This window comes from Ictidomys tridecemlineatus, chromosome 3 (assembly GCF_052094955.1).
Source record: "Ictidomys tridecemlineatus isolate mIctTri1 chromosome 3, mIctTri1.hap1, whole genome shotgun sequence".
Classification (NCBI taxonomy): Eukaryota; Metazoa; Chordata; class Mammalia; order Rodentia; family Sciuridae; genus Ictidomys; species Ictidomys tridecemlineatus.
The window spans coordinates 134,897,214-135,185,571 of NC_135479.1; the positions used below are offsets into that span (position 1 = coordinate 134,897,214).

At 35.6% G+C, this 288,358-nt stretch overlaps 3 protein-coding genes and 1 pseudogene across 11 annotated transcripts; 1 reads left to right on the forward strand and 3 right to left on the reverse strand.

Moving 5' to 3' along the window:
* Window positions 1-40,428: 40,428 nt before the first annotated feature.
* Window positions 40,429-207,305, forward strand: Cldn16 (claudin 16). Of its 9 annotated transcripts, XM_078043864.1 has the most exons (9): window positions 40,429-40,570; window positions 54,026-54,137; window positions 74,012-74,047; window positions 76,554-76,608; window positions 186,648-186,858; window positions 199,602-199,704; window positions 202,975-203,139; window positions 205,438-205,629; window positions 206,192-207,305. In XM_078043864.1, the coding sequence occupies exons 5-9, from the start codon at window positions 186,745-186,747 to the stop codon at window positions 206,323-206,325; spliced, it is 708 nt and encodes a 235-aa protein (XP_077899990.1). In that variant the 5' UTR covers window positions 40,429-40,570; window positions 54,026-54,137; window positions 74,012-74,047; window positions 76,554-76,608; window positions 186,648-186,744; the 3' UTR covers window positions 206,326-207,305. The 9 variants fall into 9 exon arrangements, with proteins under 9 accessions (XP_077899990.1, XP_077899988.1, XP_077899993.1 ...); XM_078043862.1 differs by lacking the exon at window positions 54,026-54,137; XM_078043863.1 differs by lacking the exons at window positions 40,429-40,570; window positions 54,026-54,137 and adding an exon at window positions 54,819-55,028.
* On the reverse strand, window positions 99,905-114,556 carry Cldn1 (claudin 1). Its single transcript, XM_005330970.5, has 4 exons — window positions 114,078-114,556; window positions 105,865-106,029; window positions 104,107-104,191; window positions 99,905-102,453 (listed from the first exon to the last, which is right to left on the reverse strand). Exons 1-4 carry the CDS (start codon window positions 114,298-114,300, stop codon window positions 102,291-102,293), a joined length of 636 nt encoding a protein of 211 aa, XP_005331027.1. The 5' UTR covers window positions 114,301-114,556; the 3' UTR covers window positions 99,905-102,290.
* Window positions 207,306-238,431: 31,126 nt separating the features above from the next.
* Window positions 238,432-258,818, reverse strand: Tmem207 (transmembrane protein 207). The gene is made up of 6 exons (XM_078043870.1): window positions 258,548-258,818; window positions 256,555-256,592; window positions 249,917-249,961; window positions 248,905-249,047; window positions 243,152-243,229; window positions 238,432-240,852 (listed from the first exon to the last, which is right to left on the reverse strand). The coding sequence occupies exons 1-6, from the start codon at window positions 258,617-258,619 to the stop codon at window positions 240,686-240,688; spliced, it is 543 nt and encodes a 180-aa protein (XP_077899996.1). The 5' UTR covers window positions 258,620-258,818; the 3' UTR covers window positions 238,432-240,685.
* On the reverse strand, window positions 245,731-245,830 carry LOC120884582 (U6 spliceosomal RNA; annotated as a pseudogene).
* Window positions 258,819-288,358: the final 29,540 nt, after the last annotated feature.

Genomic DNA, 288,358 nt, shown 5'->3' on the forward strand with positions numbered 1-288,358 from the left:
TAAAAAAGCTAACTAAAACAGAAAGTGGTACAAGGAGTGGGGTCATTGCTTTATCTAGCTTAACCAGAAGCCTTTGGAGCTAGTTTGCAAGAGAAATTTTGAAGAGTTTAGAGATGCAAGCTGTAAAAGCTTTAGGATGTTGTAAGCAGAACATAATGGATGACTCTGGTGAAAGCTCAGAAAACCAGAATGCCAATAGGAATATGGACTGTGCTCATGAGGTTTCAGAGGGAAATGAAGACTGGTTGTGAATTGGAGTAGAGGTCATTCATGTTTTATTCTGGAAAAGAAATTGTCTATATTTTACCCATATCCTGAGATTGAATCTAAAGGTGATGGACAAATTAATCTGTGGAGGAAATTTTAAGACAATGCAGTATTCAGTCAGTGGCACAGATGTTGCTGGCACCTTTTAACCAGATTTGTCATAAGAATCAGGAGGAAAAAAAAAGCAGAGCTAAAGGATTTTAAAAACTTGAAGACTGGCCAGAAAAGTACATGTAAAGCTAGGGCAAAGGAAATTGTGCTTGTCAAAGAGATTACAGCCCCTACAGATATGATGAAACCTTTACACAAATCTGGAAGACAAGATGGCTTTTGGGGGCATCTCAAGAATTGCAAGAACATACCTCCTAAAGTATTCAGGGTAAAGAGGAGAAAGTTCTTTTGAGAAGAGATATGGGGATACCCTGCTAGCACTGGGGAACCTAGGAAGATTTTTCATTATGCTAAGCCACTTAGGCACTCAGAAGATACTTGTAGCTGTGTTATCAGGGATCCAACTATTGTGTAATCTGGCAGAAGATCTTAGCATCATTCTTGATTTTTCAGGAATACATGATGCTCAAGTTAGGAGGTTAACTTGAGAGTTCCAGGGAAGAGTTCAAAGGGAGGGCTGGGAGTCCAGATAAAGTGTAGCAGGGTCAGAGACTCTGCAGGCTACCCTGTAGGCGGTGATGCATGAAGCAGTGAAGGTGAAGACAAGGCTAGAACAGAGACCCAAGGAATTCAGACACACCAATAACATAGACCAGATGCCAAGAAAAGCTGCTGAATGTGGTGAGACCTAGCCTATAAGGCCATGTGGGCTAGACCCAGAAAAGTCAAAGGGGCAGGGCTACTGTAGCCCTTGGGAAATAACATCTTGTCATCATGTATTCTGACTGCTGTATGCAGAGTTACAGTCCAAGTTCAGGAACCAGTTTGCCTAGCTGGGTTTTGGTCTTGCTTTGTTCCTTATATTTTTTTTTCTATGCCCCTATTCCTCCCTTTGTGCCACTGTGTATTGGGCATATGTAACTTGCTTTTGATTTTCATAGGGACTCACAGTCAAGAGTTTACTTTGGGTCTCAGTAGAGATTTGGGACTTGGGCAATGATAAGACTGTTAAGACTATGGGACTCTTGGTGACTCAATAAATTGGTTATCTACTTTGAAAAATTTAAACACCTCTATTTATCTGACTTTAAATAAAATGTAGGGTTTAGATTTACATTTATGCAGTATAAGAAAGATAGATAGACTATATTAGATTTTCTGCAAAACTACTTTTTAGTTTTTGCCTTTTAGAAATTTGTTTTATTCATGCATAATGTTGCACTGACATCCATATATTTAAAGTATCTTGCATATGATAAGCACCTCAATAGATGTTATAATATTCAAAGGAAATATAAGCACATGAGCTGGTATGCTTAAGTAGCCTTGGACATGTTACTAACAAAATTCTTCTTCCTTCTTCCTCTTCAATATAGTTATAAAACTACACACAGAAATGATCCTGGTGTCAATGATGTCTTTAGTAAATGGTTAGACATATGGTTATGTCAGAATTTTCAAGTGCTATCATATATGTTTTCCCTATAAATTCTCAAAGTTTCAGTATATGGAAGTTTCCTTTTACAGATGGAGACATTAACTCAGAGTTGAAGTGGCTTTTAGGGCACATATCCTGTGCATAGTGACTAACATGTAGAACTTTGGAATTAAAATCCAGTGTTCTTTCTTTATATTACAAAGATGTAAAATATTGCATAGGTGGAAAGGTGAAAATAGTAGAAACATGGCCATTTTTTTTGAAGTTAGAGTACTATGATCCTTCCTCTTTATTTTCTCCATATATTCCAAGGCTAAGACAATATGTTTATTGAAGGACATTATTGTGGGGTACAGCTAAGAAAACTCACAAAAGAGACATATTTTACTGAGTTTGGCAAAGAGACCTTGCTGCATTTTTCATGTGATACATTTTTTCAATGGAAGATACAGTTAGATGATCTAATGTCTCTCAGCAGTTACTGCTTTTCTCCATTTTAAAGGTTTGTGGAATAAGGTTATGATCCACTTGTAGTGGAATACGAAATAGAGAAAAACAAACTACTTGAAATGGGATGCACACTAGACAAGAACACTTTATTATTGTAGTCAAAGATGCCATTGGCTGGAAGAAGATGACTTAAATGCTTTGAGTTGCTGTCTGCCAGACCACAGCATGTGGCAGACAAACAGAAAACAATGAGGTCATGCACAAGTAGCTCATTACCCAGAACACAAAAATAGAAGCCTGACAAGAGGGCTTGGTGAGATGTGAAAAAACCCTGGATTGGAAGTCAAGACATGTGGGTTCTAGTTCTAGTTTTACTGGTAACCAGATGTAGAATTTAAGTTAATTTTTCTTTTGGCCTCAGTTTCTGTGTTTATGAACAAATAATGAACGGCTAAGTTTATATGATATCTATAGCCTTTTCCAGCTTGGCAATCAATCAGTATATATTTATTTGGCATCTACTAAGTGCCAAGAACTTTAATATGTGCTGGGAAGATGTTAGCAAATAAACAGACCTGATTTGTCCCTTTATTTCAACATGATGTAAGCGCCAACACATTGGTTTATGAGACCTTCACAGGACCTCACACCTTACCCTGCGGAGTAAGAATGCCTCTAGAGTTCTACTGCTGTGCCTGAAGGGGGCTATATATTTATATTAAAATCATATCTTTACTGCCCCTCCCTAGCTTATGCTCTCATTATTTTATTTTTTCCCTCATGCATGCTAGGTAAGCACTCTACCGCTGAATCACATCCTAGCCCCTCTCATTAATTTTTGTTGGGATGGTAGTAGACATTTTCTCACCAGGCTCCTTGTCTCTGTTCTTAGTCCAGTCATACTACCATGCAAGCTGCTATCATAAATTGTTATCAGTGTTCAGAGAAACCACCAATACTACTCCCCTTTTCAAAATATTGTTCTCCCTATGAAATACAGAAGTAAATTCAAATTCCTTAAGATGAGATTCTAAGTCTTTCGTTTCATTGTCTGGTCTAGAATTCTCTTTTCTATTTTTTATCTAGTACATGCATTAGTCTATGCTTTAATAGTGATAAGCTACTGATCTTAACAACTATGATCTGTACCAGAACCTGAATGATCAAATACTGATAATTACATATAAATTTGTATAACTAAACATGGACCCTAATGCGCAAAGATGGCTTCTTATTTATCTTTGAATACTACTTTGTGAGCCAGCATTTGATGGCATGTTAGGGCTCACTAAGTAGAACTGATGCGATATCTTTTTGGCAGGATCTTTCCTATGTGTGGGTCTTTCACACAGCAAACTCTCAATAAATAACAGCTGGTTGTTGGCAAAAGAAGAGCGATAGAAAGTCTGGCTCCTGGACTGCCAGCATCAGCTTCACCTAGGTAAATGGTTAGATGTGCAAATTCTTGAGACTTGTCTGAGTACTTTTGAGTGTGAGGACCAGGGAATCTCCAGGCTTCTCCAGAATTCTTATGCATATTGAAGTTTGAAAAGCAGGCCTAAACCATGACCAGGCGCTAATTTATAGGCTCTGGGGAGATGCTGACTCACTTCTCATTTCATAAAAATGTGGTTATTTAACCAATGCCAAAACATTTAGGCCAGGGGTTCTACTGTTGGTAAAATCTTAAAACAAAGCCAGGACAAAGTCTGAGCCTTGGTAAATAACAAGAATTTTTAAAACCTGCTTTGCCTCTCACAGTTCCAACTGTGGTCATTTGCTCTACTCCAGCTGAAAAACAACAAAAATAAACACTGGCTAAAGTTGCACAATGTGATCAAATTGCCCTATATTGTAACACTAATGTGCATTAGGCAAAGGAGGGAGGTGTCAGTGTGTGAATCTTCCTGGATTATACAGCTTTCACTTACAGGGCTCTTCAGTCTATCAATCCTTTATTCACTTATTAAATCATTTCTTTTCTCAACTAATATTTACAAGGGTCCTCCTTTGTGCAAGCTTATGTTAACTACTGTGGGATTACACAAATAATTAAAAGATACAGAAGACGTGGCATGGAAACAGGGTCAACAAATGTAAAAAGGATAAGGAATTATGATTCTATGAACTAGAGAATAGGCTGAGGACAGCAGCAAAGTGTCTTTATGGTACTGCATGTTTTTAGACTGGATGGAACACAGACCATGAAATGGGTTGAGGAGAGATGAGGGTGCAGAGACACAGTACCAGATTATGAAAGTCTCCTCAGCCACCCAAAGGTGTTTGGACTCTGTCCTAGAGAAGGAATGAAAGAGATTAAAGAGTTGGGGTGGAAGGAGTCAGTCAAAAGAGAACCGAAGGGTTTTAAAGCAGCCAAGGAAGTCACAGTTTAATTTGTTTTAAAAGATTAGGCTGGCTCCACTATGCATAATGATTAGAACCGGGCAAGACTGAAGATAAGAAGGCCAAATAGAAGCATAAAGGCCTTAGCTAAGCTGGAGTGGGGAAGAAAACCAGGGTGGATTTAAGAGGGTAAGAACTAGGAGGCCATAAGCTTGATGTCATGGCACCTGTGGAATGGGGAGAACTGGTCAAAGGTCATACTTAGGCGGGACTGTGGGATAAAAGGTGGATGTGGGGTTATGAGACAGGGAATTCAAGTCCTGTAATGGAACGGGGAGCCAGGGGCAACAGCAGTTGTTCAAAGAGCAAAGATGAAGTGACCTTTTATAACCCCAAGGTGAGGATATTTTCTAAAAGACAGAAGCTTGTCTTCAAACATACACTGTGAAACCACTGACTCTGTTCTGAATGTTCCCCAGTATTTCTGAATGTTCCCCAGTATTTCTGAATGAGCATGCTCCATCACACAGAACAAAGGTCTGTCAGATTCTCCAGGTTCAAAGGGGGGCTTTGTGATAAGATTGCATTTTGTCTCACTATCTGGTTTGGTAAGTCAGGGAAAGGACTGAAGATCCAGGACTCCACCTTTGCGTAGCTTTTTAACTTTTGCATTTTTCTTTTTCAGTTTGTAAAGTTGGGAAAATGTTAGCTAATTTTGCAGTTTCCCTAAGAACTTTGTACCTAAAATTTATATAACTCATTGTAAAAATTGAAAAACAACCATCAATACAATAACAACAGATTTGAAAAAGAAAAATCCTAATCTGTGAAACTTTTCACCAGTCTAGAACTTCATTGAAGCCACAGACCTTAACTCTTTTAAACCAAGTGAGTGTTCACCACACCAACCCAAGCTCAGATAGACAATAGAATGTGCTACAATGTAATTAAACATGAGTAAGATATTAACCTCAGACAACTTTGCTCCGGGGCTGGACACCCAGATCACTGCTCATGTATCCCTAAGCTTTTGGTCATAAGTTATCTACTGCTATTGTGTTTGGATGTTCTATTTTCCTGTTTTGATTTAAAGATGATATTTTGAATGAAAAGAATTCCACGATTAGTTTCAGAGAATTTGGACTTGAGTTCCAGCTTTGTTAGCACCTAGCCTCATGACCCTTGGGCAGCCTCTTTGTCTCTTAGACCTCCATGGAATCAATTGGACAACAGAACAGGAATGGTATTTGTTGTTCTGCTTTCCTCACTGGTTTCATTAAACATTCACGTGGGAATGAGTTTCTCAGTGCTTCCTGTAGGCAGACAGTTTGCTAGGTTTGGGGAAGCAGAATGAGTGTGTAGCATGGATGTAGAGATGCATATTTAATTGGAAACATTACAAAACATTATGGCAGTTGCATTTCACTTCTTTAAACAACTATAGAAAGGCAAAGGATAGAATTACAAACTGCCTGGCCCAGTGAAGAAATGCTTCATAAAAGAGATGACATTTGAGCTATATCTTGAAGGATTTTGTTGAAAAAATGGGAAACAGAAAGTCTTTGTGTAAATTTAGAATAGCATGTAATAACTACGTGGAGGTATACTTGGGGATTATGAGAGGCAATTATTAATATTTAAAAAGTGCTATTTTTTGAGTACTACTAAAAAGAAAATTTTAAGGTTCAGATAATCTTTTCCATCAGCAAGGCATATACCACTATTTTATCACCATCCCTTTTTCCCAAACTATCCAAATACTTCATACAGTACCCTAGAGTGAGTACATTCACCACTTAGTCCTCTGAAATAAGGGCAAGGTTAGGATCCAAAGATATTTGTTGCCCAAGAGATCTAAAAGCAATGCATTGGAATGATGAGTGTGAGCAAAAATCTTCAGTGGTCAACAAAGTTCAAAGTCAAGGAGACCAAACACATGTGCCCAATACAGCGGGAAGAAGGAAGGCCACAAAATTGTTTGTGGAAACAAGATCTAGGGTTAAGTGCTAGATGGAAAGTGGCTTTGCACCTGATCATGAAACACAAATATAGTACTGGAACACTCTTTCTGCATTCCTTGTCAACATTCTGTACTGTTTTACTTTACTTTTTTAAATTAACATATAGTAATTGTATGTATTTATGGGTACAGTATGACCTCACAGTGGACATATACAATATGTAATGATCAGGTCAGCATGGTTGGCATGTCCATCACTTCCGACATGCATTATTTCTTTGTGTTGGGAATATTCAAAATCTTCTACTTGCTGTTTGAAATATTCAGTTAATTGTTCTCAACACAGTTGTCTTACCTTGCTATGGTACAATAGAAATGATTTCTCCTATTCAACTGTACTCTGGTTCCCGATATCAACTGCTCTTCATTCCTCACTCACTCACACCCTTCCCAATCTCTGGTAGCCCTTTTCTATTCTCTACTTCTTTGAGATTAACCTTTTGGCTTCCATATATAAATGAGAACATGAGATATTTGTTTTTCTGTGCTTGGTAATTCATTAAAGATAAAGTTCTTCAATTCTGCACATTTTGTAGTAAATGACAGAATCTCATTCTTATTGTGGCTGAATAATATTCTATTGTGTGTATGTACTACATTTTCTTTATCTGTTCAGCCATTGAAAGATACCCAGGTTTATTCAATGTTTTAGCTGTTGTGAACAGTATTGCAAGAAGCAAGTTAATGCAAAAGTCTTTTCAACATGATTTCAATTTCTTCGAATTTCTGAATAATAAGGTAATAGGATAGAAGCCCCAGTGGCACAATCAGTTAGCATAGGGCACTTATAAGTAAATGGATCATAAAGTAGTTATATTTCTTGATAGCTGCTCTTCTGACTGGTGTGAGATGAAATCTTAGAGTGGTTTTGATTTGAATTTCTCTAATTACTAGAGACAGTGAACATTTTTTTTCATATGTTCAACATCTCTTTTATGGTTTTATACACATTTTAGGAGTGTAGCTTTTTTCTATTTCTGTGAAAAATGTGATTATCATTAGTATCTTGGTAGGAATTGCATAGAGTATATACTTTAGGTAGTGTTGATATTTTAACAATATTAAAACTCTTTTAATCCATAAACATAGTATGTCTTTTCATTTTGGGGTGTGTGTTCTCTTCGATTTACTTCATCAATATCCTGTAATTTTCATTGTATAAATTAGTTGTTCCTTGGTTAAATTTATTCCTAGGTATTTTTTGTAGCTATTGTGAATATAATAGTTTTCTTAATTTTATTCTCAGAAATTTTTAACTTATTTACATATAAAAATAGTTACAAATTTATGTATGATTTTTTATTCCTCAATCTTACTGAATTCATTTCTTATTTATAATATTTTTTCTTTTGGTAGTGGTTTTAGGTTTATCTGTATATAAAATCGTATTTTCTGCAAACCAGAATAATTTGTTCTTTTCCTATGCTACTCATATGTCATTTCTTTCTTTGCTCAAGCTGTACCTTGGCTGAACCTTTTTTAATTGGTCATTTGGCCCAATAAATTAGTTGTGCATATCAGTTTTATTTTTTCTACTTATTCTGCCTTTTGTATTTTCTGAAGTTTTCTTCATTATTACAACCTTTCCAATATCTTGGCTTAAAAAGACTTCTGACCATTAAATCCAGATTGAGTTTTTCTATCTTAACACTACCCAGACTACCCATAAATTCATTGTGCAAGTAGGCTAATTATGTCCTTTTTAATTTCTTCCAAATTAATTTTTAGGTTTTTATATATTTTACTTAAATGCCTGATGAGAAAAATTGAATCATTTTCTTGGTAAGGTTTGAGGTACAGGTTAAAAATATAATGATCAGGATGCATGAAACTAGGAAATTTTACACCATGTGTGAGGGAGTGGAGAAAGAATGTAAATATCTTATAAATGAAAGATGTGAATAATTATTCATCATATAATTTTATTCACAACATTGAGAAAATTTTTAGGGCCAAAAATCCTTTTTTAAAAATTTCAAAACAATACAAAGTTTAATAGTCAGATATTACTTATATCCTAGTAGATTTATTTTTTAATTCAAAGAAAGTTTTAATGCCCGTATCAGCAAGGCAAAGAGGAAATGAACAATCTTAGGGTGGCTAACAAGAATTTAAAATAGTCATACATTCTAGTGAGCAGTTTGAACATGCCTATAAAACTTTAAACAATATCTCATCCATTCTCAGAATATCTATTCTAAGATATTTAACCTGTTTATGGGAAACATTATCACCATATATTCTGACTGTTCCAGAAACTCATTTTATAGGGAAGGATGTGCTATGATGAACATACATCTCTGAAAAGGAAAAGTCTTTTGCAAGTTAATTTTAAATGTTTCTGAACTCTAGTCTCCTTCCTTCTCTCATAGAAAGAGAATTCTGAACTTTCAACCATGCTGTTTGCAAGAAATACCTATCTGATGATTACAACCTTATGTTTGAGTCTGTCTGAACATTTATGTAATGCCATCAATTCATCAATTCACAATTCAATAATTCGTAATGCCTTTTCTTTAAAATTTACTTTAGATTTAATCTTATTTTTCACATGAAAAATGTGCTTTAAGTTTATTAGAAAGAAAGCATTGTTGTATAAAGACAAAAATCTCAGCAGCAAGGAGCCTAAAAAAAAAATATGCTCCAAGTACTGGAAATAACTATCTATTATAAGAAAGGTAAAACAAAAACATGAATAAATTCCTACTTTTAATAACATTTTAATTAAATTCTCTGGTTTACAATTTATATTTTATATATGATATTTTTGTTAATATCTTAACATTTATTAAAGTCTTTTATGTAGTAATATTATTTCTTTCTTACAACAATCTTATGAATAAAACTAGAACTTTACCCCCATTTTGCAGAAGAAACTGATTATTTTTGGTGGTGGCAGTTACCGAGGATTGAACTCAGGGGCACTCGATCACGGATCCACATCTCATCCCCAGCCCTATTTTGAATTTTATTTAGAGACAGGTTCTCATTGAGTTGCTTAGTGCCTTACCATTGCTGAGGCTGGCTTTGAAGCTGTCATCCTCCTACCTCAGCCCCTCTGAGCTGCTGGGATTACAGGCATGTGCCACCATGCCAGGCAAGAAACTGATTTTTGGAGTGCTGAAATACTTGTAGAAGATTTCAGCTGTAGTTTGCTGTGTCTCAGAACCATGTCTTTTGATCCAGGTCTTTATGTCACATAAGATTCCTGTTGATCTCCTTGAGAAGCCCTCTTGGAACTAATTCACAATCTTGGGATGTTTCCCTCCTGGATTGTGTTTTCTGGGGAGGTCTTTTCAATGTGATCCTCTAGCTGTGTTGGATACCAGAATACTCAGGGGATATAGGAGTTCTCTCTCTGGAGACTCTACTTTCACAATTACCTTCTGAAAATCATCTCTGACATTTGCTTCAGTCCTGGGCTACCTGAGTGCTACTTTACCAATGCATCATTCTTTGGTCCTAAATGCATCTCTCTAGTTTTGTGACCACTCTTCCTGTTCCCCATGAACACACAAGCTGTTAGAGAATCACGTTTCATACTCTGAAAAATCCTAAGGTAGTTCTAAATTGAGCCTAACTTTCATTTTTCTCTTTTCAAACCTTATAAATATCATTGCATCTGCTCAACAGCTTCCTGAGCCCAGGTTCAAATCAGCCATTCTTGGAAATGCCATAAATATTTAAACTGCCTATGAATCAGTTGTGAAAATGACAGCATATATTTTATTTATAAAGGCTTCCTTGATGCTACCAGATGCTATGGAGTTCCCAAGAAAATATTGGCTCTTGATATGGTATTAAAAAAAGAAAAAGGATAATCTACAATAAGATGTATTGCCTATTAAGTTTATAAGTTCGGTACAAATTTCTCTTTTTGGTATTTAGGACCCACTGCCATGTGGCTCAAATCCTGTCGTCAGTTCCATCTTCTATGCAATCCTCAAACCCTGGCTTATATGGATTATCTGTTTTTTATTTTTTCACATGTCTTTTATGTTCACATTTTATGCTTTCATTCTTAGTGATCCTTTGACCAGGCAGAATAGTAGTATGATTATTAATAAGAGGCTATATTTGTAAAAGCATTCCCATGGGTTTTACAACAGTCCATTCCCATTTTACAAATGAAAACTCAAGGAAGGAATGTTGTGTTGCTAGAAGGTTATGGATCTGGTACTTAAATCCAAGCTTCAAACTTCTCCATGTCATGTTGCCTCTCCTGGTACAACTTAATTGAAATTAAGAGAAAGTTGCTTTTCATAAATACAACCACAAGATAGGTGACTTAAAGACAGTATATATGGACAAAAGGATATAGATATAATTGAAAGAGAAGATTAAAGAACATAAAGTAATTTAGATTCATTTAAGAACAATAGGAAATGGAGGCATTTTTCACACCCAATAGTCCCTTGGACAAGAACATTCCTTTCCCTCCTCTTTTTCTAACTCTGACTCATCATTAGGATGTTAATGTACATGTCACTTCTTGTAGGGAGCTACTTCTGATCTTGGAAATGAGACTGGAATAAATAGTCTTGCTATGGGATCCTGAGGCAATGTGATTTCTCTGCCATAGCAAGTGACACACTATTATTTCTTGTTTAATTTCTTTGTCTTTGCTGTTACACTGACAACTCCATGGGGGCGTACCCATCTGTCCTCTTGCCAAATGTATACCAGTGCCATACACATCTATCCCCTGGCACATGGTAGCCAGTTGAATGTGATGAATGAATTGAAAGGAGAGAAATAGAGGGGAAGGAGGAAAGGGAGAAAGACAGGGGAGGGGGGTGGCAGCTCAGGATTAAGAAAGTTCTTAGACTTTAGAGTCAGGGTAACTTGGTACTTAGAGTTTTTAAAAATAATATGAAGATATCATTTGGATAATTACTCAACTTCTCTGGATATAATTTCTCATTAGTAAAAGTGTCATGATAGATAGAGTAAAAGCTACTTATAAGTAAGTTCTATGAAGTGCCTAAAACAGAAAACAAATGGAAAGACTTTCTTTTTGACATCCAATTTTATGTCATTCTTTCAGAGTTGCAGTGTGACACTAGAGAATCTCTACTTCTAGCCCTTTTTTAAGCAACTTCTCTGATGACTCAATTCATGTTCCAACAATTCAGAGATAGTCTTTGTAAATTTCAAAATCAATACTACCCAAACTTGAATTAAATTTCTTTTTTTCATGACTTTCTTTCCTGTGCTAATTGAAGTCATCACCATTCATATAAAAAACCAAGTCAGCCAGAAATCCATGTCTGCTATCTTTGTCACTTGTGTTTTCCTCTTAGCCTAGAGCTGTGCTTCTCAGCTAGAGGTAATTTTGCCCTGCAGGGGACATTCAGTGATGGCTAGAGCCATTTTGGTTGTCCCCAAAAAGAGTGGGGTTTAATATATGGTGGAAAGAAGTCAAGGATGTTGCTTAACACTCTACAATGTATATGTCATCTCCCTACAATAGCAATAAAAAATACGTAACTCACAATGTCAGTAGTGCTAAGAATGAGAAATCTTGTTGTTAGTGAGGGATTAGCAAACTTTAAAACTGGCATTCTAAGTACTAGTCTTTAAGACTTCTGTCAGAATTATGGGAGAAAACAGAGATTACCCCTTCCAGGAAGTGCTTTAATTGCCTCAAATTTAATAGAGTCATGGCAAGTTTGCTGGTGCGATGCAAGATTGAACTTTTCCCTCAGGAGTTAGATAAATTCCCTACTTTGGTCTAATATAATGGTCCCAAGTGTGGTTCAAGGAACTCTTGAGATATTTTCAGAAGTTCAAACATTTTTATAATTGTATTAAGATATATTTTTTTAAACTTTCACTATGGTATAAGAAGCGATTGGAGTTTTCCAAAATCTTTATGATGAGCAATATTGCAGCAGATTAAATTTAGAAGCCAGCAAGAATATCCAGCTGCTTTCTATTAAGCCAGATATAACAGAGAATTGCAAAAATGTGCACTAAGCCCACTCTTCTTACTACGTTTTGTTTTATACACATATAGCTTTTTCATTAATGTGTCACATTAATATATTATTACCTTATCATTATTATATTAAATAAATACATGCATAAATAAATTTATAAGTCCCCGAATTTTCATTTCTAATACAGGAAATAGCAATAGCTATAACCTACATAAACAAAAGCACTTGGGGATCCTTAGTAATTTTAAAGTGGGTAAACAAACAAATGTTTCAGAATTATCAGTATAGTAGAGTGCTTCTAAAATTTTAACATATGTATTAAACTACGTATTTATATAATATAATACAATATGTATTTAGATTAGATTCTGTAGATGTAACGGTTCAATTTATGTCAACTTGACTGGACCATGGAGTGTCCAAGTATTCAGTCGAACATTATTCTGGATATGTCTGTGAGGATGTTTCTGGATGAGATTAATGTTTAAATTTGTAGACTCTTTGATAAATTAGATTCCTGTCCCTAATGTAGGTAAGTCCCAGCCAATTAGTTGAAAATCTCAGTAGAACAAAAAGAAAATTACTGACCTTCTCTTAAATAATAGGGAATCTCCTTCTGCAGATCTCCATCTGTTATAATATTTTATCCTCTATAATAATATGATAAAATTATTTTTAACAAATTTCTTTATCTATGTATATCCTATCTCTGTATCTGTCTCCCATATTATATTTTTCTCTGAAGGCCCCTGACTAATCTTACAGTTCTGAGGTAGTACCTGAGATTATGCATTCTAACAAGTATTCCATGAACCACACACTTTCAGTTGCAAAAGTCAGAGCATCAACCTCGGTCAGGAGTTTAGAAATATAAAATATCAGACTCTGCCTAAGACTTAGAAAATCAGAATTTTTATTTTAATAACATCTCTAAGTGTCCTATTTTCAGATTAAAATTAAAGCAACACCATCCCCCAAAAAAGTACTTCTCAATTTTGAGTATTACCTACATACCTGTAAAAATAAAATGTCTAAGCTCCACTCCAAAAAAAGACAGAATCGTAGAGAATGGAGTCTGGATATTCTCGAACAGATGACATTAGTATGCAGTCATGAAGGACAACTATTGGTCTAAAAGAAAAGATGTAAAATCAACAATGACAGACTTGGCAAAGAAAATTAATTACCCAGAGATGAGATGAAAAGAAAAGTTTTCAAATAAACATTTATTGTTCCTGAAAATGAAAATAGTAGTTAACCAAGTAGACATTCTTGTATTCAATACTGCAGGAAATATGAGTCTACTATCAATAAGAAGAAACTATACAACTTCTATTTTGCTTGATGACTTTACTGAAAGTTCTATATCTAATTAAATCAAATTTAAAAATTAAAAAAAGTTCTACATCTAGCTTCTGAAATTGTTAATGTACTGCATTACAGTAGTATACGTTTTTAGGGCTTATTTGGTCCAACTCCTTCATTTATAGATGGGGAAACTGAAACTCAGAAAGGGCAATTCAGTTACCCTAGGAGGTAATATCTTTTACTGGCAGCAATAGGCCTGAATTCAATTTATAGCTCTTACACTTCCCTGGAGTCATAGTTTTGTTCCAGATACTTGTTGTACATCTCTGCCAGCACCACTAGCAATCTAGAAACGTGAGGATCATAAAGCTTCCATTGAAACTTTGCAAACTGTTCACTGAGCATTTTTATATCCCCCCCATGTGTATGTGTGTGTGTGTGTGTGTGTGTGTGTGTGTGTGTTTCCATTCATTCAACAACTTTTTACTGTGTCCCTATCAAGTATTTCCAGGAACTTAGTAGACCTTCTTTTTCAAAGCAATTATTTTGTCATGTTGCAATTATTTGTAGAATTATTTCACAGACCCCAGGTCTCCTGATTTCTGCTTCAGTTTTCTCTAACTGCATGACACACTGCCCTTTTTGGCAGATGAAGAGGGCTGGAAATTGACTATTGACAGAACTTAGAAAGTGGGACTGGGACCTAGCTTCTGTCACTGATCACACTGTTCTCTGTGTAGAGACTGTGACCTGAGAGAAGAAATGGACATTGGAAATCATTAGTAACTGAAAGTTCCTCCCAGCTTTTCCTTCTTTCTCTGAAAATAGAACTATTTAAAAAAAGATAGAGAGGGAGCAAAAGAGGGAGAGAGAGAAAGAGAAAGGAAAGAAAAGACACACTGTTTGGTGTACTGTATGTTGGAGGGTTTTGGAAAAATTTATAATGTGTTCTGTGCTCGGAGACCAAATTTTCCAAGAAGACATTTATACTATTTTCTTCCAAGAGTCTGCATCCTGTTATACTCTGGAAGAAGTGACCTCATGGTGTTTGTATTTGTCTCTCTCACAAAACCTCTTTTATAGTATTAATGCGTGTGCAGATCTCAGGGTGTGTAATCATGAGGCTCTGACTTAGGCAGGTCATTCGAAGAACACATTGCTACTTTCTTAATGGCGTCATCTGGTTTTATAGTGGCTGAGGGGTTGGGAGGGGGACAGGGTTAGCTAGGAGAGAGTGCTATGCCAACTCTCTTGGAAAATGTATGCCACAGCAATTGAAAGAACATAATAAAAGTTAAAGAATATTAAATAGTGATACATGTTACTAGTCTCAGAGGGACTGACAGGAATCACAATAATCCCTTAAAGTACTTTAGAATTATAAGGCAGCTGCCTACCCGTTACCTCATTTGTATGCACGTTACAGTTTATGAAGTGTTTCCCCATAGATCATGTTGATTATCTTTTCTGACATCCCTGTGAATTCTTCAAGACAAGTACTATCCCAAATTGAATAGGTGAGAAAAACTGAGGCTTTGGAAGAAATAAAAACAACATTACAAATTATAGACAAATTAATTTGATTTCTACAACAGATCTCTGTAGTAAATACATTTATTATTTGTTCCATTTTAGACATATGGAAGCCAACAGACAGATTAAATGACAACACAGATCTCATAGCAAATAAATGGCAGAGTGGGAAGCTGGATCCAGACTCTGTATAAAGTGCTCTTTCCACCACATAAAACCCAGGCAGTCAGACCTGGGTGTAAAACTTGGCTTCGGTACAGTTTGACTCTGTACCGAAGAGAGAAACCACTTAGCTTTGCCACCATGTCTTTCTAAGTTATAAAATAGGAAAAGCAATTCCCACCTCAAGAGATTACTTTGAGGAAAATATGAGCTAATGTTTATAAAATGTTTAGCATAGTGCTTGACAAAGAGAAAAGGTCCAATGACTGTTACTGTAATAAATCTTATCTCTGCTCTCTATGAGCACATGAGTCCATTGGAAAATGTCATTTGTTTTTTCCAACTGAAACTGTGGATTCCTCTTGGAGCACCACAGAAGATCCACACTAATTTCTGAAACAGAAGTAGTAAATGAAGAGCCAAGACTTTCATCTCCCTCCTTTTATGTTGCCAAGAACCCATATGAGCCCTCTTGTCTTTAGGATCTGTATCCAGCTGCAGGTCTGAGTGACCAACAGGGTAGGTCTTCCTTCCAGGATACAGAGAGAACCATACTCATAAGGAAAATGAATGGGCTGTGTCAGAACATATGGTGAAAATTCCAGAGCCTGAGACCCCACACTCAGAGGCTCTTGCTGCCTCCAGATCTAGGGCATCTCAGTCAATCTCAGCTGTCCCTGCTGTACCCTCTAATAAATCAACCACCCAATACCTAAAACAATTTAGAGACCAACATCAGCCCTTGTAGTTAGGGAATCATGAATATATGAGATTATATATAATGTATATAGACTATATATAATATATAAGATATACATATGTTTTTTATGCTATATATCAACATGCTGCTGATTGTCACAGGAGGGAGAGACTTCAAGCCTTTTCCCCTCGTCCATAAAATGCATTATCTAGAGGCAGAAATTTTCATAAGGGGCCCCTGTGTAGTTTGAGTCCTATCCTCTAATGTTCACACACACACTCAAGGGCCACTTGTCCTGAGCTACTATTTTGAGTTTTCCAAATGTGTTTCTCCTCCTCTGGGGTTGCAAGTTTGTTTTTTTTTTTTTTTTTTTTTTTGGTGGTGGTGGTGGTGCTGGGGATTGAACCCAAGGCCTTTTGCATGGGAGGTAAGCAAGCACTCTACCAACTGAGCTATATTCCCAGCCCTGGGCAAGTTTTTTTAATCAAGATTCCTACCAAACAGTTCAAGGTGAGTCCCTCTTCTTGAAGATGGAGTTCAAGTGGCTTTTCTCTTCAGAAAGATCTCTTGATTCCTGGGGAATTCCCTGGGGGTAATGTTGGTGTCACAGGAAAGCAGGGAGCTGAAATCCAAACCTTGGTTCTTGTGTTCCGATGAAAGAAAATTTAAAGTCAGACAACGAAAGTCATGCAAAAGAACTGTATTATAAGTGAAAGTGAGGTGAAAGTAAAGTAAAAGTAAAGTGAGGCTCAAGCAAAGAGATTCTCAAGAGAGAGAGAGTGGGCCATCTCCGGGCAGAGAATGACAAAGGAGACCATGTAGTCCCTAAATTTATTACTGTTGGATATTTACTAGGAGAACTGGGGACCACCTTCTGTACTCTTTGCCAACCAGGTGTTCCACTCCTCCTTCACATCGAATGTTGGAGTTTTTGACCTTATTTGGTCCTTCATGATGGCCATATATTTAGGGGGGGGGCTTCATCTACAAGTCAATCCCATGTAAATGTGGGCACTGGGGTCAGTAACTGCTCAAAAGTTACTTTAGTGTGCCTACGCTGCTAAAGGAATCTTCCTTCCCAGACAACTGGAGACACTTAGAGCCATAATTCCTAAATTCACAAAGACCTCAGTGGACCCTGTGGAGAGTTAGTCCCATTAATCATTTTTTTCCTGACACTCAAATAGCTCGCTTGCTTTTGTTGTTTGTTTTTTGCAGATTAACTGCCACCATTTGATTTCTTAAGATAGTTTAAAGAAGAAACCTAAAATAATTTAAAGAACACTCGTGACCTTGCCTGCATTTCACTGCTAATTGCTAGCTACTACCAAACACTGGTCCTTTCTTTTATCTCATCACCAGTTATGGCCTTTAAATGCTAGATTTACATTTGTTCATAGTTAGCTTTCTTCGTGAGTCTCTGAGTTCAAGAAGAGTAAATTTTCTTCTGTCAATTTCGAAACTCCATTCCAGGCACTTGTTAGCGATTTAGTAGATTTTTAAGGCAGTTATGGAGAGGTTCTGGAGGTTTTGAATATTAATCTTTTTTACAATGCTGATACTGGCATTGAGAATCAGGTCTCTTTCCTAGGTGTTGAGATTGAACACCCAAGAAATGCTAAGGCAAGAGCAAATATCTTATTTAAAGGATGGAACAGAGGTGGGGCAGAGGTGGGGGGACAGAGGCTACTCTGCAGAGGAGGGGGCTCAAGTTGGTGTCTGAGGAAGTGGGGGTGTCCTGCCCCATTTATAGATTTTAGATTTCCTTTCTTCTCATATCTTCTTCCTCCCCTTATCTCACCTGTGTGGCCAAAAGGTGGGAAAGGAGACTTCCAACAATTCCCTGGAAGCAGATAACCTTAGCAATAGATTGGAGGAGGGGGAAGTGCTCTGAAGGCATTAGCATTTTACTTCCTCTTGAATCAGCCCCAGTCTTCCTGACCTAAACATTCATTACCTACACTTACTGTCCTTTTGCCCCCCACTCCCCAACTCCCTCCCACCTGCAGCCTCAAAGGTAGACACATTTTTCTACCATAGACTTCCAGTACAACTGTGAGTTTTGTGTACTCATTCATAATTAAAGAAAAATGTCAAATTTTAGTTAAAGATTAGTATAAAAATGACATTTTTAAAATCTAGATTACTGAATCCTGTGAATTCTATTGTCACAGTCTTGATTAAAAATCTTGGAAAGTATGGAATTTAGAATCGAACAGAGATTCAAATAGCAACATCCTGTTATGCTCAAGTTCAGGACCCCCAAAAGACCACCAGAGACCAAGATTGATGTAAGCAGCAAAGAGGCGTTTATTGCGAGCTAGCTGGGTCCTCTGTGCACACAGCAACTAGTGACGCTGAGAGGCCCTGAGCCCAGGGTTTGCAGCAGTTTTATACACTCTTTGGGGAAGGCAGGGACTTCACATACATCATAACATCTCTTAGCAAATCATCACACACTGCGGGAAAATGATAAAACAACTCTAAAACATGATTAGCACATTCACTGGCAGGAACAAGTTGGGTAGGGGTGATTGGTTAGTATAAGAGGAGGATTCGTTTGAACTGATTGGTTTAAGCCACCAGGGGAGGTACACGCTGAACTACATGGTTTCCCAACATGTTATCAACCACCATAAACTACTGGATCATCTGTCATCCCAGGTATTTTCTCTGTCTCATGCTGATTGGTGGTTGCTAGGGGGTCCTCACCTAGCCTGACTGAGTCAGGGACACCTGGCGCTGCAGATCTCTCCTGTTATTTGCAGGGTGGGTATGTGCCTAGGAGTGCTCTGTGGGTTTTTCCAAGGACAAGGGCCACGCCCCCTTCCTTGGACAGGCTTTGCTCTGAGATAGAGGCTGGTTTCTCAAAAATGGAGTCACATCAGTTTCTCAATAACACCATGCTAAAGTTAATTATGAGTTTCTTGAAATCCTGCTTCTGATTAGTATACCTTTGTGTGGGATGATAAAAATAGACAATATCTGTAATGATTTTTGGTCTGTGGTTACTGCAAAATAAATGTGAAATATTCTAAGATTATTCAGACTTCATGGACAATGAACAATGCCCCAAATTCTCTGGATTTGATAGACAGTCTTGCTTCTTATTAGTTATGCAACCTGAGCCTCTTTAAATCTTGATTTATTAATCTCAAAATTAAGGGTAACAGTGCCCACTAAGAAACATTGTTGTAACTAGTAAACAGAATGAAATGTGCTACCACAGGACTGGAAAATAAGAAATGCTGAATAAACAACCAGGTGACTGAAATTTCTAGTAATTAATTCTACTTCCTCGGGTCAGGCAAATTTCAGTTCCTGATGAAATAAAAAATCCTCAGACAGATAATAATGAGTTTATCCACTTATTCAAAAGAAGTTACAGATAAATTATTTATTTATTTATTTATTTATTTTAAAAGTTAATATTTAAAGAGGATGTCAATTCTTGAGAGTAAATTCCTTCTATTTCTTTATTTTAATAAACATCTTTTACGGGGTGCCAAAATTTTCCTGAAATAATTGGGAAAAAAAGCATTTGGTTAAATAAACAAAACATTTCAATGAAGAGATTAAAGCAATTAAGAAAACAAACTTTTGAATGAATAGAAACACTCATTTCTTAGAAAGCTCTCTTTTTATATACAAAACCACATTTTTAAACATACTACGTAAGGATACATAGTTCAAAAATGAACATAAACACAAGTAAAGAAGAAATACTTTAGAAAAAATAAACAACCAATGAAATATCTAAACACTCAATACATGTGAAGTCTAAATATTTATTATAAATAGGCACCTGTGACATCAGGACAGGTAGGGCCAGGTAAACTCCACAATGTGAATGTTCAGAAGAGAGGTCCAATTTCTAACCATACTGCAAACCTGTCCCTTGATTAACTGCTGACTACTGCATTTCCACGTGTGATTCATCAGTGCCCACCCTGCAACCAGGATGAATAGCATGCATTGCATGTGTGCGGCACAACTGTGGCCACCCTAGAGAGTTCTTCCTAATTCTCTAGCTGATGTTTAACATGAGACTAAAACACTAACAGATGTGATGTCTTAACTTCGCCTGCTGTCTTACTGTCTTCTTTGGTGTATCCCTCTTGGCCAATGATCATCTGACTATAACTTTGGAAAGCTGCTTAGTGGAATAAAAAGAGACAGTGGAGGGAAGACAGGATGAAGAAAGAGAGGAAGTGGGGTTGGGGGGAGTGAGGGAGAAGAAAGAGAAGGGGAAAGAGGGAGAGAGGAAAAGAGAAAAATATTTTATGTTATGCTCTGAATTAAAGTATTTGGAATGAAGTTCCACTGCATTTATTAACTTGCTGTGGGAACTTGGGCAAGTTACTTCTCTTCTCTGACCCTCAATTTGCTCATCTATAAAATGAAGCAGTAGGAGAATTATAGCTTAAAATCCCTTCTAAGGCTTAGTTGCATATGATACTTAAAAATTGCAGTATTCAATGTAAATCTACCCTGCATAGTTATTACCTTATCAAAACAATAACATCTCTATTTGGCAAGCATTTGTACAGATATTTTATTATATCATCAATAATTTGGAGGAAACTAATTACATGTTCACCTCCTGTTTTTAGATTTTTTTATAGTCCATATTTTACAACATGATGGATCCCTAATGTGGTCTACCCCATTTCAAAGAAAAGTGAAATTAAGTTCCAGAAATAAATAACTTGACTAAGGTCAGGATATCAATTACCAAAGTCAGGATTTGATTCCTTGGATTTCTTTATTTCTTCATATAAAAATATTGTTGAGCCCATGCCAAGTACCAAGTAGATGAAGGGACAGAGTAGGTGGTAAAATGTCTCCAAGGATCACATCTCTTCTTCAACACTGAAGTATCTTCTTGCCAGAATATCTTGAGAATATCAAGAACACAGATAATCTAAGCTTCCCCAAATGAATCAGATATTTGAAAAGAGACCTCAACTTACTTTTAGAGTGCTTTCCCAACATTTAGACTTTGATTCTGTTCATTTTACATGGAAAACATAAACTTCATAAGGGGGGAAAATGAACTTTAGTAATTTCTATAAAAACAAAGCAAATATGCACTTCTCATTTTGTTAAAGGAATAATGCTGATCCCTCATAACTTTACCATTGAATGGTAGACTACAAACAAAATTTTAAGAAAAAATAAATCATTTCATGTGAAAGGCAAAGTCCTCAAGTATAACTCTGTAAAATTTGTAACACAAGTAAAATGAATACCTAAACAACATTAAAATCAGAAATTTATCACTGTTACACCAAAAGCAAATTAATGCTAAATAATAATGAATGTTTACTATGTTCTATTTGCCTGACAACAGTGTTAAATGCTTGAAAGTATTATAGTATTAATCCAATGACTCTGTAAGTATTGTCATAATTTTCATTTTATAAATGAGGAACTTTGAGAATTAGAGATGTTAATTAAGTAACTTATACAAAGATCCACAGAGGAAAAGTAGTAAAGCTGATATTCAAAACCAGATTGTTCTAAATCCAAAGCTAATGCTCTCAACATCTAATCTGATACTCACTTTGGGATTTCAATCTTAATTAATTAATAGAAAGATGATAATACTACCATAATAAAAATCAAGATGTTAAATAATTTGGGATGAAGAAGATGAGTTAAGGCACAAAATATTCACACTTAAGTAACACTAGGTGTTTAAGTAGACATCAGTGGGATTCCTTTGAGTATAGACCTTCTCCTGCAAAAAAGACACATATGTAGCTACAGCAGAGCTTAGAGGACAATATGTAGGAACTCTAAAACTAGTTATAGTAAGAGCTATGGAGGAACCTAAGACACTAAGCACCTCTGGAGAAGCCAGGACTTGTAAGACTTCAGGAACTTGGAGGTAGATTTCATCAGTTCCATGCACCTAGAAGTATAGAGAAGGAGTTCAACATTTCTTCAAAAATGTTAAGGGCATATTGGGTTACGTAGAGTATTTCAGAAAGCAACAGCAAGATGGAGTCTGAGAGATTCTAGCAAGTTTGTTTTTTTCTTTCTTCAAACTTTCTTTTTAACATGACCCACAGTAAGAAACACATTTTTTTAAAAATCACAACCACAACCCAGTATATATATTGTTATAGACACATGTATTTAGCTGACACAAGTATCTTACACAAGGAATTTTTGCCTAGACTATAGCATGACACTCTGACATTTTTCTACCACATTCTATTTCTATTTTTTTAAAAATATTGCAACTAACAGAATTGATTTAACATCCAGTAAAGGAACACAACTTATTGTTTAGAAAGCATTGCCTAAGAAGATATTGAAGGAAGTGAATGATGACAACCTATGTGCTCTAGAAAAGGGAAGGACTCAGGTAACCTGTTGGCCATTTTGATCCATTATTAAAAACTTAAGGATAAAATGTGTTTAAGGTCATGAATGCAGTTTTGACATCCTGGAGTAGGTAAGCTGTTTGGAAGGAAAAAAGCAAAATTATCATAAAGCATAAGATAAAAAATTATGCTCTACAGAAATATCAATAGTTCTGCAGTGAAGTAAGGAAGAGAAATTAGAAAAAGAACAAGTAATATATTTATATGAGAAATCTAATAGCATACAATCATTTGAGACTATTGTTTTCAAGTCAGGGATCATTGATATATTTTGTACTGATTTCTAAGATTAATATTATTAATATTATTGTCAGTGTCGGCTGGTAGGTTGGGAACTATAAAATAATTTCTTCTTGGTGAAGTTGCAAATCAGTTGTCTAAAAATGTTGATAGTTTATTCTGCCATCTAGTGGTCTGTTTTATTATGTTATCAGCAACACATTAACAAGTACTGACTGGATTGGGGAAAAAAATTTACTCAAACATACATTTTTAATTAGAATACATGTCATGGGTATATTGGAGAGCCAGCCAACTGAATTAACAAGGTTGACTTTCCTCATAAAGTTGAAATCTGACACCTTTTCAAAAAATTCCTACTCATAAAATTCTAAGTAAAAACCATAAAGTAAGTAGGAATAAACCTAAAATGAAATAAACAATATGTTTACGAAGAAAACTCTAAAGCTTTCCTAGGGAACACAGAAGAATAAAAATATGTACTGTGCTCCTTAAGGATTCATTATTAGAAATACACACACTTTTCCCAAAGTAGGTTATAAAAAAATAAATCCAGGCAAATTTCCAGAATATTTTGGTTTATATATTTTAACAATAAAAATTGGCTCAAGAGTCCAAATAAAAGCAAAAATGTGAGACAATAACAACACACATACATACACACAAAGGAAAAAAGATTAAAATATTATTAAGTCATAGTCATTAAAAGTAAAATGTGCAAGAATATTCAAGTAAGTCAGTTAAATAGCACAGAGTCCAGAAACAGATTTATGAAAAATATTGAAACCCAGCAAATTATTTAAAGCCACATTTCAAGTTGGTCTAAAAGGACAGTGAGTATTCGATGAATGGTTTTGTGAAGATTCCTTATATATTGAAAAAAGCAATTATTTCACTTCAAGTTATAAACCAATAGGAATTCCTTATATTCATAGAGATAAATGTTAAAACAGTAAACTGTGAGAGTCTTAAGGAGAAAATGAAGGATAATTATGATCATGTGACTGGAAAATTCCGACTAAGTAAAACAACCCTGGAGCCATGAGGAAAAGGCCTAGCATGTGTGATTATGTAAAAATTTTCAGTTTCCCTGTGATGAAGGACATCATAACCAAATTTCAATGACCAGTGTGATTCACTGGAAATTGCCATCAGACTATAAAAATGCCTCTACACATCAAGACAAGTAAACAGAGAATGGACAAACAATTTGGACTGAGATTCCCTGAGATGTACAAAGTGTTGATAAATTGATAAAAAGATGTCCAATCTTAACACTGACCAAAAAGTGAAAATTAAAAGCAACACAAGATGCTCTTATTATTTCTAAAGTTTAGTGATAGCAGGAAGGTATGATAATGTAGAAAACGGGTACTCACAAACACTCTTGCAAAGTAACAAAACCAGGAGGCATTACTGGGAGGCAGCACGGTAGAAGCTATGCCACTTGTAAACACATTTAGTTTTCTTTTCTCTTTTTTTAAAAATATTTATTTATTTATTTTTGGTGGTGCTGGGGACTGAACCCAGGGCCTTGTGAGTGCAAGGCAAGCACTCTACCAACTGAGCTATATCCGCAGCCCAACACGCTTAGTTTTCGACACAGAAATTCTACTTCTGGAATCAATTTTCCATAGGTGCATTAAGATATACATCCATTGTTTCCACTTTTAGCGGGGATTTGGGGGTGCCAGGGATTGAACTCAGGAACACTTGTCCACTGAGCCACATGCCCAGCCCTGTTTTATATTTTCTTTAGAGACAGGATCTCACTGAGTTGCTTAGCCCCTCGCTTTTGCTGAGGTCGGCTTTGAACTTGCAATCTTGAGATCTTCCTTTGTCAGCCTCCTGAGCCTCTCGGATCACAGGCCTGGGCCACTGAGCCTGGGTCATTGTTTCCATTTTTAAAAACAATAATACAAAAAAGGGCAAATGAAGTGAAATAACTTTCTTCTGCTTTCCAAAGGATACTCTCTGCTTCTTCAGTGGCCACTAAGATTCAGTCTCCTTTCTTGGAGACTCCTCTTCCCCACCTCCCTAGCACTCCAATCTGAGAGGTCTGTTTGTACTTACTTCCATGGTAACCTCCCATCTCTTGGTTCCCTCATTCCACTCGACTCACTCCCTGATGAGTTTATATTTCTTGCCCAGATTTTCCCTCTACCTCCCATCCAGACTCATTCACCTACCGGCCTGCTTGACATCTGCTTGTCTATATCTGATGTACATCTCAAACTTAACTTGAAAAACTACCTCTTGCCCTTCGCTTCCAAACCTGTTGTCCATTAAATCTTCTAGATCTCAGTAAACAGAGATGGCATCATCCCCGTTGCTTAGGCCAAAACTCTATAATTCATATTTGAAAGCATTTTCTCTCATGTTTTCTAACTAATTTATGCAGCCTTATTACTGGCTGTACTTCCAAGAGGTAGAGGAGGCCAACAATCTCTCTCCTTCATCTTTCTTCTCTACTCTGACCCAGCATCATTTCTTCCTTGAATGACTTAAACAGCCTCCTAACTGGTACCCCCAGCTTCTATCTTTACCCCTATGGGGTCTGTTTTAGTAGAGTGTGTAGAATCTCTTGTGCTCTTTTGAATCCTCAAAATCCACAGACAGGGCATGGCCCTGGGGCCCAACCATGTACTATTTTCTCTGCTTCTGTTTTATCACTTATTTTTTCACCTATTTCAAGCTTTCATTCAAATATTGCATTCATATTGAGACTTTCCTGTCTACTGTATTTTAAACTGCAAGATTCATCACTATCAGATATAGTATGCATTTTGTTCTTTATGAATTTATGTATATTTTGTCTCCTCTAATTAGATTGTTTCTGGGGTAGGATTTTGTTTGCTCATTTACCTGATTTTTGTTTAGTATCATTTACATATGTAGCTCTATTCTTAACACAGAGTTTGACACACAGTGGGTATTCAGTATCTGCTGAATGAAGGAAAGATAGAAATTTATCAAAAGAGTATCATAAAACAGCGGTCTTCAACCTTTTGTTCGTGTATTCCTCAAAAGTATTTTAAGAAACGATGATATTGACTTTATTTTAATTATAATGTTATGTGGCAAAATGTGTGATTTCTTGTCTTTTAATATTTGTACCTATGCTTTAAAATATACTTTCATCAAAACCTAGATATTGTAAATTTACTTATTTAATTTATAGAAAACATTTGTCATGTAATCCAAATAACAAAGAAAATTCTTTGTGTCAGAAAAATCTGACTATATTTTCAAATAAAATAAATATATAATCACCAGTTTCAGGGGCAACTGTCACATTTTAAATTCCAAATCTATGCTTTTCCAATTTCTCAATATGTTAAAACCCTCTATGCCTTGTTCTCCCTGGCTCCCGCCCCTTGACTTATGCATTTTTCAACTGTCTCTTGATTCATACCTTAAAATACATTTATGCTTATGCAGTGGCATCGTAGGAAATACCAGGGATTGGTAAGAGGTAAGCTTTCCTGCTGTCATGGTGATTGAATGATTATTAAAGTGGATGAGGAAAGGAGAACAGGCAGAGCACAGGGCATTCTCAATATAGCTGCTGTTGAAAGTGAATTTGAGAGTTGGAGATCTGGAAATCAACCCCTTGAAATGTTCCTGTCTGTAATCCCAGCAACTCAGAGCCTGAGGTAGGAGCATCACAAATTTGAGACATCTTGGGCTATCTAGAGAAAGACGGTTGGGTCATGTGGAGGAAGAGATTCTTACATTGCTCAGTTAAATTTTTATAGTCTGAATTATTTTTAAGTCAATTAAGAATAAATGATTTAAGTTTAAGAAAATTATTAAGAAAAATTTTAAAGGTAAAATGGACTCTGTTACTGTTGAAGTAACAGTAACTTGTAATTGGCTGAGATTTTTTGAAGTAGTGAGTGAATCACTTATTGGTAGTAAGTATTTTGTTGCCCTGTTCTCTTCTGTTTCATTATTTTTTTAAACAAAGTCTGTTTTACCATTCATGCTTAATAGTTTCTTCTATACTTGTTAAATAGGAAGTTCTAGATACTTAACATATTTACAGACATTATCTCATTTTTCTTCCCTATTTTGTGGTGAAGAGTCAGGGGCAGAGAATTGGCTCAGCTTGAACACAGAGAAGTAGAAGTCCGCAAACAGAAAATATCTTTTTTTTTCTTAATACTTTAAAAAGTGAACATAACACTTGAACAGATTTGTGAGATACACTATAATAATTTGTTACAAAGTGTCATGACCAAACAAGGGTAATTCACATTTCCATCTCCTCCAACATTGTCATTTCTATGTGTTGGGAAAATTTAGGCTTCTTTTTTCCAGTTATTTAAAAATACATAATACAATATTGTAGACTGTAATTACCCTACTGTGCTATGGAGCACTAGAACTAATTCTTTCTGTCTAACTGTAATTCTCAGTATCTGTTATCCAAACTTCTTTTACTCCCGTCTTCTCTTCTCCTTCCTAGACTCCAGTTATCATTATTCTACTCTCTTTTTCTATAAGGTTATTTAGTCATTTTTTTTTGTCACTGTTACTAAAGATCTGACAAGAACAACATAGAGGAGGGAAAGTTTATTTGGGGCTCATGGTTTCAGAGGTCTCAGTCCACAGATGCCTGACTCCATAGTGCTGGGCCCCAGGTGAGACAGCACATCATGGCAGAGTGACATGGAAGAGGAAGGCAGCTCAGGACATGACAATCAAGAAGCAGAGAGAGAGAACTCTGTTCATCAAAGACAAAATATAAACCCCAAAGGCACACCCCCAGTGACCTTCCTCAAGGTACATCTGACCTGTCTCAGTTACTGCCCACTTAATCCATATGAATGGATTAACCCATCCATTAGGCTATATCTCTCATAATCTCATCAATTCACCTCTGAAAATTCTTCTACTGTCTCACACATGAGCTCCTGGGGGACACCTCATATCTAAACCATAACAGAGATCAACTTTTGCAGCTTCCACATATGAATGAGAACATGCTCTATTTGTTTCTGTACCTGATTGATTTCACTTAACCTAATATCCTCCAGTTGAATACATGTTGTTACAAATGACTGAATTTTCTTCTTTTTTTATGGCTGAATAGTATTCTATTGTGTGTATGTACCACATTTTCCTTACCCATTGATCTGTTGATAGACACATTGGTTGATTCCATATCTTGGATAGTGTCAGAAAACATCTGTCTAAAATGCACAGACACACTGTGACTATTAGATTATAATTGTTGACATAGAAGCATGAAGATCCATGGACAATAAAAACCAAGAGCTCTTCTAATATCTCTTCTATTGTACTATTTGATATTTTAAAGGTATTAAAAGAATTTAATAACAAATATAATTTACTAAAATATTTTACACAATTTCTTAAATATCATTGAAATAAACCTTTTTTTTTTTTTTTTTTGGTGCTTGGGATCGAACCCAGGGCCTTGTGCATGCAAGCCAAGGGCTCTACCAACTGTTATCTAGTATTTAAAATCTTCTAAAAACATATGAGGGAAAGATAACAGAAATATTTGTCAAAGGGAAAAATGTGAATGGTTATTTTTATGATTTAAGCATGTGTTTATTTGTATGTATTCATCAAAATGAAAATATAGTGGAAATTTACAAAAACAGGAAAATTTATATTTGAGTTTGAGGTCTGTGATACTTTTAGTATTGGATATAATTATATCTGATATTATAATATCAATGAAGGAAAATATCAGGAAGGTGGTTGAAGATTTCAACACCATTCCTCTGCCTCTTTCAGAGATATGGAACATATAATGAAGAGGAGTAATAAAGCCATTTCTAGATTATGAGTGAATTATTACAAAGCTTTATGTGGTAGCCAGGGTCAGAGTAATCTCCCAGGACTCTAATTAATGCTGTATTTCCCATATTTATTTTGATCCTATGCAATATTTTCAGGAATAGAAGTGAATAGGAGATGGACTATTATACCCCCACTAGAGTATAGAAACCCACTCCCTAGACCAACAGGTATGGTCCACTCCAAGAATAGTTTCACAGCTTTTTTCCTGTTCTTTTTATTAAGATTGCATTAATTAATTGAAATAATATTTAACTAATTTTTTTAATCTTAAACTTGCCAATTAATTAACAAATTCAACATCAAATCTTAAAAATTACATTTTTGTCATTCATGTGACAGTGAGAAATATTTCAAGTATAGGTTAGCACTTTAGTGATTAGCTTTGTAAAACCGGTGTTAATGCATACTCAAATATATATTCAGCATTTTGCAGTAATAAGTTATTCTTTTTCAGGTCACAGTTATTCATTGTAGAAATATGAGACAACTCAGAATCTAAAAATATCATCCTCATAACCCATAGATGTACATACTTTTAAGGAATGCATTCTCTTATACAGAGACTCAGCAAGAGAAGTCAGAAAATCTTAGGATAAAAGTTTGTATTTAATTTTTACACAATCACACAATGCCCCATAAGTATATATGATTAGTTTGTATCAATTAAAAATAAAATAAAACTTTAAGCTTCATAAACGACAGTTTAACTGTCAGTTTAACAAAGTGCTGTACACATTGATCGATCTTCAGTTTAACTTAAGAGAAAAAAAATCTTCTAGTAATCAATTGGAGAGAAAAATAAACTGATAGAAATTTACACATACAAATTGCAATACCAAATCTAAGGGAACTCACTTCAAAGAGTGAGGAATCAAAAAACAAAATAAAGAAACATTATATATGTGTGCATGTATACAAACAATAGACATGCCCCACAGGAATGAGGAAAAGATTCTTCAACATGAAGTAGGTACATAGTTACTGAGGTGTGGATCCCATCAATGCAAACCTCTCAGTAATCACATCCATAATTACCACAATTGTTGTTGAAAAGAGATGCATAAAGTTTAACTCTTGTATATGATAAAATCTTTCATATGCATTGCAATTATCAATTTATAGGGCCTGTTCTTTTTAGTATTGTCTATGAACTCTTGATATCAGCTTTTAATAGTTCATCTAAATTCAGTGATACTTTTACTTGCTAATTTAATTCCTCTCATGTTTCATATATTCTTCTCCATCCTATAATAATATTATTGAACAGTGAGAAAAGAAAATTTTAAATATATACCATTTATTTATTTATTTATTTATTTTGCATGTGTATGTGAAGAGAAGCAAGACGGCCGGATGGCACAAATTTCAGTGCTTTAATCTTGGACTTTCCAGCCTGCAGAACTGTGAGAAAATAAATTTCTTTTCTTCATAAATAACTTTGTCTCATGTATTCTGTTACAGTAGCACAAATAGATGAAGACAAAGTGGTACTTATACTTGCAGATTTAGTATGACTCTTAACTTGTGGAACATTCTTCTCATACATAACCAAGACTTCTAATCTAGCAGATCAAAAAAGTACAGTTATGGGATTTGGTCTATAATTGGGTTCCCTATGACTCATGATGTGTGGTGCCTAGTTTTACTCTTTTGTTTATTTTCTGGACCTATGTAATTTAACTATTGGAGATATGACACCATATATTGATTTTGGTTTTTTGTTCAGAGTGTATATACAATATCCTGGGGGAAAATACTTCAATCAAGCAAGATGTTATTACACAGCCAGTACCCTAGCTGAACATTTAATAGGCCATTCCATCATTCTGCCAGGCCAGCTGCTTCCCAGTGGTGCAATTTATGAAAAGATCAATGGATACCTTGGCTCTGTGTCCACTGTTGCGACTCCTTTACTATGAAATGAGCACCTTGTTCTGACATAATGTTTCGTCTGTATGTAAGTATTCTGTGAACTTTTGTTGTTTCTGGAAGATCACTATATTAGTCATCTTGTGCTGCAGTAACAAAATATCATAGACCAACCGGCATAGACATTAGAAATTCATCTTCTCATAGTTCTGGAGGCAAAAATAACAATAACCCAGATGAGGGTGTGATAGAATCAGTTTCTAGGGAGGACTCTGTTCCTTGCTTACAGATGGCCAGTTTCTTGTTGTAAATCCATATGGAGGAGAGATAGAAAGGGAGAGACAGATCTCTTTCTCTTCGTAGACCACCAATCCTATCAGATTAGGCTCCTCCCTCATGACCTGTTATTGTTTAAATAATGAAGTGTCTCCCAAAAACTCACGTGTGAGACAAGACAAACGACTTCGGAGATGAAGTGATTGGGTTATGAGAGTTTTTAATTTAATCAGTGCATTAATGCCCTGATGTGTGGCTGGAGGAGGTGGGTCATTAGTGTTGTGACTTTGGGGTTTATATTTTATTTGTGGAGGGGAGAGTCTCTTTCTCTGCTTCCATATTGTCATATCCTAAACTGTCTTTCTTCACCACACCCTTCCACTATGATGTTCTGCCACAATTCAGGCCCCGGCGATGGAGTTGGCCATCTATGGACTGAGTCCTCTGAAACTCTGAGCCCCCCCAAATAAGCTTTTCCTCCTCTAAAATTGTTCTTGTCAGATTTTTTCCTCACAGTGGTGAAAAGGCTGAGTAAAACATGATGTGACTTAACCTTATTTACTTAAGAGCCCTATCTCCAAATAAAAGTCACTTTGGAGACAAGCGTTTAGATACATGAATTGGGGTACAAGATGATCCATGGCAATCACTATGAGTGAAAAAGGCAAATCCATAATCCATGACAGAAGGATTAATTAGGAAGGAAAAACTGCTGCTTCTTTCAAGGTCAAACACATCTGATGTATAATAAAATGCCTACCAACTACCTGTCCAAGTTCTTTATGAGATGATATCATATTAAAATCAGCATTTGTCTCAGCTGTTGGCAGACTGGGCTTTTGCAGTGGCAGGAGCTATGTCAATTTTTGTGAGATGATGGCCTAGTTGTCCCCTCCAGTTCCGCTACCATGCTCACGCCATTCATTCAAGAATGTGAGTGACCAAGTACAGAGGCTTAATGACACCCACTGGAAGTATCCTGGTTTTCCTCAAAATCAGTGCCACTTTTGTTATGGTTTCTGGTAGATATTAATATGAAACATAAATAACCTTATGCTTTATGGTTTTTCTCATTGATTCACCCATGTGCCTCTTCATCTTATTTTTCTTTATCATAGATAGTTCAAACTTGTTCCTTGAAAGTGAACCAGACTAATTCCCACTGTCTAGCAATCTATGTAGAAATTAATTTTAAGCCATTTTTTTACATCCTCCCAAAGAGAAAGGCCAACTGTGTGGCTCACAGTTTCACTTATTGAGTAAATTCCACTCTTTCATTGAGGGAATCAGTTGTGTATAGCAGTCTAACGTGTCTTGGATCAACACATCAAATCAAAATGTTTCCTTTGGGATATCTAATAAGTGCAGGTACTTCTCAACTTACAAGGGAGTTGTGTCCCTAAGAAATTGCTGTAAGTTGAAAATATCATGAGTTAAAAATGCATTTAATTCACCTAATCTACTGGGTATCATAGCCTAGGAACAAAGTACTCCATGCAGTATTGGTTGTTCACCTTCATAATTGTGTGGTGGGTGGAGAGCTGTGGCTTGTTGGGTCTGCCCACTATCTGGAGAGTATCGTTCAGCACACTATTACCCTAGGAAAAAGCTCACCATTCAAAGTCTGAAGTACAATTTCTACTAATATGCATCACTTCATACCTTCATAAAGTGAAAAAGAATCGTAATGAAACTGTCAAAAAGTATAAAACATCTTCATCTCCAAATAAAGAGGTTTAAAAAAAAAAAACAGACTTTCAATTTTCAAGCCCAAGACCTGTTTTTTTTTTCTTGTTTTTTTTTTTTTTTCCTATCATGGTAAAGGGTATCACCATCAATCCAGATGCTTAAGCCTAAAATCTATAAATCTTCCCTTAATCTTTCTTTCTTTTTTATTCTGCTATCATTAAGCCCTGCTCATTCTATCTCCAAATCTAGTTGTCTGTATTTCTATTTCCATCATCTTAGTCCAAACCACCATAATATTTTGCCTGTGTAAAAATCCCCTAATTGGTATCCCAAATTTTGGTTTGCCCATTCTAATTTATTTATTTTTAAATGTCAGTTTATTCTTCAAAATTAAATCGGATTGGCCATTCTCCTTCTAAATACTTTTTTCAATGTTTCCCACTGATGCAAAAATGTAATCTGAACTGGCTGAACTAGAGCCTGCATCTCCTGAAGTGTTTGGCTCTGAACAAACTTTTCAAAATCATCTCAAACTTTTCTACCATAGTTCCTATATGCTTCACAGTAGCTACAAATCTGTCCCTTGAGTCTGGTAGACATTTGTCATGTTAAAGCCTCAATATACCTACTGTATCTCCCCCAAAGCATTGTGCTGCTAACTCTTCTAATTTTCATCTTTCAAGTCTCTAATTACTTGTTGGTTCCTTAGCATAACTTTTCCTGACTTTTTGTGCTCAGTAGTCTCCTTTGGTTAATTTCTACCTTACCCTTGTATTTATTTCTTTCAGTCCTCTTACATATCATTATTTTATGTGTTTGCTTACTTCTCTTCCAAGCACATTTTAAGTTCTATGAGCTTGCTCCATTTGCTAACTTTTGTATTTTAAACAACTATTATATTGACTGGCACATAAATAATATTCAATAAATGTGTCTTAAAGAATTAACTAATGAATATTTACTATATACCAGACATATGCTTAATTATTAACATGGATTAATTCAGATTAAGAAGTAGGATTAAAATGTTTAAGTTACTTGTTTGAAATTGTGCAGTGTGTATATAGGGGATTGGTTTAACATTTGAATAGCCATCTTAAATGTTAATCACCATCTTATGAGATAAGTTTTTTTTTTTTTTGTATTTCCTCTTACCTGAACTCTCCTTACCTCCATTAGTGACCTACCCCGTGGTTCCATAACCCTAAACCAATCCCAGAAGGACATGACCCCTTGACTCTGGAAAGCCCTGTGATGCCATGGACCTAAGCCAATCCCATGCTATTCCTTACCTGCCTAGCTCTGACGTAAGCACCCCAAAGCCTATTCCACAGTGCCAGGCTACAACTCCAAACCCTTACCCCAAAAAGCTCAACACCTGAACATTTTAGGGCCTCTCTCCGTCTATGGAGATGTGTGCCTTTATTTGTCAGTTCATCTGTATCTCTGCCTGGTCTCTGCCTTCCATCTCTTGCTCGCTGATCTCCCAGTTCCTCGCTTTCCTTTCAGAGTAAATGAACAAAGAAAAACAAAAACAGTGTTCAAGCCCTGATATTTCTTACTAACAGTGTATACTCTTAATGGTCTGTATACATGGCTATCAAAATATCAACTATATTTTTTTCCAATTGATTAGTTTTAAAAAAAAATTTTAGTTGTAGATGGTCACAATACCTTTATTTTATTTATTCATTTTTATGTAGTACTGAGGATCAAACCCAGTGCCTCACACATGCAAGGCAAGTGCTCTGCCACTGAGCCACAACCCCAGCCCCCAATTGCTTATTTTATGGATAGTTTTTATGTCTTCTTTTTTTAACATTTCTATCTTTTCAAATTTTTATTTAAGACATATGTGTTAGTTTCTAAATATAAGAAAAATAGATTAAAAGTGTTATGTCTAATGACCTGTGAAAATGTTACATCTAATTTACTAAGATCACTAAATAGTATATATATAGACATGAATGTAAAATGCAAACCAGGTTATGTAGTACTTGAGTAAAAGAGCAGATTATTTAGTAAAAGAGCATGCCTGTTGTCCTACATCCTGGCTCAGAAGTTTCCTGATCTTTGAATGTGCCCAAATCTATTTTGTCCCCACTTCACACTGTTTCTTCAGCATTATGTTCTACTTCTATTATATAACAGGGCTTTCTGTTGCTTTGATTGATGTTATCTTCCAGAATCTAAATTGCTTTGTGCTTTGAACTTTTCCAAATCCCTTTCTTCTTAAGTTTATTTACTCACTCATTAGCAGGTATGCAATTCAATTCACTCATCCAAATCTAGTTATTTGTGTTTTTACCATGGTTGGTGCTTGTTTGTTCTAGGCACTGTGTATTTTTGTGCATATAGTTAGTTAGTTAATTATACCCCTCCTCATCCCAGTGAAAATTTAGGAAATCAATCAATCAATCAATCAAATGTGTGGCTCTTGTCTTCAAGTAAATCACAATATGGCTCTAAACTCAATAATTATCACATGTAAATAAATATTGAAAGGATTATAAAAAGATCAAGTAAAATGTGTCAGGATTATAGAATAGAAAAAGCTTACTTGCTGAGTCTGAAAATTAGAGAAATACCAATGGAGATGTAATTCCTCTGAGCCTTGATATATCATCCTAATTTTCAGAGACAGGAATTGCAGTAAGATGTTTCTGGCATTTTTCTGCAATACAAAGAGCACTGATTCTTAAAACTGCAAATTCTTCAGCTCAGCATCAATGTGATCCTTGAACTTTGGTCAATAATTGCTGTCAAATTAGTACAATGGTCTCCTTTTTTGTCTTGGTTTTAACATCTATCCAATTGAGAAAATGACAATGTTTTAATTCTATCTTATTAGAAAGATTAATAAAGTGGCATCATAAGACCTACATTGTATAAAAGATTTTGTCATTGCAAATATTTATAGTTATTGGTTATTTTTACAGAACAGAAAATGGACTATAAAGAAATAATATAACAAAAAATCTATTTTAGTATCATCTCTAGTGTATGTAGTCTTGTTAAAATTCATTTTCACATCTCAACCATACAAGGGGTGTTAATGTAGCTCTTTAAAATCAGCAATTCTACATATCTCCTTATTCATCAGCTAGGAAATATGTTTCATATTCAGGATGAAAGGGAGACAACATTTTCCTGGAAAGATATAAGTTCATCCCTGTTCCTTTGAACTTATAAGTTCTTTATAAGTTTATAAGTTATTTTTTTAATAACTTTATAAGTTCAGCCTGAATTTAGAAATCAAATGCATCTTAAAGGGTTTGGGAAGACCAAGAATCTGAAAGACAATTTTTCCACCTATAGGTGGAGCCAGAGGAATACAATTCAAAACTGCTTTTTTCTTTTTTTGAGTTATTTAACCATAAATCATCAACCAAGCAGATACATCTCCTTTCCTTTTCTTTCTCTCCTTCCTTCTCTTCTCTCTCCCTTTCTTTATTTGCACAGAAGCCAATTTTTTACTACCATTTTTGGTTGTTTCTCTTTTTTTTCCTTTCCTGTTTTTTTTCTCCATTTGTTCCATCCTTCTTTCCTTATTAAGTAACACATTTCAAATATATGTTCTTTAAAAATATTGAAATGTCAGAATTACATTTTTAAACTTGAAGGTATCCTTGGTGATTTTATATTCTAGTCCCTTCTGCATGGGTTTCTGAGACCAAAGAGATTTGGGAATTTTAGGGCTCAACAGAAATCTTGCTTTTCCAAATAATCAGGCATATAGCAGAAGTCCTGACAAAGAACATTTTTCTCTTTTCTTTTTACAAAATAAATCTATCTTTTCCTGTTTTTTTTTTTTAATGCCTATAATCAAGTGTTTTCTCTGACCTCTTCCCCTCAAAGTGAATTATCTCACAAGATTCTCTCCATTCCTGCGGGTGGGCATTAAAAAATGATTTGGGGCTAGAGTGGTGATAATGGTAAATTTTATTATTTGCTCAGGACCTTAGAGGTCCTGGAAGTGTAGGCTGGATATTTCTTTTTTGTAACTTTCTTTTCTAACAGCTCTTAAAGTGTCTGAAACATCTGTGATGAGCTGAGAGCAACAGAAAGGGTGGTATGAAAAATCAAAAAGAGAAATAGGGTAACTATAGGAATGAGAGAGTATCAAACCCAAATCCTTACACTTAGACCTAAAGGAATAGGGGCATTGGAAAATGGCCTGTCTCATGCCTGCTGCCTAGATATCAGTCCCCAACAACACTGAATCCTTGCAGCTTCCTTTCAGAATCTTCTGGAACTCTAAACAAAAACAAAGAAAAAAAGAAAAAGGAAAAGTATCAGAAATCACATCCTGGGGGTTCATAGGGCAAAAGACATTGCATTTGATTTTGTGGAAAATTATTATTGAAATGATAAATGCCATCTTTGGGGGAAATTTAAAGGTGGAGCTAACCCTGTCTGAAAGACACAAGAACTCAAAGGTTGTCATGGAAATGTAATACACATCCTTGTACAAGCGTAGTTGCCATGAGATAGACCCAAGAAGTCAGATCAAAGTCTTTGTGGAGGGAAAGATGGTTAACAGTACTCAGGAGAAAAGAGGCCCCTCAACCCACTGGACAGGAAAGATCAATGAATCTTTTTTTTTTTTTTTCCAGAGAGAGAGAGAGAGAGAGAGAGAGAGAGAGAAAGAGAGAATTTTTAAAATATTTATTTGTCAGTTTTTGGTGGACACAACATCTTTATTTTATTTTTTTATGTGATGCTGAGGATGGAACCCAGTGCCCCGCACATGCCAGGCGAGCGAGTTACCGCTTGAGTCACATCCCTAGCCCAAGATCAATGAATCTTCAGGGACAGTCTAAGGACTTAGCATGCCAGCAGGCTATGTAAAGGGAGGGATTATATGTAAGTTTTAAGGACAAATCTATTGATTTATTTACATTGGAAAGTGAAAAAAAATATTTTTTTGGTCAGAGTTAAAAATATGAATGGGGATGCAGTGAGAGAAAATATTTTGAAGATATTAAATGAAGGTAGAACAAACTATTATAGCTTTACAGTGATTTCAATAGCAATTTAGAAACAACAAAGTACACATATAAAGGCATTTAAAAAAGAAAATCTGCTAGAAATATTTTCATAAACTTTGATTACTGAGAATGTCTTTGTTCTTAAGTTTTAAAAGTTATTTTCCCTGGATCTAGAATCCAGGGTAGGATTTTTGTTTTCTTTTCAGTACTTTAAATTATTATCCCACAGTTTTCTTGCCTGTGTGATGTCTGTTGACAATCTACTATAATTTTTATTTGTTTTCTACTCTAAATTGTGTAAATCCCTCCACTCGGCTGACTTTAAGATTTCATCTTTCTTTTTTAGTTTTTCCAGTTAAATATTATAATCTTAAATTGTAAAAAAAATTAGCAATTTGGAAAGCTATAAAATAAAACTTGTGTTTTACATTTTACTAGAAAAAATTTAAACTTAGAACAAATGAAAAGAGTACAGTGCATCTACATGTGTCCATTACTTACATTCCAATAAACATCTCAACATATACCAAATATTTGAATGTAATTTACTGACCCTTAATAAGTGAATTGTTTAAGTTTCTGCTGGTAGTGATATGTACATGAGTAGCTTATCTGACAGAAATCACTGGAATAGTGGATTTTTAAGCCAGAATTGTTTAAAATATTAGGGCAAATCAGACTAGTTCTGCTTTCAAATTGATTCCCCACAGACCAGAAACAGGAACATAATGGGAGTTTGGTTTTTCAAAGGAATATCTTGCCAAAGGAGGTGATGTGAGGTAGGAAAGTATTCATTGGGCAGTTCCCCTCACTGGGAGTAGATAGAAATATAATTTAATTGTAATTAAATAAACCAAGTAATAACAGCTGGCTAGTCATCATGTTTTAGAAAATAGAAATTTAAACAACATTTGGTAAGAACTCTACTGGGTGACATACTAGATATTTTACCAAAGTTATATTATTTGAATCCCACAAATCCCACTGAAAGAGGCTATTGTTTCACATGTAAGTCAACTGAGGCATATAGCTGTTAATTCACTTATTCACGACAAATGACTAGTGAGGTAGATCACAACTAGGACCATAATCCAGTTCAATCTGGTTCTCAAGTGTTTTTATTTCCCCAACAACCCAGAAACTACAGAGAAAATTAGGCCTTACTGGCATCCTGCTTGCTCCCCAAGGACCCACAACCAGAATGATGTCCAGGAGTGATGTAATTGACCATGCAGAGCAGTTTAGGGTGTTCTGATATTCAGAAGATGAATTTCAATCTAGACAAGAAAGTACTTTCTTCAGTAGAGTGTGGTGGGGCACACCTGTAATCCCAGCTACTCAGGAGAATCTCAGATACTGAGGCAGAAGGATCACAAGTTCAAGGTCAGCCTGGGAAACTTAGTGAGACTTTGTCTCAATATAAAACATTAAAAGGGATGGGGATGTAGCTCAGTGGTAAATCACCACTGAGTTCATTCCACAGTCCTGCAAAATAAATAATAATAATAATAATAATAACCTTCATTAATGATGAAGAGGACTGGGACACAATTAAGAATCTCACTTTGGCTGTCTAGAAACCATTTAGACACTTTAAATCACTACTTAATGTGCATTTTTAAAGACTCTTTGGATATTTAGCTTACCTCCTCAATTTTATAATAGACTGCTAATTTGGTGGTGAAAGATATTTGTCCACAGATATTACTCTATACAACAGGACTCAGAAAGGAGGGTCTGCATGGTGATGGAGGCAGTTCCCAGACAGATGGGTGGACCCAGTGAGCTGGACTTGGGTGAGATGAAGCCTAACAAGTGGAGGATGGGAACTGCTGGGGTTGTGGCTCCATGCTCCATGTCTTTGTTTCCCTACTATGAGGACAGCTTTTGTGTGAAATTCAAATAATTTGGGACGCATGGATTTCCCAAAGTATATATATATTTTTAATTTTAGCAATTGATAACATGAATAAACATTTGAAGAAGTTACCTGTTAACTTTCATTAAAAAAAAAGACCTTCTCTACAAGTATATTCCTGGATATTATTAGCAAGAACAATGTTGTACACATTGACCAATGCAGAGAAAAATACTAGGTGAGAAATAATGTAAGCATCATATTGGATACTACATGAAATATTCCCAGGCAATATGCTACTTTGCCAAATAAAAATAGATTAAATGATGAGGAAAGAAATGATGGGCTATGAGTTTGGAAAGATGGGGAATAAGACTAGAAGAGCTAAGGTTACCACCCTATAGGCCAAGTGTAAGTGGCATGTCATAGAACTTTCTCCTCTCACATAGGAAAATCAGAGGTGTCAAAAGAGGAATTACAGGGAGTTATTTTTAGAGCAACAATTGGAAATTGGGTTTTTTCCTTTATAACCTAGATATTTTAAAAAACAAAATTAAATTCCTCTTTTCTCCTTAGAATGAAATATCTTGCAAGAATGTCACAATTCATCTTGTGAACTCTTATTTGTACCTTACATATATATTATCTATTGTTTTCAATTTAAAAACATTTATTTGGAAAATGTTTGATATTTTCATTTGAAAATGGTCTATTGGTAGATCCAAATGACTAAAAACATTTTTAAATAGTTCATGTGATTAAAGTAAAATATTTTTGAAAGGGAACATTCAGGATTTACAGAAAGGCAGTGGTGTCTAAAAGCAAGAGCAGGAAAGAGCAGCCCAGAGGTCAGTTTGAATCCTGGCCCTACAGAAGAACCTGAACTAATGTACTTAGATACTGGGGGTCTTAGCTTCTATGGCATAGAACAAAATCACCGTCTTGCAAGACATATTTGGAGATTACAGATAAGGAGATTACCGGCATAGCTCCTGACACCCAGTAGTTGTTAAATATGTGGCAGCTGTTGTTATGAGTGTGATGGGGGTTTGTTGACAGTAAAAAAGAGGAAAGGGAGTGCTGTGGAATGTTCTCAAGGCAAGAAACAGGAAGCATTTGAGGTGTACCAACAGAAAACAGGTGAGTAGGAAGGAAAGGGTGGGTGAGGGTTTTCAGATCACTTCCAGAGGAGCTGGTACCTCCGTGTGTTCTGCTTGTTCTGCTTCAGGATCCTCATTCTTGGCAATGAATCATCTTCTTCCCCTTAGAGGTTTTGGTAGTTGTGCTGTTTCACTTAACAGTAAAGCAAAAGTACTCAGAACTCAAAAGGGAATTTCCCATGCTAAAGCTTAAACCCCAGAGTCTGGATTTCACGAAACTACAGTGTTGACAGCTTTTAATGGATATTTTCAGCATCTGGATTATATCAGCTGTCATTGAATCAGATTTTAAAAAAAGATTTTCCCCTTTTGCACAAGGAGCTTTTAATAATAACATTTCCAGGTGTCTATATTTCAAACATACCTAGCAGGACAGAGTGTAAAGTGCTTTTGGGGGAAGTAAATGTATTTGCATGACTGATGTTAACTGCAGATTCCTATTTAATGTACATTAAAGTAAATACAAACACATTCTTTGCATTTGTATAATTCTTTTGAGCTTTTAAAGTACTTTTGATATGCCGTTTCATTTATTTTTCATGACAATACTGTGAAGTAGCTTCCCATGTGCTTAATTTCTAGATGAGGCAGTAAAATTCAGTTAAATTGGTTTAGGGTCACATGGCTAATGAGGTTGATCCAGATGATCTGATATGAAATTGAACATAGTTTTTATTCTGCGCTCCACCATGTAAAATGAAATATAAAACATGAAACATAGCTATCCCTTTTCACAAATAATTTCATTTGGCACTAATCACACACACACATGCACATGCACATGTGTGTGAGCACACACTCACACACACATTTGAGTAAAACATGAACAGGGAGAAAGAGATTGGTATCATGGTGTGTGAGAAAGAACAGGAACATAAAGAGTAGGTCACAACATTTTCAGAGAGTGGAAAACCACAACCCACTTTGGATGATTGTCATAATCAAGTTGTCCTCCACCCCCAGGTGCTCTCATCTGTAAACATTCCAATAGGAATAGGACATTGCATTCTTGGCTGGAAGTGAAACTAGCAAATTCATCATCTGAAAATTCAGAGTTAGAGTAGATTTCCACCTGATTAGAATGGCAAATATTTATGTTTGCTGGCTTCTTGCTCTTGGTGTATCCCAGAGAAACCATATCTGTGATATCTGCCACCTTTTACATCCTGTTACTGACAGCCTTACCTGCAACTAGTGCTCAACAAACCAAATCATAACTTCTTTGCATCAGTGTGGTAAGCATAGTGGGTGGGGAGACAGATGAAAGAGCACTGATTCAGGATTCACAACGGATTTTGTCTTAGTGCTGTAGCAACTGTGTGAGTATGACCACCAGTACCTCACTTTATCACCCTAGTTTTCTGTTCTTTATCTGCAAGATGGGTCTAACCATATCTATCCAGACTACCTTTGGTTTGAGAACAGATGAGGTGCCATATGTGTATGTGCCCAGAAAATAATAAAACTTAAAAATATAATATAAATGTACAAATTGTATAAATATGCATGATAAACAATATATCAAGATTTGAAAGGGATCCTTTTTATAAAATCCCCTCCCCTTTCTTTTGTACCAAGGATTGACCCCAGTATTGCTTAACCACTGAGTCATATCTCCAGCTGCTTACGGCCTCACTAAGTTGTTGATTCTGGCTTTGAACTCACGATCCTCCTGCCTTAGGTTCCCAAGCCACTGGAATTACAGGCATAAGCCACAATGTCCAGCCTAAAATCCCTTACGATTCTCTTACAGTTTAGCAAGTTACTCCTTAAAATACATTTTTTTAGCCTCATCATAATCCCATAATATCTGATATACAGAGACATAATTGTGAAAATATTGCATGCAAAACACAAAGTGGAAAAAAGTCATTTTTCTCCTCAGTCTACAATTCAGTGAAACTATTGGTTGTAATTTTAGGTAGGGTTCACTATATTGAGGGGCATTTGTTTTTCTACTAGATACTCGAGCTAATGTGGAGAGTTGGAGTAGGAGTCAGTAAAGGAGGAGAAAACTTCAGTGTAAAAGCTAAAGAATATCCTTCTCTGGGCTGGGGATGTAGCTTAGTTGAGAGTTTTTGCCTCTCCTGCACAAGGTTCTGGGTTCAATCCCAAGACAAAAAAAAAAAATTCTTCCCTAAAACCTTGGCAAAATAAGCTAATGACCCTTTAGTAGGTGACACTTGCTATTCAAAATGTGCTTTGTTGGGTCAGTAGCACTGAACATCAGCTGGGAGCTGGATAGAAATCCCCAGGCCTCCTTCCCAATCTGAACCTGTATTTTAACAAGATCCCTGGGGAAGTTGGATGCATATTAAAGTTTGATACTTACTGGCCTATAGGGCATTTTCAGATACATTGTGATATTTCTACTAAGGACAATATTAATACCTCCCATTCTCAAACCCCATTTTCCAGGGGAAATTTGAGAACTTAAGTCAGAGTGAAACAGCTAGGTGTAGCAGCTGAGGGATTCAAATGTGGACTTCCCGATTCCAAATCCTATACTTCTTCCACTATAGACCTCCTCTGCCCCATTCATGTCTCTCAACTATCACCCATGAGGACCTATCTGGAAGCCTGATCTAGTTGTCAGTACACCTTTCTTTCTTCAGAAACCACTCATTTATCTAAGATACCTACTGACATAGCCCTGCCTGCCTCATGGTGCAAGAAACATCACAGAAGCTAAGGAGGAACGGCTTCCTTTTGTGGTCCACATAGACCCTTTGGGTCTGTGCCAAGGAGATGACAAGGGAAGTTCCCATTTCATACTTTTATTTTTAACTTGGATAATTGAGGTCTTCAATGACATCAGCCTTTGAGAAGTCTTCCTGTGAATTCATTCCTGGCTGATCCCATCATCAGAATACCACTATTACAGGGTGCCACCCCTGGAATTGCTCAACCTCAGTGACTGACTAGACTTCTTCTGGGGTGCCTCGAGGAGGAGGCCACGTGGAAGGCCACTTGGAGCAGAGTGGTTCCATTATAAGGTGAAGGCCTGATTCACTGGCTTACTAGAATTGCTTAAAATATGCAGCTGGAAGTTTTCCAGCTTTCTCTTTCTTCACAGATGCCCAGTCTCATCAAAGAAATGATGCTTGAGATAGCAGTAAACAGGTTGTAGTGTGAAACATCCTCTCGTCAGTGACTTATTACAGCTGAGATCTGTAGGATGAACCACACCCCACTTAATGCAGTGAACGTACATAAGTGGGGGTGGGGGGAGAAAAAGATGTATAATGAAAAACTAAAGAATAATTAAAAAAAATAATTAAATTGTATCATGAAGCTCCCTGGCAAACCAAATGTCCCAACAGCCTTAGTGTTATTCAGAGATGAGACTTATATTGAATGCCTTGAAATCTCATGAGTGAGCTCAACTGGCTGTCCAGGTAGAGAGACCTGTCCTTGCATACCTCACTTTCTTCCTATCTACCCACAAGTTACGAAGTCCTAAAGAATTGCAAGGTAAGATACCAATGGAGATCTCCAGCAGTAGTTAAACTCAGAGTCACCCCACAAAGGGGTACTAATCTCCAGATGGTTGTTTCTGTTTAGCTCATATCAACAACAACAACAAAAAAGTGCTACTTTATTCCCTTTCTGTCCGTCTGTCCGTCACTGGCACTGGCCACGTGCAGGATGCACTTCACTCTTTGCACTCTGTTTTGCCTATCTGCAATTGTCCACAGATCTTTGCTTGTGGCGTTCTTTTCTCCTGACATGATTTTTACCACCTCTGCCTTTCCAAATCCCAGGCATCCTTCAGTGTAATTCCTTTCTAGAGCCTCCATTAATGAATAAAATACAATCACAGTTCACAGCTTCTGTCTCTACTAGAGCACTTAGGTATTCTGCCTGTTTTTGAATTTTGTATAATAGTTAGCCTCTCCTACTGTGCACATATTAATCTGTTTTATTAGATAGTGTTTTACTTGTTTGTGTGATTTTACAAGCTCTTATAGCATAGATTTCTTACTCATTCTGAAACACATGCATGCAATAATAGCTCAACATTTGAATGTGAATATCTCCCTCAAATTAAGAAATGTTAGGTCTTGCTCTTGAAGTATTGAGTTGGCAAGTCATGATTATAACCCTCAAACCCTGTGGTCCTTTGAGGTTGCCTCCACAGCCCAGGGCTATAGACAAACCTGTAGAACTTGTTCTCCAACCTCCAGAAACAGAGCTCTTCAAGTCAGGAAAAGTTCCCACCCTTTCTCATGTCATAAAACTCAATGCCTTTCTTGGCTACAACATAGATATATGTACAAGACTTTAAATATGTTTTTAAGATGATTTATCTTTAAAAAATTATTATTTTTGTCCCAAGTGGTAGAAGAAAAAAATCACAGAAATTAAAAGAATACACATTTATAAATCCTATTATTTTCTCTACATAATTGTGTTTAAATTATTTCCTACTTTTATGAATAAATAAAAATATTTCAAACAATTCTGACAAAAACTAGTAATTATCCCATGACTGAGACTGGATCAAGGAAGATGACTTAAAAGAGTAGGCACGTAAAAAACATGTAAAGATTTTGGAAAGAATTCCAATGGAGCAGACATGGAGGTTTTATAAGGGATATGTGGTGGAGATGTATCTCAATAGTAGAACAATTGCCTGGCAAGAAGGAGGCCGTAGGTTCAATCCTTAGCACTGTATCTAAACAAATAAGTAGACATAAAAAATGGAAAGCAGAGCTTGAAATAACACGCTATTGCAAGTGGAGCTTGAAAGACGACTATTTTGAGGGCTACAAAATCAAATATTTTACAAATAAAAGTTCTTCACAATAGACACCTTCAGAGGAAGGTATACTTAAGATGTAAGGATGACAGTGGATGAGGTGATGTTCTATGATATAATGACCTCAAAATCAATGGTTTAGATTCTCGAGTTTCCTTTTACTCTGTCAAGAAATATTTGAAGGTCAGTTAGCCTCATGCAAAACTAGATTTAGTTTAGTTGCATCCAGAGAGCCCAACAAGACTAATTCTTTTAGCCATCAAACAAATCAATAGAAACTAGAAGGACACAAACTTTGAATCAGTGTAAAGAATATTTCAACAGGATAATATGGTACAGATTTAGGCCACTTCGATATAGGGGGTTCCTGCTTCTGAGGTTAGAAACCACTATTTGACCACAGGGAGTGAGTCAAATATAGGGAGTAAGAGTTGTATTCTCAACTCAGAGTGGAGTTGACTCTCTCCTTGCTAGCTGACTTCCAGGCAGTTGCCTGGCTTACTCAGCTGCCCTGTGCCTTGGCTTCTCTCCTCTCTGAAGTATGAATAATAGTATTGCCTCAGTGGAGATGTGTGAGGCTTAATGGGTTAGCATATATGAAAGGCTTTGAACAGAGCTTAGCACAAGACGCAGGCCCTGTGTGTGTAGCTTCCCCTGTATCTCTAAAAATTCCTCCAGTTCAACAATTCCATTCTTACATATACTCAGAAATCCAAGATGCTTAATTAGACTGGCAACAAAGCTACAAGCCACATTTTATGGAAAGCCAAGTGTGTTCTAAGCAATTTGCATGTTATTTTACATAATGCTAATTTTTCATTACTCTAATACTGTATTTAATACATTATTTCATATATCTATCATGAAATAAGTATCACTTTTTTTTTTATGGTGCTATAAAAGGAACCCAGAGCCTAGCACATACTAGGCAAACACAGAGCTACATCCCTAGCCCCATTATCATTTTTCCCCCCATGTTCTTAATAATATAAAATGTCATCAACTGTAAGATGCATCCTTATTTCTGAGATGTTAAACTGGGAATGCATGTGTATCTTAGGATCAATGACATGGGAAACTTATTCCTCTTTTAATTCCCTTTATTTTTTTTAACAAATAGAAGGTAAAGGCTTAAATAGCTTAAGAAACTTTTTCTAAATAACATAGCTTGTGTTTATAGAATTGGGATTTGACTTTGAAGCTCTGAATATTTCTTAATAATTTTTAGAGCCAAAACAACTTTATAAATAACAAAAGAAGAAAAACTAATGAAATATGATTGATTCAGTAATGTAAACATCACATAACTTCATGTAAACTGCAAACCAAAAAAATAATTGTATACTAAATACTAAATGTGTACAACTTAACATATGAATTGTGCCTAGATGTCAACATTGCTTCTTTTAAACTTTCTATTCAGAAATAATTTCAAGTTTATAAAATATTGCCATAAAAATAATTCAATGAACTTCCATATGCCCTTCATCCAGATTTATCTATTAGTATTTTATCTCATTGCCTTTGTTTTCTTGAATTTTACTCTGTCCTATAGTGACTGTGTGTATGTGCATGTGCGTGTACATATATACACATGCAAAGGCATTTCTTTATTCGAAGGAGCATGGTCCTTTTTATCTAAATACTTCAGTATTTATTTCCCAGGAATAGGGATATTCTCTACTACATAGAATTCAGTCACCATGAATTCATCTATTTTTCCAATGTTTTAGTCAATCTTGTGATTTCCTTTTCTTGTCTTTCCCCTGTAGTACAATATTTGTCTAGTGCCAATCACTACATTACTTGTCACTTACCAGGACTGAATATTCATTATTTGCCTGAAACATTACCACTTTGAATATTGAAACTCATCAGTTTTAGGAACACTCTTAATCTAGGTAAACCACAATTAGTAGACCATGTCATGTCTTTTTAGCTTTTTAAAATCTAGAACTTTTCCAAAGCCATTCTTTGTCTTTTATGCAGTTCATATTTTTGAAGTTACTCTCTGCCTCATCTTATTTGTTTCTTCTGTTAGATTTTTCCTCACTTTGTGTTTTCTATACATTCTCAACTACACAAACACATATGTGACACTAAATCATTCTTGTGCACTACCTATGAAGTCACATCATATCCAACTTTCTGTCTTAGATAATGCTAATTTTTGCTCTTCTTGTGAAATGATGTCAATTTCTCCACTGTATGATTACTGTTCATATTTTCTCCCTTGTAACTAAATCCATTGAGGATTCTTGCCTGATCCAATCTTTGCTATGACGGTTACAAAATTTCGCTTCTTATTATGTTCATTAAAGAGAATTCAGAAAATATGGAAATAAAAATAAGCAAAGCAAAAATGTAAAAAAGCCATTAGCTCATTGCATACATATGTATGTACTAATCTTGATATATTCATTTTCTTTCTTCTCATGAATGTGCACATAATTGGAATCATACATTGTGTGATGTAATTAGGCAACAGGAGAACTCCCTACACATTTGCCATTTAACCTTTGTCATTCTGCTGTAAGCAAGAAATTTCTTCCCCTGTTAATTAAGTAATGCATATATTTTTAGTATTGATTCATACATATCATTTTTCAATGGTTTATAGTTTTTTATTGTTCTTATTTATTTTGGTGCTCAAAATTGTTTTGTGTTTGGCTTTGGGATCTTCTTCAAGCTGTTTCCTGTGTTATTGTTATGTGCCCCATCCTTCTTCCTCCCTTTCTCCATCTCTCCCTTCTTTTTCTCTCTCCTTCCTCCTTCCCTCCCTTTCCCATCTATCCCTCCCTCCTTTCCTTTTTTCCATCATAACACAATGGTCCAGACTCATCTCTGATATTGATCCTGCCCTAGCTGTGGAATCTACACCACAGTTGATTAGGCACCACAGTTCAGTTTTGTGGGGAATTGTGTTAGTGATCAGGATCAGGAACTCCAGGTGAGTTCATTGCTACTGGAGTAGGACACACATGCATGTCTAACATACAATCATTGAAAGGAAAAGTGTACGGGATGTTTGTTTTCTATATGCTCAGTATTTAATTTTCTTCTTAAATATGATGCCTCCATCCTTTAATCAGCTAATATCTGAAGATATTTTATACTCTGAGCAATGTCTCCTATTTAAAAAAGCGTGAGTCAATTCATGTATCAAGTACCGTCAATGGAAATGACTAATTTTTATTTGCTTGCAAGTTAGTTCTAATTATATTGTGTAAGGGAAGACAAATAATATTTTCTCTTCCTGTTCTTAGTTGGAATGTACCCCTGTAACAAAAGAAAGGCCTACAAGAAAAATATACACAGAAGTTTAACAGTCAGTATATCTCATGTATACATGGAGGGTATCCAGGCAAATGAGCAAATCTCACAAAAGTAGCTTTGAATTGAGGCTGAAATATCATCTTCAGCTGGAACAAAGAGAGAAGGATGCAGGAGAAGGCCAGTTAAATGGGAAACATGCAGGAAAAGTAAGGTAAAAGATAAAAGGGTTTTAATTAATATTTAATTTGATGCTTTCTCCATTGATGAGCCCCTGGTGATTTAGAGTTGTCCTTCTCTTCCTTACATGGAGGAAAACACCTTTACAAATGGAGATATAAATTCATAGATGTAAATCTCTCTTAAATCTACTCTTGTTTTCAGAACTTATCCAGTGACTACAGTCTCTTAAAATAATCAGCTCAAAATAAATCTTATGACCAGAAGGCAGGTTTTGAAGTGGGATATTCCTGTCTCTTATCATCCTATTTTGGATGATGCTATATTTTTGATCTCCTGTAGTCACCAAGGTTTTTACATCATAAGATGATTGAGGAAGAGCTCATACTATGGATAGAGATGTTGGCACTCCCTGTGTTTTTTGATCAAATTGAGATTCCATCCATTGTAAAACACATCATTCTTTTCTGTACCATAAAAAGAAAAATGTTGTTAATAGAAAATGCCACTGACTGAAGGAGCAATCCAAATTTCAGAGATGTTAAAATGTGAAAAAGTATCTTAGAGTTGATAACTTATGATATTATTATTCATTTCTTGGTAGGAATTTTCTAAAGCCTCTTTGTAATTTTGTGAGAATCAGTTCAGCCAGAAGTGAATAATATAATCCATATATCTGCTTAACTGGACTTTTCTGGCAACATATTAAAAAATGAATGAGTGAGTTGGGGCACAGTGTTCTTCCCCACACTGAAAAACTCCTACCCTTCCCTCAAGCCATCTTTGAGAATGTGGGATATGTGGGGTGTGGGCCAAACCAGTGAGTGACATACAAGCCTGGTAAGGCCACCAGTGTTATGTGTACATTAAATATACTTTCAGATACCTTTTCTCCTTGTTTAAAAATCCTAATTTGCTTTAACTCTTAGCAAACTTACACATGAAGTCAAGGAGTTCAGTAGTGAGACAAGGTCTGCTATGAAATACTGTCCCCACAAATAATCCAATCAATAAATGGGCAAAGTAACAAAACAGACACATCTCAAAAGAAGAAATACAGATGTTCAACAAATATATGAAAAAAAAATGTTTACAGTCTCTAGCAATTAGAGAAATGCAAATTAAAACTATACTGAGATTTCATCTCACTGCAGTCAGAAGGGCAATTATCAAGAATACAAGTAACAATAACTGTTGGCAAGGACATGGGGGAAAAGGAACACTCATATGTTGTTGTTGGGTCTGCAAACCACTCTGGAAAGCAGCATGGAGGCTCCTCAAAAAACTAAGAATGGAACCACCATTTGACCCAATTATCCCACTCCTTAGTTTATATCCAAAGGATTCAAAATCAGCATACTACAGTGATGCAGCCACATCAATATTTATAGCAAAATAATTCATAATAACTAATCCAGGGAGCCAACCTAGGTGCCCTTCAACAGATAAATGGATAAAGAAATTGTGGTATATATACACAATGGAGTTTTACTTAGCCCTAAAGAAGAATGATTTTGTTTGCTGAGATTATCATACTAAGTGAAATAAGCCAATCCCCCAAAAAAAACCAAGCAAAGATTTTCTTTGATGCAGAATCTAGTCAACAATAAGATGAGGCAGGGAAGACTAGAAGTTCAGTGTATTAGATAAAGGAGAATGAAGGAAAGGGAGGGAGAGCAGGAAAAGAAAAGACAGTTGAATGATCTGCCGTAACTTCCCTAAATACATGTATGAATACATCATAGTGAATCTCACCATCCTGTACCAGACTAGGTTCCTATTTAGAATGACATATATTCCAAGCTTGTATAATTACATCAAAATGACTCTATTGTCATGTATAAATGAAAACAACCAATAAAAACAAGTTGTATAGAAGCTCATAGGAACTTATGGTTTTTCATGTTCTGACATTTCATTAGCCTGTGTCCTACTCTGGGTCTACCTTTTTTCATTATGTGGTCACTCAGAATACCCTTTAAATCTGGAATCTCATGTCCTTTATTTATGGACCCTTGACCAGGATTGATCCCAGGGGTGCTTAACTGCTGAGTTACATCCCTTGCCCTTTTTATTTTTGAAGCCACATCCCCATTCTTTTTATCATTTATTTTGAAATGCTTTCTCACTAAGTTGCTTAGGGCCTTGCTAAGTTGCTGAGACTGGCTTTGAATTTTCAGTCCTCCTGCCTCAGTCTCCTGGGTCACTGGGATTACAGGCTTACACCACCACACACAGCTTGAATTATTTCTTCATGTTGTCCTTCTTTCTTTTTTCTCTGTCCTTTCTTTGTTAAACTCTTGCAATTTAGATTTTGACTCTTATAAACTGGCCTGTAATTATTCTTATGTCTTATTGCTTACCTTCCATATCTTTAGCCATTTGATTTATTTTGGATAATTTGCCCAATTTCATCTTTTAATCCTTTGTTTTTATATTGATTCTTGATTACCAAGAGTCTTGTTTTCCTCAGCATATTTTTATAGCATTTTGTATTATTCATGGATGCAATGTTTATCCATATAAAAGGATAATAATGGATCTTAACATTGTTTAGGTTTTGTTTTTTTCCTCCTCAGTCTGAATCTTTCTTAAGATGTAAAAATCTGCATAAAGGTAATTAAAAATTGAGTATACCTAACTAAATTGCCCAATAAGCATCTTGTGTGATTCCTGAGGTAGGGACATCCTTCTTTCAATACTCTCCATCATAGACAGGAGATGCCCCCATATAGCGTTCTGTGTTAATCTAAGCACCACATGGAAAAAAAAAAAAAAAGAGCTCTAGCTCAGTGGTTCTGAGAATTTTGCAGCCATGGCTTTCCTTTAGATTCATCTGGATGTCTTTTTAAATCTCACTTTCCTAGTCACAACTCAGATCAGGTTTCAGCTGATTTCACCTGCAGCCTAGGTTGAACATCAGTGATCCAACCCTAATGTTATCCAGTGGTTCTCAAAATGTGATCCAGTGAGAAAGAACAGAATCACTTTAGGATTTCTCAACCACATCGCTATTGCATTTTGGAGCACATAATTATTTATTGTATGAGGCAGTACTAGAAGGATGGTCAGATGAAATATGGGATGCCAATTTAAATCTGAGTTTCAGACAGACAACTGATAAATTTTTAGCTTAAGTATGTCACATGCAATCTTTAAGATGTAGTTATTCATTTTATTTGAAATTATTCATTTTTTTTTATCTGAAGTTGAAATTTAGCCAGTCCTGGGTATTTTTATTTGCTAAATCTGTTAACATTGTTCTAACCATTGTAGGCTATTTAGCAGTATCCCTGAATCTCTATATACTAGATGCAGGAACAATTCCACACCTCACTTGTGGCAATTAAAAATTACTCCAGCTGGGCGCAGTGGAGTTTTTCTTTAATCTCAGTGACTTGGAAAGTTGAGACAGGAGGATCACGAGTTCAAAGCCAGCCTCAGCAACTATGTGAGGGTCTAAGCAACTCAGTGAGACCCTGTCTCTAAATAAAATACAAAAAGGGGTGAGGATGTGGTTCAGTGGTTAAGCGCACCTGGGTTCAATCCTTGGTACTCCAGATAATTTCAAATATCCTTTGGGAAGCAGAATTTCTCATGATAAGAATCATGACTTTAGCACTTGTTAGAAATGCAAACTATAGGGCTCCACCCCAAAACTACTTAATCAGATACTCAATAGAAGGGGATTAGCATTTTGTGTTTTAACAAGCTTGCAGCTTCTTCTGATGCAACTGAAGTTTGAGAACAACATTGCTCTTTACTATTCTTTAAGCAAATGTCTCCCAGAGAATATAAACAAACATTCCTTAGAGTGGGGACTGATAAATTATTAATATCAGAATCACCTTTGTTGTGTATTCAAGCAACATGAGCACCACCGACTGGTATAGACTTTTCAGACTGAACTAATATCCCAAATTCTAGTCTCATGTTTACAAAATAAACTTCGTATGACAAACTGACTCCTGGTTCAGACCTACCTACAGCAATGTTTCTCATCCCTGGTGGTATTGTTGAACAACCAGGAGAGCTTTTGGTATTTTTATATCAATGCCAAATCCCCACCCAAGAACAATTAAATCAGAATCTCTGGGGGTGGTATTTTCAAATGGTATTTTTCAAGGAGGCTTGGAAACCACAAGCCTACAGGGTAATGCATTAATCTTTTCAATGGCAAAATTACAGTTGGTTTAAGGCTTATGTTTCTAATTACCAATTATAAAATTAATACTATGACTTGTATTTCAGGCTCTTTCTGTGTCTCTTAAATCATTTCCAGTTCTGGGGTCCTGATCAAACTGTAGTTCAGTAAATGAAATAAGGTTATGACATTAAAAAAGAGAAAGCTTTTAGTTAAAACAGATTTAAAAGACATAATGATGAGATTAGAACCTGGTTGGACAAACCTGCTATGAATAAAATAGTGGTAGGAAGAATCTGAATGGATCTGGTATTAGATGATGTTAAAGAGTGGATGCTTGGTTAGGGGTGATGTTAGTCTGGTGATTGGAAGGAAAATACCCTTACTTTTTAGAAATGCATAAAAGGGAGAAAATGCCATGCTGTCTCTAATTCAACTTAAATTCCTTGGGTCAAAATAGGCAAGTAAAACAAAATACTAACAATCGTTCAATCTAGATTATGAAGGTGTATAGTCATGACACTGTTTTGTCTTTTCATTTGCTTGAAAATTGTCATAGTAAAAATGGGACTATAAAAAACAGAGACAACAAACTATATAAAGGCGAGTAGGTTTATTCCTCTGTAACAGGAATAAAACCACCTGAATCTTGTCTTACTTCTGACTAATCCCCCTCTGTGCCCCATTTGCCTCCTATGCCAAATAAGGGGTTAGACCAAGGTCATTCTTTCTGTAATTGTGTGGTGATTATCCTCATCATAATTTTATTAGAATTTGGTACAGTAGCTGGCATTTCTAAAAGCAAAATATTGTCCCCAAATAAAATTTAGGTCACCTCTGGGTGGTAGTAATTGTGTTTGGAAAGTTTCCCCCCCCCACAAGTGTTTACTATTGCTAATATTTCCACAACGAATATTTAAACATTTCTCTCTGAAGCTTTGGAGAACAGGAATCTTGTCACCCAAAGTTGGAAAACCAAAATACAGAATTTTTAGGTGAAAAGGAACAGAAAACACTCAGGGTGCAATCATGTCTAAAGTGTTAAAAAAAAAATGCAGTGCTTTGTTTTATTCCAGACTAGACTATGGAAAAGAAGGATAAAATTCGAATAGGACCATTGTGCTTTATCAGGGGATCAAGTACAGGCTGTTCTAATGTTCTCAACGCCTAAGCTGCTTCTGCAAGTGGGTAAGCAAGCTATCAAATATTTTAATGCCATTCATTTGAGCAAATTCTCACTAAGTACCTCCTGTATGTGGGCCCTGTGTGAGGAACATGCAAAACAAATATTTCCTGGGCATTGACCATGTGTCAGCACTCTTGTCAGAACCGGGCACTATATATTCAGTGTTCCAAGGGGTGATCATAATAAAATCCCTGTCCTCTAGGAGCTTGCTTTTTGCTGGGAGAGACGGTCTGAAATATGCGAATAAATAAGTAAAAAGGAAACATGTCAGTTACTGAGAATTGTCATTTTGAAAAACAGAGACATGTGCAAGAGACCAAGAAATGCTGGTTCAGGAATGGTCAGTGAAGGCCTCTTTAAGAAGGTTATATTTTAAGAGAGACTGGAATAAGGAGTCTGAAGACACACTGATAATAGCTGATATTATCTAATGTGAGCTTTCTATTTTGGGGGAGTGGGGGATGCTGGGGATTTATCCCATGGCTTTGCACATGCTAGACCAGCACTCTACCACTGAACTACCTTCAGTCCATTTACTTACTACTTTTACTAACTAATTTGAGCTTCACACAGCCTTGTGTAGGAGGTGCTATTATTTCTCATCTCCATCTTACAGATGAGGAAACTGAAGCACAGAGACAGAAAATCAGTGACCTGGAAGGACACACCTGGGGTTTGAACAAGCAGCTTAGCTTCAGAGCCTGCACTTGCACACCACACCATCACTTGACAATCTGGGGGCTTAGTGGATTCTAGGACGAAGAAACAGAAATGGCTGAAGCCTTAGCAGAAAGATAAGCTGGATGAATTGGAGGGCCCAAAAGAAGGCCTGCTTGGTCTTCCAAAGGAAAGATGAGAAACAGCCTTAGGCTGGAGCCTGCACACATAGAACTGTGAGTGATTTTATTCTTTGAGAGGATTTGAGCACAGGAGTGGTATTATCTGGTGTTCCTTTGGGGATAGAAGTAAAGCACAGAAACCAGGATGTTGCTGTCATAGAACAAGGAAGAACTCAGTGGCTTGAATTAGGGCTTCAGTGATGTCATGGTGAAACATTATTGGTTTAGGGTTTAATCTTTAAAAAAAGAGACAAGAGGATTTTTTTTTTAATGTGTCAGACATGGCATGTGAGGGGAGGAGAGGAACCAAAGATACCTCCTAGGATTTTGTCTCGGCAACAGGGTGGACAGTGATGGCATTTACTGAAATAAAGAAGCCTTGGGAAGAGGCGGCTTTGGAGAGCAGGCCGGGGGAGGAATTAACAGTTCTCCGTCAGCTATGATAAGTTTGAGTTAGTTGTTAGACAGAGTGTCTCGATTTTGAGTTTAGAAAGAGTTCACTTGGTGTATTATAGGCAAAGAGAAAAAGAAACTTTTCAAACTTTGGACTGATACATAAAATTTGTACATATTAATGTTTTAATCCAGTTAAAACTATCTCCTCAAACATTTATCATTTCTTTATGGTGAAACATTCAGAATTCTTTCTTCCAGCTTTTAGACGTATAGAATATGTTATCTTTATTTATCATCATCCTACTGTGTATTGCACATAACTTCTTACTCCTATTTAACCATAACTTAGTATCCACCAATCAACTTTTTCCCATCCCTTTTTTACCATCCATGACCCCCTCCCCCACCGCCCCCCAGCCAGTCTCCTCAGCCTGGAAACTACCGTTCTACCCTTGATTCCTAGGAGATAGATTTGATGAGCATAATTTTTGCTGAAATAAATTTAGTCTGGGCTGTTAAAAAAATGCATATATGGCCAAGAATTTGTGACTCTAGATCCAAAGTTGCAAACAGGTGGCCCTAGGGTTATATTTTGTTTGGATTTCGAAAAGACATTTTTTAAAATTAGGATATTTCACGTAAAATAAAATATTTCTGGCTTCTTTAAAAAATAACAAGGCTAGGTAATTTGGGGTGAACATCTCCATTTTTTGTAGCTCTCTGTTTTTCTAGTGATCCCCCTATTCCATTTTCTAGTCCCTTTCCATTCCTATAGGAGGAAAGGTCCTCCTCTATGGCCTCTGTGAGCATTTGAGTTCATGGTGCTTGAGGGAGATCCTGATGTTCATTTTTCCACGTAAGACTGCTTACTAATTTTTCTGTCATTTAACTTCTCTGGGCCTCAGGTCTTCAACCATAAACTGTGGATTGTGACTAATTCAGGAGATTATTTTTGAAAACCAATTTAAATAATGAATGTAAGAGCATCTTGTATTGGTGATGTGCTCTCAAAGTGAAAAAATATTTCCTTTGAAAAGCAAAAGTTCAGATTATTAATTTATACCTGCACAATGAAAATTGAAAATACCTAAATTTAATTACTTAAATATTTGGAAATATTGGTGTTCATTTATACTTAAAATATAAGTTAATTTAAAATAAAGTATAAATGGAAAAGAATTGGTTCCCCAAATTGAGAAGAAATTCTTTGAGGGAAAACATAATAAAAAAATATTGAGAATTGAATGGGTGAAAGGTGAAAGTGTGGAATATAAGAAAAGGACAGAGAAATTATATTCAGAAATCATTTTTTTTTGTCCTATTTTCTCAACTTATCTTTGTGACTGTGTGCATATGGTATTAGAAATGCATATTTAGGAGCTTTGCATGTACTAATTCACTTAACACAATAATCCTATGAAGTAGTTAGTACTACTATGCCCTTTTTATAGATGAAGAAATTGGGGTTCAGACAAGTCAAGAAATCTTCATAGTTAGGCAGCTAGCAACTATGATGAGTCATTTATTTCATTTCTCAGATTCTCAGAATAAAATGTGAAAAAATGAAGCTTTTTAAAGATTTTTCTAAAGTGCCATGCTGAAGTACAGAACCTTTTGTTGACTCCAATAAAGACAATGCCTGTAATCATTTAGTAGCTATACCCAGGGAATTTTTCATACTGAGTCATTAGGTTTGGTAACCTATGACAATATATTCACGATATAAATCAAGCTATTTAGTAGTTTACTTTAATTATTAAATCAAGCTATTTAGTAGTTTACTTTAATATTGTTAGCATATGCATTTATGTGATATGCACATTCCAATATTATTTCTCAAATACTTTCTGCTTCAGTCCCATCATACAGCATCAAAGTTAACCACTTTATGTGTCTTGGTTAGCAAGTTAAATGTGTTAGCAAGTTAAATGCCTTCTCTTCAATCTTCACAGCATTCTTTTAATACTAATATGCCCATTCTCTTGATGATCAATAAATAGAACACAAATAGATCAATAAATAGAATAGAAAATTAGGAGGTAATTTTTCTGTGTTCTAGCACTTGCTCTGCCACTAATATTGTTAGTGAAATTTGAAAAGTCCATATCCCTCTCTGGCAGGTGACCTCCATGTCCTCCTTCTGCTCTGACATTCTGGAATTTTATGAAATCTCCACATAAAGTGAAATAGAGCCCTTTCATTGTTATTAACAACGTATTAGTAGAACTCCCCATGTTAAAAATAAATAAGCCCCCAAGAGTTTCCAACACTAGTAGAACAAAAATGCAGCATGGGTTACTCATTCTTATTCCTCAGGTTGACATGGTTTATGCCTGAATGCAGGACTTATATACTTTACCAGCTCCCAAGGGCTCCACTCCAATGGCTGAATTGAATGCTAATCAAGGACTCTGGCTGTGCAGGGTGAGCCTTGTCTGATTACATCAGCAGGGTGGGCTGGGATGCTCAATTCAGTTCACGGTAGTTATTCAGCAGTTCAGTGACACATGGAAGGTCATGGACTTCAAAGAGAATGCTGAATGCAGAGATGAAGGCCTGTGTAGAATGGTCCAGTTAATGATCACACTTCATAATTTCATAGTGTGCTCATTCTCCCAGACACGAGGTTCAGCCCCACTCTTATTGGTCTGGCTGGGGAATGAGGAGCCTTCACTCCAGTGTCCCTTCCTGATTCCGTAGCCTGCTTCACTCAGTATTTTTCTTTGCTTTTTTTTTTTTTTTTAATGTAAGAGAACTTAACAAATGAATAACCCTCATCACGTTGTGGTGTTTTGTCCCATGATTGGCACAACACTTTTCACATCCTTATTCCATTTGTCTTCTCACTGAGCCTGTGAGCTATGCAGGGCTTACATGATGACTGAGATATTAGAGAGGAGGAGCTGGAGCCAGAGAAGGAAGGGCTTGGCCTAAATCACACTGCTAGTAAGCAGCACGTGCCCTCTCAGCCAGTATTCTTTCCTCATAATCTGTCAACCAGACAATAGAGGGACATTTTTAAGGCCTTGCATTTTTTACGTACTCTGGAAGAAGGGGTAAGTTTCTGCTTCTATACCATGGATGGAATATCATTTAATAATGTTTTTTCTTACTCCCTGGTGTGATGCCTAACATAGGTACTATACAGGTGTTCATCTAGTTTCCCTTTGTATACAGTGTTTTTCAGTGTTCTATAAAAAATTGGAAATTTCCCACAGGCTCTGGAGAACCATCATAGTATGAACCCAGAGAGAGAGAGAGAGAGAGAATTCATGGCTGCTCCTGCTAGAACAGGTCTGCCTTCCTCTATCTTATCACTGAACTTCTTCATTATGTTATGAACAAGAGAATCTCTAGACAGAGTGTTTGCAAACCACCAGTTTATCATGTTCTGCTAAAAGGGGGCATGCTGTAGTCCAGTAACAACTCTTAGTGCGATAGCAGGAATGGAGCTGGACTTTGCATCAGGAAGTGCTTGTGTTAAAGCCCTAACTCATTGGCAATGATGAACCAAGGAACCTCTTTGAACCTTGGTTTCCTAGTGAATGAAGTGAACACAATAGTGCCTTCTATATTAGTTTGATAGGACTACCATAACAAAAACTATAAACTGAGCAGTCTAAATAACAGAAAGGTATTGAGCCTCAAAGCCCAAAATCAAGGTGTCTGAGAGATGTAAGGGAAAGAATTTCAGATCTCTTCTTGTTTTGTAGATGGCCACCATCTCTCTGTGTCACTTCATATTATTTTCCTTCTATGTGTGCATTTCTCATTGTCCAAATTTATAATGACATTGGTCATATTGATTGCATCTACCCTGCCCTAGTCTGACCTCATCTTAACTAATTACACTTACAGCAAGTATTTCCAAATAAGGTCACTGAAGATTTAGGACTTCCACATATGAATTTTGGAGGAGCACAACTCCACCCATAATACCTTCTCCATGGGATGAAAATTAGACAAGATTATACACTTGAAATGTTTGACAGAGTGCTAAGACACAGTAGCCGTTCAAGAGGCTTGTGTTCCCATCTTTTTGCCCCATGCATTCCCTATTGCTTTCTGTTTCAAACACACACACTGATGTTCTTCTCTTCTATTCTCATTCCTATCTTTATGTTTTCCTTGTGCTTTGTATTACAACTTTGGGGGACTTCTCACTTCTAATATTTCCAGGGGAATTTCTGAAATCCAGGATGGGGTTATATAGGCATACAACCTGCACTTTACATGGGAGAGTATTGTAGGAATGAGCACCAGATTCTTTTTTTTTTTTTTTAGATAATTTTTAGTCTTTCCACCTTTCTTTTTAGAAAGCTGAAGTTGACTATCTTGGCCTCAAACACTGCAGAGTCTGAGGGAGGCCCAAAATCTCTGCCTAGAACAGTAGTTGCAAATTTCTTAAGGTTTGGCTTCAAGAAAAAGCTCCTAATGAAATGTCCCAGAGAGTTAACATCAGAACTTGCTGAGAAGAGTTCATAAACATGTCTGAGCATGAGGGGGTGGTTTGAGCAGCAGATGCCAGATTCCAAAGAAAAAACAGTTGTGATGGAACAAAAGTTCACTGGGGCAAACAAAGGAAGGGAAAATACAGCTGCATTTTTTTTTTTTCTATTCAAGTGTGTCTAAAACCAGTGTGTCAGAAGTCTTTCCAATCAGTCTTCAGTTAGTCATCTCTCATTGAAATGTGACTAACTCCCACAGTAACCTGGAGTCTCCTCTTGTGACTATGAAATATTATTTACCATGAGAATGATTTTAAAGTGGAATACTTACATTGTTCTATGGGTAGTTACAGGTAGTGTTGCTTTCCAAAGAGTTGCTCAGACTATAGGCTGAACTATAAATGCTGGAGTTCAAAGATCGGGCAGATCCCAGGCCTGCCTCTGATTTGCTGAATAATATACCTGAATATACCTGACAACACATCAACCAGCCAGACAGACCATATCATTATGGGTGGTAGAACTGTGTTTTGCTCTTAATGTATACAAGAAGTATCAGGGCAGAGAGGCAGAAGTTGATGCTGGGGAGGATGTATTTTCAAGATAAGAGATATGGGTTGAGAAATATAAATTTCCTGATCCTATGCTCAGGCTGCTGTTTAAGAAAATTAAGGGACTGGATTGAGAGTTGCTTTTGTAAACCTGTCCCTAGAGTATTGTGTTCTGAATTCTTTGGTATCTGTATGTCAGTGGGTGGGAACAAGAGCTTTGGAAAGGCAAGAGAAACACTGTCAGATGTAGGGACTGAGTGGGTGAAGCTGAGGCTAGAGGGTAATCTCTCTTTGCAGGTGGTGCAAGTGGTGTGTGTGTGTGTGAGTGTGTGTGTGCATACACACGAGTGTGTTTCCTGAGAGTGATGACCTGGGCTTGGCCTTCCAAAATAACAGCTCTTAATTCCCCAGTGCACCATCAGCAGGTGACCCAGCTCTGCAATGGTGGTGGTCTTGGGAATCAGAGCAGACCACCCACAGAGAGAAGAAATGACAACAACATCTAGCTCCTTTAGCAGGTTTGCATTTATAATTTGAAAACACTCAGAAGTCAGGGAATCTTTAGTTTATCATCATGAAGTCCCTGGAGCAAGCATCAACATCTTAGGAAGAGCAAAACTAAATAAACATGAAGCACAATAATACCCATAGTGTAAAGCAATTAAAATGGCAATTTAAACTTTTTATCTTTGAATATTTTTTCCCCTCGGAGGTTTCTTGAAGAGGAAAATGCCTTTAGTTTGAAGTGATTTAAATTACTATTTTGACTCTGGCTTTAGCTCTAATATGTTGTACAATTATCTTTTCTTCTCCGAATGATGTTTTTCTCATCAGCAAAAAGTAGAAGAATACACCCTACTCAGGGCAGCTCTCATGACTGGTTAATCACATATACAAAATTTGATAAATGGAAATATTAGAAGAAAATTAAATTTTATTTCCACTGTATTTTGCAAAGTCATGAAGACTTTTATATAAAAGATTAATAACCCCCCTTTAAATTCTATTTTTGAAAACTAAGATCTTCTACAGAATACCTTTCCTAAATTATAATTGAATTTTTATAATCATCATTAATAAAGCAACCGATTAAGTATATTTCACTACACCAGAGCTTGGAAAAACTTCAAAGGGGTATGGCAACTAGTTGGAGAGGCAGTACTCCCACACGTGAGTCATCATGGAAAGACCAATATAAATGTGAAAATCACTCTGATATTTGAAGTATGAAGATTCTTCATACCTGATATTGTGCTCATTTTTGTGACTGTGACCACAGAATTTTTCTTCTGCATGCTTCAGAGAAGTTTTTGAAAATTCATGGTCTCTGCATTGCACTATTTTCCTTGTACATCTGAGTGACAGTTTTCATCCTGGCATTTCTCACTTCAGAAAACACTCCTCAATGACTCCTTGAGATTTACTCTTTGTCCTGACTCCATTTTTGAAGAAAGTACTATGGCAAGTGTAGTCAAGGAGGGTGGTAATACTTTACCTGCAGAGACCTTGCAGCAGAAAGAGATACTATTTAGAAATCTGTGAAGCCTTTCTATAAAACATGAAGTTCTGAGATTTTATTTTGTCCTCTAATTAATTAATTAATTAATTATAATGATACTAGGGATCAAACCAGGGTCTTATGTATACTAGGCAAGGGCAAGTTCTCTATTACCAAGCTACATCTGCGGCCCAAAATTCTGAAAGTTTGTCTTCACCCATCACAACTATTTCTAAACATTTAAAATAGAAGGTATCAATAATCTCCATGTTCCAATTCTGCATGCAACTTGGTCCAAGCCATTTTGTGCAGTGTCAAAATAAGAAAGTACAGCCCTTTTAATAGCTGTGACATCTTACACACTGACTACATTTATCACCCTGTAATTGCACCATTGGTGTGCATGGAAGCCCAAATCTTTTTCATGCTCTTCACTTTTTCTTACAAAAATATTTAAGAGGGACTGTAACAGATTCTGGTGGTTCTCAAGCCTTAGTGTTCCAAATGCAGAAGGCTATGTCCCACCTCCAGAAATTCTGATTCTGAAGCCTTGGATTAATAGCTAGGAAATGGATTGATTGATATATTTCAAAGGTAAATCTAATGCATGTGTTTCACACACCACCATTTAATAAATACTAATATGGGATCTGAGAGCTCAGGTTCATGTCAAAAATATTCAAAGGTTTAAATCCCCAAGCTTGAAATTACCTGCTGCTTATCATCGGGATAAACCTTAGTTTTCTCAACTACAAAATGGGAATAGTGACAACCTTGAGTGGTGTCATGAGTTTTAAAGGAGATGAAGTATGCAGAGAACTTGGCCTGTTGCATAGTAGGCACTAAATCAACAATGACTCTTGATATGATTCCATACCTAAACTTGGGTGTCTCTTAAAAGGCTCGACATTTTGAAGATTCCAAATGGATTCCTGAATAGAAAAATGAATGACGTCATTTTCTTCACCATGATGGTGAAGCACAAGACTATAATGAGTTTATTATCACTACTTTAAAAAAGTAAGCTCTAAACCACATTGAAGAACAGCAGCCTATTTGGAACATCAGTATGTAACATGTTTGTCCTCAGGAATCTATAGCTTCATATGTTAAGGGCTGACAGAGACTTTTGAAAGACTGCCTTGCAAGAATGTAGAGGAGATTTTGACCATCACCATGATATGAGCTGGTGAATATAACCCTAGTCATGTGGATGGATGTCCTCATGATATAGTCATAGTACCAATCTGTCTTCTTCATGGGAATATAAGAATATGGTAAAGAAACACAAGTGAAAGCAATTTGAAAATTGTGCAACCATCTACAGATAATAGGATTGCTATGATAAAGTCTTTGTTCTAAAAGCTAGAAAAGATAACATACAAAGGAATTAATAGTCCACTTCATAAATCAAGCTCAGTGAATGCCACCCACTGTTGGGCAACTGGAAGGCTGAATGTCCACATAGAGGGGCAACGGAGAGTCTGATTCAAGGACAAGACAGAAAACCCATTCAGATCATTTTTAAGGTTATCTGGTATTCAGATAGAAGATCATAAGAAACAACATCTAATGAGACATTTAAGAAAACAGAGAAGTAAAATTCTTCCAATTTTTCAGTTAAACGGGTACACTTTCTTGAAACAAATTTAAAGCAAAATATGTATTTTTTAAAAACCTGTATTTTTCAGGCAACAGCTCAATTAAGTAAGAAAATGAAACCCAAATTGTGGACCAAGTTGTTTACTAAATGAAAATTTTAGCCTTCATTGTGGTTGTGGGATTTTGATCTCCCAGAGCAATGACACCTGGCTTGTTGAGCAATAAATACCTATGGCACCATGAGTCAGATGGGGCATTAACTAGTAAGTCAAGAGAATCAGGAACACAATTCTCAAATGACGTCTTTCCATCTGCTTAGGAACAACACTTGCTACCCACAAACTAAGTAAGCATGAAGGAAATAGGAAAGCAGAAGGAGGAAAGACCAATACTTTGTGTATATCTGTACAACGCACCAGATAGTTATTGTACATCTTCTCTGCATGAGGCAGGAATATGTCTCATTTAACTGTGCCTTTAGTGGCACACAGTATTAGAAGGTGCCACTTGGAGCAACATAGTGCTATTAAATAAATTAATAGCATGGAGTAAGAAGTATCTCATGTCTGGAAAATATTGACAGTAGATTTTAGGAAATCTGTGTTGCGTTGGGAGCTTTCAGGAAAGAAATACCAAAATTTAAGCATAATAACCAAGGTGGTTTTAAAATAAAAGGGCCATGAAGCTGGTAGGCAGAGCTCAGTGTAGCAACAAGCTCTATAAAAGCAAAGCTGTCCTCTTGAACCAAAGAGGAGTCATCACATGCTGGCAGAAAGATAAGGATACCACTCCAGTCTTTCTGGTCACCCTCCCCAGCCAGGGATGATAATACTTCCGAATATGAGAGGCAAGCTTTCATTCCCAGTTTAGTACACTGAATTCTCCTACTCTGCTGAAACTACTACAGATTTTATTAGGAACCTCATTTGGCCAATTCGTGGTCAGTGATATCCCTGACCTATCTAGAAGGTAAAAATTTGCTGATAATTGCTTTCTGCTTGAAACTCTCATAATATTTGTTTTATGAGAATCTTCTTTTCCTGGTATTCTTCTACTTTATAGATCTTTTCCTTTTATATCCTGCTTATTTTTCAGGCTTCTCTTTCACCTCTCACTAAGCCATGAATATCTGTCACATGACTTTGGCCTATGGCTTTCGTCTCTTCTCTCTGAAACATCCCTTAAGAGATTCATTCCACTTTTAGGACTTTAACTGCATCAGGGCTGAAGAGATCCTTCGTGATATCCATGTCTGGTCCTCATTATTCAAGGATTCTATGAAACTTTTAAATTAAAGATGAAAACATTTTTCCCAAATGAAATCCTTATTTTTTCTAACATTTTTGGCAACTACACATTTTCGTTAGGATATTTCCTATGTTCAAAACCAAAAGAAAAAAAATCAAATTTAAAATATAATTGTCAATATTTAAATTCTCAGACAAGTTCTATTATCTTGATCTGTTCCAGAGTGACCTGAGTAGGATACAATAAATTAAGTATTCCAGGTCCTGAAAATATTGCCAGTAGATTTCAGCAATGGTCACCTGTTAGAGAATGACCATTGTTGGAATAGGCTGAGAGAAGTGAGAACCTAAAGTCTCAGAATGAAAAGTTTAGAATCTATTAATAATAAAGATTGTTATCTGCTCTGCTTTACATTTTATTTATTCTAATGAGCTTATTTTTCCAACTAGACTTGAAGTCCTAGAAGGAAAGATTGATATGTGATTTTTTTTGTCTTAACTTCAATCCAGTGTCAATAATAGTTGTTGAATTATTTCAAGTTCTAAATTTTTCACACAATGATCCCACATTAATGCAGAATATATTGCTTAATCTAGACTGTACCAGGAATATATGTTTTGTAGGATTGTGCTATGGGATAGAGGATCCAATTCAGTGTCTAAGAAATGTGGATAAGGTAAAGCAAAGGAATAGATCCTCTTCAGTTTTTAGGACAGCCACAGATTGGGGAACAGAGTCTGCTATCTCTAGATATAGGTCAGGACCCTTCTGCATCTGTGTTGTGACACTTACTAAGAATAAATCTCATGAATATTTGGATTATGCCAGAGAGAGGTAGAAGCAGAGAGAAAGTCTTTCACCAGTTTTGGCACAGTCCATGAAAAGCTTTTCTGAGCTTCTTGCTATTGAAGTGGTTCAAGCCAAGGTTGGACAACTACAAGGTGAGGATGCTATAAGGGAAGGAGATGATTCTTAGGTGGAAATGAATTACCTAAGAGTCATACGTTTCCCTAAATATTATATTTTAAAAATTAAAGTCTCATCACTTATTGGGCATTGTGTTTGGTACCAAACAAGGTAATAAGTTATTATAGCCAATATTTACATAGCAATGTTCTATGCACTGAGCAGAATTCTTTGTGTATATGTATTCTTCAAAACTTCATGAAAGATTATGAAGCAGGTATTTATGTTCCATCCTACAGATGGGGAAACTGAGCTTCAAGTAGTTCTGGAAGTTTCCCTAGGACAGTCAGTTAGTAAATGTCGTAATTTGTGTTCAACCCACATTAGACTTCCTACTATGTACTCAGAACCAACTATACTGTTGCTTTGACCTTTCTGAGAACTCTTTGACCATACTGTCACTACTCTTCCTTTATAGATGAGAAGCTGAGTTATTAGGTATTGTCATGGGCTCTGGATCCCATGTGGAGTTCTCTCCAACTTCTCTATTGCACCACCTTGTTGTAATCCTCCTCAATCTTTGACTGAGATCTTGCAAAAGCATTTTTTCTCTTTCAACCTCTCTCCTACCCACTCATCCTTCACTTTGCTGCATGATGTCCTTCCAGGCTCTTACTTGACTCTTTTTTGCCTTTGTTATAATATGCAAATATGTCAAAGTCCCGTGTGACTTCATAACCTGCCTCCTTCACTTTCAAATTTCTCCCCTTTTTAAAGTATAAGCTCTTTTTTTCATTAAGCACATCTTATCATTGTTCTACTCATGTATATTGAGTCTAATTTCTTATAAGTAAGAATAGAAGTATATCCTCATTAGGGAATACATTTTGTTTATATAATCCTCAAAATATATCTTCAAAATCTCTCTTTCCCTAATATTCACATTGGTCCCAGGTGTTCATTTTTTCTCCAACCTAGGCCTCCTCTACTGAACACCATCATAGTTCAGATACTCATGTAAATTAACTCTGTGTTTCCTGATCACCTCATCACCAGTATTGTCTGCCTAAAATTCACTCTAAATAATATTGCTGACAAATCTTTTATTTATGCTCACTTTCTGGATTAAGTTCAAAATATCTAGTCTGGTAGACCTTGAACAGCCTGCTGGGGAAATGGATATAAAAATTTTACAGAGGATATAATAATATTTGGAAATTTTACACTTAATCTATTCTGGACTGTATTGACTCAGGATTGCATTGCAATCCAAGCACAGGATATCAAAGGTGCTGGAGAAAGGGCCAGAAAAAAGTATTTGCTTGTAGAGTTTGTTTTATGCTTTATCCCTGATGTGATTGTATTTGGAGAATGTCAATAAGAAAAAAAAACAGTGGGGAATGAGAGCAGTGCTATACATAGTAGGGCAGTGGCACAAATAACTGCAAAGCACTAGCCCAAACCTCACTGGCCTGACCTTTAAAAATCATAGTGAGAGCCTCTATCTCTTACTATAGATGGCCCCTATGACTACTTAGCAGGAGGAATAGGTTAATATTGAACAAATGTGGTCAAGTTCCTGGTCCCATGTGTAACCTGTTTCTGTTTTTAAGACTCTATATGGCTTCCTCCATGTTCACAAAGTGGTATTGGCATACTTTCACAGATAAAAATAACTCACACTATTCCATCCAGATCACAGTTTGGACCTCTCATTTCCAGTCTCTCTTGCTTCTCCTTTTAATACTACAATTACATACACATTACACCTTTTGATATTGGCCCACAGTTCCTAGATTTTATGGAGTTGTTCCTGCTTATATGTGTTTTTTTTTCTTTTTCAGTTTTGAAAGTTTTTATTGGTTTTTTAAACTCACTAATTTCTTCCTCAGCCATGTCCAGTCTATGATAAACCCATTGAAAGCATTCTTCATTTCTGTTATGGTACTTTTTATTTCTAGTACTTACTTTTGATTTTGTCTTAGACTTTCCAAATATCTGCTACATTACCCATTTGTCCTTTTATGTTGTGTATGTTTTTGCATTAAAGCCCCAACAATTCCTTAGAATTCCCATTTTAAGTATTTCTATCAGTTTATGGCTCTAATAGCTTTAACTCTGTGGTAGTAGATCTTTCCTGTGTCTTTCTGAATTCATCTATTTCTCCAAGGTGATGTTTTGCCCTACAATATCATTTTTCTGTTGAATCAAAAAAAATAATTTATTTTCAATTTGTTCAGCTTTAACTTGTTTTAAGGACAGGAATGATGACTTTCAAACTCTTTGCATGGTCAAAGTGAAATCAGAAGTCCTCTGAATCCCTCTTGATTCATCAAAGAGAAAGTATATTGGATTTAGAATAGTATAAGTAAAAGAAATGTATGTTCTGTAACTTACTTAAATTTGTATTCATCTCTGTGCCAAGCAGCACAGAGTCAAGGCTCAAAAGGTTGAAAAGTGTTAAGTTTTGTGTCAACACAAGGTGCCAGACTATCTTATATACAGAACCAGTAAATATTAATAAGTATAATAATTGTATAAAGCATATGAGACTTTCACAATGTAAAAGTGTAATATTGTTAGATGTGTGTACTTGCATTCTTAAATAAAATTACAACATGAGACATTAAATTACAACTTTGTTATTCATATGCATATAAACCTGAAACTCAAAAGGAAAACCTATAAATTTTCACTAAACAATAGCACCCACACACCTAATTCATATGTCTACTCATTCCAAAGCACCAGATTTTACACAGCTGTTGGAATTTTGGCAAAGAGGATCTCAGATGCTGCCAAGATCATGAGAGAGGAAGTACATCTTAACCCAGCCCATTGCAGCTTTTGATATTCAAGATCATGCCTTTCTGAGTGTTGGGAAAACAGAGAGTTAGGAGATAAGAACAGTGGGTGAAGAGGAAATAATTTCATCATTACTGAAACTAAGTGCTGTGATATAATTTCAGAAATTTTTTTTCCTGATTTCTGTTAGGTGGGTTAAGAATAGTCTAGTTAGTGTGGAGGAGAAAAATATATCTTTTCTCATCCTTTGCTAAATTCACATTGGAGGCACCTAAAACAATGGACATGTTAACAAGAGGAATTTTTTTTTTTTTTTGAAACAGGTTTCTTGATGTCCAATCCCTGGCCTCAAGGGATCCTCCTGCCTCTGACTCCCAAGTAGCTGGGACTACAAGTGTGTACCACTGAACCCAGATTTAACACTAGTTTGTGACACAGGAGCATTCAGAAATAAAGACCCAAAGAAACAGGAAAACATGTGAATTTTGTTGTAGTTAAAGGCTTAGTTTTAAGGAAGAGAGGACAGTCATACAGAAGTATGATTGGACAAAGGGAATATAATCTAGTGTAATTAGTTGAGAGAGGGCTTTGTAAGGCCTGTGTGTTCATGTTTTTCTCTGTGTCCCTTCTTGTATGTTCACAAATGGGAACATTCCTTTACTCTGGTGTAAGAGGGTATGTCTTGTATAAGGGTCTTATGATCTACTTCAGAGAAAGATCAGAATTTTTTTTATGACCTGCTTCAGGTGAGAAGGGCCTGAGAAGGTCACAGAGAACTTCCTGCTTCTATTGGTTTCTCAAATTCCAAGGTGCCATATATTGGGGTACTATGTCCTAAAATCCATCAATAACAACAAGAAACTTGGACAAAATCTAATAAATGACTCTTTATTCCATCCTTGCTTCATGAGTTAGAATTATGTTAGGAATCCAGTAAAATTTCCAAACAAGGGTGCTAAGCAGTCTTTCATTCTCTATAGCTCTAGAGTGAAAAAAAACTGGCTGTTAATTGTGGGAGATGCACAGACCTGGCTCGAGATAGGAATTTAGGAGCAAATTTTAAGTTTTTGTGTTTTTGTTTTTCTGCTCCTAAGGCAGGACTCTTTCTCAATAAAGCCAGAATCCATCCCATGAAAGCTGGAAATTTCCCACGCCTTTCAAATTCAAATTTTAAGTTCAAAAAAAATAATGGTGACCTTTTTCCTAGGAAAAGAACACACTCTAGCAAAAGAGTCTGGATTGAGGAGCAAGACAGACCAATGAGCATCAGGTCAATAGATACCAGATGCTTTTTTAAAAAAGGACTGAGGATATTGCTCAGTGGCAAAGCATATCTGAGTTCTTTTTTAAAAAAGGTTTTATTTTGAGGTAGGGTCTCACTAAATTTCTGAGGAACTTGTGATCCCCCTGTCTCAGCCTCCCAAGTTATTGGAATTATAGGGGTGCACTACTTTGCCTGACCTGGGTGCTCCTTTCTTATAATCACAAATACTCTCTCCCTACAGCTAATTTCTATCTTTCCATAGTTTAATCATGTAAATATTTGCCACAAGATACATAATTTTGTTATTAATCTTTATTATAATCTTTATTAATCAATGAAAACTATATGCATTCTTTTGTGTTGCTTTTTTTACTATCATATTTATATTTATCCATATTGCCATTTATACTATAGTTTGTTCATTTTTGTTGTGCAATTTTCCATTGTATGACTGTACTGCAAGTTACTTCTCTTTCACTGATGGACACTTATTTATCATAAATAGACTCCTGAATATGAAGCCTATTGCATATTCACAATAATTTCTTAAATCATATTCATTTTGTTTGTTTGTTGGTTGGTTCTGGGGATTGAACTCAGTGGCTTTAATAACTGAGCTACACAGCCCCACTCCTTTTTATTTTTTATTTGAGATAGGATCTTGTTAGTTGCTTAGGGATTCACTAAGTTGATGAGAGGCTGGCTTTGAACTTGAGATCCTCCTGCCTCAGCCTACAGCTTAAATCCTATTATTTACTAACCTTTGTGCAAATAAGTTTAAAAAACCAAATGAGGAAAACAAAAGCTGTTTACTTAGAGATTTCTATTGAAATGGTTTAATCCACTGTCAGATATCAAAGGCAGATATCAGGAATGGAAATTTTCACAGTGAGAAAACACTAAAGCTGCAGACCCATAAAGGCTTTGTCAAAGGGGAACTGAAGGTAAATAACTAGAAACAGAGTATCCTATGTAGTTGGTTAGGGTTAATGTTCAGTTTTCTCTGATTGGTCTTAAGCTGGTAGTTCTGACAAAAAATTAGGAAAACAGTTACTTATTAATCAAATCCTGGCCATTTTGGACTGATTGTTACAAAAGTTATTGCTCAGCTTTTTGGTTGTTAGTAGAGATGGCAATTTCTGGCTTTCTTGCAGCTAGCTGACCTCCTGGTCTGTTTGTTGTAAATACAGTTTTACTTTGCTGAGAAGCTTCCTGCAGGTTGTGGGTCAGGATTCTGTGTCTATTTCTATGTATAATTTGGCCATTGTTTATTTGTGTACTTGGTCTCTTTCTAGTGATTTTTGCCAAGCCGTATAGATGTCTTGAACTCTAGATGATAATAAAATATGTTTCATATGATTTCTGTAAAAGTGCAATAATATGATCATCTTTAAGCTTATCTCACTGTTTGACACGTGTAAATGCTCTTCTTTTTAACCTTCTTCCAATTTGATAGATACTTGACAGTGTCTATTGGTGAACATAGAATGGCAGCTTGAAATGTAAAAAAATTCAAACTTCAAAGTTTTGGAGTTAGCTGTCTTGATACTTCTTTCTGATCTGAGAATCTATAACTGTGCATCTCTAGTTTTATTGTAAAAATAAGTGTGCTTGGAGAAGTTCATAAATCTGCTCAAGGCCAGTCACATAGCTAGTAAGTGGAAGTATTTAAATACCATGCTATATCATTTAAAATGCACACTTTAAATTTTCTTAATATAACATTAACAAAAAAGTTAGAGAAGAATGTAAGCAAGACAGACAAAGGTAGATAAAACAAAGGTTTTAGAAGTGTAAGAATCAAACTTTAAGTTTATGAATATCGATACTTCAGATTTCTCATTTGTATTTCTCTGATTTGTCATTTTCATCCTTTTCTTTTCAACTTTTCTAAAATGTGGCTTTAAGTTGAACTCTTGAACACTTTGACTTTATTTCCTTTTATAATCATTTCTTGTCCATGTGGAATCTAATCTATTCATATTTGCTATCCTTGAAAAGTCACATTATCTGGTATATATTGATCTTAAATATTCCCCGAAGGCCCATGTGTTGAAGGTTTGATTTTCAGAGGTGAGTACTGGGAACTGGTGGAAATTTTTTTAAAGGTGTGGGGCCAAGTCTCCAGGTCACTGGGTTCTTGACTTTGAAGAGGATTGTGGGATCCACTTCCTCTGTCTTGGTTCCTGGATCTGAGGTGAGCAGTTTTGCTTCACAATGGGCTCTCACCAAAATTATAAAGAGATTTCAGAGTAAAAAGAATTACACAAGATCAAGATAGTCATTTTATATAGGAAAATGTTTAGTCCACAATGAATATCCAGAATCATTGGAATATCATTGGCATAATCCATAAGTCAAAACTTTTAGAATTATGCAATTATATTCATATAGGAAGACTTATAAACTTTTATTATATCATTGGTGGATATAATAGACAAAAATTAAAAAAATAAAGATAGTATTAATAACATGAAAAACACAGTATATGTACAACCAGATAATGGTCATTATTTTTATAGCATCACTCAACATTTGTAAATCATGTATATTATGATTCAAGGGGAGTATCACAGAGTAGAAATTGGACAGTTATCATATTTATTTACCATGCACTAACATTAGGTATCAATTTCAAAAATTTAAACAGAAAAAATTCAGCCATTTAAAATTTGAAAGCAGAACTGTAGTACAGGCAGATACCTCTATTAAGTTACTTAAGAAAAAATGAGCAATAGATAAAGGTTAATCAAGAAGAATGTTTAGAATAAAGTGATATGTGTCATTAGCAGAGTAAATCATAGATATATTATTTTGGATTACATATTCAAGTTTATAATAATACATTGGAAGATATAAAATGAACAATTTCTTGGAAAAATCCATATCCAAAATAATTGTTTAAAACTGATGAAAATCAAACAACAAAATAATTTTAAAAGCAGCCAGAGAAAGCAGATTATTTGCAAAGATATTAAGAACTGACTTTTAAATAACAATTATAAGATAATATTTGCAATGTTTTATTAAAAAGTCTGACCTAGAATTTTCTTCCTATTCTTCAACAATAAAGATAAAAATAAAGACATTTTAAGAAAAACAAATTTAAAACCAGCAGAACTGCTTTAGGGAAAATATGAAAGAATTTCTTCAGACAGAATGAAAATTATTCCAAAACGAAGGTTATGAATTCATAAAATGAAGTTGAAAAATATTAATGCATATTAATTAGCTATATTAATAGTACTCTCTTACTGAGTTCATAGTATAGACAAGTTTGAATTCTATTCTTTAAATGGTATCTAAGTTGTGAAGGGGGCAAATGGAGTTAAAATGTTCTCTGCCATTGTCCAAGTCAAAGTTTAAAAAGCCAATTGATATTAGACTTAATAAACTAAGTAATCATATTCTAATCTCTGAGAGAATATTGAAATCTCTCAAAGAAGAATAAAAAGATATGTAACTTTCATACAAATTAGGCATAAAATGCAGTAAAAATAATAAAGTCAAAGGAAATAAAGAAAGAAAAGGAAAATAAATTTGAAACTGGGGAAAACTGTAAGATGCAGTTTTAAATAAAATTTATTTATAATTACATTAAATATAAATTTACATTTTGGTCTAATTAGAATTTAAATATTCCAACTGAAGAAAAATACTGCCATTTAGGATAAACAAATTTATAGGAGACAGATTTAAAGCATAAGGATATAGAAAAAAAATGAAAGCTGATGGTTGAAAAAATATCATGCAAATGTTACCATAAGACAGCCAGTGTAAATCTGATGAGTTCATACAGTGTGTTTTAAAGGCAAAAGGCCTTTCTAGAGATAAAAGAGCCATTTTCAAGGTTTAATTGATCAAGAAAATTTAACAATTATAAATTTTTATGCAAAGAACACAAAATCAACTAATTATAAAGACTTGACTAAAACCAATAAAAAGTTAATTATAAGCCAGGAAAAAATAAATTATTTTATGTATATTTGAAAACAAATCTAAAAATTTGATCTGATTGACACAAATTAAATAGCATTCCACAACTGCAGGAGATATGTTCTTTTCAATCACTGAAGGAACATTTATAATAACAACCATGTTCTTCACCTCACAGAAGATCTCAGCAAACTAAGAACCAACTCAGCAAATTAAGTACTACAAAGGAAATTAATATTGAAATTAATGCTTAAGAAGCTAGTACAAAAATCATTTCACAATTAATGAATTAGAAATGAATAATGAATTTTGTATACAAACTTTTAATTTTTAAAGATATATTTTACTTGTTAATGGATTTTTATTTATTTATTTATTTATAGCACTGAGGATCAAACCCAGGGCCTCACATTTGCCAGGTAAGCAGTCTACCACTGAACCACAACTCCATGAATTTCTAAATAACCCATCAGTCAATGAGATAAAAATAGAAATTAGAACATGTATTTAATTATATAACAAAAAAGCCGCATTTCAAAACCTTGTGGATGCAGCTAAATATTTAGTTAGAGGAAAATTTTTATCTTTAAATTTATGTATTAGAAAAGAAGTGAGACAGAAAATCAATGAGCTAAGCATCCATCTCAAGAACACTTTTGTTTGTTTTTTTAATAGTGCTAGGAATGAACATACATGGCCTTGCATATGCCAAGCACTTGCTCTACCATTGAGCTGAACCCCCAGCTCAGATTTTTATTTTTTGAAGAACAGCATAAAGTTCAGTAACACAGAAGAAAGACATGGAGAGTATAGCTATAAATGAAATTAAAAAACAAAAACAAATATTCACTAGTGAGTATCAAGTATTTCAAATGTTGATTGTTAGAAAGACTAAAGCTTAGTGATGTATCTCAGGTGTTGGGGGAAAGCCAGAAGAAAATAGATTTCTTTCAGTTTAATGATTGGAAATAGTGAGGTAACAATGAAGACAAGAAATTGTTACCATGGGTAGTGCCTTGAAAAATGTGGGTTAGCAATTGCTGTATTTGTTTTTGCAAAGCAGTTGCTTATAAATGACCCAGTTTTCCCCCTATATGTATTTACTATAGCGGCTGAATTTTCCCATGGAACTACTTATAAAATTCTCAATTGCTGATAAAAAATTATATTTTTTCTCCTCTTAATGTTTTTACATATAATATACAACATAATGTCTTCTTCCTTGAGGCTATATTAGAAAAATAAAAATTTAGGGGGCTGGGGATATAGCTCAGTTGGTAGAGTGCTTGCCTCCCATGTAGAAAGTCCTGGGTTCAATCCCCCAACATAAATAAATAAATAAATAAATAATCATCAAATGAATTAAACCAAACACTTGAATTTTTCTCTATGTTTTACAATAGGCAAGAGAATGTGATTTATTTGTTCTGATATGCCTTATGGCTTATAATGGGACTAAGCAATCATACAGATATAAATTTGAATTTATGTATTTTCACACCAAAAGAATTTAAAGCATAAGAACACTAATGGCTGAAAAACTTAATAAACCAAAAACTGTATTTTAATTAGAGCAATCGGCTAGATTTGATGCTTAAATATTTTGAGTGCTGTTATATTTCAAATCTAAGTGTTCTAGAATTAGAAGCAAGTTAACAAAATAAATGGCAAGAAACAAAAATACAGCAATAAACACTGCTACACTGGATAGAAGTTTTCCTTATTGCCTTTTAAATCCAGTGCACATTATTGTAGGTATTGTACTAAATAGTTTCAGTCCCTTTCTCACTCTTAGCTACCTTCTCTGCATATGAGAACTCTGAGGCAAATTATTCTGGGATCACCAAAAATACTCTTAAGTTTCCTGGGATATCTTCAGTTATGCTGTCTTGTCTGTTCATGATCAAATCATCATCATATTTTAAGACTTTTCCTTGAAGTTTTTTAAAATCTTCTAAGAAGATGTGGTCTTTTTAGAATTCTTTGTAACTTGATAAAACATTTCTTATCTTTCTTTTTACTTTTTTGATTGTTTGTTTGTTTTAACAGCTGGGCATAAACATTTGTAAAATTTTCTAATGTTTGAAATGTTTAGAGCTGGAGAGTATCCTCAAAATACTCATATACTTGTGCGTATCGTCACGAGTAAAATTACCATCACTATAATTGGATGAAGTTAAAATTGTTTGGAACTAAAGAGGAAATGAAAGATACTGGGAGCTGATGAAGGAAAAAAAGAAATTAAAAACTATGTGGTTGGTTGAGAGAAGGATCAAGGAGTTTGCTAAAATTGGAAGGAGAGAGAATAAGAGATAGGGGAGTTAAGTTGACTTTGGCTGCTCTCCTCTATATCAGATTGCATATAGAACTGGAAAAAAAAAAAAACCTGGATTTTGGTGGCTGAAGACCTTAATTTAAAGTGCATGGGCTAAGGTTGTAGCTCTGTGGTAGAACACTCACCTAACATGTGTGAGGCACTGGGTTCAATCCTCAGCACCACATAGAAATAAATATATAAAATACAGTCATTGTGTCCACCAACAACTGAAGAAAAATATTTAAATAAAAAAAATAAAGTGCATGCTTTCTCTGAAAACTTAATTTCTATAATTGTAAAATAGAAGTTAAAATTTTCTCCTTATTTGACTCTAATTCATGACTTTAATGAAATAATTACATAAAGATGTTCAATCAGTAATGATAAAAAGTATGGTTTTGAATCATTGTTGAAACTGAAAAAGGAATTTGTTTAATTTGGGTGAAGCCTTTCAAATACAAAATAAGCATCCTTTTAAGAATAAAAGCAATAATGAGAAGGGATAGCTAACATATATCAAATTTCCTAGGTATGAAGCAATTATGGTAAGCATTTCACACAAACACGCCATTGACCTCCCAGTAATTATATTATTTTTCCTGCTTTAGAGATGAGAAAATGGACCCTGGGACTTCAAATAATTTTCTCAAGATTATGCTGCTCGTAAGTACTAAAGCTGGGACTCAGATTGAGGTCTTGGAATCCATGCTCTTAACTGCTCTACTGCAGTACTAGGCCAAAGGCAAACATTGAGATTAATTTTCTTTAAAATTAATTAGTCGGGGTGAAAGTACTACTTTTTGGAAAAATGGTTTCTTTCTTTGGGGAAAAAAAAGCTAGCTAAAATTAAAGACATTGGTAGTACACAAAGAAACCCTATTAAAGGAAATACTGTTTTCCCCTTGTAAGTATGAAATTATAAACATTATGTTGAATTTAGCTGAATATAGTTTGAAGCCCTTTGGCTTCTATCACATTTAATTGCAATAAGCTTACAGCAAATTAAGTCTATAAGGAGAGGAGACCCAGCTAGACCCAAAGTATGATTTCCTTATGATATGAATACAAAAGCAAGTATATTTTAAAATTATACTGTGATCCAAAGGGTTTGGACTAAGTAGTACTTTTTGGCCACCAACATTGCTGAGAAACTGCTGAGACTACAGAAATGGAATTGCGTGCACTGCAGAGAAAACTGGCAATTACAAACCAGACCCACAGGGTACTCTTTGCTCAGTAACTGTTCAAACAATAGGACAAAAAAGACCCTCCTCAGTGCAGCTTTCATCTTAACACCATTTGCATATTGCTGCATCTCTCCATGCGCAGTCTGTCTAGCCCAATATAGATGCTCCCAACAATTATCATATTTCAAAAGACAGAGTTAAACACCCGAAGAGAACCCACACGGTAAACAATCATTAGTGGTCTAAGTGGGGAGTAAATAATTCATAGTCATTTTTTTTGTTATGTTGTTTTGAATTTTTTCCTTCTAAACAATGTCCTTGTTCAGTTTCAGTGGTTGTCTTGTAGTCTTAGCTCTTCCAAAGAATACTCATCAACTAATCCATGATAATAGATATGTTAGCTTGTTTTCTGCTGCTAAAACAGAATACCACAGGCCAGGAAAATTTAAGAAACAAGAGTCTCTTTGGTTCATGTTTTTAGAGGCTGATAAATCCAAGATCAAGGGCTACCTCTGGTGAGGGTTTTCTTGCTATATCATAGCATGAAAAAAAAAAAGCATAACATTTGCAGGGGGAGGGGGAATGGGACACACTTAACCATTTTTCAGGATGCTGATATTATGCTTTCATAACAACTAAACTTCTTTAATAAAGACATTAATCTATTCATGAGGGTGCGATCCTCATGATCTAATCACTCTTAAAATTTCCACCTTATATATTGTCACAGTAGCAATATAATTTCAATATGGGTCTTGGAGGATAGTCAAACCATAGCCAGAGCTTTGTCATTTCGTACTAATGAAGTTGGTACTGGTCTTGAAAAGTAGGAATACACTGCTGGACCGTAAAATTCCTTGGTTGAAATGCTGAATTTTCTTTCTCTGACAATTCCAGTCTGGCAGGGGTCGACTTGATCTAGAGATGCACTAAAGGTTCTGCTTCTAACTTATGATCTATAAAAATAACAAGATGGTACTAGCAAGGGAGTTCTACAGGATCCTAGATCTAGGCTAGATGTCTAAGCTAACAATCAGGTTGCTAAGTATTTTAGACTGCTTGGGCTATAACAAAATACCACACTGGGTGACTTTTAAACTACATATATTTCTCACTGTTCTAGTGTCTGGAAAGTCCAACATAAAGCACTGGTAAGTTCAGTGTGTCTTGAGTGCCCAGTTTCTGATTCAGATAAGACTGTCTTCTTGAATAAACTCACAAGAGGGGAAGGAGACCTCCGGGGTCTCTTTTATAAGGCCTCTAATCTCATTTGTAACAGCTCTGCAGTCATGACCTAATTCATTTCTAAAGGCTCCACTGGTCAATACTCACAGTTTGGGGATTAGATTTCAACAGAATTTGGGAGACACAAACAATTAGTGTACAATACTATACATTAGTACTATAGGCATTAACTATACCTAGACATGAACTATGTCCTGCATCCCCAAAGGAAGAATCTACTGAACCTCTTGACCTACCATCTCTTTGACTTGCTGCATCTGTCTGATCCTTAAGATCTGACCTAATCAATCCACTGTTGTCCATGTGCGTTTTTTTCTCTTTATATGTTTGTCACAGTAATAATTCAATCTTTAAATTAAACCAAAATAATTTTGATTTAGCAAAAATGACACATTATAATTGGAAGAATGCTCAGCATTAGCCAGAACTGGTACTGAAATCACCTGTGATATAGCTACATCAGAATCTCACAAAACACCCCTCATTCTTATCACAACTATGTAGATATGAGGACACCTAGCCCAAGATCTGCAGAGTTCAGCCAAGAGAATTCTCAGAACTGCTAGTCTGACAGTGAGGTACAACAAACACATCTAGTTTTGAAAATGTAAGAAATTTTAAAACAATAATATCTGAGACTAGCTCTGTTCCTTTCCTTCTTTCCTTCATTTCCTTCTTCATTTCTTTCTTCCTTCTTAATTTTCTCTCCTTTTCTTTCATGCCTTTACTCAATCATTCATTTGGCCTCATAACTGGCAGCATGCCACTGTCTCAGAGCCTGTACTTAAACACTATGGACTCAATAATAGAAACAAACAAACAAGCAAACAAATAAACAAGCCTACTTTCATAGAATGTAGGGAGAGCAATAGGGAGACAGAAATCCATTCAGAATTATGCAAGTAATATAAAGTTAGAACTTTGATAAGAACTCTGAGAAGAGGTATAAGATATTTTGAGAGTATATAATACTGTGAAAGCTTTTCTTAGGAAGCAATCATGGAGCTGAAATCTGAAGAAAAATAAGAGTACTTAAACAAAAAGGAGTTTTTAAACAGAGACAACTGCTTGTAGAAACACCTGTTGGCAAGGGTGTGCATGGTACGTTCAAGAAAGTAAAAATGATAGCTTAGCTAGAGCACCAAGAGTAAGCACAGAGTCACATGATGCTGGAAGACAGGTGGGGATTAGATCTCACAGACAATGCCAAGTATATTTGTCTTTATACTAAGAAATATAGAAGGGCACCAAATATTTCAAAGATGAGAGTACTTGATTGGATTTTTATTTTGAAAAGCCCCCTTTGATTGCAGGGTAGGAAAATAAGAATGGGGAATGAATTTTCAGGTTACAGCCAAGAGTAAAGAAAAGACTCAGAATATTTAATTCAGGAAATTAAATTTAATTCAATGAATTCATTATTTAGATGATGAACTAAAAGTGAATTGAAAGTGAACTAGTGACAGTGACGTAACTTAGAATTAGCAAGAGCTGGAACTTTCTAGCATGCTGAGGCTGGAGGCCCCAAGAAAGGAGGTGGTAAACTGGACTCCAGGGTCTAAAACATGGGAGGTGGGAACTACATCACAAAACAGAGATGCAGTGTTAGAAATGCTGCCTGAGGTAGGGAGGGCAGATGGAAATAGCTGATTTTCTTTTCCTGCCATCCTCCAGTCTCCTGCCGCCCCCTCCTCCCCTCAGTGGCAGAACCAGTAGAAAGGTAGCTGACACATAACCAAGTTGATACAGTTTGCAAGAGTTCAACTCCATATAATATCACAGCACATGGACAAAGTGAAGGACTGACCTGAAAGTTAAGACCCAGGACTGGCAAGGAGGGCAGCAGTGGAGGGGGCATACATATTTGGAAGTATTGAAATAGTTCAGTGGCTTAAACTAGGGTAGTGGTAGGAAAAAAAATCAAGAGAAGTAGATGATTTGAGATCTATTTAGTGAAAAAAAATGAGTACAACTTGGTGACAGATTAAACTTGAAAGTTAAGAGAAAAGGAAGTATTAAGAACAGCTTCAATCATTTTCTGTGATTGGAACAGTTTGGTGGTTTCTGTAGAATGATAAGCCTGTGATTCAAAAATAATCCCTGCATATTTCACAAAATTGTTCCTTTACCTTCTAATGAGCAAGAAAGGGTGGCCAGCAATTAGATAGATGCCATGCATAAGAGAAGTGGGGGTGATTGACTGCTACCATGGCAACATTGGTTATTGTTTCCAGCAAGCACAAGAAGAGAACAGCAAAGTCATGTAATGAAGGAATAAGATTTGCAGAAGAGTATATGTCCAGCACATCTCTTTAGTCTAAAAAGCAGTGTTGTATTACTTGTTACAAAAGCCATCTCCCTAGAGGAATGAGAAGATACCATACCAAACAGATAAGTTTGTAAATGCTAGGGGTGAAATGTGTGTGTGTGCCTATGTGTGTTTGTTACACACTTGAGAAGGACTGAGAATTCCTATAAGGAGTCAAGTACATAGTCCAAAATAAGATTAAATTCAAGGTATCAAAACAAAGGTGGAGATTAAACTGTCTTAGTCTTAGGAATTCATGAACCAACACATATGCAGTTGCCACTGTGTTTAAGAGAGTAAAGCAGCTTGGGAAAGAGAACTCGTCAGTCACTGGGTCTATCCTCAATAGGTTTTGCTTGCAAAGTCCTCAGGAGAGAGTTGGAATCTTGACACAAGATGATGCATCCACTACTGATATTTCATAAAAATTTAAATTTAATAGTTTGTGAATAAAAGACAGCTACTGCAATTTTATTTATAATAATCAAATATGTAATGACAAACTACTCTATGTCTCAATAAGGAGACATTAATTGCCTACCATACGCATGACTTTGTGCTAGTTCCTAAAAGGATTCCAACAGCTATAGGGACATTTCAGCATAATTACAAGATCCATTCACTTTTTCATTTTAGTAACACAATTTATTATCTCTAATCAACATCAGATTATAAGCAAATTTACCTCTTTGATACATAGAGATATCTCACATATACTGAAACAACCATCTAAATTTATGCAGAAAAAGTTGATAAATATGTATATAGGCAATGGGATTTGAAAAGATCAGATGATATAATGTGGATATTGTCCACATGAAATGGAATGTGAAGTTTGAGGTAGACAAATATTGTTAAGTTGACTAAGAAGTATTAGGAAAACAACAAAATGTCATCCTGAGAAACACCATCCCTGAAATCCAAAAGAATACTTGTAGGAGATATGTTCCTGTGCAGGAATTAGAAACTAATCTTTTGTTCTACATAGGAAAATAACTAAAAACAGCTGGGAGATGAACAGTTGAATTACCAGAGCCAAGAAAGTGAAGAGCAGGATAAAATTGTCTCAAATGGAAATGTATTAAGAGCATGATGACCAAACTGTTGAGATGGGGATACTTGATTTTATAGAGGTATTAACATCCAATTTTAATTCTATGTGTACAGAAATAATAGTGTCACAATGGTGAACAGTTGAAAGACAGAGCCAAGTCCTTGCCTCTGATACTTTATATCTATTTTGAGGATCCAATTAGGAATTTTAACAATCTAAACTGGCAAGATGCTGGTAGCTAAATTGAAAGAGGATAGTCACGGGAGCAGAGGGAAAGAATGAGTAGCAAGGGGACAGTTCCTGAGAGCATTGAGAATATGGTGAAATTCTTTGTGGCTGGAAAGGTCCCTAACCTTGGCCTTGAGTCTCCAGCTCTAATCAAGTGCATAAACTGTCAAAGAAAGTGTTTAGTCCCAGAATTTCTATCACTTAGTCCATGGAAGGGGAGGAAATGGAGAAAGCAGGTATTAAGAATCTATTAGGTAGGGAGGGGACTCACCATGTCTACATTGTTTAAAAATCATTATTTTCAAAGTTGAAGCTGTCTTACTTAAGGTGTTAAGTCCGTCTGGCATGCCTAGTAGAAATTAAACTTCTATTTACTTTGTGTTTCAGAGAGACTACCAGTGCATAGAAATAAATTACAGTCATGAATGACTGGGTGGTGTCTTGACTCCTGGAAAAGAATCAGAAAAAACAACTTAATTGCAAACAGAGTACTGGACACATGGTGATTATGGGTGTTGGGTGTGCCTTCTTTCCCTTACTAGATTCTAAGCTCTTTGCCTCTCGCAAAAGTAACTATCACCTCGGACATTACATCTGCTATTCAATAATTGGGTTAATAATTTGAAAATACAGAATAATGAAGGGAAATATAACTTATTAACTCATAAATTTACATATTTTTAAAAAATTGGATTCCAAAGAAACACATATATTCCACAGGGGGAACACAGTCATTTTCTTGGGAAAACAAGACATTAATGATGGATAAGAACATCTGAGCTTTAAATGGAAAATTACAAAGCAATTAAATTAACAAAACAAAGTTAAACTCATATATTTCAATACTGGCCATATCGTTGTAAACAATCATTACAGATAGAAGTGCAATTAGGCATCATCCATTAGATAACAATTGGCAATTCATACAAAGCAATATAAAATATTCTGTAAAGCAATTTGTGAAAATATACTAAAGTACATTTAAAAGAAGGAAAAGGGCCAAAGAAGATCATTATCAAGTTGAAAATAAAAAAACAATTTAAATGCATAATTATAAGGTAATATTTAAGTTAAAAAATCATATATTTAATGAACTATTACATAGATAACCAAACAATAATTATGGAGATTAAATAACACCACAGAAAATGTTAATAAATAAATGTTAAATGAAAAAAAATAGTGCATTTGATTAAAGGTATATTCTTGTTATAGCAATAAAAAATTATCTGTGCACAGACAGACATAGGAAGATCTTTATAATAGTCACTTTTTTTCTGTTTTATTTTTCTACATCAGTGCATGAAAGTGAAATTTCTATCTTTTTGGTATACAGAAGGAGAAAATGTGCTTTCTTTTAGTTTCCCTCACTTACAGGAAGAGGGTTACTTATTTGGTTTGTGAGTTTGAAAGAAGGGGACACTGCCCGTTTATAGCTTAGCCTTTCATCTTTTCTAGACCTGTCAATGGCTCAGGTGCAGGTACTTTTTGTTTGACCTAGAATCCTCTAATGGGTAAGCCCTCCTGGATGGACCTTGCCCCTGCAGAAGACGCCTGACTTTTCCAACTGCACTACCTATGAATAAGTGCATAAATTAATCTCATGGGGATATGAATAGAATGTTATTTGGGATTCAGAAGTTCTTGATTAGGTTTCTCAATCATTATAGCATAAAGTTAATATTTTTATTTCTGTCAAAGGACTAGGGGTATATTTAATTTGTTCAAATCTGTGTGGAATGTGGATATGATTTCTACCTTCAAGCCTAATAAAAACCAAAAAAGTAGAAACAACTCAAATGCCTATTAATGATGAATGAATAAACAAAATGCCATGTATCTATAAATAAAATACTATCAATAAAAAGGAGTGAAATAATGATGCAAGCTATGACATAAATGTTGAAAACAGTATTCCAAGTGAAAGAAGACATTTGTAAAATACCACGCATTTTATGATCCCACTTATTTGAATGTTAAGAACAGGTAAATCATAGACAAATAGCAAATATAACCAGTTGCCAGGGCTTGTGGGGAGGGAATAAAAGAAGTGACTGCTAATGGGCATGGAGTTCCTTATTGAGGTGATGAAAATGTTCTTGGATTAGGTAGTTATGATAGTTGCATATCCTTGTAAATATAATAAAACCACTTAAGTGTATAATGACCAAAGCTGAATTTTATGATATATGAATTGTATATTAATATATGCATCTCAATTTTTAAGAAGATAGATATTGGTAGAATGGATTAAATAGAATGACTCAATTATATACTATCTGTAAGAAATACATTTCAAATATAAGTATTTAGGTAATTGAAAGTAAAAAGAGGAAAAAATATATACCAGGAGAACTTTGCTTGTCTAAAGTTCTAACCCTGCCATTGCTTGGCTATTTTTTCTAGTAATTGGCCTACATCTTGAAGCTACCAGAAGTTCACAAAAAGTCACCTAAATAACACACTGAAGCACTTCCATCACTTGGAAAATTCCAGGATTATTTGTAACTCTGTAACAAAGACCCCCCCCACCTACCCATATAACTTGTTTTGTTGCTGTGACCAAAAGACCTAAATAATAAGAACAATTTTAGAGGAGCTAAGATTTATCTGATGCTCACAGTTTCAGAGGTCACAGTCCATAGATGGCTGACTCCATTGCTCTGGGTCCATTGTGTAGCAGAATGTCATGGAAGAAGGGGGTACTAGAAGAAAGCAGCTCAGGAAAGACAATCAGGAAGCAGAGAGCTCCAAGGTTAAAGTATATACCCCAAGGGCATGCTCACAGTGGTCCACCTCCTCCAGTCACACCCTACTGGCCAACACATACCACCCAGTTAATCCCTGTGGATTAATGTACTGATTAGATTAGGCTTTTGTAATCCAATGATTCGTTTCACCTCTGTATTTTCTTGCATTGTCTCACATATTCTTTTGGGGACTCCTCATATCTAAGCTACAACACCTGTAATTATGTAGATATAACTTTATTTTCTTTTATTCTTTTATTAACATATTAATTATACATAATATAGGATTAAAAATGGGATAATGATCTGACTAGAAACATCTCAAAGGAAGAAATATGGATATACATTTTAATTATGCCAAAGATATCAACCAAGAAGATGTATTCTGACATTTCTACATTTTGCCCAATAATAGAATATTCATTAGTTTCAAGTACTCATTGAATATTTATATGATAGTATATCTTCTGGTCCATAAAACAAACATCAATAAATTTAAAAGATTGAAACCATACACCATGCTCTTCAGAAATCAGTAACAAAAAAGATAACAGAAAAATACCCACTTAAAAACTGAAATGTACTTCTAAATAGTCCATTTACCAAAGAATAAGTCTTCTGGGAAGTTTTAAAAATCATTTATTGAAAGGAAAAAATACCAACTGTTAGAATTGTAAAATCCAAAGTAGGATTACAAAAGCCCCAGTGTACTGTTTACCAATTGCAAAGAAAGAGATGACTCAGCAGAGAGGATTTAGACATTTTATTATTCACATGCTCCTCAGGAGCAGGCTGGGATGAAATAGAAGGCACCAACTACCTACAAGCAGGGAAGTACATGGCATAGGTCGCATGCCCATTGCTCAGGTGGGTTTCTTCAGATGTTTTATGAGTAAATTCTTTTACTTATCACCAAAGCTGCTCTCCTATGATTCCAATCTGAAGATTGTGGCCAGGTTCCCTTCACTGTTTCCTTCCTTTTATCACATTCTTTGTAGTTATTATCTCACCACAAAAACCAAAAAGCCTTCCTAGGCAATAACTGGTGTTCACCACAAAATCAACACACCAAAATTGTGGAATACAGCCCAAGTAGTGTTGAGAGATAAATTTATACATGTATATTAGAAAAAGAAAAATTCTCTACTTGATTGTCTAAGCTCTTTCTTTAGGAACCTAGAAAGTGAAGAGTGAATAAACTACAGTGAACAGAAGGGAGTAATTAAGAGCAGAAATCAGTGAGATTTAAAACAGAAAAAAACAATAGAGAAATTCTCTGAGCCAAAAATGTGGGTTTTTTGGAAAGTTTCATGAAATTCATAAGCCTCTAATAAGACTCACAAAGAAAACAAGAGAAAAGACACAAATTACCAATATCAGGAATAATAGGTAGAATATTGGTATTCATACCTTCCACATCAACATTCTAGTAACACCTCTATGTATGTAAATTTGACAACCTAGATAAAATGGTCCAATGTGCGCTCTCTCTCTCTCTCTCTCACACACACACACACACACACACACACACACACACACACAGCAAAATAAAGCAAAAAACACAAAGCACCACAATTCACCCAATAGTAAGTGGATAAAATGAATGTCTATCACAATATAGAAATAATATTCAAAAGTAAAAAAAAAAAAGTCACACACAAAAAAATCTTCAGGCCAGGTAAATTTACCAGAGAATTCTACCAAACTTTTAAAAAGTCACCATCATCCTACACTATCTTTTCATAGGCTAGTATTACTCTGTCTGGCTACCTAAACTAATAAAAGTACAAAAGACAAAATTTTTTAACAATATCTCTCATGAATATAGATGCAATAATCCTTAACAAAATTTTAAGCATTATGTTAACATTAATAGCGTAAAATTGAAAGTTAATGTTAGTAAATAGAATTCATCGATATATTAAAAGAATTGTATGATGTGGTATTTATTCCAGTGATGCAAAACTAATTTAACATTTGAAAATCAATTTAATCTAACATACTAATAAACTGAAGGGAAAAAGTCATGATATTATGTCAACAAATGAAGCAAAAGCATTTGCAAATTTAATATTTATCTATAATTCAAAAAAGAAACCTCTTAGACAAATGGAAATAGGGTAAAACTTGTTCAATTTGCTAAAAAGCATTTTTAAAAACTTGTGGCAGGGACCAGAGGTATAGCTCAGTGATAGAGTGCTTGCCTAGCAGATGTGATGCCCTGAATTGAATCCCCCAGCACCACAGAAAATAACAATAATAATTTTAAAAACCTTCAACAAACATTATGGTTAATGGTGAATGACTGAATGCTTTCCTCCTACAATTAGGAAAATGCTAGTGCTAAAATTTCTAATCAGTGCAATAGATCAGAAAAATATGTGTACATGGTATAATAAAAGCGTCCCTGTTTGCAGATGACATGTTGCTGCATGGAACAAGATATCTACAAAAACAATAAACATACAAAACCAATTGCTTTTTTAAATATTTTTTCAATAAACACAGGAACACTAAAATTAAAAATATAATACCTTTTAAAATCTCTTGAAAAAAATGAAAGTCTGACAAAATATGTAAATCTGTAAAATATGTAAATGTAAATCTGACAAAATATGTACAGGATATACATGTTGAAAACTACCCAATGTTAACATAAGAAGTAAAAGGAGATCTGAAGAAATAGAGACATTCTATATTTATGAGTTAGTTAAAGACAACCATTTTCCCTAAATGGAGATATAGGGTTAACATAATTTCTAGTAAAATTCCAAAAAAATTTTATATGATTATCCAAGATCATTCCAAAATCTAGATTGGAAGGCAAAGTAATAAATTAGCTAATAACATTTTTGAAAAGATAACTAAATTGGGAAAGATCAATCTACTTAAAGAATTATCTTTTAACTACAGTGATTATGACAGTGTCACACAGGTTGTAGGACAGACATATAGGTCAACAGAACAGAAATACATTCACAGAAACATACCAAATCAATTTTTGACAATGAAAGCAATTCAGTAGTGCTATAGTAAGTACATAACCAAAGACCCAAACATGAATTTCAACATAAGGCTCACAACTTATCACAAAAAATAACTCAAAATGAACAATGATTTAAATGCAAAATGCACAAATATAAAATTTTAGAATAAACCTGAAAAGAATCTTCAAAGTCTAGAACTAGTGAAAGTGTTCTTTGACTTGATAACAAAATCATCATCCATAAAAGGAAAAATGGATAAATTGGACTTCATCAAAATTAGCGAATTTTGTTCTGTGAAAACTATGAAGTGAAAAAAGTTGCAAATCACGGATCTGATAAAGGAGGATATAGAATATGTAAAGAACACTCAAAACTCCATAATAAGGAAACTATCCAATCGGAAAATAAACAAAAGACATAAAGAGATCTTTCACTGATGAAAAATAATACAAATTGCAAATAAGCACATTGGAAAAAATTTAATATCACTAGTCATCAAGGCAATATAATTAAACCACATAAGATATTTTAAAATGCTTATCAAAATGGTTAAATTGAAGAACAATGACAACATCAGATTTTGGTAATAAAGCCGAGGAACTGAATCACATGTATATTTCTGGTGAACATGTACAATGGTGCAGTCACTCTGGAGAACAGTCTGGCATTTTCTTAAAACATGAACTATTGATAATGTTATATGACTCATAAATTTCACTCTTGACATTTTCCCCAGAAAAAAATAATATCTGTGTGCATGAACTCTTATAACAGCTTTATTAGAAATGACCCAAAGCTGGGAACAATCTGGAAGTTCGTGCAGTGTTTGCCTTTGTGTGGTTTTATTCTTTTACTTGAGAAAATGTCCTTAGGTTTCATCCATATTCCTTTTTATGGCATAATGTCTTCAGTTTTAAAGGTGGAGTCATGTATTTACATGCCTCATTTTCTTTTTTTTTGAGATAGAGAGAATTTTTAAATATTTATTTTTCAGTTTTTCGGTGGACACAACATCCTCATTCTGTTTTTATGTGGTGCTGAGGATTGAACCCACCGCCCCGCTCATGCCAGGCAAGCGCTTTACCGCTTGAGCCACATCCCCAGCGCAATATATACCTCATTTTCTGAGGAACACTTAGGTTGTTTCCACATTTTGGTCATGTGAATGGTGCTGCAGTGAACATGGGAACACTAATATCTCTTTGTGATTCTGATCTCTGTTACCTTTTCTAGATTTCCTTCCCCTTCATATTGTAGAAATAGATTTCAGTCCCATTGAAAAGGCATGGACTTGTTTGGGGAATGAAGATTTGTGTATATATGAGGACTTTCTCTTTAGTTTTCAATGAATTAGGCAGTGGATTCTTTTATTACTTGTTTGTACTCTTAAAAAGGAACCTAAAGAGCTTTAGTTTAGGTGGGTCACCTCTATCTATCTATCTATCTATCTATCTATCTATCTATCTATCTATCTATATCTATCTATCTATATCCATATATAACACATATACAAATACATATATATACACACATATATATTTTAATGAAATTGAGAAAAGTTTTAAATAATTTCTTTAAAAGTAACAATGTTAAACTACTTACATGTTAAATAAATGATATTTATATGTAAAAATCATTTTGCAAAATAAAAAATAATTGGTGAGGAGGGCAGCATTATCTTTAATTTTTGCAAATCTCTACACAAAACAGCTAAATTCTCATAGCTGTTTCTGTAGTCTGTTGGACCACAGAAACATTTTATTTTATTTGTAATATATGAAAAAATGCAGTTCCACTCAAAAAGGTAGTTGGAAAAGGGAAAATTATTTAATATCTAAATAGTTTCTTGAAGATTAACTGAAATGCATAGTGTAAAACTATGTCAGTGAATTTTTTTGTACCTGTTACACAAAAATCCATTAGCCAATCTTACGTTTTGATTGAATATTTTATCAACACAGGATTTTGTAAGATGATGTATCTGTAATTTGTAAAATATTAGTTCACTAAATCATGCTGATCTATGAAATGATAGAACATTTCATTCATTTGTTAATATCATCAGTCTCATCATAAAAGTCCTTAAGTATTATTCAAGTTCATGATTGTTGACATATGTTTTCCAGGTTGCAAACAGATATACTTTCACACAGATAAATTTTCATATGACAGTGAAAATTTTATCACTGACTGCAAATACTGTCAGTTGTTTTCCTTGACATGACAACCTCACTTCATTTTTATTCAAGAACATGTTTTCTTAATAAACAAGTTTGGATGATGATAGCTAATCTTCCAGCCATTTTTTCAAATAAAAGTAATGCTCCAAGAAAAAGCCAGTTGGTTCAACTTGCTTCTCAAACACTCATGTAAGGGCTTTTCATTGATGAAACTATCATATTTTGGTACTCAGCAACTGAGTAGCATGTAATCAAGGGTTCATATTTAGTAAAATTAATAGCTTTTACCCCTTCATGAAGGGCATCTTTAATAAGTGAATGATGTGGAAGTGGAGAATGTAATGACTATGAATTCAGTTTGATGTCACTTCCTTGGTCCCTATTTAGATGACAGAAATTTCACCTACCAGTGCTTTCTCATCCACAATGGAAAAGGCACAAAATATGAGTATTATTAAGAAAATAGTTTTAATGTTACAAAAACCCTAAGTCTCAGAGTGCTCTAAAAGTTTGAGCATCAATCTTTAAAAACCACCTAATTTGGGTGATTATGCTGCAGGCCAGGAAAAGACTTTAACTTTATGACTTTATTTATCATATTGACAAGAGCCTATGTGTTTGTCAGGTTTTTGTCTCTGTGTCCAAACACCTAATAAGAACAACTTGGAAAAGGAAAGTTAATTTTGGCTCACAGCTTCAGAGGTCAAGTCCATGGTTGGTAAAATGCTCTGGGTCCAAAGTGAGGCAGAAGATCATGGTGGAAGGGAATAATGGAGGACTGTGCTCCATTCATGGCAGCCAGGAAGCAGAGAGGTGAAGTGGAGGAGGGGCCACAGAGAAGCTGAACTCTTCCAGGGCGTGCCCCCAGTGATCCACCTCCTCTAGCCAATCCTCACCTATCTACAATTACCATATTCCATTCAAAGCAGGATGGAGAGATTAGGATATGACTGTCATAATCTAATCATTTCACTCCAAACATTCCTGTATTAACATCTCACATCTGACCATAACACCCTACCATTTGTCTAGCAAATGCACTGTCATTGGATCTGAGAGATTTAGTGTTACCATGGAGGGTAAATGTTGAAAACAATACCAAAAATGATAAAGTTAAAAAAGAGTCTATATGATTGGATTGTGTGTGTGTTTTGTGTGTGTGTGTGTGTGTGTGTGTGTGTGTATATATATTTGAATTAAAATGTTTTATCTATGTATGATGCTATTATTTTTAAGCAAGATGTCTTAAATATCTGATTATCTTTTACTATAGCAATATATTTAAACATTTTATTTTAAAACTGAATAATTCTTATATTTTTTTTACAAATTCTGATAAGAATTTATAAAATTCTTATCAGACATTTTAATTATTTATAAATGAGAACTTTCACTGAACTCAACACCAAAGAATACAGGAAGATAAAACCCATTTCCCCCACGTCATTATTCAGAAAAACATAACTAAATGTAGGCAAAGTTTTTGAGTAATTCCTATGACCAGTAGGCATAGCGGCTTATTTAATATTAACAACACCACAATAAATTAGTTACTTATCATTATTCCCAGTTAGGACTGAGGAAACTGAGGCTCAGAGAAAATAAACACCCTCACTAAACCACAGCAGTACATGTAAAAGAACTAAGTCATGAGGCTAAGAATCACTGTGAATTCTAGAACTGACCAAAGAGAGTAAAGATAAGGTGGACCCTCATTCTTAGAACTTCACTGGCAACCATTCATGGGCAATGACAAGCCTCTCCCGTAGCATCCCTGGTATGAATTCCTGACAGCAGTTTCTCCTGCTTCTAGACCTACTTCAGAAAGCAGAATGTGATGTTGACCTTCAGAAGCTGTGAGAATTTTTACAGTTGCTTAACATGAAGACCAGCAGAAGATCTGGAAGGTGTTTCTTTGGGGAGGGGAAATTGACGGGATAATTCTATAGGATTAAATGAAATAAAAACCTTGTAATGTGGCAAAAGGTGCTCCAGATGGTGGAGCTTACTTGAAGAAGTTTCTGACTTAGGCAATCTGGAGCCCTGCATTTCAGTGAGTTTCTTGTCTTGGAGCTAGAGGGGATGGAGGATTTTCCAGGACACTGGAAGAAGGATCAAGACCATCTGAATTGCACCATCCAACCTCTAGGATCTCTCTCAGTACCAGATGGAAGAGAATTTTGAGCAAATAAAAAACACTCTCTTAATGCTCACCATTTTCATTTTCTTTGAGTTCCCTCCTGGCATTCTAGTATGAATTCATCTCTGGGATTCTACAAAGAAGCAACTTTTAGCAGGGTATTTTGTCTTGTATGCCTACTATCCAATGCTCAGCACTATCTTTTTATTCTTTTATTTTTAAATTAATTAGTTAGCTGGGCATGGTGGCACATGCCTGTAATCCCAGGGTCTCAGGAGGCTGAGACAGGAGGATGGACAGTTCCTCTAATACCCCCCAAATTAATTAATTAATTAATTACAGTGCTGGAAATTGAACACAGGGCTGTAAGCAAGTGCCCTACACAAGTGCCCCTATTTTACTTATAGGAAGTAGGAATCTCACCATGTTGCCCAGGATGACCTCAAACTTGGTGTCCTCCTACTTCAGTCTCCCAAGTAGCTAGGATTACAAGTGCACACCACTATTATCTCTGTCTTATACAGAAGATATGGGGAAATCAGAGATAAATTGTTTGTTATAGGAATCTGTGAGACAAAATCATACCATAAGCATTGAGGGAAAAAAAGGAAAAGTTAATTGATTTTTAATTATTTAATAAATTCTTGCCGAGAAAGCTAGGCACATTCCCAGAAACTGGAGAGATAGTAGTGAAGCAATCAGAAAAATTTTCCACATTCCTATGAGAATGTAAAAGATGTGCACATAAACCAAAATGTCTGTAATCAGTTGGTGATAAGAACAGTGAATAAACAAAATAAACAAAAGGATGTTGGCCAGTGATGAGGAGTTGAGAGATATGCTGTTTTATATTTGGCGGTCAAGAAAGGTTCTCAGATAAAGTGGCATTTGAGCACAGAGCTGAGTGTATCCGAGGAACTATATCATGATATGGGGGTGGGATTCTCTCTATGTAGAAGGTGCAGCAAATGTAATGGCCTACACTGGGAATATGCTTTTGATATCTGAGGAAGAGCAAGGTTAGTGAAAAATGAACCAAGGAGAAGAGACAAGGCCTGAAAGGAGACTGAAGACCATATAATATATAGGACCCAGTAGGTCATCATCCAAGGCTTGAATTTTATCCAAGCCTTAGAGGGTTTTGAGCAGAAAAGCAATACAATGTGAATTTGATTTTAAAATAATCTTGATTCTGTCAGGAAATTAGACTCAAAGTGGATAAAGATTAAAGCCAAGTTGCCAATGGGGAAAAAAATCCAATAAAATATCAATAGTCAAATGAGAGATGATGGGGATTTGACTAATGTGGTGAGAAGTAAGCAGATTTGTGGTCAATTCTAACCTATAATGAACAGGATTTAATAATGAAATAATAATAATGTGTATGTGAGAAAGAATATAGACAAGAGTATTGTGAAAAATACCCAAGAGACCAAAGAAACATAGAAATAGTTAAATTCAAAAGAGAGAGACTTCGGGTTTTGTTATGCTTTTTGGGGAGAGGGGGTGTCAGAGGTGAGATGGTGAAGGGAATCTGTTTTTGTCACTGCTTAGCTTAAGATTCCAATTAGCCTGGTGGAAGCAAACTGCATGCAAGTCTAGGGTTCAGAGAACAAAATGAGCCTGTGGTTTTAAATTTGGGTTGTTTTTTCATGGTTTATTGGAGAGGAACTGAGAAAATCAGGAGGGAAAAAAGAAAGGAGGCTGCTATTTTTCTAAGAGCTGTCTTCTGTTGGGATTTACCTCCTTTGGGGGAGATGTTTCACCTGGGGTGGTTTCTTTAACTGAAAACACTCTCCTCGAAGCTATTCAAATTCTCAATCAGGTCTAATCATTTTTCGTAGCTAGTGCTGGCCTTACAACTGTGTCAGAGAAGACACTGAATTCAATTAAAAAAAGTAATTTAGGTTGTGAGTATTAGATAAGTGGTCAGAGCATACTGTATATAGTTGATTCGTGAGTTCTTGATTCATAAATTTGGTTGAATGAAAGACTGATGGTATAAAAGGGCAATATATTAATTCTTAAGGTGAATAAGTATGCTATAACCTTTCCATGCAGAATGCAAATCAACTTTTAAGTTTTCTAGACAATGTATGTTCTTCATTTACTTTTTTATAAAAGAGCGTTCAAAAAGCCCTTAATAAAAAAAAGCAAAATTCAACACACTTGGTTTAAACAGTGAATTAAATAAGCTCTTTTCTCAAGAGTTTAAGACCACTATTTTAACACAAATGACTGATGTGTTCAATAAGCATTACCTTTGTATCATTATTTAAAAACAAATCCATATGAAGAAAAGTGTCCTTTACTCTAATTTTGTCCCAAGGAACAAGTCATTGGTTTTGACAGATCTAGACTTTGTTTATATTGGTTCTATCATATTAAATCGTTTTCTCCAGTGACTTAAAACCTAACGCAGAGGCTCATCTTAATTTATTTTAATCATTTGGTAATTGTGTAATATGGGGAAGTTTGGTGATCCAAAGAGGGAATATGTCAGTTTGAAAATTTAGAAAACTCCCCTACCAACTTACACTGCCACAGATAAGAAGCATTCATGTTCACCTTTGAAGAATGTAAGTTATCAGCTACTTATTGTATGCCAGGTATTGAGCAAGACACTTTTTATTTTCTTTTATAATTCTCTGAGTGAAGAAGAGCTGGTTGAGGTTGATGGGTAAACAATAGTGCAGAGAAACTGTGGTTGGTTTGCATTCATCAGAATACAGGATGTAAAATACTTAAGACCTGCAATAAACCCAGGGCAGAAATATGAATGTAACAAGTTTTGGAGGACAAACAAATCTTTATAAAAGCATTTTTTTCTCTCTCTCCCTAGCAAACCTATAGCTTAAGTTAGACTGAGAGGATTAGTCCTGGTATTTTCTTTGGAGGAATTTTTTTTTCTTTTTTTCTGAGCTGACTCCCCCACAGTGAGGTAGCAGTTTAAGATTTAAAAAGATTAAATAACACTGGGAACTTAGATCTCAATCTACTTAATTTCCTAGGATTTCTGGCTAGAATACTGTGGGTTTTTTTTTGTTGTTGATGTTTTTTTGTTTTTTTTGTAGATGTACAACTTGAGATCATAGGAGAGTTTGAACATAAGCAGCCAGCTAGGCAGTGGAGAGGGAATAGGCCAGGACTTGGACTCAGAAAACCAGGCTTAAATCTTGTCTCCGTCATTAATTTTGTGAGCTTGGGCAAAACTTCTTTTCTCCATGTCTCAGTCTATCTATTTGTAAAAGAGGGGCCTGGTGATCACATTACTCAAGACTCTTTCAGAAGCAAATGACAGAAATGCAAGTCAGAGTGCATTAGAGCATGTGAGATTTATCTCTGCACATAACTGAAAATGCCATGTTATTAGCAGCTCAGGATACAGCTGGACCAAGGGGCTCAAATTGTGCTCTCAGGCTCTGCCCCTCTCCATCTCTCAGTTCTTCTAGCTTCATTTGTTTCTGTTTCTGTATTTTGCCTCTAGACCTTTTTCCCCTCTCTTTTTTCTTTTTGGAGTGGGGGTTGGCATCAAAGATTAAATTTGGGGACACTTGGCCACTGAGCCACATCCCCAGCCCTATTTTGTATTTTTTTATTTAGTGACAGGGTCTCACTAAGTTGCTTAACTCCTCACCTTTGCTGAGGCTGGCTTTGAACTCGAGATTCTTCTGTCTCAGCCTCTGGGATTACAGGTGTGAACCAACTCGCCCGACTTTTCTTTTCTTGAGCTACCAACTTCTTGGGAAACAGTTTTCTTCCCTTACAGTTCCATTGGTCCAAATGACAGTTGGTCATATACTCTTTACTAGGTATCTGTGATATCATGATGAAAAAAAGTGTTTTTTTAAATAAGCATATAAAAGTCCCTTTTCTATTAAACATTCATCTGATAGAACAGTCAGGCAGCATACTCACACATAAATAAAAAATGTAATGCCTTGCCATTCTTATTCTATTCCAAAGAAAAAGTAAGGGGAAGGAATAGAGAATGGTGAGGGACTATTTGATAGAAAATGATAAGACAAGTTTTTTCTCATACACAAATATTTGAGATTCTTCTGGGAGAAAAACCATGAGTTTAGGAAGTTGTTTGTTGTGTCTCAGGACAAGCCAGGAGACCAGCTAGGGCAGGATGATATTAGAAGGACACTGGTTGGGAGTAAGGGTGGAAAAGAAAGTAATGAGTATCAGATTTTACTTTAGGTCAGTTGGAAATCCTGAAAGGTTGTAATCTGTAGAAGGACAAAAATAATTATCCAAATCGTCTTTAAGGGTATCTCTCCCGATGCAACATGGAGAACAGGCTGTAGGACATAGCAAATTAGGATCAGAAGAGTTAGGGTCAGTTAGGAGGTTATTCCACTCATCCAAGTGGCTTAGACTACCAGAATAAGTGAAGAATAATGGTCAGGTTCAGAATGATTTTTTTTTTCAGTCAGTACTTGTCAGTACAAATGAACCCAGGGCTTCACATATACTAAGCAACTACTGAGCTACATTGTGAGCCCTTTTCATTTTATTTGGACAGGATCTCTTGGTAAGTTGCTCAAGTCGGCCTTGAACTTGCATTTCTCCTGCCTCAGTCTCCTGAGTCGCTGGGATCACAGATGTGCGGTACCACACCTGGCTCTCAGGATAAATTTTGAAGGTAGAGTTGACAAAGTTTGCTGTTGAATTAAATATTGTCCTTCAAGAGGAAGATCAAGAGTCATAAGATGAATCCATTAGACACTCCACTTTAAATAAAGATGTAAAGTTGCGTATACATAACCAAAATTTTGTTGTTGTTTGTTTGTTTGTTTTGCAGTTGTCCTATATATTCTGTAATTATATTCATAGAGATGCTTATAGCTCTATGGGAATATGAAACAGAATAATGTTCCTGTCTCAAAGTTGGAGGTCAGGGGTAGGGTGAGCCATCTGAATCACACCTATGGAAAGTAAAATAGGATGTTTTTCTAAAACAAACCGTACGTAGTGCCATTATGGGAGAGGGAGTCAATGCTAGACAATAAAACACACACACACACATTCACACACACAATGTCTGGTATAAATGTCCTTAAACTTTCCTTTGATTCTAGAGAAATTCTAATGCTTTTTCTGTTACAAAGTAAGTGAAATCATTAGCATTATCTCTTGAGGTTTTACATATGGGTTTAGAAAATATTTAAGTGGAATTCTCTCCAGGCCTAAGAGCCTAAGCCCCACTAGTTAAATCCTGTTTGGAATTATTGTCCTGCTATCCAACAGTAATGAAATTAGTAAGGAGTGTGCAGGGGGAGAGCTGGGAAGGGGCTGACCACTATCAATTCTCTTCTCTCTGCCTTATTTTTGCAAGTAACCTCGTCCCACTCGCACTACAACCTCCACCTCCACCTCCTCCTCCTTCCTCCCCCTTCTTTCTATCACTTTCCCCGAATGGGCAGTGATGTTTCATGTTTTGACGCATGTGCTCAAGCTGCTGATTTTGCCTGGAATTTCCCTTCCTGGAATTTCCCTTCTCGTACCTACCTCGGCATGTAAAAATCTAAGACGTAGGTGAAACACCAATATTTCCTGGCATCTGATTCTGACAGTTCTATCTATAGTTATCCTCTTCCTCATTTGTGATCACAATGTGCCCTATGAAAATGCCTATCAAAATGAGTACCCTTTATCTTATCCCCTTCTCCACAGCACATTGTTGAGTTTCAGCATACGCAGTATCCTTTCTCTCCAGTCCTTTTTACAATTAAAACCACAAAATTTAAAGGGGAAGTGGGGGAGATGAGAAAGGAGCAAAGAAGAGCAATGCCTTCTTCCCTCTGACTTTGTTTCTTTAAAATAGAATAGTTTATTAATAGACAATGTGTTGCTGTGATGAAAAAGAATATATTCTGAACATTAGAGGGAGCAGTGGGAATACACAAGCGTGAAGAAACCCATAAAACAGGTGCTTATAAGGCAGCCCCTTTAACAGTGCAGATCTTAGGCATCCCATCTTACCCTAGGTTAGTTTGTCCTAAGTTAGGATTTGTTTGGGGGTATTCAGAATAATCTAATTTTAATATATTTCTTCCTTTGAACAACTGGCTAACATGTTCTTCTGCTCCGATCAGATTGTGGCCGTAGTTTTGTGCTTTTCTCTTTGAAGTTCAAGATAGATCAGCACGTGACCTGAGAAGCACGACTAGGACATGATGGGGCTTGATGTCGTTTTACCTGAGTAACAGAAAAACCTGGTTGGAACAGATGTGAGAAATGTTGGTCTTCACCTCCCTGAAAGAGAAGCTCAAAGTAGGACTTTCCCTTCAGAGGTTTTTGATTCCCCTGATACGGGGTAGGGCCCTGGCATTAGAAAATTTCAAAAGCTCACATAGGTGATTCTCAATTCCTGTTATGGAGAAGAACCACTGCATGGATCTAAGTGCTCATTTTACAAAGGAGGAAATACTGAGTGGATAGCTCACAAGTCTGATCTGATCGGTGGCAGAACCAGTGCTTTCTTTCAACTAAACATTCTCCACGCTGCTCAGGCCCAGGACTGTGTCTTACTCGTTTCATACCTCCTTTGGCCTGCCTCCATTTAATAGAGCTGGGCTCATGGTAGGAATTCAGTAAATATCAACTTTATACATTCACATCTGTTTTTTAATTGCCAATATCAGCTGTTTTTGGGGGAAAAGATCTTAATAGAAGGCAAGTATGCAAAATTCCATGAGATTTTCAGAGGTCCAGCACAGAGAACTCCTGATGGCCTGGGTTTGGTCCTCAGCAAGCTGTCCCCATGTAACCCCAGAACTTGTCATGACTTCCATCAGGGTTTCCATGCCATCAGTTAAATGAAGAGATTTTAGGACAGGCTGGGGGGTAAGTACGGAATGTGTGGAGTGAGGAGGAAGGAAAAGAAGGAACCTATCGCATGAGCTACATCCCCAAAGGAAAAAAATCCACAACCAGATCATGTGCTGTGAATGGATAATTATGAATGTAATGATTCCACTATTGTCATGTATGTAAGAAATAAATAAATAATAAATGGATGGCTTAAAAAAAAAGAATTAATGACAGGCTTAAACACACAGGAATATGGGAACAAGATGGCATTATACCTGAATCTGGACATACATAGAAAGTGCTAAGAGGAAGGAAAAATGACAGTTTGTAAGAATATTGGCACTCAGATTCAGGATGAGTGCACACAGAGATGAATATCTCATTGCTGTCATTTACAATCCAGCTTTTCTTCCAGTTCTTATCAGGAGCACCTAAGAATTTTATTTCCACCAACTTCACAAGCCTGGAATTTACCCTTAGAGATTTAAATTCTGGAGAAACAGAGTGTGGATTCTGTTTAAGGAGAATTGAAATCAAAGCCTGATCTTGGTCCCTCACAGATCATACTGATGCCTGAGTCCACAGTATAGCGCCATCCTTTGCTCACATCCTTTGGTCTCATAAATATGAAAATTACTCAGGCAGAAGCCACACTTAATATATGCTCATTTATTGATATTTTAAGATAGTGAGCAATGAGTTTCATCACCTGCTTTCCTAACAGGTAGTTTTGATAAGAATCATTATAAAAACAACAATGGATTTTAGCCTGATTTTTACTCTTCATTCACTCATTGATGTACTTCCCCTTCTTATGGATGAAAAATAAATAATTGTGAATAATTACAGGTACCTCTTCATTATCAGCCTGTGTAAGAAGCCCAGTTTGAGAGAGGTGGTGCATCCTAGTGAGTAGAGGCAGGAGAATATTTGGTATGGCCCAAAGGTATTGTAGTTCTTTCCCAAGAGCACATGATGAATCAGATCCTGTCTTAGGACACCTCCTCTGGCAAGCATACCAATATTGAAATAAGTTATTAGAAAACAAGCCACAAATCTTTTTTTAATTATAAAACATCGTTTATTTAAAAAGAGCAATGCTTTATACAAATTCCCATTACAAACCCGCCAAATATCTATTGGCCTTTTCCAGGTGTGGTAGCAGAATATAAAAATATCAAAACTGGATAAATTCTATCACAAAAATTCTGTTGGATCTTTGGACTATTGATTTTCTGTGGGGTTTAGCAATAGGTTTCCATATGCATTTACACAACATATCAGGCTTTATATATGAGGCAAGGGCTCTTTGAATGATAACATCTAGAAGCATAGATCGACAGGTTTAGAAGACATGCTAAAAGTTGCTTGGTCCAAATCCTCATAAGACTCAGGATAACTTCTCCCTTTGCTTTTAGCATGAAGTACCATTCCCACTACCCTGCAGTGCTTGTTAGCTGCCACCTGACAATAAGAACACTGAAGGTATTACTTAAAAAATAATCTCCACATCTCCTTACAGTTTATGTGTCAAAGACTCCCAAACACTCAGGTTTCTGTTTCCTCCTTTGCATCTGCTTAGCTACAAAAGCATCAGTCCATCTGACTGAAGAAATGAGGACTTTCTCAGGATCCTTTTTATTTAGTGAACTGAATTTCACTTTAGTGTTTCACCACTCAAGAGACTGATTAAGGCAAATGACCCATGTCAATATTCTTCTTCTTTTTCCTCCTTTTAAAAGTAACCGCTGAAACTATGCACTTAAATTTCTTAATTCTTTCCCTAGTACAGCACATTTCACCTTACAAAACCACATTCACATGTATTGCATCTCACTGGAGTCCCACAACATCCCCGTGATGTAGGCAGATTAGGAATTACAAACCCCTTTTTAGAGATGAAGCAATAAATCTAGGGCAGCCAAGTGTCTTGCCCAAACTCAAGGCAATAATTGATAGCATTGAGATTCAAATCCAGGCCTCCAGACCTCAGAGTCAACACCCTTTCCATTACATCATCTTGCTCATGTGAAGTAGCATTCTTACAGACTAGAAAGGTTGGAGAAGTTGTTCAAATGGAACAGAGCACCAACAAAATGTTCAGCCCAGCAGAATGAAAGGAAATGGACCTGCAGAATAAAGGAGCTACTACACAGAGCAAAGGCTGTGTGTAGGTTTTATTCAGCAACTTCAAAGCTGCTAATTGAGCAAAGAAAAATACTACTTAGGCATATTTCATGTTCAAAGAATGAGACTCATATCAACTAATTAATACTCCCATTAACCTTTACCAGCTGGTTAAGCATAATTATCTCAATTTGACAGATGGGAAAAGAGGTAGAAAGATTAAGTGACTTGCTCACAGCTATAGAGAGAGTATTTGTCACCATATTATCACTCCAGCAAGTCTAGCATTTTGTTCAGATAAACATACCACACCTCTCTGGGAAGAGGTAAACTATATAATAATTACATATGAAAAAACAATGTAGCTTAGGAGGGAGGAAGAAAAAAGGTAGTTTGGGGGATGTGGGACTGTGAATAAGTATCTTAAAAATCCAATCAATAAAACTGTGTTATGACACTCAGGTGAGCAGCACAGCCATTCCATGAAACAAATATTTTCGAAGCAAACAAAAATGCCGTAGGTCAAAGTACAGGGATCTTGAGGGAAGGTTAACAGAAAAATATCGTCTGGTCGTGCAGAAGGATTTGTTCCCACAGCTTTGAACTGTAACAGATTCTTATTGGCTTTCCGACTGAAAATGTATTCTACCAGATACATTAGCAGATTCAGGAAAAGAGCCCAACATAAAGAAAAGTGGGCTTGGGGGGCGAGGGCTGATAAAGAAGTAAGTGCCATAAGATCATGGAAAAATAAGATAAAGTAAGTATATGAAAAGGGCACACAGGAAGAATTCATATTTGATACAGTAGTTTTGGCCTTACAGCAAAGATGCTAAAAGCTGATAGCAGGGGCTAAATGATATTCAACCTATTATATAGGCATGAAGAAAAAGGAAGAAAAATATTCTAATAAGCTTATTTAGTTAAAATGAAATATACTTTTTCTATTTTAGAGACACTCTGAGTGTACGAATACCAACATAATGACAATAAGAGTTTTTATGGTCTGATTTTTTATAGAAAAACAAGTATATATACATATCTGTACATATTTAAGGGGCACCCCTCCCCCATGACTACTTGGTGGGAAGCCATAAAACGATGGAAAGGGCTTCCCTCTGACACTGAGAAAAGAAGATAAAATAAGACTAAGCTACTTGTCGCCATGGATATTTATAAAAATATGGTTTCTTTTGTAAAAAAAAAAAACCACAGTTCAGATTACAATAGTCAAAAGTCTAAGATCGTAATGTCAATGATAGTATTTCAAAGTCCATTCTGTATTTGTGTCAACAGGATTTTCTCCTTTTGCCTCTGTCACACGTAGTCTTTTCCACTGGATGGTGTAGGTTTTGGATAAGGCCGAGGTGTTGGGTAAGAGGTTGTTTTTCGGGGACAGGAGCAGCAAAGTAGGGCACCTCCCAGAAGACAGAGCGAGGCAGCAGCCCAGCCAGTGAACAGAGCCTGGCCAAATTCATATCTAAGGAGAGACACAATGCATATGTTAGTCAACGAATCACTGGCAATTTTTCTAAAGAAGGAAATGATATAATACACATTATATTTCTTTAGTGAAATTACACCCCTCCCTTGATTCCTTGGGAGGTACTTTAAGGTCTGTGAACACAAGAATGTTTACATTGCAATTATTGACAATTTATAATAGTACAGCAGGAATACGACCTACAACACCAACTTAATTACATGAATATTTCCAAAGATTTTTTCCATGTATAGGAGACCTGTAAAGCAATGCTTATATATTTCAGTTGTGGGGATTAGACCACAGTTCTTAGTCTATAACTTATTAATTGGTGCTATCAAATATCAATCATATTTTTAAAAAATTTGCTAGAGTAGAAACTACTAGAGTTTCTAATAGTTGATCCTACTATGTAAACTAAAATCTAAAATTTATGTTTTATAAAAAGACTGCTGCATAGTCCATAGCTCAAAGATGTATTAAGTCAGCCAGTTTCCTAGGGTCAAGTATCTGTGACTGATTATGGACAATAGAGATAAAAGAACTAGATCTAAAAGTTATAAGGCCTGGGTTTGGATCCTGATGCAAACCCCCAACTGTTGCAATTATGGGAAAGCAACTTCACCTCTCACCCATAGTTTCTTCCTCCTGTTTCCTTGGATGGGTTTCAGGATCATGTGTGAGCATGTAAACAAAAAGTGCATAGTGTCCAGCAACTTATAAACTGCTTTCACATGCACTACTGGTATGACTTCTCTGGTAAAATTTTGTCCTATTGACCTCCATAAGTTTCTGTTCCTGCATCATAAGTCTTATGGGACAGGCTCCAACATAATCATTGCAGTCTGTGTTCTTCTGTACGTGGGAGATTATATAAAAAGAAGCACACCTTATCTCTGAAAACACTGAGATTTTTCATTTGTTCATCCTAGGACTTACAAACAATAATTACATTTTAACATCTTGACTTTGAATGTAGTTATTAAGCTTTAAAGATGTGAAGACAGTGAGACAATCAGTGCTATCCCTGATCAAAGTGTGTCATCAGGTGAGGACCAAGAATCTGCTCTTTAACTTGTATGGTTTGTAGTAATAAAAGAGATGATCTTTATAAAGTCAATTTTGTAGTGGTAATGGAACATAATACTTCAAAGGTATATCTCAAAGTACTCGAAAAATACACCACAACATGGCTTTACATGTAAAAATAACTGTTAAGAATAAAGTATTATTCATTAACCACTATGGTAGTACTATTTTTTAAGCCATAATAAACTATGCATTACAAGTAATCATAGTTAGTTGCTATAAACATCAGAATACACTTCAAGAAGAAAATTTTAAATATATTAACATTTGTTCATATTTGGAGAAAAAAAAATAAAGATGCCCCATGTAGTTGGGGAATACACAGCCCAGAACTTTTCTACTTTGAAGTGCATTTTGTCATCAATACAGGCTGTTAAAGCAATTATCAAACTCATTTTAACACGAGTCACAGGTCATTTGAATTGTTTGCAAGTTTGACATAAGATTTCATACAATTTTTGAAAGCAAATTTGAGGAACTATGGCATTAGCAGGATTGTGTTGAACATAAGAAGGGCATTTCTCTGAGAAAATAAACTATTTTCTGCTTGAATAGCATTACCTGGCATTGACGGGGGTCATAGGGTCATAGAATTCTTGAACAATTCTATTGCCATACCATGCTGTGGCAACTAAAATAACCAGACCTACAGAAATGCAAAACAAAAGGCTGTTAATCACTATGGAACACTGAGCCCATTAAATCCGAACATATTTTATAAGAATTAAATCTCAACAATAGTGCTGACATTTTTATCTTAGTATTACCAATAGTAGAGTTGATTTATATATGATTTATTCCAAGTATTCTGTTAAGATATACAAAAATATTAAGTTGGAATTAGGCATAGTTTAACTATTCATGACATCTTATTTATTTATTATTCAAGGTCACTGGCACAAATAATGCCTTTTAGAAGAAATCCAGCAAATTCATATTATTCAAGATTTTCTTCAAAGGTACTGCAGTCCTATAGTTTAGTATGCTAAGCTACTTTTAATAGAACTGTTGTTCTTATTAGTTGTGCTTAAAAACAAAAGATGAGAATTCTTATAGGTTCCACTTGACCAAAGTGAAAATTTACAGTTTCTGCTGGAACAAAATTAAAATAAGCGTCTAGTAGCAGAAAGAGCAGGACCTGTCTCAGAATGGACCAGAACACCCAAATCCCTATTGGCCAGAGCAACACTGTACAATGGAATGATTTGCTGAGGGTGCCATGTCAAATTGCTTTCTATAGCACAAGCTCAGTTTCACACAACATTTTTATCCATTAATATCAGAGAAATCACTTCATCTAAAACACCTATGCCATCAACATAAATATAAAATGTTGATAATGAAATATAAAATGGCTCATAATTTCTCGTCCAAAGGAAATAATTGGTATACAAAATTTCAGTTAGATAGAAGAAATAAATTCAAGAGATTCATTGTACAAAAGGCTAACTACAATTAATGTATTCTTGAAAAATGCTAAGAAGGTATATATAAGTGTTCTTAACACAAAAATAGTAACTATGTGAGGCAAGATGTTAATTAGCTCAGTTTACTTATTTTTCAATGTATATGAAAAATATGTGCAAATTTACCTATCAAGAAATAAATTTAAAAAGAAACTAATATCTTTTATTGCAATTCTGAAAATTCATCAATATAGACAGATGAATTTCTATATTCCTTCTCTTTTTCAAAAAAATTGGTTATATCTACTCATCTTTAATGCATGAGAGAGAACACTTTGGTTTTTGGCTGTTCAAATAGACCATGTGCACCTACCTATGAGTTGCATGCCTGAGGAAGTTTCTGAGACTGAAATTACAAGTTACTTTTTATTCTGGAATTATACCTTCCATATAATTCTATATGGAATGTTGTCCTCATTTATCTCCAATAATCCAAATCCTGTCTATCTTTCACAGACCTGTATGATTACCCAGTGATTTATGCTTCCTCTCACTATTCCCCATCATTTTTAACATAGTATCTATGGAGACACAAGAGATGTTTTCTAAATTAATAAAATTGTTCTTGATTTTTTTCTAGGTAGCAAACATCTCTCTTCAACTGGGGAGAGACTGGTTGTAACAAACAAGTGAGCATCTGAAACCTTAGCGAATAGAACTGACATGTGAGCACATACATAATATTTTCATTTGGCTCTCACAGAAGAGTCAACTGACGATAGGTCTGTGTCTGCAGATTTTAAAGAGATGAAAATAATTCTAAGTGCAATTCATTCAACAAAACCTAATGAAACCAAAAACTAAATCTCAATCCATATTGGTAATAGGAACCACGGAGGCAGGCCTCTCTTACCTGCAATAAGGAAGATCACACCCCCAATGACAGCCATCCTCATCTTCTGTACCTCATCGTCTTCCAAGCACTTCATACACTTCATGCCAACGGTGGACACAAAGATTGCTATAAGTCCCAGCAGGATTCCAATCACCATCAATGCACGGGTTGCTTGCAAAGTGCCTGAAAGGAAATATTTACAACATTTTTAAAAACTTGCCTAAACTAACAAGAAAAGAGTGGTAGGAAACCAAGTATATTTTTAGTCTTGTAAGGAAGGGAAGAAACTGAAGTAGGAGCTAGATGGCCACCATTCTAGTGATATTTCTGCTGGCAGACTACACTATTCTCTCAAAAACAAAACAAAATAAACAAATATTAAAAAAAAAAACACAAAACACCTATGTTGAATGCTGAACAGAAGCTCCGCGGCTCTAACATTGTTTTAAAAATTAAATTCAAAATCAACTGGAAAAATAAGAAATGATCTAACTGAACAGTTTTAGCTAAACTAATGTCTATTTAATCCTTATTAAGAGTATTTTAATTCTGAAATAACAAGTATACATATTATCTTGATGTTTACTATTTGAATTTAAATGGCTTACAATGCATCTTTGGTATTTATTACCAACTTTACACCACAATCATCAAGCTTCAGAAAAAGTAGTGAATATGAAACATATATGAATTTTAACAAAGATTATCATGGCTGGATAAGCCACACTTGTATCTCTAGTGACTAGAAGGAGGATACAAAACCCATTTTTTAAAAAAACAAAATAAACTTTAAGAAGTTACTTTGGAACATAGTAGTATATTCACATTCAAAAGTTTAACCAGTTTTTTCCACCTATTTCACCTGTCATGTTATAAAATAACAGACACAATAATTCATTTTGGTATTTCTCAGGATTCCACTAATTTTCTAATTCCCTGTATTGTTTTTGGTTTACTAAGTCATGATCAAATAGACAGGGTCAGGTTTGAGAGATTATGTCGATAGATCTCTTAAAGAGAAGAAACTTCAGACCATCATTGTGGCATAAAGGTGAAGACTTGAAATAAATGAGGAGGGGGAACTAGACAGATTAGATTTTATTTAGTTAGAAGCATTGGCTCCTTCTGGTCTTCAAAAGTGGCTGAGATGATGGAAAAAATTTGAATTTCAAAATCTAATTTATACCCAGGTTCAGTCTCAGCATCTTCAGGGTTGATAACTTAGGCTACTGATCAAAATTAAAACTAAACATTTCTGAAGCATCATTAAATTTCAATTTATTGACATTTCTATTCTTGTCATCATTGATCTATGACAAATCATATTAATCTCTTTCTAAGTAGCATCAAAGGTATTTTTATAGTATCTGAGTGATATTCTGTAAACCAAAATAATTTCTTGCTTGACTTCATTAGAAAATGAAACAGATACTCTCTGCCTCCCCTTAACATTCCTACCTCCCTGTGTGTAGAAACATCTATACACACCCACCCACACCCCTAGCTCAATATTCCAGGCGGGAAAGAAACTGAGGAATCAAAACATATTCCCCAGCCCACAGTTTACAGGAAGTGAAGCTGCTTACAAGGTCAGTGCACAACTTTTTGCATGGAATCACTAACCATACTGTGGTATGAAGAGGAAAGTACCAAGGACTCCATAACTAAGATGTATACTACTTCCTTATCATTCACGAATAGCCTTTTCAAAGAAAATCATTACTTAGAAAGAAAACTAAAATTACGATAACTCAATTCTCATCCATAACACGGACTTCAGATTTGGTGGGATTCCAGGCAGAGGCCAAAAGCAGCAAAAACAACACAGGTACCTAGAGGATAAGGTGACTATTCAGGTCAACTGTCCCAGGACTGTCTTCATTTTAAAACGAACAGTCCCGCATCCTAAGGGGGCCCTGGGTCCTGGGAAAACTAAGACAATAAGATATGGAAAGGGAAATGAAGTTCAGCAAGGTGCAAGGAAGGCATGCATTATAAAGAGTTTATTACAAAGTGAGGGTAGAGGATTGGAGTCTATTCCAACTATATTCAGAAGTCACTGGAAGATCTTAAAGCAAGGGGTGACATGTTTTTACCCTCAGTATTTAGATCATATAATCAGAAAATATTCCTATTATATAGCCCTTCAAATATGTAAAACCTCTTACATCTTACAGCCACCTCCTCTTTATTTTATCATACATACTCAGCTTTCCAACCCTCTATTAATGACTTTTCTTCCTTTCTCTGATCTCTTTCCAAGTTTTCCACTGTTTTCAAGTTGTAGGGCCCCAAATGTTACCTAGCTTATATAATAATCATACTTCTGTTTGTCAAGTAAAAGCACCAGCCACTTAAACAGCAGGTCTTAGCGCTGAGGAAGCACAGGGCATCCTTCATGAGGAGTCTACTGGGCTTTGGGCCTCTGAGTCAGGCTTGTATAAAACCTCTGAACTTTTAAGCAAGGCTTACACACCTATAAACTACTCCAGGTTCCATCGCATCTGCCTAGAATGACCTAGAATTCACAATTTTAATCTAAATTTCTCCCCTTTATAAAAACAAACAAGTAAACAAAACAAAACAACAACAACAACAACAACAACAACAAAACGCCTTTGGTTCATGTTGTACCACTTCTTTTGCAAGGTTTCCAAGGAGGAGGATATTCTGTTTTATGCTTGCTAATAGTCCTGCAGTGTTTCATTTTCTTATAGAATAATGTGTTATTTGTTTAACACAAAAAAAAAGATGGAGAAAATGGAGAAAATGAAACTTCTGATTACATTCACCATGGAGATCAAGGGGCTAATTTTTTCGGTTTTTATAAAAATGTGACAAAACAATAGTGTAGGATATTGTTTTGTAAAGAAATATCTTCCATTTATAGCCTGGCAGCCATTGACTTGTAAATTTTTGGTTTTTGTATTTTACAATATTAGCTGGCATCAAACACAAAATCTCATCTTTCTTCACTAATTTGGATGAGTTCTTAACTACAGTGATATGTAAGGAAAATATAAAAATAATAAATACACATACACAAACACTGAGAATCATGACAGCATGAAAACTCACTAGCTGGGCATATGTAACAATGGATTTCAAGTCAAGTTAAGCAATATTGTGTTACAAGTTATGAGGACTTGTATGTGCAGATCAAATCTACATTGCATAGTTTTAAGCTGGAGCCAGATGAATTCTTCAGACCAAGTTCTTGTGGAAGGCTGTTAAGTCAGAGACCTAAGACATGTAGCTGTAAGCTCCTAGATGACTTGAGTCAGATATTTATTTATATTTCCATCCATAGTACTGAGTATAATACTTGAAAATCTATACCCGAAGAAGAATTTGAATTAGAGCAGTATCTTTCTTTATATTTTAAACTGTAATAATATCATACATAAAATACATATTCTTCTGTTTAAATTAGTCTTTGAAATAATACATAGAAACACTTCCTTCAAGAGCTTTGGATGCTAAAATCTTTATACATAAAGCCAGATTTTTAGGTCATTAAAAGCTAAAAACTCATGCAGAGAGGAAACATTTATACTCTTAACTTTTTAAATTATATTTCCAATGAGCTCTCAAGATGAAATTCATTTTTTTTCTTATTAGAATGACAAAGGGCAGGGCAGAGATACTAAGAGAAATGTTTAAAAGTTATAAAATCATATTTTGAATCAGAGAGATATAATACAGATTTGTGCTATTAACTCTGAGCTGGTTGGATCAAATCTAGTGTATTCCTTTCCTGGAACTTTAAATTTGCAGATACCTGTAGAATATCATAACTAACTAAAGTTGTCTGTGGAGAATTTGGTTAGCAATCATTGAAAGAGTCATGCTATTGTTTCTCTTCATTATTCAGCAGTAAATGGAGAAGGCACTCTTTTAATTATACTTAGCCAGACTGGTAATCTTGAGCTTAAAGACCCCCTAAGGAGTTCTCACCACTTTCAACCTAAAAGTATAATTTAAAAAATACTTACAAAGATCTCTACTTATAAGACAAGAAATGAGTTGCATGGTACTGATCTACTGCACTTAGATTCATCAACCTAAGTGTAGAAAGACAAGTACAGACAAGAATGTGGATTTTTTTTCTAAAGCTTTACATGTAAACACTTGACATTGTTTATGCTACTTACTAACCATGTTACCATATTCTTACCCTACAGAGTGTATATCATAAACAAAATAAATTTCTATTCTAATTGTATCCTCACACAGTCCTTCTTTGTAGTTGCTAAGAATGGAGTGAATAAAAGAAAAATTTGACCACTGTGTGACAAGAAGAAAAATGCTCTTGGCTCCCTTACAATTAAAAAAGCTCTTCAAGACTGTCACAGATTATATTCCTATTTTTTTCAACTTCTTAGTCTTTCACTTTTACTGATGTTCAAAGTTTCACAAGAGAAATCATTGTTAGCATTTCCATTTTATTGGTGCATGAGCTCCTGTGACTTCAGAACATAAGTGAAGTCAGTAACTCCAGGATGAGGGAGGACTTTGCACTTTTTAGGATGCTCTGAGAGGTTTTGCTACCTTTCTTTGGTTTGTTTCTTAAATAAATTGCCTCATGATTAAATTTGGGCTTCTATCACCTCCATGTCACTTACTCATCATTTTAGGATTGTGTTCTGCCACTAGTTTTTTCCTCTTCCATCATTAAAGTTAGCAATAGAAAGTTGGCCCTGGAAGGCACCGCAGGATCATCCCAGTTATATCCCTAAGAGTGTGATTAGGGCTGTGCTCACATTTTTGAATGGACACATTAATAGTGAATTTATCTTGGTTCCTCCTACTTTGCCTCATTTTACGTGTGGGAAAACACCTGAGCTAAGAGAGGTCAAGTGGATCCCTATCCATCATACATAATTGCTACTTAATGCAAAACCAGGTTAAGAATTAAGAACTTCTTATTTTAAGCTTTTTTTAAAAATTATTACACTTCCATCGTTCTAATAGTCAGAAACTAACTCTTGAAACATCTGCACGACAATTGCCCTTTGAATGTCCTTGGTTTCGTAGGCATAAAGCAGTCTAGAGAAGCATAAGTGCCCTCCTCTCTATCCATGCTTCAAAGACTGCCCAAGTCAGTGATTTTGTTTCTCTGCCTGAGTCTGACATCATGGTGAGAGTGCTGGGAAACCTCATGACAACCAATACTCATTAAGCACACCTACACACAAGTGGATTCATGCAGAGCAAGTTTAACAGGCTAGTGTAGCTTATAAACAAATTACAGAATCTCAGAGTTAGATGAAACTTAAAGAGTCTAGCCTAACCTCCCATTTGTCTGGTGCTTGGATATTCCCAACAGCATTCTTACAAAGTGCTTACTTATTCTCTGCTTGGATACCTCCCAACACGTAGCCTCCCTAGACAGCCCAATCTTTGGATAGTTCTAGCTATTAAAGTCAAGTAAGAAGAAGCAACTAATGAAGCATGCAAAATAGGCATTAGCTTCTCCAAATGTTGAGAATTTCATTAAAACAAGGCAAAATGTACAGGTTAATTAAGAAAAGTATGCTGCAATTATGTTTGATACTCTCCTTTGTATACGTAAATTTCCACTTTCAGCTGCAAGAGTTGTCAATGTCAATGGACATCACAATAGGGTACAATGAAAGTTGTCTTATCCCCTATAAATCATAGTACATTGTGTGACAGGTGTTTCTCCAGAAGTACCTCCTCAGTTTCATTTTCATAAACTGCTTGGTTAGAACTACCTAAAATAAGTTCTGCTGTCTCTCGTGGCTTACATTATATAGAGTACATTCTGTATACAGTGTAAGCACACTGTGTTCCTTAAGATCCTTCCTGAAGATCACATGTTTTTGACAACTGATACCAGTTAAAGCACAGAAACAAGGTTCAGTGCTAAAACCTTGAGAAATTCCCATATGTGGAATGTTAAGATGCTAAATGGGCTCTACTGGCAAAGATAGCAAGGTACAATTTCAGGAAACCTATAGTCAAGCTTTCATCTTAAAGCATTTCATGAAACATAAGCTTTTATGAGGCACACTACTAATGCACACAGAGAGTCCTTTTCATCTCTATATGTCATAGAACTACACCAAAACCAGTCAGTGTGTCACCACCCCAGATCTTCTCATCAGGTGGGCGTGAGCATCACTGCTCAGGTGGAGAAACAGAGACAGATTTCCTGGGCTCCATCCAAAAGCATCCAGTGAGTCACTGGCCAGTTAGGAGAAAGAACCTGTGAGTCAAGATTCCCTCTCCTGGGAATTGGTTTTGGGAGAAAGGCCTTACTTCCATCTTGGATAAACCATGGCTTTAACCAAAGCAGAAAGGAGAATCTGTTCTCACTGAAGGCACAAACCAGAAGTCTCCAAATTGTACGCATGCGAGAGGGAAGTATGTATTGCTTCCACCACAGCTTTAAAAACTATAATAACTATATTAACAAGAAATTAATTAAAATGAAACATTTAAACACAGCATTATGGTTAAGGATGATCTTATTGAGTATCTACAGCATGAATCAATCTTTTTCCATTTTGTCGTTTAAGTTTATACCAGTTAAACATGTTGAAAATGAACAATCTTGATTAAAGGAATGAAATTGATATTGAGACTTCTCTGGAATTGTCCTTAGTACCTTCTCCATCTGCCAAAAATGACTGACACCTTTTCCTTCAAGAGTATTTCTCTTTCCATGGGACAATTCAATGATTCACTCTCAATTGTTCACTTTGGAAATATATCACAGAAGGGCTATAAACAATACACAACTACTAAATTTATAGATTACTTTTGATATAAAAGAATCATGACACGGGAATCTTGAAAAGCTGAAGTGACAACACACAAAACCACCATACACATCGATTAAATTCTCCAGGTGTTCAATCAGGTCTGAAGCAGGTTTAATAACTCTAAACCACATGGCTTCTGACATTTTATATCAATCATTATTCCTCATTGGAGGTGGGCAAAGCAAGTGAAGTAAACTTGAGCAGTCCCAAGCTGCTCACCCTGGGCACGCCTTGGGGACTGGTGGACAGTCTTATTTTTCTGAGGAAGCTTTTCTTCAAGTTGGTTAAAGGACACAACAGACACATGGTATACAACAACAAATGTGATTGCTCAAGAGAGATCATCCTGTCATGAAAGTTTATTACCTAAGTGGGGATTTAGCGATTTCTCTAACAAGGCACTCAAAAGCTTTTCATTTTTTAAAAAAGGAGAGAGATGGAAAAAGCCATTTTGTCATCTTTCTCCCCAACATCCATATAAATATTGCCCTCTACATAATCCTTTCTAACTTGATAAATGAGAAGTGAACCTTCAAGTCCTTGATAAGAGCTTGATAAGAGTTTCTAGGCTCAGGCACTAAGCAAGAGAAAAGGAGACTCTTCTCTCTTGCTTTCTCTCTTCTTCTTCCCTAGGTGACCTCTCTGCTTTCATAAGCTGCCACTCTTCCAGCGTTCTCTTCCAGGCCTTTCTACTGTCCTTCATAGTATGCTGGGGAACTCATTCAAAAGCCTCCTTTCTTGTTGTCCTTTTCCCACTTGCCATCAATCTTCTCTCTAAAATAATACTATATGGTCCACGTCCTCTGAACACCTAGGGCTTGAAAACTAAATCTCTTGTGCAAATACCAAGAGGCTTCTTTAAGGAGTCTTGAGAGGGGCTTCTGCGCACTTACATGATTTTAAAAATGGGAAATAACAGGTTATGAAAGTGACCCTTACCATGAAAAGTCATAGTAAAGTTTTTCTTTTAACTTCCTTATTTGATATTTTGGAATCATGCATTTAATTTTGCACACTGTAAAAGCTACACAAGGCACGCCATTTTCTTGCCAGAACCTTACCAATCCTGAAGTTACCCAGAATCAGAATGTCCAGAAGAGGCCTAAGAGCTCAAGTTCAAACATGGCCTTCACTTTTCCAATCTCCACCCACCCTCATAAGAATTTAAGATGAAACCACACCTGGAGCAGGGGTGGGAGTGGGGGCAGAAAAGTGTGCCAGGAAGTTGGAGGCAAAACTAGGGCTTAGGCCCGGGTCTCCTTTTCCCAAAACCAGGGTTGTCTCTAATCCCTCACAACAAATCAGGTGATCAGAAGATCTGATCACCTGAAGATTGATAATCATGTAATCACAGAACACAACAGGGTCACTACCCCATAAGGGAGCCATTGGGGGAATTGGGGTCTGTAGGTGGCTGCTGTGAGAAGGGGATACACTCACTGTTTAAATTCAGCAAGGAGTCGAAGACTTTGCACTGGATCTGCCCTGTGCTCTGCGACACGCAGGACATCCACAGCCCTTCGTAGATGGCCTGGGCGGTCACAATGTTGTCTCCAGCATAGGAGTAAATCTTCCACTGGGGTAGAGCAGTGCTGACGATGGTGCCGATCCAGCCCAGAAAGGCTAGAATGAAGCCTAGGAGCTGCAGCCCCGCGTTGGCCATGGCTAGCTCAGGCGCTCGCGCAAGCTCCGGGTGGCAGGTGCAGAAAGTGGAGAGTTTGCAGGTGCGCACCTAGGGCTCGCGATGGTAGCCGGGGCGCTCCAACCAAGTTATTGAGGGGAATCCTGCTCGCTGTGCTGCTGCTAGAGAGGCTCTATTTCCGGATCAGGGTCCCAGTCCAAGTTAGCCCTGGACTTCGGCTGCAAGAAGTGGCCGCTGCTCCCAGGCTCAGGCTCTGAGACCCGCAACCGCTGGGCGCCGCGATTTAAAGCAGCTCCGCCCCCTGCTACAGCCGCGCTGCGTCCCCTGGCGGTTTCGGGGCGGCTCACAAGGAGCGCGACCCAGTGCGCAGGAGTTGTCTCTGGCCATGGCGCTGCTGGCGGGACAGTCCCGCCAGCGATGATGGGACAACTGGAGAATGATCAGAAGTACGTAGGTTGCCGCTTCTTCTCATTTCTCTCCTCGCTGGTCAGGCTTCTCATTCATTCACTCCGTAGTAACGCTCAAATTACTATGGATGAGTAAACATAAAAAACGCCAGAAAAGGAAAAATGGACCCCCGCAAGAGCTCCAGTTTCACTTTTAACGCCCCCCCAATATCTTATTGAAATCATTTCCAACTCCGCCTCCATTCCTACTTACACACGTTCCTTCTCCTTCCTTCCTCTTCCCCTTCTCTTTTCCTCCTCCTTTTCTTCTCTTCAAGGTCCTGTCATCATCTGTCTCCTCAAGGACCCTCAGAGATCTTTAGGGAACTGAGACCCAGAAAGGAAACACGACTTTCATAAAACAACACAGCGAGTAATTTCTGTCTGCCCTTGCATCTTAAGCTGAAAGAAGCACATGCCCTTTCATATATTGTCCTCCCTTTGAAAATGCAGCCTGGTGCCCCACCCCAAGCTGCCCCCTTCACATACACCAATTGCTTCCTGAAAGGAGTTTGTTTTGGAGCAGCACCTCAGATTATCAGGGGGACCTGGCCAGTGCCCATTTCTACTCAAGGATGTTCCATGGATGGATTATCAAGTATTGTTTGTCAGAGACGAAGGCACAAAACAGGCCCCAGTGGGAAGAGCACCCTGTTGGAATTTAGGAAGACTGCATTCCCACCCTGGCTTTTGCAGGGAGGGCTCTGCCATTCCCAGGCTTTGGTCTCCTTGAACTTTTAGTGTGGGCTATGGATCTCTAAGGCTTTCTTCTTTGTAGTTGCTTAGAAGTGGTGTTGTGGTTGGGAATAATTAAAATGTTTTCCCAACTTTTGTGTGTGTGTGGTGTAAGTGTAATGGGAGGAGAAACTTCTATGGTTTGGGTAAAAACAGAAGAAACTTGGAGGCAGAAATAAACATGAAGGAGAAAACAAGGGCTACACATACATACTAAGGGAGCTGTTAGACTGCAACAAGGAAGAAATGATAAAAATGTTCACACTGAGGGTGAGAGGAATGGCAAAGCCCTCTGCCCCACTTGGCTGTTTCCAGATGACTTTTGTGAAGGCTTAAGGAATACAGGACTTGTCTGCCCAGGGATCTGGGGTGAGCAGCGAGGAAGAGGGTGACATAGGAGCTGGAGGAAGAGATTTAGTTAAGCAATATTAAAACACGGGAGGGCTGTCCTTCTACCGCCTCCCCATACCTGAAAAAGGCTCCAAATAATATGTGTTGGGCAAGACTGTGTTCACATTGAGAGCCCTGGCTCTGGGCCTGCAAGCAGTGTTGTTCTCTAGGTTAATATGAATATTCTTCAGGGGCCTGGTGGTGTGGATGAAGACATATCATATTGTATTTTTTTTTTATTCCTCAGATCAGAGGAGGGACTGTAGGACTAAACCAGAGTCATATAAATCATATCAGCCTATCCATTTTTCTTCCAGTCTTTTTCAGAATTAAAACCATTTTAAAAAGACAAGATTTGAATCCAATGAATGTATTTGTTTATAAGCCCTTTTAATCTGTATTGGGATCTGTTTCTATCAACTCCAAGTTGGCAGGGAATTGGAAGGATGACTTCTGTGGTCAGCAGGGCCTGTGTTTTTGTGGTTTTACTCCAGGTCTGTGTGAGGCTGATTACCTCACTACCCACAACCCTGTTTGTGAGACTGCGGTGAATGCTGTTTGCTCCACTGTGACCCATGCTCGTCTCTGGCATCCTAATCCTGTCTACTTTCCTGTCCTGAGCTTCAGGACAGAGAACAGGTGAGATAATAGCTCAGTGCAACTGCATTAACTCCTGAGGAAAACAACTTAGAGACACTAGCCTTTCATAAATGAGGTATAACCCATAAAGGCAGAGTTGTGATCCAGAAGCTTCTAGAAAGACTGGCAATGGTGTGGCAAATGTCCTTGTGTATGAAGCCAGATAATCTGTTATGCACTCTCAAACTTCCTCTTTCTGCCTCACTTTTCTTATCAATAAAAGTTAAGGATTGAGGGGCTGGGATTGTGGCTCAGTGGTAGAGTGCTTGCCTAGCATGTATGAGGCCCTGGGTTCAATTCTCAGCACCACATATAAACAACAACAAAAATAAATAAATAAATTCCATTGACAAAAAAAAAAATTAAAAATTTAAGCATTGAGATATAAAAGGTCATCCAAGTTTAAAGCCTTAAAACTCTATGGAATAGTAGCTAATACTTCTTAGTAACATATTTTCCCCAAGTGTTGAGCTCAGGGTTTCATATGCAATCTCATGTGAAGACAACAGAGACACAAAGAAGTTAAGTTGCTTACCCAGGGTTATATTTGGTAAATGGCAATGCTGGCATTCTAAAGTATAGTTTGACTCTGAATTCCATGCTTTCAACCTGCATGCTATAGTTTCTCAGTGTGAACCTAGTCAAACTGAGAACAATTGCCATTTTGAATGGGCTTAGAAACCCTTATCATGTGCTTCTAGTTCCAGGCAATGGTGAGATATTACATTGTGACTGTCCTTTCTTTAAGTCTCTAGCAACCTACTGAGATCCTATATCTTGAGGATCTGGAGTCATGTGGTGAAGAGGTATTGCTGCCAGGAAAGTATGTAGGAAAACAGTATGTAGGAAAACAGCAGAGCCCATGGGTCTACTCCAGGCATATGATGGTGCTCCAATTTAGTCCTGATCCATGGAACTAGTACTCAGTAGACAAGATACACAAAGAGATGGAAGTAAAAGTGAGGCTAAGTTTGATAGAAGAGTGTATAGAAAGAGAAACCAGGCCCCAAAATGTAGCATGGCAGAGTATCTGATATAACTAATGATGAGAGAAAGACAGCCTTTGGGATGTAAATTCTCACTAGAGATAGTACAAGTTCACTTTGACTTTCCAAGACTTCTCTCAGATGGTAAAGCCAGAATAGATGCCCAGAGTACTAAGTAAATAATCCGTCTGCTGTGTAATCATTTAGGGTGTGAGGGAGCAATCATAGTTCAAACTTGAAAATTTAACATGAATTTTAGAACATGCAAATGACTTATACTGGTAAATACCTAACGTAACTTCTTAAAATAGTTTTTTGAAACTCCTAGTGAGGGGCTGTGGTTAAAAACAGCAATCTTTTCTTTTTTAATATCCTAATCATACGTATTAGTAGAGAAACTTCAAAAATTCATACAATATCCTTGTTGTCCTTAGATTTTCTCTCAAATGAGTCAGACCCCACAGTGGTTGTGAGCATTAAGCATGTTAATACTTGTAAGGTATTTAGAACAGTAGTTGGCATGACAAGCACAGATGAAATGGTATTCATTGTCATTTTGAGCAGATCAGATTTATTAAAATGCTGATCCTGTCGTTTACAAATGATCCTTATGTTTGTTCAGAAAAACCCTTTCTTGCTTTGATTTTATTAAAATCTAATTTAATATCATAGTAGCAAGATAGACAGTTCTCTATCTGGAAAATAAAAATTTGTGTCTAGAAATCATAAATGCAGACAGGATCATGGGCATGAGATGAGATTTCGTGCTTCCTGCTCCAGGGCCAGTGAGATTCCTCTCTGAGTGTTGGATGGTTTCAATGGCTGGGACTGAAGCCTGAGGAGTCCTTCCTGAGAAGGGGACAAGAACTGAGGGAGAGTAGGACGAATGTGACATGGAATGACTCTCTCCTAGAGATCAAGGAGGATCTTTAGAGAGTAAGGGGGAAAAAAGTAAAGCTGTAGTTTGAGATTTTATGATCAAATGTCTACACTATTATTATGTAGATATAAAACTTCCTCTTAGGTCTCCCCTCGACTTTGTCTAACAAGTCTATTCAGAAAAAAATAGGGAAAAGGTGAAATTTTAGCTGTAAAGTATACTATTTCAATCATAGATGTCTAGTTTGAAGTAAGTTGACGAGGGACTATTTTCTTTACTGCTTGCCTTAGGTCGTTTGGCAAAGTGTTGCTTTTTAATCATTAGAGATGGCTAGGTGTACCTCAATAATTTGATCATGGAGTTGATATCAAATTTGTAATGGTATTTTACTTCTACTCTCCTTGATGTAACATTCTCTGTATTAGGGTTTTCCAGAGGAAAAAAAGGCAATAGGATAGTATGAGGAGTGTGTGTGTGTAGAGAGAGAGACAAGAAGAGGGAGAAAAGGGGGCTTTAGGGAATTGGCTCACATGGTTCTGAGAACTGCTAAGTTTGCAATTTACAGAGTATCCAGGAGCTTGGAAACTGGGGTAAGAGTTGGCCCTGCAGTTCTGAGTCTGAAATCTTGAAGTCTTGAAGCCTTCTCTTTTGAGACTCCTCAGTCTTTTCCTAATTGGATGAGGCCCACCATGTTAGGGAGTGTCATCTGATTTACTCAAAAATCTACTGACTTAAATGTTAATCACATCCAAAAAATACATTTAACAGTCACATCTAGGCTAGCGTTGACCAAAGAAGAGACTAAGTGGATGTATAAATTATCCATAACACTAGATAATGCTCAACTAATCATTTACATATAAAAATTTTACTCATATGAATTCACTCAGTCCTCAAAAAAGTCAGTGAGTTAGTTAACAATCATTACAGATGAGGAAACTGAGGTCTGAATAGATAAAGTACTTGACCCCAAGTTATATAGCCAGTAGAGAGCAGAGTTGTCATCCAAACTCGGCTGATCTGGCTTCCAAGCCGGTTCATGCAGTATGCTAAACTACATCTGAAGCCAGTTCTTCACTCCTATCTCCCTTGTGATTGTCATCCAAATATATCCACAAACCCAGTTGCTCACCTGCTCCACAAATCTGAGTCAAACAAGTGTCAATAGCAGGTGCTCAGTGAATGCGGGGTAATTAAAATGAGTGAGTGAACAGATGGTCGGGCTGAGGGAGGAAGAATCCCTGATCTTTAATGATGTGGAATCTGAGGCACTGGGAACATGATAATGAGTGAAAAATCTTTCGTCCCTCAATGAGATCCTGATTTTTGTGGGAAAACAAAAACAAAATCAAAAACAAAAACACAATGGAAACAAAAAGATGTAGCAATATAATAAAGATCATAATTTTTAGCACCTTGTTCTTTGAGATAATCTTGAAGTCTTAAGAAGAATGCCTTCTCTTGTGAGACTTTGAGATAAGGCAGAATCTAGTCTTTGACACTGCTGTCTTCCTGCTTTAGGTGTGATGTTATTACATCAGTTAGTTAATGTCCCCCACCTGTGAAGTAAAAACAAATATGTGTAACTCACAGTGTTTTTGAACAGTGAATGAGATTGATTGAGTCGATGCCTTTACCACACTGGGCCTGTACCTGGGACATAGAAAGTGTTGGATAAAATGTTACCTGTGCTGTGAGAACCTGGGGAAATGTTTCATTGCCACCGAATGAAAAGAGGAAGGCAGGTTGTGATTTGATCATGCTCAATGAAATATCTGAACTGAGATTGAAGCTATGCAAGGGAGAGAACATTCTAGACAAAGGAAGAAAATTATGTCTAAATGTCAAGCAAAGTTATAAACTGGCAAGCTGAATCTCAAATTTGAACTGAATATATGTATTGTTCAAAGATTTAGCTAAAAATCTGGCTTGTCTAGAATAATTGAAAGAGATTGCGATACTGTGCAGTTCCAGGTGTGCTCTCTGGTTTCCTGTTTCTCCACAGTGTCTGTCATTCATTCATTTGTCCCATTTCCCTGGGCCCTGTAGACATCTGGTGCCAATGTCTGCTTAGGCAGTGCTGGCATAAGCAGGGACTTTATCATGCAGTAGGCCAAAAAGAGTGATCATGGAATTTCAAGCAGGAACTTGAGCAGATTTTTAAAAAAGATTTTTTCCAGGTGGCAGAGATAAAAGTTAGTTTAATGAAGAAGTTGCAGCAAAATGTAGGAATGAGTAGTTGACAAGGTTTTAAGGACATAGGCTCAGGGACATTGGAGGTAGAAGAGTGTACTAGCCAGAGATGGGTAGATAAGAACTCTGCATGTCTCTATGCGAGTTCAAATATTTATTCTGAGCTGATTGATCATTTTAAAAAATGCTGGGTGATGTTGACTGACACAAGACAGAGACATTATGTGTCCCTAAGAGAGAACATTGAATGAGAAAGAGGACCATGGTTCCTTCTCTCAGATTTAACATTTCAGAGGTAGAAAAGAAGCTGGATCTTTTAGACTGATACAGTATGTCAGTCTTTTAAAAAATCCTAAGGAATTTTTCAAGGGGAATTACATTCTGTATGATTTTTACCCACAAGATTAATTCTGCTATATTGTATCTGGAGGAAAAATAAAATTTAGGGAGGAATAGTCAGGAATTATGGCTTTATATATTATATCTAACTATGCATTGATGTGAATGATCACCTCAAACTGGGGTTATTTGGATTTTTTCCTTAAGTGAATAGAAGCCATTGAAAAGTTTTTAGTAGGTACAGTATCTGATAAGATTTGCATTTCAAAATCACTCTGAGGAGTGAAAATTGGCTTAGAGAGGGATTGAGGAGAGGTACAGCAACACATTTCAGTAGGAGGGCTATTGCTATAATTTGGAGAAGAGATGGCAGCCTGGACTGAAGAGTCAAAATTGAGAGAAAAATGAGAAAAAAAATTTGAAATGATATGATGGGATTAGATATTGGTATACTAGAAACTAGTTAGCTAATTAAGAGACTAATTGAAATATTATAGGACAGAATTTTAGTTTCCCCCCTCACTGCATCATATATATGATCAAATGCAAGAATATGCACAATTCCATATGTTCTAGTTATAAATATTTCCCAATCTAGGAATATAAAACAGCATTTATTGATTTTAACCGTATGCCCACTACTATAAGCACTCTGCTTGAGAGCTTCAGATGCAGAAACTAACCAGTTATTACCTTATTAAATTAGCAATGCTATTTTATAATAATAACAAAAAATTAATTTGGATCCATCCTCTACCTGAGGCTCCTTGGCTGTGTATCATAATGAGGTTGCTACAGTCAATGTGGTAAAAATGTCTAGGAGAGAGGTTTAGTTCCTGAGTTCTTGCATTTCAGTCCTGGCTTTGCAGGTGTTAGCTGTTTGATATTAGGCAAGTTATTTACTATACTTTGTGCCGCAGTCCGGCTGCAGCAAAATAACCCGGGGGGGGGGGTGACGAGCAACTTGTATAGATTGATACAGCAGGAGTGGGAGCCCTTTATTGTATGATAGGAGTGGTATATGTACATTCCACACAGCTTATCTTAATTAACATAAAATAGATACAGCAGTCAACCAATAAGGAATCTCCACACTTAATGGCTCGCTGGTGCCACCTCACAAACCACTCCCCCTGGCAAAATACCAGGTGCCATCCTGACTTGTTTACAGACTCTAACAACTTTGGATGTCTAATTTTCTTAATCCTCAAAAAAAAAAGGCAAAAAATAAAACATTGTCACTGGCATGATCTGGTGATGGCAAGGAGTGGGTTATTATATATAAAACATTTAGAAAAGGGCCTGACACATGTTAACTGCTCAACAAATCAGAGCTCTTATAATACTTGGTACTGGGGAAGATGGGAGGATCTGAAAGAGTACATCACGGTGAGAATGGGAAGTAGAGTGAAGGTGAGAGATTTTGCAATAGGAGAAGTTTGTTATCATGCCATAAAAATACTACTTATAATAAAATAATAATATAAAACTTATAATCACTAGCAAAATAACTAAAAGTAACTGAAATTAATTTTCTAATGACCTATATGTGTATATGTAATTTTAACTTCCAAACAAAAAACTAAACTCTCAAAATGCAATTTGCTGCTTTTTCAACCCTCTCCCCTATCCTGTTTTTTTTTTTTTCTCCTTATGAAAAAGCTTTAGTAAAGACAATTTATCCTATGGAATTTGAGCAAAGTAGAGGTTAAATCAGAAGCAATAAATAGTGGTGAACATAGAGCAAAAAGGACATGACATTTCAGAAGTCTTATAGTTAAGAGTGAATCTGAACCTGATTTTCTGTTGCTCTGATCTGTGATGCCACACAATTGGGGTCAGAGCCTACAGGTGAGTGCAGTTGGTTGGATGAATGCCTGTATTCCTGCTGCAGAGGCCAAACAGGCTGGAATTCAGCCGCAAACAGCTGATATCTTCTCTCTAATAACCATCTTTCTCTACCACCTTTTGTTAATGGTGGCTGCCACCACCTTCCCATGAGCTTCATTAAATATTTACTGAACATTAAACAGTTTTCTAAACACAGATCCAGTACTTACAACAGGTAAAGACTTGTTTCTGATTTGGTATAGTTTTGTTTTGTTAAAACTGTTTTCAAACCCTTGGCAGGTTATAAGGAAAAATGCTTACTTACAATCCATACTAATTGATAAACAATAGTCACATGTGGCTATGTATATATTAACTAATAAAATTAATATTAAGGATTTAGTCTTTAGTCCTGGCCACATTTCAAGGGCTCTGTCCTGCTACTGGCGATGTACAGGATAGTGCAGACATAGAACACTACATCACATCACACGCTTCTGTTGTTCAGCCTTCCACTGGAACTTTATGGTCATCATTATAAGATGGATTTGACATCCATTTGCAGATTTTGAAACTTTCTGTTTATATGCCTTAAAAATTAGTATATTAATTTCCTATGGTGACTCGAACCAGAAATTTAGCAACTTCAAACAACAAATTTATTGACCTGTTCTACAGCTCAGAACACCCCAAATGGATACCACTGGGTTGAAATTAAGTGTCACCTGGATCACTTACTTTTCTGGAGGCTTTGTCTCTTGCCCTTGTAGATTCTAGAAGCCAGCTACATTCTTTGCTTTATGGCTCTCTGTCGTCTCCATTTTTCCAAGCCAGCAACATAGAGCCTAATGCTCTTCATAAAGCCATATCTCTAGTTCTCTCTCAAAGTTTCACTTTAAAAAAAATATTTTAAGTTGTAGATGAACACAGTACCTTTATTATGTGTGTGTGTGTGTGTGTGTGTGTGTGGTTCCGAGGTTTGAACCCAATGCCTCACGTGTGTGGCAGGTGCTCTACCACTAAGCTACATCCCAGCCCCTAGTTCTTTCTCTTTTGCCTCCCTCTTCCCCTTAAAAGAACTCCTGTGACAACACTGATGATCAACCTTAGTTCCATCCACAATCTTAAGCCACCTTTTTCCATGTAACATAACATATTCTCTGGTTTGAGATCTTGGCACATAGATATCTGGAGTGGGGGAAGGTTATCACTCCACCTACCGTGATGAGTAAATATTTTACAAGGTGTGATTTTCCTTGGAGACAGAGGCTCTATAAATATATTACACCTAATTCTTCATGTTTATACTTTAATAAAACTCTGATTATATGTAACAAATAAGTTAAATAATTAATTATTAAGAAAAATAAGACATTCATAATTTGTTTAATATGTGCCAGGCAGTCTAGGCTAATATTCTAGGAGCTTACACATATGAACTCATGAATGAATTAGTGAATAGAGACATTACATAAAAGGAAGAAAACACAGGGAATAATGATCACAAAAATAGAGTTTTTTTTTCTGGCATGGTAACTTACTCAGCTGTGCAATTTCTCTGGAGTATGATAAAATTATTTTTAACATTCCTTCTAACTCTTAAAATTTTCCTTCATGAATTAAGGTAGCTGAAAAAGATAGGATTACAAAATAGCATGATATTGAGCAATTCAGAAGTGTTCTGTATTACTTCAAAGTAAAACAAGACAGTATATACTAGAAAAACAACAGAGAAGATTTAATCAGATACAACAGAGCACATCTCAATTTTAGTTGCAAGATATACTGTGGATGAAGAGTTGTGAAACTGGATAAAAGTAGTCAAAACTGAGCCCAGTAACTCTGAGCGCACTCACTTTGCTATCTCATTGATTGAGACTGAAGGGGGCATACTGAAGAAACATGCATAGTACCACTTAAGGAAGACTGATGTTGATTATGAATTCTAAACATGTTTAAACAACATTTCATCTCCTTGCTTTATTTTAGTCCTACGTTTAGAAAGGGAAAATAAAAGAATACCATTGCCTCTAAAAAGAGCAACAGTTCTGTCAAATGCTGTTAGACTCTAAATAAATAAACCTTTGTACCTGACAAGGTTCATAAACAACAAATATTTTCTGTTCTATAGACATTAGTCTGTGGGTTATGCAGTACCTCATTGAAGGTCATCCCAAAGAGTGACATGAAGGCTATTTCTCCACAACATTAGGCAAACAGAACCTTTTCAAATGCAATAAACTGGAATTTAGGCACTCTTAGGGGCCACACATTTCAGATTGAAGTGTTTTAAAGTAATTAATTTTCTCTAAAAGGATTTTGATTTTGAGAATCAACCAGACTCTTAGAAATATTTGGTCTGTTGTTATTATAAATAGATTAGCAAATTGGCTGTGTTAAGTACCTTAAACATTCTAACTTTAATGTATGTATCCTTACTTAAAACCTGTGGATAAAATTACACTTACTATCAATTGGAAATTTTTACTTATAAGAATTGAAAATTATATAAAACTGCTAAACCCATATCTGTATAATTTGTGAACCTATTGATTAATTTCTTATACAGCTGTGATGTTCTGCTTAATGTTGTATAGCCCATTGAGCATATCATACTTATTAACATATCATTATAGTTAAGAGTTTTTTTCTGTAATACTAAAAGCATAAAATATGCTCTCCCTAATGTAGAGTCTTTGGTTTCTCATGTTTCACTCATTCATTTGTTTATTCATCTTTTGTATTCTTTAAAGTCTTAATTCCTTGCAATGATAAAAGGTTCATATTCCATTAGAGGTAATAGGAGCCTGATAGAACTGTAGAAATAGAACCATGTTAAGTTTTATGAAAAATATAGATAAAGATATCATTGAAACAGATTGGTGGGGTTTCTAAAATTTGAGGCAGGGAAGCAGAGGAGGATGGTCATTAAAAAGATATTACTTAAAACTAAACCATGACAGATGTGGATGAACTATTTATTGCTTCTTGATTCATTCACTTGTTATTCCTCTGTGCTAAAGCAAGGCAAAACAAAGCCATACTTGTTCTCAAGTCATTCAAACTCTATTTGAGAAATAATTTATAAAGAACTGAAATATGAGGGAATTATTATGATAAAATGTGTGTGGTGTGTGTGTGTGTGTGTGTGTGTGTGTGTGTGTGTACACTACTGTGTTCAGCACAGTGAGGGGAAGATGTAGTGTATTAAGATTGGGGAGGGTGATACCAGACAAGAACAGGGTATTTCATAAATGTCAATGTGTGAAGTTTTTGACCAATGTATTTGTCATGTCAGGTAGAAAGCCCTGAAATACAAGATGGGTAAGAAAGAAAGTTTTGAAGAACCTGCCAAGGTAGAAACTTTAGGCTGTATTTCTTAGGTTATGTGGAAGGCCTGAGTGATTTTATATACAATCACTGAACATTTTTTGTATGTGCCTCTACATCTATTGAGTAATCTTCTTCTGCTCTGTGCCCCAAGAAGCAAATCTTTGCATTTTCATCTTTAGTGTCTTTTGCCCTGTGGCCAAAGAGTAGCACCTTTAGGAAAACAGATGGCAGGAGAATGAGATTGGTGTGGTAGATGCTGTTAGTACCCCATCCCATTTTCATTGTTACGATGGTATATCCATAGCCCAAGTCCTGCAGATGTTGGCTGCTAAGATTATAAAACATCACAATATTGAGAAATTCAGAGGTGTTCTATATTACTTTAAAATAAAACAAGACAGTACACTGGAAGACTAAAAACCTGATGTGAAAGCATAGTTCCTCGTATCTGGTCAGTACATGTCTATAAACAAATGACATTCCAGAGCTTTCACAGGTTCAGGCTGTGGATGAATTTCTTCCAAACCTTATCTTTGGCAAACTACATCCTTTATTCTATCTCACTTCTATTTCCTCTTTAAAATTTATCTTGAGTGGGTCTAACATGTGTGAGACCCTAAGTTGAATCACTAGCACTCTACCTCCCTCCCCCCCAAAAATTGTTCTGACAGCATAAATGAATAGTATAAAATTCCCTAAGAATTTGATTATAAAGAATCCAATTTAATTTGGGAATGGTAGCATACTTCTATAATCCTAGTAACTCAGGAGGCTGAGGTAGGAAGATTACAAGTTTGAGGCCAGTCTTTGCGACTTAGCAAAGCCCTGTCTCAAAATAAAAAATAAGAAGGGCTGAAGATGTGCCTCAGTGGTTAAATGCCCCTAGGATCAATCCTCAGCACCCCAAAACAAAAACAAACAACAACAACAAAACAAAACCAATTTAAGATAATAGTTGCCAGCAATGCTTTTATAGAGAAGACTCTCAAGATTTAATTCTGGAATTGGAACATGCCCCAACTAGATAGCAATGAAGAGCCCATCCTCAGTGTTAAGTGGCAAATTAATTGTTTTTTGTTTTATGTTTATAGCAGCACAATTACTAAGGTGATAGAAAGATATTTGCTTTTTACAATGTCTTTGGCATTTGACGGAAAAAGTAATGTGGAATTGAGTAGCTATTAGTGAGCAATATTTGGCATATTCAGGAGAGTAGGTGATTAATTATTAATTTAAAACTAGGAGTTAAAGTCTTGCAATCTTTAAAAGATGCTAATCACTTGCAGCTGGAGGCACACCAAGCTGGTAAACAGGCACAGAGCTTAATTGTGAGAATGAAGAACTTCAGAGAAGGCTGAATTTACAACCTAGGTAAGACTGGAGGTTATAATAAGACATGCAAGTTTCAGAGAATGGGAAATAAATTACAAAAGATTCAGTGTTCGCCATATCTGTGATGTTTTTAAGTACCCAGGGTTCTGGGCATAGTGGGAAATCCCCTCCAAAGTAAAGTTACTGCATCTTGTGCATTAGACCATTAAGAAAGAAGCAAAATGCAGCAAATCTCATACTACAGAATATTTCCCTGAAAGACTTTGCAAATGATGGAGAAAGCTGCTAGTTTTCAGTGGGGCCATGAACAAGAAAGAGGATGCCAGGCTCTGTAGTACAAGTCGTCCACCATGAAATTCATGTGACTCAACAGATTCTGTAGTGGCACAGGGATTATCTGCAGGAGATAAAGATGCCATCTGGAGTCTCCAGCAAGCCCCAACAGAAGAGTTTTGAAGCTGAGATTCTGGAGTAAGTCCATGCCATCCATCAGCAGGAAAGAATAGCACTGAAAATTCAGATGCTAGAAATGTTCCTGGGAATGAAAAAGTAAATGTCTAAGTAAGTGACATCGAATAACCATGAAAAAAAGCTGCTTGTTATGAGCTGGGAGCTTACAGACACATGAAATCATAAACTTGAGCAGCCCCAGAAGCAATTACTTGTTAAATGGAAGGGATATGTCTTGGATCATCCTCAAACAGATCAAAAGGACATAAGTAAGCTGGATTGATAGGTACCTCAGACTCCTGTGTCACCAGCAGAATCTCAGCAGACATTATCACTCAACTCACACTTGAAGCTTCACAGAAGATTATTAGGACCACCCAGTAGAGGAAGAAAATAACCTAACATTGGTTTATGGATGATTCATCTTGGTATGTAACTGTGAGCCAGAAATGGACTGCTGTTAAAATATATCCCCACTCAGGGAAGCCCTGAAAGACAGGAGTGTGGCAAGACACCAACAGAAGATAAGACTGTAGTCAGTGTTACACATCATGAAATTTTGTTAGGAGAAAAAATTATATGAAATAAAGATCTATTGGTTCTCCCACTTTCTGCAGAGGATATGTTCTAAGATCCACTAGGGGATGCTTGAAACCATAAACAGTACAAAACTCTACATGTATTATGCTTTTTTTTCCCATACATACACATGTATACACAAATTTAATGTCCTTTCCATCTTAAGTACTTCACACACACTGTGTTTAACTTTTGTAGTTCAAGAAGCAGCAACAAAAGTAGCACTAATTTCTATTTTCCTTCTTCACAGTTTCACAGAATGATTTGTTCTTACTGTAGATCTTAGCATTCTCAGCATAGGACTTTTTTCTTCCTTATAGAGTTAAGACCTTTCATCTTTTTACAGAAAGGAAGCACTTTAATGGATTCTCTTTTGCATATCCAAATTGCTAGCTTCATTACTCTTGCATTTGGGGTCCATTATTAAGCAAAATAAGGGTAACTTGAACACAAACACTGAGATACTTTGACAGTAGATCTGCTAATGAGGACAACGACGAAGAAACAGGAATATTGTATATAGCATTGATATTCTGGCAAAAGGGAAGGTTCCCATCCTGGGTGAGAAGGAGTGGCACAGTGAGAAATTTATCAAAATACTCAGAATAACATTCAATTTAAAATTTATGAACTGTTTATTTCTGGAAATTTCCATTTAATAAATTCAAGCTATGGTTGACCACAGATAATTGAAACTGTAGAAAGTAAAACTACATGTAATGGAGGTTTGAATGTGGGAGAAGTAGTGAGGGTCTCAGTTTATTTCATCTGAAGGGAGTAAAATTCTCAAATTAGGGACAATTTGGTTCAGGGAAGAAAAACATGACTGGACATATGGTAATGGACACAAAGTCAGAGCAACTTGCCATTGCATGTGATTACTTGCAGCTGGAAGGAGGGTTAAGAGACTACTTGGTAAATAGGTGCAGGACTTAATTGCAGAACATCTGTTGTCAAAGAGGCACAACCCCAACCAAGTATGGAGGATGACCAGTCCAATAGCTTATAAGCCAGGAGCTTTATGAGCTGAATGGGATCATGAATGGAGTAGCAAATGGTGGCAAAGATGGAGACAATCTGTGAACCCAAGATCATGGGCTCTCTTGTCACTGAAACTTACACAGCTAATGCCATGGCTAAATATTCAACCTATTCAGGAATAAATCTCTATGTTTAGCCCCTAATATGATACTATCTTTTGAGAAAACAAGTCAGACACTTCTTAGCAAATTGATAAAACTGGGCCTTTCTCATCCTGACCAAGGTAACAATTTATCTTGGGTAGAACTGATATCTATTCTAATCCATTTGCCTTTCCTACCAGAAAAATATCAGCATAATTCCAAAAGGCTCATGGAGAGACTTATTGGATAGGCTTCCCAATAATATCAACTCAAACCATGAGACCCACCTTCCCTTTATTGTAAAGGTGGTATTGGAGTGGAAATATTGCAGAGGGACTCTACTGGTTCAATGAAACATTGAATCCTTTGGAGATTACATACGTGATGGAGCATGGAAAATGACTTTTAAAGAATTCCAAGCTTGGAGATGACATCCTGAAATGGAGACATGATCCTTTGGCAATTAGTACATTTATAGTAAACCAGGGGCTAGTGAACCAGGGTCCTCAATAGGTAGAATTCATGGGTTCAGAAACTGAGATGGAGGAAGTGGTATGTACTTCATCACCCCAGGACCAGGCAGGAGATGTCATATTTTCTATTTCCTTTTCTTTAGAACTGTGGGTTTATAGGTTTTATTTCTCTGAGAAGTATCCATTTATTCAGTGACACAGCAGGTGTCTTACTAAACTTAAAAACATGGTGATAACTGGTACCTCACATTCATCTGTAGACCTGCAAGTAAAGAAAAGAATTACCATAAAGGCAGTGTTGAATATACTGAGATACTTTAATATGAACTGGGATATTTCAGCATGTATGTCTAAGGAGATAGAGTCTCTGCTACTTGATAAGGGTGTGAAATAATGTTTTGGTATGCAGGTGAACCAGAGGGTTCATCTTGGTATTGCCCAATTTTAACTGTGAATTTAGAAGTATAGTGATCATTGTCTGGGAAGGACATGATAACTAGGAGATCAAGTTTCTCATCATACAAGCCACTAAACCACAGAAGTTCTAGGGGAGGGTAAGAGAATCTATAAGTATAGGTGAAAGAGAGGATGAGTATTATTTACAGCCTTGAGACCAACTGTGGCAGAGAAGTTTGTAAGTTATCCTACGAGAGCCCCTCTCAAGCTTTCCCAGAAATTAAGACCCACCTTAATTCTGAAGAAGCTGAGAACAATTCGGAAAAGCTAATTCCGAGAAGCAAATGAACCTAAGAATTGCAAGTGGTCAATTTGGCAGAAGCTCTTGGTACCTCTTGAGTTCCCTTTGGCTGGGCTGGTGCACGCATCCCCGCACTTGCTGTAGGTCTTGGCTGAAAACTGTTCAAACTGGCACTTTCTCTGACTGCCCTAAGATACTGGAGAAGTTAAACTCTTCCTTCCCCAAAGTGTTAGTCTGTAACCACTGACTGACTGATGTGGGTGTGGCAGAGCAGGCCTTTTATTTTTTCTGTGCATAGATTTATTTTTCTCTGGTTACATCTATGCTCTAGAGTTTCCTATGGAGTTAGGTTGAGCCTGGACCTCTCCTGAAATCACATTCTTGCCTAACTCCATCCTTAGCTTTTACCTGCTCTACTTAATTTCTTACATATTTCTGCGAAGAGCATTTCCAAATAAATTACATGTATAAGATTCCCCTACCTAATGCTCTGCTTCTTGGTTCCCTGTCCTAAACCAATTTGGTATAGCAATGGCAGGCTGTGTTCCTCTTTCTGAAGATCACAGTCTCCTCTGGTGCTCATTTCCTGTATGTACACCTCTCATCAGTCTCTGGTGAAGACTGAATCTCCTTTTCCATTTTAGGATGACCTGTGATACTTAGCTTTCCTGTTGCTAGTCCTTCAAGCTTTAAATGTTGCTAACATCTTTGAATTTAATCCCTTCATTTAACTCTTCTGAATTCCTGTATTTGCAAGTGACATTGGTTTCCTGTCACAATCCTGAATAAAAAAGTAGGGGAAAGCTGGGAGTGACAGGATCAGATTTACATTTAGAAAGATCAGTTTGGCAGCACAGTGCAGGAGAGATTGTGAGAAAGGCAAGTCTTGCTTCGAAAAGATGGCTTAATAGGTTATGGTAATAATCCAAAAAATGATTGAAAAAACCTTAAACTTCAATATCCATGGAGATAGCACATTGGGGTAAATTTGAATGATAGATAGGCAGTGAAATTCATTTAAAGATTGAAATGTCTTAACTTCCTAAGAGAACTGGAACCACATATGGGATTTTATGATTATTTTTCTAACACGTATAAAAAAATATTGACTACTATCCTTGAGGAGCTTGTCATTTTAATAATGAAAATGTGTTGTGATGTTATTTTTCTATTTCTATAAGGAATGCCTTTAGGAATTTGGTAGTATTGCATTAAATTTTTATATTGAATTGAATTTGCATTGGATTTTTATATTGCAATACTACTACAAGGTAATATTACTACTGTAATACTAAAACAAGGTAAATTCTATACTAGGTTTATAAACAAAGTACTGTGAAAGCAAGAAAAAAATATACACCACTATCTGTCATGAATATTGATGAAAAAGTCATCAATAAAAGAGCAAATTGAATTCAACAATATATTAAAAAGCTCATATATCATTATCCAGTGGGAGTTATACTTTTCATGCCAGTTTAATCTATGCAAATCAATTGATGGGATACATCATATTAATGAAGTGAAGGACAAAAACAACATAATCATATCAATTGATATAGAACAAGTATTTAACGAAGTTTAATACCCATTCTTGATAAAAAGCCTTAATAGCTTAGATATAAAATGAAACTCCATGGCTAACATCATAAGGAATAGGAGAAACTGAGAAATTTTCCTCTATGATTTGTCAAAACGTAAGCATGCCCATTCTTGCTGCTTCTGCTTAGCATATTATTAGAAGTACTCTCCAGATCAATTAAATTGAATATAGGAAATAAAACATACTCAAATTAGAAAGGAAGAATTTAAATTAACTGTATTTGTAGATTGCACGAATCTAATGTGGAAAATCTCTCATCTTCTCTCTCTCTCTCACACACCCACACAAACAGTTGAAATACAATAAATGAATTAATTAAAATTGAAGGAAATAAAAATCAACAAATATATGGCATTTCTATAAATAAGTAACAGTCTAAACATAGCAACAAAAAATAAGATACTTAGGAATAAATTTAAGGAGGTAAAAGAATTGTTCATTGAAACCTAGCAAACATTGATAAACATATATGATGGGAACACAAATGGAATGGTATTCAAAGCTCATGGGAGGAAATAATTAATATTGCTAATGTGCTCAAACTACACAAAGTAATATAAAAATTCAGAGCAATACTACCAAATTCCCAAAGGCATTGCTTGTAGAAATAGAAAAATAATACCAAAATTTCTATGGAACCAAAAAAGATTCCAAATAGCTGAGGTAATTTTGAGGTAAAACAGAAACAAAAATAAAAACAAAGTTGGAGACATCATACTTCCTGATTTAAAATTATATTACAGTATTGAGTATGTAGTTCAGTGGTAGAGCACTTGCTTAGCTTGCATAGGTCCCTGAGTTCAATCCCCAGTACTGCCTAAATACATAAACAAACAATTAAATAAATAAATAATATTGAAAAGCTATTCTAATCAAAACAATATGGTACTGATATAAAAACACATATAGACCAGTGAAACAAGAGAGCCCAGAAATAAATTCAAGCATACATGGTCAAATAATATTCATTAAGAGGATATTCAATGGAGAAAAGGATAATCTTTTGATAAGAAATGCTGGGAAAATTGTATTTCCACATGCAAGAAGTAAAATGGAGCCCTTACCTTACAGCATACAAAAAATCAATTCAAAAGGGACAAATGACCTACATGTAAGGCCTGAAATCATGAGACGGTCAGAAGAAAACAATGGAGAAGAGTTCCATGAGATTGTTCTTGTCAATGATTTCTTCAATTTCATACCAAAACTACAGAAGCCATAATAGATAAATGGGGACACATGCAACCAAAAAAGTTTCAGCATAGGAAAGGAAACAATTTAAAAATAGAAAAGGAACTCTACAGATAGGAATAAGTATTTGTAAACAGTTTTAATGAAGGATTAATATTTAAGATTTATAGAGAAGTCAAAGGCAAGAAAAATATAACCCAATTGAAAAATGACAAAGGACTTGTATAGACATTACTGCAAAGATGATATAAAAAGCCAACAGGTTTATGAAAAGGTGTTCAACATCACCAATCATCAAAATCATCAGTAAATGCACATCAAAGCCCACTATGAGATATGACCTCACATCTATTATGATAGCTATAAAAAGAAAAGGAAAAATATAAAAAGTACTAATGAGGTTCTAGAGAAAAGAGAACCTGGTACACCACTAAAACTACCATGTGACCAGTAATCTGTTTTCATGGAATATACCCAAAGGAAATGAAAGTATATATTTGCACTGTTGTGTTCATTGCTGTGCATCTGCAAGACCCAAACTAGCACCATAGATGGTTCTAGTTCTATTAGGAAGTTAAGATATTTTAATACTTAAATGAATTTTGCTGCCTGTCCATCATTTAAATTTATCACAAACTGTTATTTCCATGGATATAACAGGTGTTTTCATTAATCCTTCATTAAAACTGTTTATAAGGTGTTTTCAATTACTTTCTGGATTATTCCCCATCCCAATATTCAGTCTTACAATCTTTCAAGAGGAAGAGATCCTGTCATTTGCCACAATATGGAAGGACCTAGAAGAGAATCTGATAAATGAGTTAGCCAGACACAGAAAGAAAAATATTGCATGGTCTCACTTATACATGAACTCTAAACATAGTAAAATGTATAGAAATACAGAATTTAAAAAATCATGCTAGTATTGAGGTGAGGAGAGGCAAAGAGAATATGCATATCAAAGGATATAAAGTAGCACATATGTGTGATGAACTATTAAAAAAAATCTAATGTTTCTGAGGACTATAGTTCGTAGCAACATATTATAAGTTCAAGGTTTTAGCTATTTAAGTAGATTATAATTTTTCTTATCATGGTGGGAGAAATGGATATGAAGATGATGGGTATATTAATTTCTCTCACTTTAGTAACCATTTTGCCATATATTTGTATCTTAAAACATCATGTTATATTTCTTAATACACAATAAAATTTATTTGAAAGAATAAATAATAAAATCCAAAAAAGTGAAAGCACATAAAAAATATGCCACCTAACATTGTAAAATACAGAATTGCCTAATTTCTGTAATTAAATAATGTTTCCAAATAAATTAGTTATATTATTTAAATGTCTCTAAATAATTTCTTAAAATTACCAGAAGAGTCAGACATGGATGCTTAAACACACGTCTCACAGGCTCTGTATTTAATGATCTTAATCATATTCACTACCACTATTAGAGATACTACAAATAAATTGCTATTAAATATAATTCAAGCAGTCTGGAACATGTGATGGAATTAATGTACATATAAATTTATAACATTTTCATTTTCATAGCAGTATTGTAAAGTAACAAAGTATATCTTAAGTATATAGACTACATAATTATAAATGTTACATATCATGTATTCCACATGTGTATGTGTACACATGTGAAAATATATTAAATTTAGTTATAAAAGCTATATGTGAATGTATAGTTTTAGCCCCAATTCTTATTTTGGCAAAATATTAAGAATTAAATCATAAAATTTTGCCTAGTCTTCTGTAAATGAATAAGATAAGCAAGGATGTGAACATGTAAGAAACAGCTAAGGGTGACGAGGGTGCAGGGTGCATGAGGGGAAGTGTCTGGAGAGGGTTGTAAATGGCAGCTGGGACCACACTGGGAGGCGCTGCTCCTATCCAGGCTGCAGATGTGGTTGGGACCTGGAGGCGGAATGTCAGCAGAGGAGGGTCAGCTAGTTGTGAATTTTTAAATTGGATGAGTGAGTAGAAATAATTTTATTTACCTAGAAATGTGAGTAAAGGAAATAACTCAGGAAAGAGCATGAAAAATAGTCAGAATTCATGGAAAAAGAGCTACTCCAACCCTGAGCTGATGCTGGAATTTGTTGATTTAAGCAGTGAAGGAATCCAAAGATACCCTTCTCCACCCTGATACACAGAGCTTCTGCCGTTATCTGTGTTAAGCTGCAGTTTTAGTTCCTGGTTCTTGTTGTCTTACCACATTTAATGGCAACCAGACAGAGAGAGTTGGCAAGAGCTGCTCGGGCCAGGCAGGCAGGATTTGAGGTTGGGTGGATATTACTACACAGCAGGTCTTTCATAAACTCTGGGTTCCTTCTGTGGTACATCTCAATTTAGGAAATTTCTCTTCTCCCTGGATCACACACTTGCTGCACTTGAGGAATTTGATTTCTCCTCCCTTAGTTACACATTTTCTCACTGCACTTAAGGAATTTGAGTTCCTTCCCATCAGTTTGAATCACTCTTTGACAATCCTGGACTTTTTTTTGTAAACACACTCCATCTCACTTCTATTATTTTTGTCTTGTGTACACAAGTCTAGTGTTTTCTCCAGGTTCATCTTTTTTTCTGTTGTGTTATTTCTTTTTTCAACATCCTGGCTGACTTTTCTCAGTATGAGCCTGGTGAAGAAAAGGAATTTTGGTTTTAGTTTTCTATTGATGATTGATTAGCTTTACCTCACTGGCTTCTGGCTACTCATTCATTTAATATAGGACAAGGCTGAAATGAACTCACTTTTATTGACTTTCCTTCCCATAACATTTTGACTCTTAGTTTGTCCCAGGTGATCTGCCAACATATCCATCGGTTCTCCCACCAAGTCAGGATTTTACGTTTATTGTACTTTCTTCAAATAACCTTATTCATTTATTTATGCAACGTGTACCTGTTGAACTAGTTCTGGCTGTAGGCCAGCCACCAGGACAAACACAAAGAACTGGGCAGCCAAGGCCAGTCCCTTTAAGGGCTCACAGTGTAAGTGAGAACATAAATGAGCATTCACAAGTGTGATCAAAGTAGCTGAAGACACAGTGGAGATATGGGATTAAGATGGAGAGATCCTTTCTAATCAGAAAGAGAGCCTTTAAAGGAGGACTTACACCAAACCTAAACAAACAAACAAACAACAACAACAACAACAACAAAAGGAATTACTTGTGAAAGAAAAATGGAAGAATGTTCTAGAAAAAGAAAACATCACCTTAGAGTGCCTGGATATTGGAGAGAACAGGACTTTTTAAAAACATTCTATTTAGGTGGTGAAGAGATAATGAAGTAAAAGAAGTACAGAGAGGTGAGGCTGTGACCAGATCTAGGACATGTTGAGCCATCTTAAAATTTTGGACTCTCTCCTACGGACACTAAAAAGCCTCTGAAAATCTTTAAGTGGGGATATGCCTTGATCATATTTGCATTTTAAGAATTTTAATCTGATTCCTAATAATGAAAATGAAATGAACAAATTTTTATTTTATATTTACCTCAGTAATAACTGTGAATTCTTTACATAAATTGTCCTACTTAATCCTCACAACAACTGTATTGGTTTCCTAGGGCTGCTACAACAAATTACCATAAAATGAGTATCTTAAAATAAAAGAAATTTAGTCTGACAATTCTGGAGCCTAGAAAGCTGAAATCAGCAGATCATGTGCCTCCTGCAGACTCCAGTATACAGTGTGTCCCTGCCTTGTCCTTGTCTCTGGTGGTTACAGGCAATCTTGGCACTCCTTGCCTTGTAGGTACATTATTCCAGTCTCTGCTTTATCTTCACATGACATTTTCCTGAGTGTCACATCATCTTCTCTGTTACCATCTCTGCAGCAAATTTCCCTCTTACAAAGACACCAGTCATTGGATCAGGGCTACCCTCATTCAGTATAATTTCATCTTAATTTATTTCATCTGGAAAGATGCTATTTTCAAGTAATGTCCCATTTAAGGTCCTGGGGAGACATAAATTTTTAAGTCACCATTTAACCTGGTACAGTAAACTTCAGAGGTCCACCCAGTTGAAAGATGGTGACACAGGCACTGTGAAGTTAAGAAATACATTCAAGGTCAAAGGCCAACATGCAGCAGAGCTGGATTGGCAAGGAAGCCGTATAGGCAACAACTGTAGGACACGGTGGTAGTGGCAGGAAAGACGAAAACGTGTGAGTGGTTCCCATAAATATTGTTAGAGTATAATTAATAACATTTGTTAATAATTTTGATGTGAAGGATCAGTGAGTAGAGTGGAGTCAAGAAAATATCAGCTTTCTGACCTGAAAGTTATAACTTTTTTAGCAAGAGAGCACTGGGGACTGGAGGTATAGCTAGTGACCTAGTGTTTGCCTAGAACATTGAGGCACTGGGTTTCGATCCTCAGCCCCACATAAAAATAAATAAAATAAAAGGTACTGTGCCCATCTAAAGCTAATAAAAAATTAAGAAATAAAAGAGTACTGGACAAAAGACAGTTTGAAAAGAAAGGGAAAAATTGAGGAAAGACGCGTCCATGGAACATCTACTTGGAAATAGATATAATGATGTACTACTCAAAAGAAGAGTCTTGACTAAACTATCAGAAAACTGATGAATTATCCATTCATTCCATTCATTATCCATCAAATATTTATCAGTGCCTACCATGTGTCAGTTACTATTAGAGGCATCAAGGACACATCTGTGAACAGATGGGCAAAGTTCCTGCTCTCAAGGAAATGCATTTTTTTATAGGAGGGGTTGACAATAAACAAATTATGTAGCACAATTCCTATCTGAAATCAATGCTGAGTAGACAATACAAAGGGGTGATATGAAAAGGATTGGTAGAGATTACCTCCTTCAGTTTGGATGGTAAGAACAGATTTCTCTGAGGAGACACCAAGTAAACTAAGGCCTCCTCCATATGAAGAGGAGCTAACCTCATGGATGTCAATGTACAAAAACCCAGAGGCAGGCATGACCTGAAAATTTGTATGGTCAGAAAAAAAGGCCATGCTGGGCATGATGGCACATGCCTATAATCCTAGTGACAGAGGAGGCTGAAGAAGGATGGATAGAAAAGTTTTAGACCAGTCTCAGCAATTTAGCAAGGCACTGCCTCAATAAAAATGAAAAAGGTTTGGGGATCTATCTCAGTAGTAAAACTCAGTTGGGTTCAAACTCTGGGAATAAAAAGATAAAAACAAGAAAAACGTCAGTGGGGCTGGAGAACAGGGAATCAAGGGAGTGGGGAAAGTAGCACAGGATGCAGCCGGCATGGCATGGAAGCCTTGAGTGGTGTGTGTGTGTGTGTGTGTGTGTGTGTGTGTGTGTGTGTGTCTTTGTGAGAGATATCTTCCAAAGACGCACACACCGACAAGCATACAAACACACAATTTTGTTTCATTTAAAGTTTTAAAAAAAATTGTTTTATTTATGAAAGATATTCCCTAGGGAGACAGAACAGAATGAGAAAAAACAAATGCCTCTGGCACTGGTCTGCAGTTACTTAAGTCTCATGGAAAAGAGGGAGTCAGACCAGAAACACTTTCATGTCTGTTTCTCCCATTATAATGGAAGCCATTTCCTGGTGGCCAAGCAAAGTGTCTTGTGCAGAATTCTGTTTAACAACTTGTTTTCAAATAGATGAAAGACACTAGTAAAATCAACCCCCATTTGTGATACTTTTCACCAACAGCCTCAAGGTTTTATTTTTTTCCAAGGCTACAGTATTTGCTATGTGATGACTGTTGTTGTTGCCTTTTCTCTACAAAAGGAATATAGGATAGTTTCCTAACCCTTAACTTGGAAATAGTGACTGTGTGACTACTGTGGCCAGTGGCACAAGTTGAAGGGACAGTCCTGTATGCAGGCATTGCATGCCTCCTTTTTACAAACGTGCACTTTCTGCTACCACCAGGAGAAGGACATGCCTGAGCTAGGCATCCAGGAGAATGAGAGATGGGTGGAAGGCAAGAATTCCAGCTGTGGTCTTCCAGCCAAGCAGAGCCCCCTGCTGACCTGCAGGCATGAAAGCAAGTCAGCATAGATCAGTTTAAATCAGCCTAGTGGGCCCACAAGCACGGAAAGTGCAGCAATTGATTGGTGTTACAGCCATTGAGTTTGAGGATGTTTTGGAACACAGCAATAGGTCACTGATTCACCAAACTTTGAAGAGGATGACCTAGTTGAACAAACTGGGATAGTGAGGAAATGATGGGCAGGTCGGGACAGGGCATGACGGAGCAGTTAATCATTCCCACATTAAAGTACATAAAACGTCCGTCATAAAGGTTCTAAGAATCCAGTAGAATCTGGTAGAAATATTTGCAAGTTTAGCTTAAAAAGGAACAGGTTTTTGAGACATGATTCATTTTACTCCCTGTATAAAGGTCTTCAAATTGACCCAAAGTATAGTGTGAAATGATAAAGCTTTTTTTACATAAGAGCTTTGCTTGAGGTTTAAAAATCATGATTTATAATGACACACAATTTCATAATAAATGTTGCATTGAGTTATTAAAATTATTTAGCATCTTATGCATTTGAAAATGATTTACTGAAGGGAAAAATGTCAAAGCATATGTTAAAAGCAAATAAGAATTGCTAATTTGTATTTTTAAATGTTGAAAAAAAAATGTATTGATACCAAAATCAAAAGAACATGTAAAGATCATGAAAAATACATTAAATAAATAGAAAAGCCTCCAGCATTAGGATTGTGCAAAATTGAACTTCACCTTTACCTAACTAGTTGAGGTGGCCTTGAGAATTCATCAAGCCCTACAGGGAGTATGATTGACAGCTCAAGCTGCTGGCTTTGAGATCCATTACTTTGATGGGACTGAAGCCATGCCTTTCTAGGCTGACCTGCCCAGTGACTGAGTGTAATGGCAGAGACACTAGGCTGACCTATTTACTGGAGTCAGGAAACTCTTGGTCAGTAATTTTGGCTCAAAGTCTCTGGAAAATTTTGTCCAGATTTCCTTAGATGACAGGCAATCCAGGATTCTCTTGCCCAGTCTTCTCTCTTACACCTTCATTTTGGGCCAGATCTGCACTATGTTCTGATCTCTCCAATCCCACATAGGTGTTTCCTCTAATTTAATTACTTCCATCTTGGGATCTGCTTCTTGAGAAGCCAGATTGACACACTAACTTCTGAGTCTCAGTTCTTCAAGTAAAATATGACCTATGCATAGTATTATAGGATTGTTTAAATGAACCAATAAATTTAAAGCATAATTGTACAGTGACTGGCATTTGGTAAAAGTTGAATTGATTGAATTTTTTGTCATCATTGTTATTAATTCTTAAGGTTTTTGTTTTTTATGTCAAAAACATGCAACAGGATTCATAAGAGCTAAATTGTGGAACCAATCTAGATGCCCTTAGTTGATGAATGGATAAAGAAAATGTGATATATATACACAATGGAATTCTATTCAACATTAAAAGAGAATAAAATCATGGCATTTGCAGGTAAATGGTTGGAGATGGAGAATATAATGCTAAGTGAAGTTAGCGAATCCCAGAAAACCAAATGATGAATGTTTTCTCTGATATAAAGATGCTAATTCATAATGGGATTGGGAGGGGGGAGCATGGGAGGATTAGATAAACTCTAGATAGAGCATAGGGGAGGGAGGGTAAGGGAGGAGGAATGGGGGTAGGAAAGACAGTGAAATGAGATGGATATCATCACCCTAAATACATGTATGAAGACAAGAATGGTGTGATTCTACTTTGTGTACAGCCAGAGATATAAAAAATTGTGCTCTATATGTGTAATATGAATTGTAGTATTACAATTCTGCTGTAATATATAACAAATTATAATAAAAATAATTTTTTTAAAAAAGTGTAATACATAAACAGACCCTGGGGTGAGAACTCTGTTCCAGAGAAATATAGGGATAAAATAAATGACAAACAAAATAACTAAGAAACAAACCACATGCACATATTATAACACATATTAATATAGTATATAATATATATTAATTATGCACTATATAATTAACAAGAATATAGTAGTAAAAATCACAAAGACAGAAAATTATTTGACCTATTAGCCCTCTAAAGTGGAAGGTATATTGATTCAGGATTAAGCAACTTGACCTTGGGGTTATAGGGCCATTGGAGATTATGTTATCTTTTGATTGTGGAAAAGTCCAAGAGCTAAATCCTGCACCATCTTTTCCCAAATATAAGTCAAAATCTCAGGAAGAAGTTCAGCAAATGCAGTGAAATGTTTTTCCTGGCTTGAATTATTCCAGTAATTAAATACATTCTACATTTTACTTAGGTTGATAATACACAAGTAATTGATTGTCTTAATTTGATAGTCCTTATAATTTTTCAATCATACTTTATTCAACATTATTTGTCCAAATCTGAAGCTGGAGGGCAACTGAAGGTGTAGTTTGCTTTAAAACAAAACAAAACAACAACAACAACAACAACAACAACAAACATGGATAAGGAATAACTAAGTAAAATGTAATAAGAGATTTGCTTCTTTCCAACTTCAAAATGATTATAATTTTTAAAGAATAAGGAGGGATTACCATGGAAATTTAGTTTTTCTTTTTCTAGATCTTATGCTTGGCACATTAATTCTCAGTAAATTTTGTTTTAAATTTAATTATGCTGGAATAGTTCAGAAAGAGGATATGTGATTGGAATCATCTTTATTTAGATCTTCCTTAAAACAGAAGGATAAACAAGATAAACATTCAAGGTCATTTCCAGATTTAGGAATATTTATGATACCATTTTGGAATGTTTAATCTAACAGTAAATTTCACTTTCTTTAGCAAAGTTCTATTTGAATGTCTTATTCCAGATGGAGCTAATCAGGTTAATTCTAATCTTGTAATTAGAAATCAAATTAGCTATGGTTGAGAACAGTAGTACAGAAAACTGCTATATTTGAATGTGATAGCTTTCTTTCTTTTAGTGCCTCATTAATATAAGTCAAACTACAATTCTGGGACATGAAAAGGACCTTGAAATATTGCAGTTGCTCTTAGAATAATTTTGGTCTCCAGTGAGAACCTCTTAAAGTTTCTCAAGGCTCAGGTGCTTTCTCAGAAAACAAAGCAAAACAAACAAAATAAACATCTTTCTATTAACAATTGCCTCCAGGCAATGTGTAGATCACTGATTTAAAGCAATTAAGATAGTGCTAAATTGCTTTGCAAGGCTCTTCTCTTTCTTTGACTCTTCAGAAACATGCAAAACAGACCTGACTCTGGTGCCCCCTCACTATCTACAAGTCCTGTGGCCTTGGAAAGGCCCTTGACCATGACTTGATTTTCTCTGCACACTTCAATCTAGTTCTAAATCCACAGTAAATATTCAATATTTGCTGAATAAATATTTTTGTGAAATGGGATAAATACCTATCCAAAAATGCATATTGTGAGTATTGATACAAAGTCACAGAGATGGTGACAATTTTGTGTGTTGTTCTTTATTATTTTGACTATATGACTGTGTCATCTTCATCCTAGTTTAGTCTAAGGGACTTATTGTGAATAATTTACTCCAGTAACCTCTTAACTAGTCTCTCTGTTGCTGTTCTTTTCTCTCCCACCTACTTTTAAGACTACTACCAAAGATATTTTTCTTAAAATATAATTTTTTCTTAAAATATAAAATTTATAGGTCATGACACCAAACTTCCCAAAGGTTCTCAGTATTATTTTATGTTATGGTCTTCAAACATTTTTTGTTCTACAATCATAACAGCAAATAAGTAAATAAATAAATGAGGATCATACCTCCAAAATATGCACAGTTAATTGTTTATCTCCATGGGACACAAAGTTGTTGTATTTCTTATGTTATAAACATCCAACAACAAATCTCAGAAGATGTTGTGGTCAAGATGAAATATACACTACTTTCAAAGTTTACAATAATTAAGGTAGCTCTTTAAATATTCAAGACAAAATATACACCTAGGATAAGGTTCATTTTAACAATTGAGGTATCAAATAGTCCTCTTTATTTTATCTGCTTGAGCTAGCCTTCCTCCTTCCTTCCTTCCTTCCTTCCTTCCTTCCTTTCTTCTTTCCTTCCTTCTTTCCTTCCTTCCTTCCATTATTTATTTTTTACCAGACCCTTTCCCTTTTGTGGTGATAAGACTAGAACCCAGGGTCTTGCATATACCAAGCTCTACCACTGAGCTATACCATCAGCCCACCAGACTTATTTCTATAATTTTTATTCATAAAGTTCTGCCAATGAGCTAGTTAAAAAACATAAAAGTGATAGCCCTTCTTATGGCGTTTACCTACTGTTATATGAATTATCTTTAACCCATTATTGGTATAAGCTGTATTTGTTTCCATCTACTTTTTAGACTACTACCAAAGATATTTTTTCTAAAATATAAATTTTATCACAACAAGGTCATGACATCAAACTTCCCATAGCAGTGGCTGCTATTACAAATTTTCACCAACTTAGTACCTTAAAAAAAAACAAAAATTGATTCCTACAATTCTGGAGGCCAGAAATCTAAAATCAGGGTCCCTGGGCTGAAACGAAGGTGTTGGCCAGGTTATATTCCCCCCGAGGGCCTAGAGGAGAATCTTTGATTTTTCTAGCTTTTGATAGCTACCAGCATCATTTGACTCATGACAATATCATTCCAATCTTGGCTGCTGTAGCTAAATTGCTTGTTTTCTATCTGTATCAAGTGTCTTTCTGCCTTCCTTTTATAATGATTCAGTTAGATACATTTAAGACCCACCGTGATAACTCAACGTTATCTATCACAACATTCTTAATTTAATTATACAGGTCTTTTTTTTTTTTTTTTTGGTCATATAATACAGCATTCACAGGTTTCAGGTATAAGTCAGAGTTATCTTCTGGAGACACCATCAATCAGCGTATTTTCTTTGTGGAAGCTTAGTGAGGCTGTGGTAGGTGGAATTCTGAGATGACCCCAAGATTCTCACACCCTGGAGTGCATACCTTATATATGATCATCCCCTCAAGTGTTGGGTGGAACTGTCATGTGACAGATTTCATTCCTGTAATTATGTTTTATTACGAGGAAAAATGAATTTTAAAGATGTAAGTAATGTCTCAAATAATTTTGTTTAAGTTAATCAAAGCAAAGTTTCTCTGGATGAACTTCACTTAGCCAGGCAGGAGCCCTTTAAAAAGAAGACATTTGAGGCATTAGAGAGACTTCTCTTGATGGTCTTGAAGAAGATGAGAACTGCCATGAAGTCTAGAAGTGAAAAGAACTGACTTCTGCCAACCTCGCTGAATGACTCTGTAAGAGGACCATGAGTCTGAGGTCCGTGGGAGGTGCCAGCTACCACAGTGAGTGCAGCCCTGTGTGGCCCAAGCACAACATCCAGCAAAACCATGGTGGACTTCCCACCCATGAAAACCGGGAGGTAATAGACACGGGCTGCTTTAAGCCACTTCATTTGTGGTATATTGTAGTCAGCAGTATTAAAACAGCAATAGGATAACAATACAAGGCCACTTAGCTTTATGTGAGATTTAGTTTAGCTAAACCTACACAGAATTGTCTACTGTTATGGATGCATGTCACTGAATATGTGGTTAGGCTCTGGATAAGAATGTTACAGAAAGCATCACTGTTGGCCTCTCAGCCTCACAGACTAGATTTATCCCTGCTCTTTCAGATATGCATTTTTTCCTCTGAATTGACCCATCACAAGATATTTCACATACTAGGTACTTGATATATAACTGGTCAACCTAAAGGCAGAGCCTCTGGCTGGTCTAAAACAGTGTTAGTGACCATTGCCCTGACACTTAAAGGCCCCCACAATGCTATTTCAACCTAGCGTTTTGATTTCCTCCCATTCTCCTGACCCATTTGTTAAAACTGCTGGAACACTCACTGATCTCCAAATGCATACTTAAGTTTTTTTTCTCCTTATAAAAAACAGCATTTCAGTGGCTTCCCAAGAATACCCTTTCTGCCTCTCACCCCCTTGTTAAAATCCCTTTCATTATCTAAGACCCAGGTCAAATGTGACTTCTTCAGGAATGCTTCCCAGAGAGCTACTATTTCTGTCTAGCTTAAATTTCTATGGCAGGCCCTCTGTCTATTGGGCCTCTTTTCATATGTTTGTATAGCCCTGGTATTATACTGTTAAAGTTTTTTTTTTATTGCACTTACTACTAAAGTGTGACTATTTTGAAATCCAAAACTACATTTTATTCATGTCTCTTTTTCTCATTGAAGTGCACTGATTAGTTTCCCCAGAGTAACAACCATCTTTCTTTTGCCAGTAAAATACTTTTCTGGAAACTAGTCTCCAAGTGTATTGTGTTGATCTTTTTCTTGTTTCCTTGATGGCAAGACAGGTGAACCAATCAGGTGAATCACCATAGTCTGGAGTGACACATGATTGAACTTGGTTATTCCTACTTTCGAAAAGTTGTGCTGAAAGGGAAGAATTTTTTCCTCTTTGGTTGTGAGACTGTGGGGAATGTAAGCCTAGGACTACTGGAAACAAAGGGTTAGGCTTTCTGGAGTTTCTGCCATTGAAGAATGAAGCCAGTAGATAGGGCAAAACAGAAACAGTAGGAATTCCTAAAGGGTTTAATACTCTGTGTTTGCAAATCCCTGAGACTAGATTTATCCCTGTTCTTTCAGATATGCATTTTATAGAAGTTTATAAAATCTTGACTTTTATACAGGGTAATTGGGTTTTTGTACTGTTCTGAAAGAGCTCTGCTTGGGTCTGGGTGTATAGCTAAGTGGTAGAGTGCCTGCCTAGTATGTGTGAGTCCCCAGCATTGCAAAAAGAAAATAAAAGCTTTGTGAACACATCAAACACATCAGGTATCACACAAGTGCTCTGCCTCACAGAAGCAGGAGTAGTTATCCAACAAACCAGCCTGGTTCTAAAGGCTTTTTTGCACAGTGTCATATTTATCCAAAGAAAAGAAACAAAGAATCCCTAATATATATAAACTATTACAAGGTTAATTTTAGAAATTCTTTATCTTAGACCTTGTCTTACACACAGCAAGCATTCCTAGTTACCTCAATCTCTTACTCCATCATTATACACAAAGATAATTAAATGTCTATGATAAATAGGTTTTGTCATGGCTAGACTAAGAATCATTTAATTTTTTTAGTTGTTGACACCTTTAAGTTTGTTGTGATATTTTTATTGCTACCAAAATATTGATTTTTGTGATCTTTCCTTACCCTCTGTTAACCAAATACTTAACAATTACTATTGAAAATTTCTAAGTCCTATTCCTTTCTCTCAAAAACTTTGATTTGGGAAGACAAAGGCAACAAATAAGCTGTGGGCTCTCTTTAATTTTTTTGAAAGCTTTTGTATAATCACTACTTGAAAAGTAATTTTATAGAAAGTATCACCTTTTATTTAGGATGATTTAAACTTGAAATTTTAAAACAAAACATCAGATCTCAGATTATTAGGAAAGTGGGTGATTTAAGAACTTTATATATCATTCTATAGCAATTGTAATAACTTTTACTTGTTATCATTTCTAAATTAAAAATTCCCTTACAACCCCATGAAAACCAATGTAGAACATTTTATGGAGTGTTCACATTGAGATTCCAATGATATACACAGTCAGTGCCTTGTCATCCATATAAAAGGAAAACAGCAATATCATCAATTCTCCCCACCCCATAGCTTTGTTATGGGGGGAAAATAAATTCCAATCTCATTTAGATTTCTCATTGTGGGATATTTTTGTTTTGTTTCTAACTTTTCTACTTTAGGGTTACTGGAAGTGCTCAAATTTTAGCATTTAGAGTCTTTCACAATATAAGGTTCTGGGCATTAAAACTTGGACTGAACTCAAAAGAAACTGAGAAGAAAACCAATATAATTTTTTGCTGAAAAAATGTTTTAAAAACCATCATTTATTTTGGTTTTGGCTGAGCAAGTGCAATCTTTTTTTTTTTTTCCTTTCAGGTTCTTATACCAAATAAGTATAAAAAATGTGTTAATAATTGTATATGAATGTTACTTTCAAAATTGCTTTTGTGGGGTTAACATACAAAAAAAAGCTTGAATGTGTCTCATTTTCTTCGAGACTGCTTTGCTTTAATTACTGATAAAATATAGCCTTAGTAAGCATGACAATATCTAAATGCCGAAATGACCTTTAAATTTAGATGATTCTTGTTTGTAATGAAATGTTTGCACGTGTGGAGAGACCTCATGTCTGGGCAAATCTGTAGATTTTCAGACTAATGTGCCTGCTGATGGAAAGTTTTTGAACTGCCAGGCACAAATAACACTGTCGCAAATTACTTATTCATGGTAAACCAAAGTCATATTTATCCAAAATGATTAGATAGCTCTTCCCTGGTCTCATTTAAAACCCAATGTTATTCATACTAAAACATTTAAAATAACTGACTTTGTTATAAATGGTCAATTAAGGGATGTGGAGATATAATGTTCAATAAGAGGCATTGATATAGATATGTGTTTGAAGAAAGTGATAGCTTTCCTTTACACCATAAAATCTTTATGAAATAAATATTGCATGCTACATAAAAGCAAGATTTATTATTACAATTATAAATCATTTGTATAATTTTGAAGCATAGTGATTCCAGACAAGATATTCATTAATTATGTTGACAATACTTATCAACTATTAAACACATTATATGATATTGCATTAAAATTAAGAAATTATCCAGTATGAATTAATATCCAAGTATATAAGTATAGTTGGTATAAGATCCTTTCTGCTAGTGTTACATTTTATATTCTCAGAAGATAAAAATTAATCACATTATAGAAATGCCTATATAGTCACTTGAAAACAATTCAAATTACTCATAATACTGTCTTATTTTTGGACTCAAAAGTAAGTTTCTTTCATTTTTTTAGATAATGTGCATATGGAGTGGAGTGACTATCATCCTGTGGAGTGTGTCTTAATACTAAATTTTGTCCCAATTCTTAAGAAGTACTTCTAATAGCTGGAAATTGTCCAAAACTATAAAGAACTAGGAATAGAACCAAACAACTCTGAGTCAGTGTGTTCACTGAGTCATGCTATTTCTTAACTTATGGCTTGGAATTTTGTTTTGAGTATCTTCTCATCCTCTTGGCCTCCCTGTTGCTAACAGCCAACATTGGGTTCAATCACGCTTCAACTTGGCCTGGACTAAAGAAACAGCCTCTTTACCCTTCTTGTAGCCACTTTTTTTTTCTTCATTCATTCTTGGCCCACTTCACCACTGTTGTAGGGGATCCTTCTGAATTCCAGCCATGATCTCTAGGGATTCTCATCTTGCAAAGACTAACATCCAATTCCTTAGTACCACACTCAAAGTTCTTCACAAAAATATTTGAAAATTTCCTTTATGACTCCCACACCATACCTTGCCCTGTTGGTGTGTAGACTGCATTTTGCTCCGTCACAATTTGGTGGTATACTAGTGGTTTTCCTCAGCCCAGTCTGCAGTTCTTCTTTCTGGCCCTTCATAAATTTTTCCTTGCTTTAAAATCTAGCTTAAACAATCCAGCCCCTCTAAAATTATCTTTGAATTTCCCTGTCAATCATTTTTCTTTTCCATAATCCCACTTTAGACTAATCTCAGGGCATTATTATACTTTGATACATAATAGCATTAATTAAACTCCCTATCACAAATTATAAATTCCTTCAGGGGAGGGAGTGTTTATTTTACTTTCATGTTTACACTTTCTCTTGGTCATAGGGAGTGGCACAGAGTTTATAGCAGTAGCAGGAGTTCAATACATCTGTAGGTGAGGATCCTAACATTTGGAGGTGTAATAAGTCAGAATATAGGAGGCAACTGAGATTTTTTAACTCTGCTTTCTGGTTTCATTTCCCTTTATTGTTTTTTTTTTCACAAATGAGAATGGATATAATTTGCTTTGTGATTCAGGAAAAATGATTTTCTTCATACTTCACATTTCTGTTTTATAAGCCCAGAGTGTGACTCTGTGAATTTCACATCATAATAAGAGCCAATGAGAGGCTCTATAAAAATGTTACAAAGCATATCTCTCTCGCGATGGGTAAGAATACCTAACTGCTAATGCACTCATCTTCCCAATTCAGTAACTTTCAAAGTAGAAATGCCACGCAAGGCTGAATACTTCAAGTAGAATAAAAATCTGGCTAATCCCTCCTAAGTGCAAATGAATGGATCAGTCAGATAGAGAAATTCACACTCAAAATTCTTTATCACTTACAAAAGAGGGAATGGAAAGTAAAGTCATGTCCAGAGATAATAGCAATTGCAGGATGAATGCAGATTTTGTGGGATTTTGCAGTGGTTATAGATTGTTCGTTCCCAAAAATGTAATCAGTTTCCACAGTGAACTTTTCCAGGAAAATTTAGACATGAGTACAATGCTCAAAACTGAACCAATCCAAGATTATATTAGAAAACTGATGACGGATTGACCTATGATATTGGCCTATGTGAACTGAAATTCAATGGACATATTTTTTTTTATTCATTCCTATTCTGCTGCAGAGCATGTCTCCTTTTTCCAATTGTTACCCTTGGACGAACTTCCATGCTTAATGAAATGTATAGTATATTGTGGTAGGGTAGGTTTTCCTCAAACGAGAGCTTATGACCCTTTCTTTGAAAACATAAATAATTTGGGACATTATTGAAATTTAATCATTGTTACACTTTTTAAAGAACACAGTTTTTCAAGTTGTACATGTTTTTTTCCTGGGTTCTATGATAGTGTGTTATTTTTAATGTACATATACCCAAATTAATTAGTGAGTCATTATTGAATAGAAGCCTTTGGAACTTCTCTTACACAACAGTATGGTTTGTAACAATGTTACCAACTTTCTATGTTACAGTTGAATGTGTATGAAGTGCTATGATTTGATCCTTCAAGTGTTCTAAGGATCTCCTGTTTTCTTTTTTTCTTTTTAAAATTTGTAATCGTAGATGGACAGAATGCCTTTATTTTATTTATTTTTACATGGTGCTAAGGACTGAACCTAGTGCCTCACACATGCCAAGCAAGCACTCTGCCTCTGAGCTATAGCCTCTGTTTATGCTATAATTTGTCTTATCTTTGGTAAAAATTTTGTTAAATAAAGATTATCACCAATCTTTCTCCCAAGCAAATAACTTTAACATAGAAATTAAGTTCAGGTACCACACTTTTCTTATAGGACTTAAAAGTTTGATTCTTCTGATACCCATTCAGTATTGTTTCCGTGAGTTTCTTAAGCATAGGCTTTAACTCTAGGTCTGCATACTGTAGCAGAAAACTATAGTAGGGTTAAATGAGTGGAACCCAAATAAATTTTTTCACAGTTTCTAGCCATTTCTAGTCTTTTCTAGCCAGTGAACATAGTTCTCCCCCCCTTCTCCCCCTCCTCCTCCTCCGCCTCCTTCTCTTCTTCTTCTCCTTCTCCTTCTTCTTCTTCTTCTTGAATTTCTTCCTCTACATCATATGTTCATGGTCAGCAAAAAGAATTTAAATATTAACACTAGTACCAAGTGTGAAGGGGATAGATGACATACAAAATCTCCTTCACCATTTAATGTTTGATCAGACAGACAATACTTATGAGTAATGCCATCTCTGCTGGTTTAAGGTGGCATGGAGACATCAAGGAAGAAGAGACAGGCTTTCTGGAAATGCTTCACAGAGTATGTGTGAAACTTGAACCAGGTCTTAGAGGATGAGTAAGAGTTCACAAAATACAGAAGATGGTTAGGGTATTTCTGAAAGAGAAAGAAAGGAAGTAAAAATGCAAAGAAATGAAAGAGAAAGGAATGTCCAGGGAACTTCTGAAATTTGGTGTGGCTGTAACCTGAGATTTGAAAGAAGCTGTGGGGCTTAATGTAAAGGAATGGCGTGTTTGAGTTTTGGCAAAGTATTTGAACGCTCCACCTGTCCAAACCAGTACTCTGACAAGGCTGGGATTCTTAGAGTGGCTGGCTGGGCAGTTCTGGGTTGAACTGAACTGAGACTAAGGTATGGCTGATCCTTAGATTCCTAATTGTGAAGCAAAGAATAAACTTACTATATAGCATTTAGAGCAAAGTAACCTTGCAAACCATGTGTGGATGCCAGTGAAATCAGGCAGAGCCAGAAGTCCAGGCCAAGACAAAATATCTACAAAATTTTCTAAAACACTGTATATTGTTTTCAGGGGAAACAATAGGGGTATTTCTTAAGATTCCAAGACTCAGCTCTAGGTCTTCCTTCCCCCGGTACTGGAAATTGAAATCAGGGGCTCACAAAGGCTAGGCAAGTGCTCTTTCTATCACTGAGCAGTTTCCACAGCCGTTTTTAATTTTTTTTTTATTTGAGATAGGGTCTTGCTAAGTTAGCCTTAAATTTGCAATCCCCCTGCTTTAGTCTTCTGAGGTTCTGGGATTATATATATGATATACTGGTGAGTAATTAGTCATTATTTGCATCTTTGATTCCCTAGACATATGTATATATATATATATATATATATATATATATATATATATATATATATATATATAGCCTGAGAGCTGTGCTGCAGTTAGGCGATATGTCTCCCATCTCCTGTGTGTGTGTGTGTGTGTGTGTGTGTGTGTGTGTGTGTGTGTTTGTGTGTGTATGCATATACATATACAGAAACTATAGATAGGAAAGAAACTGGTTAAGGCAATAAGAGGATGATTCCAGACAAGTTGCATGACAAAGTTTAAATTTTATTTTTTTAATTTTTTATTGTTGGTTGTTCAAAACATTACATAGTTCTTGACATATCATATTTCACACTTTGATTCAAGTGGGTTATGAACTCCCATTTTTACTCCGTATACAGATTGCAGAATCACATCGGTTACACATCCACTGTTTTACATATTGACATACTAGTGTCTGTTGTATACTGTTGCCTTTCCTATCCTCTACTATCCCCCCTCCCATTCCCTCCCTTCTCCTGCCCTCCCATCTTCTCTCTCTACCCCATCTACTGTAATTCATTTCTCCCCTTGTTTTTTTCCCCTTCCCCTCACTTCCTCTTATATGTAATTTTGTATAACAATGAGGTTCTCCTTCAATTTCCATGCAATTTCCCTTCTCTCTCCCTTTCCCTCCCACCTCTCGTTCCTGTTTAATGTTAATCTTCTTCTCATGCTCTTCCTCCCTGCTCTGTTCTTAGTTGCCCTCTTTATATCAAAGAAGACATTTGGCATTTGTTTTTTAGGGATTGGCTAGCAAGGTTTGGATTTTAGTAAAACTTATCTGGTATTGCTGTGGTAGGTGAGGTAGTTGAGGCTGGATGATAATTCTCAACCATTAAAATGAGAGATACGGAGAAGCTGAACGAATGTAGCAACAGAGTAGAAATGGGGATGATTGGTAAGATCAGAACAAAACACAGCTAGTGCTTTCAGTCTGTTTATATTTACTGCAGTTATTGATTTGGTTGTACTTCAGCCTACCATCCTGCTATTCTTTCATTTTTCTCAATCCATTCTTTGTTCTCCCTTCCTACTTTTTTTTGTTGTTATTGTTTCCCAGAGTTCCATTAATTTTCTCTATTGCCACTTTGAGTATTTCTCTTTGTTTTACTTTCATTCTATTTTTATGTGTTTGCTCTAGTGAATAAAATGTGCATTTTCTAAATTGTTATAGTCTACCTTGGAATAATATTATGGCTCTTCACTTATAAACAAAATTTTAAGTGTCTACATATATTTACCCCTCCTATCCTTTGTTCTATTTTTAAGCATGACAAACCCTGCAAAACCTTAATACCATTCTTGCTCTATATCATCAAACTGTTTTTAGGGAAATTAAGAATTATTTTTAGTGTAGGTTTGCCACAGATTAATTTCTTCAATATTTGTTCATATGAAATTGCCCTTATTTTACTTCATCCCTTTCTGATAAAGAGGTAAGAAACGTTTAGTCCACAACACAGACATTGAAAATGTCAGTGTAATGATACTATTTAATTCAGTCAATTTTTATCAAGTACTCATTATGTGGGAGTCACTTAAGGGCATTAAGAGATCACAGTCTTTATTTATAAAGGCTGTTGTAAATTGGGCATTTTACCTTGCATGATCTTATTTAGTTTTTACTTCACCTTTAATTTTGAAGAATATTTTCACTGCATATAGAATTGTAAATTGACTTTTTGTTTTCATTTGTTTTGCTTCATTTCAACTTTTCATGTGGTTTTGTTGTCTAGCTTGCATGATTTCTGGTGAGTAATTAGTCATTATTTACATCTTTGATTGCCTAGACATTATAGGGTTATTATGTTTTTTTAGTCTTTTATTCATTTTTTCCTTTTTCTCTGACTTCTTTTAAGATATTTTAAAATCTAATTTTATTATTTTCAAATATGTTTACTTTTTTGCAAATTAATGTCTAGATACTACATATACTTTTAAGTTTTTTCCTCATTGGGTTTATTTCAGTTTTTAAATTTGTGTATTGTGATGGTTTTCTAATTAAAATCTTATATTTTAAGCAATTTTAAAATATACTTCTGAATTCCAAAATCCCTCTCCTTTCCAAGACTTTCATAATGCTCACTTAATATTAATTCACAGGGCATTCGTTTTTTTACCCCATTTTTATTCCATGTTTCAGTTGAGGTGATTTTTATTAACCTGCCTCTTTATTCGTTTTTTTATTTCTTTTGCTGTTCAATTTGCTATTGAGCTTATTCAATGAATTTTATAATTTCAGATACTGCATTTTTTAGTTATAGTCTTTCCATTTGGTTCTTTTCGAGGTTCAATTTCTCTTCTTAAACAGTTCATCATTTTAATAATTATATTCATCTTTACTTATGGATGCCTAACCACAATTATAATTGTTATTTTAAAGTATTTGCTAATTCCAATAAATAGGTCTGGGTCATCTGTAGGAGTGATTCTGCAAGCTAGATTTTTAAACTAATATTTTTCACATTTCTGCTTCATTGTGTTATAATTATTTATTCTATTCCAGATCTTATGAACAAAAGGATGATGAAGACCAAAGTATGTATTTCTTTGGATGATTTCTTTCCTCTGTCTGACAGTCAGGGTATGGAACAAACCAGATTCCTGTATAAGTTGAGTTTAGCTGCAACTATCACTTTAAATTAGCAGGACTTAATGACTGATGTTAACTGCCTCCTTGGCGATTCAATGCCTCTTCAATAGTGGATGCTCTCTTTTCAATGTTAACACGTGACCTGAAGATCATACTTTGAGTGTAGGTCTACAAATTCATCTAAGTGTCTCTTTCCTAGACCTCATTTCCCATATCTAATCTTTTAGACTCTTGACCAAGTACTTGGTACTAAGTATGTGTATGTTATTACCAGGAGATAGTTCTCTTGCCATGCAAGGTGAAAAATTAATTGTCCTGTGTGAATTTATGCCTAATAAAAGATGTATCTTTTCTGTTGTCTTTTAATACTGCCCTGAGTGAAGATGGACAGCAGAATAATTATTTATTTATCTATTGGCTTATACCATGTAGTGAATGAAATCTATATGTTTGTGAACCAAACTTATCCTTTTTCTTTGTTCTTCAGCCAGACATAAGGAAGCCCCCATTTTAGCATAATTTGGCTGAGGGGGATATACCAAAACCTTGGTGGTCTATGACTTAGGGGCCTCTGTCATCCATTTTTATAGAACTGATTCCACTCATGCCATCCTGGATATATCGCTTCTAACAATAAAGTTCCATGGTCCTGTCTGATCTTATGATGGTTACTTATTGTCCAATGGATAGACCCTTCATCTCTGTGAGGCCATGTGGCATACCAAATATCATTTTTAAAAATTGTTGCTTATTTCTCCACTACAACAACATGCATAACCTTTCTCTATAGCTCCTATTGGAACTTATCATACTTTGACTATTGAAGTTACAAGGAAGAGATGAGGCTGCACAGATAAGGAAATGGGCACCTGGGTAACTTCCTGGGTATCAGAGCACAAACAGAAGCTGAAGCTCTTTGCTGAGAAACTTACAAAAAGACTATTTTAATATCAGGACCTATGTGACTTGGATTCCATAGAAATTCAGGACATATGTGACTTGGAGTCCACGGCCTCTTCAAAAAAAGGAGAAATGCCTGATCAATATTTTTATTGGATTAACAGGTGTGTGAACACCTGTGGAAACTGAGTGTCTTGCCCAGGATCGATTAGGGGGCTGACTTTCTTAAACCTGTAGTTCCATAAGCTCCCCTAGACAATCTGGATGTCCCTCTCTTGGAACCCTCATCAGGAACTCTGCTTTCTTCCTATTACTCTAATAAATCCTGTTACTGCTCTCACTTTTGTGTCTGTGGATTTTATTCTTCAAATCCATAAGTCAAAGAACTCATTGACATCCACACCCTGTGTTTCAGTACCATTAGGTTTTTGTTGATTCAAATAGCAAGGCATCCTGCACTATAGCCAATGTCTTTTTTCTTTTTCTTTTTTTTTTAAGCAGATGGATTATTACTTTTGAAAATTCTTTATTTGTTCATTTCAGTATACATGACAGCAGAATGTATTTTGACATAGTATACATACATGGAAAATAATTTCCCATTCTGTGGTTGTATATGATGTGGAGTTAACAGTGGTCGTGTGTTCATATATGAACACAGGAAAGTTATATCCAATTCATTCTTTCTTATTCTCACACACATTCCTTTTTCTTCATTTCCTTTTGGAATTATCATTTTATCTTAGCCACATTTTTTTATTGGTGCATTATGTTTGTACATGTGGTACAATTTGTTGTTAAATATTTGTACTTGCACATACTATAACAATATAATTTGGCCAATACCACTCTACACATTTTTTTTTCATTGTTTTGGGCCCACTCAGAACAGTCAGTCTTGAATGGCAATTAAAAGTAAAAGAAGTTTTCCCAAAGATAGAATATGCTGCCTCCAAAGGCTTCTTCTGATTATCATAATTTTCTTATTTTCTAAAGTGATATTTCAGTGTGCCCTCTACCACGGAGTCCCTCCAAAACCCACTGACAAGGAAGAACCCTGAATATTTCTAAGATTTCTTATCATTGGGATTTTGTCTTTGTTTTCTTTCTTTAATCAATAAATTCTATCTTGAAAACGCAGATCTGCAAACTTGATCTGAAAAACAGCTCAGATCTGAAAAATAGAGCTTTCATTGAGACAGTTGCCCTCAGTCACCTGTTTAACTGCCCTTAATTTGTTTTGTTCATATGCATTAAGCAACACTCTTTCTGACTATCCATCTATCTATGCCTAATAACATTACGATATATTAATTATCTTCATAGGTCTACACATTTTTCATGGTCCCTAGCTTCCACTATAAACTTTACAATAATTACATGTCCTTGCTTCAGATAGTTAATGACCACCATTGGCTAATGTTCTTTTGGGGTCTCCGATTATTACAGGGAGCTTGTTCTGTAATATCCTCTTCTGCTATAAGTCCTGGCATACTGACAATAGCCACTTCTAATTCTCTCAATTATTCTAATCAGCCACTTACTAGTGAATTCTTTAGTGTATTAGTATATGGAGCATCTTTTGGACCATTCATAGAATACATTGACCGATAGTTTCCAACCTTAGGTGATATAACTATTCTGGTAGGCTCTTATCTCTGAACCTTTTGGTATTTCCTGCCAACATCTTGCATGGCAGTCTAAATAGTTCTACTTTATCTGTGAGCTATTGATTTTCCTAAGATTCTGTTTGTTAGTATTCTCCTCCAGGGTCTTGATGAAATATTAAATCACCTCTTCTATATATAGCTTTCAGTTTTGCCCACACTCTTTCATTTTACAACCTTAGAACCCTTAGGGTTCAATTCTATCCACACTCTCCTAGCTTCTGCCTGTATAGTTTTTTCTAAGCTCAGTGATTTCTAAGTGACAGTGTCTCATTCCTTCCTCATCAGTCCTACTTCTTCACATCCAGATTATGCTGTGATTTAACCCTGGTTGTAGAAGAGAGGTGTGTATATATTTAACAAGCAGAGTTTAACATGGCAAGAGATCTCTACATTATTCTCAAACCAGACTGAGCACTAGTCTTTAAATTGGAGGAGTGGGTCACTCTTGCAGACCTAGGGGAGTCAGGTGGAGAAGTCAAGGTTTTCATGTATATTGACCCATATATTCCCATCCCAAGCTTAACAACACTATTCCTTTCTGATCAGAAACTTGATCTTGGCATGGGAGACTTGCTATGCACCGAATTAACTCTTTATGGAGCACCTGAGTCCTAACTTGATCTGCTTTAATTGGCCCTCCATCTGTGGTAAATAGAGTGTTTTTCTATGCTGCCTCTGACATTTACCTTAAATTGGTAATTTATAATCTTGGCCTTTCATTATATTTCTCTGAACGTGTAGCACATTGTACCATTAGTGTTTTCTTTTCCAGCACAATGTGATCCAAGTTAATCACTAGTGAGATTTTTAACAATGTTACCAACATAATATGCCAATGACTATCAGTAAGAATTCCACCTGCCACCAGTGACAGGATCCTTATTCCCAATGGGTAGGTACGTCATTCAGCTTTAAGTTCTCATTTTAAAGGCTGTGTTTTAGGCCCACATATGAGATCAATGATCTTAAGCTGTGTTCTCTGGGAACAAAGGACTCTGAGATGGATAATAGGAAGTGTAGATTTGCTGAAGAGTACTGAGAGGAACATACCTGTAAGAGAATGAGAAGGCAAGTGTGGACAAAGGGAGATGCTCAGTTCTGATACAGTTGTAACAGGGGTTTGGACAATCCCACAGGGAGCTCTGGTATATAGATAAGTCTTCAGAATTGCCCCAGAATGGGAAAAGGGACATTACATGATTTTCCTCCTCTTGAGATTTCCATTGCTACCCAGGAAGAAGGGCATGTTGGTGAAAAAGTTCCCTACAAAGGAGGAATATCTGGAAATGATCTCATCTGTGAGCTTCCAACATTGAATACTTCCATAATTTGGGGTAGTGGGTGCCTCATTCCTATGGGTCATGGGAGAAATATTCCATAGCTTCCTCTTTTGATATGATCTTAGCTAGTGCCTTCAAAATTAAGAATGTCGTAAGTTTTCCCTACAGTAACGCGTTAGTCAGCTTTTTATTGCTGTGAGAAAAACACCTGATAAGAACAACTCAGAGGGGGAAAAGTTTATTTGAGGTCATTGTTTCAGAGATCTCAGTCCATAGATGGCTGACTCCATTGCTCTGGGCTCAAGGTGAGGCAGGACACCAAGGCAGAAGGACCCAGAAGAGGAAAGCAGCTCAGCTTATGGTGGGGTCAGGAAGCAGAGAGAGAGGGGTGCAGAAGGGGCCACAGGGAAGGAAAATCACTCCAGCATATTCCCCCAGTGACCCACCTCATATAGTCACACTGTACCTGCTTATAGTTACCACCCAGGCAATTAAAACTAAAATGGACTGATTAGGTTACAATTCACTCAATCCAATATCATCGCCTATGAATTCCCATTTATTAACACAGGAATTTTGGGGATACACTGCATATCGAAACCATAAGATTTGCCCCTGGCTCTCCAAAGCTCATGTCCATCTCACAATACAAATTGCATATAGTTCATCTTCAACAATCCTATTGTCTTAACATTTATAGCAATGCCCAAAAGTCCAAGTTCAAAGTCTTCTTTGAGACTCGAGGCAAACTTTAAGCTGGGAGCCCCTGTAAAACTCTCCAATATACAGCACAGAGAATATTCCCATTCAAAAAGGAAGGAATAGAGGCAGGAAAAGACAGGATGAGGCCAAAGCAAGACTGAAACTTAACTGGCAAACAGTTAATATAACTCTGTGTTATCTGGGACATATGGCTGTGCAATTTCTGTCCAAAGGGCTTGGGCAATCCCACCCCTTTGGAGCTTTTGGTTGCAATGCACATGGGTTCTCTTTTAACTTGATCTCTTTGTAGCTGGCAACTTTTTTTCGCATACAGTCCACATTACTGTTATCTCTTAATTCCTGCTTCAGCTTCACCTTTACATCTTAGCACATTGCCCTCTCAGTGGTGGCCCAACCCTGACTCTGACTCTGCTACACTTTGCTTGGCCTCCTAGGCTTTCCATTGAAATCTCAGGATAAGTCTTCATGATCCCTAACTCCAGTATCCTACATTCAAGCCACCAGCTTGCTCAGTACCTGCCCCCACCCCCTTATTATAGCTGCAATGGCCTGAGTGTCTGCATGGTTCAGCCTGGTGAAACAACTTCCTAGGTCCCCACATTTGAGGAGGGTGCCCATGATCTCTTCTCAAAGGAATTTTCTTTTCTACAGAAGAAAAGAAAATGAAGCCTGCAGTGGGTGCTGTCGTGCAAATTCCTGAGATGTCCTTGATGCATCCTTCCTATTGTTTCTATACAGAATACTGTCTTTAGGGGTTGTAATCTCTTCAAGAAGCACAACTCCCTTGACCCCAGCTTTCTATGCACTTTTCTGGCCAAACTTCAAGTTTTTGAAATGTTAGTTCTGCTTTCTGCTCCTATTTCTCAAAGGAAACCTGGATAAAAGCTGCCAGCAACATCCATGCCACTGACTGAGTGCTGTGCCACCTTGAGATTTCCTTCCACCAGGTTAATTAATCCATCATTTTAAAATTAAGCCTCATACAATATCTCAGGACATTGGTAAAATGTAAACAACTTCTCTGCCTGAATATAACACAAGTCACCTCCTATCCAAGTCCCAGTAAATCTTAATTTCCCTCTGAAATCACATGAGCACAGTACACATTCTTATTGAAATTCTGGTCTTCTGAGTTCCCACCAGAATCACCCCTTAAGCTCCACTTATACTATCCTAAAATGTTTCCAGCTTTCCTCTCCAAACTTTCCAAAATTCCTCTTGCAAACCAGTTCCAAAAGCTTTTGAAGCACATAGTCACATTAGACATAGTGACAACCCTGCTCTTGGTACCAATTTTTGTTTTAGCTTTTTTGTTATTGCTACCAAAACATCTGGCAATAACAACTTAGAGGAGAAAGAGTTTATTTGGGGCTCATGGTTTTAGAGGTTTCAGTCATAGATGGCCAATTCTATTGCTCTGGGCCAGAGGTGTGGCTCCATATCATGGCAGAAGGGCCCAGAAGAGGAAAGCTGCTTAGCTCATACTGGAGGTATGAAGCAGAGAGTGGGAGAGTGAAAGAGCAAGAGAGGGAGGGATAAAGAGTCACAGAAAAGACACACGGAGTGAACTCCCTCGTCTAGTCACACCCCATCTGCCTACAGTTACCACCCAGCCAGTCCATTAAAACTAGGATAAACTAATTAGGTTACAACTTTCACAGTTCAATCACTTTACCTTTGAACACTTCTTGCAGCAAAACAAGACCTTTGAGGGGACACCTCATACCAAAATTGTAACAAGTAAGATAAAGGAATACCCAAGGAAAAAGATAAACACAAACATTCAAGATTGTGATTCTAACATAAAATTTGAAACTATGGTTTATTTTGAAATCCTTATGTTCAGTTAAGACTATTTTTCACATCTTGCTGTCTTTTGACTAAGGAGATTAATTTGTCATTCTTAAAGAAAATGTTTTTCTTCTTCTTTGTGATAATACTGTCTGTCCTGATGATTGCAATGGTATGCATTTGAAAATGGTTATAAAAGAGCCTAGTGAAACTTCAGATGTGATTAAAAAAAACAAGATAATATATATCATTGTTACTTCCATTAAACAATCTTTCTATCCCATGACCTTTTTGAGAACTGATGATTTACAATGAAATTGTAGTTACAAATTATCTTCTACCAGGAATTTACTCACGGACTAGATGAAGCCCAATGAACATAGAAATTTGGCCTGTGAGCTACTGACAAAATAGTACAACTCCAGTATAAATTTCTCCAATGGGATTATTTTACATATGCAGGTTGACTAAGGAAGGAATATATAATATATTAGAATTAGAGGGAAGTAAAGGTGAAAATTTTCTCCAAATGTCTTATTATTTTCTAAAGAGTATTCCCCAGAAAATAAGCTCTGCACAGTGCTTTGTTATGAAATGCTTTTATTACTCAAAAAGTACCCTGTTGGTTTTATTTTGTGGCTGAATTTTTTTTCCCCCGCAGAGAATACTTCAGGTACAACTCTTTATAATTCATTAGAATTAGTGGAATATATTTATGTGCTTCTAGTTCCATTTTGTTCTTGAAAATCTTTAATTTCCCTAGGAAGTTTCCTAAACAATTATTATAATAATTAAAATTCAATGGAAGGTTGTAGGCTGCTGGGTTAATAGTTGGTTACATTTCCAGAATTTTTCCTCCTTTTTGCTTACCAAAAACCTGTGTGATCTAATTAATACCACATGGGTTCCCATATAGTATTGAGGAAGATGATACTGCTCCTGTTTGCTGAATGGTATATTTGGTTTTAGTAGACAGTTTGTCCAAAATAGCACTGGATTTTTTTCTCTTGGTCTTCATTCACTGTGCAGATTCCTTCCACATTTTTTAAGATAGAGAGAGAGAGAATTATTTTTTAATATTTATTTTTTAGTTTTCGGCGGACACAACATCTTTGTTTTCTATGTGGTGCTGAGGATCGAACCCTGGCCGCACGCATGCCAGGCGAGCGCGCTGCCGCTTGAGCCACATCCCCAGCCCTCCTTCCATATTTTATTAGAACTGTTCCGAGTGACTAGGATGTCAGAAGAATTGATGGCATATTACTTCTGAGATTAGCCTATAAAATGATTATAGCTTCCATAGGGTGAGCACACTGTCATTCTCTAAGACTGTGAAAAGTCATTTGTCACATCATGAGAACATGCAGGCACTCTGTGGAAAAGCTCATATGACAGAGGTCTGTGATCACCCAATAACCAGTCAGGCTCTGGAAAATGTGTATGAATCTGTTTACTATTACTATTAGGAAATACCTGAGTCTATGTACTTTTTAAAAGAAGTTCATCTATCTCATAGTTCTCCAAGTTCAGAGACATGGCATCAACACTGCTGCAGGCATCATGATGGTTAACATCACAATGGAAGGAACATGTGCAAAAGGAGAGATTATTGGGCAGGATAAGAAGCCAGGGCAAGATAATGAGGAACTAATAGTAACTTCCCACAAGTCTCTCTCTCTTAAAGGTCCCACCATCTCTTAACATCACTACGTTGAGGACCTTGCTTCCAACATTTGAACTCTTGGGGAAATCATTCAAATCATATCCAAGTCATAGTGGAATAGGAAGAAGTCTTCTCCCCGTTGCTACCTTCAGATGAGACTACAACCCCATTCAACAGCTTGACTATAATCTCCCAAGAGTTCCTGAGGTCAGAATCACACAACTAAAGTGCTCCCACTTCTGATTCATAGAAAGAAATGTTTGTTTTGTTAAGATGCTACCTATTGGGGTAATTTGTTACACAGAAGTAGATACCTAATACAATTATTCAGACTAAGTCAATCAGTGCATTTCATTTCTCTTGCCACACGGGGAAGCATAGAGGTGGACATTGGACCTAAGTTGAACCATTCAGAATGACTTTTGGAACATCTGTGGGGAATTGCAGTATATGAACATTCTCCTGTCTCTTGGATAGTTAGTCATGTACACTGAGTGCTGGAGCCATTCTGTCAGAACAAGGAAAGCCAGCCTGAGGACAAAGCTGTCATTCCGAAAAGGGCTGAGCATAAAGAATTGTGGAGAAACAGAAACAACTTGATCAAACATGCATGAGATTCCATATTTCCTCTCTATCTTTTTCCTTTTTGTTTCCCAACTAAACTGTTTTATCATTCAAATTTGATTTTGTAGATGTGGGTGAACAGAATGCCTTTATTTTATTTGTTGATTTTAATGTGGTGCTAAGGATCAAACCCAGTGCCTCACACATGCTAGGCAAGCACTATACCACTGAGCTACAGCCCTGGCTCCTGTTTTATCATTTAAACAAGTTTGATATAGATTTTTCTATCACTTTCTATCCCAAAAACATCCCCCAAATATACCTAGGCAGAGATGAGGCCTTTACATCTTAACAAGTCTCTTAGCTTGTGCTGCATTATTAGGCTACAACATGCAATCCGATAAATGTCCAAGTCTTGGATCTCAAACAAGTAGTCATAGATGTTAAACAGATCAGACAGTCTCTCTCTTGCTCTGAATTAGGCGCTGCTTCTTGAAAAAGAGACTATTTTCTTTCCAACATGACACTGTTATTCATCTCATTTAGGTTATCTGGTTATCTGTACTGCCTAGTAAATCCTGCTGCGATATGCAAGTTTCTAATATATGCTCCATTCTCGGATAGGAACTGCCTCTCGGAGGCCAATTCTAAAGTCAGGTCAGTTTGACTGACCCATAGTACCCAATCATACATTTTCTTTTCTCTCTGATGATAACCATTATGGTCTCAATTCTAGTATTATCTTTTAATACAGTTACTCTAGAGCTACTGTGGGGTTCAGATGAAAGTGTCATAGGTTTTTCACCCATAGTAGTTGCTTAGAAAGTGTATGTTATATGAAAGTGTTCTTTCAATTAATGAGTTCTTGGGGAACATCTAGTTAGAAATTAACATAATTTGAATATACTTAAATTTTTATTATACAATGAATATTCACTGTAGAAAACCTACAAAATTTGGATAAGTAAATCATTCTATTAATTTAAAAATCTTAAATATAGCCATTAGTGGAAACTTGACTATATAAATTTTGTTGTAAATTATCTTAGCCTTTTTCTAATAAAAGTATGTATATTATATAAAAATGAGCACTTATTAGTTTGTTTTTTATCATTAAAAGTTATATTTTCATGTCAACAATACAAATATGTTAATTTGTTGAGTTCTATATCATATTTCTTTGTGTCTATCTTTAGGGAAAATAGTGACTCAGGTTCATTATCAGAAACAAAATATTACAAAAGAATGGCTGGAAAAATGACTAAACCTGCTTTGGTTCTGTTGAGGCTTGTTTCTTAGAGGGAAGAACTAAATATTATTTTCCCTTGTTCAAATAAAAGTAGGTGTGGGTAGATGAAACCTGTGAAGTTTCCATGAACTGAGTCAGAATTAACAGAAAGTTTCAAGGCAAATACTTGAGAAAGGCTAAGGTGTACAGAAGACATTTATTTATTATCTTACACAGCTGTTACTCTTCATGTGACAGGTGTGACAACATGGTAGAGATACTCTGAGCACTTAATGTGCCCTTAACAAAATGGGATCCAAATGAGGAGATTGTCGCTGGCACTTATAACATTTTGTGTGTAGGGGCATCTCTTTCCTTTTCAGAACTCTTACTGCTATTCTAGCTCTGTTTTATTTATGAATTTTTAGGATTGGATTAAGATGCATTTTTCTTTTAAAAGTACATGGAGAACCAGCTAAGTGTATGTCTTTCCTCAATTTATGATGTACTCTCTGCTGTTTACTTTTTGAACATAGTAGTTATTTTTAATGTGTTAATTTAACTTAGTATTTTGCAAACTAATTTTAGTGAATAATTTTAGTATCATATATCTTGGTTAACACCAATACCAAGTGAATATCAGTTATTACAGCTTGCGGTAAAAAGTTTTAGGGCTTCTAGATGGGGTCATATGGGTTGTTATTTGCTTATTGGCAGGGGTGTTGATTCACATAGACTATGACTTGAACAATGAACTAGACTTGTGTAAACCTGTAAGACTATATTTTGACTGTTAGTATACTTTTTACTGTTAAACATTTTATGCAGGCAATCAGATAGGCATAAATAAGTTATACACAGAGGATTGTGCTTGTCCATAATAATTTACTGTAACATACCCTCTGACACCAGCAGAGATTTTCCTGCTGTTGTATCCTTCCAAACTCCACACTTTGAAGGCTTGATGCCACTCATAGCTTTGACAAGTATGTTCATATGTGGAAGGATCTTTATAACCTATTGGTTAATAGTTCAGGCAGAGAGTCACTTCAGACTCAGATGCTTTCAGATTTTTCAAATATCTACTTTTGAAATGATGCTCGATTATTCCAATAGAAAGTAAGTTCTATGATGGCATGAATTGTTATCTATTTTGCTCACTAAAAGAGCAAAGCTTTGAATTCAGTGGATGCTGTATAAATACTTGATGAAACAATTAATTGATAAATATTCTGCCCAATTCAACTGGCAGTTGGCCCTACTTCCCAATCAGGTGCCTAGTTCCTTAGTTTCTTCCATTCTCCTTGGCTCTATATGTTGCCAGCCACCAGACTAACGGCCCTGGAGCTCACATCTGCTGCACCAGGTAGTTTAAACATCTACTTGGCTGGGCTACTACTGGTCACCATAATGGTTTGTTTCTGTGCTCTGTTTCCTGAATCATTCATCCAAAAATTTCAGTGTTCTTAGTCTGGCTCTTCTCACTTTCTCCAATGTGGAATCAATTTCAACTCTATGTCCCATGCCCCATCTCTCAGCCTTTCTCAATTCTGATCCCACTCACCTCCTATTTACTAGACCTGAAGCCTGCTTAAGGACAGAGCTTGTAGTGACTGCATTTGGAAATTCTGTTTTTCAACTCACAAGCTGAAAAGCTTGGCAAAAATAGGCAGACACTGCTGTCAGCCTCATTACCAGACTTTTTCAGGATAGATACCCAGTTTCTTCCTCTCCTCTGAACCTTGAGAAAGTTATTAACATTCTCTAAACCTCAGTTTCCTCAAAAGCAATACAATTAAATGAGCCAGCATTTGTCGAAGTGCATATGCTCCTTTGTAATTAGCAATTATATACAAATTAGTTTCCTTCAGTCTTCCCTTGGGGGAAACACACAAATTGGGATTTGTTAAAGTCCTGCCTTAGGTATCAAAGTCCTTCGAGGGCAGGGGTGTGTATCCACATTTGATCTGCTTGCCCAGACCTGCCTTGTTAGCTGCATTCTGTCCAGCTCCTAGTTCTAATCTATTGGCCCCGACTTTTTAAGCCCATCTCCTACAGGCATTTCTTTTTCCTTTTTTTCTTTATTTTATTGTTTTATTGTGGTGCTGGGGATTGAACCAAGGGCCTTGTGCATGTAAGGCAAGTACTCTACCAGCTAAGCTATATCCCTAGCCCTTGGCTCCAGCTTTTAACTCCTTACATTTCCCTTTCCTCTGGAGTTTCTCTGACTTACAGTACATGCTGGTATCTGTCTAAATTTTCAAGGAGCAGGCTATTTGTTTGTTCTGCCTTCCAGTCCCTGAAATAACTAATCAAACTCTTTTTTTTTTTTTTTGTCTTTCAGGTCTCCTTTTATTTGATATAAAAGGTTTAAGAAATCTCATTTACAATAAGACTTTTAAGAGCTGAGAACTCCCTTACCCCCCTTCACATACTTTGAAAATGACACTCAAGGCAATAACATATTTTTCCTAAAATAATAGATATCTATTTGAATTGGAGCCTGGGCCTTCCTAAGCCTTAGAACACTGGCTCACCCAATCTGCTATTCTGGGTCATAACCTTCTTGTATGTCCAAGTGTCACTGAGACTAGCAAATACTTCACACCTCTGATGACAGAAGCATTTTATGAACAATTCCATTAGTCATATAATCTCAAGAACATATTATAATTCTGAGTGACTCATTTATGAAAAAGGAAACACGTATGCTCTCTGGTTCCTTATCTGCTCAACATGCTTAAAAGGAATTCTCACCTTTTTTTTTTTTTTAACACATTAAGGCTCTGGGAAAGACTATTCTGTTCTGAATTTATTAGATGTGAGGTATGGGCACGCCTCAACTATAGTTGGAATTCATTGTGTTTAATTTATATTGTCTAAAAAATGCTATTGTGCTTGAGATAGATGGTGACCTCCTAGGGAATAAACTCTTAATCATCTCTAATTACCCAGCATCTAATATAGTGCTCAGGCAGCAATTTTTACTTTATGAATAAATTCTTCAGAAACAGTCAATGAGATAGAAAATATTCATAACAATGATATATATTTCAAATTATTCAGAATGTGCTCATACTTCTTAGAGTGTAAGAAAGTACAGTATTGTTTGGAAGTCTGGCAAGGGACCTGAGAGATGCTCATACATTTTCCTTGAAATTACATTTGGGAAACTTCTGACTTCCCCTTACCTTTCCACTTCAGAAGGAAGAAACTTCCCAGTGTCTGAATTTTAGTTTCAGATGCTTACCTTCTCTTCCAGATGATGAAAGGTGAGAGTGTAGATCTTTAGCAGAAGAATTTGAACTTGTTAAGTTATGTCTTCTATAATCATAGAATTCAGGAATAGAAAGGTGCTAGAAAGATCAAAAGGCAGCTAAAAATCTCTAGATACCAAGAACCCAGACTGGTCTTCTATATGAGAGGGGTGGCCATCAATCTGGGGAGAAAAAGTTAGGTTGCTCTTTGTTTTCCTTCCAAACATGTGTGTGTGTGCATGGTTTTCCCTGAAGCAGAAGCCTGTAGAGTGTACAAAGCTAAAAGTAAAAGTTATCAAGTTCCACAAAGTTCTTTAGCCTAGAAAAGATTCACAATTTATAAAGGATGCCATCTAAAGGAGTGGCAGGCCGACAGCTGGTTTCTATGTCCCTCTCCTCCTACTCGTTCTAACACCCTGAAAGGCTCCATTCTTCCTCAGGCTGCAGGACTGGACTTGCTGTTGGCTGCAGATTTGGAAAACAATACTCTTGTGGTTGGGCCTAATCCATACAGTGCATGAAGTTCACCATGTATGTCTCTGAGCTCTTTTCTGCACCCAGACACCAAATTATCAGATACATCCAGGCACACCAATTTTGAGTTTTAATTTTTCTATTCACATTCATTTATTTCTAAAACAGAAACAAATACCATGTTGTTAAAATAAACATATAAGAAATTTTGCTTTAAAAAAACCTACTATACCTAAATCAAGATTTTAAAAAAAATCCTCCATGTACTATCTGCTGTATGCTGATTTTTAATACTATTTTCTCTAGTTTTAAGTATTATTAGGAAGAATATAAGCAGAGAGTATTTATATCCATCATTGGACTTAATGTCTTTAAAATAAGCATAGCAGAGTAGGAAATATTTTATAAGTTTATATAATATTTGATTTACAGGTCTTTGTGATTTATATCAATAGTATATTTCTTTTTTGCATATGATGACAAAGCTTTCAAAGGCATCTTGTGTATTACTGTGAAGTATTGTCTTTCCATTTCTCTTCTTCCTGTACCTCACCCTGCCATTTTTACTTATTCAAAGAGGTGTTTAAACTCCAGTTAGTGAGATATACTTTAGGATAAATGATAAGCATTCCTGCCTTTTCCTTTCATCTATAATTCTTGAAGGTCAAAGAAATAATGTTTGTTCAATAACATACTGACAGCAATTTTGCAAATGTTAACTGACCAAGGGGATTTAGGTGGTTTCATTTTGTATTTCAGTCTTGGCATTTAATTTTGTTTCAGCCTCTGGGCTCTTTGAGATAGTGGAGTTACAGGTGTAGTAGCATAGTTATGGACCTGAGTCAAGTCATAGGACAGAGAACTATTGGCCATTGTGGAAACTCAGATGAAAGATGATCACATGGTGGGAGTAACAGGAAATACTTCCTACATGACTATGGATCATGAAGGAGAAAAAGAGTTTGCCTTACAGTTTTTCCCAGCCACAGTTGAGAAATTTAGACATTTCTGCATAAAGAGGATAACATGGGCCAGTCATGGTGGCACATTCCTATAACCCTAGCTACTTAGGAGGCTGAGACAGAAGAATCACAAGTTCAAGGATAGCCTGGGTAAATTAGCAAGACCTTGTTTCAAAAAATAAATGAATAAATAAATAAGGACTGGAGATGTGGTTCAGTAGCAGAGCATTCTTGGATTTGTTTCTCAGTACAATGTAAAAATTTTAAAGTGAAATGACAGCAAGATATTTAAAGAACAGGCTATGATGGTACTACTTGAAATTATGGGTGAAGGTAAAACCAGGTATTCATTCATGCTTTACTCATCCTCATTTAGCTATTTATTCACCATTTACAGTTGGTTCCCTCTAATTCTTTCAAGAGCCTTCCCTCTATCGGCAAGATATTTGTGGATTAATGTATAATGTGTGGCCCTTAGGATTCCCATTTTTAGAAGATTCAGTTTCTTAAAAAATACAATTATCCTCCACTGGCTTCTGTTTCTCCTGTCCATTTCTTCACCCTTGGATTGGTTTAGCTATTCTAGCTTTTTTTGTTGTTGTTGTTTGTTTGTTTGTTCTTTAAATCCCTGGTTAGCCACCTAGCACCAGATTTATGTGTCTATTGTTTTAGTATTAGGACCTCAAGATTGCCACATGTGGAATGAGAATTCCAGTAATGGCCTTCATTTTCCCAAGCATCAGAACCTTCCCTTGTGTCATTTCCTCAGACCTACAAACATGGCTTGGAACCAAGGGAACAATAGCTTTGAATAGTCGAGGCACAATTTTCAAACAAATCCATATTCCTGTCTTTAGAATAAATTGTTCTGAAACCATCAGTTACAGATTTATTACCAAGAATCTTGTACCAGTTAGCATGGTACCAGCTACTCAGGAGATTGAGGCAGAAACATAGCTTGAGCCCAACCTGGGCAACACAGTTATATACTTTCAAAAAGATAAAAAGATGTATATATCCAATTTGAGCACATACGATTTTCCCCAGCTCAAGTACAAGAGAACTGTACTTCTGTGAAATGTTAAATGGTCGTAAAGACATTATTCTGATAAATTCAATGAAATAAAGGATTAGGAAATTAAAGAAACATAAAAGTTTGATTTAATTTAACAACAGGGATAAAGAGGTATTTTGATGGTTGTTTAAGTAATCACCAAATTGAAAAAGATTTACACTCTGACATCAGAAGTTCAGAATTCAGTGGGAGAGCTACACCAATACATGAATGTAAGAACATAAAGGATTAGAAAAGAAAAATGAACAAAAAATATCTGCCATGGAAATATACAATGAGGAGAGAGAAAGTTTAAGATGCTTTGAAAAAGTTATCAAAAAATACTGAGGCAATTATGGTCATGTTACAGAAAGAGGAAACTTTGAGTAGAGAAGCTAAAGATTTGTCAACTTCATTTATTTATGTTTTTGTTCAACTTTTATTTTTCATGTAATGCTAGCAGTAGAGAAATTGAAAGCATGTCTCTACCTATAAGGAACTTTCAACCTGAGAGGCAAAAAGACACAGAGAATCACACCCTGATAAGTGATGTAGCAGGAAGGAATACCTAAGGTGGCAGATCTCCAGAATTCCCAGAAATCCAATTTTAAGAAATTGTGATGCCTGAAATTCACAATCTCTGCAGACTTCGGATATTTGATAACAACTCCAAAGTGATATTGATGAACAAATAGGTTTTAGAATTAATTTACTATGAGATGATACAACTTGAATTTAGAAAAAAAGCAAAGGTTATTAAAAAGGTAAGGAGATGAGAAGGACAGGGATTTTCTAGACAAAAATAGGATACTCCCAAATGCCAAGGGATGTTATTGGCTTAAAGGAACTGCAAGCATTTCAGAATGCAAGAAAGCAAGGTACATGCTAGGGACTTAAAAGAAGTAACTCTAAAGAAGCAGGAAGGTCTTTCTTGCATATCACGCTAAAGATTGATCCTAATAATGACAGAAATCTTTAAAAGGGTAATGGAGAGGAATGTGGTAAGGGATGCATTATGGAAATACTTCCAAGCCATTAGTTACCCAAAAAGATTTTTTTGTTCACTGATGATTTAAATTCTGTGGTTAAAATATTTCACTGAAATGGAGAAAGTCATGTGATTAATATCCTTCTATCATAAGAATTTGTAGTCTCAGTCTCTGTTTTGGGTTTTATCACTTTTAGTTAGTTTCACCACCGTAATCCATTTAGCTTAGTGGAAATTTGCTTGTCCTTGATAAGAAAGCAAGTGAACAAACAAAAAACCAAAATATTGCTCTGAGATCTTCTCTTAAGTTTCCTTAGATATGCAAACAATTCACTAGTTTTGAGTTATAAATATTCCCTCATATCTCTGTGTATGCAAGTTAGAAATATCTGTTCATACACACACACAAAAAAAATACAATGAAATTTAATTCTTTAATACACGCTGTGAACAAGATGCATGTGACACAGTGTGGGCCATGGGAGGGTTAGTAGGTTCCCCCTCTGCCAAGGTGAATCATATAGGCAGTGCCAGGAGCAAAGCAGAGCTACAGTTCAGGTATCTGTCTCACAGCTGTATCACCTGGGTAAAACACTTTCCTTGAGCTATAAAATGAGGGTGCTAACTGAAATTATATCTAAGTTTCTTTTGATTTTAACCTTCCAGCAATCTAGCAGGGAAAAGCATGGTGATAAAGCAAGGTACATCTCTGTTGCATGTTAGTATTAGGGCCATGTTCTCTGGAGTTGGTCAGACCTAGTTTGGGATGTTTTCTCCATGACTTAGTAGTTATAGAAACTTGGATAAGTTAGATTACACCCCAATCATATATTTCAACTATTAAATGTATATTTATAATAGTTACTACCTCCTATGTTATTATTACCCTGACAAGCAAAGAGTTAATATTAATTCAAATCAAATATTACATACAAATAGAGGCTCACAGTGTACTCATAAGAAGGTAGAATTTGAGAAGATCCTTGAAGACAGAAGAGAATCTCAGCAGAATGGGACTTCTTTTAAAGGAAGGTGGAACTTATACAACATTTTCTCATGGGTATTAAATAGGATATAAATTATAATAGAATCTTCCACCTTTCATGAGTAATACTTCCCTGAAGGCAGATTGGTTGAAACTGCTTTTCTGTTAAATTCAAAAGAATAAAGAAACTTGCTTCATAGTTTCATCAGAAAGCTGTTGTGGATTCATAATAATCCAAACATCATTAGTACTGGGCCCCGATGTCATTCTGTTCTATGGTGGAAGAGAATTCTACATTTGAATTCTGAGTGAAGGCCTTGTGAGTCAGGGTTCTGGACAGGTATCAGGTGGAAGGGAAGCTTGTTCTTGGACAGGGCTTGCTCTCCTTGGGAGGAAGTTCTGGCCCTGATTCATCTTCCTTGGCTTCAGTTTCTCATGGACACTTGTCTGTGTTTATCCTTGTATTGGAACCAAATTTTGATTATGCTACTTTCTAGCTTTCTCAGTTTGGATAAGTCTCTTAGTAAATGTCTTCATTCTCTCTACAAGTGAAAAGGTGATATAATCCCTTTCCACTTACATATTTTATAAAAAGTGAAAAAACAAATTAAAATATTTATATTCTTCAATTAAATATGACCAAAATAAGGAATATTGACAAGGACTTCTCTCATTTATTTTCAAAGACTGATATATAGACTTTTTACTCATTAAAAACACAGGTGAAGAAATTTACTTATGGTGTTTGTTTCAAGCCACAGTTATATATGTATTGACCACCTGCAATGATCATATTTACTGGAAAATTGTCAAAGTTCCACTGCTCATAGTACCATAAAATATAAGAAAACCTGAAGAGTTCCTTGGACTAAAACCATGTATGTAGAATTCTAGTTTAGTATTTTCAATTAAAATGCTCTGCCTCTTGAATGTAAAATATATTCCAAATAAACTACTCTAGACCAGTGTCCCTTCAGAAGGATCTCTGTGGAATGCTTATAATAAACTATGTCTTTGTGTGATAGGCAGGAAATATCTACTAGAAACCTAAATATTATTGGATACCTTTTCCCCACTAGAATATCTTGCTCACTGTTCAATTTCCTAGTGCCTAGCACAAAGTCTAGCATGAAGAATCCATTTATTCAGGAAGTCAACACACATCGAAACCCACCATCAAATAAAGTTTGTTACACAATATCTATTTCCATGGGACTTAAATTCTCTAGTAAACAAGCAACCTCAGCATGTGTACTTTAGTAATGCTGCCATCTCTGTATGTGGTATTGTTGGACATTTACAAGTATGAACAAAATAAAAGATTCCCAGTTGTTTATAAGATGCTTGTCAAAAGCTCTTTCCTCAACAACGTGATGTACGTTCACAATTCTCTGTCTTCACTTCATATATTGCCTTCAGGAAAACTCTTCCTATTTTTATGTTGAGCAAATGCTTATCATTACAGAACCAAGTCAACCATCATCTTTTCCATAAGCCTTAGGTAATGATTCCCAAGACATTTAATCATAGCTTCATTCATGGTCCTAAACCATTTTGCAGAATCACATATTTCAATACTCTCTGTATCTATGTAGATATGTCTGTCCTCCTATTTGACTGAAAACCTTTAGAATAATATTTTATTGATCTATATATACTAAGTGGCTAAACTTGTGACTGACTTTCTATTTGGTGAAATTCATCCCTCCCTCCCGCTCTTTCTTCTTTCCTTCTGTCCCCCTCCTTTCCTCCACCCACCTTTTTCTCTTTCTCTCTTCCTCTCTCTTTCCTTTATTCTTTTTTTTCCAACTAGTTAATATTATTTGGAGACATCAAACTAACATACAGAAGGCTGGAGATGGTATCAGATAAACAATGTGGTTATTGGTCATAAGTCTAATAGAGAGAGAATGAACTGAAATTTTTCAATCAGTCTTCATGAATTTACTATTCATTCCTGAGAGATGGTTAGCATTATAATAAACAGAAATAAAAATTAAAGTGATTCCAGGCAAAAGAAAACAGAATAAACATGTCAGAGACAGAAGTACTCAAAGGTTAAGAAATGGCATGATGACTGGAATGGGGGCTCCTACTTAGGAAGGACTGGATGAGCAAAGGGAGATGATATATAACTGTCTTGTGAGATGAATGTTAGTCCATGTTCTCCAGAGACACAGAAACAATAGAAAGAGAGAACCAATAAAAACACAACTTACAGAGAAAGCAAGAGATAATTATTATAAGGAATTGGCTCACCCAATTATGGAAGTGAACAACTCCTAAGATCCACAGACAGTTTTGCATACTGGAGACTAGGGAAAACGGTGGTTTAGGTCTGGTACAGGTCCAAGAGCTTGCAAACCAGTAAGGCCAGTAGTTCAGTTCCTATATGAGTCCAGCAGGCTGGAGAGCTAGAAAGAGATCATGCTTCAGTTCAAGTCCAAAGGCAGGAAAAAAAAGTCAATGTCCTAGTTCAAATTTCTTTCTTACTTTGCAGAAGACTAACCCTTTTGTTTTATTAGACCCTCAGTGGATTGAATGAAGTCGACCCACATTAGAGAGAACCATCTGCTTTATTCAGTCCAATCAGTTCAAATGTTCATCTCATTCCCAAATAGAAACACTCAGAACAATAATTGGGTCAAATATCTGGGTATACTGTGGCCCAATCAAGTTGTCGAATACAATTAACCAGTATAAGTGGTATAGAGAAGATATTAGGAAATATTAATTTCCTATAGCATTAATAAAATGATATCTGTAGAAAATATATACTGAAAGACAAGGTTTAGAATTAGTGGATTTGGGATTTTGATGGGGGTCATTCCTAATGACGATGTTCTATGTGGCAACAGTGATAGTGATGAAGAGATAGGACATTTGTAGTTTTAGCAATGGTTACCAACTTTGAGTATAGCATAGGATATAGAGAGGGAGTGGCAAAATACCACCCATAGCAAATGTCCTCTTCCATCAACAATCAAGTGCTTTGAATGTATGTTCTCTTCCCTTTCTTCCTTTTCCAGCTCAATGCTGACTGTCAAATACTGTTGGCTATAAAAGGTGTATATTAAAAAATTACATTTAAAAAACGGACTGATGGGTTTATTTATAAAATAATAGAACTTTGACCATGTGCCAAGGAATCAGAGAGACATCCAAGACCTGGAGTCGCCTCATCCTATTAGGCAGCAGGAAATAATTCTTGCAAATGAACTGACAAGGGCAAGGTTCCAAGGAAAGGGCTGAGTAGGATGAGATGGTGGTTACTGGGTGGGCCGGAGGGCAGTACAAGTTGTGCCTTAGGGAATAGTAAAAGTAGAAACTCTAAAATCCAAAGTTAATTTTCAGGTCCAAGGGTTAGCACTGGGATTTAAATTCAAAAGTTTCCAAATCCTGAACGCCATGGGAAGACATTGTGGTGGTATGAGGTGATTGTTGGTCAAAAAGCAAAAGAAAGAGTAAGGATAGAGGACCCAAGATAATTTCCTAAAAGAGACTTACAGTATGGTTATATCCTGGCAAACTTATATAACATCAGTTGAAAACAATAAGTCAAAAATACATTTGATATGCTTAACCTACAGAACATCACAGCTTAGCAGCATAGTTTACTGTAGACTATGTGGTTTATCTTCATGATTGACTGGCTGTCTGGGAGCTCAGCTCTATGCTACTATTGCCCAACATTAAGGAAGTATCTTGCTGCCTATTGCTAGCCCAGGAAATTCTCAAAATTCAAAATGTGAAGATATGGTTTCTACTTAATGAGTAACACTTCCACGTGATTGTCAAATCAAAAATGGTAAGTCAACCCATTGCAACTCTAGGACTGTGTAAGTGATGGAGACTCATTTTTATATTATTGTTTTATATTGTTATTTATATATTGTTTTATATTATTATTATTATTATATGTTATATTGTTATCTAGTTTCCTTCACCTGGTAATAGGAAGTCATTTTGATTAATGGCTAAAGGTTAGGGCCACAGGAGTTACAGGTGCACGTAGCAGTAAACAAGGATGCTATCTGATGTGTCTCCTCTCAGATCACTGCATCTCTGTTCATAGGCTCTAAGTGAGAAGGTCACATTAATTCCATTGGGAACTGAAGATCTTCCCCAGGTTACTAGAACATGCCACTTCACTTCCTTGTTCTCTACTGTTCTAGATACCTGACAGACTCTGGACATACCAGAGCACTCATTCTCAGTCTTATACTTTTTCCTCCTGCCTCTAGGCCCTTGATAATATTATCCACGTTCCTGATATCATTTAGCCTCACTATACGAAAATTGAATATCAGTCTTCTACTGTCCTAGGCAAAAACTCTCTTTGCGTACTTGTCATTCCTGAGCAGTTAGTGGGAGAAGAGGAACTGTTGGGAAAGCCTCAGTAAAGCTGACTGCCCCTAAAAGGTGCATGCAAGCAGAGGTGAGGACACAGTCCCACAGCCTGTCTCCTGAGGATGTCAGTGCTTCTTGAATCAACACAGATTAAGCATAACCTGAGCATTCAATATTCAGAAAGTTTTGTTGGGGCTCAGAGAACAATATCTCAAAGGGAAGGCCTAAGCAAAAGCCTCAGAAGCTTTCTCTGTCTTCTAGGCTGTTAACCTTTCATCCTCTCTGGAGATAAGCCCTAGAAGCTAGAAGTCCTCTTGCCAAAGCAGGTCATAGAAACGAGTCCTTTTTGTCTAAAGCTAGACAAAAAACCTAAAAACATCACCCTGACTTCTCCTTCCTTTCTGTGTAAGAGTTGGCTGTAAATTCTGAGACCTACCTTGTTTAACTATAGGTGATGAGATTCCCATTCCATCAAGAGTCCTTCCCCATTTCCAGGACAAAGGAATGCTGCACAGAGAGTCCGAGAAACATCTTGGCAGGCCCAGCCCTGCTGCCCTCAGCCTATAGCTATAGATCACTCCTAATCATGTTTCTACATGGGATCAACACTCTGTCAAACCTAACAATAAAAACAGATATTTCTCTCTGGGTCTTTGATCAGAGGTCCCCATGTAATATGAAATTGTGAGCCAATAAATTTGTTATGGCTTTTTTGGGGGGAGGGCTAATCTATTACTACTTTATTACAGCAGACTCAAATACTGAAACTGTGCGAGAAAAGTTTGAATTTCTCTCCACATTCATGATTTAGAATGAAGAGCTGGCAGTAGTTATATAAGAAAATGTATAAATATTTTAAGAGACATAAGAAGGAAATAAAAATGGTGAGAAATAATAAGGGCCAATTGAATGTGCTGGAATAAACTCTAAATACTTCAGTACATAAGATGAAATATAGTTCAGATGGATCCATTTTATTTACAATATAATAATAAGCATAAGGTTCTTTGTAGGATATAGGGCATTCAACAGAAAAGTTTCATGCCAGGATGGCTTCATGAGTTACCCGGCAACTCAAAGGGAGTAAAATGTTAACATTTTACACCAGGTTTATTCCATCCTGGTTCACCCAAAGAAGTCTTGATGGCTTAACTGTGCTGTTCCATGATGAACATCTTGTTTTTACAGGTGAAATAAGTTACAAAATGAGTAATGACATATGCCTTGCTGCTCAATTTGAGGTGGGAATTTGGATGAATGGTTCACTGAGTCATCTTGGAGATTTGGCTTAAATAAGACTCAAATTCTATAAGAGATAAGGTAAGATTATAAATTTTCCAAGGTCCCAAGCTCTCCCAAGCATTCTTCAAATTGGAGACATGAGTAATTTCCATCCTGAATTGATTCATGAGCCATCCAGGTAACACCTGCACTGATAGTGATTCTACCTCCATTTGCCCTCCAGAGTCAGGAAACACATCAAACCAAACTACTTCCCTTTCAGACAGTTGAAATATTGGAAAGTTCTTCAATAGTTGAGTACAATTTTCTTTCTCTCTTTTTGTATACTATCATCTAGTTATGCTTTCTGATCCCTTATAGAAAGATCAATCCTTTGGACCATCCTATTATTTAAAAAGCACCATCAAAATTATTCAGTCTCGTGTGTGTGTGTGTGTGTGTGTGTGTGTGTGTGTGTATGTGTGTGTGTATGTGTGTGTCTGTGTGGTACCAGAGATTGAACCCAGGGACACTCTATCACCAAGTCATATCTCCCACCCTTTTTTTTTTTTTTATACTTTTGAAATAGGATCTTACTAAATTGCTGAGGCTGGCCTTTAACTTGCCAACCTCCTGCCTTGGGCTTCCAAGTTGCTGAAAGCATGCACCACCATACCTGGCCTCAGTCTCCTTTTATAAAACCAAAATACTCATTTCAACCTCCTTTTGGTCATGCCTCAATATGAGATGGTTGTCAATCTACTCATGAACCTCACTAACTGAAGCCTTCTCCTCAGTATGGGCTACAGTTTTCTTACATACCAATACCCAGGAGTAAACAATAAATCCAGGGGTAGGCTGTCCAGAATAAACACTACAGTTCCAGTCTAATACTATATAGTTCAGGTAATAAGGTGTTCAACTGAAAGCATTTTCACTCCAGTTTTGACTGCTGTGAGTAGACAGTAAATTCCAGATTCTAAAACAAAATGAGAGACCTACAATTAGAAGTAGCAAATACAGCATAGAACCAGTTTTGTTACATGTAGTGGACCAGCTAATCTCCACCCTCATTCCCCAGAAAACAAGTTATCTCCAAGAAAGCATTTAAGATTAGGAGAGAATTTGTAGAGAGGGCCACCATTTCCCTGTCGCCATGGAGGAGAGGGTGGGGATTCTCTTTTGGGGGGAGCTGGTACCCGGGATTGAACTCAAGGGTACTCAATCACTGAGTCACATCCCCAGCACTATTTTGTATTTTATTTAGAGACAGAGTCTCACTGAGTTGCTTAACCCCTTGCTTTTTCTGAGACTGACTTTGAACTCACTATCCTCCTGCCTCAGCCACCTGAGCCACTGGGATTACAGGCATGAGCCACTGTAACTTGAGAGGGTAGAGATTATCGTTCCTCACTTTAAACCCAAACAAAAGGATTTCAACTCAACTACTGTAAAAACCTTGCATTTGTCCCTTGGGTCTGAAGAGACATGGCAGATTACTGTATATCTCTGGCCTGAGAAATCTAATGGGCAAGTGTTACAATAGGCATGTTGCTCTGAGGCTCACTGGATGGAGGAGAGGCTACAAGAGATTGGCTTACATAAGAGTATAAAGAGTCACATTGTTGGAATGCAACTGTATCTTTGTGCCTTGAAAGGACTGAAAGAATTTATATTACTAAAAAAGATGAAAATAAAGTAATTCAGTTTGTCCTAGATTTTATCAAAGGGGCAGGAAAAGAACTGGCCCAAGTTAAATAAATTTGAAAGAACAATAGGAGATAAAAATAAAAGTTGCTTATACAATCAGACTTTTTGTTTTTTGTATATTAAATAATTTACTAAGTTGTTTTAAATAAATACAGATAGAAATATATTTACATAAATACCCATGCAAATGTGTGTGTATGTGTGTGTGTGTGTGTGTGTGTGTGTGTGTGTGTGCATGCGCGCCACATATGTAAAGGAGCAAGCTTGTGATATAAAAGTCATAAGAGCTAAAATTTATTGATTTTATTATGTTTTATGAATGGTTTTAAGCTTTTACAAAATGTTAGTTATTTTCAACATAACTGTATGAGACAAAGTTCATAATTCTCACTTTTTCAACCTAGATTTTACGTTTAATTTTAAATTGTATCATACTTGAATACAGCAGCACAATCCACAAGCATATATAAAACATGAATTCGGGAATATCAAGTAGCTTGCTCAAAATCTGACAAATATTAATTGGCTTAGTTTGAACTCAGATCTGTCTGACTCTGAGGCCCAACCTTTTAGCCAGTGATTTATTTTGCCATTAGTTATAGCCATCATTGACTTTTACAATAGCAACTGATTTTCCTGTGCAGATTTTTCCAATGACCAGTGGACATTTAAAGGAGAGAGAAGATTATTCATAAGATGTGATATAAGTTAGTTTACTCTAAGAACTTGCATTATCATAATGAACATAGAAGGAACATTTTTTGAGACTAGCGGGAACAACAAATTTAAGACAAAATATCTTGTTGTTTTTCTTAACTGAAAATGCAGGGGCTGCTTCCACCTGCAGACCAAATGGACAATTGCAGCTTTTCTAGTTCTACATTGACTTCCTTTCACGGACTAACAACCAAGGTGGTAGGCTGAGGGCTTCACTTGTGTGATCAACAGGTGGCTCTAACACCTCAGCCAGGAGGCATGCAAACAGTGGGAGAGTGAAAATTCAGTGAGCTGACTGAAACATCTGTCTTAGGGATCTTGCCGAACATATAGCTCTGAAGTTGCAAAGATTATCATGCCATTTCTGTCAGCTTAAGATGCATCTGGGGACTCTGGATGTGTCAGAGAGAACCCAATATGCTTCCTCTTCTGTCAAATGGGACTGTGAGGATTAGGTTGAATTTAATATGTGTCTTTTGAGAGCATAACATGTGCCAGGCAGAATTTTAAGCACGTGGGATACACTGGTGAACCAAAAACTGATTTCTGTTTTCATGAAGCTTAGAAGAGATTGTGCATTTGTAAATATTTTGTGAACCCTATTGAGCCACATGCACGGTGAAAATTGTACTCTGTGTTTATAAAATAAATTGGGGGTCTCTGCATATTTCCAATGAATTATGATTGAGAATGGTGCTAGAACTTGAGGCTGCTGTTAGATTTACCTGGATGGAGTTCTTCACCTTTCCTCAGTGCCTTGCTTTGGTCCACTCACCGGAGAGTAAACTGAAGGATGGGTTCTAAGCCTTCCACCTTTTATTTTCTCAGTGACCCCAGGACCTAGAATAATATACAGTCAGAGTAGGCCAGCTGGATAAAAGGGAACTAAACTGTGATTGAGTTGGAAATGATAAATATTCAAATCTAGAACATAGCAGAGGGCTGGGCATGGTGGCCACACACCTGTCATCCCTTTGGCTCGGGAGGCTGAGGCAGGAGGATCTCGAGTTCAAAGCCAGCCTCAGCAACTTAATGAGGCACTTAGGAACTCAGTGAGATCCTGTCTCTAATATTTATTTATTTAAAATAAATAAATAAACAAACAAACAAAAATTTTAAAAGGGCTAGAGATGTAGTTCAGTGGTTAAGCACCCCCTGGGTTCAATTCCTAGTACCAAAAAAAAAAAAAAAAATGCTAAAACATAGCAGAATAGCAGAGGCAGCAGAGATTTTTTTCTAGACAGAAGAATGATTTATTCTGCATTGGCATCTTTATAGTTGCCCACACATTGCCCTTTTCTTACAAGCACTCATGTCCCACCCGAGACTTTGCTATTCTGTAAGTTTGCATGACTCCATTGTGACATCTTCTTTAATATTTTATCTTCACCCACAGAAATTAACATTTAAGTATGGCCATCTTATATTATTCTCTTAAAGTACCTACATTCAATTCAGGATCAGTTCTATTGTCACCCACACCCACAAACAATGTTTCAGTCAGCTCACTGAATTTTCACTCTCCCACTGTTTGTTAGTAAATATTGAGAGTAAGATATGTAAATTATAGTCTACTATTTTTCTTGTGGAAGAATCTCCAAATTCCCGAATACATGTATATATGTGTGTGTTTGCATGAGAGAATTCTCAGTGCTTTTTTCATTACTCCTCTCAATCAGGCTCTGATATTTGTTTTGGGGATCTGCTATTGGTGATAGGTAGGAAAAACATTAATACTTAATTGCAATTCTGATATCACCTTTCCTACAGTTTATTTATGATCTGTAGTATATAACTTAAAAGTAGTAGCGTGTTGTCTTTTCATTTCTTTCTCTGAACTAGTCTCAAGCATGATCATCTGTCTCAGAAGAAGTTTATAACAAGCGTGTGTAAAACATGAATTCTGGCCTCCGCTCCGAATTTCCTGAATCCTGTTCTCTAGTTCTGGAGCTCCCTGGTCTGTATTTATAACAAGTGGCTTGTTATACTGGAGATTCCAGTGTTCACTCAAGCTTAAGAACCACTGCCCTGGGGTGCTTAGCAGCCAAATCCAGGACTCTCCTGTAATGGGCATGTGTTTTTGGAACTAGTTTGCTCCATCAGATCAATAGAGCATGAACATTTCAAATGTTAGGGCATAAGATTCACTTGTGACTCATCAAACACCGTGTGTTTGTTGTGGATGCCTTACATAGATAGGCGATCACATTCTTTGGATAAGCACTTAAAAAACTAAGAATGAGTTTTTCCAACTGTTAAGTAAAATCAAACAAAAGGCATATAGGACTAGGGATGTAGCATAGTGGTATAAAGCTTACCTAGTATGTGTAAGACCTTGAGTTTAACCCCCCAGCACTGCACATTAAAAAAAAAAAAAAAAGATTGTTTTGTCTTAAAAAAACTTCTTTGTCTTCTTCTTTTTCTTCTTTAATTGAAAGAACTAAAATCAGCATACTACAGTGATACATGCATACAAATGTTTACAGCAGCGCAATCCACAGTAGATTATCATGGAACCAGCCTAAGTGGCCCCATCAATAGATGAATGGATAAAAAAAAATGTCATATGTCTACACAATGGAGTTGCATTTGGTCATAAAGAAGAATGAAATCATGTCACTTGCTAGTAAATGAAACTGGAGAACATATGCTAAGTGAAATAAAGCAGACTCAGACAGTCAAGAGTCTAATGTTTTCTCTCATATGATGAAGTTAGAGAGAAAAAAGGAATAAGAAAAGGGATCTGGCAAAAATAGAAGGAAGAGCATTAGAGGAGAAGCAGGGGGCTAAGGCAGAGGGAGGAAGGAGGGAAATGGGAAGAAGAGGTGAACAAAGTTGACCAAATTATGCTGCATGCTTGTAGGAATGTATCACCATGGGTTTCGGTTTTGTATATAACTATAATGCACCAATTAAAATATATACATGGAAAAACAATAGAGTTCATGCAGAAAGAGGATCAGGAAGGGAGAGGAGGAGAGAGAAGGAGAGCACCAGGGATGGACACGGAGAAAACTATTTTGCACACTTATTTATATATCAAAATGAACCCCACTGTATGTATAGCGACAATGCACTAAGAGGGCATCTGTAATGAACCACAAAATTTAGTGATCACTACTGTTAACATTTATTGTCATTTATAACAATTATTAGTCTTCTATTCTAAATATAGCTTCTAACCTATATTTTTACATTTAATTTTAAATTGTATCATACTTGAATAAAATGAATGAAAGTTGGAAATAACAACATTTAGTCACAAAAGTTTATTATTTTGGTGTATTCTTGAAGGATTTTTTAAATCGATACTGATTTTAGCTTTTTAGCTTCTAACCTTAAGCACTATGACCAAATCACAATTGAGTGGGGGAAGAAAAGTCATCTCTTTGTGAGCTGTTACTAAAATAATTATCTCAGCAACTGTTTCTTTTTAGAGTAATGATATCCGTGGAAGCCTTTCCTCTGTCCTTTCTTCTTTTTCTTTCATTGTCTCATATTAAGAACCATATGAAAATATATTTTATTAATATCACTCAAAATGTTATTTTAGTAGATAGAAATCTAAAATGATGATATGTGATCTTTTTCAGTTTTTTAAATTGATAATGGCTACAGGGATTTTATACCCATTTAAGTCTACCCACTCAAATATAGGTGAAACTCCAGTTACCTCTTCAATTATAAAAAACAAATATTTTTCCTAATCAGACAGTTTTTTTCGCTTTTCATTAGACACATTTTTCAAACATCAGTCCATGGAGAAAGAATAATAACATAAGAAATGCTTGGCCATGTTAACATTTACCACTTAGCTATTTTTACTTTTTTTTAGAAAAACTGCTAGATAAGCTTTTAATGAGAATTATGAAATTAAAATCTTTTGCAACAGACTTTTAGAAAACAAATAATTAACTCTTAATTAAAAACCTTTATATGGATGATGCCTTATTTTGCAACATCAATACATGAACAAATTTTAAATATGATTTGTCTAAGATATTTGAAAGAGGGGAAAAAAAGAGCCTGATTTTATTTAGTATTTCTAAATCAGAATTTATTCCCTAACCTTTCAAAGGCTAAGTTGAGAGGTCTGACTCAAATGGAGAAGAAACAGTGAATGGGACAAAGCATGCAAGAGAACAAGAGAGAGACCATCTTCTGCCTGCTTTAAATAGCTTTTGGTAACAATTCTGAGGCCACTTTTCCTTTCTGGGACTCACAGCTTCAAAAAATAGCCGATTTTGAAATGTTTCTAAGGAACAGATTCATGAATAAAAAGAACATATGCAGCCAACATATAAACTTTACCACAATTCTACATATCAAGCAGATTACTAACTTCAAAAAGATATGAGGAGTGAGGGAAAGCCTGAATTATAGAAAAGTCAAATATCTTTGGTGAAAGAATAGAATTAATAAAATCAACAAAGACTCTCAGAGCACAACAGCATTATATATTAACCCACAAAGAGGAAAAGTAATGGTCATTTTAAAGGCCTATTCATCAGATCAAAAGGATATTCAAAACCCTCTCTGCTAGCTCTTTGGAAATACATAGTATATTGTTAACTACAGCTACCCTGTGGTGCAATAGGATACTAGAACTTATTCCTACCATTTGTAACTTGTACTCATTATCTAAACTCTCCCTAATGCTCCTGTACATTTCCCTGTCCCTGGTAACCATCATTCTACTTTATACTTCTTCAAGGTCAACATCTTTTAGGTTCCATTAAAACATGTGAAGTGAGAGCATGGGGTACTTGTCTTTCTGTGCCTGGTTTATTTCACTTAACACAATGTTCTCCAGTTTCATGTATGTTGCTGCAAATGACAGGATGTTGTGATTCTATTGCAGACTAGTATGTCTTTGTGTACAAGTTTCACATCTTATCCATTCATCAGCTGACAGACATGTTCATTGTTTCCATTTCTTGCCTCTAGTGAGTAGAGACCTAATAGATAAGGGTGTGTGCCTACTGATTTAGTTTCCCCTGGAGATATATATATATATATATACATATATATATATATACACATATATATATACACCCAGTACTGAGCTAACTGGAATATATAGGTCTATTTTTAGTTTTTTGAGGAACCTCATACTGTTCCCGTAATGACTGTAATAATTTATAAATGAACACTTTAATCCAGACAGCTCTGAGAGTATAATCTTGCTCTGAAACTCTGTAGCAGAGAGCTTTGGGGATGCAATTTCTGTAAAATGAAGGAATTAATATCTCTTCATAAGATGCTTATGAAGATTAAATGATATCATGTTTGTAAATCATTTAGAATAGCTTCACTAACATGTTTAAAAATTAAGGAAACAGTAAACCATTGAAAATACACCCCCCCCACACACACATACACACATGCCTGCATAAGGATGTGGATTTATAATATGCTAGGGGTGGTATGGGAGGATTAAATGAACTCTAGAGAGGGCAAAGGGGAAATGGGAAGGGAGTGGAAATGAGGGGTATAGGGGTAGGAAAAATGGTGGAATGCGATGGTCATCATTACCCGAAGTACATGTATGAAGAGACGAAGGATGTGACTCTACTTTGTGTACAACTAGAGATATGAAAAATTGTGCTCTATATGTGTAATATGTATTGTAATGCATTCTGTTGTCATATATAACAAATTAAAATTTAAAAAAATAAAGTTTAAAAAACAAAAAAAGCATATTTTATATTAAGCAAGCATTGTAAAAAATATTGCATTTTTTACTTGTTGCAAATTGATTGTATTAAAAAAACTAATTTTATGTTTTATTTTACTTTTTGTTTTCTTTCCCATGTGTGTGTTTTTTCCCCTTTAATTTATAAAACATCTGGAAGTAACTCATATTGCACTCCATAAATATGCATAAATATTATGTGTCAATTGAAAATTTAAGTATTTTATATGCACATTTTTTTCCCTCAATTTCTGATGCTAAAAGGTTGGGATCCTTTCTTTGCTTGCTACCCAGGTGCTAGAAATCCTTCCTGGGGCTTTTCTGCCCAACACTTTGGAATGCAAACTCCCTTGAGCAAGCACTTGTTTAGCATAATTTCACCTGGGTCCTGTCTAAGGGAGTTAGCGAATATTAAAATAGTCCTAACAATAAAATAGCACTCGGTCAACTGTGAAGCCTTCTTCTAAGGGGGAGGAGAATAGCTCACTTTCCCTGAAGGTCCTGAGAAAGATCAATTTACAGGCTCCAGTATGGGGTGGGACCTGCCTCCTTTCCTCCATCTTGGTACTGACACATGCCTCTGGTGACCATCCTTTTGCATCAGAGCACAGTCTGGGCAGGAATGTTACCAGGACTCCCTCTCTCCCCCATCCAAAATGTACACAGTCCTTTTTCTGACCTGGCTTGTGATTGGAGGCTGTTTGCTTCGGATTATAACCTCCAGGACCCCTCTGTCGGTTACAGCCTGTTTCTATTATTCTTAATGAAACTTAAGGCACCTGCAGTGGGGTGTGAAGAAAAGTAAGAGACCTGCATTTTCTCATCTACAGGTACCAGAAGCAGAAGGCCAATAGCAATCCAGCCACCTGAGTAGGCCCAAAGCTGGCATCTGCCCATGTGTCCCTTCCGGATAGACTATTCACCACCATGAAGGATCTTCTTCAGTATGTCGCCTGTTTCTTTGCCTTTTTCTCCACTGGATTTTTGATTGTGGCCACCTGGACAGACTGTTGGATGGTGAATGCTGATGACTCTCTGGAGGTAAGAAGCCTGCACCTTCTTTTTTGACCCGCATTGTAAATTTCCTCCAGCCCTACTGCCGTATGTAAACCTCAGTACACTTCCTAGGATTAATGATAGCAAAGATAGCCAGCAGGGGCAGAATTATGACATTAAATCTTTACATTATTAGTTCATTTAATCCTCACACTAATTTTCAAGGTAGAAACAGCTGTCATCCCATTTTACAGGTGAAGTAACTTCATAAGGCTATTTTTCATAAGGTGAAATTCAATAAAGTATAATTCCATCATTCCTGGAAGAGTCCTCCAGAAATTCACCTCTTCCATTGCTACACACACTAAACTGAACAATGTTCCAGTAACAGCCTTTTTGTTAGACTCTATGACAGCATTCAGGGAACTTGATAGATTTTCTAAAGTGGTGCTAATAATCTAAGACATCAAGTAGTCCAACTCAAGGCATATAAAACCTCCCCACTTGGTAGACAGTAGGAAAATGTCATTTTATTGAATTTCCAAGCTGAATAAAACAATCCAAAGGAAAGTTTTCCACAGGGACTTAGAAAATATCCTTTCTTAAATATGAGAACTGCCTGTTATGCAAGAGTTGAGGAAGTTTACATTTGAAGATTTTATTTTTCTCACTGAAGAAGCTCAAAAAGAAGTACATTTGAAGTTCAAAAGTTTTTCTGTGGCCATAGGAATCTGAGAATTGTAGAACTGAGCAAAAGCCTAATCTTTGGCATCAGCAGCTATTCATTAGTAAGCTTTAGGAAAGTGTGGGTAAGAGAAATAAACCATGTATCAGGAACTCAAAGAATCTACAGCGACACAATTTGCCTTTTTATGTACATCCTGGAGGGAACAATTTATCCTAACAAATGCTGTACTGTCATTTCTGCAAAGTTTAGGAAAGATACTAAAGAGCACGTTGGTATGGTTTTTTCCTTCTAATATTATTTATTAGACTCTCAAGTTGGAGTCAGAAATGGAAAGTAATTATCTTTCTATTTTGGCGTGCATTATTTTTGCTGTTTATTTGTTCTTGCTTTTAATTTTCTTCTGACATCTACATGACATTTCAAAACCAGTGGAGTAATAAATAACTCCTTAGTGCTAGAAAATTATATTTCTAAAATCGGTGATAGAATTGAACTACCATAAAGGATGTCTCCTTTAAAGTGAGTCCAGTGATATATTTTATCTGGCAGTGAATGAAAAATAAAAGCCTTTTAGAGACTGCTGGGGGAAAAGTGCAGATAAAACATCCTGCTGCCATTAGTTTGCCATTATCCAGACTGCCAATAGTAAGTGATCAACAGAGAAATATGCTGGACTTGAGCATACTTACAACTGCGCTCTTACAAAATGATTTTAAAATACACAAAATCACATCCAAAGACATCGTGAAAGTATTTTCTGAAACAATTTGAAAGGCTTTCTGCTTAAGGTGACAGAGTTTCTAACTTTACTTATTAAGAAATAGAGTTTTAGGCAGGGTAAGAATCAAGACTTGTCAGAGAAAGATTGGGAATCCTGGCTTTTAAAGGCCTTCTTCCTTTTATTTCAATACACCCAACAGATTTACCATCTTCCTTGTATAAGAACACACCTAATTAAAATTAATAGAATAAGCAGTCCAGGTCATTCACCTAAAGTAAATCCTCACTAACATTGAGCAAGAGTTAGTGAGTATTTCATAGTTCTCTGTTATCATAAATGGAAGATTAAAGTCATTATATGTAAGGAAGAACCCTATTTCAAGTGAGGCCCCCTTCTCTTTCAATGATCTCTTGTCAATATTTTTGAAGGGATAGGAATCTGTCATACTAACCATTTCTTCATTGGGCCAGGATACAGAATCATCATTTTACCCACAAATTTGGAAGTTCTGATTCTCACTGACTCAATTATACCACTCTTTCTCCTTTATATATCACTGTGGTCTATCCTAATAGCTCACTTTAAGCCACAAAAGTGAACACAATAAAAATGTTACAGAAGAAAAGAAGAATACCTGTGAAAATGTGAGAAGTATTAGAGTCATAGCTTTCTTAATATTTTAGGATGATATAAGCATGAGAGTTAGAAAATGGGTTTTATGTTTCAATTCAACTTACAAATATAAAAAGCATATGTCATATGAAAGTTACTGGACTAATCCTACTAGGGAAGGCAAAGAAAAGGCAAGAATGGGGTCCTGCCTTCCTGCAGTGTACATTGAAGGTGGAAGAAAGGGACATGCAACTATAATAAAACACATTGGTTAATTCATATTTTGAGAAAAAAAATGAACAAAGCACTACTGGAATAGATATGATAGTGCGATTATTTCCTAATAGGGACACTGAAGCATGTCTCATCAAAGAAGAGGTTTTGAGAAAGGTCTCCCAAAGACGCAAAGGATTTCAAAAGGTAGCAATGGCAGCAGGGGCCTTCTAGATGAGAGGACAATGTGGCAAAAATACAGAGTGAGGAAAAGCTCAAGGCTCGTTAGAGGATTAAGATGAGTAACATGAAGCAAGGGGCTGAAAGAGCTCAAATATTCTTTGGTCTTACTACAGTGTACCTGCCTTGAAGAGTGAAGTTCTTTGTATTAAATGTTAGAACAATTAAAAAAGCACCCAGGATTGTGCTGTGCACAGCCCTAAATCAGGGATCCAAGGCCCTAAGCTAAAATCCTGCTCTTACATCAAGGTTCAATTGTGTTTCTGGAAAGGCCATTGTGGTGAAGAGAACTTGGGCCTGAGATTTTTTCAAGGCTGTGTTCATGTCCCATATTAACTGCCTTCTATTGTGATGAGCTCTTGTCTGCTGCTCCTGTCTGCAATTCACTGCTGCTCATATTCTTTAATTGTAAAATTAAACTCACATGTTCTTAGGTTTCTTTTTGGTCTTTGCTGTCTTTAACATCAGACTTCCTGACTCTGTCTGCAACCCCAGAAAGATGGCCGGTCACTGGACAAGTGGTTCCTGAAGTTCCCTAGATACTTCCATTAGGAACCTAATGGGAATATTCTCTGTTTCACTCTTGCTCCACATACCCTTCCTCCAATCGTTTTTTTCTCCCTTTCTCCCATTTTTAATTTTTTTCCTTCCTTCCTTTTTTTCTTTTCTTTCTTCTTCTTTCTTTAACCTCCTCCTCTTCTTTCCTTTACCCTTTCTCCTTCCCTCCACTTTCTGTTCCTCCTTCTCTTCCGTTTATTTCTCTGTTATCTTTGTATCCCTTTCTCCTTCACCTCTTAATCTCCCCTTTCTCGACCACCCTCTACAGTCTATCTTCTTTCATTCCACAAATGCTCCTGAACTTTTGCCATTTACTGCAACAGGGACAAAATTATGGGGCTTTGAACATCCTTAGGTTACACGCAGTGTAGCAAAGGACAAAGACAGGTGAACTGATAGTTACAGTATGGTGTGGCAAGTCCTGCAATAATGAATAACCCTGAGTAGGCAGCTCGCTCAGTCTTGATATATCAGTGAATTCTGCTCAAAAGAAAAAAAAAAACATCTAAACTGGACTTGAAAACCAGGCAAAAGTGCCAGGAGAAGTAGAGGGTGTTCCGGTCAAAACAAAGGGTATGCACAGAGATTCAAATACAAAAGCTTTGTATGTTTGTGATTGTATGTATTTCAGCATGATAAGAGTGGAAAATACAGGGTCTAGGTCATCAAGGGCTGTATGTGTCGTGTAAACTATAGATCTTATTCTACAGACAAGGGTGTTTCACTGTAAGCAAACGTGTAGATGCCCTTTATACAGATAAATCATGCTTTTATTTGTGAGTAATGATTGGAACCAATAAAGTGAAATATGAGGAGACTAGGAAAATTTTGCTGCAGATCAGTAGAAAAAACAATGATGGTCTGAACTATAATAGTGACAGGCACAAAAAGATATGTAAAGATATGAGAAACTCTAAGAAAGCTCATATTGGTGGGATTGAAAATTGACTGCATGTGGAAAAGAGGTGATAAAGAGAGAAGCTTCAATGTTGGATCCACCTTACCACTTTGGGACAATTGGAGGGGAGGTTGAGTCATTCACTTAGAGTATAAGTGGGGGAAAATTTGTTGCAATACCAAAAGCATCATGAGAAATATTCCTGGATCATGCCGGCTTTTTTCTGGTATAGTTTATCATATAACATCTGGAGGCAGGAACACATTTTTTTGTGTGTGTATGTGTGTGCAATTATTTTCCACACTTTTTATTGGTGTATTATAGTTGTACGTATTCATGGGATTTGTCACATATTTGTACAAAAACAAACTATGACAATGTCATTTGCCCAATATCACTCTCTAGAATTCCCCTGCTCTCTCCCTACCTTCCATCCCTTGGTCCTATTTATGTACTGATCTCCCTATTTTAAGGAGATCTACCTCCACCTTTGTTTTCCTTTTTCCACTCTAGCTTCTGAATACAAGAGAAAACATACAACCCTTAACCTTCTGAACTTGACTTATTTCCTTTAACATAATGATCTCTAGTTCCATCCATTTTCCTACAAAAGCCATAATTTTATTATTCTTTATAGCTGAATAAAACTTCATTGTTATATATACTACATTTTCTTTATCTATACATCTGTTGATGGACACCTGGGCTGGAGGAAGACAGTTCTCTACAGTGGGTAAGAATGCAGGGTTAGGCTTGACACTAGAGAGGACTGAGGTTAAATCCCACCTCAGTGGGATTTTTATTGTGTGATTTTTAAATTGCAGCAAACCAGATTTCTTCTTCTGCAAAGGGAAAATGATAATACACATCATAAATTGCTCATGAAGATTAAGTAAGCTTGTGTATCTAAAGCGTTTATCACATCACCAGGAAACTATAATCAGCCAATACATGTTGGCTGTATTATGATTGATTTGTGGTTCATTGTTTTGTTTTTGTTCTGGAGGAGGAGATGACATTTTGTATAATATTCACTGAACAGAGAGAGATGAGATTTAAGTACTAGTCCTATTTCCCTATTGATCTTGTGAAGAAATCTTGTGTATTTCTCAGGGCTGCTGTTTGCTTCTCTTATTTTTGGCTGTTTCTTCTTTATCTAACCAGGGTAATATTACAGATCATGGAGTCTGATAGCAAAGATTGTCTATCAAATATTCACATTTAACAAAGGAAATAAAGAGTTGTTGTTAACATTTAGCCATATTACAAGGTATGTAATTATTAATTATTTACACTGAAATAAAAAATACTTATATCACATTTTTCCTGGTTTCACCATTATCAGAAAGAAAAAGTGTTTGTACAAGATGATTCCCTTTTTAATTTTTTTGCTAATTATTTTCTATGAAACTGTTATACACCAAACACTGCTATGATTAAAATTTTATTACTTCAAAAGAAGGTTGATCACATTGAAATTTATTTTACCCTCATAATCAGATTCTCTTCTGGGATTTCTATTTATATTAATGATGTTATAATTCTTTCAGACATGAATTACATATTAAAATTATTATACAAAGTATGTGCTCTGATTATATACATACTAGTTTTACTTTCCAATCGATTTCAAACTTATCCAGCAGATGTTAGAGACACAAATATTCTCTAACTCAGCTCATGATTTTCTCAGCACCTCGTACTAATGTCCATCTTATAGAAGCTCATGGTGCATTTGTATCTATGAATTACTGGAACAATTGACACTTGGCATATTGTTGAAAAAAATGAATAAATGAATAAAATATAATATGAGATGATCTTTGAAAATCTCACATTAAATCCTAAATTAGAAGTATCTCTGTAGAGAAACAGCCAATTTTTTAAAAAAAGAAGAGCAAGATCTTATATCTTGCTCCAATCTAATTTTCCAAATACATATGTATTTGGCTCATCTTTTTAATAAGATAGGAATAAAAATCCAATCCCCTGAGATGTCTAATAAGGTTGGTGAAAAGTGTATTTCATCTAGATAATAATGTTCTTCTACTTGATGATTTTAAGAGAGAAAGAACTTTAAAAAGAAAGGGAAATTAATATTCTGAGTTCATTTACTCAATATAAACTATGATCTTTGTAATTTGGAAGTTATTATTGCAAGTTGTGAGGCCATACTAAGCATTTTGATGTATATAACTTACATAAATAAATAAAAATTTAAGTATTCAGATAGTCCATATATGTAAATCAGGTTATACAACCTCAAAGACGATAAAAATTATATTTTGCAAATTAAGTTTCAATTATATATTTTTTATTGTTTATGCCTTTAGCCATCATTTCGCAAAAACAAGCAGAACTAAAGCAAACAGACTCTTACAAATGAACACATGACTTTCTTTCATATCTTATAAATACAAGGCAATATCTACCATGATTATTTTAGTCTTCATCCCTCAGCCTTATTAAGTCTTCTTGAGTTATTTTGCACTATGTAGTATAGTAAAAACTATAAAATAAAATGCAAAAGTAAAACATTTCAGAATCCTGGCTTTAAAATTCAAGCATATTTTATATTAAAATTAAAGACATTTCCATTTTCAGTGGTAAAACATCTTATTTAGACAAATATTACTAAAGCTTTTCATCTTAATAAATATAACTAAGTAAGTATTGAATGTAGGTCAGTTGCATCTTCAGTGTTAAAATATATTAGTAAAAGTAAAGTAAATTTGTATAAAAATTACAAGTACCACTAGTCATAGGCAAAGTAGTTTTTAAAATAATATATCTTAATGGCTTATTACAATTGTTTTTTGTATATTATTTATGTCTATACATGTATAACTTAATGCATTTTGATGAAAAAAAAATTTGATAGTGATCAACCAAAAATAAATATTCACTGTCTATTTTTTATAATTATATATACATATGTGTATGCATAAACTCTTCTATGTAACTACAGAAGAGATTTGTATGTAACTACAGAAGAGTGTCCAATTCTGAAAAGTATATAAAAAGACAAAGCAGACAAAATGTTGTGTTGCTGTTTATAGTGCAGGAATGATAAGAAAAGAAAAACTGAAAAAATAGAATAGAAAAGCTGTTTTTATTTAAATTTAAATAATATTTTAAACTGATATGCAAAAGCATAAAATTGTACATATTTATGGAGCATCATATGATGTTTGGATATATGTATATATGTGTGATGATTAGATCAGCCTGAACATATCTATCTCAAACATTTATCAGTTCGTTGTGGTGATTCAAAATCTTTTATTCTGGAAATTTGAAGTATATAGTCCATTATTGTTATCTATAGTCACCCCTGGGTGCAATAGCATGCCAGAATGTCTTGCTGCTAAGTACCTCTAACTTATACCTGCTGATGAACTTTACTCATCCCTTCCTCACATCTGCTTCTCCCGGCCTCTGGTATTCACCATTCTACTCTCAACTTCTGTGGAGTTAACTTTTTGATTGCACACATGAGTGAGAAAATAAAAGAGAACTTGTCTCTTGAAATCATGAAGCACTTGTCTTTCTACGCCTGGCATATTGCACTTAACGTAATGATCTCAAGTTCCACAGGAAAACAAAGTCTTAATAGGAGACTATTACAGAGTTCAGAATAGGATATACCAAATTAAAGAATTAATTTATGGCATTATAACTCAACTGGGCAGAGTCATCATGAACATAATTTCCTAAATGCATCCTGTTCATCCCTAGTTCTTAGTAAACACTTTCTAGAGCCAGCAGATCAGATAGGGTCCAAGAACACTAAATCAGTGTAAACTCTCCTAAGTAATTGTTATTTTGGCTCCTAGATTTAGTTTTCTAGTTTATTTAGTAAAGTTAAAAGGACATATGAAGGAGAAATTATGCATACAGTGACCATTTTCTACAAAGTTCACATGAAAGTTAAGATGTATATATGTGAATTAGAAAAATATTGACAGCTTTGTTTCTTCAACAAACATCTTTTAAGAACCTATTATGTATCATGAAGCAGGCCTTGTAGGATCCTTGAAGCAAGGAGCCATGTTTGTCTTAGTTGTTGCTGTATCCCATATACTTGGCATGTTGACTGTGACATGTTAACAAGTGAATATAATTTGGAAAATAGAGCTGCACAAATGTACTTACAAAAAATAATGCAATATTGAAAATGTTCTATAAATATGGAGAAATTACTATGGAAACCCAGGGTTTAGTTTAATTTTTTATTTTTAAGGAAATCTATTTTTAAGCAAATAGATTAATTCCAGTGAAAGAGGGCATGGAAGGCCTTTTGGAAGAAGGGGTGTCTTTGAATTGGGACTGAAATTTTAGGTAGAAGTCTGACAGTTCATTATTAGTGTACAGCATCTGGGGAAAATTCAATTGCCTTGAGGAAGGAGGTAGCCAACATATATGAGTGAGGCAGACTGTGTAGGAATTGTGGGAGCCCCCAGAAGACAAGACCCACCTACTTGGGAGCAACTACTCTATCCACTCGTGCTAATTATTACTTTGTGCAACTGAATACTTCAGGACACCATCACAACCAAGTTTTCAAAAGAAGCTGGAAACCTGGAGTGTTCTGTAAAAGCTCTCCTTTTAACCATCTGCAAGCAATTAAGAACACTTTCAATATTGCATTGTTTTTTGTATGTGCATTTAGTGCAGCTCTATTTTCCAAAATTTTCACTGAATGCTTGTTATGTGCCAGCATGTCAAGTACATGGGATACAGCAGCAACTAAGACAAACGTGGCTCTTTGCTTCAAGGATCCTCCTTCTCAGTATATAATAGGTTCTTAACAGATGTTTGTTGAAGAAACAAAGCTGTCAATATTTTTCTAATTCACACATATGCATCTTAACTTTCATTTAATTTATATTGGCTTCATATTTGTGTCTTTGACTTCACTGTCATTCCTGTCCTTATTTAAGAGATAATCCACTTTTCACTCACTTTCAGAAGTGATGGCAGATATTCATTGAAATAGCATACAAACTCTTTAAGCGTTGTTTTCTTTTTCTTTTCTTATTTTATTTTCTGGTAATGAAGCTTGAACCCAGGGGTGCTTAACCACTGAGCCACATCCCCAGCCCATTTATTTATTTATTTATTTGTTTGTTTGTTTGTTTATTTATTTATTTATATTTTGAGACAGGGTTTCACTAAATTGCTTAGGGTCTCACTAAGTTGCTCAGGCTGGCTTTGGGATCCTCCTGCCTTTTCCTCCCAAATCCCTGGGATTACAAGCATTCACCATCATACCTGGATTTTAGCATTGTTTTCTATGTTATTTATACATTGAAACTGCATCTAATAAGGAGATAGCTCAAGTTTGAAATACTATATTTTGAATGATGCTGTGGGATAAAATGACTACTCGAGATTTTGCATTTTTTTGCTCTTTTCAGAAATATCAGCTATAATAATATAAGTATCAGAGTATTTTTTTAAAAAAATGTCTTGAAACTTGCAAGAACTTAACATTTGCTTCCTTTTTAAAAAATTCCTACCAAGCCATTTTATAACAGAAGGTTGGGTTAGACAAAGATTATGTATTGCAATGAAGAGGACTTTCCCAAATATGATAAATAACACAAAATCTTTTAACCTTGTGTTTTGAGCACAAAGGCACCTTTAAGGGTGTCTCCAGTAAGTGCTATATTAACACAGAAGTTTAGTTAATTACAGCCACTATTCTCACGTACCTTAACTGAGTGTGAATACCAAGCAATTTAATAGTGTGCCCCTGAGCATTAATACCTAATGAAATTGGATTCCATGTTTCCTCTAATGAGCTCATTGCTTTTCTAAATATGGTCATTGCAGGTAAATGATCAATAGCCTTGAAACTGACACCACTACTGGATTATTTTGGCAAGGCAGAAAGAGTCTTCTTAAATAAAATAAGAATTTGTGCATATACATGTCAGACCATTTTCTAAATAATATCATATATAACAGGAATGACCATATATATCAGTAATATTTTGGTGAATGACTTAGTAGAAAAATGTGGACAATCATCTGATTATAGAGCAGTGGCTTCATATCCACATGATATATCATAAGTTTGGAAACTGGATCCTGTGTGTTTATTAACTGAGAGATTTCAGGGAAAGTAGGCTATGCATAGATCTGATTTCTTTTTAATTTTTTTTTGTAGTTGTACACAATAACTTTATTTTATTTTATTTATTTATTTTTATGTGGTGCTGAGGATCGAACCCAGGGACTTGCATGTGTGAGGTGAGCGCTCTACCGCTGAGCCATAACCCCATCCCCCTAGATCTGATTTCTTTTATGGTGTAAGAGTTCAGTACATACCAAGTTTACTGTATTAGTGTCCTCATGCTGCTGTAACAAATGACCATCAACTGATGTATTAATTAAAAAAAAAAACAAACAAAACTCTTTGTCTCACACTTCCAGAGACAAGAAGTTTGGAATAAGTGTTGGGAATACTACAGTGTCTCTGAAACTTCCCCAGGAGAATTTGTTCCCCTTTCCTCCAGCTTCTAGCGGCTGTTGGCATTCCTTGGGCTTGTGGTTGGATATCTCCAAACTGTGTCTGTGGTCACAATGACTTTTTCTCTTCTGTCTCTGTCTCTCCTTTATGTGTATTTTATAAGGATTCTTGTCAGTAGTTTAGAACCTATCTGCATGATCTCCTCACCTCAAAATCCTCAATTATATCTGCATATACCCTTTTTCCAAATAGTCATATTCATAGGTTCTAGGGATTAGGATGTGGACATGTCTTTTTGATGATCACCATTCTCCCATCCTATTCACCTCTCTCACTTTCATTACTGTTTGTAAGGCTGAGCACAACCACTATGTAAGTCATTTCGAGGTCTGAGTGCTTTACTGCTATTTTACTTTATGGAATAAATAATTTCCATTGTGTAGGCATTTACAGATTTTGAATACTTACAACCACCATCTCATTATCTGCCTTATACAGATAAGGAAATTGAAATTCAAAAAAAGTAAGATCATGCCCATGGTTATAACAGTTATTAAAAATGTCTTTTTATATTTAAGGTTTGTGCATATGTAAATTTAGATGTTCACATCTTCTTTAGAAATCAATGTGTTAGATTTCACAAGATGGATTTTCTGCATCAGATTTTTTGGACTCTGTGTTTCTCCCTGTCAGATAACCTTCCATAAAATCGTGAACATTACTTCCAGATTTAACCTTAGAAACAGCAAGCCAAAGTGAGGTTTTGAAGAATAACAGCTGTGGGCATGAGATTCAAGTTAGAGCTTATTCCATCCAAAGTTATCTTCCAGTATCCAATTCTGGAATACTTTATCCTGAAACAGATTTGGGGTTTCTTTTTTTAAATGAGCCTTAAATACAGCATGGTGCTTAAGAACACACACACATACAGCTATATGTAAGTCCTCTCATCCTTCATTTATGGACTATTCTTGTGTCTCTAGTCCTTATTTATAAAATGGGTGATAATAGTGTCTCCTGAGGTCCTTAAAGGAATAAATGAATTAATACTGTGCTTAAATAATAACTGTTGCAAAGTATACGACAATGCATAACCATTATTATCAATCCTAAGTATTTTTTAAGTAAAGCAATAGTAGAGGTACCACATTCAAAATTATGATGGAGTTGTGAGCTGGATAGTTTTATTTGGCCCCAAACAGAATTTCAAAGCAGAACTTGAGCTGAGAGTTTCCTGGTTCATGGGATTCTTAATATTTGATTCCCTTTTGTAAAGCAAAATGTTTTTATGCCCCTTTCCTTTTATGTTTTTATTTCCCTTTAAATTGGTGTGGTCCCAATTTAACATCCCTTCCTTTACATTTCTTCCCCACCTTATTCTGCTATTTATTCTTTCTTGGGGAAAATTTTAAGTTTTAATTTTCCAAGATAATTCTTAAACTTTAGTATTCCCAGGTTTCCGAAGTAATGTGATTTCATAAATGAGTCTGAAGACACAATCATATTAGCTCCATGCCATAAGCATGAGCTTTGCCAAGAATACCTGAAACTGTCTTCTGTTGGCATGTTTACAATTGTAAAACGTCTACTGTGACTCAGAGCTTATGGATTAAGGATGGGACAATTCAGAGCACTGGTACCCTTTAGCTCTAAGTGGACTTGTGTCATTGGCACATCATTTCCAACTAAAAATGGTTTACTGCTGTCAAATGGAATGAACTTAATGCTCAGTTTGTTTATATACACATCGAGGCTCAAATATTTATAATATGCCAGTAGAACAGGGAGGAAAATGATTTGGAGCTTTCAGTCATTTATTTGTGTCTTTTTATCTATTGGCTTTCTTTGCTAATTTTATATTTATGAACCTCATAAAATTATAACACCTTCTTTTCATGAAACTCACTGTTCATTTCATAATGAAGAAAAATCAATGTTTGTTTCTCATAGACTCCAGACATAAACAGTTATCATCTATGATTGTATGGATTTTTTTTTATTAGCAAATGTCAGCACAGGGAAGTGGGATGTATTTTCTCCACGTGAAGCCATGACTCAGTGATGGAACTAGCCATAGATACTTGAATACATTTAGTTCTGATTTTGTCCCCCTGAGCCATGACTTATTTCTTCACACCACCTCAATCAGGAAGTGGTTTCATTTCCTGGTTCAGAAAGCTTTTCACTGTCAGCACTTAAGAGAAGAAATTCCAAAATGCATTGTTTGCTGTAAATGAAATTCTGATCACGTTCACGACCGACTGCAGTGCCTTGTTCTCAAACACAACACCAGCAAGGGGGGGGGGGGGTCTCTTTCTCTGATGAAGTGAAAGTGAAGGGTGTCTGCCTCATTTCATAAGGTGTCTTCTCCAATATCCAGGTGAGCACAAAGTGCCGAGGCCTCTGGTGGGAGTGTGTCACAAATGCCTTTGACGGGATTCGCACCTGTGATGAGTATGACTCCATATATGCAGAGCACCCCTGTACGTATGCCTTGATGCCCTGCTTGCCAACAGAGAAATGCCATGGGAAATGGGGCTCCCATATCCACTGCCTGTTTTGATTTCGGTAGTACTAAAGTCCTGTCCAGTTAGAGATGTTTCTATTAGAAATACTTTTATTTCTGAAATGGGTATTGAAACACATTTTAGTACATTTTGTCTTTTCCCATATATTTGTAAATTCCTTGAGTGTAAAATATCATCTCTGCTATTACAGTGCCTCATATCCAGTAGGCTTGCGGTAAATGCTTTTTTAATTGAAATGAGTCTTTTTGTACTGTGTTTTTATGATTAGAATTGACAAGTTAGATGAATAATATTTCAGAAATGTCTTTTCAGCGAGGACATTTTTTTCAAATAGGAACTTTGCATTTATTTTAATCAGATTTGCTACGACAGAAGTGGAGATAGAGAGGCAGAGACAGGAGGAGGTAGATAGTCTAAGGAAGACACACAAAATGTAGGGATCAGAGGATAAAAAATCAACACCAGTGGTACATTACTAGCAGCACATGAGAGCCAGTGTCTTCAACTTCTTTACTTTCAGCTTTAAATCCTAGTTGGGTATTAGCAAGGGCTATGTTACTATAAATAAGGAGATCTCTTAAATTATAAAATCTTATTGTTGATTTTTTCAATCCTTCTTTATTATTTAAGACATTAAGCTGTGCCAAGAAATACCAGTTCTGTTATTAAAGCAAAGTGGTTTTAGTCCCATTCAAAGCAAATGGTGGGTGATGGCGCCACATGGCAACTTCTTTTCTTAAGATGAATGAGAAGTCGAGTCTTGGAATGTGACATTTCCCCTGGACAGCTATTTCAGTCCAAGAAAAAGCACTTAGAGCTCTTTACCTGCTATTTAGGAGTTACGTCCCTGAAACATTTTTAACATAATGCAGAATGTTAAAGCACTTTTTACTAATTTTTTGTTTAAGTCTTTTTAATTCTTTCCATTTTCCCCTCCCCATACTACCTATAAAGAAGCATGATTTGGCGAATGGGAATGGAAAGTCATGTTGGGCACTCAGTACATAGCCAGAGCTGAGAGGAAAAACAAACGATTAAACAGTTCAAAAATTGAAGAACTATTATGTACATTTATTCAAGAGAAAAAAAAATTACTGTAAGCCCACTATACAGAGAAAATCTCTGCTTACAAATATGTTCCTCTTAAATATTTTGATTATTCCATCTCACATGTTTCCTTTTGTTCTTATTATTCTCAAATAATAAAGACCCAGACTACTTTTGAATTTTAAGAAAAAAAAATAAGGATATACAGGTCCAGTCCTTTAAAAAATTTCTTTCATATGTTTAAAGACAACAAGGATGAAAATCTATTCTAGAAGAATAACATATCAAAACCCTGTACATTAGGATGTTTCCTATGAGGAAGTAAAATTTCATTTTTAGTTTTGCTATTATTATACAACCACAGTTAGAAAACTTTCCATTGCCTTCCTACTGTGTCTGACCCTAGGTGTTTCGCAGAGCTCCTATTGATAAAGATAATTTGAGATGCTTCTCCATGCACAAATTGACATTTTAGTTCCATTCTGATAGCTGAGTCCCACATGATACCAAAACATTCCTCATCTGCTTGCATGAGTAATTTGCTTGCAGGGCTGCCCTTCTGGAACCAAGCTGACCATGTAACCAATGGGCTATCCCGTTGGCAGGAGTCTTGGAGCTCCAAGGAGACCCTACATGTAGGGAAAAGGGTCGGAAGAAGAAACTAGAGCCCATGAGGGTCTGCATGAGTGCAGACCACCCCATCCCAATGGTGCTGCTGGCCCCAGGTATTCCCAGGCTCAAAAGTGGAATGAGACAATGTCAAAGGAGGCCCTCAAAATACTCCTTGGCCTGGAACACTGAATGAGAGACCATTTGAAATAATGCCATTTGAAATAAATCGGATATGCTGAAAAAAAGAAAAGAAAAAGAAAGAAAAAGAAAAAACCTGATGTCATTTATTTAGTTTTATATTTTTCTTTTCCCTCAATTTCTAGAAAAATGAGCCTCAGATTTGGAATATTTAATTTTTTTGAAATAATGCCAACTTTTGAGATATTACAAATTAAATTCTAAAAACAAATGTATATTCATACATATTAATGAGATAAGCATATATAGTATGTTCTCCTACAAATAAGATAGAGGAGGATTTTATGCTTTGACTTCTTTTCTCAGATATAGAAATATTTTCTCATTTTAAATAAGGAAAAAAATGGCTGCATTTCTTGCAAGCAACAAATAACTAAATGTGCTCTAACTTTACCTCATCATTGAGAAGAAAATATTTAAAAGACAAGGATACCTCAGATCACTATGAAAATAAAATATAATTACTGTGAAAGGAATAAATTTTGTTACCTTTGTATATCCACTAACATGGTTATAATTCCAACTTCATGTAATTAACTCTCCCTTTGTGATATAACTTCATTGCTGTTAATGTAGCATAACTGTCATTCTGAATTTATGAGTCTTTTCCAAAAGGTGACAGCAGGTGCTCTGCTTCTATTTACCTGAGCCTTTCTTTCCTGTTCTACATTCTTATTCCCTGTAGCTTTAAAATATGCTCATTTGACAGTGCAGAACTAAAGGGTTAATGTGGAGTTTGGGCCAAGAAGGGACATGATTTGAAGGGCTGAAAGAGAACATGATCTGGCTTCCAGAGATGGTCTTCTATTTAATAGCAGAAATGAATTCTGCTTTCTAAAGGTCTTCTCATGGTTCCCACCAGTCTGAATTGTCAACAGGAGTCTTAAAATATTTTATCTTATATTCATGTGCAAAATTCTAACAATTATTTTAAATATTTCAAGAAAATGTCAAAAACTATGGAGATCACTTATTAATTTATTCATCGAGTATTTATTGGATGACTGCCACAGAGAAAATATTCTACCTTCAATTTAGCATTCAGCTATAACACTCCAGAGCAGGAAGCGAAAAGAAAAACACTTTCTTAGTCCCCACTATCTACCAGGATGCAATCTGCTAAAATGCCAACAAAACTAAGTAATAAAAATTTATAAAGGTAATAAGTTCAGACTCTTTTTGAATTTTATGAAAAAATTAAGGGTATTCATAGCCAAGTTTATACAAATGTCAAATCTGAATTCTATCATTGGGTTTGTACCAATGTATATGGTTGTCTGGCGTTTTTATGTTGTTGTTTTTAATGTACCTCTGTGAGTTAACATGTCTCTTCCTCTGACTGCTGTAACCATGTGCCCTATCATCCAGTGAAGCTGGTGGTCACTCGAGCATTGATGATTACTGCAGACATCCTAGCTGGATTTGGATTTGTCACCCTGCTCCTTGGTCTTGACTGTGTGAAATTCCTCCCTGATGAGCCATATGTTAAAATTCGCATCTGCTTTGTTGCTGGAACAACATTACTAATAGCAGGTACTGGATGGGATTAGCAACAGGGATAGAGATACTCACCCAACGACAGCACTCCTTTCCTGTTCTGGAGCAGTTCATTTTAGGGTCATACGTTGTTTGCTTTACTAGATTGAAGGAATAGCAAGCATTCCTACCAGCCCTGCTTCCTACCTTTGGAATCACATAGTTAATCTTCTGTTATTATTCCAAGATAAGGTATGCCAAAGTTTCCCAACTAATTTTTAGCCAGTTAAAAAGATATATAATGCTTTATTTCTTAAAAATAATTTCTTTTGTAATTATTCCTAAAGTTAGATCCTAAAGTTCCAAGCTGTCACCTTCTACTTATGCCTCACCAATTTTTTAATGTAATAAATGAATTGTGCCAAGTCCTACGTTACATGTTCTTCATATGCCAACCCATTTGATCATAAACAAACAGATTGTATTATTAGCTTACTTAACAAGCATATGAAGAAATGGAGTTCTGAAAGCTAATGAATCAAATGTAAATAATAAACAAGAAGTCAATAAGTACTTTTAAAGCAGTGTGTTTGGGGCTGGGGATGTGGCTCAAGCAGTAGTGCACTCACCTGGCATGCGCAGGGCGCTGGGTTTGATCCTCAGCACCACATAAAAATAAAATAAAGATGTTGTGTCCACCAAAAACTAAAAAAATAAATATTAATAAAATTCTCTTTCTCTCTTTAAAAAAAACAGTATGTTTAATGGCATAGCAAAATTGATATTTCACTCAGATCTATGCTCAAATTCAAAGTGTAGTACTCTATCATGACATAATGTATTTTTTGGGTTTTCATGCAAGTTGGGAAGAGATATATTATTGAAGAAATCAAAGTACTGGAAGACTGTAAACCAGAAGGGCATTTTAAATGGTAGCAGCAAAAATTTAGCAAGCAGTTATGTGAGAACCTGAGCAGGTAGTGTGAAGTAGTAAATGGATAGGGAATATGGAACTAAAGATACCTGAGATATATCTTCATGTCATATCATTTCCATATCTGCAAAACAGGGTAAAGCTGGGATAGTGATATCTACCCTGAATTGCTATCGTGAATTTTCAGCCAGGCACAGTGGCAGGTGACTTTAATCCCAGATATTTAGGACATCACAGCAGGAGGAAGGAGGATTGCACATTCAAGCCTGAGCAACAGCTGGCCTTGAGTTTGTATTCCTCTTGTCTCAGCCTCCCTAGTGTCTGGAATTACAGTTGTGCCTCACCATGCATGACAAAACTAAACTTAAAAAAAATAAATGAGTCGGTGAAAAAAAATCCAGTAGGAATTACTGAAGTAATGACTAAAGTAAATGCCCAGGTATGACTAAATCTTTGAAACCACTATTCAGAATGACAATGCTATACACACATATTTTTAGAAGTCTATTATCTGTTTTGAAGTTTGAAAAAGATATTTCCAAATTAACACAGAGGTAACAATATTATATAAAAAGTGTGGTTGTTCGTACCTCTTTTTTTTAGGTTATAAAAAATATTCATGATTTGATCCTTCTTAAATTATTTGCATTAATCATCTAGAAGAATTAAACAAAAATGGTGATTTAAACTAACATATAAGTCTTCTCAGGGGCAAAATGGAAAGATTTAGAAATTCTAGAAGCACCCTTTTACAGTGAAAAAAGGGTGTTTCTCAGCTTAATACCTTTCTTTCTTGCACCTAGGCCTCAACATATAACTTACACACCTTTAAAAGAAGGGAACCCTGGAAGGCTTGATTTCAAACCTGACAATTGTCAGAGAGGCTAAATGGTGGGAATTCAGTTTTACTTAAAGGAAGTAATGTTTGTTTATTCTTATATGGTATGGAGGTGGTAGATAAGAATTTACTTAAAAATAAAGACGATTTTTACTTTGGATTTTTTTTTGACCCCAACACATTACAATAACTATGATTACAATATAAATGACTTCATATACAGTTGGCATTGCCTGGTGCGGTGGCGCATTCCTGTAATCCTATCGTTTCAGGAGGCTGAGGCAGGAGGATCGCAAGTTCAAAGCCAGCCTCAGCAAAGAAAGCAAACCGCTGAGCAACTCAGTGAGACCATGTCTCTAAATAAAATACAAAATAGGAACTGGGGATGTGGTTCAGTGGCCAAGTATTCCTGAGTTTAATCCCTGGTACCACTCTCCCCAAAAAAAATATTAAACACAGTTGGCATTTGGTGCTGACTATGTAGCTGGTATGGCTTCAGTCATGGGTTAGGGAAGAAAGAGAACACTCTTAATGACATACTTGCAACATGCTCCATATTATTTTACAATTCTCTTTCATTCAGGTGCTCCAGGAATCATTGGCTCTGTGTGGTATGCTGTTGATGTTTATGTGGAACGTTCTTCTCTGATTTTGCACAATATATTCCTTGGTATCCAATATAAATTTGGTTGGTCCTGTTGGCTTGGAATGGCTGGGTCTCTGGGCTGCTTTTTAGCTGGAGCTGTACTCACCTGCTGCCTATACCTCTTTAAAGGTAAATAAAATAGCACACTTCCTTGCCTCCACTATCATCCTTCCAACCCCAGAGAAATACATCTCATTTACTTATAATGGTACTTATTTACACTCTTACCTATTACCATTAAAAATTCCATGTGTTCAATGACAATTGACTTGCAATACATAAGCTTTATTGCTCAAACACAAAAATATAGAGTATATGTTCTTCAATACTAAAGTGAACTGAGAGGCAGCAAAATAATTGTTAAAGAAATTGATGTGGTACATTTGGTTTCTAAAAAACACAGTATTCAAACAGAAAATTCCTTTCATCATCAGAAAAAGAAAGTAAATTCCTCAGCTTAATTTTAAATTTAAAAATAACTTTCAGGATGAAAATGTTATATTTCCCCCTTGGATTTTTCCTAGGATTCCTAGATGATTCCTACTAAGAAGTATGATTCTTGTTCCTTTGGGGGTGAGGAGAGGGGGTGGGAGCAGGGGGTGGTAGGAACAACCATAAAATGACATCATTTTTTCTTTTTCCAAAGTTTACCGAATCACACTTACTGTTTTATTTCTACATTTTCAAACAGATGTTGGGCCTGAGAGAAACTATCCTTATTCCATGAGGAAACCCTATTCAACGACAGGTGTTTCCTTGGCCAAGTCTTATGGGGCCCCTCGGACAGAGACTGCCAAAATGTATGCTGTGGACACAAGAGTGTAAAGTGTCACATTATCAGTCTGTTTGTGTTATTTAATTAATTAATCAATACATTCAAATTAATAAAATAGAGGCTCAATCCTGGGACAGTTATTTACACTTCATATTCAACTAAATTAATGGCTAGCTTAATCAAACCATCACTTCTGTTTCTCTTTCTACTCTCCCCATACACTTTCCCTGTGTTTTTAGGTAAGGTTGCTAGAATGTGGAGATGTTTGTTCCTGATTTCTATATTGCTACTAGACATGACCACATGGTGATAATAAAACATAAAGCAATCTTTAAAAGTGGTTGAGATTCTAATCTTTGGAACTTCTGACAAGCTTTGTTTTTCGGGTCACTTTTTGTGTTCTCAAGGAGGACTGCGTTACTTGATGACTTTAAGGAATTTTTTTTTTTCTGAATTTAGGCTTGTATTTCAAAGTTTAACATTGCTTTGACTTAGCTAAAATAGAAAGAAGCATCATCTGATATACCAGCCACCAGTGGGAGTTAAAGATAAGAAGTTCCTCCATCACATTCTCAATGTCAAAGGCATGTACTAAATTAATACTGGAGTCAGGAGTGACTTTCTGCCTCATTAACAATGTAAGAAACCCATGTATTACTTTAACTTTAATAGTACAAACTTTGCCTATATAATGCCATTATTAGGTAGTAATAGTTATAGCTCCAGGGAGTTCACTCAGATACTAATGGAAATATATATATATATATATACATATATATATATATATATATATACACACACACACACATATATGTATATGTGTGTATGTGTGTGTGTGCATGTGTGTGTGTGTGTGTGTCTGTGTTGCTGGGACTTGAACCCAGAGCCCTGTGCATGCTAGTAAAGTATTCTATCAACTGAGCTATATCCCCAACCCCTCAACAACTAAATATATTTCTTAAATAAACCACATTGGAATTTACCAATTCAAAATGCCCACCACCAACAATTCTTAATCCCAGAAGCAAAATATCCAATAGATGACAAAATCAAATAAAATATATATTGACTGAAATAAATGGAAGTTCCTCCTCTTTACTAAAAAAAATCAATTTTCTTATAAAATAAGTGGGGTTTTGGAGAAAACAAGATCATATATACACTTTAAAATATCAATGGTGATTGCTAAGGGCATTTAATTCATATTTATAATGTAATCATGTTGGGTTTTCAAATTGAATAGTTTGTTAAAAGTTTAGAAAACTTCATCTCAACTTTTTGATTCCTTGTAACACAAATGAAAAAGATTAATACCCTTGCAGTATCTTAGTATCAACAGAACTAGAAATTGGTTCTTTGGAAAAATTGAAATGAACTTGTGAATTTCTGAAGATCCCAAAAGAAATATTTCAAATTTAGAAAGCTAAGAATTATGTAAAACTTGAGATGATAGATTCCAAGTGAGTGTATTAATGTTATTGAAAATGTTGTTTATGACTCCATTCAGTATCTTTTTAACATTATCCTCTGAAGCAATTCTAATTTTAAAATTAAGTACAATTGAATATTATTATATGGATATTAACTGTGTAACTGACATTTAAAATTATAAATTATGCATAGTAGTTATATGAGTTTTATTCTATAGATTTTAAAACATGTTGTATTCCTTAATCTTGGTTTTTATTTCTATTTTTATTCCTACTTCAATATTAAGTTATATTATTTGTCATATTTTATTTATTCCAACAAATTTCTTGAAATTCTTCTGAGCAAAACCAGAAAAATTAAATAGTTCATTAGATTATAAATATATATATGTTTTTCACTTTAAACTTTTCATTTGTATGAGAAAATATCTCAGAGGTGATATAATTGATATATATGGTCTTTCTGAATTTTTTCTCAATTAAAATGCTTTATATCCAGAAAAGAATATCAATGGGGTGAGGCAGGTTATTTGAAACATTTCTTTCTTTTAAAATTTTTTTAAATAATTAAAAAAAATTTTTAGTTGTCAATGGACACAATATCTTTATTTTATTTATTTATTTAGCTATTTTTATGTGGTGCTAAGGATCAAATCCAGTGCCTCACACTTTCTAGGCAAACACTCTACCACTGAGCCACAACCCTAGCCCCAAATAACTTTATTTTTATTTGTTTATTGTTTATGTGGTGCTATGAATCAAACCCAGTGCTTCATACATGCTAGGCAACTGCTGTACCACAGAGCCACAATCCCAGCTCTGAAACATTTATTTCTAAACAACTATAACTTAATGATGTATCAAAAATTGAAAATAATGCAAAATATATTTTATATAGCACCATTCTCCTGGGGATGATGTTTGGTTTATTTCTAATTTTACCTGTAATAAATAGTATCGCTATGAGCATTCTTGAACATGATCTTAGAAACATGCTCACTCCCTTCTCTTCAAAGTATACCTACAAGTGGGATTGCTCCATTACAGTTATGCATATGTTCAGATAGAGTGGATATTGCCAAACAGTTTTCTAAAGTGCTTGTACCAATTTACACTCCCACAGCAGTGTATGAGAGTTCCAATTGCTACACAGCCTTCCCAACACCTAGTATGGTCTTAAAATTTAGTTTTTCACATGTGTGTGGGTGATGGTGATGTTTTTACTGGTACCAAAAGATAGAAAGCTGTATTCTTTCACTTTAATCTTCCTAAAAACAAATGTAGCCTTACATATTTTATATATTTATTCATCACTTACAAATCCTATTGAGTAAAATTCATGTTCAAATATTTCTTTTTGCCATTGTCATTCAAAATGGTATTTCCTCATGAAGATGATTTGTTTATAATGTAGTCCAGTTTGTTATTTTATTCTCTGTAGGGTTTTCTTTTCTTTTCTTTCTTTCTTTTTTTTTTTTTTTGGTGTGTAACTGATTAAAAACTTTTGTCTACTTAGCTAGATGTAATGGCAGAGGCTTGTAGTCTCAGCAACAAGAGAGGCTGAGGCAGGGAGATGGCTTGAGTCCAGGCATTCAACACCAGCCTGGGCAACATAAAAAGATCCTATTTCTAAAACCAAACCAACAAAATCTATCCAGTGATATTCTCCTGTTTTCTTCTAAGCTATGTATTTTAATGAGCCTTTATATTTTCTTCCATGCTAGCTTTAGCATACATACAGAAAATTGTAGAAATTTCAAATGCATAATTTGATAAATCTAGGACCAACACACTACATAATCAGCATTGAGATCAAAAAATAATACTACAGCAGAACTTCAGGAACTAGTTTTTACCGACTTCCTAGATAATTCCTCTGTAGCTTTCTTGGCCCTAGTTAATTAACTGACCTAAGTTTAGAAATCTTTAAGTTAAAAAAAAAGACTAAATAAATATAATTTGCATATAGGAGTATTATACAGCTATACTACATAGCTTTCTAAATATGCCCTTTATTATATAGTTTTCTTGTTTATGGAACTGTGAACCTAAAAATTTTCAAGCATACTAAATTACAGCATAATGATGAATATATAACTCACAAACAAATGTATTGTTAAGAGAAGTTGACTGACTACTACATACACATGCAAATGTACACATGTATGTATAATTGATAATCATTGAGAATAAAATGAAGTAGAGCACTTGTGCTGAGAGCCATTGCCAAGTAGGAATGACGCATGGCATGACCCAGGTCATTTGCAGTGACATTGCATGTAAGGTCACCTTGCTCAAGGACCAGGGTGGATCGGGGTTTAGGGCGCTCCTTGGGTTTACAGAGGTTCCAGGTTTAAGGTGTATCCTGCTGGGAATAGGGCGTATCCTGCTGCCTCCAGGCACCCGCTCCTTGAGTTCCCCTTGAGTTCTCACGGGATTGAGAGAGTATTTGGGATGCAGAGCCCAGTGGAAGCAGGGATTTTGCCCAGAACCTGTGTGTAGAGTGCCGGTGACAGTTTGAGAATAGTTGCAGTTTGAATCTACAAGGTGTGTGGTGGCTCATGATTTTGTGCCCAGCCAGACTGCGGCACACTTGATTTACAATGTTGAAAAGTATTTCTTTGCTTTCTAGAGCTCATTTCTCTGAAAATAAGTTGTTATAGATGTGTGCTTCAGAAGTCATAGAGACTCAATGTTTTGTTTTGTTTGGAAGCAGGAACAGCAGTTTCATTTTAAGAGTATTAGAAATGTCTATCACTTACTTATTTTGAGACTCAAGTCTGCCGCTCAATTGAAATTTAAGTGTTTTGAATAAATTTATTTTTAAGAATCAAATGAATGATTCCATTGCCACCAGTTTGTTTGCAAAGACGGGATATTGGACAAGCATCTTTTACATACTTCCTGTGGAGAGACATATTAGCTTTCAAAAATTTCTTTTAAAAATAACAGTAGTTTGTTTTGTGTTTGTTTCCACAGAAAACTGAGTTCAGATCCTGCAAAAAAATAGTTGTGAGGTTTATTTTAACTATTACTCAAACCAGTGAATTTGAAAATAACTGACTTATTTTCAATTTTTCTTCATAAAAATTAGAAAATATATAAAAATACCAAATATAGAAAAAGTTAAAAAAAGGTAATGCAATTTCAATACACTGACATGCAATGACAATCAGGAATGTAGTTATTTTCTCCCAAATGTTTAAACCTCAAATAAACATTTTAAACTTAGATGTGAATCACTATGTTAGTGATTCAGACATAGAGAATAATATTGATTTACTTCTAGAATGAGTTTTTGAGGTCATCTTGCTTTTTCCCGTTATTCTACAAAGGTATCATTTTAATTACTTTTTGCAATAACATGAAAAAAAACACTGGGTCCTTTTTTAAAATGATGGTGTCATATACAATAATATTATGTCTAAATCTGTAAGGATTGTTGCTGACTTGTTTAAAAATAGTTACATCATTCTGTGGGGTAGATACTAGCATTTTAGTCTTAATAAGAAAAGCTGGGAGCTGTCCTGAACTCACTCACCACCTTCATTTTCTCAGCCAAGCAAACATTAAGCCCCACAGCTTCTAACTCATTAAAAGCCTCTTAAGTCATTTTCTTAGTCCCAGTCATTATCTTCATCCTAGCCCTCATCATCATCTTCTCTCTCCTGGATAACTGCAATAGCCTCTTCTTTTACTTCCTCCAATCTTCCTATTTAATACTGAAACCAGATTGTCCTCTTGTTTGTCTTAGGATAAGGTAACTCCATTGTTATGTGATAATTCAGCATGACCATGCATTAGCCTCAGGTACTTCTTTCTCCTACCTCTTCTTTAACCACTCTGTCCCTAGGTCATTACATTCCAACCAGTGTGCATTTCTTTCTCTGCCTCAAAGGTCCCAGTCTCCTCTTGCTTCTACCTCTGAAACACCTGTTCCCTCCCCTGATCCTTCTGCCTGACAAATGTTCTATCTCTAACAATGCCTCCCTTCAAGGAGGCCTTCCCTCACTTGCACAACTCTGCATTAGGTACTGGCAAGTGTCTGACATCCAAGGACTCTTCATTGTCCTCGCTGGACACTTATGACAGTGATTACTTGTTCTTTATCAGTTTCCTTTAAGATCGCAAATTCCAAGAGTGCAATATATTCTCAGCTTTCTACCCTGCTCTATTCCCTGTTTCTAACATGGTGTCTGATACATAGTAGGCTTTTAATAAATATTTTTGAATAAATGAGTAAATAAATGAGATTAATATATTAGCTTGGAAGGGCTAAGCATTTATTGCATGCAATTTTTTTGTTCAGTAGATCATTCTTTCCTTTGTTGATGCATATATTTGTGCAGCTTTATTGAAAAGGCAATCCCTGTTTCCAAGCAGCCCAAGGCATAGATAGGAAAGAGACATTAAAAAAATTAGTTATTTACAGTGACATGAAATAATCCTTTAATGGAAGTATATATTAAATACCATTGGGAAAGCAATCTCTACATCTGCTGCCTATGGAGTGGAGTGTTTCAGAGAAAAGGGAGAATTTTAGTTGAGTAAAGAGAGATTATAGACATTTTTAAAGCAAAGAAGGTAGGGGATAGAATTCTATGTAAAAAGAACAACTTGAACAAAGAAATAAAATCAAGAAAAGACAACTAATATCCCCAAATTTCAAGCAGTTCCACATACCGAGAGCATATCTGAGTAGAGGAGGCTGCACAGATTACTTTACAGTGAAGACCATGATAAGACAGCATTTTTTTCTTATTTCCAAGGTGGGTAAATTGCCACTCAATGCCATCACTGCTACATTTCCTTCATCTTCTATGTGGTAAAGCCCGCTTTGCCATTAAAGACATAATTCTGATATCCCAATCTGTCTCCTTACTCTATGCTCTCCTTTACCTTTTAATCTTTTTACAGATCAATTCTTTTACCTTTTAAATTTTTTTTCTTTATTTCAATATTCTCAGGCTACAGAGAGTAGTTCCAATCTTCTTGTGAGGGGATAAACTGAGAATTAAACAGAAAAATCATTCCTGTAGCTTTTGAGCTCAGAAATAATTGTTCTCAGATGCATAAGTTTGGTTTAAGTAATTTGGCATTAAGATATGCAGTAATTAACTAGAAAAATATTATGTGCAATCCAATACTGGTTACCCTGTATTTCCATCCATAAAAGATGGTGACTTCCTCATTCTAAGAGTTTTAGTAAATAATATTTATTAGTCTAAAAATAGAAAAGTAGAAAGCAGAAAACAAACAAATCAAATCAATCATCCTAGTTCCCAGAGTTTCTGTTGGCATAGTCAGAAAAAATTATATGTGTATAAGGTTTTGAAACAATTAACAATGCACAAACATAAATATTAGACATCAGCTCTATCCTGCCCCATGGTTTCCCTCCAACATCCCTCTCCTAAGAAATATACCTATCTCTCATTTCTTATATCCTTTCAAAGAAAAAAAAATCTTGAATTTATGGCATATGTGGATTCTTTGAAAATATATACATCATGCTATGACTCTACATTTTTCCTTTAAAAATAAAGAATTAAATGCCTCTGGCATTTTCCATTTTTTTCATCCTTTTTTAATGGCTGCATAGCTCATTGTACAGAACTACTATTTTTCATTGAATCTGTCCCCTTAAATATCTCCATGGTTGCCAGTTTTTTTTTTCTATTATGGGCAATGTTGGAGCAAATATGATTTTATAAACATCTTTGATTTTCCTATAGCCTTATAGCTGTAAAATTAATCTCTATGTTTAAGAGTAGAAATGCCTGACAGCCTGGTGGCACATGCCTGTAATTTCAACTTAGTGAAACCCTGTCTCATAACAAAAAATAAAAAGGGCTGGTGATGTAGCTGAGTTGTAGAGTACTATTGGGCTCAACCTCTAGTACTATAAAATAAAACAAAATAAAGTAGAAATGCTATATACATGTGAATATGCATTAAAATTTTTGATCCATGTAGCCCAATTACTCTCCAAGAAAAGGATAGACTAATTTACATGTCCACCAAGAGTGTATAAAAGTGTTTGTTTTCTATGTCTTTGCTATTAGCAATCTTTAATGTTGTGCAAACTATGGGTAAAAAAAATTATATCATATTGTTCTTTGGATTTGCATTAGTTTAGTCAAATTATGCAATTTACTTTCTTTTCTAATATTTTTATTGGTTTGAATATATATATCTGAAGATGGGAGTTATAAGGATTTTGTTTTGTTTTATTCACATTTTATTTTGTACCCCCAATTTCAAAACATATGTACAATGTGGGAGGGGAACATATATTAGTGAGCTTCTCAAAGGGGACATATTTACTACCAATGACATTTGAAATATTTTTAGGTAATGGAATATTTTAATTTCATGTCCATTTATTTATTTTTATGTGAATTTGGAAAAAATTGTTTATAATATGTTTTAAAATTTCTATTTAAAATACACCTAATGTTGAATCTGAGTTGATTTTAAAATATACTAAGTAAAATAATTAAAAATGTTTTAAGTCTGTATTTGATTGATGGAATTTTGGTGTACACTGAGTTAATTCATGTGTTATTCCTGTGATAAAATGTATCCGAAGTAGGAGATAAGATAGTTTATTACATTTCAGTGCTTACACAAAGCAGATTTAGTAGCAAGGATTAGATTTAGCAAATATAAAATGGATATATGCTGAAATTCAGTGCATAGTCAAATAATGAGAAAAGAAAAATATTCATTTATTTGGTTTCTTACAACAGATCTCAGAAATCATTTCACTGTCAATACATGTACACACACATGCACACACATAAAACAGATGAGGTTTTAGCAATACAGTTACAATACCATTATTAAAGGGAACAATATTAACAAGTAACAATTCCTTAATATCAATTTACCCAGTGTTTGTTCTCTTCCTGTTCATTGAAAATTGCCCTTTTCAATTGGACCCAAAATGCAAGATCTACCACTGTCCACACATGGAAGAGTCAAAAATACACATTGATGTTGGTATGAATAAAAGTAAAATAATGTAATTTTAATTCCTATACTGTCTTTATGAATCAGAGAGTTCAGGAGACTGAAAAAAAATGTAAATTATTATAAAGTTTCCTTTACAAAAATTGAGCTGTCTCAAAAAAGAAAAATAAGAGAGAGAGAAAGTTTAAGTGTTTGTTGATAATAATTAAGTGGGGGGACAAAAAGGAAACTGGAACTGAAAGAGTCGCTTTGCGATAAAACCTTAGTACAGATAAAGTGAGATAAGGAAAGTAGAACTGGGGCGAAGCTGAGTCTTGGTGGGAAACTGGAGAGAGCTGTTGAAATCATCAAATTTTCTGCTGTTCCCTAAGTTAAGTTTTATGTAAAGCTAAGCCTGTGTCACCTAGAGATGCAGCAAAATATATTGGGAAATGCCCTAGTTGCCAATGATGGTTTCTCTTTTAATTAAATTAAACATTACACAATGCCTTTGAATGGTAAGTATTGATGGATTAGAGGAGCAAGTCTGAGAGGGGCAGTTTGGGGAAGGGAAAGTCTTCAATTTTCACAAATTGTGAAAAGTGAAACTTGCTGAAAAAAAGGCAAAAGAGGGGGAAACTGTAAATAAAATAGTCAATACTGGGGAATAGAGATGGAAGAGTTAAAAACACAGTGAGGGTTTAATCATTGTGGGGTTAGTGTTTCAGTAATGGCTGCTCTAGGCTAATTCTTCTTTTCTTCACAATGAAATAATATTATACCAATAAAATTGTAAAAACTGGGCTGGGGCTGGGGCTTAGCAATAGAGCTCTTGCCTAGTACTTGCAAGGCCCTGGGATCAATCCTCAGCACCACTTAAAAATAAATAAATAAAATAAAGGTATTTGTGTTCATCTACCACAAAAAGATAAATATTTTTTAAATATTTGAAATGGTAATGATAATGAGAACAACCACCCCATTCACAATATCCTCAATAAAATAAAATAAAATAAAATACTTGGGAATCAACCTAACAAAAGAGGTGAAAGAACTATACAACAAAAACTACAAAACCCTAAAGAGAGAAATAGAAGAAGACCTTAGAAGGTGTAAAGGCATACCTTGTTCATGGATAGGCAGAACTAATCTCATTAAAATGGCCATATTACCAAAAGTACTCTATAGGTTTAATGCAATGCCAATCAAAATCCCAATGGCATTCCTCGCAGAAATAGAAAAAGCAATCATGAAATTCATCTGGAAAAATAAAAGACCCAGAATAGCAAAAGCAATTCTAAACAGGAAGAGTGAAACTGGCAGTATAGCGATACCAGATTTTAAACTATACTACAGAGAAATAGTAACAAAAACAGCATGGTACTGGTACCAAAACAGGCAGGTAGACCAATGGTGCAGAATAGAGGACACAGAGACCAATCCACAAAATTACAACTACCTTATATTAGACAAAGATGCCAAAAGCATGCAATGGAGAAAGGATAGCATCTTCAACAAATGGTGCTGGGAGAACTGGAAATCCATATGCAACAAAATGAAATTGAATCCCTTTCTCTCACCTTGCACAAAAGTTAATCCAAAATGGATCAAGGAGCTAGGAATCAAACTAGAAACTTTGCGTCTAATAGAAGAAAAAGTTGGCCCTAATCTCCACCTCCTGGGGTCGAGCTCCAAATTCCTTAATAGGACACCTATAGCACAAAAGTTAAAATCAAGAATCAACAAATGAGACATACTCAAACTAAAAAGTTTTTTCTCAGCAAGAGAAACAATAAGAGAGGTAAATAGGGAGCCTACATCATGGGAACAAATATTTACCCCTCACACTTCAGATAGAGCTCTACTCTCCAGAGGATACAAAGAACTCAAAAAATTAAACAACAAGAAAACAAATAACCCAATCAACAAATGGGCCAAGGACCTGAACAGACACTTCTCAGAGGAGGACATACAATCAATCAACAAATACATGAAAAAATGCTCACCATCTCTAGCAGTCAGAGAAATGCAAATTAAAACCATTCTAAGATACCATCTCACTCCAGTAAGAATGGCAGCCATTATGAAGTCAAACAATAACAAGTGCTGGTGAGGACGTGGGGAAAAGGGTACACTTGTACATTGTTGTTGGGACTGCAAATTGGTTCAGCCAATTTGGAAAGCAGTATGGAAATTCCTTGGAAAGCTGGGAATGGAACCACCATTTGACCCAGCAATTCCCCTTCTCGGACTACACCCAAAAGACCTAAAAAGAGCATACAACAGGGACACAGCTACATCAATGTTCATAGCAGCACAATTCACAATAGCTAGACTGTGGAACGAACCCAGATGCCCTTCAATAGATGAATGGATAAAAAAAATGTGGCATTTATACACAATGGAATATTACTTAGCACTAAAAAACAACAAAATCATGGCATTTGCAGGGAAATGGATGGCATTAGAGCAGATTATGCTAAGTGAAGCTAGCCAATCCCTAAAAAACAAATGCAGAATGTCTTCTTTGATATAAGGGGGGCGACTCAAAACAGAGCAGGGAGGAAGAGCATGAGAAGAAGATTACCATTAAATAGGGACAAGAGGTGCGTGGGAATGGGAGAGAGAAGGGAAATTGCACGGAAGATGGTAGAAGACCCTTATTTTTATGCAAAATTACATATAAGATGGTGTAAGGGGGAAGAAAAAAGAGAGAGAAAAAACCATGTCACAGTAGATTGGGTAGAAAGAGGGGATGGGAGGGGAGGTGGGGATAGGAAGGGCAGCAGAATACAACAGACACTAGTATGTCCCTATGTATAAACGTGGCTGTATAACGAATGTGATCCTGCAATCTGTACACGTGGAAAAATAAGATTAAGATTACGTACCCCATTTGAATCAAATGTATGATATGTCAAGATCATTGTAATGTTTTGAGCAACTAATAAAAATAATTTTAAAAATTATAAAAACTATCCATATATGTATACTTTGTGTATATATGTGAATACGTGTCTATTATAAACAAACTCTCCTCTAAAGTCTTACATAGTTTATTTCTGATCTCAAATGTGTATAATCTAAAGCCTACTCTTGCACAGACTGGCCCATTCTAGTGACTTATATTGATGCTCCAGTGTACCCTTAGGATGATTGCCCCCACTTTAAGCAGCTTATCAACCTACCCCTTTAAAAAGCATTCTCTCCTCACCAAGGGGGGGGGGACAATTGTGCAGTTCCAAAGATATCTAGAATTCCAGAAAATTTGTGGCACTCTTAAGAGATTGATGTATCTTTCTTTATTTCAACCCTTATTAGGCAGCATTAACACATTTTATTGGACACATTACAAGTACAACATCATTCACATTACAACATCATTCTATAGGATGTTGGGTAAGCTTGCAATTAATGGCCCATTGATTATTTTAATAAATCCCTAGGCTTTCCTATGTTGTGTCTCTCAAAAGTCCAAGAAAAGATAATAGCTCCAGTCCTTCTAATTAGAAGGCAATTAGTCAGCATTAGCTAAGACTCGTTATTATTATACATTTACCTGGATATAGAGACTTTAAAGTGACAATTATCTGAATTGAAGCATGACTTCATTTTTGATGGTCAGTTTTGCTATACAATGGAGAAAAAAATAACATACTATTGGCTATGTATTAAAAATAAAGATATCATTATATTAATTACTGGAGAATGGGAAATTATGTAAGTTTTGTTTGTTACACCCTGTAAATAGATTTTCCAAAGAGGGCACCTTCCCCAACAGAGATAACAATAAAATTAGCAACTGGCATTCATTGATAACTTCAGTACTTCTGAGCAATACCATTTTTCATCTTTAATATAAAAATTTGACATCTTGACTGATATAAATTGTTTTCTTTGTGAATCAGACCATAGGTTAGGCTGACATAATCTTTTAGGGAAAAGTAACTATTTTCCAAATGAACAAATATAAAATACTTTGTGTTTATCATCAAACTATTCCATTTTGTAAAGGGGCACTACTTTTATTTCATTTTGGTGGAACTACAGTTAGAAAATAACATAAAAAGTCATAGTATTTTGCCAGAACTTAATATTAAACTTTTCAAAAATGTCTGTTGGATTTATTTTGTACAAATATCACAGAGTAAAATGAATTTACAAGTGAAGGATTTCTTTGTAATGCATATTCTCTTTCCTTTATTCTGATTTTTTTTAAAAAAAAGTGGTTATAGGGAGTGGGGTCTCACAGCCAACACATTTTCATTGTCTCATTTTTTTCTTACACAATTCTGAACTATTGCACATTTTGCTTTAAATATCATATTCTAGGTGAGTTTCATTTCACTGTTCACATGAATGCTATTCAGTCCTATTCCAACTCTATTTCATTTCCGTGAAAGATATTGAATTTTAAGGTTGTCTTTTATAAAAGTTGCGCTCCTAACACAAATGAAACAAACCTAGAACTACAAAGCTGAAAATTAAAGTACTTGTGATCAGTAAAAAAGAAATAAGCTAGACCTATAGGGTCAGCATTGTAGATATTACATTCCACGTGGACTTCGCACACTCCAATTAGCCCACCTGTGCATTCAGCTCAAACTCAGAGGTCTCATACCCAGAAAGTGTGCTGTATTTCAGATTTCCTAGACTGTTCTCATGGCAGCTCACTTGATGCTCAGCTTCACAGTATGAGCCAAATATGAGCCAAAGTATCAGATTTCATCACATTTGAATTTCATTCTTATCCCATTTTGGTAGGGTCTGTCAAAAACTCTGGTGTCAATAGTAATCCTACTTCATGGTTTCACTTAACCATTAAAACAAATGTAGCTAATTGGTTGGACTCTTAGATAGATTTTCATGCCCCCTGGTGGATGCTCTATGAAAGAGCTTTGCCCTGAGAAGTAAGAAAGCTCTCATTTTAAAAATGAACACTATTTAACATGGGAAAGAAAAAACTGTAGTCATTTGAGAATTAAAATATGAGCCATCCAGTCTTCTTTTGTTGTTGTTATATTGGTTTGGTTTGATCTTGGTTTCTGGAGATGCTTTACTTCTGAACTACATCTCCAGATCTTTTTAATTTTTTATTTGGCAACAGGAAAATAGAAAAATAGGGCCTTACTAAATTGCTCAGGCTGGCCTCAAACTTGGGATTCTCCTGTCTCCACCTCCCAAATCACACAAATTACTGGTGTGTGCTACTACACCTGGCTTTTAAATAGAACTTAAAAATATTTTTAAATAGAACTTTTAAATAGAATTAGTTATATATGACAGCAGAATGCATTTCAATTCATATTACACAAATAGAGCACAATTTTTCCTGTCTGAGGTTGAACACAAAGTAGAGTCACACCATTCGTTTCTTCATACATATATTTAGGGTGATGAGATCCATCTCATTCTACCATGTTTCCTACCCCCTTTTCCCCCTTCCCCTCCCTGCCCTTTGCCCTATCTAAAGTTGTCTATTCCTCCCATGCTCCCCACCTCATCCCCATTATGAATCAGCATCCTTATATCAGAGAAAACATTTGGCATTTTTTGGTTTTTTTTTTTTTTTGGATTGGCTTACTTCACTTAACATTGTATTCTCCAACTCCATTCATTTACCTGCAAATGCCATAATTTTATTCTCTTTTAGTGCTGAGTAATATTCCATTGTGTATATATACCACATTTTCTTTATCCATTCTTCTACTGAAGGATATATAGATTGGATCCACAATTTAGCTATTGTGAATAGTGCTGCTATAAATATTGATGTAGCCATGCAACTGTAATATGCTGTTTTTAATGCCTTTGGATATAAACCGAGGAGTGGTATAGTTAGATTAAATGCTTGTTCCATTTCCAGTTTTCCAAGGAATCTCCATACTGCTTTCCATATTGTCTGCACCAATTTGCAGTCCCACCAGCAACATATGAGTGTGCCTTTTTTTTCCCACATCCTTACCAACACTTATTGTTGTCTGTTTTCATAATAGCTGCCATTCTGACTGGAATGAGATGAAATCTTAGAGTAGTTTTGATTTGCATTTCTCTAATTGCTAGAGATGATGAACATTTTTTCATATAATTGTTGATTGATTGTATACCATTTCTAAGAGGTGTCTGTTCAGTTCCTTGGCCCATTCATTGATTGGGCTATTTGTTGTTGTTGTTATTATTTATTTTTTGGTGTTTAGCTTTTTGAGTTCCTTATATACCCTAGATATTAGTGCTATATCTGATGTGCATGTGGTAAAAATTTGCTCCTAAGATGTAGGCTCTCTGTTCACCTCACAGATTGTTTCTATTGCTGAGAAGAAGCTCTTCAGTTTGAATCCATCCCATTTATTGATTCTTGATTTTTAAATCCTATACTTGTGCTATAGGAGTCTTATTAAGAGAGTAGGGACCTAATCCGACATTATGGAGATTTGGGCGTAGTTTTTCTTCTAATAGTCATAGAGCCTCTGGTTTAATTTGTAGATCTTTCATCCACTTTGAGTTCAGTTTTATGCATGGTGAGAGATAGGAGTTTAATTTAATTTTGTTGCATATGGATTTTCAGTTTTCCCTGCACCATTTGTTGAAGAGGCTTTTTTCTAGTGTATGTTTTTGACACCTTTATCTAATATAACTGTAATTATGTGGGTTAGTCTGTGTCCTCTATTCTGTACCATTGGTCTACCAATCTATTTTGGTACCAATGCCATGATGTTTTTGTTACTATTGCTCTGAAGTATAGTTTAAGATCTGGTATAGTGATGCCACCTGCTTCATGCTTCTTGCTAAGGATTGCTTTAGTTATTTTGGATATTTTATTTTCCCAGATGAATTTCATGACTGATTTTTCTATTTCTATGAGGATTTTGATTGTAATTTTATTAAATCTGTGTAGTGTTTTGGTAGTATGGTCATTTTGACAATATCAATTCTGCCTATCTGAGAACAAGGGAGATCTTTCCATCTTCTAAGGTCTTCTCTAGTTTCTTTCTTTAGTGTTCTGTTTTTGTTATAGAGGTCTTTCAACTCTTTCATTAGGTTGATTCCCAAGTATTTAATTTTTTTTTTTGAGGCTATAGTGAATGGGCTACTTTTCCTCATATCCCTTTCAGAAAATTTGTCATTGATATTAGAAATGCCTTTGCTTTATGGGTATTGGTTTTGTGTCCTGCTACATTGCTGAATTCATTTAATAGTTCTAGAAGTTTTCTGGTGAAATTTTTTGGGTCTTCTAGGTATAGAATGATATCATCAGCAAATAGTGCTAATTTGAGTTTTCCTTTTCCTATCCATATCTTTTTAATTTCTTTCATCTGTCTAATTGCTCTGGCCAGTGTTTCAAGAACTATGCTAAATGAAAGTGGTGAAAGAGGACATCCCTATCTTGTTCCAGTTTTTAGAGAGAATGCTTTCAATTTTTCTCCACGATTTTGATCTGGGCTTAGCATAGATAGCTTTTACAATGTTGAGGTAAGTACCTGTTATCCTTAGTTTTTCTAGTTTTTTGAGCATGCAGGTGTGCTGTATTTTGTTGAATGCTTTTTCTGCATCTATTGAGACAAGCATAAGATTCTTATCTTTAAGCCTATTGATGTGATAAATTACACTTATTAATTTCCATATGTTGAACCAACCTAGCATCCCTGGAATGAACCCCACTTGATCATGGTGCACTATCCTTTTGATATGTTTTTGTATTCAATCTGCCAGAATTTTATTGAGGATTTTTGCATCTATGTTCATTAGAGATATTGGTCTGAAGTTTTCTTTCTTTGATGTGTATTTGCCTGGTTTTGGAATCAGAGTGATATTGGTCTCATAGAATGAGTTTGGAAGTGTTCCCTTTTTTTTGTATTTCATGAAATAATTTGAAGAGTATTGGAATTAGTTCTTCTTTAAAGGTCTTGTAGAACTCAGCTGTGTATCCATCTGGTCCTGGACTTTTTTTGGTTGGTAGGCTTCTGATGGCATCTTCTATTTCATTGCTTGAAATTGTTCTGTTTAAATTGTGTATATCATCCTGGTTCAGTTTGAGCAAATCATATGACTCTAGAAATTTATAATGCCTTACATATTTTCTATTTTAAAGGAGTAAAAATTTTCAAAATAATTTCCAATTATCTTCTGTATTTCTGTAGAGTTCATCGTGATATTTCCTTTTTCATCACAGATGTTTAATTTGAGTTTTCTCTCTCCTCTTCAGTAGTAGCATGGCTGAGGTTTATAGATTTAATTTATTTTTTCAAAGAATCAACTTTTTGTTTGTAAATTTTTTCAATTGTTTTAATTTCATTGATTTTATCTCTGATTTTAATTATTTTCATTCTTTCCTGGATTTTGGTGTTGGTTTGTTCTTTTTTCTAGGGCTTTAAGATGCAATGTTAGGTTCTTTATTTGTTGACTGTTTCTTCTTTTATGGAATGAATCCATGCAATGAACTTTCCTCTTAGTATTGCCTTCATAGTGTCACAGCGATTTTGATATGTTGTATCTGTGTTCTCATTTACTTCTAAGAATTTTTTAATCTCTTTCTTGATGCTTTTACAACCTATTATTCATTCAATAGCATATTATTTAGTCTCCAGGTGTTGGAATAGATTTTATTTTTTATTTTATCATTGATTTCTAATTTCATTTCATCATGATCTGATAGAATTCAGGGTAGTATCTCTACTTTTTGTATTTGCTAAGAGTTGCTTTGTGTCATAATTGTTTGTTTCAGAGAAAAATACATGTATTGCTGAAAAAAAATGTATTTACTCCTTGATGGATGAAATATTCTATATATGTTTGTTAAGTCTAAGTTATTGATTGTACTTTTGAGTTCTATAGTTTCTTTGTTCAGCTTTTATTTGGAAGATCTATGCAGTGAAAGAGGTGCATTAAAGTCACCCAGAATTATTGTTTTGTGGTCTCTTTGACTCTTGAACTTAAGAAGAGTTTGTTTGATAAACATAGATACTCCATTGTTTAGGGCATATATATTTATAATTGTTACGTCTTGTTGATGTATGCTTCCCTTGATCGGTATGAAATGTCCTTCTTTATCCCTATTGATTAACTTAGGCTTGAAATGTACTTTATTCTATATGAGAATGGAAACCCCTGCTTGTTTCCACTGTCCATGTGACTGGTATGATTTTTCCCAATCTTTCACAATCAGTCTGTGGGTGTCTTTTCCTATGAGATGAATCTCTTGGAGACAGTATAGTGTTGGGTCTTTTTTTTTTTTTTAATCCAATCTGCTAGCCTATGTCTTTTGATTGGTGAGTTTAGGCCATTAACATTCAGGGTTATTATTGAGACATGATTTGTATTTCCAGCCATTCTTGTTTATTTTTGATATTTAACTGATTTGGTTTCTCCTGTGATTAGTTTTTCCTTTAGTGTAATACCTCTCTCTGCTGATTTTCATTTTTATTTTTCATTTCCTCCTCCTAGAGCATTTTGCTGAGGATGTTCTGTAGTGCTGTCTTTCTAGCTGTAAATTCTTTTAACTTTTGTTTATCATGGAAGATTTTTATTTCATCATCAAATCTAAAGCTTAATTTTGCTGGATATAAGATTCTTGGTTGACATCCATTTTCTTTCAGAGCTTGTATAGGTTGTTCCAGAATCTTCTAGCTTTCAGGGTCTGGGTTGTTGAAAAATCCGCAGATATCCTAATTGGTTTCCTTGTATATTTAGTCTGATTCCTTTCTCTTGTAGCTTTTAAAATACTCTCCTTATTCTGTATGCTAGGTGTTTTCATTATAATATGCCTTGGTGCATATCTGTTGTGATTTTGTACATTTGGCATCCTGTAAGCCTCTTGTATTTGGTTTTCCAATTCATTCTGCATGTTTGGAAAATTCTGTAATATTATTTCACTGAATAGATCTTTTGGTTTTTGAACTCAATGCTTTCCTCTATCCCAATAACTCTTATATTTGGTCTTTTTATATTATCCCATATTCTTGAATGCTATGCTCATGGTTTCTTACCATCTTCACTGTGTGATCTACATTCTTTTCAAGATTATATATTTTTTTCTTATTGTCTGAAGTCCCGACTTCCAGGTGGTCTAATTTGTTGGTGATGATTTATATTGAGCTTTTAATTTGGTTTATCATTTATTTCATTTCAAGGATTTCTGTTTTTCAGAACCTCTATCTTCTTTCTGAAGTATTCTTTTGCTTCCTGTATTTGCTTATGTAGCTCTTTATCAAAATGATCTTTTGTTGCCTGTATTTGTTCTCTTATATCATTCTTTAATTCACAGAATATTTTAATTTTGTAAATCCTGAATTTCTCTGTAATTTCATCTATTTGCTACCCATGGATTCTAATAATGTAGTATCTATCTTGTTTTGTTTGGGGCAACTTTCTCCCTTTTTTTTTTCATGCTGTTTGTGTGTCTTTCCTTCTAACACTGACTATCTGCAGCATTACTGTTTTTTATACTTTAGGCTTTTAGTGCCCCTGCAAGGGTGCCAATACCTCTTCTGCCCAGCTGGTGTTCTAAGCTGGGAGTTGCCACAACTAAATATGGCAAGGATGGGTCACAAGATGGAGGTGGTTGCTTCAGCAATGGAGTGTCATGTTGGGCTAGGGGGTGTTGGGCAATGTGTTCAAAGATGCAGTTGGGACCCAGTGTGGGCTCCTTGGGCATTGGTGGGGCTGTCCTGGGCCTTCCAGGGCTCCACAGATATGATCTTTATTTTCATAACCACTTTTGAAATTAAAAGGTCATAGTGGAAAACCATCTAAATAGGAATAGAAAGAAAAAAAATTCACAATCTCTGGTTTTAGCTCTCACAATAACTAACCATACACTTTGAGCAAGTCAAATACTCTTATAGTCCATATTTTCTAATCCCTTAAATGAAGACAGTTATTATAAGCATGCATATATATAATATATATAATCATTTATATATGTTCTTTATTGTTAATTGATGCATAATTGTTATATATATCCATGGGGTACAGTATGGTGTTTTGTTATATGTATACTATTTTATACATCAAATCAGAATAATTAGCATATTCATCACCTCAAATATTTTAAATGGAAGTTTATAAAGTTTTCAATTGTAAAATAATGTATACATATTATTGTACAGTTTGAAAATCCTGAAATGTGCTAAAAAATAAGATCATCTGTATACTCATTACCTAAAAAAAAATATGCTTAACACTTTCATTTCCTTATGGTGTGACTTCCTTTGTTGGCTGAGAGTTGTAAGTTATAACTAAGTATTATCACTTACAATTACTATTAATCATCTAGTAGCTTAATTGTATATTCCTTTTTTATTAATGTAATGCATGCATTTAGTTTTAAAGTCAAATAGTACTATAGCTCCATGATAACAATCAGTACTTCTCTGTACTGCCTATCTCATATATTATTATTTCTGAGTCTCATTTCTTGAGACAAAAACTTTCAACTGTTAGCATTTTGTTTTAAATATTTATGGCTTAATTTACAAATGTAAGCCATGTGCACTATCATTATTTGATTTTTCCCTTCAGTTTAATAAATTATTGATTGAATTTCCATAATCTAAGAATAGGATTTAGATCTCCTATTACCTCCTCTCACCTTCTCATACACTTTCTGCTAAGTATAACTATACAAAAAACAAACATTTAAAAAATATCATTTTAATAATTTTGATTCTGAATTCAAGCTCTGTTGGCCTGCTTCTCACAGACAAACTGCTGTGACTCAGCACTAAACGATCCCGCTGAAACAACTGGTTGGCCCTTCTGAACCTATGGAGATTAATGCCAACCGAGCCTTCATAGGCAGTGGCCATAGGATTGAAATGGGGCTTGGGAGAGCCAGTCAGGACCCACCCATTGCATTGGTCACCCGGCAAAGGGAATGAACTGTCGCCATTTGCATGGAATACCACCATGGCAGAGAACTGACATCACCAGAATGTGGCAGAGGAGATAACTTCACTGAAACCAGCGGTGACAGGTATGTAACCCCATAGCCTTCCCTCTCCACACAACAGGGAAACCTTAAGGGCCCCTTCCAGCTCTCCTGTGAGAGCGATAGACAGACCGAGGGAATCAGGAGTGGCGCAGGACCTGCGGCGCAGAACTTCTGACTAACGCTCCCACCAGTGCTGACAACTGAGGTCTCTTGCACCAGCTACCAGGGGCGTGGCTACAGGAGGGCAAGCAAAATTTGCTGAGGGTTCTCAGCCCCAAGCTCTACAAACTTAGGGTCTGAGGGAATGGAAAACAGGGAGAGTGTGCCCAGTCATTCATGAAAATAGGGCTCCCGGGAGCAACAGACCTGGCGTGTATCCAGTATTGTGGTAGAGAGATCACGCCAATTGGAGGAGGAGCACAGCCACTACCCGCCCTGCAAGGGAGATTTTTCAACTATACAAGAGCAATATAAATAAATAGAGGGAAAATTTCAAAAACACAACAGTTTCACCAAGCAGAAAGAAACGCGAGCAGTATGAAAAGACCAGGAAAAAAAGGACCACAAGGAATGCAGGTCAACTCAACTCTAGAAGAGGTAATAGCTGCAACAGATGGAATTTCAGATAAAGAATTCAGGATATACATGCTTCAGATGATCTGGAGTCTCAAGGAAGACATGAGAGAGCAAAATCAGACAATGAATGATCACTTTGACAATGAATTACATAAACAAATCCAAGAAGCAAAAGATCAATTACACAGGGAGATAGAGGTAATAAAAAACAAACAAATAGAAATCGTAGAAATGCAGGAAGCAATAAACCAACTTAAAAACTCAATTGAGAATACTACCAGCAGAGTAGAACACTTAGAAGATAGAACATCAGAGAATGAAGACAAAGTATTTCAACTTGAAAAGAACATAGACAGCTCAGCAAGACTGTTAAGAAACCATGAGCAGAACATCCAAGAAATATGGGATAATATAAAGAGACCAAACTTAAGAGTCATTGGGATACAGGAAGGCATAGAGGTCCAAATCAAAGGAATAAACAATCTATTCAATGAAATAATATGAGAAAACTTCCCAGACTTGAAGAATGAGACAGAATCCCAAGTCCTAGAAGCCTACAGGACGCCGAATGTGCAAAATCATAAGAGATCCACACCTAGACACATTATAATGAAGATGCCCAGCATACAGAATAAGGAGAGAATTTTAAAAGCTACAAGAGAAAAGAAGCAGATTACATTTAGGGGTAAACTAATCAGGATAACAGCTGATCTTTCAACAAAGACTCTAAAAGCTAGAAGATCCTGGAATAACATATTTCAAACACTGAAAGAAAATGGGTTCCAACCAAGAATCGTGTATCCAGCGAAATTAAGCTTCAGGATGGAAGATGAAATTAAAACCTTCCACGATAAACAAAAGTTAAAAGAATTTGCAGCTAGAAAACCATCTCTTCAAAAAATCCTTGGCAAAACATTACAGGAAGAGGAAATGAAAAATAACAATGAAAATCAACAGTGGGAGGTAGGACAGTAAAGGGGGGAAAATAATCAAAGAGGAAAACAAATCAGGTTTAGTAACATTAATAAACAAATATGGCTGGAAGAACAAACCATATCTCAATAATAACCCTAAATGTTAATGGCTTAAACTCACCAATTAAGAGACACAGGCTAGTTGAATGGATCACAAAACAAGACCCAACAATATGCTGCCTACAGGAGACTCATTTGATAGGAAAAGATATACATAGACTAAAGGTGAAAGGTTGGGAAAAATCATATCACTCATATGAATGGCGGAAACAAGCAGGAGTGTCCATACTCATATCAAATAAAATATATTTCAAGCCAAAGTTAATCAAAAGGGATAAAGAGGGACACTACATACTGCTCAAGGGAACCATACACCAACAAGACATAACAATCATAAATATATATGCCCCAAACAATGGTGCAGCTATGTTCATCAAGCAAACTCTTCTCAAGTTCAAGAGTCTAATAGACCACCATACAATAATCATGGGAGACTTCAACACACCTCTCTCACCACTGGACAGATCTTCCAAACAAAAGTTGAATAAAGAAACTATAGAGGGCTAGGGTTGTGGCTCAGTGGCAGAGAGCTTGCCTCTCACATGTGAGGCACTGAGTTCAAGTCCTCAGCACCACGTAAAAATAAATAAACAAAATAAAGATATTGTGTCCATGTATAACTAAAAAATATTTAAAAAAAAAAAAAGAAACTATAGAACTCAATAACACAATTAACAACCTAGACTTAATTGACATATATAGAATATACCACCCAACATCAAGCAGTTACACTTTTTTCTCAGGAAAATATGAATCCTTCTCAAAAATAGATCATATATTATGTCACAGGGCAACTCTTAGACAATATAAAGGAGTAAAGATAATACCATGCATCTTATCTGATCATAATGGAATGAAACTGAAAATCAATGATAAAAGAAGGAAGGAAAAAATTATTCATCACTTGGAGAATGAACAATAGGTTACTGAATGATCAATGGGTTTTAGAAGACATCAAGGAGGAAATTAAAAACTTCTTAGAGTTAAATGAAAACACAGACACAACATATCAGAATCTATAGGATACATTGAAAGCAGTTCTAAGAGGAAAATTCATTGCTTGGAGTTCATTCCTTAAAAAAAGAAAAAACCAACAAATAAATGATCTCATACTTCATCTCAAAATCCTAGAAAAAGAAGAGCAAAACATCAGCAAAAGAAGTAGAAGGCAAGAAATAATTAAAATCAGAGCTGAAATTAATGAAATCGAAACAAAAGAAACAATTTAAAAAATTGACAAAACTAAAAGTTGGTTCTTTGAAAAAATAAATAAAATCGACAGACCCTTAGCCATGCTAACAAAGAGAAGAAGAGAGAGAACTCAAATTACTAGCATACAGGATGAAAAAGGAAATATCACAACAGACACTTCAGAAATACAGAAGATAATCAGAAATTATTTTTAATCCTTATACTCCAATAAAATAGAAGATAGTGAAGGCATCGATAAATTTCTTAAGTCATATAATCTGCCCAGATTGAGTCAGGAGGATATAGACAACCTAAACAGACCAATATCAATTGAGGAAATAGAAGAAACCATCAAAAGATTACCATATAAGAAAATCCCCGGACTGCATGGGTACACAGCAGAGTTTTACAAAACCTTTAAAGAGGAACTAATACCAATACTTTTAAAGCTATTTCAGGAAATAGAAAAAGAGGGAGAACTTCCAAATTCATTCTACGAGGCCAACATCACCCTGATTCCTAAACCAGACAAAGACACTTCAAAGAAAGAAAACTACAGACCAATATCTCTAATGATATTAGAGATATTGGTCTGTTGTGCACCATGATCAAGTAGGATTCATCCTTGGGATGCAAGGCTGGTTCAATATACGGAAATCAATAAATGTTATTCACCACATCAATAGACTTAAAGATAAGAACCATATGATCATCTTGATAGATTCAGAAAAAGCATTCGACAAATTACAGCATCCCTTTATGTTCAAAACTCTAGAAAAACTAGGGATAACAGGAACATACCTCAACATTGTAAAAGCAATCTATGCTAAGCCTCAGGCTAGCATCATTCTGAATGGAGAAAAATTGAATCTGGAACAAGACAGGGATGCCCTCTATCACCACATCTGTTCAACATAGTTCTCGAAACACTGGCCAGAGCAATTAGACAGACGAAAGAAATTAAAGGCATAAAAATAGGAAAAGAAGAACTTAAATTATCACTATTTGCAGATGACATGATTCTATACCTAGCAGACCCAAAAGGGTCTACAAAGAAACTATTAGACCTAATAAATGAATTCAGCAAAGTGGCAGGATATAAAATTAACACGCACAAATCAAAGGCATTCCTGTATATCAGCGACAAATCCTCTGAAATGGAAATGAGGACAACCACTCCATTCACAATATCCTCAAAAAAAAAAAAAAATACTTGGGAATCAACCTAACAAAAGAGGTGAAAGACTTATACAATGAAAACTACAGAACCCTAAAGAGAGAAATTGAAGAAGATCTTAGAAGATGAAAAAATATACCCTGTTCATGGATAGGCAGAACTAACATCATCAAAATGGCGATAATACCAAAAGTTCTCTACAGGTTTAATGCAATGCCAATCAAAATCCCGACGGCATTTCTTGTAGAAATAGTTAAAGCAATCATGAAATTCATATGGAAAAATAAAAGATCCAGAATAGCAAAAACAATGCTAAGCAGGAAGTGTGAATCAGGTGGTATAGCCATATCTGACTTCAAACTATACTACAGAGCAATAGTAACAAAAACAGCATGGTACTGGTACCAAAACAGGCAGGTGGACCAATGGTACAGAATAGAGGACACAGAAACCAACCCACAAAACTACAACTTTCTTATATTTAATAAAGGGCTAAAAGCATGCAATGGAGGAAGGATAGCATCTTCAACAAATGGTGCTGGGAAAACTGGAAATCCATATGCAACAAAATGAAACTGAATCCCTTTCTCTTGCCATGCACAAATTTTAACTAAAATGGATCAAGGAGCTTGATATCAAATCAGAGATACGGCATCTGATAGAAGAAAAAGTTGGCTACAACCTACATACTGTGGGGTCGGGCTCCAAATTCCTTAATAGGACATCCATAGCACAAGAGTTAATATGTAGAATCAACAAATGGGACTTACTCAAACTAAAAATTTTTTTTCTCAGCAAGAGAAACAATAAGAGAGGTAAATAGGGAGCCTACATCATGGGAACAAATCTTTACTCCTCACACTTCAGATAGAGCCCTAATATCCAGAGTATATAATGAACTCAAAAAATTAGACAATAAGATAACAAATAGCCCAATCAACAAATGGTCAAGGACCTGAACAGACACTTCTCAGAGGAGGACATACAATCAATCAACAAGTACATGAAAAAATGCTCACCATCTCTAGCAGTCAGAGAAATGCAAATCAAAACCACCCTAAGATACCATCTCACTCCTGTAAGATTGGCAGCCATTATGAAGTCAAACAACAACAAGTGCTGGCAAGGATGTGGGGAAAAGGGTACACTTGTACATTGTTGTTGGGACTGCAAATTGGTTCAGCCAATTTGGAAAGCAGTATGGAGATTTCTTGGAAAGCTGGGAATGGAACCACCATTTGACCCAGCTATTCCCCTTCTTGGCCTATTCCCTAAAGACCTAAAAAGAGCATGTTACAGGGACACTGCTACATTGATGTTCATAGCAGCACAATTCACAATAGCAAGACTGTGGAAGCAACCTAGATGCCCTTCAATAGACGAATGGATAAAACAAATGTGGCATTTATATACAATGGAGTATTACTCTGCATTAAAAAATGACAAAATCATGGAATTTCCAGGGAAATGGATGGCATTAGAGCAGATTATGCTAAGTGAAGCTAGCCAAGCCCTAAAAAACAAATGCCAAATGTCTTCTTTGATATAAGGAGAGTAACTAAGAACAGACTAGGGAAGAAGAGCACAAGAAGAAGACCAACATTAAACAAGGATGAGAGGTGGGATGGAAAGGGAGAGAGAAGGGAAATTGCATGGAAATGGAAGGAGACCCTCAGGGTTATACAAAATTACATACAAGAGGAAGTGAGGGGAAAGGGAAAAATAATACAAGGGGGAGGAATGAATTACAGTAGAGGGGGTAGAGAGAGAAGAGGGGAGGGGAGGGGAGGGGGGAAAGTAGAGGAGAGGAAAGGCAGCAGAATACAACAGACACTAGTATGGCAATATGTAAATCAATGGAAGTGTAACTGATGTAATTCTGCAATCTGTATATGGGGTAAAAATGGAAGTTCATAACCCACTTGAATCAAAGTGTGAAATATGATATATCAAGAACTATGTAATGTTTTGAACAACCAACAATAAAAAAATAAAAAATAAAAACAATAAAAAAATAAAAAAATAAAAAATAAAATAAAATAGTATTTCATCTACAAAACAAAACAAAACAAAACAAAACAAATTCTCCTCAAGTTCAAGAATCAAATAGACCACACACAATAATTATGGGTGACTTCAACACACCTCTCTTACCATTGGACAGATCCTCCAAACAAAAGTTGAATAAAGAAAATATAGAACTCAATATCACAATCAATAACCTAGACTTAACTGACATATATAGAATATATCAATCATCATCAAGTGGATATACTTTTTTCTCAGCACCACATAAATCCTTCTCAAAAATAGACCATATATTATGCCATAGGGCAACCCTCAGTAAATATAAAGGGGTGGAGATAATACCATGCATTTTATCTGATCATAATGGAATGAAACTGGAAATCAATGATAAAAGAAGGAAGGAAAAATCCTTCATCACATGGAAAATGAACAATATGTTACTAAGGATCAATAGGTTACAGAAGACATAAAGGAGGAAATCAAGAAATTCTTAGAGATAAATGAAAATACAGACACAACATATCAGAATCTATGGGACACAATGAAAGCAGTTTTAAGTGGGAAATTCATTGCCTGGAGGTCATTTCTCAAAAAAAGAAAAAACCAACAAATAAATCAGCTCACACTTCATCTCAAAGCCCTAGAAAAGGAAGAGCAAAACAACAGAAATGTAGTAGAAGGCAAGAAATAATTAAAATCAAAGCAGAAATCAACGAAATGGAAACAAAAGAAACTATTGAAAAAATTGACAAAATTAAAAGTTGGTTCTTCGAAAAAATAAATAAGATCGACAGACCCTTAGCCATGCTAATGAAGAGAAGAAGACAGAGAACCCAAATTACTAACATACGGGATGAAAAAGGCAACATCACAACAGATACTACAGAAATACAGAAGATAATTAGGAATTATTTTGAAAACGTATATTGCAATAAAATAGAAGATAGTGAAGACATAGATAAATTTCTTGTCATATGATTTGCCCAGACTGAGTCAGGAGGATACACCCAATTTGAATAGACCAATATCAATGGATGAAATAGAAGAAGCAATCAAAAGACTATCAACCAAGAAAAGCCCAGGACTGGATGGGTATACAGCAGAGTTTTACAAAACCTTTAAAGAAGAATTAATACCAATAAGTTTCAAGTTATTTCAGGAAATAGAAAAAAGAGGGAGCTCTTCCCAATTCATTCTATGAGGCCAACATCACCCTGACTTCAAACCAGACAAAGACACCTCAAAGAAAGAAAACTACAGACCAATATCTCTAATGAACCTGGATGCAAAAATCCTCAATAAAATTCTGGCGAATCAGATACAAAAACACATCAAAAAAATTGTGCACCATGATCAAGTAGGATTCATCCCTGGGATGCAAGGCTGGTTCAATATATGGAAATCAATAAATGTTATTCACCACATCAGTAGACTTAAAGATAAGAACCATATGATCATCCCGATAGATGCAGAAAAAGCATTTGACAAAGTACAGCATCCCTTTATGTTCAAAACATTAGAAAAGCTAGGGATAACAGGAACTTACCTCAACATTGTAAAAGCTATCTATGCTAAGCCTCAGGTTAGCATCATTCTGAATGGAGAAAAATTGAAGCCATTCCCTCTAAAATCTGGAACAAGACAGGGATGCCCTCTATCACCACTTCTATTCAATATAGTTCTCAAACACTGGCCAGAGCAATTAGACAGACGAAAGAAATTAAAGGCATAAAAATAGGAAAAGAAGAACTTAAATTATCACTATTTGCAGATGACATGATTCTATACCTAGAAGACCCAAAAGGGTCTACAAAAAAAAAAAAATACTAGAACTAAAAAATGAATTCAGCAAAGTGGCAGGATTTAAAATCAACACGCATAAATCAAAGGTATTTCTGTATATCAGCCACAAAACTTCTGAAACAGAAATGAGGAAAAACACCCCATTCACAATATCCTCAAAAAAAATAAAATACTTGGGAATCAACCTAACAAAAGAGGTGAAAGATTTATACAATGAAAACTACAGAACCCTAAAGAGAGAAGTAGAAGAAGATCTTAGAAGATGGAAAAATATTCCCTGTTCATGGATAGGCAGAACTAACATCATCAAAATGGTGATATTACTAAAAGTTCTCTAGAGGTTTAATGAAATGCCAATCAAAATCCCAACAGCATTTCTTGTAGAAATAGTTAAAGCAATCATGAAATTCATATGGAAAAATAAAAGACCCAGAATAACAAAAGCAACTCTAAGCAGGAATGTGCTTAGAGTGTGAATCAGGCGGTATAGTGATACCAGATTTCAAACTATATTACAGAGCAATAGTAACAAAAACAGCATGGTACTGATACCAAAACAGGCAGGTGGACCAATGGTACAAAGTAGAGGACACAAAGACAAATCCACAAAGTTACAACTATCTTATATTTGATAAAGGTGCTGAAAGCATGCAATGGAGGAAGGATAGCATCTTCAACAAATGGTGCTGGGAAAACTGGAAATCCATATGCAACAAAATGAAATTGAATCCCTTTCTCTTGCCATGCACAAATTTTAACTAAAATGGATCAAGGAGCTTGATATCAAATCAGAGATACGGCATCTGATAGAAGAAAAAGTTGGCTACAACCTACATACTGTGGGGTCGGGCTCCAAATTCCTTAATAGGACATCCATAGCACAAGAGTTAATATGTAGAATCAACAAATGGGACTTACTCAAACTAAAAATTTTTTTTCTCAGCAAGAGAAACAATAAGAGAGGTAAATAGGGAGCCTACATCATGGGAACAAATCTTTACTCCTCACACTTCAGATAGAGCCCTAATATCCAGAGTATACAAAGAACTCAAAAATTAAAGAATAAGATAACAAATAACCCAATCAACAAATGGTCAAGGACCTGAACAGACACTTCTCAGAGGAGGACAATCAATCAACAACTACATGAAAAAATGCTCACCTTCTCTAGCAGTCAGAGAAATGCAAATTAAAACCATTCTAAGATACCATCTCACTCCAGTAAGAATGGCAGCCATTATGAAGTCAAACAATAACAAGTGCTGGTGAGGACGTGGGGAAAAGGGTACACTTGTACATTGTTGTTGGGACTGCAAATTGGTTCAGCCAATTTGGAAAGCAGTATGGAGATTCCTTGGAAAGCTGGGAATGGAACCACCATTTGACCCAGCTATTGCCCTTCTCGGACTATTCCCTGAAGACCTTAAAAGAGTGTACTATAGGGATACTGCCACATCGATGTTCATCGCAGCACATTTCACAATAGCTAGACTGTGTAACCAACCCAGATGCCCTTCAATAGATGAATGGATAAAAAAAAATGTGGCATTTATACACAATGGAGTATTATGCAGCACTAAAAAATGACAAAATCATGGAATTTCCAGGGAAATGGATGGCATTAGAGCAGATTATGCTAAGTGAAGCTAGCCAATCCCTAAAAAACAAATGCCAAATGTATTCTTTGATATAATGAGAGCAACTAAGAACAGAACAGGGAGGAAGAGCTGGAGGAAAAGATTAACATTAAACAGAGACATGAGGTGGGAGGGAAAGGGAGAGAAAAGGGAAATTGCATGGAAATGGAAGGAGACACTCATTTTTATACAAAATTACATATAAGAGTGTGTGAGGGGAATGGGAAAAAATAAGGAGAGAAATGAATTACAGTAGATGGGGTAGAGAGAGAAGATGGGAGGGGAGGGCAGGGGGGATAGTAGAGAATAGGAAAGGTAGCAGAATACAACAGTTACTAATATGGCACTATGTAAAAATGTGGATGTGTAACTGATGTGATTCTGCAATCTGTATTTGAGGTAAAAATGAGAGTTCATAACCCACTTGAATCTAATGTATGAAATATGATATGTCGAGAGCTTTGTAATGTTTTGAACAACCAATAAAAAAAAGAAAGAAAAAAATAATAATTTTGATTCACAATATTTGATTCACAATAGTATTTGTATTTTTTTATAGTTCAGTATCTTAAACAGTAATTATTTATAGATTTCTTTAATTAATCTTTTATTTTTATGGATTTTATAATTGCCTTGCTTTTTCACTTTCTTCATCTTCCACTTATTAATCATTGATTATGATGTAATCTACATGACATTTTTTTTTTTTTTTGTCTGTAGTCATTCCTCTGACCATTTACAGTCATGATCTGACTGGAGCTGGCTCTTCTCTGAGCTGCTGCAATGCCTCTGATTTGTGAGTGTTTCTGGATTTGCTTCAGCTTTGAGTTGCTTCATTTTTCTGTTTCTTCCCCAAAGACACTTAGAAAAGTGGAGAAACTTGAAGCTCCTGTCAATTAGGACATCTATCTGTGTCCATCTCATTAATCTTTTCAAGTACTGAGATCTTATGGCTAAGTTTCCTCTGTTATCTTCTCACTGTCTCATTGTTTTTCTGAATTAAATACATTTTTGTTCCATTACTGAAATCATAGTGGATTTCTAAAGGAAATAGACATGTTCATTCTACCATGCATAACTTAAAGTTAAAAATAGCCAGGTCATAAAATTATCATGAGGATAAATCTGATAATGTACATGATAGCAGTTTGTGCACCATAAGTCCTACACACATATCTGGCATTACTACTCTACATTAACATGTTTCTTCAGAATTCTTTCTCAGTTGACACAGGGAGATTATATTAACAGCACTAAGTCTTTGGCTAAGTCTTTGGCTTTTACCTACATTTCAGAAGTCTTCATACCTATTAAAATCCTAATTATTTTGGGGAGTGTCTGGAACCAGGGAACATTACTTACCATTTTGTTTAAATCTGTACTAAGTACCAGGTAAGCTGCTTTAGACACTTTGGGTATAAATTACTAAATAAGATAACAATTCCTCCACTTTTGGATTTGGATTATAGTCAGAAAAGACAAACACCAGTCTCCAGATAAAATTCAGCTGTGTAGTACAGCAGCGGATGATAAGTGTTACAAAAAAGGAAAAGATTATATATATATATATATATATATATATATATATATATATATATATATATATATCTGCATTAGGAGGTGGGAAATTTCTGAGTTGGGAGAGGTTGCAATTAAAATAGGGGACTCAGGATGAGAAGGTGACTCTTGGGGGAAAAAAAGGCTAAAAGAACGTGAGGGAGTGAAGTAATGTTGATATCTGGGAAAAGATTGTTCCACCCATAGAAGCAGTCTTAAAGCCAACAAGGGCAGATGGTTGTGGGTTGTGGATAATATATGGGAGGCTTGAGGACCATATTCCTGGAACAAATAAATGGGTAAAGGACAGAGTTGTAAGAATGGAAATCCAAGAAGAGTACATATCATATAGGGCCATGTGTCAAGGACTTTGGCATTTTCTCTGCTTAAGGTAGAATCTCATTAGTTTCATTAAGGGGCATGATCCTCCTAATAGTGGGAAAAATATCTTCATAGGAAAAGATATCCCACATCATATGTCATCAGAGAAATACAAATTAAAACAACAATGAGATTGCATCATACACTTATTGGAATTCCCAAACTCAGAGCACTGACAATACCAAATGCTAACAAAGATGTGGAACAACAAGAACTCTCGCTCATTGCTGGAGGAACTATAAAATTGTACATCCTCATTGGAAGATCGTTGGGAATTAAAAAGAAAAAAACTAAATATGTAATTCAGTACTCTTGCTCTTGGTATTTACTCTAAGAGTTAAAAACTTATGTCCACATAAAAATCTGTACATGAATATTGATAGCAGCTTCTTCATTCATACTTGCCAAAACTTGGAAGCAACCAAGATATTCTTCAGGATGTGAATGGATAAACAGTGGTACATTCAAACAATGTAATTTTATTCAGCATTGAAAATAAAGGAGCTATCAAGCTATGAAACTTGTATACATATATCAAAGTCAAATGAGCCAACCTGAAAAGACTTCTTTTTCCAACTACATGCTATTCTGGAAAAGAAAAACTATGAAGACAGTAAATGGATCAGCAGTTGCCAGAAGTTAGAGGGGAGAGAGGAATGGAGAGGCAGATCACAAAGAATGTGTTAGGGCAGTGGACCTACCCTGTATGACATTATAATGGTGGATACACACCTTTATAAGTTTGTCAAACCTATAGAATGTATGATACCAAGAGTGAAGCATAATATAAACTATAAACTTTGTATGATTGTGATGTACCGCTGTAGGTCACCAGTTGTAACTAATGTAGTATTATGGTGAAGGATGTTCATGATAGGATAAGGTATACATGTGTGGAGATGGGGTATAGGGGACATGTCTGTACTTTCTGCTCAATATTGCTGTGAAGCTAAAACTTCTCCAGAAATAATTGATTAGAAAAGATGACCGTAGCTACTATATTGTAGGTAGAATATTGGAGAACAAAGGTAGGAGCAAACAGAAAATTTAGATAATATTATAGTTAGCAAGTAAGAACGGATATTGAATGGCTTTCACCAGAGATATGCTAGGTAGGAAATCTTTGAGTCTAGAAATACATTGAAAGTAGAGTCAACAAGGTTTCCTGACAAAATGGATGTAGAAAGGAACATAAAAACTCAAGGATGACTTCAAATCCTTTAGCCTGAGCAACAGGAAATTTGCAGCTACCATTAACTGAGATGGGTAACGTTTTGATAAAATAGGTTTGGAAAAAGAGGACTGATAAGTTTGGTTCAGTTTGAGATTATCTATTGATAACCAGTCAGGTATGTGTTGTCATTTAGATGTGAGTTGTGCCCTCACAAGATCATGTGTGAGACAATAGAAGAAGTTTTAGAGGAGAAATGATTGGGTTATGAGTGTTTTTTAACCAAATCAGTGAATTAATCCTGATGGGATTAACTGGGTGGTGACTAAAGGTGGGTAGGGTAGGGCTAAAGGAGATAGGTATGGGGGGGGTGCCTTTGGGGTATACATTTTTATCTGGAGAGTGAAGTCTCTCTCTGCTTCCTGATAATCATGCCACCTCCTTCTGCTACACTCTTCCTCTGTCATGTTCTGCCTCATCTTGAGACCCAAGGAATGAAGCCGGTTGTCATTGGACTGAGACATCTGAAACCGTGAGCCCCCCAAATAAACTTTTTCTCCTCTAAAATTGTTCTGTTCAGGTCTTTTAGTCAGAACAGTGAAAAAGCTGGCTCAAAGAGTACATCAAGTGTTTGGTATAAAAAATTTGTCAGCTGAATACCATAGGATGTCTGCTATATTTTTTCGTTTTTGCTTTTTTTCCTACGCTGGCCCCTGCTGATGGTCACTGCCGATGTGTCACTTGAAAAGGTCTCATGACTACTTCTGCAGTCAGACTCTTCAATGAGAACACTGATATCTATGCCAAGGTTTCTTATTTATGGAGCTACAAGCAAAGCCAAGCCTTGAGGGCAGAGAAAGACTGTGGTCTCTGAAGTACATATTCACACAAGTAAAATGGCGGCCTTCTCCTTAGTCTCCTCATTGGCATTACACATGTGCCTTCTCTTAAGCAATATCCATCTGCTTCTGTCTACACTTTCTCCCTCCTCAGGCTGAGGAATAAGAGCTCTTGGACTGAGACCTGTAATATTTTCCTCTCCTTCGTCATTTAAGCTCCCCCTTCAACTCCAAGCTTATTTTTTCCTTACTATTCTTTCCTTTTTCCTCATACTAACTTGAATATTCTCTTTCTGGTTCTAGGAATGGACATGTCTGAATGTCTACTTAGGCCATTGTTAAGGGATTATACTTTTATTGACTCTATAGTAGAGGAGAGGTCTGATTAAGATGGAAATAATGAGGAAGAGACAAATATGAGTAACAGTACAGCAGAATCCTAAACTGGACGGAGGTGATTCCTAGCACTTGGTTCCTGCCCACTTGAAAACTAATGAAGAACTATTATACTGGTTGTGTAGCATAAAAAGTATAACAGAGTAATATATGAAAAGTTCACTAATTCATTACTAAAACTTCTCCATGACTAAATTTTTCCCTACATTCATTTTCTCTACTACTTGCACATTTTCAGATTAGATTATTATGTGTCTAGGAATTCTTAGTAAATGAAAGAATTATTCTTAAATTTAATGTTTTGGAATTATACTTTCAGTTGATGATCCAAATCTAAAAACAACCTTGTGTTTTTTGGAATTTCTTCATATGGGGGTGGAGGACCTAGTGTGTCAAAACATGGAACAGGGTACTGCTCAAGGTTTTGAGTTTGAAGGTGAATTCCAACAGTTGAACTCACAGTTGCTTCAGTCCCTAGAAAGAAAAAGAGATATGTCATCATACTAGACAGCATAAAGCAGAAGTATACAAAATGCCTGATGAAATCTGCCATTTATTTTAATCACTAGGGCAACTGAAAATTATTTGTACACTTGAGAAAAAATTTACAACTATCTTGCTCTCCAAAGTGATAGTTTAGTCATGATAGCAAGAAAATTTCCTTGAATGAAGTGATCATATCATTATTGACCAACCCATTGAGAAGCATTTACAATTTTATAACTGAAACTAGGAGGAATGTTTTTTTTTGTTTTTTTTTTTATAGAACAGAATAGAGGATTCCTTACACAGCATTTTAGCTAATACTCCCAGCATAGGACATGCAGGTTTCACTTTCTAGTGTCTAGTGTTTCTACATTAAAATATCACTTTTAAACTTTATTTGTATTTATTTTTACTAACTGCAAATAATGCAAAAATCACTTTAAACATTTTCTTGTAATAGTAAAAATGTTAAGATAAATGCCGAAAAATTTGCATTTAAAGTATATCACACACATGGATTCTAAAATTTAAAAACATACTTTGAAATAAAGATTCTGGTTTGTAGATTGTACAATAAAGTCATTAAATATCAAAAACAGGCCTTTTCATCCACAAACTGGTAACCTTGAGAGACTTTGAATTTATTCTAGTAACTTTTAGAACTCTATTAGTATTTTTTGAAAGATTATTTTTGAGCCACACAGGAAATCAACAGTAATATTTTATAACACTCTTTCTTTGTATACATTGTTTTTTCACCTTAGTTTTTACATGACTTTGAATGATTTTGATTGCTTCTTCCCAAAACAATAGTAATGACCATAAATTTAATTTTTTAGGAGTCCTTGAACTAAATCCAGCTCTTGGGTGTTTTTGTATATTAAATTTAACTGGAACGCATCTATACCTATTCATTCACATATTGACTATGGCTGCTTTTGAACTATAGTGACAGAGGTGAGTAGTTCCTTCAGAGACTATATGGACTGCGAAGCCAAAAATATTTTATCTGTCCTTTAATAGAAATTTGCTGACCTTCCTTGAAGAATTCCACTGGGAAGTTTCCAAAGAACATGGTCCAATTATAAAACAAATTTAAAAATGTGTTATTTATTATGCATTAGCTGCATCACTCAAGCCCATATGTAGATTACTCAAAATGTTTACTTGGGTGTGGAACAACAATTTAGAATCATAAATTTTTATACATTTGTATTTGCCTGATTTCTTATCTTGCTGGTCCTTACAGCAAAGTGTAATAATGCAGACATTAATATGGCATATGAAAAGTAGAATACAGTTAGAATATTAGTCTCACCTGTTGATTCAGTAATTTTCTCAGAAAGTTATTTATTTACTTGAATAATCCATTCCTAGGCTATTACATAATATTTATTTACCCAAACTTTTTTTGTACAATAGAATGATAATGATAGTGTCTACCTATAAAAAAGTAGTACAATGTTTAAGGTGAGTTCTGGCACACAGTAATGTTTATTATTATTATCTATTAGTTATCAATAATTTTACTATGCTATGAATACACATGTACTTTTTGTTTATAATAGTATTTCCTGATCTTCTATTTTAATGGCTACATAATGTTTTACTAAGTATCAATATTAGTTTGAACAAAAATCATAAAATAAAAAATATCCTGGAGTAAAGCTATAGATTTAGGCTGACACCAGCTGTCTGTAGGACTTGATCATTAGTAAAACGTATTTGCCAAAGTAATTCCAGCCATTGTGAAAGCTTGTACTCAACATTGACTATTTTCCTGGGAGACTGCTCCAGGTATAGTCAATATAAAGTCAATGATAATGTCTACCTGGAAATTGTTGACCAGGTGACTCTAACACATTTATTACCTTTGCTAATTTACTTCTACTTCTCCAATATACTCTACTACTGCTATTATGAATGTTGTGTTCTAGGGAACAGGATCTTGACAATTATGCTCTGTGATTAGAAAGTTTTATTATTTCCTACAGATTTGTCTGTTGCTCTGAAACTTGTTATAAAAAACTACAAGGCATTTGATTAATAAAGGTAACTAAGCTAATATGCTCAGAAAGCTTTTGAAATAGAAAGTATATCAGTTTTTAATTGTTTTCAAGGCATGGTTACATATAATTCATGTGATTTGGGGCGGGGAAAGCAGGTGTTACTTCACATAGAACATAAAATACACAGAAGAGATCTCTAAGGATCCTAAAATGAACAAATCCTGAGAGACCAGAGGAGAGAAAGGGACATCGTGTGAAAGGCCCTGCTTCTTACTCACCTCTCTCCAGCCTCCTTCCTCTCTCCGGGTCAGAGCACTCACATTTAATCACTGCTGGAACACCAGGATCTCTATTTTCTTTGAAATAAGAAAAAGAGAAAATTATCTGTAAGGAAGAAATGGGGTCAGGAAGATTAGATAGTTGGAGAGCAGCATCCTGAGGGACATCAGACCTGAGAAGCTAAGCCAGAATGAGTGTCCCCAGGAGGAGTGTCTCTGTGGGCTTGCAACTTGCTGCCTCCTCAGGAAAGGTCAGGGGACCGCTTGAGAACCCAGCTCCAATCCAGGAGAATATGGAAGGAGAGTAAAAGTACACGGAAGTAGATTTGATAGTGATTCACTACTTTTCATTAAAACATGGACTAATAGTGGCCTGGTCACTCTCCCATGCTCTTTTCTAATGAACACTACATTGTTTATTTACCGCAAGCTCAATTTGTCTTTTACTTATTTCCTTAACTCCAAGTTTATTTTCCTTCATTGTCTTTAAATGGCTATTTTCTCATTAATAGGGGCTTTTATTCAGCTTTATGGCCTTATTTTCAGTGAAATCTTTCCTTTATCCTTGTTTTCAGTGAATTAAAATAGAACAATCTTGTGTTTTTGAACAAATTTTAAAACTCTGTTGACATTACATTACTTACTTTTCACATACCAATTTAAAACAAAATAACTAACATAACAAACTAAATTTTTTTTTCCGTCTTTCTTCCTTTCTTCCCCACCACCCCCCACCTTTGTGACTGGGGTTTTGCTATGTTGCCCAGGTGGGTCTAGAATTCTTGGGCTCAAGCTGTTCTCCCACCTCCACCTGTCAATAGCTGGGATTTCTGCTGCATATCACTATACCAAGCATGTTTACTTTTAAGATCACTTGTAATTCTATCTGGTTCACTTTGTCTTATAGTCCTTGGTATGTAATGATCACAAATGATGGAGATTTTGGATATTCATGGTTATATGAGAATGTTAACAATTTTCTATTTTGCCCCATTTTTACTAAAAACTTGCACAGATTCCTTTAAGAAATCTTTCTGCAGCCCAGTGTGCATTTTCAGTCTTCATTTCCACATTAATGGTGGTGGTGGGGGGAGGGAACTGGTTGCAAATATGTTTTTTATTGAGTTATCATTTAGGAGGAATTCCAAGAGCATTGTTAAAACAGGTAAGGTACTGAAACAATTAACCATTGATAGAAGAATTAAGTTGTACACCTAACATAAGTGCTGGAAGGAAACAAAATACCCAATACTAGAACTGTTCATGTCTGATGGTGGAGGAAAAAGCATAAGAAGACATCAGAAACTGCTACACAGATGATCCATTCGAGAATCTGTAAAGACATTGAATACATATTGTGGGGGTTTGGAGCAGAGATGAAAAGAAGAACTGCATCCAGAAGATCAGTGGGTTGGGGGTGGGGAGAACGAAAAGCAGGGAAGAGGACCTAGTTAGCAGATTCTGGAGCTAAATCCAGGAAAAGAAAGTGGGCCTGGAGCAGAAAAAGATAAAACAATTGTAGGGTTTTTGTTTTGTTTTGTTTTTTGTTTTTGTTTTTATAAAATAAATAGATTTTAATCTTAGTCCTTAAAATACAACTTCAAACTAAGATTCTTCTCCTCTTAGTCCTCATCTTCCTCCTTGCCTACCTTCTTGACTTTATTTTAGTCTTCCTCCTTCTTTCGTTGACAATTCCTTTTCTTCCTCTTTAACCTCCAAGGTCTGTGTAATAGGGCTGCCATAACAGAGTGCCACAGACTGAGTGGCTTTAAGCACAGAAATTTATTTTTTCACAATTCTGGAGATTACATGTCCAAGATCAAGAGTCAGCCAGGTTAGGTTTCTTCTGAGAACTCTCTTTGGCTTACAGATGACCAACTTCTCTCTGTTTCTTCACATGGTCTCCTCTTTGTGCCTGTGTGCTCATCTCTCCTTAGAAGGATGTTAGTCTTGTTGCATGAACACCTACCCCCAATTTCCTCATTTTACATTAGCTTTTTAAAGGCCCTATCTTCAAATATGGCCAGATTTTGAGGTACCGAGCCTTTAAACTTGAACACATTATTTCAATGGGGTATACAACCCAACCCATAACAGGGAATATTAGAGGGATTATTTCTTCCTTTCTGGGAAATAAAGATCTCCATCATGATGTATGAGCATTGAAGATGATAACTGAGTGAATAAGTGTTGGAGACTCTTCTACTGAACCCAATGACTATTTAGGGGAGCCATTAAGTATAGGATCTACCATTCAAGAGTATAGATATTATGATATTAAGATATTATATTAAGAGCATAGATATTATGATATTAAGATATTTAGAGTATAGATATTATGAAGGGTAGGAAGATACGGTTATCTGAGTGCTGAACCAGCACAATACTGTGAAATGAGATAATCACTACTGGACAAGGGGATATTCTTGGGCTCTAAAGTGTTTGACTGAGTTCCCAAGGACATTTTTTAGACCTGAAATCTCATCAGACATTGACATGGGATGGCATGGCAACCCCTTCCTTAAATACCTTTTATAAGGATGACAAGTCAAGTAGTTACTTTCTTCTCTTTAGCATTTTTTAATATGGAATGTTTCCAGAGTTTGCATGTCATCCTTGCCCATGTTAATCTTCTCTGTATCGCTCCAATTTTAGTATATGTGCTGCTGAAGCCAGCACTCTTTTTAGTATTTCTCATCAAGATAATTGGTAACCTGAGTTATGTAATGTTAGCCTGAATTGCTATTGAGATACAATGTCTATTTTATATATTGTAACATTAGTAAAGTTCAGTCAACTCCAACCTTTGATATTCAGCCAAAATTCTCCTCTTGACTCTTCTCATTTGAGGGCAGCTTCCATGAGATCCTGAGAGTCAAACCTTTGACACTTACATCAGATGTGCGGACCCATTTCAATAAATATGATCAAAAAGTTGTGATATAAAAGTGAAATAACTTTTGAAGAAATAGAATGAAGGACTGGGAGGAACCCAAGGTTCATATATCAAATCTAGTATCTCCATTAAAATGTTTTAAATGACCCATTTCTCATATTCTATATTCAGAAGGGAGCACCCTGGGCCTTCCTCTGCGTGTAACAGATAAAAGGAAGGCCATAACCTCTATTTCATATTCTAGTATGTCGCCAGTGTCATTCAAATTATTTCTAATTTTTCTCTACCTCTTTCAAATAGGGACTGTGAGGAAACCTCACAGGTACAGCCCCGTACTTCAGTGTGTGATTATGTGAACCCCTCAGGTTCTGGACTCAGCCTCAAGCTATGAGCACCTCCTTGGTGAAAATTATGGAGACAGGTTTGGGCCCTCAATGTCTATCCACAGGAAGATCCTGAAGAGGTTCTCTAGCTTCCCTTTGGAGAGCAGCTTCTTCTTACAGAAATATTAGGTAGGAAGAATCATTTATCTGGAAAAGTGAAGGTATGATGAGAATCCAATCAGTCAAGTAAATCTTGTGTGGATTAAGGTTTTTGACTCCCTCAAAATATCAACCCTCTGGAATTCATTCCCAGCAAAATTTGTTAAGAAACTTCTACGGATCATAGAGAACACCACTTCCTTAATTACCCTTTTGTATTTTGTTTGGGAAAGGAGAAACAGGAATGCAAAAGCATTAACTCTGGGGCAACATGCATAGCAAAACTGTGAATGGTTGTTAGACCCCTTCATAGCCATCTTGAATATCACTCAGAGAGGATGGAAGATGGGCAGTGGGTTGGATAAAGTGAAATCCAATTCATTGTAGGAAGGGAAAAGATAAATGGTAAGAGATAAATGAGCCTGTGGTCTCCAAGATTGACAATAGAAAAAAAGCTTTGTAAGATAATTCATGAGCAAAATGTGACCCAGAAGCTGTACCAGTGGCACTGGGAGGAAATGATAGAATGAGGACAGAAATAAATATACTAGAATCCAATCCCTACAGTTACGGAGTCACTACATGAAAATATATGATATTCAGCATCTGTGGCTATACTTTGTGTACAGGGATGAAATGGCTAAGCCCTTAGTGTCCAGCCTAAATTTTCATAGACTCTCTACCCACAATTCTGGGTAGTTTGAAGTCTACTAGTTGACTTACAGCAAAGAATTCTATGTATATTAACTCAGAAGTGTGAGAGTAGATAAAATCCTCTAAGAGAAATAACAGCCACTTCCAAAGACAGAGAATATAAAAAAAAATATTCAACCTATCACTTGTTAGATGTAAAATAAACAGTGACCATATTGTTATTTTAAAAATTCAATTTCTTTACAAGTTTATTTTTTTTTTCTTGTTCATAATGATTTCAGAATAATATGGAGCATGTGATTGAATGCCCAGGACTCCATACTATCAAGTGCTTGTGGCTGAGACAGTGTATCAGCCTGGACCCCTTCTCCCACACTCAGACCTATTCTGGCTGGTTCACCCAAGTTCAAGAGCAGGCAAAACAATCACGTTGCAAAAATTAGAAAAGCATTAGAGAAATAGGAACATAAACTGCCTTAGACATTATAGTAGCATAATTGAGTAGCTTAAAATTAGAAACAAACTTTTTTAAAAAAATATTCAAGATAGTCTAGTGGAAGGTTCTTCTTCAAAGTGAGAGAAGGGCTAAGATGGAGAATTGTGTGCCTCTCTTTAGAAATGCAAGTTCAGCTGGAAGGATTATAATGCCATTTATTAACTATCTGTAGTATAATGAAGAAAAATAGGTCAACATTAACATGTAGATCCCTTTGACATATTTAACAAACATATTTTGTTAAAAGGTCAGTAACCCTATTACCCTCTCTGCTTCATAAAAAGTGTTTTTAGTTTCAGGAGAAAGATGTATTATCACTGGATAATTTAACAGTTCTTCCCAAAATAACCATTTCCCGAACTGATAATATCTTATCCTTGTTAAAGGACTTTTGGGTGGGAAAAAGTTAATAGTAAAAACAATCACTAAATTTTAAAGTAACTTTTGAAGTTAAAACAGTTTATTTTTACCAAGCACTCTTGGGACAATTGTGACATGTGATGTAGCACCTAAGAGGGAAATTCTCATAACACTGTTTGAATGAAGATGAAGCTTAATATGAAGAAATAAGCTAATGATTAAAGAAAGGAATTATCAATTGTAGCCTTCCAGAAATCCATGGTAGTTTTTTTCTTTTGTTCGTTTATTTGTTTTCCTATTTATTGCTAGGGTTGGAAGCTATGCACAATTCTAAGATCTGTAATTTCTTCATTTCTTACCTTCTCATGCAAATTGGGAAATGAGGGAGGAACATGTTTTAGGGGGTGGAGATTGAGTACAAGTAGCATCAGGATGCTGTCAGTGTGTCTGGAGAGAAAGGGTATATGGATTGGCACTCCCCTGTCCAGTCACAATGATTTCACACTGTGTGTTGGCAGTAGACCATCTGGAAAATGTGGTATAGTGCTACTTCAGATGGGTTAAGTGAGTCATAGCTAAGTAACCAAGACTATGAATACAAGTTGGATAGACTGATGTCAAAAACTCAAGAATATTCTTCTGCACTTTAGATTCTATCACATACTCAACTGTGAGTCAGTTCCCTAAGATATATTCTTTCTTATGGGATTTCTTTCTTACTGATTTTTTCTCACTTAAACTCTTCTCAAAGCATGCCTTTGGCTATACCATAAGCCATTTACCATTCTAAGTTCACTGATTGACTTGGCAGATGATAGCTTTTCAAGGCTTCACAGAGAAGTTCCAGAACTCTGTGTCAACTCACCACAAATGGAATCCAAATCTCCAACAGCAAAAACAGCCATGGTGCGTCTTGGGGAATCCATTCGGGATCTCTTCAGCCAGCACTGGAGACAGAAAAGCACCACTCCACAGAGAAGAGACACCAAGAAAATCAGCAGTAGGAACCTGAGGTCAAAAGCAGCCAGAGAGGAGTGAGGTAGAGCAAGCAAAGACTTCCTATTACTACCTGAAAAGTGGTCAGGGACTCAGCTAGACTGGGTGTTGGAATCCTTTAAGCAATCTACCCCCACCATAATTGCCACAGGCCTGGAATATTGTCTGCCCTCAGAGAGGCTTGATCTTACCACATGGTGATTAATACTTTGTCCTTGGAAAATGAAGGAGTATTCTAAAAAGCAGTGTCTTGGTTCCTTATTTATTGAACTAGTTAATTCTCCCATACATTCATTAATGACAATAATTAATGACACATCATTTAAGGGAACATTATCTAGTCATTCCAGACTTCCATATATTCATTCAACTAATATTTTTAGTAAGTGATGTTAGGGTTAGGGAATTCATAGGTAAAAAAGATAAGGTCTTCATGTTTCAGAGCTAATCATCTATTAATAGAACTGATAATATGAAATTTGGAAGTTACAGATATCAAGATTTAGGAAGTATATCAACTATCTTAAAATTTCTGATGAACTATCTCATAAAAGAGGCAGCTGCTTATTTTTATTGCTTTTATTACCAAAAGTAAAATCTGTAGAGTCATTTAGAAAAATTTCAAGAGGAAAAAAAACAATTTACCACTAAAAATCTCCATCTCAGAAATACATTATTAAAAATAGTAAGTTTACTGTCACAGAAAATGAATAAGTAAACACTGGCCAACCATCTGGAAATGATGTTTCTATAGATATTGATGTACATGACCCCTTAATTTCCTTAAGCTGTGTGATTTCTTGTGCTGTCTAAAATTATTTAGGAAAATGATATGCATATTTCACCAAATGTTTTATAAAACAAATTGAGAATATCCTTACCAGATGTACCAGTCATTAGGGTGTTGATCAGTATAATTTAGACACCTGGTGACAAAAGAAAAGCAGTAAGTGCTAGAATTCTAGCTGGCTAAAGCCTTTGTCTCTGGGGCCATAAAATTTTTACTCACCACATCCCCACATCTGTTTCCCCAGAACAATTGTTTACCGCCACCACAACGCCTGCCCGGCAACCTCCTCCCAGCAAAATTAAATGTGTAAGTTACACTGTGTCCGCGCCAAGGCACTGAAAAGATGGAACGGTTTGAATCTGCTAGACATACAAACAGATGACTGCCCTGAAATATGTTTGATTCTAGAGTTAAAAAATACTGTTGTGCAACAAGAAGGTCATGACTAACTTTTTAGGGCCAATGTGTCATCGATATTAGGCAAGTAATCATATCACCCTTCTGTTGATCCAGGTATCTAGAGTCCTTTACTTTCCAAATTCTCCAGGGAAGGTTTATAATTTCTGTTAAATTTTAATATCTTGGTAGAGTAGCAAGCATTGGAAAATTGGTTGCTTTCTAGTTCAACAATTGGTAAAGAAAGAAGTTAGGCTAGAAAGAAAATGAATGAGTGTGGCCACATGTTTATCATTCACCAAGAAGAGGAGTTGACCTCTTCAGTTGGAGGGGTGAGATTGTTTGTGTGTTGAGGCATAACTCAATCATTCTTGAGGTAAGTTTGAAAAGATCACACAAAAACAAATTTCACATGGGTTTGACTCTCAGGAGTAGAGATATATGTGTTGTTCATCTCAGTCCCTCATATACCTGACCTGGTGCAGAGTGTATGTTTGCATAAGGACTTCTTTCCAGACTTCATGTATGGTCACTTCTAACGTGTCTTGAGAGTGAACAGGGGAAACCTGTTCATCACAACCTGATAAGCTTCTGAGATGGAGCCATCCTTAATCATGCTTTTTCAGCCACTGTTAAAATAATACTTAGTGCTTCTCAGCTTGAAAGTGCTCATAAGCATCCATTAATTTATTGCTTTCACATTCATCATTATACTAGTTAGAAGTGACTTTCTAATACTTATTGACTTAGAAATTTTGCCTTAACATTGAAGATAAGTCAATCACTCAGACACTAAAGTTTTTATTTTCTTATTTTTGTTTCTTTGGTTAGTTAGTTTGTTTGTTTTAAGCACCCAGAGAGTTTAGGAAAGTTCATATGTACAAATGCTGATTTAAGAATTGCAACTGAAGCTGGGCACAGTGGTGCATGCCTGTAATCCCAGCGGTTTGAGAGACTGAGGCAGGAGGACATCAAATTAAAAGCCAGCCTCAGCAAAAGCAAAGCACTAAGCAAATCAGTGAGACCCTGTCTCTAAATAAAATACATAATAGGGCTGGAGATGTGGCTTAGTGGTCAAGTGCCTCTGAATTTAATTTCTTCTACTCCCCCAATCCTCCCCAAAAAGGCAACTGAAGTATAACTTTCAAAGGTATCTCAGGATAAGTGATCATTAGTAAAGGATGGTAACAATAATTAATGACACATCTTTTAAGGGAATATTATCTTATCATAGAAAAAAATGTAGATTTTTATTTATAATTAAAAGTTTTGGTAAGAAAAACAATTGAAAAGATCACACAAAATATTCTTTTACACAAATACAATGATTCCAGCAAAAATAGCTATTAGTTAAATATAAAATATTCCATCATTGTATCATCAAGGCTTCTCTTGAAGATTGTTTAATAAAGAACATTTTCCTTTTAATATTTTCATATTGTTTGAATATTTATATAGGTATTACTTTTGTCATCAGAAAGTATTAAAATATTACATTAAAATATAAAAACCTTCAAAATATAGTATCCAACTCAAGAGATGAATATAGGTAAATTTTCATGGTGTCCTGATCAAATAAAAAATCTGAAGTTTCTTGTTTGTAGATCTTGACTTCTAAGATCAAGGCTTAGAATGGATTATCTCATCTTCATGCATATATAAATCTCTTCTACTTTTACATTTAGAATTAGCCCATATTTAACTTTAAGTCAAGTCTAAATATTGAGTGCCTCATTTTATTTTATAATTCTTATTTATTAGCCACTCATGATTGTTTTCAGTGCTAGCAATAACCCAAAACTTGACTTATTTCACTTTCTCTTTACTAGCCCTGTGCACCCTCTGGTGGTTGTTCTTACAAGTAATAAAATGGCCAAAAAGAACTTAGCTGGAGAATGGAGTTGTCAAGTAATTCCAAAAATTCTGACATCTATCATGTAATTCCAAAAATTCTGACATCTATCATGTAATTCCAAAAATTCTGACAAGTATCTCGCTCTAAGGACTTTATTCACTGTACACCTGGGATCCAGAATTAGGAATGAAAGTGGGAAGTCACTAGCTGGAACTTAACATAGAATATGTGTCTTCTGGCTCCTTCTTTCTCACCATTATTCCCATTCCTTTCTCAAATTCAATTCTTCAACAAAAACATTTTGAATTCTTAAAAAAAATAATTTCTGAACTGTAACAACATTTCAATTGCTCAGATTTTAAATGCAAGATCTTTAGAGTACAAAGTTTATATTTTTTAAAAATGAAGTTATTATTCAGGTGTTGCTCAAATTAGGATGCTGATGTTAAAAACAAAACAAGATAGCTATCAGGGAGAAATGAGAGCAGAAAGGAATGTTTAAGGAAGACATTTGAAATAATCAGAATCTTCTAGAAGTAGATGATAGAGATAATTTCAGTTTCTACCAGAACAAGGGCCCTTCTTTACTTGGATCCTCTGGAAATGATTCCTGCTTTATATGGATGGTTAGACTAGTTGGTCTTCTCAGTGCTTAGAATCCATGCAACTAAAATTTTAAATTCATTAATTACTTTAATTCAGGAAGAAAACTGCAGATCTGCTCCATTTGCTCCTCTCTACCATGACCCAGCATTTTCTATGGCAGGCATTCTTCCAAACCAGGTATATTAGGTCATGTCAAGTAATTCATTTTAGAACTTACAGCACTATAAGTGAGGCCCACACTATTATAATCTTCCTTTTATAATTCAGAAAACTCAATCGCAGGGATGTTAAGTAACTTGTCCAAATTAGCTCTACTGGAAGTGGCAGAGGTTTTAAACACAAATGGTCTGGCTGTGGAGCCATGTCCATTACCACCATGCAATACTGCAACTGGGAGCACTAAAACTCAGCTCTCCACTGTATGGAGTGCTAGCTGAATGCATCTAATATCCTGTGTTCCAAAATGCTTTCAGGAAATACTGAAAATACAAAAATAAAAAAAAATTACAAGTGAGAGCATGGAGAGTATGAGGCACAGAGAATAAGACAAGAATGAGATCAATTTGTAAACCAAATGTAATAAGTCTCATTTATAAAAGAACTTAACTCCAGATCTGGCTTAAGCTTTCTAGCAGTTAATAAGATGAGAGAGAATTGGTTATATACTGTCTTTTAAAATGAACAAAACAAACAACATTATTCATCAGATATAAAACTATTCTTCCTATAGAAACAAGAGAAAAATTCAAACCATGGGACTTCATAAAGAGATCATTGTTAATAATAGGAACAGTGTTTCCATAGTCTTAGGATAAATAAAATAACAAATTTCATGATTTTTTTTCTTTTTAAATAAAACTACTCCTCCAATTAGGCCAATGTACAATTAATGCACACAAACAGGTGGGAAAGATGGGTAGTAAGTCATGTCATCCAGAAATTGGTGGTAAATTGCATAGTATCTAGGAAACTGAATAGGCTATATGTTCCTCAGGCATTTCACCAAGTTTATAGTGATTAAATGTCAGATGTACAATATGACTTTATGGTTAAACATCTGGGTTCAGAATTTAGAGTCCGTTCTGGGTCTCCATCTAAACTCTACCTCTTCTTTGATTCCTTGCTCTTGAACTAAATATTTACCCTCACTGGCCAAGTGAGATGGTAGCATGTCATTAGGAAATTTATTAACAAAATTAATTTATATAATACTTTATATATATGTATATGTTTTATAAATCACTATCTACATACATGCAAATCAGTGTAATTGTTTATTTATGGGGAGAGGAATGGATTAAAGAGATAGAGGGGGCTCTATCACATTTGATTTCATACAATAAATTAACACTTAAATTTTATGTAAAGTGATGTAATGCATTATTGCTACTAAAAATTCAGTTATAAAAATAAAATGATTAGGTCATATCACAAAATCAAAAGCCTAGTGTTTGAAAACAAATTTAAATAGAACTAATAATAGATCAAAAATTTTAAACATTGAGTATATATATATATGAATCATTTTGCAAATTATTGGATCACAGAAGTTAATTAATGAAAAACAAAGTTATTTCTGGCTATTCAGAGATCCTTTCTCACTCAAACACGGCCTCTATCAGAATAGCCCTCATTCCATTTTCTTTCTGCTCTTCTACTCCCTTGTATCCTGATCCATCTCTGATTTTTGTGTCCATTTTGTGTGTGAACTCTGGGCAAGTTACTCTTCTTTTATGTTTCTCATTTCAAAAGGACATGTGGAGAGGGCCATCTCTATGCTTCCTTTTACCTGTAATCTAGTGGGTTTGTGTTACTCTCTTATAGTTTGATAAAGGATGAATGTATACTCTCTTGGACAGGTAATGGATTTTAACAAAGATAATGTCTCGGATCAAAGATGAAATCCTAAATTGAAGACCTCTGGGACAAATATAGGTAAAGAAAGTGAATCCTGTTTGGATATGGAACTTCTACTCTTTAAGAAACCAGCACACCTTTCATTATAGACTGACCTCACTAACACTGTCTTGCATAAAAAAAAAGAGAGAGATTGTATCTACCTTCAATACCTTTACTTACTACTTCCCTATTCTTCTAGCTACTCTCTTGTCTTTATTTCCTACTAATTTGAAATGTATTTGAGGCACATTTTAGTCAGCTTTTTTCATTGCTGTGACTAAAAGAATCTGACCATCACAATTATAGAGGAGGAAAAGTTTATTTTGAGGGCTCATGGTTTCAGATTTTTTACACCATAGAAGGCCAGCTCCATTCCTCAGGGCTGGAGGTGAGGCTGAACATCAAGGCGGAAGAGTGTGGCAGAGGGAAGCAGCTCACATGATGATCAGAAAGCAGAGAGAGAGTTCCACTCACCAGATACAGAATATATACCGGAAAGCCACAATGAATCACTTCCTCCAGCTACACCCTACCACTTCAGTTACCATTCAGTTAATCCCCATCAGGGGATTAATTTACTGATTTATTGGCTATAACCCAATCAGTTTTCCTCCAAAACTTCTTGCATTGTCTTACACGTGAGCTTTCGGAGGACACCTCAATCCAAATCATAACAAGGCAGTTTCTAGTTTTCACTCAAAATGGAAATAATGGTAATATAATGGAAAATTAGATGTAAAAGTTTAGATGTAAAACTTAAATGTAGCCAATAAAAGGTCATACCTAAGTATCAATTGAAGTCCTCTTGTTAGTTTACTATCTGTCTGGATCTCAATTTCTTCACCTAAAAAGGAGACCTGTAGCCTCAGAGGCTCAAAAGTAAATATAAATCATCGTTCCTCAATGCCATGTTTCCCTGTCACGTTGATTAGAGAATTAGAATTGACACTTAAGGTATTTTCCAATTATGAAATCCTGTATTCTATTTTTCTGAGTCAAAGGCAGAAAACAATGAGGCGGGATGAGTGTAGCCATGAAATCCAGAGTCAGGAAAACCTGTAGTCAAAAATTATCATGTCACAAACAGCAAGAGATAGAACAAAATGGCAGGTCTGAAAATAAATGAAAAGAAACAGCAATGAAGGTTGATGCAAACACTAAAAGGGGCATACACTTAATAAGCAGATTGTTAACAAGAAGATGATCCTCCAGAGACAGGCGAATGACTCCAGAGCCCAGGAAAGCCCCATTTGGCCCCGACTCTTACTTTAGAGCCAGTGTCCATAGACCTTGGCTTTGAGGGAAATAGACAATGATAATTGAAAGCAGCTGGCTGGCAGAGAGTGTAGCAACCAGAAGACAGCACTTGGCAGGAGTGCTTTTCTGACACTTGCACTAAGTCACAGTGCATTACAGCTATCATGAATCATCATCAGCATTATTAATGGCACCTTCTCCCCATCTCCCGAATAGAATTCTGGGAACCATTAAATCCACAGCACAAAAAGTGAGAAAATCGAGTCAATTATTCACATAATTCATATCAGAATCACTTTGAAATGTACACATAATACAAGTTAGAATTTGGGTTTGTTTGTTGTCCTGTAAGTTGCCACCCATCATTGCTGTGACCTATGCATGTGAATGCAGCTGCGGAGGAGGTGACAACGCGATGATTCTCTCATGCACTTACAGCACCCTGGATGCTTAAAGGAAGGGGAAGTCAGTGACCAAAAATATCTAGAAATAAACCAGGCCCCTTCTTTATTTAATAACGATCTTAAGAAAATTATTATCTCCTGGTTTTAGAAAAATTAAGCCATCTGCATTTAAAAACTATTAGTCTTTTTCTTATGTGATTATCACCATCACTTGAAACTCTTTGGGGGCTTTTTAATTGACTTTATTCTTTTTGATTGTTTGAATTTTTAAAATGCTAAATAAAAACAAGGAATCTATTGCTATTTACTTACATTTCATTTTCTTCGCATGGCAGATTCGAAAGCACCAACTGAAACACATGTTTAGAACAATAAAATCCAACATCTCATCAGTCTAATCCTTTAATACGAGCAGTGCCTAGAGACAATGCAGGTTTATATCTTTCTTTTGTTCTTCTTCTTCTTTTTTTTTTAATTAAAAGCTCTGCTGCATAGTTTATTGTTGGTATACAGAGTTTTAATTGAAAAAATTTCTCTGGGGGCTGGAGGTGTAGCTCAATGGTACAGAGACTGCCTAGAATACAAGGCATTGGGTTTGATCCCCAGCACCATCATAAAACAACAACAAAAATTCTCTAGGTAGATTTTTAAATTCAGCAGTGACGGGAGATGTGTATTGCAAACTAGATTCTTATCCTACATACACTATAGATGTATTTGAAAAGAGTTTTTTGTTTTCTCTATAGGCAGATTTTGCTTGCTCTAAAGAGCTTTTGTATGCCTTGCATTTTTCTGTGTATTTTTGCATTCGAGGCAGAGGAAAGAGTTCATTAGTTGTGAGTAGTATTTTCATGCAAAGGAAGCAAGTTCCCAGTATGAGGAAACATAAGTCAAACCTATTTGCATTAATGGGTGTTAAATGTATGCATGAAGGGGTGACTTTAACAGCTCTAAAGCTGAGGTCCACTTAAGATCATATGGAATTTCTGCTGAGATTTACAATCTTTATCAAAAAGAGGGTAGGTAATAATAACCTTTAGAAGACCCAAACCCCTAAGCATTCCATCACAATTATCTTAGTTCTCTGTGTTGAACCTTACAGTTTATAATAACACCCATAATTACAAGGAAAGAAACTATTTCTTTCTAAAGACTTTGTGTGTTTTTTTTTTCCTAAGAATTGGAACTCTTTCTGTGTACAATAAAAAAGCCTTGAGATGTCACTTAAACGTAGCTATAAAACTCAGCCCAAATAGGTCAGTGGAAGCATTTATTTCACTGGACTGTTGCATATATGTATAGGTAAAAACTTACAAACTTTAAATGATTGACCTAGGAATTTTGTATGAGATATGAATTTTCTCCCTTAATTCCAAATTCTTCTTCTTCAGCACCTTGTATGCACACCACCATGTTTATCTGGGCAAAGAGATTTGTGGAGTTGCAGATGGAGTCATGAATTGGTCATCAGAGAGCATGATAATGAACAAATTATAAGCACAGAAAATGAGTTGCATTTTCTTTTGCTAGATTGCTACAAATAGATTTGCATACTAACTGAGAGGAAAATGAACACTCAAATTTTGTCCATAAAGAAAGTTTATTTATGAGTAAATGAAATCATCTGGGATCTAGCTTAACAGATAAACAAATAAAGCCAGCATTTCAAGTCACTTCCCAATCTTCTCTGCATGCTGTACCTGAGTATATATGGTATTTTATTATTACCACCTCACTGCCAAAGCATTAGCTGTCAGACTCCCACGTTATTTTGAAATGGTGAGGGACGTTTTAATATGCTTTAGATCTAAGTCTTTCAGATATGTTGGTTTCAGATAAAAAGATACAGTTATTGGTCAGAAAAGGATGCTGGAGTGGGGGAACCAAAATAAATCCTAAAATGCTTCTTGCTACATCAGTCAGCGTTTAAAACCTGTTGAGAATCAAGTATGGTTGCAGGCAAAAAGCAACATTCTTAAATTAATCTAGCCATGATACCTTTCTCTGTGTCAACAATATTTTTGATGTTTTGAAAATTTCACAGCATAGCAAAGTAAAGTAAAGGTTAAATGTGCAAAGTATTATTTCAATCATAAGAATAGAACTAAATAAAGAAGATGTCAACCGAATGCCCTGGATGTTTTATTTGCCTTATCTTCAGCCAACAAATAAGTTGTAAGATGCTGGTAACACCTTCTTAAAGAAATTATTTAAAAAATGTAGTTACAATGCCCAAAGAACATATCTATAGCAGGTCAAATCTTCAGAGTATTTTAGAAAGTCTTCTGGAAAGAAAGAGGGTTACCTGGAATAGTGACAAACACCAAGTTCCTGTTGAGATCACCGAAGTGACACTGAAAGATCTGGATCTTGACATCCTTCAAGGCTAATCTGCCCAGAGTTGGTGCTTTGCTGTCTACGCTGGTCTCTCTATCTCAGAACTTGCTAACTTCTCCATGCTGTGCTTCCTTCCAGAGCAGGCATTAATGATGGCTCCTTGTGACTAATCAAGTGCATGCTGGGGAGGAATGTTGGGTGCATGATTTCGGGTACTAAGAGTTTTAGGAATTTTAGTTTAAGGTCAGAACCTTGGTACTGTTTGTCAAGGCCCTAAAAGGAAGGGTTATAAATCCTGACCTGCAAAGCTAGCTGGCTGCTTAAGTAACTTTCAAAATTCAAGTGCATGCCTTATTCCAGGGAACTTGTGAGATCTTTTTTTAAAAAAATAGAATCTCATACTGGGAATATTTATTCATTTTTCTACCCTTTATGTGTCCTCTTTGCTCCTCTTTTCCTGCCCATCATTTTCAGACTCAGGTCTAACACAGCCTTGAATTTACAATTATCAGACTGGCAAGTTCAAAATTCAATAATACAGCAGAAGAGCTAGATATAAAGAAACACCCTTTTGTATTTAATTGGGAAAACTATACAAGTTTTTTGAAAGACAATAGGGCAATGTCTATCAAACTAAAAAATAAATGTACCCTTGGGTCCAGAATTCTACTTCTGTTGCAGAGCAAGGACATCTGCAGAGACGAAGTGGCCACAAATGTCCTTGTTCACTGGTTCTTTTGAGCATACTGAAAGGATTTTAACATGTCACTCTGAGAAGGAGGCAACATTTTATTAGAAGGGACAGGAAAAGGGAAAAATGGGACACTCTCAAGGGGGAAAGTGGGTCCTCTCAGAGAGGAAAGAGATAGTACGCTCCTCTAGAACTCCAGTTTTATTGGGGGTCCCAAGGAAGTTTCCAGAGAGTCCCACTCAATTCTACCTCTTAACTTTTGATTGACAGCAGGATTGCATTAGACTTTTAAGTCCCCACTTCATAGTCTTACCCCAATGGAGGGAAGATTTTGCTATTATAATGACACATTAAAGATGTATAACAACACTGGGTCACCTTCCCCCAAGCTGACCTGTTCTAATTGGAACTTGTTCTTACAGATTTTATGGGCATAGGGCTTTGCTTTCAATTATCCTGTCTCCTTGAGTCCTGGAATTTGGTCTGTGTAAAGTTCACAAAAGTTCCCCCTTCTGGGGTGTGTGTGTGTGTGTGTGTGTGTGTGTGTGTGTGTGTGTGTTTTAATCCACAGGGAGAATCCTTTTGCATTTCTCCTGCAGATGACAGGTTGTTTGCTGATGATATGTAGCATATACTATTGACTTAGGCCAGGGAGAATCACAGATAAATTACTCTTTAAAAGGAAGCATGTGGGGCTGGGGCTGGGGCTCAGTGGTAGAGCGCTCCCCTAGCATGCATAAGGCACTGGGTTCGATCCTCAGCACCATATAAAAATAAAATGAAGATATTGTGTCCACCTAAAACTAGAATAAATAAATAAATATTAAATAAATAAATTATAAATATTTTAAAATAAAATAAATTATAAATATTGAATAAATAAATATTAAATAAATAAATAAATAAATATTTTAAAAAGAAAGTATGTGGGAGTCAACACAGTATGCCCTTAACCTCATGCTCCCAGTATTCATGTCTGTCTGTTACTTAACACTTCCAAGAATGTATACTTATAGATATAGAATATTTGTACCTACATATAAGCCACATACAATGATGCTCAATGAAACAGAAAATATACATCCACATGTGACTGGCACATACAACAGAGGGGTGAGAGGGGAAGTTAGGAGGCAGGGGGTTTGCAATGATGATTGAATGTGATAGACATAATTATCCAAAGTACATGTGTGAAGACATTAATTGGTGTGAACATACTTTATATACAAACAGAGATATGAAAAATTGTGTTCCATATATGTAATAAGAATTGTAATGCATTCCACTGTTGTGTATTTAAAAAAATAAAATCAATAATAAAAAAATTAAGAAAATACAAAATGGTTATATCCATTCAACAAAATACAAGGAAACTGTGATGGTTAATCTCAGAAGCTGTTTTAAAAAGTGGAAACAGATCACAGATGCTGATATGGAGAGGTCTTTAAGAGTTATCATTAAAAGGCAACTATCAAAAATACAAACAATAAGTGTTGGTGAGGATGTGGGGGAAAATACACATTCATATATTGCTGGTGGGACTGCAAATTGGTGCAGCCAATCAGGAAAGCAGTATGGAGATTCCTTGGAAATCTGACAATGGAATCACCATTTGACCCAGCTATCTCGTTCCTTGTTTTACTCCCAAAGGACTTAAAAACAGCATATATCAATGTTTATAGCAGCACGATTCACAACAGCTAGATGAATGAATAGGGAAACTTTGGTATATATACACAATGGAACATTACTTAGCATTAAAAGAGAATAAAATCATGGCACTTGCAGATAAATAGATGGAGTTGGAGAATATAATGCTAAGTGAAGTAAGCTAATCCCAAAAAACCAAAGGCCAAATGTTTTCTTCAATATGAAGATGCTGACACATAATAACAATGGTGTGGGGGGAAAGCATAGGAGGAATGGAGGAACTTTAGATAGGGCAAAGTGGGTGGAGAAGGGAAGGAGTTAGGGGCGAGGAATGATGATGGAATGAGTTAGACATCATTACCCTAAGTACATGTATGAAGACATGAATGGTGTGAAAATACTTTGTGTAAAATCAGTGAATTAAAAATTTGTGCTCTATATGTATAATATGAAATGAATTGCATTCTGCCATTGTGTAAAACAAATTAGAATAAATAAATAATTTGATGAAAAAGAAAAAAGAGTTATCATTAAACAACATGCACAAATCATGAAATACTGTGCACAGCATGATACTCAAATAAAATAGGGAGATATAGCTGTAGTGTTTTTCCATATATAAAATTTATGTATATATACTCATATTCGCATAGAATGTCCCTGCATGGATGAAACCATTAACCGTGATTGACTCTGCAAAAAGAAAATGAGAGACTAAGAAAACAAGATTGGGAGGTAAAGTTATTTTTTACTGTTAATTCATTTATTGTATGATATATATATATATAACATACAGACTATATATATATAGTCTGTATGTTAGATAATCATTTTATACATGCCTATATTTCCAAAGGCTAATTTTGAAGCTAAACATCTAGAATTCAGGAGAAGCATATTGTAGTTCAAGCCCCAGTGTAGTTCACCAAATCCAATTCAAATTATAATATATGAACCCATTTATGATTGCATGCATAGATTGCACTAGAAACAAATGAGCCATATTAGTTAACTAAACTACTGCTCTGAATTGGCCATTAAGGTATATGGATTATTTGAGCTGCATCTGGACGGGCTAAGTAGGCTGTGTGGTGGCAATGGTCTGTTTAGTATGCAGCCACAGTCACAGCCATGAATTTCAAAGCAGAGGAAGGGCTCGGTGCCAATGCCAATAGGAGAAAAGTAAACCAAGCCTACAGTATTATTTGTCCCTAAGACACCCTCCATTTTGAGTGTCTCTGAAGCCTGTAATTAAACAGAATGAAAAATAGGCTTTTCACTGGTGAACTTATTTATTAGTCGGTCAGAAGCCTGACTTCCGTCAGTGGAGTCAATTGATCTTAAGAATTTCTGGGAAAGGAAGGGAAGGCCAGATGACTCGAAAAGAGATGGAATGAAGACAAGGGCAGCATGTTTGGTTTAGCTTTAGAACTGGAACAATGACCAGCCAGATACTTGGATTAAATAATTCTTGTGAAAAAGTACATGATCTTATAGCAGGTGGCCGACCTGCTACAACTGAATGGAGATGGAGTCTATGTTCATATTAATACTGCAAACACCACTACTCAATTTGGTGCTAAAATAAAAAAAAATTATACCTTTCTTCTCCCACCTTTCTTCTCCCAGATTGCCATTTATCCATTTAGTGATGTGACTTCCCCACACCACTCTCCAAAGGCTGGCATGGTAGCTTCTGCCTAAGACAGTAGTTTCTCCAATATATCTCCTCACTGGCATCATGACAGTTTGATGGTTTGAGAAACAGAAGTTTGGCCATGAATGCTGTTTTAGCTGCATAATTTCTTTAGCTTTTTATTTTAGATTATTGTAGATTCTCTTACAGTTTTAAGAAATAATACAGAAGGCTGGAGACGTAGTTCAGTGGTAGAATCGTTGCTCAGCAAGTCCCTGAGTTCAATCCCCAGCAGTGCAAATAAATAAATAAATAAATAAATAATAAAACAAAAACCAAAATAAACAAAGCAAAAACAAAACCCAGCAACAACAATAAACCTGATTGAGAGATTCCATATCACCTTCATCCTATTTTCCCCAATGGTAGCATCTTGCACTAACTGTTGTACAATGTCCAACCAAGAAATATGTATCATGTGCTAGTAAATTCTCATCACTGGAAGGTCAAGTTGAAGATGGACAGTTGTAATTCCTACTAAAATGATCCCTTAAGTTCACTGGGACTTCTTAAGTTGGAATATAAGGGTAGAAGGAAGCAAAAGTCTCAGAACTAATCAGGGAGAAGAAGGGATATGTATCATGATGGTGCACAAGATCACACTAAAGACTCACTGAGTACCTGGATGATGAGCCTGAGATCCTCATTCTTGTACCAACAACCTAGGCACATAGGCATTCAACTGTTAAGTGCTGGTCATTTACTCAGAACTTCCTTTTACTGGGAGGAATTAAATCTTGTAAAAATGAACAGAGAGCAGAGGATATGAAATCTATCCTTTGAATTCAGACCCTGGCAAAAGCCTAAATTCCCTGAAGCACTAAAGTCATATTGGTATTTGTCCTTAAAGGTCATGGTAGGCAGCTGTTCAAAAGGAACTAAGGACCAAAATTCAATGGATTAAGCCAGAATAAACAAAAGGCATGAAAGAAGTGGTATGCATAAAACAAACTCCAAAGAATAAGCAAGAAGGCATCAGCTGCTCTTTTTGTGGAAATTTCCCGAAGAGTGTAAGGTTCTAGAATTTGGAAGATATTAACTAAAGTCATCACTAACCTGGGCTGTAACAATGAAATATTTATCTTCTCAAAATCTACATTTTCTAAAGTCATGATGCTCTCAGTTTATCCCCCTCAAATAATTTTATTTTGAAGATCAAATTAAAAATATCAACATGAATTCAGACTTTGCAATAATATGAAGAATTGGCTCCTTGAGCAAAAATAGTAAAACAAAATAAAGAATTCCAAAATCAGTTCAGAGATCCATGGAAATGATAGCAACTGGGCTAATGTAGGAGTTAAAATGATACAGGACACTGTCTTCACATGTTTCTTTATTTGCTACTTCTCCCCCATGAAAAGAAATACTGAACACACTGGTAAAGCAATGGTCAATTTTCAGCTTTCATCTTACTTGAAGTAATGGATAGCATTTGACACAGTTCAATACTTTTCTAATTTAAACACTCTCTTCACCTGCCTCCCAGAACAACATATTTCCTGATTTGCCTCCCACTTCCCTGACACTCTTCTCAATCTCCCCAAACTTGACGTGTTAGGAGGATTCTAAGACATAGTTCTCAGACCCCTTTCTTTTGTATATATATATTCACTGTCTTAGCAATTTCCTTTAGTCTCATTGATTATCTCTTTAAACTGACAACTCCTAAATTCATATCTTCAACCTAGAACTCTTCCCTGGACCATATAATCAATTGCCAACTCTATGCCACCGTTTGAATTCTATTAGACTTTTGTAAATAAATTTACCCACAAAGCTAGCATCTGCTCTTTCCTATCTCTCCTCTACCATTCCCGCATCTCAGATTTTTCCAATAAATTATACATTTTTCTCTTTGCTATCAAAGAAACTTGCAACTATTTTTGAGTTTTTTCATACACCATTTTCCCAATCAATCAGAAAATCTTGTAGTCTCTACTTTCAAATGATATATAGACTTTCACTGCTTTTCTTTACTTTTGCTAACAGCTTCCCATCTATGTTATTCACCAGTGATCATCATTGCCTGCTGAAATGATGGCAATAACTTCTTACATCCGTGTACACACTTTCCCACCTGCATTCTGCCCTGACTACAAAAACCAAGGTGATATTTTTGACTCTAAGTCAGATCCTGTGGCTTCTCTACACAAAACTCTTGAGTAACTTATTTCCCTCAAGGTGTAAAAGTGGTCCTTACAATTGGCTCATAAAGCCTCATGCTGTCTGTTCTCTTCCCTTTCTGGCCTCATATACTAACTGCCCCAAGCATACTGGTATTTTGCTTTTTCTTTGAAATTTCCAGGCATTTTTTTTCTCTGGGCCTTTGCATTTGCACTTGTGATTGTCTAAAACACACCTCCCTCGTGTGTCCATATGGCTCACTTCCTCACCCAAGAAGATCTTCACTGATACGCCACCTTCTTAGTGAGATTTTTCCTGACCATTAGATTTGATATTGCAACAACCTCTACCCCTGTCAATGCTTCTTATCCTCTTTGTGTAACTTATGTTTTCCAGAGAATTTTGAGAAAGGTCTATTTATAACATCACTTAAGTAACACTTAAGTATTATTTCTTCCACCTCCTCTGGAACATAAACTTCATGGGTAAAGTCACTTAGCCTAATTTATTCACAGTGCATCTCCAGTAACTAGAATTGTGCCTATCCCATAATGAATTATGAATCAAAAGTAAAACTTGATGAATGGATGGACTCATGAATTAGGTAAGTACTGTGTTAATGCATGGACCTAAAAACTAGGAGCAGGCTACTAGAAATTCTTCTACAGAGAAGTCATCTTCCAGATGATATAAGAAAGAAAAAGCAAGCATAAATTTTAGATCAATTTTGGATGAAATATAAGAAAGAAAAAGCAAGCATAAATTTTAGATCAATTTTGCCTGAAATTTGACTAAGCCAATGCTACAGGTTTACAAGTAGGTGTCAAACAGAAAAAGTGAAATGCAAAGGGAAGAAGTACGTTAGAGTTGCTACAAAAGCAGAGCAGTTAGATGAATCTAATGCCCGGTTGGGCAGATAGTGTTTCTATGGATTTTTGAATGGGAAACTTGACATTGGTTTGTTCTACATTCATTACTAGATTGTACCAGCAACTAAGAGGCCATGTCTGAAATGAACCATTAAATGTAGTCCTCTGCAGATTGAACACAAATTATATTACTTTGAAAAGTGCTTTGACATAACTTGGAGTTAAACATTTGCTGTAAGTGCCACTCTTTATGGTAATAATTGACAAACCATGCTTAGGGTAGATGTGTGTAAGGGTAGAAGTTGTTTTATTAACTCAAGACATTATTGAATTCCAGAAAAAAAAATAGAAATTCTGGTTGTATTTTAAAACCTACTGGGTAAACATTGAAGTTGCTAAATAGCTGATTTTACTGCTCTACTACATTTAATGTGACAGACACTAAACTCTACTTCTTACAAAAATTTTAGTAGAATTTTCTTTCTTAAAAAATATTAAATGTTTAGGAGTCTAACTGCCAAAGCTTAGTTTGCAAAACATCACCCAAACCTTTGAAAATACATGAAGGATAAAGATTCTTAGTTTTTCTTTTACATATCATATTGCATCCTTCTCCATTTTCATTCGGTATGCTTGGTTTTCTCTCTTTTCTCATAAAGATTAGGGCCATCATTTCTTTAAACAGAATAATTAAAAACTGTTTTGGAGCTATTTTGTTATTTGAAATCCAGGGAAGGTAATGGAAGAATTTAGAGTTGATAAATTTTTGCTAAATGTTTCTGCAACAGTAGAGGACAATGGAATCCTCTAGGTCCATGTAGCAGTATAGAGATTGGCTTTATTTGGCTTGTGGAGAGAATATCAGCTCCAGGAAACTCAATTTGTTTCCATACCCATACTGACCAAAGCAGTCATTGCCTTCTTTTCTACGCTGATCTTTCTGACTGTGGCTTCTCTTTATTAAGTCTCTGCCACTGGGCTAAGCAATTTACAAATGTCTATTCACTTAAGCCTTACCATCACTTATTTGCATGTAATCATTTGGTGTTACAGCTGGAAAAAGTAAAAGTGTGGAACTTTTTCTGTTTGCTAAAGTCCATATAGCTAGGAAATGACCAGGGTGAATTTAGAAGCAGCAATGGTCATACCTGCTAGCATTGTATATACTAAATTGCTCTTCTTCTTGAACTTCTAGACATGAGGGATATACAGAAACATCTTTCTGTTATTCAAGGATACCGTGAGGATCTTTCTACTGAGATTTGCTTTCACAGACCCTTTGGTACCCACTGTTGTGCCAGATCCTGAGGACACAGAGAGAGAGTCTTGAATCTATTTCTCCTGTCAGACATAGGGCAGACTGGAATAGCTTTTCTTTAATAACTGTGTAAAGAGAATGCATTTGATTTAAAAAGCAATTAATTTTCCATTGGAAAGAGCTGAAAACCGTAATTGCCTATCCCAAATGTACTCTTCTGTTAATCTAACACTGGTCTTTTTGAACTACTCTACTTTTCTTCTCTATGGCTTAAGTCCTTCAACCATTTCTGGTATCCATTCATTCAGCTTGTTGATAATTAGCTTAAGCATATATTAGTTTAGGCATGACTATTTCTGGACAATCAGACATGAGAGAAAATGTGTTTAGGAGATGTGAATTATAGGGAACATTTCTCCATAGAGATGAAATATTAATCAGAGAATGGTAAAGGCTTTCTGAATGTGGATGTTTCGTGTTTAAAATATTTTGTCTGTTTTACGGCAGATCTCATGGATGAGACAATACTGGAGATGGAGCATGAAGGATGTAGAGAGATAAAGTGAAGGGTTTGGCATCTCAGGTGGAAACAACAGAGTGAGCAAAAGTGTAGGGTCAAAAAATGGCATCCTAGAACTCCAACAGGGCTAGAATAGAGATGCAGGGACAGATCACAGAAGCTTTGATTATTAGAATAAAGAAACTAGACAAGTCTTTTCATGAGATGAAATTGCTGAGAAGAATTTCTTTTTCTTATCAGTATGTCATCTAAAGATGACTCAGGCTGGAGAAAATGTCAAGTGAAGTGCTTGCCATTATTAACATCTAGACCAAACAATGGCTGCACGTACTTCAGAACATTATTAACAATTAATCATATATTTACTTTTTATTCAGATTTAAACCTATAAAAATTAATCAGACTCATAAAGGAATTATTAAAATAATTGCAACTATAAATGTGACATAATGTCAAAGAAGCAAAATATTCATTTTCTTATCACATAACTTTGCCAGAAATTCTCTTGGATGAAGAATGTGAAAGAAATGAAAGATTGACTAGTGAATGCCCTAGGGAACAATTTATGCTCCATGGAGTTTGCATTCCACTGTGGCTGAGGAAAGGAGCACTTTGTCTTTGTAATTTAAACTATAATTTGGGTTGTGATAGGGTGACACTAAGTGGCTGAAAACGGAAAGGCTTAGTCAATGAAAATCAAAATAAGAACAAAAAATCGCACTTGCGGTGACATTTATGACTCCTTAGCAACAACATGAGAAAATTATATTCGTAGTAACTCAGTCATTAAAAAAATCAACAACCAGTAATTTCTTTCCTTCTGTGAAACCAAAGATCCTTATAAATGGAAGATAAAAACCAATAGAAATCTAATCATGGAAGCGGAATTTGAAGACTTTTTCTCTTAAATTGCCCCAAAGTACTATTCTACGTTTGTAGTCTGTTCGTGGCTTTATTTCCTTACTCCATTTAGAATCATTTTTTTTACATAGTGGTTATATATTTATTCTCTGAAAAGGAATCTAATATCTAATCTAATATTTATGTTTGTTCACTCAATAAATGTTAGATTGAATTGTATAAAATCACTTTTTTTTTTTTGGTTAAAAATGGTTTAAGATTGCCAGTTACATATTCTTCAACCTAGGATTCTGAAAGCACTTTGAGGTGAAGGTGATAGATACATGTTCTCTCTATACATGGACCCTTCCTGTCAATCTAGTAATAAACATTTCCAGGGTAGCAGTCCATTTTACCTCTGAAAAATTTTCACAAAATGCAGAGGAGCTTTCCTTCCTTAAATTGGGTTCTTTCTGGATCTTTGACATGTTGGTTCTAATTCTAGTTTTTTGAAGCCACATGCAAACAAAAAAAAATCTTCCCTGTCCCATTTTATGGTCTGATTGGTCTTTGGTCTTTCTGCTCCATTCTTACAGTTGTCACCCTTTTTTTGCCTCACCGGACATGTGGTAATCCCAAATTGACATTCGAAAATGTTGGTAAGGTCATCTTCCTGAATTTTCCTGCTCTGAGCTTCTATGACATCCCCCCGCCCCTCGCCCTGTCTTGCTTTCATTGCTGCTCTCAGATTCCTCATTTTCTAGGGCTTTGTCTTTGACTAGTCACTTCAAGCCCAGTGTTCCCTGGAGCCCATACTTAGCCCTTTGCTCTGTTCATGAGAAGGGCCTTAGATGACCCCATCATTCCCCTTCACTTCACTGCCATCCATATGCTAAATGTTCCCCCACTTACAGCTCTAACTTATAGCCCTTTATATTCAGAGGTCTCCTTAATATAGCCACTTTAAAGTTTCATCTATACTTCCAGTTACACCTGCACACAGCCAAATATATTATCTGGAATCCAGCTATCATTCAGTCTGTATTTCTGTGTGGAATTTCTTCGTCCACCTCATCACCCAAAGCAGAGCCATAGATGCCTCTCTGATATATTCATTCTCATTCTCCGCATCGCCCTCCAACCAATATACAGATTCTATCACTTCAAGGACTCTTAAAACTATGCCCTCCTATTTGTACTAGTTAAGGATTGTCTCTTTTCAATAGTCTTTTTTTAAATTGCTTTATTTCGTTCTTACTATTTTCTCTTTCCTATCTTTCTCTTCATCTACCAATACAATATCCCAGCCAGGCTGATTTTTCAAAGCTCTAAGGTCAATCACGCATTTCTGCTTCTTAAAAATTTTGTATTGGCTTCCAACAGCTTTCAGAATTAAATTTCAAGCTTCCTAATTTAGTACAAAAAAAGAAGAAAGTAGAAGGAAGGACGTCAAGTATTTCAGTATCCTAATGGGTCAGTTTAATCCTCCCTCACCATATGAATGAGGTGAGAATGTATTAAAGGAAGAGAGAGGGAGTGAGAAACAGAGGAGAGAGAAGAGAGCAAGAAAAGGAGGAGGAAGATGGGGGAAAAGAGCAGAAAAGGGGAAGGAGATGAAACAGGGAAGAAAAGAGAATGGGGAGGGGCCATGAGGAGAGAAGAGAGGCTGAAGTTACATTCTGAGCATGTAACCAGGAAAAGTCTGGTTCCACTGTCACCCAATGAAGCCAATAAATGGAGAAGCAGTAAAAGGAGAAGAGAAGTAAGAGTTTTATGGGCTGGCAGCAGGCCAGCAAGTGGAAGATAGAAAGACTTCACTCCAAATTCCGTCTAGCCAGGGGTAGGTAGCAGGCATAAATGCTTATATGGCATTTCTAGAGAGTCAGACTTCAGTCACAGGGCACTGGAATGGTCATCATTTTTTGTGGTAGTCAAGTGTCTTGACTCATATTGTTGTTGGCAGGTCCCCAGGTCTTTCTGGTTCTTGCAGGTTTAAGAAAGATTACTGATTAGGAGACAACTCTGGTGTTTCCCTCTGCTCTTCCTTTTATGCAAGGCTTGAAAGGGTCGGGTGAATGTCGGAGGAAAAGACCACCAAGAGACTGTCTCATGCAACAGTAAAGGGTTTATTGGGGGTCCAGCATGCTGGGGCTCACAGCTCACTTCAGAGGAGCAGAGAACAAAGAGCCCCAAGAACAACTTAAGCAGAGTTTATATACATTCTTTGGAGAGGGCAGGGACTTTACATACATCATAGCATCCCTTAGCAAATCATCACATACCACGGGAAAATCAAATAACAACTCTAAAATATGATTAGCACATTCGCTGGCGGGAACAGGTCAGGTGAGTGTGATTGGTCAGTACTAAGAAGGGGTATACATTCAAACTGATTGGTTTAAGCCCTGAGGTGTATACATGCTGGACTGCACAGTGTCTGGGTTGTTAAGCAACTAGATGGTCAGGGGAGATTTTCGACACACATCTAATGGGCAGTTCCTGGAATTGTCTTAACTGCCACAGGAATTTCAGGTTCTGAGTGCAGCTTAGAAACTTTACAAAACCTGGTCCTTTATATTTCAATTTCAATTCCTTTATCCTTTCAGGCTGACTTTGTTTTCTGAGCAAAGAAAGGACTTGGTAGTGCTAGAAGTGAATTTACCCACTCATCAGCTTCTCTAGCTGAGGGCAGGAGGGAGACGAGAGCTCAGCACAGCTGGGACTCCATGGAACTGGCAGCTGAGACAACCCATCTGTATGCTTAAAAAAGAAGAAATTGGGGAGAAGGAGATAAAAGCCCGCATTTGTCCTTCACCTGAACAGTGATACCCTTCCCCTGTGGACCATTGTTGCCTTGTCATCTGTCAATCTAAATAGATTTCCATTTTGCCCAGTGTAGAGGTGAGGGCAAAGGCAGAACCTATTTGCTAGATGGAGAAAGTGAGCTTTCCCTTCTTACCCGTTTATTTCATTTTCCAGTCTGTCATGTTCTTACAAAATTTGGCAAGTGTTAGATTACCTACCCTTTAATTATCATAAAACTCTAGGATTTCCATTTTCCTGTCTTATCTAAAAGATTTTGAAAAGCTCAGATTGAAATGTACCAAGTCTACAGCATCATTAGACTGAAAAATTAAATGAGATAAATTGTAAAGAACCTGTTCTTTAATGAATAGTTTACCTTGCTTCATTCTATTTCTGTTTTACAAGTTTATTATAGTACAATCTGCATTTAGTAAATTACAAATTATTTTAAAACTTTCTCTCAATGAATTTGGCATATGTATTATGCCTATGATCTTACCTTAAGGAAGATATTGAAAAATTCCACAATTTTTCAATACTGAGTACTCCTCTAGCCCCTTGGCAATGTCCCCCCTTCATCCAATCAGTTCTCAGGCCATCAATATCTGATTTCTGGCACTATTGATTACCAGCCATCATTAGAATTTTATTTAAATGGAATCAAACAATCTGACTTCTATCCTTCAGCTTTTGCCATGTTGTTTCATATTTCATAGTTCATTTCTTTTTATTGATAAATAATATTTCAATTGCCACACTCTGCTTATGGACTCACTTGTTGATGGATATTTTGTTGTTTACAGGTCTCATTGACTACAAATAAAACTTACACCGAGACACATGCATGAGTTTTGGGGGAACACATGTCGTCATTTCTCTTGGGTAAGTAGCCTAGGAATAGAATGACTTAGTCACCTGGGACATTTGTTGTTTAACTATTTACGAACTTTTCACAGTGCTTTTCAATGCAATTGCAATATTTTAAATCATCACCAGCAATGAATGACAGTTAAAATTGCTCCACATTTTTGTCAACCTTTGGTATAGTCAGTTGTTTTAATTTCAGCTGTTCTAAGGGGCATGTGGTGACATATCATGGTGTTTTTCAAAAATTTCCATTAGTCCTTTGACTAAAAATGCTAATCATCTTTTCATATGCTTATTGGTCATTTGCATATCTTTTATATGTCCAAATTTTGCCATTTTTTAGATTGAGTTGTCTGTTATTGAGTTGCAAATAGGTTTAATATATTCTGAAAACAAATTCTTTGCTGATATGTTGCACATATTTCCTCTTAATCAGTTACTGGCACATTTATTTTTTTGTGAGAAAAAGTTTTGATTTTGATAATGTCCAACATATTTTTGTATTTTATGCTTCATGCTTTTTACCTGTTTCCTAATAAATTTTTGTCTACCCTGATTTCCAAAAGATGTTTTCTGTTATATTGCAGGATTTTATAATTTTAGTTCTTCTATTTCTCACATACATACATGTCTATATGAGTCAAATTGTTGGATCAAACGGTTATTCTATAGTTAACTTTTTGAGAAACTGCCACATATTTTCCAGAGTGGCTAGAACATTTTACACTTCTGCCAGCAATTTATGAAGGTTTCAACTTTCTCCTTCCTCACATTGATGTTAACACCTGCTATTCTCCTACTTTTTAAATTCTATCCATAGTGGGTGAAGGTATGAAGTGATAGTTTATTATGGCTTTGATTAATGGTTTCCTGAAAGCTAATAATTGTTAGTATCTTGTGCTTTTTGAATAAATGTATATCTTCTTTAGAGGTTTACATTTTTCAAAAGAATGCATAAACGTTGTGTTAATCTAACGTGAAGATTTCATGGAAATCATTAATAAAATTATAAAATTCTTTGGGCCAGGAGCTTTATATAGTGAGATGTTTTAACTAAGAATTAATTATGAGTTCAATTTTTGTAAGAAATAGGGACCTATTATTCTTTATTTTCTCTTTTTTTCCTCCCCTTTCTTTCTTTTCTTTTGTTGTTGCTGTTTGTTCGTTCTTTTTAGTAGTCAGTTTGGGCTGTTGTGTTTTTGTACAAATTTACTTGTCAAATTTATTGACATTAAAATGTTTTTAATATTTTTTCATTACCCTTTTTATGTGTGTATGCGCTGGGGTGATGTATTATGGTTCTCCACAGAAATCGAATAAATAATACATATATAAACATATAAGAGAAGGTATTATGGGAATTGACTCATGCAATTATGGTGACCAAGAAGACAGATAAGATATCAAGCTGCAGTACCAGTGGGAGCCAGTGATATAATTCAGTCCAAATCCAAAGATCTGAAAGCATATATGGTCGCGTAACTCTGAGTGCAAGCCCAAAGACCTGAGAACCAATCAGTGGCAGTTCAAGGCCCAAGAGTAGAAGATGACTCTCTTAGCTGCAAAAGGAGTGAATTCACCCTTTTCTGCTTTTACTTCTATATGGTGGTTTCTGTTTTTGTCGGAAACATATTCTTGGTTTTCTTCTAGCAGAAATTCAATCTAGTTATATTTTAATTAAAAGTTCTGTCCCACATTTTGAGAATGATAACTTACACCTCCATTCAGTTCTATAAAGTTTACTGCCACTGTTTGGATCAATGCTGTAGACTGTTTTCTATCTTTAATTATTGGGCAGAATTTTAATATTAATTCATCAATTTTGCAAGGCTAAAAGAGAGATGTAAGAAGCACACAGGAATTGAATTTTTCTCTATACTGTTGCTGTCACAAAGTTGAAACCAAAATAACAATCTGACGATCTATCATGGCCCCATGCATATTTTTCTTGGACTACATTTCAGTATAACTCAGAATTAGGGATCTAAAGTAGAAATTATCCAATCTGATTAGTTATAGAAATGTTTCAGTTTTTAGAGCAAGCCATTAAAAATATGATGAATCCACAGTAAGAGAAGCCGTCTACAGCTTTTCATGGTCCTCATCACAGAGAAGAATAGCAATGCAATAAAATACATCTAAAATGTATGAATTTAAGCTTAAAATATGATGACCATAATTTTTTAATCTTAATAAATTTTTTATTCTTTAATAAATGAATAAGGAATAAGTTTTAAATTACATTTGATTTTTCATGCAATTACTTTTATTTGTCATCCCACAACATATCTATTTGTTCATCCGGATTTATATCTAGACATGATTTGTAATTGGCATACAAGAGAAAAAGATGAAAAAAATTTATTTCTAAATTTAAGCTTTAAATTCCACTTAATATGGGGATGGGGATAGAAAAAGAAAGAAAGGAAGCAAATGACTTTATAAAACATAACAGTTATAATTTTCACTCCATTTTTGAGATACTGATACAGTTTTAGACTGGACTCAGAAATTAGATGATAATTGCTGCACTTTTCATGAAGCATTATCAAGTCAATTTCCTTGCCAAAACCATTTAGCAATGAACACTTATATATCGTCAGCTTTTAGGTATTTTATCAGCTAATTCATGCATACTGTATTTGAAATTTTACAATTCACATGGTTTATATGAATGCAGCATGATGAATGTCAAAAATGATTGTTGAGAACCTCAATATTTTCATGGCTGTGAATAATTTCTTTTTCTTTCACTTTCAATTTTTAAAAGAACTTGTCCATAATTTTCCTGTGGGTGTAATTTTTCCAACTTTACTTTTTACTAATAATTATTTTATTAGTAACATCTCTGGACCCACAGTACATGATTTGTTATATTATTTTGATCTGGATACTCATCTGTGCTTGAAATTTTGTTATGTATAGGAAAATCCTAAAAGTGAAGTAAGAAGTTTTTGGGTGTCTCCTCTGAGTTTTGCTGAATAGCTGTTCATCAGCCCAGCAATCTCTTGTTTCCTACAGGTTCTAAATAGAGAGGCCTTTATGTCATTAGCATATCAGAAGTTTGAATTAAAAGCTCTGTGTGAAAAGGGGGGTCTTGTTCTCCTACAATATCTAATGCATAGTGATCTTTCAATATATAACGTATTGTTGATGGTGCTAGCCCATTTGATTTTGATAAAATGATGGATTAAAATAGTGTAAAATACCTTCCAACAAGAATAACTAGAGATGGTGGAATTAATACAGCAATATATAAAATGTGTAACTTGTCTAACAAGATGGGCAGAGAATTCCCCAAGTGCTAGGAATAGAATAAATTCCTCGTATGAATCTATGAAAATCTTAGGAGATAATAAATCAAATGGTTGAACTCCTGGCTTTATGGGACTAGCACTTGGATTTCAATGACTTAGTTCAGCTTGTTTAAGTAGGAAGCTGGAAAAGAGACTGATGCTTAGAGTTGGGGTCCTGAGAGTGTTGAAACCTCAGTGAAAAGGTAAACTAAAATCTACACACTGACATAGGAAACCCAATAAAAACAGTGAAGTTTCTTTCTGCCTAGGCTCAAGATGGAAAAAGAGGGAAAGGAGAACTTGTGAGCAAGTGTGAATATTAGAATCTAAATTGCCAATAGTTGTAATATGTAGAAACCCTCACCTCGATAATTAAAAGACAAAAATTGGATCCAGTGTTTGTCTAACAAATGTAAATACAAAACCAACTGAAAGAGAAATTCTATGTTGTAGTTTGCACTAGGAAATCTCACAAAAGAAGGTTTGTTGAAATGACGTTGTAATAAAAATTACTCATAAGCAGTTAGTAAAGACTGAAGCATCAACTGAAGAATTTAAAGATAAATTGAAGAAAATTACCTAAAGTGCAGGAAAAAAAAAAAAAAAAACAATGACAGAAACATGAACACAGATTAAGACAGGGGGGATAGAACAAGAATGCCTAAAAAATGCTTTGTAGGAGTTCCAGAAGAAGACCATATAGAAAATAAGGAAATCTACAAAGAGAATACATTTCAGAATTTTTGGAATTTAAATTTTACATATTCAAGAAGCAAAAGTTTTACAAAGATAAATAATTTGATACATAGACACATTTTAGTGACTCTTCAGAACACCAAATCAAAGAGAATATGTAAAATATAAGTAAAAAGAAAAGATATATTTAAAATAATGCTATTAGATTGACTACAGATAGCTTAATAAAAAATAAAGGTCAAGATTATGAAACAATATCTTTGCAGTAGGAGAGAAAGTAACTGCCAACCAATAATTCTTTACCTAGCTAATCTATCAACAATGAGGATTATATAGAGAAAATTTCAGATAAATGAGGACTGAGAGAGATTTGCCCCAACAGGTCTCTCCTTCAGGAAGAAAGATTTGAGTTCTGGAAGAAGCAGGATATAGTAATCAGAGATGAGCAAAATTTTAGGAAATGTGTACAAATATAAACACTATTCTTATAATTTCATATTATTTGTGTAGAAGATAAAATAAAGCTATTGATTTAATTTTAAGTCAAATCTAAAAGTTCAATTTAACCCCCAAAACTATATGTGAAAATATAAAACCTTAAAACTAGTAGTGAAAAATAAGGAAAGACGTTATATTATGCTAAAACCAATACAGTGGAAGAATATAAAAGAAAAAAATCCAAGAAGAAAGAATGGAATGAAAATCACAATTTCATACATTTATGTTTACAATGACACACACACATACTCAAACATATACACAGATGTATATGTATATATATATATATGTATATATAAACATATGTATGTTTATATATGTATATATGTAAAAAGTTATTGAGTTCATTAATTAAAATTATATAGAATTATTAGTGTATTAGGTAACTTTTTTTATTTAATCCTTACAATGAAGTCGGTAAGAAATATCATAATCCTTCATTTTAGACCTTAAGAGAATCAATTTGCAAAAGATTTAAATATTTTGAACAAACTCACACACAGTACTAAGAGTAAACCCAGAGAGTGTGGTTCAATATCTTACCACTATAATTTTTCTATGTACAAAATTATGATGATGAAATAAGTCTAAATACACCCATTAGTATAATAAATGTAAAGGATATAAATTTTCCATTTAAATATAGATAGCATAATATTGTCTTTGAAAACTGCCTCAAAATGGATTACAAGAACAGTAGCAACAAACTATATTATTTACAAGAGGAGGACATGACATAATAAATAATAACAGAAGCATTGGGAGACAGATGTGAAGCAACTTTTAACAAAAGAAATGTTAGCTTATCTATAATAATAATAAAATATGATATTAATTCCAAAAATATTATTAAGAATTAAGTTAAAGCTGGGCATTGTGTAGCTGTAATCCCAGCTACATGGGAAGCTGAGGTAGGAAAATTCCAAGTTTGTGGCCAACCTGGGCAACATATCAAGATTCTATTTCCATACAAAAAAATTTTTAAAAAGGCAGGATATAGTTCAGTGGTAGCAAACTGTGTTTTCAAGATAAAAGTAAAGAAAATGAAGAGACTTAATTGTATGCAAAACATACAAAGAATTGGCTGAAGAATAGTAATCTCCCCTTGCTATTTCTATATTAGAAAATATTCACAGCATAATTTTCTTCTAGCTAAGCCCTATGTTAACACTCATGTGTTAACATTCATGTTCAAACTTGCTCAGAGTTCAAGAGGTAAAACTTTTAGTCAAGTGTACCTTGGACATATGCTAACGGTGGCTCTTTTCAAACAACTCTTCCATGAAAATTATTCAGGTTTTCCCAACTGGTTAGTTTCATCCCTATTTTAAATCCCTAAGACACATTGGTCTACATAGCACCATGTCACATTAACCTAGTGACCTCAATAAGTTTGGTTGTGTTCACCAGGGAACATTCGGTAATATCCGGAGATAACTTTGGTTATCATGAATGGTGGGGTTGGGGTTGTAGTAACTGGACATCAGAGGTGATGCTAAACATTCTACAATGCCCAGGACAGGCCCCACAACACAGAAATGGTCAACATTTGGCTCAAATGTCAACATTTCTGAAGTGGAGAATGAGAAATCCTATTTCAGTTTATAGTATTTGAATTTTTATCTCTTCTGCTTTCAGTTATAAGAATCTGGAACTGAGTCTTCCCTGTCTTGGATTCCATACAATATGTAGAACACATAGCATTGTGTTTGCTGCAGGGTAAATCAACATTTGTTAAGCTGAATTTGCATTCAGCAGCAATCCTTAGTGATTACTTTGTTTTGTGAACTCTCTTTAGAATTTGTGTTGAAAGTGTAATTAGACAGTCTTTATCCTCTACAAATTCCTAGCTTACAGTGAAAGAGATGTATAAATAGATAATTTATAGTGTAATACACCATGTACTTAAATAAAAATATGAGGGGAGAACTATGCAATGGGAAGCCAAAATAAACAAGAGCTAATTCTGCTTACAGGAATTGGAATTTGGAGAAGGAAAAGAACTTCAATAATTCATAGCATTATTAATCAGGAAATTACCTTGGGGTTTCTCTCCTCTAACTTCAAATTTTATAGTTAGTAAAAGTTGAGCTTTAGAGAAGAGAAGTAATTGACAGCATCTCTGAGAGGGCCTGGCAGAGCCTGAGCTAGGACTCAAGTCTCCCAATTTCTAACTTTACTTCTCTTCATCATAATCCATTGCCCTACTTTACCTACTATTCAAGGGTCAGCATAGTTTCACCAAATTATGGGAACATGGGATGGATGTTTTGTGTTATTTGTAGTTTAATGTGTTAGTCAGGATTAGCCAGAAAAAAAGAAAAAGCAATGGAGTATATGCACTATACATATCAAAGATTAGTAGATGGATGGATGGATAAATAAATAGATAGATAGATAGAGTTGTTATAATAAAATTCACTAATGGAATTATTATGGAGGCTGACAAGTTTTACAATCTGCTGTCAGAAAGGGAGGCCCAGGTAGAGTCAATGTAGCTCCAGTTTGAACACCAGTTTGAATACCAGTATGCTCAGGACCCAGAAAGAGCCCATGATTCAGTTTAAGTCCGGAGGAAACAGAACCCTGGCCTAGCTCAAATCAGTCAGGCAGAAGAGATTTCCTCTTACTCAGCCTCTTTTGTTTTTGCAGATCTTCAATTGATGAGATATGCCCCCCACATATCAGGGAAGACAACCTGCTTTACTCAGGGTGCTAATTCAAATGTTAATCTCACCCACAGACACCCTCACAGACACACCCGGAAACATGTTTGCTGCAATGTGCGGACACCCTGAAGTCCAATGCTGTTGACATATATAATTAACCATCAGAATCAATAACAAAACTGCTGACACCCTCTGTCTAGCACATGGTATGTTGAAGAGCTTAGTTTTACTTTGTCTGGAAGAAATAAGATTTCATAAAGTAAACCAAAACAAGCCAGAACCCAATAATTTTGGAAACCTGCTTTAACTAGTTTGGTTAGGGAAACTAAAATTAGAGAACAAAATATAAAAGATATTTTATAATATAAGAGATATAATGCTATCTAGATTCTTTTCTTCCAAAATAATCTATTGCTAATATCTAAATATAGATATTAGAAAATTTAATGAGATTTGCAAAAAAGTGAGGGTTTTTTTGAATTCATATTTTATAACTTCTGAATGTTCTTCCTTTAACTCATTTGTATTTTGTCCATGGTATTTTATTCTTATTTCATTTGTGAAACATGTTCTCCAATCACTCTTTGATTAGAATGTTATTTTTCTATGAATTTATTCTGATTAAAATTATCTGTGTTATCTCCAATAATATATTTTCTCTGGCTATTTATTTTGTTCAAATCTTTATTTTGTAAAACTTGTTTTATTTTTACTGATGTGTGACTATTTATTCATATTTAAGACTGAGACAATGGAATTTAGGAAGCTTCTTATATACAAAATTATTATATTAAGATAAACATTCCTTCTATATTCAAATAATATCTATGCAAAAACAATTTAAAACTATTTAGAAACTCAAACTTGAAAGAATGAAGAATGCCAGTTTTTTTAAAGGAAACTTTATAACTTAATTCTACATTTAAAATAGTAAGTTAATTATATGAACAGAATATTGTTTTTTATCTATATTAGTTAATTCTAATATTTATATGAGAAAACAGATAAAAAATAAGAATTTTGAAAGAGCAAAGAAATAAGAGTATACAATTACTATCATATATGAAGTTTAGCATGACAATATAATAATCTAAATATAGATATCAGAAAATAAAATAAAAATAAAAGTTGTTACTTACCTCACTACTTACACTAAAATATATGGAAAACTATTTAGAAATTGGAATATGAAAATTCAGCCATGGAAGAATTAAGAATATCCTGAGAGTTTTATAATTGTAGGTGCACACACACTCTGGAAGTTGGAAAAATTCAAAACCTGGGATAGAAAAGATTGTTGAATTCAGTTGTATAATTTTAAAAAATCTACATGGCAAAGTAATATAAACACAGCAAGGAGGGAAGTTACTTGTAACAAATGATAGACAATAAGTCTCATTTGCTTAATACAGAACATCCTCCCACAATTTTTTAAAAATATTTTTTATTTGTAGTTGAACTCAATACATTTATTTTATTTATTTATATGTGGTGCTAAGGCTTGAACCCAGGGCCTCACATGTGCTAGGCGAGAGCTCCACTATTGAGCCACAATCCCAGCCCATGTGCTCCCACAATTTAATAAGAAAAAGATAAACAATACTGAAAAAGTGGAGTAATTATAAATAGGGATAATAGTACATATAATTCTCAAACATGAAAGTCCATACAATCACAGTCATAATAGGAGAAGGGCAAATACGTTTTTCACCTATTGGAATGCCAATTAGAGAGAGAGAGAGAGAGAGAGAGAGAGAGAGAGAATGACGATCATCAAGAATACAAATCACAATAATTGCTAGAGAAGATATGGGGGAAAAGGTACACTTATGTATTGTTGATGGTACAGCAAATCCGTATAAGCACTTTGGAAAGCAGTATGGAAATTCCTCAGAAGAGTAGGAATGGAACCACCAAATGACCCAGTTATCCCTCTCCTTGGTATGCAACCAAAAGAACTAAAATCAGCATGCTATAGTGACCCAGCATACCAAGTTTACAGCAGCACAATTCACAACAGCCAAGTTATGGAACCAGAGTGCATGCCCAACAAAAGATGAATGAACAAAGAAAAAAATATATATATATATATATATGTGACATACACACACCACAATGGAGTTTTATTCAGCTATAAGCAAGAATAAAATTATGTCTTTTTGGTGGCAAATGGATGGAACTGGAGAACATTATGTTAAATGAAGTAAGCCAAACTCAGTCAGGGGTAGAATGTTTTATCTCATATGTGGAAGCTAGGAGGGAGGAAGGGGGAAAAAAGAGAGAGAGATCACATGAGCATAGAAAGGAAAACAACAGAATAGAGGAAGAGGATCCAGGGGTAGGGAAGAGGGGAAATTATGGGGAAGCACTAGGGAACAAAATCTACCAAATTATGCCATTCCTATGAATGAATATACCACAATAAATAATATATAATATATATTATATATGTAAATTAACTGTGCTGATAAAAATAATAATGATAATAAAAGTAAGATCAGTAGTGTAGAGGTAGAGCATGCAGATCAGATAGAGAGAAAGGGAAGGAAAGGGAAGACATCAGGGAATGAAATTGACCCCATGATACTACGTGTGTGTACAGACATGGCATAATGAATCCTATGTTGTACATAATTACAATGCAACAAAGACAAAACTTTTTTGAAAAGAATAAAATGTAATATTATGTGATGGTTAAGAGAATAGATAACTGGAACCATGCTATGTGGGTTTGAATTCTGTCATTGCATTTGCTAACTGCATGGCTTTGGGTATATTATCTAAACACTTGTGTGCCAGAGTCTTCTAAACTATAAAATGGCATGATAATAGCAACTATGGCAAAGGGTTGCTATGATTAAATGAGGTAATACATGTAAAACTGTGGGCATATATTAAGTGCTATATAAGTAGCATGATCATGCATTCCAGTTTCCCTGGGATATAGTCCCACTTTACACTTTTCCTGTCCACTGTAATTACAAATACCTGTGTTCTTACACCTTAAAGATGTCCTTATTTGGATGATAAGATTATAGACATGAATAAGTAACTGGAAAGTACTTTGATGTAGGGATATCATCTGTGGTATTCTTATAATAACAAAGATTAAAAATAATGCCCATCTTAGGAAGTCCATAAGCAACTCAGTGAGGCCTTATCTCTAAATAAAATATAAAAAAGGGCTGGGGATGTGGCTCAGTGGTAAAGAACCCCTGGGTTTAATCCCTGATACCAAAAACATAAAATAAAATAATGCCCATCAACAGATGAACTTGCTAAATACACTCCATTCCTTCTGTGGAATACAATGCTGCCATCAAACAGGAACTTAACCCTAGCAATTGTTTAGAACGGTGTTTTTCAAACTTACTGTTCTTATGTTACCTTAAACTATTAAAAATTATCAAAGACCTCAAGGATCTTTTATTTTTGCGTCTTACATTTAATGATGTTTATTATATTAGAAGTTACAATGGAACAATTAAATGTGTATTTATAACAGCATCTTAGCATTATTACAAAAATAATCTTGACCTCAAGATCTTCCCGAAAGGATTTCTAGGAGTCCCAGTGGTCTTGGTCCACATTGTAAGTACTATTTGTTTATTGGGGCTAGGAAAAAAACAAAAAAAACAATTCTTTGAAGGAGGAGTATTTTATTACTGACATTGCTTAGAAACATTGGTACCTGGTGATACTAAAAGTCAGAATGATTTCTTTCCGTGTTTTCATTATTGTTTATAAATTCCCTATGCACAATGCACCCGCTGAGCCTATGCTGGGGGAACACACCCTCCCGCACTGTACCCCCCAGGACACCGATGTGCAGCAAATATCATGCCAAAATACTTGAGCTGTTAGTTGCCATAGTGTGTTAAAATTATATTAATATTAAGGACTAAAAATCTTATATTTATTCAGAGTCACTGGAAATGTAAAGAAAAATCCACACCGAAGCAATCTCCATCATAGACAGAGACCAAGTGGAGGCTGGGTGTAAGACACCCCAGGAAGGAAAGAAAGAGAAAACAGCTATCCATCGTTTCTAGAATTCAAGCGTAGGGCCCAAGCACACTCATACTAAAACAGATATAGTTACTGCTCTGTAGGAGGCATTTAAATCTCTGAAAACTTGAAGAAAATAGCTAATTATCATTCTGAGATAATTACTGTTGTGAATTCAGTCATTCAGCCTTTGTTTTTACAACGTGGCATTTTGCATACAGAGTAATCTGCCCTTCTCAGGAAGCTTATTTCCCAGGATCTTCCAAGAGTCTGGCAGCATTGCTCTGGCTCACCAGCTGGGGCTCCCTGAGGAGAGGCAGGAGAGGAGAGAATCCCCAGTGCATGTCCTCCAACACGTTTGCAGAACTCCTAGTGCATTTCGTTGTGACAGTTAAGTTGTATAGTCACCAAAACTCTTCTAAGCAGTTTAATTAAATGAGATCCCAGGAAATTAAACTAAATATGAGGTGAGATGTGGAGCATTCTTTCCAATGTAGCTTGAAATGGAAGCTAATAGGGTCAGAGTGAAAACCCCACTAGAAACCAAAAAAAAAAAAAGGTAGTAAGCAAGTAGAATCTGATGAATGCAGATTCAATGAATTTAGAGGCCTAAATTTTGTCTTGGGTGGTCAGGAAGAAAAAATAGTGTAAAAGTTTTTATGGGTGGGGAAATAGAAAAGATGTGTGACTGGGAAAGTGACATTGATAATGGCACATGAAGCCCCTAAGTTGATAGAACTAGAAAATATTTTATGAACCATCCAGAGTAACCTCTTTATTTAAAAAAAATGGAATAATAAATCCACAGATTACTACAGAACTAGGAATTGATATTTTGTTTTGAGACAGGGTCTGGCTGTATTGCACAAGCGGGTCTCTGCAATCCTCCTACCTTAGCCTTCCATCTAACTACAGACACATGCCTCCGCTCCTGGTTTGTACTTGATGTTTTTAATATTGGTAACTTTTTAAAAAAAATATATTTTTAGTTGTAGATGGACAAGATATCTTTATTTATTTTTGTAAATAAATTTATTTATTTTTTGTAAATGAATTGAACACAGTGCCTCACATGTGCTAGGCAAGCACTCTACCACTGAGCCACAACCCCAGCCCCCAATATTGCTGACTTATTATCAGATAAACAGTTAGATATATGATACCTCTTAGAATCTCCATGTGTTTTGAAGGAACATATATTGTAGATACTGTTTTCCATTGAATTCCTTTTCATATTATATATACTGTTTTAACAACACTAAATGCAATACCAGCATAAATCACATCCAAAGTTTAAAATAATAAATCGAACTTTGTAATCTTGAATTAGCCACATCATTAAATAAAATTCAAAAGCACCGTTTTTGATTCTTAATACTTATAGCCACTATGCTTAACTCTGCAGAGGAAGCATAAGTTAAATTCAATAAGGTTCCTGACCTCCAGTGATTCAGTTATCCAGGACACATTAACTGTAAGCAAAAAACGATAGAGTTTACGGGCAAAAATAAACAAAGAAACAAATAAATAAAGGCATCTTAAAAGGGACACTGAGAGAAACAGGTCATACAGAGTTTGGTTCTATTTAGATAGTTTAGAAAAGCCTCATGAAATTAAACTGAGAAAGAACTTGAAGGAACAGTAGATCTTGAGATGTAGAATGAGAAAGTGTCCATTTCAGATTGGAAAAAAAAAATGACAAACAAAAATTGAGAAATGGGAAAGTCTAGCCAGTTTTTAAAGGGAAGATAAGTACGCTGGCTGTATATATTTATGAGGATGAAGGTAGTTAGCTTCCTGATTTGAGTTCTTTCATATGTGAAATCTCTTCTTTAAGGCCAACCATTATCCAGCCCTGACTCTCTCACAGGTGGCCATCATTATTCCTATGTGTTCTTGTCTCCACCCTCCCCACCCCATGGGATTAGACACCAGCTCTCCACAGGTTAGCCAAACCCTATCTTAGGTCAGCCAAAAAGCTGAACAAGTCCAATAATACTCCCTCTCTTGATTATTTAAACTTAGAAACACAAGATTTCAGTGGAAGCAAAAGCTGGAAGAGAATATATTTAATCACTGTGACTAAAGTTTCAGAGGTCTTCATCTATGTTCACAGGGCAACATTGCTTTGGGCCTGAGGGGAGGGGAGGGCATGGTGGAAGAAAGCTGCTCAGCTCATGGCAGCCAGGAGCGAGAGGGAAAAGGGGAAGGGGAAGGAGAGGGGGAGGGGGGGAGGGGAGAGGAAGAGGGAGAGATTGGAAAGAGGGGCAAGGATAATAAATATCATTCTAGGGTATGCCCCAGTGACCAACTTCCTCTAATCATGCCCCAACTCCTACAGTTTCCACCATCTGCCAATAGTTCATGTGGCTGTTGATGAGATTAGAGATTTCATGATCTAATCACTTTCTGAAGGCCTGACCTCTAGAGATTGCTGCCCTGGGAATCAAGCCTTTGACACATGAATCTTTGGTTTTGATTATATATATATGTATGTGTGTGTGTGTGTGTGTATATATGTATATATATATATATATATATATATATATATATATATATAACAATGGGGTTCTTAAGAGTTAGAGAATGCCTGATCCACATGGCTTCCTCAGTCTTTGATGTAGTTTTTATAAACCTTCTTTTTCCTGACTAACCTTGAGGGGGTCTCTAATTCTCAAATCAAAAGAACCTCACCAATTCAGGAAGTAAGAAACCTCAGGAGAAATTAGGCTACTTTTTGAGTATCAGTTGGGGTAAGCTGGGCATGTTAGATGGTACTGTATGTATTGACAGGTGATGATCTAGAAATTACCATGGGGCCTGTTTAAAAGGCATGGGGATTCTGACTCACTAGATTGGGGAGAAGACTAGGAATCTACCCTTTCCAAAGGTTGTCCTGAGAATTCTGAATTAGTGTTTCTAGACAACTACTTGAGAAATTTTGATATAGTTTATTTGTTGGTAGGGCATTACCATAATAATGTGTTTGTGTGTGTGTTTGTATGTGTGTGTGAAAGATGCAAATAATAATGGGACCCATAAGTAAGCTATTAGAAAATTCTAGATGAAGATAAGTGATTGTGCAATAAAAGGTGGCTGGTGATATAATTACTCTTTAATTAGATTTCCTTTTCTGAACTTACATACATATATCATCTCAGTTTCTCGTCTGTTACCACCCTCCATTATTTTCTATGTATGTTATGTTAATTCCAAACCAGTTGAGCATAGTTGTGAAGATGGATATGAAGATGAGCACATCTGACCCCTGTTCAGTGATCTGACTAAAACTCGCTCAGCTGACTGCTAGAAAGACTCTCAGTGAAGATCTGGTGATGTGAAAGGCTACATCTTAATGCTGAGAAATCATTCATATCAATGAAGTTTAAAAAAATTCTAAAATAGAGAATAGTAAAGGAGAGGAAAATGGAGGTAATAATAAAAACATTTTAAAAAATAGGAAAGGTAAACCAGGCGCAGTGGTGTACACATGTAATTCCAGTGGTTGGGAGGCTGAGGCAGGAGGATTGTGAGTTCAAAGCCAGCCTCAGCAATAGCAAGATGCTAAGCAATTCAGTGAGACTCTGTCTCTAAATAAAATACAAAATAGGGCTGGAGGATGTAGCTCAGTGTTCAAGCACCTGAGTTCAATTCCCAGTACCTGCCCCTGCCCAAAATAGGAAAGATTAAAAATTAGACAGATATAACTGTGATAAAGGCCTACTTAGAGATAATTTTGAAACAACAACACACTAAAACATAATGTCAGGGATTGACCAGTAACAGAGAGTTGAAAGTGAAGGCCTGAACAGAGCAAAAGTCAGACTGCAGTATTCTTATTTCTAAAACATGTTTTTAAATTGTGGTCTTTAATAAACTGCTTTGACTTATTAGCCATCCTCAGTAACTGATCTTGGAATTAATGCTATGATTTATTTCGGGGATTTGATGTTAAGGACCAAAAGCGTTTTCTGTGTCTATAAACGTGACCCAAGACACATGATCTGTCAGGTTGTGAATCAATTATCAAAACAACAAGAAAAACACAGAGGCAAGAAGACTTGATTAGTTTGAGAAAACTTTTAGTTCTTCAAGTAAGACTTTAATGAGAAAAAAGTAAAGAAACAGATAAATCCCCTAAAATATTTTTGCCATGTTCACAATATAATCCCCTGAATTAGCCTATTTCATCTGTGTTGTAAATAAGAAGCAGAATAACTGGGCTTAGATGTGCTTTCAAAGGTAATAGCCAATCTGAGCTGACTTCTAATTGCCTTAACTTGAAAAAGAAAGTACATATTAAAAAAAAAAAGGAACATAATTTCCTGCAAAACCTAATTGATATCTTGATAGCACTGAAGAATAATTAAAGCTTCTCTTTGCTATAAAGCTTTTTATACTGACACTACCCTTTATCATAAATATTTTTGAGTGTTAGTAAAAAAAAAGATAGAGTAGGAACATGAGATTAAAGTCCTGATGGAAAAAAATATCTACTCATTACCAGTTATGTTAAAGAATAATTTAATGTCGGTATTCCAGTTAATGGAAATGGAATTATCTTCATAGCAAATATTAACTCCTATGTCTTATGATGCAATGACTTTAAAGAGCTGATATTTGGGGAACTGGTTGAAAAAAGAGTTTTTGTTTAAAAGATGTCAAACATAAACTAAACCTACCCACGACAAAACTGGAAAAATATTTGCGTTTTTCCTGAATGAATTTCTAAGCGTTCTGGAACAACTGAATGATAACATAACACGTCCCTGTTTTAGGGAGAAGACTCGGTAGCGCAGTTCTTAGAGATGAAGATTTTATCCTCTGCCAAATCTCCTTTGTATAGTAGGATGTCAGAGCTGGGCTTCAACCCATTTGGTGTGAAAAAGCCGAGTGGTCCTTGTGAAGGCGGAAAGAAAAGAAGGGATCAGGAAGAGGAAGGCAGTGAATGAATGGTAATGAGTTCAGAGGAGCCGCTTCATCATTTGCCTTCCACGGGCTTCTGTCCGGATAGGACCAAAGGAGCTTCACTTAAAGATTTATCTTTGATGCCTATGTAGTGAGAGATGATCTGACATTGTTTAAACAGACAACATCAGAATGCAGGGGTTTAACACTGGCGTTTTCTTGAAATGCTCAAGGAATCCCATAACAAATACATTTAAAACACATAATCTAAATCCTTTTTAAAGGGCACCTCACATTAATCCCTCAGCTGGGGCTCCTCATTTTTATAGCATCATTTATCACTTTAATATAACATTAGTTTAGTGGCTAAAAGCCATGGCA

Excerpts from the sequence above, each read along its gene's own strand:
- Cldn1 (XM_005330970.5), bottom strand. The coding sequence starts at position 114,300 with ATGGCCAACGCGGGGCTGCAGCTCCTAGGCTTCATTCTAGCCTTTCTG. Across the intron at positions 106,030-114,077 it reads CTCCTTGCTGAATTTAAACA|GCACTTTGCAAGCAACCCGT; the intron begins GTGAGTGTATCC and ends ATTTCCTTTCAG. Across the intron at positions 104,192-105,864 it reads TGTGATCTTCCTTATTGCAG|GTCTGGTTATTTTAGTTGCC; the intron begins GTAAGAGAGGCC and ends GCATTTCTGTAG.
- Cldn16 (XM_078043864.1), top strand. The coding sequence starts at position 186,745 with ATGAAGGATCTTCTTCAGTATGTCGCCTGTTTCTTTGCCTTTTTCTCC. Across the intron at positions 186,859-199,601 it reads ATGCTGATGACTCTCTGGAG|GTGAGCACAAAGTGCCGAGG; the intron begins GTAAGAAGCCTG and ends TCCAATATCCAG. Across the intron at positions 203,140-205,437 it reads AACAACATTACTAATAGCAG|GTGCTCCAGGAATCATTGGC; the intron begins GTACTGGATGGG and ends TCTTTCATTCAG.
- Tmem207 (XM_078043870.1), bottom strand. The coding sequence starts at position 258,619 with ATGTCAAGATCCAGATCTTTCAGTGTCACTTCGGTGATCTCAACAGGA. Across the intron at positions 256,593-258,547 it reads GGTGTTTGTCACTATTCCAG|TTGGTGCTTTCGAATCTGCC; the intron begins GTAACCCTCTTT and ends CATGTGTTTCAG. Across the intron at positions 249,962-256,554 it reads CCATGCGAAGAAAATGAAAT|GTGTCTAAATTATACTGATC; the intron begins GTAAGTAAATAG and ends TTTTGTCACCAG.